Below are 230848 nucleotides of genomic sequence, written 5' to 3'. Positions count from 1 at the left end.
ATTGACACAAAACTAACAAATGCAAAAAAAGAAGGGAAATTTTTATAAATGGTCCCTCTAGTTTGCATGAATTTTCATTTTCGTCCCTCTAGTATCAATTGTGTTACTTTTAGTCCTATAATTTGCATTCTGTCTCAATTTCGTCCCTCTTGCTTACGGCGTTAATGAAACAAACGGAATTGGAGGACAAAATTGTCATTTCTCCTCACAGAGAGACTAAATTGAGATTTCATGCAAACTAGAGGGACTATTTCTATAATTTTATTTTTTACTTTTGTTTTTGTAAATAAATTTAAAATACGTCATATATAATATATTTCTCATCTCATTTCATATTGAATAATAAAATATATGTTGAAATTTTGTAAAGTTTTTATTATATACATCACAAAAAATATGAAAAAATTCGAAAAACAACCCTTATGTTAATTGTCTTGGTCTTGTATTTTTTTTTCAATTGAATTTTCACTATCGTTATTTTTTTGTCACATGATTAAAAAGAAAAAGTTGTTCAGTAGTATTTAGAAATCTTGTAATTGTGTTTAATTAGCCAATGAAATACTATTAAATATTAAGAGATCAAATACATTAAAATATGGGTATAAGTGTATTTATTTTGGGACTTAATCATAAGATCACTCATATAACAAATAAATACGGATTTTAAACATTTTTTTTATTGGGTGAAAAAATAAGAAGATTATAAGAACATGATACAAAGACATTAGCTAAGGAGTTGATTTGTGCATTTTCTAATATTTTTGTAATGTGTAATGAAATATAAAATTTTCAATATAGTTTGATTACCCAATAAAAAATAATTCAGTTGTCAAATACATTACTTATGGTCTTTTCTATTTTATTTGCAAAAATGAATGTAAAATGTAAAATTTTAAAAATAATCCCTCTGGTTTGCATAAAATTTCAATTTGGTCCCTCTGTGAGAGAAAATGACAATTTTGCCCTTCAATTCCGTTTGTTTCATGGACGGCGTCAGGGAGAAGGACGAAATTGAGATGGAATGAAAACTATAGGGTTAAAATTGATACAATTAATAGTAGAGGGACAAAAATGAGAACTCGTGCAAACTAGAGGGACCATTTCAAAAAAATTTCCCAAAAAAGAATTGAATAAAGACAAAAAATGGCACTCTCAACTTTTTAATTCAAACCCACTCTTAGGAGTGCAACTAAACAAGTACGAAATTTTGGGACTTCACATTGTTAAGTTTAACAACCTCTTAAATGGATAAGAGAAAGATGATATGAGAAGTTTTGACTATCCAAATTTGGTTATGTCATTGGAGATAAGGATATCCACAATAGTATAATCAAACCTAAAAGATTTTTAAAGTTAGCAATGTTGGTCTAAAATATGGGTCACAATGCAATTCTTTAACCAATAACCAAAATTTGGCATATTCGATAACCATCACTTTGGAAATTAATTTGGGGACCATAGTACTATCTCTTTTTCCTTTCTCTCTTCTTTCATCACTATCAATGGACTCACTTACCAATCTGTTAAATGAATAACCAAAAATTAATGTGCTAATTTTTAATTATTCAATTTTGATTTTGCCGTTCGAGAGACCCTATTTAAACATCTTGGAATTATACTCTCGGGTGTCCATTTAATTCTCAAAAAAAGTCTATCTTTCCAAACAAGACAACTATTGTTACCGTATATGGAAAAGTATGCGAAGACTTGGAAGACTTATTTGATAACAACAAATCCATCTCATTTGAGCGAGAAAGAGAGATCGATAACAACAAATCCATCTTCTTTGAGAGAGAGAGAGAGAGAAGAGAGTGGACCATCTCCTTTGAGCGAGAAAGAGAGATCAATAACAACAAATCCATCTCCTTTGAGAGAGAGAGAGAGAGAGGGGGGGGGGCGTGGACCATCTCCTTTGAGCGAGAAAGAGAGATCAATAACAACAAATCTATCTCCTTTGAGCGAGAAAGAGAGATCGATAACAAATCTATCTCCTTTGAGAGAGAGAAAGGGGGAAAGTGGACCAGCGAGACTTTTTAGCTGACTATTCCTATGTCCAGTGGCGGAGTCAGGATTCGAATACGGAGGTGGCATTATAATTTATACACATATGCATGTATGTAAATTAACATGTTTGTGAATTCAAATTTTATTTTAATACGCACTCACTACAATCGGTAAAGAAATATACAACAAAAATACTAAACTTGTGGGAAAAAATTGATATCCAAATGTTTACGTTCCTTTCCAATTAGTGAAAAAAAAAATACAAACCATGTGGGGATTATAATAAAAATACTAAAACTTGTGAATAAAAATTAATGTCCAAATATGTTACGTTCCTCTCCATTTAGTGAAAAGAATACAAACTACGTGAGAATTTTTGCAAAAAGAAGCATGCGATAAAAACACTAAGCTTGTGGAAAAAAAATTAATGTCCAAATGTGTTAAATTCCTCTCAAATTAGTGGGGAAAAAATACAAAGCATGTGAGAATTTATGACAAAACTAAAAATTGAGAGAGAGAGAGAGAGAGAGAGAGAGAGAGAGCTGGTCCTGAAAAGAGGAAATTCAAGATGGTGTGCTGGGTCTCGAACTCTTGCGCACGAGAGCCAAAGTGACCGTTGTAAAGATCCGGTATTTTTAATAAATAATAATAATCATCAAATCAAAAATATTATTCATGCTCGTATTTTATTTAATGCAAAAAATTATTTATGTCGTCACACCAATTTTATTCCGTAATCAATCGCGTGTGCGCGCGTGCTTAGCGAGTAATTTTTCTTGTGTGTACTTTGGTTGCACTAGATTATCTTTCCTAACCAAAAACTAATTTGTCCCATCCACATTGTTTCCTTATACGTGGCCTTTTTCCGCTCAATTGTTCCACCAAACTACCCATCCAAATTCCCTAACAATCCTAAACTATCTGAAGCAAACATAATACCCTTTTAAACATCTTCCATCTAACTTCTCCATGTTTAACCATTTTTGTCACCTCCTTTTCTCTAACCAATAACAAGTCGACAACCACCCACGAAACCTTGCTTTAACTCTCAAACAAAAGCATTCAACCTGTACTATATTACCCAATAGATTTTATACTCCTCCCCTATATTACTCTTCTTTCTTTCTTTTCTTCTTTTTATCAACACCAGCACACACACTTCGGCAGAGAGAGAGCCGAGCTCCTCCATCTTCTCCGAGCATCACCGTCTCCATCACCACCGTAGCTCCACTCCTCCCACCTCCTCCACCTCCAACCGAACCACCGAGCACCAACCAGGCCACTACTTCCATCACCACCCCGAGCTCCACTCCTTACCAGTCGGGTCACCATCACTCCGTACCGAGCTCCGTCACTGATGCAGTAGCCAAGGAGGATCGGAGGAGCATAGTTTTAAATCGCGGTATCGGTCGCCGTCACGGTATCGGTCGCGGTATATCGGTATCGGGACATATCAGTGATACGTCGCGGGAATCGGGTGTCGCGGTCGTGAATTTTTAAAAATCATCAGCAACATGTATAAAACTTGAAAAATATACTTTTGCCCCAAACATTGGCTTAAATTATCACATTTTAATTAATTTAAGACATGTAATAGCCCATTCTCTTCATGTGAAATATCCGATAATTTATCAAAACCCGCAAGTCAATAAGATTTTACAAATATGAGAAAAATGCAACATTATAAGTTTCGATATAATTGACATAAATAGCAAAAATAAGATGAAGACATTAAAATAAACACACCATAGAGGTTTTACATTATATAATCGCTAGCCAAAACTAGTTTCAAGCTCATAGCTTTTAAGTCATACATAATTTTGCTAATACAACTTCCATGCCAGAATGAATGACGTGGAGGTACCGGAGGATATACATATTCCTCATTAAATTGATCATCACCATGACTATTTTGGTTTTTTCTGTTTTTTTTTTGCCGAACCGATACGTACCGGCCGTACCGGTCCAAAAATCGGTTACATACCGATACGTATCGGGAATCGGCCGGTTCGCCTGTGAATTTCAGTCTCACCGTTATACCGGCCTATATCCGAACCGGGAGTCCAAAATACCAGTACGAACCGGCCGATACGAACCGTATCGGCCGATATTTAAAACTATGAGGAGGAGTATCATCTTAAACATGATTTCTACTAAGCGGCATTTTCATAATATAACTGACCGTGGATTTAGGCAACGGGCCCACCTGGGTTCAATCCAAAATGGCTCAACGGTCAAAACACATTACTTTTGGCCATGTGCCGTGAGGATTTTAGCCTTCCGAGGCCATTTAGGCCTCATTGAGGCCTCTCAATGGGCCTTTGTTCCGTTTTGGCCTTTCTTTACGCTCTTATAACTTTCCGCCGTTTCAGCCCATTCTTTTTTCTGAAGTCTTATTTTTCCTTCTATTTTATGGGTCATTAATAATTTTGGTATTGTTCCGTATGTTTTCTAAGGTTAGGTTTGCTACCTTTACATTCGGTTTTATGTCTTTCGGCTGAACAGTTAATTAGTTTGATAAAGAAAATAGTCAGAGAGAGAGTTTCTCTAAATATTGTGTTTGTGATTGTCCTTGTCGCTTCGATCATCATCCTTCTTAATCGCGTCCTTGCATCAGTCACCACTCCGAACCTCTCCGTAAATCGTTTCGCCGGACAAGAAGTAGTCCGAACTCACTTCCCTAAGTATATATTATGTTCCGTATTGATTATTTCGTGTTTCGATATTATAAGATTCTAACCCGACGTCGTAAACTGAGTTGGGCCGAAACCCACTGATTTTCCGTTGAAAACAGTCGCTGAAAATGGAAATGTTCAAACTAGTTTTAGAAAAATTACAGTTTGGTCCCTCAAGTTGTTTAGCTTATAAATCTAACCTTAGAGTATTGGAATCTAATATTATAAGTCCCAACATTAATTAGTTTCGAGGCGATCCTAGTTTGGTTGCAAATACGAATTTTTCTAATACCGTCAACATCCCGAGATGATTAAGAGTAAACGTGAATTTTAGCTTTGAAAAAGAAAAGGAATTACTTAATTTGTTTTGATCGCATGATTCACTTTTATTGCACGGTTAAATATTTTTAGCATATTGGTATGTTTAGTTGGATTATTGAATCGTATGATTTGTTATTATTGTAAAATTAATTATGGTTAGCCTGTTAGCATGTTTCCTAAAAATGTTGGACTGCGTGATGTGTTGCTGTACTTGTAGAATGGACAAATAGGTTCCCGGGGTGGAATACGATTAGAGGATCACGTAGATGTTGATAAGTAAAGGATAAATGAGAAAGTGATTGAGTCTTGGTTTTAAGATGGGTGCTAACAGGGGCCCAATCTTGTGTTGATGGTTGCTAACAGGGGCCCAAGTTGTTTGAGAAACGTAACCATAGGTAGGGCATAGTGGTGATTGACTGCGAGAACAGGTTTGATTCCTTCCTTGTGTGGTTGCGTCGACTGTAGATCCGAGTAAATAATTTGGTAGCTATCAGCGGGACACAACAAGGAGCTGTCTGAATCACATTGGGTTGTCTTTCTTGAATGTTTGTAAGATTTATGTTTTATTTTTTCAATTAATTATACCTCTCGGCGAATGGAGTTTAAAAGTACGAATTTATGAAAAAAAAAGGTTAAAAAAATTTCGCTAAACACGAAAAATTGCAAAACAACTTGTATGTTTTCTCTGCAGTGTCATTTCATATGAATTTTTTTCAACTTTGGTTTTCGCATTTCATACTTTTTCTTATTCCTTTCGTCGAGATCAATAATTAATCCCAAAAATTAAAATGATAAGCTAAACAAAAACTTCAAACAGTAAAAAAAAAAAAAGGTTTAAAAAGTACAAAATCAAAAAATTTAGGTAAAATAGTCCATCCACTTCAATTATTTGAACCGATAAACACAAAAGTTTCACGTCTGGATACTAGCGTTCATTTCTTTTCTCTACCTGAAGGAGCTCACTTCATAATATTTCCAACTTAACGCGATCACACCAGTCACTACCTCTCACTTACTTTAGGAAAATCCCAAACCATAAAGCTATGAGATAACAACAAACGAATTTCACATCTATCTTTACAGCAAAATCGGATACAGATCAAGCAATGTTATCATGAAACATTGCATGCCAATCTGAAGGCATGGTTCCAAATCAAAAGCTGCCTAGCTAGATTTCAAATGGAAACCTTGAAAATGAGTAGGCGACCCCGCAGTTGCATTCCGCTGCTAAAATTATGTACTAAAACACAGGTGACAAAGACGCAGACTCGCTTAAAAAAAAACCAACTCTCTCACTCAGCTCTCAACGATGATGGAACTACGACGACGTGCATATCCACATTATTGGGAGGAAACTTCGACCGAAGCGTGTATAGCATATTCATTGAACTGCGGGAGCACACTCTTATGTCTTCAAGCCCCGTCTCCTCCTCTAGCCTCTTGGTCAACTCCTGAACACCATTCCCCTTGAACATGAATGAGAGCTCCTTCAAATCCTCATCCACATTCGAATATTCATCCTCTATACTGTAATAGATGACTCGTCCATCCGTGCCCTTGGACTCTGAACTACCCTCAGAGTCATTCGACTGCAAATCAAAAACAGAAAACTAAACCTCTGAATTTGGAAAAATGCTAGGCACACATGTTTTTATGGAGTTAAAGGAAAGATATAACAACATAGTGAATTAATTAAGAAATTCTCAAATTTGACGTCTTATTTCTTTTCCTAATAAAACCCTTCTAATTCATCACAGAATTTAGTACTAACATGACATACTGACCTCTTGTCTTACAATATTGGGGAAGTGATGCCGATGATTCGACTCCGAACTTGACTCGGACTCCAACTGGACATTCGGTTTTGGTTGCGACGACTGTTCCGAGTCTTCCGACACAATCTCAACCACATCAACATTCCAAAGGACCCAATCCTGTGTAGCCGTCCGGTTCGGAATATCATGGGTAACCGAATCCCGCCATGGCGGGATGCCGCCGTTGGCCCGTAAGAATTTTCCGTCCCGCGTCCTGAGCTTCACCTTATTCCTATTGGAAATAATAAACTTGAATTATTCAGTATTTTGAGAGTTATATTTTGATATTGTCTTTTCATATTTGCAGGTAGGAGTCACAAGTACTGGTGAGTTTATTTGGAGAGCAAAGCTAGTGAAACTTTATTATTTGATTTTTTGTTCGTCTTTAATCAAAAAAATTAATTCTGTATCAAATTAATAGAGATTATGAATTTACCTCGATGAGAGAAGTCAGAAAACTAAAAAAACATGAACCAAAATTTAAAAATATTCAGTAAAGATAAAAATATCTCAAAAAGTCGGTCTGTTTTGTATTTTTTGTATCTTTAGTAAACTTTTTGAAAATTTTGATCTCAGTAGTTTTTTTTTTCTTTCTATAATACTGTTGTTGAGACAAACAAATTAATTCACAAATCATTGACGCGAAACAAACAAAGCAAAAAACAAAATCTACCCAAATAATTACCATTGTGTGAGTGGAGATCATTGGTGATTAGGTGTAATATTGTACTATGAGAATGAGGAGTGATGAGTTAAGTTACCCATCCTGTATCGGCTGCCACTCCGCCGACGAATCGAGGCAGCCGGCCATCTGGAGGACTTTGCGGCCGGTCCAGCCGAGGAGGAAGCGCTCGTTGGAGGCGGTAAGGTACTTGCCGTAGCAGCTCTTGAGACGGATTTTGTTTTCGGATTCGGAAGAGAATTCGACGGTCCAGCGGACATTTTTGGAAAAGCCGCTCTCGTCTTGGGTTACGGATATTTCGTCTCCTTCGGCCCAGAGGTACTTGTTGTGGTTGCCGCGGAGGCGCACGGCTTTTGCATTGTGGAATAGTTTCATTAAGGTTTGAATCTGTAGAAAAACAGAGGCATGATATGAAAAGGAGAGTAATTAGACTTTTTACTTTTATCTAAGATTGTTTTTCCGATTGTCTCAACCTATCTCTGAGAGACTAATCTCATCGTCTTGGTTGATAGCACTAGGACTAACCTCACAAGCTTTCAAACATGAAACTTAAGAGAGAAAAGACCCGTAAATCCCAAAGTCTTCACCACCCGGCTAGCTTAATCACTCTCTTGTGTTATTAACAAGTTCTTTTACCAAATTAATAATTCTTTCCGCTTCACGTTTTCAAATTGTGATGCATACCTTGTTGTTTGATGAAACTCTGATGTTTGGTGGCCTGGAGCAGTGGAGAGCATTCTCTGAATTATTCTGCCAAAATAAAAAAAATAAAAAAAACCAACGCAAGGTTACTTGAAGCAAAATTTAAGATCTTGGAACTTTTATTTGCTAGATTACTATGAAAGTCAACATTTGTTCAGAGAAGTCGAACTCTAAACTCACATTAATCCAACGAAGCACTGTACACGACCATTGGGCCAAACCCAAGGTCAATCTTGCTCAATACCTAATCACCTCGTAATTTCCGACCCCAACTTCTTCCCTTACTTTCATTTTTGTTTTTATTTTTTTCTAATCATAAAAAGGTGTACCTGGTGGCTAGAGATGTTCTTATATGTATTTAATAATTAAGATAAGAGAAAGAGACTACTAGAGAATCCAAAATGAAAAATCAAATAAGTTAGCTAGGTAACCAATTCAAAGTTTACAAATATTTCCACGTGAGAAGTCATCTATGTGGCTCATAGGCCATAGCTATCTCCTCTAGAATAAAACGATCGAAAACAATTAACCACTGATTACTACTAGCAATCTTTAATTTCAATGGCCTATGCACTAATCGGAGTGTTCTGTTTGTATTTTTTTCAGACGTACATCACCAAACCCTAGATATTAAAACTTAAGGTCAGTTGAACTGAAGTTATACGAACATATCATAATGCCTTAAGAACATATCATAACACCTTAAGCCCCACATCGGGGGAGGTTATTAGAGTAATGCTACGGTGACCGCACTTGGTGACCATATATTATAACAACAATCAGAAACAGGATCAGTGGGGTTGTAAACCAAAATAGGTATTATAACAACAAAACTATCAAAATAAAAAAATGAGAGAGAGAGAGAGAGAGAGAGAGAGAGAGAGAGAGAGAGAGAGAGAGAGAGAGAGAGAGAGAGAGAGAGAGAGAGAGAGAGAACTTTTTTAGTTTCTAATTAATTTGTAAACCAAAATAGGTATTATAACAACAAAATTATCAAAATAAAAAAATGAGAGAGAGAGAGAGAGAGAGAGAGAGAGAGAGAGAGAGAGAGAGAGAGAGAGAGAGAGAACTTTTTTAGTTTCTAATTAATTTTGACCTTGGACACTTTGCCATCTAAATTAAGCACCACACAAACAATTTCTCACCGTCTTCAGAGATAATTTTGACCTTGGACACTTTGCCATCTAAATTAAGCACCACACAAACAATTTCTCACCATCTTCAGAGATACTCCCCATCGCCGGAAGAGAGAGAATTACCAAAAGGAAAACAAAGGATGAGAAGAGAGAGAAAGAGGCAAAAGCGTGTGAAGTTGACTAGCTTCCACTTAAGGATCCAACGATGATGAAGGCAATTAAGAGAATTAGTAATATTTATTAGAGAGATCCAATTGCCTAAGATGCATTAGTAGGGAAAAAAATTCTTAACAAGCCAACCCAAAACTTTGATCACCTCCCCCATCCTTTGCCTCAAGGATCTTGACTTAGATTAGAGCCATTTGACTTGTCCAATAGTTGAATAAATTGGAAACGATCATGTGGTTCAGATTCTAGATGAACGTAATATAGACCGTTAAAATATCTTACGTCATCTTGTGTCACAGCTGCCACGTAATATATTTAAATTCTTTGATTATGAGATGTGGAAATCGGACATCAAATAATGTTTCCCTTACATCAGTTACATATCAAAATCACATGGGTCTCCAAACGCGACAAACTTAAATATGGATGAGTATGAAATCCAACGGTACCTAAACATAATTACCTTAACGGGGACACATGTGTAATTATATACTCCCTCCGTCCCTTTTTAAGTGTTCTGCTTCGTAATTTCAACTTATTAAAAAGACATCATCATTATACCTTTCACATCAACTTTTTCCTCCACTTTCTCTACTTACCCATCATCATTACACTTTTACTCACTTACTTTTTAAAATGGAATCTACTTTTAGGGACAAAATAGATAATTCACCAACTTTTACCCACTAACTTTACAAAATGGACACTTATTAAGGGACAGCCCAAAATGAAATACCGAACTATAAATAAGGGACGGAGGGAGTAGTATGTTTATGCCTATCTTATACTACTATAGAGGTGTAGTTCATGTGTCAAAGCATCTTCTTTTTTAAACAAAAATTAAAAAAATACTTCAGTAATTGTTACTAATTTTTCACCTTAATCTTTAATCTCTCCCTTTTTAATGCATTGCACTAGTTGTGCATCATAAACTGTTAGTTTGTCAGTAAAGCTTGTTGGAATCATAAGTAAGATTGGATTTTCCCTGTTGTTATTAAATAGACTAAATGGATTAAACGGGCTAAAAAATTCATAAAACACGGACTTCAAAACAGATCATTCTCCTCACGTACATCAATTAAAAGTTAATATAGTAGAACTAACTTGTCTAAATTTCTTAACTCGTAGACAAACTTTTCATTTGAAACCAGCCAAAACACTTCTATATAAGGAGAGATTTTTCAGTGCCGAGTGGGTATATCCCACGTGGTATCCGCTCGGCGCATCCGAACCGTCCGATACACTTTTAGACGGCTTGGATTAAAACCCTCTCCTCTCACCCCTACACTTTCTCTCTCCTTTTCTCTCTGTAAATCTAAGCCATTCAAAAATGAAATGGACGGCTCTGATGCGCGAGCGGGTACCACCCGGTCGGCACTGAAATTTTTTTCTAAGACTAGGGTACTTTCATATCATGGAAGCAACGATTATTAAATACACCGACGCCGACTGATTGGATTGTGGTTAATACTATCTGAAATTTATGAGTTTGATTCCTCTTGAATCTCAAATTTAAAACTTTCTAATTGCTATCAAGGTTAGTTGATAGGAGATTTTGTTCTTATTTTAAATGAGTCGTACTAATAGATGATGAGATTAATCTTTTCAAAATTGAACTAAAAATAAACTGATCCGAACACCATGAATTTACAAAAAAAAAAATTGGATTTTCCTCACCGAAATCAACTTTTTAGAACGAAGTAGAAACTTACAAAAAGAAGAAAATGATCGTAGAAATTAAAACAAGTTAAAAGGAAACGCAAGTACCTTCTTAATAGACCCCATTGGAGAATTACTACTTGAGTGTATTGAAACCGGCGACCCAACTTCCGACCCGAACAAATCATCCGTTAGCTCCTCGTTCTCCGGTATCTCCACGGCCTCAACCTCCCACAAAGTCCAACTCCGCTTAGCGGACGGAACATCATGCGTAACGGAATTCTTCCACGGCGGGGTCCCTCCGTTAGCCCTCAAACACGTCCCACAGAATGCCGTTACTAGCCTTACCTGTAGTGACAGATTCAAAATTTGTACTCAGCGGAAACTCAGACCACATAGATGTTTTGCTACTAATGACAATATAAAAGTACAGTCAATCATATCATCATATATATTGCTGCTCGTAAGGTCTAAGGATGAGATTCTGTATGGATTCATAGCTACCATTTAATTCTATACGCACAACTAATAGTAGTTGGTAACTTGGAATTTTTGGAAGTTTTTCGACACATGTAGAGGAGTCAATGTAATGTTTTCAAAATCAACTTCAAAAATAGTATGATTAAAATAGGAATATTTAGAGTTGTGCAGGGTCCGAGCACCCAGCACCCCTTGTGTCCGCCTTTTTCTCACCTGAGACCCGTCTAGAACGGGTGCCCATTCGATCGAAAGGTCCCGTGGGTGGTCAGGTTGGGTCTGGAGCACCTTGTTGCCCGTGAAGCCGAGGAGGAACAGTGCACTCGAAGCCGTGAGGTAGCCGCCGTGGACGCTCTTGAGCCGGATGGCTTGTGGGTTGTCATCGACCGGCTCGACGATCCACCGGGCTTTCCGGCTCGACTTGTTCCTGCTTTGTCGGACGGTTCTTTTGTTGTCGTCGGCCACAAGGTATTTGTTGTGGCTGGACCGGAGTCTTACAGCCTTTGTGTTGTTGAAAAACTCCATAGCTGGTGATCACAAGTGAATGTATATAGAAATCACAACCAGAGAAGTGGTGTTCGTTAGAAGGTACTTGTTACCTTCTAGAGAGAGAGGGAGGGGGGTTGGGTATTTTCGGGACGTAAAGAAAGACTTGGGTTGACGCCTTGGTTTTGTACAGGAGAGAGAGGGAGGTGGGAATTGTGAAATTTCTATGAGAGTACCTGAAGCGCGTTGAACAAAGCAGTGGGAAATTGATCAAGACTTTGTGTAATACTACTAGTGATTAGACAAATGATCAAGACTTTGTCTAATAATTACTCTTATTAGGAATTTTGTTTTGGTTTTTGGCTCGATTATAGAACGAGCCAACAATATGGGCTCGATATCGTTCGTTTACATCACGAAACGAGCTAAGCCTCGAGCTGCTCGGGAGCAGCTTGATTCGTTTGCAACCATATTTTTTGTCATACTTTATAAGAATAACTTATATTACTATCTTAAATCCTTCCCAACCCAACAACATGGTGTGTGATGTGCACGCGTTACGACTTACGGGGCTTACCCTAGGTCTCTTTTGTTGATCTGAACCGTTCATTTTGTTAGTCCTATCCAGTACGTTGTCTTGGTAAAATTTCAAGTCTATCAAACATCGGTAACTAATTCATCGGTGAGAATTTAACTTACTAAATCGTCAAAAAAAAAATTCACATATAGCTGTTTCTACAATAGTTTCTTTTAGGAAAAAATGCATTCCAAAAACATAGCCACCAATATCCGATCAACCTGAATTTTCACGTGGACTACCTACTCGATGAGTCAAAGAAAATGAATAATTCAAAACAACTAATTATTAGACCCGAGGTGGGTCCCGTAACGCGTGCACAACACACACCCTAAACCCACAGCAACGTGATCAACTTATTGTCCATAGGAATTGAACCCACCGCACGTAATTAGACAACTGTTAGTACAAGTGCTTCAGTTCTTATTAGGAGCCCACAAGTTCTCAGTACGTATTTTCTTAATTCAGGTGTTTTGACTAATTTAAAGGACAAGTATTTATTTTTCACTAGCTTGGACTTAATTAAAATCGATACAAGCTCCATATAGATGGACACCACAAAAGTTTTACGCAAAACAAACAAATGCAAAAAAACAAAAAAATTGAATTAAGACAAAAAAAAAAGTTACTGTAGTTAACTTCTTTATCCAAAACCACCCGTACATGAGTTTAGTGGGTATTGGGATTTTGATTCTGAATACCCAGGATAATTCTATTCTGATGTTTTTTTTTTTCACCAGAATTAAACTCGATTTGTATATCAATACACTTGTAATAAAAGAAAATAGGATGGTAAGCCAAGGCACGCCGTGAAAATATGAAATTACCCCTCGTAGGATTACCCTTGTAGTTTGAGTTGAAGGACATGGTTGTCATTTTGCCTTATTTGGAAGATCTAAAAGACCGTAAGATGGCAAGCCAAGCCACACCATGAAATTACCGATTTGTCCTCGTAGTTTGTCAATGGAATGATTTTCAAAATTGATCTGGAAAAAGCGTACGATAAAATGTCGTGAAAATTTTTGTTTGACACTTTGAATTATTTCAATTTTAATGCTTCTTGGACCTCCCTTATCATGAGCTATGTGTTAAGTGTCAAAACCTCTATTCTCGAAATGGAGTGCCCCTATCTGAATTTGCTCCCAATTGTGGTTTAAGGCAAGGAGACCCCCCTTTCTCCTTATCTCTTTGTTCTCTGTATGGAAAGATTATCTATTCTTATAAATAAATAACAAAAAAGAGGAAGGTGATTGGAAAGGTATCAAAGTCTCAAAAAATTTCACACCCTTAACCCACCTATTTTTCGCTGATGACTTGATCCTTTTTGGGCAAGACAACATGAACACTGTTAAAGCTATGACGGAAGTGCTGAATGAGTTTTGCATAATGTCTGGACAAACCATCAATCTGGAGAAATCAAAAGTCTTCGCGTCCCCTAATGTCCAAAGGAGTAAGGCTGGGAGAATTAGTGATTTCTGTGGCATAAAACTTACCAATAACTTGGGGAAATATCTAGGTGTGCCTTTGTAACATAAGAGAGTGAGCAAACAAGATTTTAACCATATCATTGAAAAGCTTCAAAATAGACTTGCTGGGTGGGTTTCTAACACCCTCATGCTATCTGGTAGAACTACTCTTGCCCAATCAGTTACGTCTAATATTCTCAGCTATACTATGCAAACTATGCACCTTCCTGCTTCTATTTGTGAAAGACTTAACAAGTTAAACAAAAACTTCTTATGTGGTGATTCACCTGAAAATAAGAAGATGCACTTTGTCAAGTGGGATAAGGTGTGCAAAAGCAAGGATAGTGGTGGCCTGGGGCTCGAAAAGCCAAAAACCAAAACTTGGCTGGAAAATTTCTGACCAAGATCGAAGAGGAACGTCTTTGGGTTTCTATCCTAAGGGATAAGTACCTGAACAATCACTATATCTCTTTGTGGCCTAGAAATAGGCCAACATCACATCTCTGGAGAAGCATTGTGGACACTAAACATGTCCTTGAAAAGGGAGTGAAATGGGTAATTGGAGATGGAAAATCTGTCAGCATTTGGCATGATTGGTGGTGTGGAGATAAACCGTTGGCTCTCTCCCACCTTGGTGAACATACTAACTCTACCCAAAAGGTAGAGACTAATTATGGATGGAAATTGGGTCTTGGATGAGATAGCTCAATATGTGGATGTCAACACCCTTGAGGCTATAAATGCCATCAATCTCCCAATCTACACTCAATCTGCTGACCACACCATTTGGGTGGGATCTGAAAATGGAAATTATTCTGTGTCTGCAGCCTATGATCTTATTAACAAAAATGACTCGAATTTGAAGGGTTGGAAGTGGTTTTGGAAAATCAAAATTCCGGAAAAACCCAAAACTTTCATATGGCATATACACTACAATAGCCTTCCAACCAATCATCTCGATCCGGCCCAGGAGAGGTATTGCAACCTCGGATCTATGCCCAAGATGCAATCACTACTAAAAAAATAGATAAAGACCTCGGTCATTTAGTGTGATCTTTCACTTTTAATCTCGCATTTAAAACCGTGGTCTATCAAGGTGTAACTAAAAGTCTCTATCTTTTAACCACAGGATAAAAACCGTGATTAAAACTGTGACTAAAAACATAAAAACTGTAATTAAAAATGACAAAACCGTGACCTTTAATAGCAAAACATCTCAGTTTTATTATAAAACCGTAGTTGTTTAGAGAGAAATAATCTCAATTTTTAAAAAAAACCGAGATTAAAAGTGGCGTTTTCCTAAGGGAAAAAATCCCACATTATTTCTCCTAGTGGGTTTTGAACCCAAGTCTCTTGAGTTTTACATAGAAGCTTCAACCAACTACACTACACACACTTTTCAATATATAATTGAAATATTTAATATAAAACATATGCGTTTAACATTAAAATATATTTTGAACATCATTTTGAACCTTTAAATATTAAAATTAGCAATTTTGATAAACATGAAAGTTGTAGCCCTTTCTGTTATTGTTCAAACCCAATTTGAATTATCTCAATTAACGGAGTTCTGAACATAGAGTTATACTCGAAATATATTTGGAGATGAAACGCAACCTTCATAAATGTTGTCACCAAAGGTACTCATTTGGCGACGAAATATATTTTCATTGCTGAAAGTGCCCCATTTTGTGATGAAATATTTTTTGTAAAATGGTTGAAAGTGACATTTATTTAGGGATATTGCGCGAGGAGTCGATTAAAGGGTAAGCGACTTTCAACTTTTTCTATATAAGAGCTTTCATCTCAAGTCTTAAAAAAAATGTTCTCTAACTTACGACCTCAGTTTCTAGATGACTGAGATTAAAGGTTCTTTTTATCTCAGTTTTTTCGAAATGAGATATATTCTTTCATATATAATCTCAGTTCTTGGAAAACGAGTTCAATTCTTGAAGTTACAATCTCACTTTTAAATTACTAAGACTAAAAAATATTTTCATCTCAGTTTTTTTGGAAACGAGATATATTCTTTCATATATAATCTCAGTTTTTTGAAAATGAGATCTATTCTTCAAGTTACAATCTCACTTTTTAGATTACTGAGATTAAAAAATCTTTCTATCTCAGTTTTTTCGTATAACTGAGGTTAAAACTATAGTTCATAACATTTTATTACGTTTTTACAAAAAATGAGATCTTTTTAGTTTTTGGACCGTGATCTTTATACCATTTTGTAGTAGTGAATACTTGCCAACATACCAGAAACTAAGCAATTTCACTTTTAAGACGAATTAATAATCCACAAAAGATAGACGCAAAACTAACGAACATGAACAAAACTGAATAACGCCAAAACAAGAAAAAGCTAAAAAAAAAAAAACCTTAGTAGATACCTTTGTTGCACATTCAAAGAGTATCCTCAATGCCATAATCAAAAGCAATAAATTTTTAAAGTTAACAATGTTGGTGCATTTATGATGCTGAGGCGTTATATTCTAGATAATTTGTCCTCTTTCCAACTCTCTTATCATGGAGGGCTAAATTAAGGAGGCTTACAACTTATGTTTGACATATCGTTTGATACCACAAAGTGAGGGGCTCGTTTCTGCCTTGGAATTGCTTAGTTTCTGGTATGTTGCTGCTAGCTTCCTCTGCTTCTCTAATACTGGTGATGAACTGCTGCTGGTGCTGGTGCTTTGATTCCAAGGGATACTAATCGTGTGGTGTTGCTTAGAACAGCCATATGCGCGCTTATGATATCTTGGCTTTGTATGGTTTCTAACCCAAATTGTTCGGTTGTGGGTTTGGAAAAAATTTTCCAAACCCAAATCCACTCATTACCTATATTTTCAATCATTACTTTTATTTCTCTCTTCGCTTATTACCTCTATATCCAATCATTAATCTCATTTTTCTTTCTATCTCTCTCCACTCATTACCCTCTTCCCCAATTATTGCCTTATTTTCTCTCCTCACTTATTACCAAAAACCCAAATCCAAAAATTTTTCAAACCCACAACCGAACAAGGCGCTAGACCTGTTTCTTTTGGTGCCACCTGTTTGGCTCTTTCTTGCCTCTCTTTCTTCCAATGCTTTATCGGAAGTTATTATTATTATTTTTTTCCTCCTCTTTTCCTTCCCATGTGATGTATCAATATCATGGGGTAGGTTTCCTTTTCTTCTCTCTCTCTTTGTGTTTTTTTCTCTCCTTGATGTACCCTATCAAGTCTAATAAATTTTTTCTTGCCTATCAAAAAAAGGGGATACTAAGTACAAAGAATTTTTACTCGGAAATCACCCAGAATACACTTGTGGAGGGTATTTATAACCGGCCGGTTATAAATACCCTCCATAAGTGCATTCCGGATAAAAATTCTTTGAATGTAACACTTTTAGCAAAAAAAAGTATTAGTGCAAAATATGACTCATAATGTTATAATAAAAAATAACAATCTCTTTAATAAAATAGCTCAGAATCTTTGGTGTGTCCCATTTTCTTGGAGGAAAATCTATCTTTCCAAACAAGACAACTATGGTACATGGAAATTTATGCGAAGACTTGAAAGACTTGTTCGATAACAATAAATCCATCTCTTTTGAGAGAAAAAAAGAATATCTGTTCTCAATCTCTGTGTGGCTAGTATTATTGAAAGAATTATGGGGGAGAGTGAACTAACGAGGCTTTTTAGTTGACTACTCGTCTGCTCCTATGTCACAGTGGCAGCCGTCAAGAATATTTTTGGATCTGGCCAAAGGCAAATTTTTGGAGGAAGCATCAATTTAGGATGGGTTTATATTAAAAAACAGTGAGTGACTTTTTTTTATTATTAAATTTTATTCGTATTTGTTGGTTTTTGAGTCAAAATTTTTGTGACTTATTCGTTTGTCATTGATGAGAGGAACCAAAAAAATAAAAAATTTGATCGAAACTCATAATTTTTTTTTGAAGAAAAAAATTAATCAAAAAGTTCGCTTAAAATTTTTTTTTAATCTTTTTTCAAAAAAAAATTTTGAGTTAAAAAGTTTTTGGTTCCTCTGGTCGAGATGAATCAATAAGTCACAAAAAATTGACACAAAACTAACAAATGCAAAAAAAGAATTGAATAAAGACAAAAAAATGGCACTCTCAACTTTTTAATTCAAACCCACTCTTAGGAGTGCAACTAAACAAGTACGAAATTTTGGGATTTCACATTGTTAAGTTTAACAACCTCTTAAATGGATAAGAGAAAGATGATATGAGAAGTTTTGATTATCCAAATTTGGTTATGTCATTGGAGATAAGGGCATCCACAATGGTATAATCAAACTTAAAAGATTTTTAAAGTTAGCAATGCTGGTCTAAAATATGGGTCACAATGCAATTCTTTAACCAATAACCAAAATTTGGCATATCGATAACCATCTCTTTGGATAATCAAATTTAGAGCCCGTTCCAGAACACCTTCTTAAAAAATAAGTACTTATTTCACATTTTCAAACTAAAAAATAATGCAAATGAAAAATAAATTTTTTTTTACACCGTATTAAAGATTTCAATGAGATCTTTCAAACAAGATCCATATTGCATATTTTTAAATTTCAATAAACTTATCATTTTTGAGCTTGAAATTGCCTTTTTAAAAAATAAGTTCTTATTTCGCGTTGCGGAACGGGGCCTAATTTGGGGACCATAGTACCATCTCTTTTTTCCTTTCTCTCTTTTTTCATCACTATCAATGGACTCACCTACCAATCTATTAAATGAATAACCGAAAATTAATGTGCTAATTTTTAATTATTCAATTTTGATTATGCCGTTCGAGAGACCCTATTTAAACATCTTGGAATTTTTCTTTCGGGTGTCCATTTAATTCTCAAAAAAAGTCTATCTTTCCAAACAAGACAACTATTGTTACTGTATATGGAAAAGTATGCGAAGACTTGGAAGTCTTATTTGATAACAACAAATCCATCTCCTTTGAGCAAGAAAGAGAGATCGATAACAACAAATCCATCTTCTTTGAGAGAGAGAGAGAGAGATCGAAGAGAGTGGACCATCTCCTTTGAGCGAGAAAGAAAGATCAATAACAACAAATCCATCTCCTTTGAGAGAGAGAGAGAGAGAGAGGGGAGAGTGGGCCATCTCTTTTGAGCGAGAAAGAGAGATCAATAACAACAAATCTATCTCCTTTGAGCGAGAAAGAGAGATCGATAACAACAAATCCATCCCCTTTGAGAGAGAGGGGGGAGAGTGGACCAGCGAGACTTTTTAGCTGACTATTCCTATGTCTAGTGGCGGAGCCAGGATTCGAATATGGAGGTGGCATTGTAATTTATACATATATGCATGTATGTAAATTAACATGTTCGTGAATTCAAATTTTATTTTAATACGCACTCACTACAATCGGTAAAGAAATATACAACAAAATACTAAACTTGTGGGAAAAATTGGTATCCAAATGTTTATGTTCCTTTCATATTAGTGAAAAAAATATATATACAAACCATGTGGGGATTATAATAAAAATACTAAAACTTGTGAATAAAAATTAATGTCCAAATATGTTACGTTCCTCTCCAATTAGTGAAAAGAATACAAACTACGTGAGAATTTTTGCAAAAAGAAGCATGCGATAAAAACACTAAGCTTGTGGGAAAAAAATTAATGTCCAAATGTGTTAAATTCCTCTCAAATTAGTGGGGAAAAAATACAAAGCATGTGAGAATTTATGACAAAACTAAAAATTGAGAGAGAGAGACAGAGAGAGAGAGATGAAGGGTTTTTTAAAGAGAGAGAGAGAGAGAGAGAGAGAGAGAGAGAGAGAGAAAGAGAGAGAGATGGTCCTGAAGAGAGGAAATTCAAAATGGTGTGCTGGGTCTCGAACTCTTGCGCATGAGAGCCAAAGTGACCATTATGTTGTGTGGAGCAATACACTGTTTCTCTCCGCGAATGTTTTTTTTTGTATGAAAACAAATGAGATGTGTTAGGGTAACATCTATACATGTAATGATGGCACCATGATAGTGTTAGGATGAATAGATGAAATCTATGGTTAAAGGAACTTATTTCGTCACCATTTTACTTTACAAGAGGGAATTCTTACATGTAATTAGAGTAACCCTAACACAATCACAATCTGGGAGATCGAAACTTCGAGAGGGAGATTGAAAAAGAGACCGATAGAGAGAGAGGAAACTGTTTTGTCATCGCCGGATAGAGAGGAACGGGAGAAGAGAGGAGAGGTGACTGGGTGAGATTCGTGAGGTGTGCGGCGCGGAGAGAAATATAGAGAATGTTCGGACTTTCTCACGAGTTTATATTAGGGCTGCTCGCGGTTCGGTTGGGTTCGGATTTCTAGAAATCCGAGGACCGAACTGCTAGTCACGGTTTTTACAAAATGAAATCTGTGTCTAGACCAAAAGTTCTACAGTCCAGTTCCAATCCAATCCGTGACTCGCGGATCGGTTATGGTTTTGTCCACGGATTTTAGCAAAAATAAAGCTCAAACATATATCCCACAATAAAAGAGAAGAATGTTATATTCAGAATTAAGTTTAACACCACCAGAAAGTACTTGTTACATAAACTACCAAAAGCTTACTTTAGAAATCAAATTCAAAAGAATCTAAAACACTAGTAGGATTGTATCATTATAGTACATTACATAACATAAAAGAATCGGAAAAGAAACAAACTACTGAAACTCAACTAGGGTTACCCGTAATTTATACGAAAAAACTACGATTTTACTCGTTATATTTTATGTACATCTACATTCTATCCCATTATTAAGATAAAATACTAAAATTGGTGGAAAAAAGTGTTAACATTACTAACAATTTATTATATAAATACACATATATATAGTATTTATATAAAATAAATATCTCACGGTCCGGTTCGGTTAATCCGCTGTTTCGTAATGAAAATCCGTGGACCGAACCGCGAGTCACGGTTTTCTAATTTTTCAATCCGTGTCTGGACCATTAATCCACAGACAAAATCCAAAATGTACGGATTGATTCGGTCCGGACCGGTTTCACGGTTCACCGGATTTTTTGAGCAGCCCTAGCATATATACAGTAAGTCTACTAGTACATCAAAATCTGTAACGTATAGATTTATTGTGGGGCACACTACGGGTTCCACACATATGATCCAAGCCGTTCATTAAATGTAAAATATTTTTTTAAAGATCTTTGCGAAAAATGATCTCAATCCGATACTTATAAGTGCTTGATCTAATCATCTAACTTTTGATTTAGATTCTAGATAATGAAATATTATATGATTGGATTGAGCATCTATAAGCATTGGATTGAACTGATCGCGTGGGCCTTTGAAAAACTGTTTTATATCTAATGAACGGCTCGGATCATTTGTGTGGAACCCATAGTGGGCCCTACAACAAATCTTTAAGATTTTGTTGTACCAGTAGACTTACTTGTATAGTACATACTTTAGAGTGTTGCTATGTGTACATACCATGTACATATGAATTTTTGCAACGCTCACCTCGAGTCTCACAAAGAAGGTGAGCCTGACAAAGATGATCCAAACTGCCAATTATTTATAAAACATTTTTTACAGAATCTTGTAAAAAATCAACTCAACCCGATAACGGTAAAGATTTTTTTGAATTTGTAGGGGCGAAACTAAGTAGTTAAGTAGTTTCGCCCCCACAAATTTAGAACAAATCCTTACTGATATTGGGTTGAGCTAATTTTTTACAAGGCTCTATAAAAAATATTTTAAAATTAATGAACAGTTCAGATCATCTTTTTAGGATCCAAGATGGACTCCACAAAATTCATATGTAAATGATACTAATTTCCTTATAATCGAGATTGCCGTCTGAAGACAGATCCAAACACGTGTCTGGAGGCGCCCAATTCAACGCGTGTGAATCCCATTCATTCGTGTCTGGATCTGTGTCTCGAAGCCTATGTACATTTCTAGCACTGCTCATTTATTTATTTATTTATTTTTTATCCGCAGCACTGCTCATTCAATAAATAGAAATACTGGGTGGTTGCTGCTAGATTCGCTTCGTATATAGACATTGATGCTTCTTAGACATGCACGGATCTTTATGGTTTTGATACGATAAAGTGGTCCAAGGGCATATGGCAATGATAACAAGCATAACCTGTGTTTTGTTTTTGAACCGCGAATTTTTTTTTTTGTCATTGAAATGAAAAAAAAGTTGAACAGAGTGAGGGCTAGAGTGAAATAGCATCACAACACAAAGGTAACATCCCAACTAAGTTGACACCCTATTCACCGATTGACAATCATCTGTTACTCAGCCAAGAGCTGATAAGAAATCAACCCAAAACAAGTTACAAATTAAGCCAAAGGAATAGGACACCCAGCACGTACCACAGCCCTGCACAATTCTACATTCGCTTTGTGTATAAGCTCGGTTCTAGTTTGTTTCCTGTACAATTCTGACCCATGTCAATCTGCTTCCTTTTACCCTTTTTTCTGCAACAAGTCTAATTGATCTCCATTTTCAATGTTCTTATTCTTCTTGCTGCATAGGCATGATACTAATTTGGTAGAATCAATATGGAAACTCATCACACTTTAGCCCGGCCTACATATGTTCACACAAAGAGAGAGAACTTTTGAGAGTATGGAACTCCGATGAATCTGGTTCGCTCCTTCTTGACTGTGGTTTGAGGATGGCTCCTGACTTTCACTTAGCCTGCATAAGGAAGTATGACTAAAAGACCATATCGAAGCATCTCCAAAATGACCCTCCTGTGCAAGGATGAGTACAGTTGCCCAGAGATGAAAGCCAAGAACTAGGGTTTTAGAGTGCAAGAGCATGTACCTCTCTAGGGTTGGCATAACGGGACATTTATAGGGCACTCCTTAACTTGGCCTCGAAGACTGCACATGTGCTTGTCACACATCGGTTGATGTCAAACTTCCGTCACGTTAGGGCTTCATAACCGTTTATAGGATGAGCTGGCACATTCCCGTGCCTTCGTCATTATCCAAGCTTGTAACCGTTCAGATGACGTCACGGTCGTCATCATGGTTACGGTTGTTATTCCCACGTGGGTGAGCGGGCAGCATTGCCCCCACATTCGCTCAAGGTTGAACGTGGAACCCGACTGTCAGGGGGTTGGTATGCCGAGCTGACTGCTTTAGTTAATTCCGACGGAACTTCTTTCGAGAACCTGCGGTTTGCCGAGCCAGAACCAAGTAAAGGCTCGGACTCAGATGAACCGCCCTAGCATGGTTCAGCACCTCGCTTGATGAGGTGCGAGCCGTTGGCTCGGCCTGCTACAGAGAGCATAACGAAAATCAGTAGAAAAACGAAGTACATATCATGCAAATGTAATAGTACCAACCAAGACCTGATATTGTAGGTTCCATTAAAGTGTGAGTTTTGGGCGGACGCGGATCATGAGGTCAAAGTTGGCTTCTATACTGAGAATGTTATCTAATACTAGGAGTATTTGTCTTTCATAGTGTGTTAAGTTAATATCACGAAGCATTGCATGCCAATCTGAAGCCATGGTTAATTCCAAAGACAAAATTCAAAAACCAATTTGTCAAATCAAATCAAAAGCTGCCTAGATTATGTAACAAGTATGGAAAACCTTGATCAAAATAAGTAGTCTACCCTGCAATTGCATTCCACTGCTCAAATTATGTACTACTAAAACACAAGTGACAAGACACAGACTCGCTACAATAAACCAACTCTCACTGACCTCTTGATGAGGATTGAACTACAACAATATGCATATCCCCATTTTTGGGTGGAATTGAAGCTGCGACCGAAGTGGGTATAGCGTATTCAATGAACTGCGGAAGCACACTATTATTTCTTCAAGCCGCGGCCGTCTCCAGGGCCGGCCCCGGGGTAAGCTCCGCAAGCTCTCGGGCTTGGGCAACCCCCCCGGGCTGGGGCATCCAAAAAAAAAAAAATTTTTAGGTTAGATATAAATATAAAAAAGCTTCCCACATTTGCCACAAGGCATCAACTTGGCATTGTGGCCAACGCATTTGCTCAGAGTTCAAGGTGATCTAGGTTTGATTCCTGGCGCCTCATCCCCTGTTTTCCCCCTTTTTTTTCCATTTTTATTCTACCTCTTTTTGTTTTCCTCCCAATCCACAATTTATTTTTTCATTTTTGTTCTACCTCTTTTTGTTTTCCTTCCAATCCATAATATTACAAAAAAAAAATCCTAAATTATTTTGTTGGAAATTTTTGACTTAACAAACACAATAGTGGAATAATGTAGATTTATTCTTACATTTGATTAAAAAAGGTCATAGTTAAAATAAAATTAAGCGAGCTAACATAGTTTCTGTTTGGAAACTGATATTAGCACTTCAAAAAATAAAGGAAAGTGGCTTTGGAATTACACTGATATTGAAGTTCTTCTATCAATTTTTGAAGTGCTAATATCAGTTTCCTTTTTGTTTTTACCTTCGAACTATCATTTCGCAAGAGAGATTAAATAAATTGGTTATGATCTCAATTGAAAATGATGCATCATTCCATTAAGAGCATTTAGGGACTTTTTTTGTAACTTTTTTACACTTTTCAAGACAGGCCATTCTTGTCACATATATCAACTAAAAAGCACAAAAAACCGAATAACCAAAACATAGTGGAATGGACCCCGAGTTCATGGATAAGTAAAATATGATGACTTAATTGAGAAATTGCTTTAAAAAATGCAAAGGGAAGTTATTTTTTTTAATCGGATCATGCTAATTATAAAGCACTATAACTGGGGTTACATTTTGATGTTGATTTTTACGATATTATTCAAGCTGAAGGAACAACATGTAACTTTGATGTTGTTGTTTTTTTTTTGGTACTTATATGTTTTTTTTTAAAAATTTTGTATGACTTAATAGTAGGTGGACAACAAAGCATGAGGCTGGGCTTGGGCAACCCAAATGTCGAGGCCGGCTCTGGCCGTCTCCTCCTCTAACCTACCATTCCCCTTGAACATGAAAGAAAGCTCCTTCAAACCCTCATCCACATTTGCATATTCATCCGCTAAGAAGCTGAACTACCCATAGAGTCATTCGACTGCAAATCAAAAAACAGAAAATAAAATCAAAATCGAAATCGAAATATGACCGGTGAAATTAAGTAGACAGAGGAATCATTCCTTCAGACTCTTTTTGCGTCTTTGGATCTTGAATTTGTACGAGCCAAAAAGCGAAGGGGGAAAAAATTAATGAAGCGGGAAATATGTGATTGGTATCTTTTCTACTTACCTACATTTTCGGGAAAGATGGAAAAAAGTGACCTGACCCGTTTTAACCCGTCTATTATTGACCTGTATTTAACTTGTACATATTCCCCATCCAAACATCATTTGCCACCTCAAGTTTAATTAGATGCCCTTTTCTATTTGTCAAAGGAAAAAAGTGGAAAAGCAGTTGCAAAACCTTTTCTGCTAATTTCGATAAACTACCTTTTTACACTACAGAGTTACACTACATCTTATGTGGAGTTTATTTCGGATCTCAGAAAAATCCAAAAAAATATTGATAAATTTGAAAATATTGTTTTATGGGGTCCTGTAAAAAATCAATTTTAAAGGATATCGGTAAGTATCATTTCTATATTTGTAGTGAAGAAACTGCGTAGATGAACAATTTCATCCCTACAAATCAAGAAGTAATACTTACCGGTATCCATTGGAGCTGATTTTTTACAGGATCCCATAAAACAATATTTTAGAATTTATGGATATTTTTCTGAATTTTTGTGAGACCAAAAATGGGCCTCACATAAAATGTAGTATAACTATATAGTGTATATAGCATCACTCTTCTCATTAAAGATCGATGGACATTTAGGTGAGTTTTGACATGATTGATCTTCTCAACGAGCTCTATAAATGAACAATTTTAATTATTGGAATAGGTCCATAATGAGCTAAAAAGGAATGGTCCAACTAGTTTCTTCCGAGAAGATTTTTCGGATCACCCGAAAAGAAGCTGGAAACAAATTTCCATTAGAATAAAAAGGTCAACGTAATTATAATAACTTAATCAAATAATCACCCAAAAATCTTTTAGAGAAAGAAATCAGAAAAAAATTAGAATATGAAGCTGGAAACAAATTTCCTTGTTGATTTTTTCCACGTGTCAAAATCTTATTCCACGATTATATATAGTTTGTAGAAGGACAGCAGCACTCAAACATTTTTCTTCCCTTTCTTGTTTGCCCGCCCACACATGTTTTTATGGAGAAGTATGGAGTTAAGAGGAAAGATAACAACTTAGTGAGTTAATTAAGAAATTCACAAATTTGATGTCTTAGTTCTTTTCCAATTAGAACCCTTCTAATTCATCACAGAATTTAGTACTAACCTTACACATTGACCTCTTGTCTTACAAAACTGGGGGACTTATGCCGATGATCGATTTGACCCCGGACTCCAACGATTCCAACTGAACACCCCGGTATAATTTGGTCGCAGTGACTGTTCTGACACAATCTCAACCACATCAACATCCCAAAGGATCCGATCCTTTTTAGACTTCCGTATCGGAACATCGTGGGTAACTGTATCCCTGTTGTCATTGGCCCGCAAAAAGGTCCCGTCCCACGTCTTGAGCTTCACCCGATTTCTATTGGAAATAATAAACTTAAATTATTTAGTATTTTGAGAGTTATATTTTGATATTATCATTTCATATTTGCTAGTAGGAGTCACAAGTACTACCGGTGAGTTTATTTGGAGAGCAATAAAGCTAGTAGAACTTTATTATTTGATTATTTGTGCATCTTTATTCAAAAATAATAATTTCGCATCAGATTATTAGATTATAATTTATCTCGATGAGAGAAGTCAACAAATTTTATAAAAAAAAAAAACCATGAACCAAAAAATAAAAATATTCAGTAAATATAAAAATAGTTCAAAAAGTAAGTCTGTTTTATATTATTTTTGTCTTTAGTCAACTTTTTAATAAATTTGTTTGCAATTTTTTTATGGTATATATTAGTGTTGTTGAGACAAACTAATAATTCACAAAACATTGACGAGAAACTAACCAAGTCAGGAAAAATTATCTAATAAAGCCTAACCACCCCTAATAGTTGTATGAGTGGAGATCATAGGTGATTAGGTGTAATACATATTGTATGATAATTAGGAGTGTTGATTTTAGTTACCCTTTCTGTATCAGCTGCCAATCCACCGACGAGTCGAGGCAGCTGGCCGTCTGGAGGACTTTGCGGCCGGCCACGCTGCCGAGGGAGCGCTTGTTGGAGGCGGTGAGGTACTTGCCATAGCAGCTCTTGAGACGGATTTTGTTTTCGGATTCGGAAGAGAATTCGACGGTCCAGCAGGCGTTTTTTAAAAAGCCGCTCTCGTCTTGGGTTACCGTTTTTTCGTCTTCTTTGGCGGAGAGGTACTTCTTGTGTTTGCCGCGGAGGCGCACGGTTTTTGCGTTGCGGAATAGTTCCATTACGCTTTGAATCTGTAGAAAACAGAGGCATGAGATTAAAAAAAAAGGTGTAGAGTAGTAAAAAAGAGTAGCTGAAAAGTAGAGTAATTAGACTTCTAGGCTTGGGATTAGAGGAATTAAGAAAATGGGCTTTGTAGGAATTGGGCTTTGGATGTGGATTTGGTGAGTTTGTATTTTTCATCATCTGAACTTTTTTCGATTATCTCAACTAATCTATGAGAGTAATCTCATCGTCTTAGTTGATGGCACCTAGAACTGATCTCACAAGCATTCGAACATGAAACTTAAGAGAGAAAACACCCGTAAATCTCAAGATCTTAACCACCCGGCTAGCTTATATCATTCCCAAGGTCTTAACCAAGCTTGTTGCTTCCTTCCAAGGGGACAAAAAAAAAACTCAAATTGCTAGTTCATTGTGCAACCGGAAAACTATCAATATCGGATTGTGATGCATACCTTGTTGTTTGATGGAACTATGATTTTTTGTGACATGGAATAGTGGAGAGCATTCTCTGCATTATTCTGAAGAAAGAAAAAAAAAAAACAACACAAGGTTACTTGAAGCAAAATTTAAGATCTTGGGAGTTTTTTTTTTTTGGTAACGCTTGAATCCTATAAGAAAGGAAATACAAAAGCACATCCAAGAATTCAGTAGGTTAATTAGTTATTATTAGATTACTAGAGAGTCAACCTTTGTTCAGAGGGGTCGAACCCTAGATCTCATAATTTCACGAAGCGCTACACCGGTCGGTGCAATTTCGGTCTCCCACTAGAGTCAACCTTTGTTTAGAGAAGTCGAATCCTACATCCAAGGATTTAGTAAATTTGAACGGATCGGATCTTCTGCATGGGACCCGAAACAGGCCTCGCACCCCGCACGGCGGTTGGTGCAATTTCAGTCTCCCACCAGTTGGTGGCCTTAGCTTTACCGATTTCCTTTGAGAAATCATCTCTGTGGCTCATAGGTCGTAGCTCTCTCCTCTAGTGTAGAATAAAACAAATATATTTTCTTTATACCTAGCACTCTTCAATTAGTGGTAATCAATTATTTTATTGACCTCTCATTTATCTCTCTTTTAAATTCTTTTCTTCAAGACAAATGAATAATACATAAAATAAAAATTGATGAAAAATTAACAAAGATAGAAAACAATTCAAAAATATTATTAGGTCAAAACACCCGTAATCATACAATGAAATTAGATTAGAGTTAAGTTGTGTTTAAACTAATGATTGGACTCTATTATAAATGGAAAATACTACAACCACAAACATGCACACACACACACTCACATTTTTTTTGGGTCTCACACACACTAGAGGTGTAGTATGTGCGTTTGGAAGTGTTTGTAATTTGTAGAAAGATTGATTATAAGTTAGTATTTCGAGGCTTCAAGAGAATCAAGACATAATAGGTTTTTTTTTTTTACAGTAGTCAATGTATATACAATCTCAGATAAAATAAACTTTATAGGGGAAATTATAGTTACCCCCCTCGAACTAACCCTCGCATACACTTACCCCCCTTTAACTTTTATTTTTTTCACTTAACCCCTCAAACTAACTGAAATTCAAACGGTCATAACTTCAAACGGTCATAACTTCTTCGTCCAAAATCGAAAATATGCAAATTATATATCGATTTCGAGGTCTTGAAGTCAGCTTTCTAATGACACTAAAATCACATCACAATTCAAAGCACACATAAAGTTATGATCAAAACGGTCTTTCTGTCTACCAGCCCTTACTCTTTTGATCATAACTTTCTGTGTGCTTTGAATCGTGATGTGATTTTAGTGTCATTAGAAAGCTGACTTCAAGACCTCGAAATCGATATATAATTTGCATATTTTCGATTTTGGACGAAGAAATTATGACCGTTTGAAGTTATGACCGTATGAATTTCAGTTAGTTTGAGGGGGTTAAGTGCCAAAAATAAAAGTTAAAGGGGGTAAGTGTATGCGAGGGTTAGTTCGAGGGGGTAACTATAATTTCCCCAACTTTATAAACTAACCCCTAATGAAAATTACTACATATTATTTTTCAAGTGGTATTTTTCAGCTTAGGCTGTTCAAGTGAACCCATTCACCTACGTGGAGCCCTACAATCAAGGGAGGTTATTGGGTAAGAGTAACACTACGGTGACCATAGTTGGTGACCATGTATTATAACAACAATTAATACGTATTCCATGTGATTTCAGCAGAATGTGCTCGCGTACTCCTCTCTCCCACTTATTTTTCGCAGACGATCTTGTTGCGTTCGGTAGAGCAGATGCGACCACTTGTTCTGTAACTCGGATCTTGGAAAATTTTATTACGAGTAACATGATTCACATCTCGGGTAAAAAAGTTGGTTTTATCAATTATGGAGAGGTATGGAGTTAAAGGAGAGGTATGGAGAATTTTTGTAACGTCTCGGATCTTGGAAAATTTTATGGAGAGGCATGGAGTTAAAGGAAAGATAAAAACATAGTGAATTAATTAAGAAAATCACAAATTTGATGTCTTATTTCTTTTGCAAATAAAACCCTTCTTCTTCTTTTTTTAAGATATAAAACCCTTCTAATTCACCGCAGAATTTAGTATTCAGTACTACCATACTGACCTCTTGTCTTACAAAACTGGGGGACTTATGCCGATGATTCGACCCAGAGCTCGACCCGAACTTCGACGATTCCAACCGAATGCTCGGTTGCGGCGACTGTTCCGACACAATCTCAACCACGTCAACATCCCAAAGGACCAAATCCTGTAGTACCCAAGGAATATCATGGGTGACCGAATCCCACCATGGCGCAGCGCCGCCATTGGCCCACAAAAAGTTCCCGTCCCGCGTCCTGAGCTTCACCCGATTCCTATTGCAAATAATAAACTTGAATTATTTAGTATTTTGAGAGTTATTTCGATATTGTTTTGTCATATTTGCTGGTAGGAGTCACAAGTACAAGCGAGTTTATTAGGAGAGCAGTTGAGCTAGTGGAACTTTATATTTGATTATATGGGGCCTCACCTTGTCAATTTCATAGAAGAGTGTCTTTCTTTCTCTGTTAGAGTGCATTTTGTAGTATTATTTTTGTCTTTCGTCAACTTTTTGAAAATTCCAATGATTCACAAAACTTTAATGTGAAATTAACAAAGTCAAAAGAAAAATTATCTAATGAAACCAAACCATTATGATAATGCCAAAATTCTATTTGTTCCTGCAAAAACTCACTCGAATCGATTGGTTCTCTGTAATTCGAAGAACTCGAAATAGGTGACAGAACAACTGCTTTCTCCATTGCTGGTCCGTTGTGTAGGTCCAACAAAGGCGTGGGCTTATTCAGATTCGAACTCCACAAACATGAGAAAAGTTACAAATTGGGTTTTGCATGTAAAGAAATGTAACATAATATTTTCTAATACTCCATATTATGTTAACATTCCCCCTCAAATTATAATATTGAAACCTAGAAGATATGTTGACATTGGGGATGTTTGGACTAGAGTTGCATGTAGATAAATAATGAGGGTATAATTGGTGATTGGGTGACAGAGCTGAAGGAGGAAGAACACTGTAGAAAATTGAAATTAAGAGGGCCGGGTTCTAGCCATTGTATGATGGATTGGAGGCCAAATAAGTCATTTTATGAGAACCACTTCTAGTAAAGTTGGTAACTCATATCCCTTGTCCAGTAATGATTAAGATTCGAGTCCCACAAGGGGGGCATTGGTGGTCAGGCCTATGGATAGCTTCTGGATCCCTTGTACTAACTCTCTAACACCTCCATTAACTCCCGCTAATGTATACAATATTAACAACAACAACAAAAAAGTCATTTTATGATAAGTTTCATTTTGAATTTTGGCAGCAACAAATTAGGTTTTGGCAGCAACAATTTGAGTTTTGACATTATCGACCCTAATTTATTGTGTGAGTGGAGATCATAGGTTATTAGATGTAATACTGTATGATAATTAGGAGTCTTAAGTTACCCTTCTTGTATTGGCTGCCATTCCACCGACAAGTTGAGGCAGCCGGCCATCTGGAGGACTTTGCAACCGGTCAAGCCGAGGAGGGAGCGCTTGTTGGAGGCGGTGAGGTACTTGCCGTAGCAGCTCTTGAGACGGATTTTGTCTTCAGATTCGGAAGAGAATTCGACGGTCCAGCAGACGTTTTTGGAAGAGCCGCTCTCGTCTTGGGTTACGGATATTTCGTCTTCTTCGGCGTAGAGGTACTTGTTGTGGTTGCTGCGGAGGCGCACGGCTTTTGCGTTGGAGAATAGATTCATCACGGTTTGAATCTGTAGAAAAACAGAGGCATGAGATATCAAATATAAACAGAACAAAACCCCAACATAGGGGTCGCCCTGCCTTATAAGGTGGAGGACCTAGACCATGGCCTTAAGGGCCTAACCCATGCCCGCCCGCCTCTGAGTGTAAGTTCATACTCCATAAAAGGATGGAGAAAGACTGTTTCAGAACTCAAAAACTAAAACCAAAAACGCAGTCACAGAAGGCAATAAAGATAGTAGCAGTTTCATGTTTACCGCTCGCCCTTTGATCCAAGAGAACAGGGGCTGCCAATGGCTCATTTTGATGGGCAAGTCATCGCCACAATCTCCCCAATTTCGGTGACAGAAAACCCCATAAAGCATCAACGACGCGATGTATAACGCGTTGACAATCACACCCAACACCGCTAGGACAGCCCACATCAAACCTTCCCAAATTTCTCTCTCTGTCTCTAAGAAAATCACAAATTTTATGTCTTATTTCTTTTGCAAATAAAATCCTTCTAATTCACCGCAGAATTTAGTACTACCATACTGACCTCTTGTCTTACAAGACTGAGGGAATTACGCCGATAATTCGACTTCAAGCTTGACCAGGACCCCGACGATTCCAACTGAACGCCCGGTTGCGGCAACTGTTCCGACACAATCTCAACCTCATCAACATCCCAAAGGACCAAATCCAGTAGTACCCAAGGAACATCATGGGTGACCGAATCCTGCCATGGCGGAACGCCGCCATTGGCCCGCAAAAAGCTCCCGTCCCGCGTACTGAACTTCACCCAATTCCTATTGCAAATAGTAAACTTGAATTATTTAGCATTTTGAGAGTTATTTCGATATTGTCTTTTCATATTTGCTAGTAAAAGTCATAAGTACTGGCGAGTTTATTTGAAGACCAATTAAGCTGGTGAAATTTTATATTTGATTATATGGGGACCTCTCCTAGTCAATTTCATAAAAGAGTGCATTTCTTTCTCTGTTAGATATTTATCAAAAGTCAGAAATGTAAAAAAACATGACCCAAAATTAAAAAATATTAACTAAAGATAAAAATATTCCAAAAAGTAAGTCCTTTTGTTTTGTATTATTTTTGTCTTTCATCAACGTTTTGAAAATTTTGATCATAGTTTTTCTTTCCTATATTAGTGTTGTTGAGACGGATAAAACTAACAAAGTCAAAAGAAATTATTGTCTAATAAAGCCAAACCACCACTAATAAATTGGGTGAGTGGAGGAGACCATAGGTGATTAGGTGTAATATTGTATGATAATTAGGAGTGATGAGTTAAGTTACCCTTCCTGTATCGGTTGCCACTCCACCGACGCGTCGAGGCAGCCGGCCATCTGGAGGACTTTGCGTCCGGTCAAGCCGAGGTGGAAGCGCTTGTTGGAGGCGGTGAGGTACTTGCCGTAGCAGCTCCTGAGACGGATTTTGTCTTCTGATTCGGAACAGAATTCGACGGTCCAGCAGACGTTTTCGGAGGAGCCGCTCTCGTCTTGGGTTACGGATATTTCGTCTTCTCCGGCACAGAGGTACTTGTTGTGGTTGCCACGGAGGCGCACGGTTTTTGGGTTGGGGAATAGTACTTTCATCACGCTTTGAATCTGCAGAAAACAGAGGCATGAGACATCCCAATATAGGGCGCCCTGCCTTGTTAGGTGGAGGCCCTAGACCACGGCCTTAAGGGCCTAACCCTTGCCCGGCCGCCTCTGAGCGTAAGTTCATACTCCATAAATGGATGGAGAAAGACTGTTTCGGAACTCAAAAACTTAAAAACAAAAACGTAGTCAAAGAAAGCAAGAAAGATAGTACGTAGTAGCAGTTTCATGTTTACCTCTCGCCCTTGATCAAAGAGGAGAACAGGAGCTGCCTGTGGCTCCTTTTGATGGGCAAGCCATCGCCACAATCTCCCCAATTTCGCTGACACGAAACACCATAAAGCATCAAAAATGAGATGCATAACGCCCTCGACAATCACAGTCACCACCGCTACGACGACCAGATGCCAAATCTCCATATCTCTCTCTCTCTCTCCCAAAGAAATGTTTGGGAAGAATATTGTTGCTAGTATAACCGGAAGGCAGCAAGATATAGCCTAACCGCGTGAGGTGATATTGTTTCGTGGGTATCGATCAAAATCTAAATGGCTAATGAATTGACTTTTGAGTATTGGTCAATGCGCATATGTGTTTTGGCCACCCAGCTAACACATCCATCAGCTAATTAATACAGTACTACGAGTAGTACACATCTTGTAAACAGTGAGGCAACTGACTTCATGTGACCAATCAAAACTGACCATGGTTTAGCCATGAGTTCCGTGCATTACTATTCCTCTTCTAGGACTTTTTTCCTTCGAAGGCCAGAGTTTTCGGACTAACTTACGTATACCTTGATCATTTGTCTTTCATAATTGAAAAAATGACGGTCAATGACGTATTTTGATAATTAATATCTGTTAAGAACATTTTCAACATTAACAAATGCTCTCAGTATGTTCTTGGCGGGTATTAATTATCAAAACACATCTTAAGCCGTCATTTTCCCATAATCTTCTCCAGCCAGTCAGCATCTAAAGGCTTGTTTGGGGTAAAAAAAAAAAAAGATTATTTTTTGTCTCCATTCAAAAATATTTCATATTTGTTAGTTTTACATTAATTTTTTTTGTAAATTGTTGGTTCGTCTCAAAGAAAAATCAAAAAGTAAAAAATTATGATCAAAATTTTAAAAAAATTTACTAAAAGCAAAAATAATACTCCTTCAGAGTTGTGCAGGATGCGAGTACCCCGACGCCCCTTTGAGTCCGCCGGTGTTCACCTGAAACCCATCTAGAACGGGTGCCCACTCGATCGAAAGGTCCCGTGGGTGGTCGGGTTGGGTCTGGAGCACCTTGTTGCCCGTGAAGCCGAGGAGTAACGGCGCGCTCGAAGCCGTGAGGTAGCCGCCGTGGACACTCTTGAGCCGAATGGTTTTTGGGTTGTCATCTACCGGCTCGACGATCTACTGGCAGGGGTAGGGACGGATCCAGGAATGTAGACTAGTGGGGACACCTTACTAATCATAATGACTAAAGTATACTGTTTTTTTCAACCACAGTAAAATCGTATAAAATTAAGGCAATGCATTACTAGTTACAAAAATTTAAAACACGTACTTTTAGTTAAATTAAGTAAATATGAGCACAAAAATCTCAGACAAAATTTTTCAAGTTAGTTTTAAATAAACATCGACAAGTTTTAAAATGATTGAACTAGTTTTGTTAATGATTTTATTTTAATATATTTTTCCTAGACGGTTAAAAATAAAAAAAATAAAAAAAGAATAGCTTCAAATAAGCAAATTAATAGCTCATAAAGCAACAAATGTAAATGCATCATATGATAAAATTCAAGCATAAAACTAATTCTATATGTGGATTTTCGAGATATATGCAAGTATGTGTGTTGATATATTAAGACACTTTCATAATTATGCCAAAATATATATACAAAAATATAACAAAATTATTTTAATCTCGAATGGGGCACGCGGGGGAGTGGGGGCACGTGCCCCCTCCTAAATCCGTCCCTAGGCAGGGGCAAATTCAGCTACAGCATAGGAGGGTCACGTGACCCTCCTGAAATTATCCGATTTTTTTTTAAAAACCATTTCAGTATGTATTAAGTATAAAATTACCCACGGTAAATATAGATTGGCGTGTTGAACCAAGTGGTAAAGCCTTGCTGCTCCACGTTCTCTGACTTTTCTATGTTTTATTTTTAAATGGTGAAAGCAAAAAAAGAAGCTTCTTCTAAGTTAAAGCTAGAGCAGCCCACAAAGCAAACACATTCGTTTCTACTTATTATTTTGCGAATAAATAAGATAAATAATCAAGTACAAATGCTGAAACACTAGTCCATTCATTTTTTAAAATGCTTTTCATTATCCTTTGTTTATGTATTTTCACAAGATAAAATAAGCATGACAAATATGTTGTGTCTATGCATGTTTTCATTTGTTCATTTTTTATTGTCAAGAAAGAGATAAAATTAGCGAAATTTTTATCGACTCTATACTCGAGAGGTGACCCGTCTGTATGAAATTTTTGAATCTGGCACTGTCTATTGGGCTATTCTGGTAGACTCGTTAAGACTTTGACGGATGTTTTTTTTTGGTCGGCAGCAGCGACTAGATATTTGTTGCGGTGGGGACCGGAGCTTTACTGCCTTTGTGTTGTTGAAAAACTCCAAATATCTAGTGATCACAAGTAAATGTACGTAGAAATCACAACCACAGAAGTGGTGTTTGTTAGAAGGATATTTGTTACCTTTAGAGAGAGAGAGAGAGAGGGAGGTGTGAATTGAATATGGGAGGAGGAAATTTCATTGAGAGTACATGAAGGTTAGGCTTTCAAAGTGATGTACTAGGAGTCTAGGAGTTTGAGCGCGTTGAAATTTAATTAGGAGTTTTTTTTTTTTGGGTGTAATTGGCTCGAATGATTGAACGAGCCAACAGTCTGAGCTCAAGATTGTCCGTGTACATCACGAAACGAGCCAACAGTCTGAATGATGTTTTGGTTGACATTTCCATTGACGAAACACATTTTCTTTTGTATCTCATTCTTTATCGAGTTGTTATTTATTTATTTTTTTTATCTTTTCTAAGCATAGCGAGTCTGTATAGGGATTAGAGTGGAAGGAATCTTTTTATATAATTGATAGTGAGGGTTTGGTATGGGTAGATCGAAAAGGAAAGAATTGTTCTTGGGAGGAAAGAAAATGGTGCTCATGGAAAGATTTGCATGGAAATTGATGCACTTCAAATTAAGCCACGGTGGGAAAACAGATTGGTTAAAATACACTGAGTACAATGAGATCGGTAAGTCTATTGGATTGTTCAATTTAGCCATGGCATATCTCCATGACCTAGAAGATTTTATCTATATAAGGACATGGGGACTAAGAGCCCTCAGAACTCAAAATAAGTACTTATTTTTTAAGAAGATAATTTTAAACTCAAAGATAATGTGTTTATGCTAATAATTTTTCTAGCAATATGAATCTTGTTTGATAGATTTCATTGAAATCTTTTGAACAGTAAAAAAAATCAAAAATTTATTTTTTATTTACATTATTTTTTAGTTTAAAAATTTGAAATAAATATTTATTTTTTAATAAGGTGTTTTGAAACAGGACCTAAGGCTATAAAAGGTGAGAGATGCTGTCATCCCTGGCTGTAACGAAAAAAGAAGAAAAGGGGCCGCCACGTTTTTTTTGCTTTCGGTGGGAAGCCGTGAATTAAATTACACTGAGTACAATGAGATCTTGATCATTTATATGCCATGAAAACTCCAAGAAGTTTACACATATTTGATCGATTCAACTATCTGAATCATCTTTCGGTGGATTTCTAAAAGTATTTTGAAAGGTTTGTGGATTCAAGACAGCGGCAGTCAAATACTAGGTGTGGTAAACGAGTGATTCGGATGAATATTCGAATGCGGATGAGGATTTGAAGGAGCTTTCTTTCATGTTCAAGTAGGCAACCCCGCAATTTCATTACAGTACTACTAAAACACAAGTGACAAGACACAGACTCGCTAAAAGAAAACCAACTCTCACTGATCTCTTGATGAGGATGGAACTACGACAACGTGCATATCCACATTTTCGGGAGGAAGCTGCGACCAAAGCGTGTATAGCGTAATCATTGAACTGCAGGAGCACACTTTTATGTCTTTAAGCCCTGTCTCCTCCTGTAGCCTCGTGTTAACTCCTGGACACCATTCCACTTGAACATGAAAGAAAGCTCCTTCAAACCCTCATCGACATTCGAATATTCATCCGCTATACAGTTCTAGATGACCCGCCCATTTGCGGTCTCAGATGCTGAACTAACCTCAAGAGTCATTCGACTGCAAATTAATCAGTAACAGAAAATTAAATCAAAAATAGAAAATTAAATCGAAATCGAAATCTAACAGGTGAAATTAAGTAAACAGAGGAATAATTCCTTCAGACTCTGTTTTGCGTCTTTGGATCTTGAATTTGTACAAGCAAAAAAGGGAAGGGGAAAAGAACGAAGCTGGAACTAACGGATTGGTGTCATTTCTATTTACCTACATTTTCCAGAAAAGTCAAAAAAATCTAATTAGTAGAAAAGCTTTGGCAAGTGATGGCGACTGCTTTTCCACATTTTTCTTTGACAAATAGAAAATCTAAGCCTATGTATTTCGAAAAGAGATTAAATTATTTATACCACCAGTGTAAATATTTATTTTCTCCAAATTAATTGCATTATGCCACGTTGTCATGTTCTATTAATTGTGACCACTGTTTGACTGCAATGTTATTGATTTGGAGGAAACAAATGTTTATACCGCCGGTGTGTCTAATTTATTCTCTTTCGAAAAATTCTATGCACACATGTTCGTATGGAAAGTTATGGAGTTAAAAGGAAAGATAACAACATAGTGAATAAATTAAGAAAGTCACATATTTGATGTCTTATTTCTTTTCCAAATAAAACCCTTCTAATTCATCACAGAATTTAGTACTAACCTCTTGTCTTACAAAATTGGGGGGCTTATGCCGATGATTCTGACTCCGAGCTCGACCCAGACTCCGACAATTCAAACTGACTGGTTTTGGTTGTGGGGATTGTTCTGACACAATCTCAACCACATCAACATTCCAAAGGATCCAATTTTGTTTAGCTCTCCGATACGGAACATCGTGGGTAACTGAATCCCGCCATGGCCAAATGTTGTCATTGGCTCGTAAATATTTCCCATTCGCCGTCCTGAGCTTCACTTGATTCCTATTGGAAATAATAAACTTGAATTATTCAGTATTTTGAGAGTTATATTTTGATATATTGTCTTTTCACATTTGCTGGTAGGAGTCACAAGTACCGGTGAGTTTATTTGGAGAGCAGTTAAGCTAGTGGAACTTTATTATTTGATTATTTATGCATCTTCATTCAAAAAAATTAATTTCTCATGAAATTATTAGATTATGATTTATCTTGATAAGAGAAGTCTTAAAATTAAACATGATCTAAAATTTAAAAATATTCAGTAAAGATAAAAATAGTTCAAAAAGTCAGTTTGGTTTATGTTATTTTTGTCTTTAGTCTACTTTTTACAAATTTTGATAGCAGTTTTTCTTTTTCTATATTTCTGTTGTTTAGACAAACCAATAATCTTCAAAATATTGACGCAAAACTAACAAAGTCAAGAAAATTTATTTAATAAAGCCAAACCACCCCTAATATATAATTGTATGAGTGGAGGTCATATAGGTGATTAAGTGTAATATTGTATGATACTTGGGAGTGTTAGAGTTAAGTTACCCTTCCCATATCGGCTGCCACTCCATTGACGAGTCGAGGAAGCCGGCCATCTGCAGGACTTTGCGGCCGGTCATGCCGAGGAGGAAGCGCTCCTTGGAGGCGGTGAGGTACTTGCCGTAGCAGCTCTTGAGTCGGATTTCATTTTTGGATTCGGAAGAGAATTCGACCGTCCAGCAGGCGTTTTTTAAAGAGCCGCTCTTGTCTTGGGTTACGGATATTTCGTCTTCTTTGGCGGAGAGGAACTTGTTGTGGTTGCTGCGGAGGCGCACGGCTTTTGCGTTGTGGAATCGTTCCATTACGGTTTGATTCTGTAGAAATTAAACAGAGGCATGAGATAAAAGGTAGTAAAACAGAGGAGTTGAAAAGGAGAGTAATTAGGCTTGGGATTAAAGGAATTAAGAAAATGGGCTTCGTAAGATTTTATGTTTTTGCCAATTATCTCATCTAATCTCTGAGAGACTAATCTCATCGTCTTAGTTGATAGCACTTGGGACTAAGCCTCACAAGCTTTCGAACATGAAACTTAAAGAGAAAAAAAAAACCCGTAAATTCCAAGGTCTTAACCACCCGGCTAGCTTAATCATTCGTTTCACCATTTTTATCCACGCTTGTTGCCTCCTTCCAAGGGGAAGAAAAAAAAAAACCTGCTGATTCATTGTGCAACCGAAAAATTATCAATATCAGATTGTGATGCATACCTTGTTGTTTGACGGAGTTCTGCTGGTTTGTGACTTGGATTTCTCTGCATTATTCTGGGGAAAAAATCAACACAGGGTTACTTGAAGCAAAATTTAAGATCTTGGAATTTTTATGTGGTAACGCTCGAATCCTATAAGAAAGGAAATACAAAAGCACATCTAAGAATTTAGTACTATTTTGGTTATTATTTGATTATTACGAGAGTCAACCTTTGTTTAGACAAGTCGAACCCTAGACCTCACTATTCAATGAAGCCACTGCACAAGACCGTTGGGCCAAACCCCAAGGTCAATCTTTCTCGATACCTTAATGCATCTGCACTGGAATAATCAAAAGTTGCCACATCATATTTTGGTTATTCATTTAAGGGGTTGTTAAGGTTAGCAATATAGATGTCCATAATGATACAATCAAAATTAAATAACAAAAACTTGCCACATTACCTTTTCAAATTATAAAAATTTAAAAATTGTGACATAGAAATAATTTTTTTAAAATAGTTTTCAAACTAATAAACACAAGTCATTAGAAAAAGAGAAAATAGTTTTTTGAAAATTTTGATTTAAAAGTTTAAAAAAAAGTTTATTTAAAAAAACAACAGTTTTTGAAAAGAAAAAGTTTTAAAGCAAAAATATAGTTCATTTCAAAATAGTTTTAGCAAGAAAAAAAAAAGTTTGAAAATTCAAAATAGTTTTAGCAAGAAAAAAAAAAGTTTGAAAAAAAAAGTTATTGCAAAAAAAAAAAAGTTTTTAAAAGTATTTTTCTTAAAAACATGTTGAAAATGGAAGAGAGAGAAGGTTTTTGTGCAATGATGGTGTACTTGATTGAAAATGTGTGGACAACTAAATTTGGTTATTGGCAAAAGATTGTTAGCTTTGATTATCCAATAGTCAAAATTTGATGAATTGCTAAGAAGTTACTAAGTTTAGTTATTTCAATATGAGCTCTTTTTTGAACAAATGTTGCTAATCTTAGCAACCTTTTGATTTTGATTATACAATTGTGGATGTTCTAAGCGCGCACCTCATAATTTCCGACCCCAACTTCTTCCCTTTCCTTTAATTTTTTTTTTTCTTATCTCATGAAAAGGTATACCAAGTGGCTAGTGATGTTCTTATATTTATTTAATTAGGAGAAAGTCTAACAGCCCCTCTCGATGAGGGGTTTTCAGGAGAAAATAAAATTTTAAAAAAATTTGAGGAGAAGAACTTTTTTCCCTTTACTTGGATGGTTAAAAAGATGAGAAGGGGTGTGAGAGAGTGAGAATCAAGAACCTCTAATGGAGCCATTTTTGTTTCTCACCAAAAGTAGTTAGATTTGGTGAGAAGAGAAAGGGGTAGGTCAATATACTACGCACTTATTTGATGACTTAAAAAATATATACATACTACGCACTTATCCGAGTGTTCTGTTTATATGAGATTGGCTTATTCACAGAGGAGCTGTGAATGGGCCATTTGTGGAGCTATACAATCTCAACCGTCCATTTTGGTATTCGATGATTCGGATTTTAAGAAAATTATTTGGTGGAAGAATTTCTCTTCGCGCGAAGAGTTTTTTTTAAATCCAAACTACACTTTGGATGGGCGCTATTCACCTCCATAAACCACTATTCACAGAATGCTCCGTGAAATAGTTTTCTCATGTACGTTTATATATTATTTTAATAAAATGCGGACCTCCATTTTCCGATCAAATTTTGATGATCCGAGCCACTCAATGTGTTCAGAACGTGATTTTTAGGGTACCCACGAGAAATCCGCAAAAAAAAAGACCGGGAAGGGCTTCATCCGAGCAGTTTTTGTTTGTTTTTTATCTAACGGTTCAAATAAAAACTGCTCAAATCAAGCTCTTTCCGGTCTTTTTTTTTTTTTCTAATTTCTTGCGAGTACCCTTAAAATCACGTTCTGATTACATTGAGCGGCTCGGATCATCGATATTAGATCGGGAAAGGCGAGAAATGGGAGGTCCGCATATAGGTCCTTATTTTAAGGTCCTTACTTGAAGATTTCTGTATATATATATTTGTCTCAGACGTCACCAAACCCTACATATTAAAACTTTAGGTCATGTGAACTAAAGTTATGCTAACATATCATACCTATCAGTGGCGGCTCCAAGAATATTTGTTAGGGTATTCAATATCGATCGCACTATTTTTTTCTTACTATGTTTAAAAGTCATAAACAAATATGTACTTGTTGAAAAATGTATGCATTATAATTTGTGGAAAAATTATATGTATCTCTATTAATTATTTTGATGATTAATTCAATGATATTTTTATTCGGCAAATACAAAATTATCGAAAAGTCCTTTCACGGACTAAATATTTTCGTGACCTTGAAAAATAGCATAAAGTCTCTTGGATTCATGATTTATATTTACAAAGACTTTATTGAGCTCAATACATGCCTTAATGGATTTATTTAGATGATTTTATGAGCTACCGGTTGACAAACCGGCTGACATGCCGGCTGTCAGACCAGAGGAGTGTGTCTACCGGAGGGCACCGGACGACCACCAGGACGACCGCCTGGTCGACCACCCGGACGACCGGCCAAAGCAAATTTCGCCCAGTTGTGCCGATCCAGATCTAAATCCAACGGCTCAAATTAAACTCCAACGGCAGGATTTAAGCACAACGGCTAAAGAGCAGAACAGGGGTCTTAAAGCACCGGTCTTTTATTATTGATTGATCACAACAAAAGCTCTTACACTTTCCAAGCAAATAAACATATTGCTCTTTTCTCTCCCAGATCCAAGAACAGTACACTCATTCTCTTACACTGTCATATTTATTGTTGTGAGAAAAATTTATTGTTATTGTGAGCTTTCATCTTCTCATCATTCTTCACATCTTGTAACCCTAAGTGAGTGATTGAGAGAGATCACTTGTAAACCTTAGAAGACCAAAATCTGGCAGATTTTGGGTGTTTGTTTTTGAGAGATTTTTCGGAGAAAACTCTTGCGGTTGTGCTAGCTCCTCGGGAAGCTAGAGGCATTCGGTTCTTGTAAGCACCCGCAAGACTTACAAGTTGTAATCTTTTAAAGATTAGTAGAACCTTCAAGTAATTGCTTGAGGAGAAGTGGAGTAGGCCGGACCGTGGACAAATCCGGACCGAACCACTATAAACGGGTTCTATCTCTTTTTCTCTCATTCTATTTGATTGCATACTTATTGTTTGCATATATTGTTAGAGATAAATTTTTATCGGTGATTATTACTAGCAATCCTATTCACCCCCCCTCTAGGTTGCATAATTTGGGTAACAATTGGTATCAAAGCCTCGGCTCTTGTGTGTAGATTTAACCATCTAAGAGTTAAGATCCATGGCAACCACTAGTAATGTTTCTTGTATCGAAGGTCAATCGTCCAATAGACCTCCCTTGTTCACCGGAGAAAATTACTCTCATTGGAAAAATAGAATGATGATTTTTATTCAATCCACGAATTATGATCTATGAAAAATTATCAAAAATGGTCCCATTATTCCGACTAAGAAAGTTGGGGAAGAGACTATGCCTAAATCAGATAATGAGTGGAGTCCTTCGGAAAAGGCTTCAATAGAAAAGAATTATAGAGCTATGAACCTTCTTTTTTGTGCTATTACTCCCAATGAATATGATTGTGTTTCCGCATGTGAATCGGCTAAAGAAATATGGGATAAGTTAGAAATGTCACATGAAGGAGATAGTCAAGTAGTTAAGGAGTCCAAAATTGATATTCTTTGTGCATAGCTATGAGCTCTTCAAAATGAAACCGGATGAATCTATATCTCAAATGTTTGCTAGATCTGCTAGTATTACTAACGGTTTAAAAGCTCTTGGAAAGATTTATAGTCAATCCGAAATGACAAGGAAGGTGCTCCGTTCCATGCCAACCAATTGGGACACTACCACCTCCATCATCCTACAATCCAAAGATTTCTTAACATACACGATGGACAAGCTCATGGGATCTCTCATGACGGAGGAAATGCATCACAACCTCAAGGGTGAAAAAGAGAAGAAAGTTAAGGATCTTGCCTTCAAAAGTACAACAAGCAAATCAAAAAGCAATGAGGATTCAAGTAACGAAAGTGAGGATGATGAAATGGCGCTCATCACAAAAACGTTCAAGAAACTCCTCAAAAATAGAGCATCTCGCAAAGGTAGAGAATTTTCAAGAAAAGATGGAGGCAAAGAAGAAAGTAGCAAAAAAGATCCAATCATTTGCTACGAGTGCAAGAAGCCCAGCCACATCAAAAGCGAATGTCCATATGCCAAGAAATATTCAAAGAAGGATAAAAGAAGAGCTATGATGGCCGCATGGGACAATAGTGACGATAGTAGCTCCGATGAGGACGATGAGCAACAAGAGGTCGCTAACTTGTGTTTCATGGCCACCGAAGAAAACGTGGTAGATCTCGACTCATCCTATTCCTTTGATGAATTGCTTATTGCCTATAAAGGTTTGAAAGTTGATTTTGAAAAGGTTGTCTCAAAAAACAAATCTCTTAAGAAAATGGCCAAAGAACTTTCAAAAGAAATAAATGATTTATTTGAAGAAAAAGATACTTTGGAAGAAGAAAATGAATCCTTGAAAAAAAATTTGGAAAAGGAAAAGGAAAAGGAAGTTTTGAAAAATATTCCTCAAGATGAATCTCTAGTTGAGCAAGTTGATGATTTGACAAACTCTCATGTTAAACTTACCAAAGGTAAAGATAGATTAGATATTCTTCTTGGAAAACAAATGGTTTCTTTTCACAAAGCCGGAATTGGGTATAATCCCACTCAACACAAAAATCTTTTTGACAAGGATCTTCCTCCAACTAGTCATCTCAAGCTCACTTGTCATTTTTGTAGAAAGATTGGTCACATTTCTCCAAATTGCCCTATGAAAATCTTTTCAAACGGTAGAAAGACTTGGGTTCCCAAGAACCATGTCAATGCTAACCTACAAGGACCCAAAATGATGTGGGTACCAAAAGTCAAGACTTGATGCGTTATTGTAGGTGTGTTTGAAAAGTACATGGAAGGAAGGCACATGGTTTCTTGATAGTGGATGCTCTAGACACATGACCGGAGATAGGAAGGCATTCAAATCTCTTACACCAAAAGATGGCGGAAATGTCACTTTTGGCGACAATAGCAAAGGTAAGGTCATCGGCATAGGTAATATTGGTAAGTCACCTACTATTGAAGATGTTTTACTTGTGGATGGTTTAAAACACAATCTTCTTAGCATAAGTCAATTATGTGATAGAGGAAATCGTGTTGTCTTTGAGAAATCAAAGTGTATCATTGAAAATATCGATAGTAACAAGACACTTTTTATTGGACAAAGACTTGACAATGTGTATGTGTTCAAGCTAAACGATTTAAGTAACATTGAAGCAAAATGTTTTACCGCTATAAGTGATAATAGTTGGCTTTGGCATAGACGCCTCGGACATGATAGCATGGATGCTATTGCAAAACTTTCGAGAAAATATTTAGTCAAAGGACTTCCGAAAATTAAATTTGAAAAGGATAAACTTTGTGATGCATGTCAACAAGGCAAACAAACAAAAGTTTCTTTTAAATCAAAAAATGTTGTTTCTACTACAAGGCCATTGCAACTATTACACATGGATTTATTTGGACCCACTCGCACTTCAAGTCTTTGTGGTAAATATTATTGTCTTGTTGTGGTAGATGATTACTCTAGATTCACATGGGTTATATTTCTAGCTCATAAGAATGAGGCTTTTCCTAACTTTACAAAATTTTGTAGAAGAGTTCAAAATGAGAAAGGTTTTGTTATTTCAAATATCCGCACGGATCATGGAAAAGAACTTGAAAACTCCTTGTATGAAAAGTTTTGTGATGAACATGGTATTGGCCACAATTTTTCGGCTCCTCGCACTCCTCAACAAAATGGGGTAGTTGAAAGGAAAAATCGTACTTTAGAAGAAATGGCTAGAACCATGCCTTGTGCAAACTCTTTACCAAAATATTTTTGGGCGGAAGCCGTAAATACTTCGTGCTATGTTTTAAATAGAGTTTTGATTAGGCCAATCCTCAAAAAAACGCCTTATGAGCTATGGAATGGTAGAAAACCCAACATTAGTTATTTTCATGCTTTCAGTTGCAAATGCTATGTATTAAACAATGAAAAAGATGACTTGGGTAAATTTGATTCTAAATCAGATAAAGGCATCTTCGTTGGTTATTCTCTTACTAGCAAAGCATATAGAATTTATAATAAGCACACTAATCTTGTTGAATAGTCTATTCATGTTTCCTTTGATGAATCTAATCCTTGCGCTACTAAGGTTGTTGATGATAATGATGACTTAGAAATTACAAATGAGATTCATGACTTGACAATTCAAGAAAAAGATGTTGGTGCTACTCAAGTAGAAAGCTCTCAAATCAAGGAAGATGAAGTCATTAATCAACCTCAAGATGTCATGGGAGACAACCAAGATCTTCCCAAGGATTGGAGATTCGTGCAAAACCATCCAAAGGACTTGATTCTTGGAGAAGTTTCGAAAGGGGTAACCACTCGCTCTTCTCTTAGAAACATGTGTGATAATCAAGCTTTTGTTTCTCAAATTGAGCCTAAAAACTTTTCGAAAGCCGAAAATGATGAAAATTAGATTTTGGCCATGCAAGATGAGTTGAATCAATTTGAAAGGAATAAAGTTTGGGCATTAGTACCTAAGCCTCATGATCACTCTATTATTGGTACTAAATGGGTTTTTCGTAACAAGCTAGATGAATTCGAAAATATTATTAGGAATAAAGCTAGACTTGTTGCTCAAGGTTATAATCAAGTGGAAGGTATTGATTACGAAGAAACTTTTGCACCGGTAGCTAGATTAGAAGCTATTCGCATATTACTTGCTTTTGCATCTTTCAAAAATTTTAAGCTTTATCAAATGGATGTGAAAAGTGCATTTTTGAATGGGTTTATAAATGAGGAAATTTATGTCAAACAACCTCCCGGCTTTGAAGATCATGTATACCCCGACCATGTTTTTAAACTTTCAAAAGCTTTATATGGTTTAAAACAAGCACCACGTGCATGGTATGATAGACTTAGCTCTTTCTTGCTTGACAATGGCTTTACTCGTGGAAAAATTGATACTACTCTTTTCATTAAAGCCAAGGGTATAGATATGCTCATTATTCAAATATATGTTGATGATATTATCTTTGGTGCTACTAATGAAAATATGTGCAAAGAGTCTGCTAAGTGCATGCAAGGTGAATTTGAAATGAGTATGATGGGGGAGTTTAACTTCTTCCTCGGACTTCAGATCAAGCAAATTAATGAGGGGATCCTAATCAACCAAGCCAAGTATGCGAAGGAACTTATTAAGAAGTTTGGCATGGAAGGATCAAAGCCAACGAGCACACCAATGAGCACATCAACTAAGTTAGACAAAGATGAGAATGGTAAGGCCGTCAATGAAAAGATGTATCGAGGTATGATCGGCTCATTACTTTATCTCACGGCAAGTAGACCGGATATAATGTTTAGTGTTTGCATGTGTGCTAGATTTCAATCATGTCCTAAAGAATCGCATCTAAAAGCTATTAAACGTATCTTTAAATATGTTGCCGGTTCTCATGACTTAGGATTGTTTTATCCACGTGAAGTTGCATTTGATTTAGTTGGTTATTCGGATGCGGATTTTGGAGGTTTCAAAGTTGATCGTAAAAGTACAAGTGGGACTTGCCAATTTCTAGGGCACTCTCTAGTGTCTTGGCATAGCAAGAAACAAAATTCCGTAGCTCTATCTACCGCCGAGGCGGAATATGTAGCGGCCGGAAGTTGTTGTGCCCAAATATTGTGGATCAAACAACAAATGGAGGATTTCAATTTGCAATATGATCATATTCCTATTAAATGTGATAATACTAGTGTAATTAGCTTAACCAAGAATCCGATTCAACATTCTCGAACAAAACATATTGAGATTAGACATCATTTTATAAGAGATCATGTTCAAAAAGGGGATATTGAACTTAACTTTATTAGTACCAACAAGCAATTGGCGGACATTTTCACAAAACCCCTTGGTGAAGAACAATTTTGTTTCATTCGACGAGAACTCGGCATGTCTAATCATTTATGAAAAAGTTTCGTGTTTTTGATGTCAAAAGTTTTTTTTTTGGATTCAATGTTAAGTTGATTGAATTTGTAAATATCGTATTTGATGGAGAGTACAAATGATCTTGATAAAGAAATCACCCTCCAAACATTTTATCATATGTTTCACTTTCCTGTGTTTGATATGCATAAAAACAGTTTTCTGGTCATTAATGCTACTCCTCTTAAACATTTTCTGAACTTGACCTGCAATTGTCAGCCGGATGACCGAGCGGATTTCCAACCAGACGACCGTATGGTCGACCGACCGGTCGACCGGTAAGTGTATTTTTGGGTCATTTTTAAGTTCAGATCTGGTCCAGTTTGTTTCATAAAACCCCCCTTCGACAGACATCAGAACTTCGACTAAACACCTCAAAACCTTCAAACACCCTTCAATCCTCTCAAAACCCCCAATCAATCCACTATACCTTCACCTAATCCTTATCTCCACTCATCTCTACCATCAATTTCACCATTCTCCACTCCGATCAACCCAAACCAACTTCAAACCCTTCAAAACCCTTGGTTTTTTGAAAAATGCCAGCAAGAGGAAAAAGAACTCGCTCCGAAGCAGGGCCAAGCGAACCGCAACCTGACTTCAACGATCAACTCTTCACCAACCGGGTTAATGAAGGAAACTGGGCGGGTTTCAAATCGCGACCTATTGTTTCGGGTCGTCAGGTAATAACTTCACCCCGTTATTACCGCTATATAAATGACGTTATTACTGCTGCGGGTTGGACTGAGATAATGGCAGTGCCGAATATTGTCTATCCGAAACTTGTTCGATATTTTTACTGCAATCTAGATGTTGATCGGAATGCCGATGAGTATATTTTAGTTTCACGGGTCAAAGGAGTTGATTTTGTACTAGATGTAAGTACCATGAGTAGTTTCTTGAAATGCCCAGTAGTTGAGAATTATCAGTATGTGGATAATGATGAAGATTTAGTAACTGCAATAGATGATGTCGCTGCTTTCTACCAAACCATTACTAGTGATCGTGTTATTGGTGGAGGTGTGTCTAAAAGTGAATTGAAACAACATCTGCGTCCCCTACATTTGTTTATTGCACACAATGTGGCTCCTCAAAAAGGACACTATGATGCCGTGTCCCCTCTTCATTGTTTAATTCTGCACAGTTTAGAGACGCGCAACTATCTGAACCTGAGTTATTTGGTACTCAGAGAGATGGCCTCTGTTCTTCAGGATAATAATAAGGCTTTACCTTATGGTGCTTTGCTCACTAAACTGTTTTTGAGTGCCAAAGTAAGGATTAAGGGAGAGCAGTCTGAGAAAAATGACCCCGGGCCTATTAAAGATTATATGTTCACTAGGGGGCATATTGGTGATGATGAGGTAGGTAATCCTCAAGCCAATGTTGAGCAAAGACAAGAGGACATTACAGGACAGCAGGGAAAGCATTTGACACAACCACCAGTTGGAGGAGATTTTTCTTAGCAAATGTTCTCTAGGTTTGATGCTTTGCAAGCCTCACAAAATCAAATGTTGGTAGAATTCCAACAGTTCGCCATTGCTCAGAATAGTTGTTTTGATAGAGTGGAGCATAGAATGGATCACATTGTTCAAGCTCAGCAGCACTACTTCAGCCATTACCATCAGCAGTACCCTGCTTTCGTGCCTTACCCACCCTATCACCCACCCTCGCCACCGCAGTAACTTTCCTACCTTTCCACTTTAGCCTTTATTGATGATGTCAAGGGGGAGAAAAAGTCTTGGTTTTATGTTATTTATGCTTTAACTCGTACTTGGCTCCTTAGTCGTACTTTCTAAGTTTGAACTTACTCTTTAAGTAGTTTGATCTCTGATTATGAGCTGCATCGGTTTTAATCTTGATCGTCGAACCTATGGTTGAGACTTATTCAAGCTTTCGCATTGCTAACTCTGATTAATTAAGTCTGTTACACTAAGTTTGTATGAACTTCATGGCTTAGTGCTTAATTGTCTCTTATATACTTCGCCGATATGAATTTCATGTCACTAAGCTTGCAGGGATCACCTATGTGATAATCATTCTCGGTAACACCCCTCGTATTCCTTAAAAGCTCTTTTTTAGGGGGAGCATGTATTAAGGAGGAGATTGGCATAAATTTTACTTGCATAAAAACTATCATTTTGTGTCATCATCAAAAAGGGGGAGATTGTTGAAAAATGTATGCATTATAATTTGTGGAAAAATTATATGTATTTCTATTAATTATTTTGATGATTAATTCAATGATATTTTTATTCGGCAAATACAAAATTGTCGAAAAGTCCTTTCACGGACTAAATATTTTCGTGACCTTGAAAAATAGCATAAAGTCTCTTGAATTCATGATTTATTTACAAAGACTTTATTGAGCTCAATACATGCCTTAATGGATTTATTTAGATGATTTTATGAGCTACCGGTTGACGAACCGGCTGTCAGACCAGAGGAGTGTGTCTACCGGAGGGCACCGGACGACCGCCTGGTCGACCACCCGGACGACCGGCCAAAGCAAATTTCGCCCAGCTGTGCCGATCCAGATCTAAATCCAACGGCTCAAATTAAACTCCAATAGTAGGATTTGAGCACAACGGCTAAAGAGCAGAACAGGGGTCTTAAAGCACCGGTCTTTTATTATTGATTGATCACAACAAAAGCTCTTACACTTTCCAAGCAAATAAACAAATTGCTCTTTTCTCTCCCAGATCCAAGAACAGTACGTACACTCATTCTCTTACACTGTCATATTTATTGTTGTGAGAAAAATTTATTGTTATTGTGAGCTTTCATCTTCTCATCATTCTTCACATCTTGTAACCCTAAGTGAGTGATTGAGAGAGATCACTTGTAAACCTTAGAAGACCAAAATCTGGCAGATTTTGGGTGTTTGTTTTTGAGAGATTTTTCGGAGAAAACTCTTGCGGTTGTGCTAGCTCCTCGGGAAAGCTAGAGGCATTCGGTTCTTGTAAGCACCCGCAAGACTTACAAGTTGTAATCTTTTAAAGATTAGTGGAACCTTCAAGTAATTGCTTGAGGAGAAGTGGAGTAGGCCGGACCGTGGACAAATCCGGACCGAACCACTATAAACGGGTTCAATCTCTTTTTCTCTCATTCTATTTGATTGCATACTTATTGTTTGCATATATTGTTAGAGATAAATTTTTATCGGTGATTATTACTAGCAATCCTATTCACCCCCCCTAGGTTGCATAATTTGGGTAACAGTACTCATAATTATCTCATTATTGATACGATAATATAAATACTCATAATTATCTCATTATTGATACGATAATATAAATCTCTTTCGACACACCTAAATAATCAATTATTTCATTGACCTCTCGTTTATCTCTCTTTTAGATTCTTTTTCTTCTAGACAAATGAATAATCAATATATATATATATATATATATATATATATATATATATATATATATATATATATATATATATGCAAAATTAACAAAGGCAAAAAAAAATTTAATTAACAAAGACAGAAAACAATTCACAAACATTATTAGGTCAAAACACCCGTAATCATACAATGAATTAGGTTAGAGTTAAGTTGTGTTTGAACTAATGAATGGACTGTACTATAAATAAAAAATTCTACAACCACAAACACGCACACAAACAGTTTACGTACACACTCACATAGTTTGTTGGTCTCACACACACTATAGGTGTTGTGTGTGCGGCTCTCCATATAAATATAAATGTGTGTAAATGTTAGTGATTGGCAAAAGATTGATTATAAATTAGTGTTTCGAGGGTTCAAGAGAATCAAGACATTGTAGTTTTATTTTTAACGGAAGTCAATGTATATACAATCCAAGATAATAAAAAAAACTGTATATACTAACCCATAATAAAAATTACTACTACCTATTATTTTTCTAGTGGTATTTTTCTGGGCAACTTCTTTTATGATCTTACTGTTTGACACAAAAAAAAAACTCCTTAAGCCCTACATCAGGGGAGGTTATCGTGTAAGAGTAATATTGTTACGGTGACCACACTTGATGACTATGTATTAATTATAACAACAATTAAAAATAGGATCAATACTGGGGTTTATAAAAAAAAATAGAAAAATTATCAAAATAAAAAATGAGAGAGAGAGAGAGAGAGAGAGAGAGAGAGAGAGAGAGTGTGTAGTAGTTTCTAATTTTGTCCTTGGACTTCGTCTTCTATATACCATCACTCGAACAATTTCTCGCTGTCTTCGGAGAGAGAGAGAGAGGGGGGAGAGAGATTAGGAGTTTCTAATTTTGACCTTGGACTTTGCCAAAAAAAATTTAAATCGATAGAAGATATCATTTTACATCAAATATGTACATAATACAAACTAACTCAACCAATACAAGAAATTAGCGCATTATAGGGTAGAAACAAAAAAAGAACAAAAAACCTTCTAAGGGAAGAACACTCACACGTCGGTAGGAAGACTCGAATTTCTGACCTCTTAGAGAGATGCAAGAGTCCTGGCCCACTAAGTTAGCGTCAATTGGTTGGACTTTGCCATCTAATTACCATCACGCAAATAGTCTCCATCGCCGGAAGAGAGAGAGAGAGAGAGAGAGAGAGAGAGAGAGAGAGAGAGAGAGAGAGAGAGAGAGAGAGAGAGAGAGAGAATTAACAAAAAGGAAAAAAAAAAAAAGAAAATTGATATTCGCGCTCCAATTTTTACTGACTTGTTCATGAAATTACTAGTAACTTCACGCAAAAATTGGAGCGCGAAAATCAGTTTCCAAAAAAAAAAATTTTGAGAAGAGAAGAGAAAGAGACAAAAGCGTGTTTAGTTGACCAGGAGAAATATTTATTAGAGAGATATCCAATTGGCCAAGGTGCATTAGTAGGAAGAAATTTTCTATTAACCAACGTGGGCAAAACTGCCTCATATCCACGCTCTATAAAATAGATAGAGCTACACCATTCAAGGGGGAATTTGGCGGAGGAAGAAAAAAAAAATACGAAGGACAACTTCAGTTAGAGAAAAGAAATACAGAAAGTGAATTGAGGAGAGCAAAATCCAAGTCTTCCTTGGGCATTTTTTCTACCCATCTCGGGGCATTAGACAAGACGATCCGCTTTCCACCTACATTTTTATCTTGTGTATCAGCATATGGAATACGTACCCCATGCGATTTCGATAGAATGTAGGGCAGAAACCGGTCCATTTGGCTAGGGATAATCCTCTCTCCCACTTATTTTTCGTGGACAATCTTGTTTTGTTCAGTAGAGCGAATGTGACTACTTGCCCATCCTATCTCGGATCTTGGAAATCTTTTTTTTAACATCTCGGCTCAAAAAGTTAGTTTTATGGAGATTGGAGAGATGTATGGAGTAAAGGAGAGGTATGGAGAATTTTTGTAATGTCTCGGATCTTGGAAAATTTTAGGGAGAGTGAATTAATTAAGAAATTCACACATTTGATGTCTTATTTCTTTTCCAAATAAAACCCTTCTAATTCATCACAGAATTTAGTACTAACATACTGACCTCTTGTCTGACAGAACTGGAGGACTTGCGCCGATGATTCAACTCCGAGCTCGACCCGGACTCCGACGATTTGAACTGAATACCCGGTTTAGGTAGCGGCGACTGTTCCGACACAATGTCAACCTCATCAATATTCCAAAGGACCAAATCCTGTAATACCCAAGGAACATCATGGGTGACCGAATCCAGCCATGGCGGAATGCCGCCATTGGCTCGCAAAAAGTTTCCGTCCCGCGTCCTGAGCTTCACCCGATTCCTACTGTAAATAATAAACTTGAATTATTTAGCATTTTGAGAGTTATATTTCGATTTTGTCTTTTCAGATTTGCTAATATGAGTTGCAAGTACCGGTGAGTTTATTTGGAGAGTAGTTAAGCTAGTGGAACTTTATATTTGATTAAATCGGGTCTCCCCTCGTCCCTTTCATGGAAGGGTTCTCTACAAGAAATTTATCTCGAAATAAATTTATCTCAAATATAGTTCAAAAAGTATGTCCTTTTGTATTATATTTGTCTTTCGTCAACTATTTGAAAATTTTGATTGCAGTTTTTGTTTTTTGTTTTTTTTAGTGTTGTTGAGACAAACAATAATTCACAAAATTTTGCCGTGAAACTAACAAAGTCAAAAAAAAAAAAATTCTATTTAAGTCAAACCACCCATTGTGTGAGCGGAGATCATTGGTGATTAGATAGATGTAACACTGTAATTAGGAGTGCTGAGAGTTAAGTTTACCCTTCCAGTATCGGCTCCCACTCCTCCGACGAGTCGAGGCAGCCGGCCATCTGGAGGACTTTGCGTCCGGTCAAGCCGAGGATGAAGCGCATGTTGGAGGCAGTGAGGTACTTGCCATAGCAGCTCTTGAGACGGATTTTGTTTTCTGACCCGGAAGAGACTTCGACGGTCCAGCAGACGTTTTTGGAAGAGCCGCTCTCATCTTGGGTTACCGATATTTCGTCTTCTTTGGCGGAGAGGTACTTGTTGTGGTTGCCGCGGAGGCGCACGCCTTTTCCATTGGGGAATAGTTTCTTTACGCTTGGATTCTGTAGAAAACAGAGGCATGAGATATAAGGTAGTAAAACAGAGGAGTTGAATGAAAAGGAGAGTAATTAGACTTTTAGGCTTTGGATTAGAGGAATTAACAAAAGGGGAGTGGCATTAACAAAAAGATGAGTGACAAAATCAATTCACTAAGAAAATGGGCTCAGTAGGAATTGGGTTTTGGATGTGGATATGGAGAGTTTGTCTGTCAAAAAAATGTAGGACCGAACACATGTGAATATATGAACAGCAAAGAAATCAACACTCAGAATAGAAGCGGCTGTTGTTTTATTATCAATCAAACAGGATTTACAACATAAAGTATTTATATATACTCTAGTTTTATTTGGCTTGTATCCCAAAAATACGCATGTGTATATTTCTAGAACTCTTTAGTATCTCTTCAGACTCAACATATGAGCCACAGTCCTAACAAAAAAGATGTGGATTTGGTGAGTTCGATGGATATGGAAAACGTTGATTTTTTTCTTTTTCTTTTTCATCATCTGAACTTTTTTCAGCTTTTATTTAAGATTTTATGTTTTTTCAATTATCTCATCGTCTTAGCTAGGTAACCAATTGAAAGTTTACAAATATTTCCACTTGAGAAGTCATCTCTGTGGCTCATAGGCCATAGCTATCTCTCTAGAATAAAACGAATCCCAACAATTAACTACTGATTACTGCTTGCAATCTTTTCAATGAAATATTTTTTTGTAAAGAAAATCAAAATTGTTTCACAGATCAATAGATATCAATGAGTTAAGAGCTTCAAAATCTGAGTACTCTTAAGACCCCGCGAAAAGTATAAAGCCCGCCCTGCCTAAAGTGGAGGCCCTAGACCATGGCCTTAATGGCCTAAGGCGTGCCCCGCCTATCAGTGTAAGTTCAACCAACTCAGAGTGGTAAGTTCACGATATAATAGGATGTGGAAAGACTGTTTCGGAACTCCCTAAAACTAAAAACGTAAACGTAGTCAAAGAAAGCAAGAAAGATACTTATAATACGTAATTTCATGTTTACCGCTCGCTCTTGATGGAAGAGAACAGGAGCTGCCTGTGGCTTCTTTTGATGGCCAAGTCGCAATCTCCCCAATTTCCTTGACACAAAACCCCATAAAGCATCAAAGATGCGATGCATAACATCCTCGACAATCACAGTCACCACTGCTACAACGACCACATGCCAAATCTCCATCTCTCTCTCTCTCTCTCTCTGAAATGTTGGGGAAGACTATTGTTGTTGCCAAATCTCCATCTCTCTCTCTCTCTCTCTCTCTCTCTGTCTCTGTCTCTCTGTGAAATGTTGGGGAAGACTATTGTTGTTGCTTGTAACCGGAAGGCAACAGGGATACTTGTGATGCCTAACCGCGTGGAGGTGATATCGTTTGGGGCAATTGAACAAGTCTAATTGGTTAATGGTTTGAGTCTTGGTCATTGTACACGTGTTTTTTGGGTTCATACGAGACTTGACTCCATATTTAATTGGTTATTCGTTGGTGAACGGCTTGATTAAACCACTAGGGGTTAAAGATTGCGTAAACCATTTTTCTTCGGACTATTTGCAGAGGCGGCTCTATGCAGGGCATTGCATGGTCAATTGAACACCCAAACAATTTTTTTTACTTAGAATATATGTAAAAATGTTGTGTTAATTTTTTTTTGAACACCCAACTTAAATATCATTGAACACCCAATTCTAATAGTCTTGAACATCTAACCCAAAAAAATTGAACACCCAACTCAAAACTAATTGAACACTCAATCACAACTCAATTATAGCCCATTAATCTAGATAATTTGAACACATAACACATTACCTCAAATAAAGCTTCTAATCATTATTAAAACATTGAAAAAAGAAAGAGAAAATGAAGAATTTATAGGCGTAAAAGTATTATGTTTTTTTTTTTTTTTTTGGTCTAGTTAGCTTTTAGAATTACAAACAAAGCTTTAAAAAAAATTCAACTACATTGCAAACCCCATTAACTTGAATAATATTCTTCGAATTTAAGACTGCGATAGGAAATCTCATCATGTCATCATAAAGAACGACAATTTCGAGAAGGTCAGTCCCAACATACTCGCTATAATTTCTTTCAAAAGATTTTTAGTAGATTAAAATGGTTCAATGTTGGCACAAAATATGAACTCATATAGAACAACTGTAAAATTTTACCCCCTCCATTCTCAAAACACTGTCTACTACGCAATACAACTACTTTCAAAAAAAATATTTGTTAAAAAAATAGTATCTATTTTTAAGTTCTCATTTCGCTTGGTAGTTAATTTTTTTAGAATAGATGTTATGTTTTTCTGCCGCACTATTTATACATGTATCATTGGTTAATAGATCAACTGGTAGAGTTAAGATAAATGTTGAACACCCTATTTTAAATTCTTGGAGCCGCCACTGACTATTTGTTAAGTAAGCTAGTACATTTTGAGCGTTGTCAAATGCTAAGTGGATGCTTTGAGCAAGTGTAAACAATATTTTGACACCAAGTGGACTTGCTCTAATGTCAAAAATGATAGAATTCACTAAATAATGGCACCTAATGACAGGCCAACCCATAACTTTGATCACCTACCCTATCCTTTGCCTCAAAGATCCATGAAGTCATGACTTAGATTAGAGCCATTTGACTTGTCCAATAGTTGACTAAATTGGAAACAATCATGTGATTTAGATTCAAGATGAACGTCATTGGGATTTAGACACCCAAAAACAAGCTATATAAGATAAAATTATACCGTAAAGTTTTGGCCACTAGACTTGCATATCCTATGTTACCCTATCTCCTTGCCACGTAGTATAGACTCTTTGATTATGATACATTGATGTGGAAATCGGACATCAAATAATGTTTCCCTTACGTATCAAAATCACATGGGTCTCCAAATACAAAGGGGTCCAAATATTTTAGTGCTTAACCCTGTCTATATTTCAAAATGGTTTGGACCATATTTTCAAACATAAAAATGCAAATGGGTGACCCAAAAAGTTGAAATTCCACCTCCACAGGGCGGCGCAAAGTTAAAATTTCATTGCTGCAGGGCAGCACAAAGTTAAAAATCCCATTACCATAAGGTGGCGCAAAGTTAAAATTCCATTGCCTCGGGGCGGCACAAAGTTAAAAACTCATTGCCGCGGGGTGGCGAAAAGTTACAGTTCCATTACAAAGTTAAAATTTCATTGCTACAGTGCGGTGAAAAGTTAAAATTCCATCGCCACAGGGTGGCACAAAATTGAAATTCTATTACTGTGAGGCGGTGCAAAGTAAAATTTTCATTGCCGTGAGGCGGCATAAAAAAGGGCTGGTGAGCGGTTCTCGTTAAAAAAAATTGGTTCAGCAACCCCAAAAATGATTTGAATTGTCTTCGATGGCAATCTGCTGTATTTTTTTTTTTGCTAAAGGCTTTAAAAAAAGTACTCCTAATTAAAAACTGTAGATACAATTTTGAGAAATTTTGAAAGAATTGTATTTAGACAAATAGTTTTGAAATTTCAAAAACTATAAATATAGTTTTTAAAAATCAGATTTTGTGTAAAAAACAGTTTTCTATAAAAAAAAAAAAAAAAACAGTTTTTTAAAAAACACACTTTATTTACTTACAGTTTTTAAAAGTTTTGAAAAATTGTTTTTTGTAAAAAAAATGTTTCTGAAAAAAAATCTGAAAATTACAATTTTTTTACTTTGAAAACATTGTTGAGAGAGAGAGAGAAGGTTTTTGTGTAATGTTGATGTACTTGATTGAGAGATAAAATTTGATTATTGACAAAAAGTTGCTAGTTTTGATTATTCAAAAGCCAAAATTTGATTAGTTGCTAAGTTTGGTTATTCCAATGTGAGCACTTTTTTGAGTAAATATTGTTAACATTGGCAACATTTTGGTTTTGCTTATTCCACTATAGATGCTCAAGTCTTGTATAATTCTAAAAGTGGTCTTAGAAATCATTTTCCTCATTCTAAATTGGAAGCTTTTGATTCTGTCATTCCGTGACTCTAAATTTAGATCAGCAAAAAAATTAGATATTTTGACACATTTGAACTTGCTGCAAAGTCAGAAAGCTTAAGCTGTGATCAGAGCAATTCAAAACAAATTATTCAAATCTTCAAAAGGTCCATTTCACGGCCAACTAGTCGACTAAAAATGCTAAGCTAAATAGAATTCACATGATCAAAAGAGGCAAGGCTTGAGAATATATGTTATTCCCATCGTTTGAAACTAATTGAATAATCAGTTCGACAACTTTGATTGATTAAACAAAATTCAGAGCAACAAAATATGTGAAACTACATTGACTTGATTCCAAGTTGAATTTGGATACGTAGGCAACTCGAAGCGTTCGCGCCGAAGCTAAAAATTCCTAACACATTGACTTGATTCCGATATTGAGCTTACTCCTAATACCATTTTGGACCAGTTGAATCGGATACGCAAGCAACCCTTTCAAATGGGTGGGGTTACAAGAATTAAAATGACTTAGGATTGGCATATGATTGGTAAAAGGGTAGGTGACAACCTAGCACGTTAGCATTCTACCCTTCGCTCCAGTAAATCCAGCCGAGTATCAATAACCTTAACGCATCCAAGAAACCTCAAGAGAGACAACTATAGTGAGACTCCAAATAGATTAGACAACAAAACCTAGGATTGCCCCTAATTTCCCGAGGGACAGACAATAATTTCCGACAACAAATTATTCATGCATCACCAGAAAAGACATTGTTGATGCAGGATAAAAATAAGACAGCAAAGCATAATAAGAAAGGCCAGAAGTTCTATTGTTCTCTTTCAAATTCTTACGTTCTGAATCATGACATGTTTAAAACATATCCAAACCTACGAGATTCTTCAAAAACCAACAAGAAATAAAGGCAGCAAGGGAACCAAATATCCCAGACAAAACTGCAGACATGCTAGAACATAATGCAAGACATGATTGAACATGATAATGCCACTCACAGACGCCTCCCCCTTCTGCCACCCTTTCTGCGAGTACTGTCTGTGGGAATAGGAGTCACATCCTCTGCAACAAGGGAGATGATAAATTAGCAACCATTCATCCAGAGAGTTGCATACACAAATTGACAATTTCATTAAGCATTATGCAGTGAACATGGAATGAAGTCCTATTATATCTAATATCTATCAGGTTTTGGGAGCAATAATATGTAACCTACCGAAAGGGCCAAGAAATTTGGGAAGTAAAACACAAGCAAACAAAATTTGTAGTGGGATATTCCCCTAGTAAAATCAGGAGTTCCAAAAATGAAGGCAATAAAGCTAAACAACCCGAAACCACTTGGTTACCTGTGGTGGCCTCGGTTGTTGTGTCGGTAAAGGTCCGAGGTCTACATAATCTATGCCTTGTGAGTTTCGGTTCGTAGGTTGCTGAGTGATAGCGGATTTGACCTTGTGTTCAGTATAACGCTCGGTGCATAGCTCGGAAGTGTGCTTCAGCTTCAGAGCTCTCGGAAGTGCTCCGGGTCTGGTGACTAAACCAGCTTGGTCCCCCCATAAACACGTGTCAGCAGCAATGATTTAGATCAGGACGTGCTCCGTGGCCGTCCTCCTCCCGCGTCATGAATGACGTCACCCGAGGCGGTTACCGAGCGTACGCCCCACGCACTAGTTTGAAGGCCAAGGAACCCTAGGTCTATAAAGATGAAGGGATGCTCATTACGAGAGGTATGCTATCTTTCCCTAACCCTAGATCTATATCCACCCTTGAGATCTGACTTGATCGTCGGAAGGTCACTGGGCTATTCCAGCCCTAGTGGCTTGTTACAGGTCCAAGAGCAGGAAGACGGACCAGCGGAGGAGAAATACTAACTCAGGTCAAGGTCCCATCAAATCGAACCCCTACAGTTGGCGACCCTGCTGGGGACCTAGCCATTCTTTCAACATCCACTTCCCCCTTTCTGCTCCGTTCAGCGTTCCTGAATCAAACATGGTTGAGATCGACGACGCGCATCATGGTGGTACCGCCCACGGGCTCGGTTCCCTCATGGACCACAGCCTGGCTTCCGGCGGAGCCACCGCCCTTGGAAAGACCCATGTATCCGTCGGAGTTGGTGCCGAAGCGTCAATTCCAGACGCAGGCCCATCCTCCGAGCTCCACTCCTACATCCGCCATCTTGAACGGAAAATCGACGATCTCACAACCGTGATGGACCGCGACAGACACGTCCGAGACGAGTTGGCGGAGATCAAGCACCTCCTCCAAATCTCCCCATGTCATTCCTCCGAGAGTCGCGGCGGAAGGAAGGACCGTCACACCCCCGCTCACAGTCGTGAAGTCGATCACCTGCTGGAGCACAGATCCCACCCCTCAGTCAAGGATCGTCTCGAGCCACCAAGACCGGCAGACGCTCGAGCCACGAAGGACACATCGCATAGGGATCGTTCCCATTCCCCTATGCAGCTTTGAAGGAGACCATCGGCTTTCGAAAGGCTCGGTGCTGAGAGCGTCTTTGCCTCTTCCACCCACTCGGTCCGAGTGGGCAAGACAGGCCGGGAATCTACCCCTAGCCTCACAAGGGCGGCCAGAGGAGATGACCTTGTGAAGTTCCAGACTAGGGGATACCGCGAGCACCTGAAGGGCCCCCGAACCAGAAGTCCCATCGTCTCGCACCCCGACGGCGCACACAGCAGAAGCCCGGTCACTGAGCGCCTCGAGCCTTCCGTTTGGGACAGCTACCGCCATCACCACCGAGAACGCTCTCCTAAGAAGTCGGTTACTGTTGCTCCAAAAAGAAAAGAATATGAACGATTGGACAAACTTGTCCCCAAAAAGCGTACAGCGACTGAGTGTCCAGACGGCCCCGACCGTTCGATCCGACCTCATCGCGACGCGCGACTTACACGACTCACGACCTCTCCCTTTACAAGAGAAATCGACTCGGTTACCCCCCCCCCCCCCCCCAAGGGATTCACCCAACCCAAGTTTGCCAAATACGACGGCAAGACCGAGGCGTACACTCATTTGGTTCAGTACAAGCTTGTCATGTCTTTGTTTCTTCGGAATGAACCCTCGGACGATGCCTTCTTGTGCAAAGTGTTTCCTGCAAGCCTCGACAACCTGGGCCTCACCTGGTTTAATCAACTCCCGGCTCGGTCAATTTCCTCGTTCGATTCCCTCTGTGATGCCTTCATGGCCCGGTTCGTAACAAACAATAAGCACGAGAAGGAGATCGATTCCCTCTTGGCCCTCCGCAAGAGGAACGACGAAACGCTCCGGCAGTACGCCAGCCGTTACTGGGAACTATTCAATGAGATAGAGGGTTGCGATGGCGTCATCTCAGCCCGAGGATTCAAGCTCGGTCTCACCTCCCAGGACGAGCAAGTCTATGACGACCTCGCTCGCCATAAGCCAAACTCTATGAAGGACCTTATGACTCGTATTGAGGGTTGGTGTCAGCTCATCGAGTCCAAGGCGGAGAGAGGCATCGGGAAATCTACGAGTTCGAAGACATTAACCACCTCGGTATCCACACCGGTTCCCACACCTGTCCCAATACCGAAGAAACAGGTCAATACCATCAAGCAGTCGCAGAAAATGGGACCGAAGCCAAGTGATTTCAACGCCGAGAAAACCGTCTTCACCATTCCCATCTACCGAATCATCGATCAAGTGAAGGATCAGCCTTTCTTCTCCTTCCCAAATCAAAAGCTAGGGACCGACACTACAAGAAAAATCGCATTTTATAGCGTTTGGAAAACGCTATTAAATGATATATACAGCGTTTTTCCAAACGCTATACTTGCCGATGCTATTAAAAGTCTTAGACTTAAGACAGCGTTTTTTAAAGGCTATAGAATGTAGACTTTAGACAGCGTTTTAAGAACGCTATAGAATGTAATTTTTCTACAGCGATTTAAAAACGCTATAGAATGCAAAGTTTTTACAGCATTTTAGGAACGCTATATTAGCCAAAAAATTTGCATTTTTAAAAAAATTCTATAAATACCAATATATTAGCATTTTCAAATAAGATCATGGTAATTTCATTTAAGAAACAAAAATGATTTATTCTATTCAACACCAATTATATCCAAATGTCAATATTGAATAAACAATTCAACCATTGAATAAAGATTCATTATATTAGCTTGGGAAACAATTTTCCAACAAAAACTACATAAAAGTGTCTGACTAATTGGACTCATTGAAAAATAACTAACGTAATTCTGTTTTCCCCTACAAGCTTTTACAAATGTAAAAGCTTTCGCAAACAAGCCGTCTATGTTTTTTTAGATCCGGGTAGTGCCGTGAACCTTAATAAGTAAAACCCTTTTCCCGAAACAATACTTGCATGTACAAACCAACCACAACCACCCCCAGTTCAAAAGCTGAAAGGCTATCAAATTACTGATCATGAATCTTCTGATCGTTGTATTGTGGGCTCGGGCTCATCAAGAACTTTAATCGGCCTCCAACCGGATTCTTCTCTAGGCAATCTCAATGCAACAAAGTGCAGAGCATCACTTTTCACCTGATAAACGTGACATGCCCATGAATATGAATTTGGTGCTGACCAAATCTTTTGGTCTTCAAATACTGTCTCCTCAGCAATTGATTCAGCCACACAGTACACTAAATCAAAATCTGGCTCTTCAAAACTGGGCACAGCTATGCATCCCGGAGAAACATAACCGTCTGGAGCACGTGGGTGCCATATGGATATGGGGTTTGCAAAATTGTCCAGGCAATTCCTCCATACCTGCACAACTGTTGACACTATTATTCCACATTCCGAACAACTCTGGAAATCAACATTCCTCATTAGCAAAAGTGAAAGAGAGAATTGAGTAGGGGTTCTGGCTTGCATGTATGTTCAAGTTGATGAAGACATTGCCACTTCAAAGGAAAAAGAAACAGGTGTGTGCACGTGCGTATATGTGTGCTTGTGCATTTAGATCTTAATGGGTTTCCTCAGAAACCATGCATTTTGGATCTTTTGTGAAGGGAAAAGAAAACGACAAAGTAAGGAAAATGCTACATGTGAAGACAATTTAGGATGCAAATATACTAGCTTGCACGGGAAAGAATAGGTGTCAATTTTGTAGAGATGTGAGCACGTGAGCTGGTGCATGTGTGCTCTTGTTTTCCGGGAAGAGACAAGAAAATATAAGAAACAAAAGGCAAAGGAACTAGTTATGGACAAGTGTCATGTTTTTAGATTTATTGGACAAGTCGGGTTGTACAATAAAGAAGGAAAAGGGGTGAGGAATTCTCTCCCATCTTGGGATATAGAGGGGAACAACAAAAGAGGTTTAAAGGGAAGTTTTGGTACACACAAAGGAAGGGGGAAAAAAGAATAAAAGGGGGAAGCTGGTAGAGGGGAAAGAGGTAGGTAAATAGAGAGAGGAAGGTTCAAATACCAAAAAAGGTTCAAATACCCCACAATTAATTGTTGTTTTGCAATATCATCCAGCCTCATATCCAAGATATTAGGATCATCCTTTATAACCAGCTTCAAAGGACCAGTGAATACAGGCTGAAAAGTGCCATAGGACAAGCCACTAGTGAAAAGGAAAACCAGAATATATGAGAAGAGAGGAGTTATGATTACCCTCCTAATCCATGAGTTCAGACAGCTTGCCTCAGGGAGAGTGACACCAAAATGACGAAAATAGAAAAGAAGAATGAAATAAAAGGACAATGTCTATGGGAAGTCCTGTTTTTAATTAGCTTGCATAGCCAAATGGCAAGTATTTGAGAGGCCCCAAAGGGCCTTACATTAGTTTCGGAGGCACTGTAATATTGATGTTGGGACAAGCTCCAACACTCCCCGTACGTGTGACCCTTATACGCATGATTGACCGGAAAAAGATATGACACACCAGAAGGATAACAAGGTGCACCTATGCCACAAGCAAGGGGAATCCTAGCAAATCACTGCTAATTGAAACAAAGGGCCAAGCTAGAGTAAGCTTTGATACTATGCTAAAGATTCCCACTCAAAAGTCAAAAACAAATGGCAATGAGTGAAGCCACAAGGATCATATTATAGTTTAGGGGACCATCTTATCCATGGAGGACAAGCTCCAACAACAATAAACACAAAACTTGGCATGTAATTATCCATCCATCAATAGCATACACTATATCCAGACCACAACTCATAAAATTCAAACAATATTTTAGTATTCAAAATATGGAGTGGATATAGCATATATCAAGCATAGCAATTCATGTTTCCCCATAAAAGAACCATTTCTGAGAAATTATATCACTTTCAGCTGATATCAAAAGACTCCACATATTAAAATACAGCACTACACATTCCTCAGAGGTGACAAGTTAGGGACAGCAATAAAAAAAAGCAATTGCCAAGACACTCTTAGTGGCGACAGACATCCTAGACAGGTGACAAGTTTCACATAAATAATGTGATTAAGAGACTTTATAGGAGAATCATCTAACAGAAAAAGTAAACAAAACATTTCAACGTCAGCCGCGTACAAACAAGCAATAAAAGAATTCTTACTCTATACGTATCTCTGGATCAACTTGCATGATACTAGAATTTTACGGAAGCTGATCTAGTTGAAGGTGGTTATAGAAAACCACAAAAGCTCAGATACTTGGCTCATGAATGCTAAGCCTCCAACACTTATCCGTTACCTATCAAAACAAAATAATCGAGTATATAAAATATCATCCTTTCACATGCCACATGGTAAAATTTCAGCTGTGGAAATGCTATTAAGAAACATTACCCATATGTACACATATGGATAGACCTGGACACCATCAGGGTTCTCATTGCGAATTGTTATAGTCATCTTGAAAACAGGATGGTGCATATCAATGGTCTGTTTAGGTGCCAACAACACAGGCATTGGTGTCAAAGGGAGCTGGTTGTCAAGCTGCAAGTACCCCAATATAACCTTGAACCTGGATCAATGAAACGTAAATTCGGCTCAGCGAAAAAGCATCATAGTCACAAGAACATGGGACTAGACAACTGGAAAGTAATTGGCAACATCTTACTAGTATTAGGAAAAACATTTTTCCTTCATGGACCACGCTTAGATTTATGAAAGTGAAGACGAAGACAAATGCTAACAACAAAGGAAACGTGTGGAACTTATGGTTATCCTCATCCTCTTGAATTTATTGTAACTTAGTTGAAAGTGCAAAACTACCTATCTGGGAACTATGGAACACAACATAACAATAACTTAATAGTAGAGAACTAGAGATATCCATTTATGCAATATGCCTAAATGGAGGGAAAAACCACCTCAAACCAAATGTAGGTCTTACATTTTGGAGAAGCATTACCTTATGAAGCACATAAAGAGCACTAGTACAATAAGGTATGTCAATAAGGCAAAACTTAGATAAAAGGATTTGACTGTATGAGTATGATTGCATCAACTGGTTTCTGTCAGGAAAGTATATCATAACCAATTTGGAGATATCTATTCTAAGCAACAAAGGAAACTTGAATGCCTTAGTTAACACAGGCTCTAACAAACAAGCCACAATCTAATCCCAAAAGTTAAGTACAATCTTTAAACATAACTTTAACAGAAAGTTTCTGCATTTTATAAGAAAGCTGGGTAAGTACAAATCTTGATAGACTGACTGGAATCACAAACTGTTGTCATACATTCTCAGCCTGCAACATATATATTAGTCTCTTTTGGAGCCATGAGACACCTTAGGTAAACAAAAACTATGAGTTTCAGTTCAGTTTGCATTAGCTTTCTGCGATGGGGAATGCAGACCCAATTTTGTTCCCTAAACGATAGCACTTGATATTAACAGGGTATGGACCTAGTTCGACTTGATTGTCTTCGCCGCCCATATAGAAACCCAAGGTATAGAGGGTAGGCCAACCATCTCATTCCACAGATTTTCTTTACTTGAAGCTTACTTCTTTGCCGAGATTATAACCTTTCTTTATATTTTTTGCTTCATACACCTCAATAAAAATAAACATAAACCTGTTCTTTCAACCACTTTGAAAAGTTTTTGGCGTGTCTCCTCAAAAGTAGACTTTTATTTTTTTGTAGATGAAGGCTTGGATTGGATTGCCTTAGCTCCTCTTGATATATCCTAAAATAGGAAAAAAGAAGAAATAGAAAGTGATTCACACACTTAAGCTACAAATTCAGCATTTAAAGTTCCATCAAACTTACTCTAACTATGGTTCCACAATTGCTGTATTGAATAACACATAATGATGTGCACTTTCCAATAGATCATCATTCAATGTAATTGATGTGCCAGCTGATATTGGACAACCTTCAAGAATTACATCGTTCTCAAAATCTTGAGCATGGCGTTCTTAATAATTTGCTCTCACAGGTTTCTTCATATGTCTTCTACAAAATGTCATGGACAAATGCACTCTTCTGCAAGAAATCATTCTGCTTTGCAACCTTTGGTTTCAGCAATATGAACTCATATTCCAACACTCAAGGCCATATTTTAAGCAAATAAGATACAGTTTCAGCTTTACGAACACATTTTCAGCAAGTTTCAGGACTTAATATCAAAGTAAATCCAAACCCTCTAAGTGCAGAATTTGTGCAAATACTTAAATGATTATAACATGCTAATTAATGAAGATTAAAAGCCTAGCCTTGCAAGAGTTGAAAAAAAAAAAGTCATGTCAAACTTGGTGAGGACTCTTCAATCAATGACTCTGTCTTAACCAATGCAATATGCCCGAATATGGCCTTGATTCTTCTCCAGCAATTAGTATGGAAATAGAGGTTCGATCAGAAACAAAATATATGGTATAACAAAAATAAACAATGTTAATGCAAGTAGATGCAACCGAACTATCATGTTTAGAAAGTATCATGTTTAGTTCCCAACTAGGAGGCACGAACGCAGATAGAGTCATGCAACACATAATAGAAAAAAATAAGATTCTACTAGTATTGGAAGTACCTACATGCCGTTGTTCCAATGTGTCTGTAAACTACCACAGAGTATCATACAAACTTATTCGAGCATTAATCAAACTATTTGAGTTTGAAATCAAGGGTTTCAATATTTTCGAAGCTTGGCTTCTGAAACTCAATCCCTATTGAGTTGATTTGAAGGCTGTTGGACCTTATTTGAGCCTATTCGCATCCTAATCCTCTTGTTTGCAGTAAGAATTTGAGTGGGTCATGCTCTTTTCAAGTAGAATCAAGCATGTACAGCAAAAATTAGTTGGACCACCAAAAATTTTGGGTAGAGATTACAACCCATATCATTTAGCACCTAAATTCATTATAACCTCTTCTCACCAACACACTCCTCTCATCTGTGGATTCTTTTGTTAGCTTTTTCACAGCTATTGCCTCCCCATCTTCTATTGTTCCTCTGTACACCTCTGCATACCCTCCTTTCCCAACCATATTTTCTAGTACTCAAACAATTAACGTATAGAAATCAAGAATCCAAAAGAAGAAACATAAAACCAGAAAAAAGAAAAAGAAAAAAGAAACACAAAACCAGGGAGGAAAAAACAAGTAACATAGGGGCTTTAAAAACCAATTGTGTCAGATAGAAAATATCGATCCATAGAGTACGCATGTATGCAATTTTTTTGTTTGGAACCATTAACGGAAATAGAGGGGGGAAATAATGTGAAAGCATGAAATATTTCCATGAACCTGAGACAAAACAACAAAACTCAGTACACAACGAGAACTCGAAAACTTTAAAGGGGAATTGAGCAGGGTTTTTTTTATTTCGAAGAAGGAAAATAGCAGTTTCTGCGCGCGTGCACACACAAATGAAAAATAATATACAGTAGCCCAGAGAAACCGAACCAAAATGAAAAATCAAGCCAGATAGTTGGTGGGAGACAAAGACCCATTTAGATCAGATTTTTGGAAAATTAGAGGAGAATGACCAAACCTTTGGGTGGAACACAGAACGAAATCTGGACTGAAATCCTAGCACAGCAGTAATCGAACCATCCTCAGCCAACACGAAGTGCGTTATCGCCTCTTCAACCCCAAATCAGTGCCGATAAGAAAAAACCCCCAAATCTAGTGCTCCTTTCTCAAACCAGAGCAACTAGCCAGAAAAACGGCGATGCTAAGTCGGAAAAATGGTGTAGATTCTCCGACGACGGCAGCGGGGAGGTGGAGAGGAGGAGGCGGTAGTGGTTGTGATGAAGGAAGGGATCGTTTTTGTGAGGCTGTTGGAGGATGAGATTGATAAGTTCAAGGTGTTGAATAAACATTAAATGCTATCTTTAGTGGGTTTTTAAATTTAGAAGTTAGTGGAAAATAAAAGGTCAAGAGGCTTTGTAGCTGAAAGGCCAAGGGGTGCGTTTGGAGTCTTCTACAGAGAGTTATGGCAGTTTTAGCAAGGAAGGGTCAGAATTTACTGTTCTGTTTTAAAGCTGTTTTTAATACGAATTTTAAGAGTCTTGTTTAGCACTATAAATAGAGTACTATCCGGTTGTAAGTTAGTGGGGAAAGAAATAAAAGAAAGAAAGTTTGATTAGTAAGAAAGAAAGAACTTGTTTTTTGTTTCTCTTCCTTCCACCGAAATAGTTATCAAATTTCTACAGTTTGGTATCAGAGCCAATGGCGAATGTGACGGGTCAAATGCCGTTACCACGACTAACGAAGGCGAACTACGAGAACTGGAGCATACAAATGAAGGCCTTGCTCGGTGCGCAAGATGCATGGGAGGTAGTTGAAGACGGTTATGAAGAGCCGGCTGCAAACACCAATCAGACGGCGAATCAGCTAAAGGCGTTAAAAGAAACGCGTATGAAAGACAAGATCGCTCTCTACTTCCTGTTCCGAGCTGTTGACGAGTCGGGCTTTGAGAAGATTGCCGGTGCAACTACTTCAAAAGAAGCGTGGGACATTTTAGCAAAAGTGTTCAAAGGTGCCGACCGAGTCAAACAAGTGCGTCTCCAAACTCTTCGTGGCGAGTTGGAGAGCATGAAGATGAAGGAGTCGGAAACTGTATCTGACTACATCACGCGTGTACAAGTCGTGGTGAAACAACTCATTCGTAATGGCGAAGCGTTAACCGATGCGCGAGTTGTGGAGAAGATTTTGAGATCATTAACCGACAATTTTGAGAATGTGGTATGCGCGATAGAAGAGTCAAAGGACCTTGCGACGCTCACAGTCGACGAGCTTGTCGGTTCTCTCGAGGCACATGAACAACGTAAGAAGAAAAAGAAGGAGGAGACACTCGAGCAAGCACTTCATACCAAGGCGTCAATCAAAGACGAAAAGTTACTCTATTCTCAAAACTTTCGAGGTAGAGGTCGTGGCCGTGGAGGTCGTAACAATGGTCGCGGTGGTGGAGGCCGCGGTCGAGGTGAATATGACGAGAAGAAGGGGCAGTCAAGCCAACAAAATTGTCGAGGTAGAGGACGTGGTCGTGGGAGAGGCGGCCGGTCAAATCATTCAAATGTCGAATGCTACAACTGCGGCAAGCATGGGCACTACGCAAAAGAGTGCAAATCAAATATCGAGTGCTATAATTGCGGTAAGTATGGGCACTATGCAAAGGAGTGCTATTCCGAGAAAAAGGTAGAAGAAAACGCGAATCTAGTCGCGGAAGAGGAGACAAGAGAAGATGGTGTACTCTTGATGGCCTACAAAGATACCGTTTCCGATAACGACACAATATGGTATCTCGATACCGGCGCTAGTAACCACATGTGCGGGCACAAGCACCTATTCAAGGAGATGCGAGAGGTTGAAGATGGACATGTGTCGTTCGGAGACGCGTCAAAGATCCAAGTAAAAGGCCAAGGTACGGTTTACTATTTACAAAAAGGTGGTACGGAAGGGTCAATCGAGAATGTTTATTATGTACCTGATCTTAAGAGCAATATTTTGAGCATGGGTCAACTCATGGAGAAGGGATACTCGGTATTCATGAAAAACCGGGTACTACAATTGAAAGACAATCAAGGGCATCTGGTTGCTCGAGTCGAGATGGGAAGAAATCGGATGTACAAACTGAATTTGAGAATGCGAGAAAAATGTTTGCAAGTCAACGTAGAAGACAAGGCGTTGCTGTGGCATCTCCGTTTTGGTCACTTACATCATGGTGGTCTAAAAAAGTTAGCAAAGAAGAACATGGTGCACGGGCTGCCGGACATGGACTATGAGGGCAAATTTTGTGAAGAATGTGTGCTTGGCAAGCAAGCGAGAACCTCGTTTCAGAAAAAGGCAGAATATCGAGCTAAATATATTCTCGAATTGATTCATACCGACATATGTGGACCAATCACCCCCGAATCTTTCAGCGGTAAAAGGTACTTCATTTCCTTTATCGATGATTTCTCACGAAAAACTTGGGTTTATTTTTTGAAAGAAAAATCCGAGGCATTCGAGGTGTTCAAAAGGTTCAAAGTAATGGTGGAGAAGGCAACTGGCAGACACATCAAAGCCGTACGATCCGATAGAGGCGGTGAGTATACCTCGACGGCTTTTATGGAGTATTGCGAGGAGCAAGGCATAAGGAGATTTCTAACCGCACCATACTCTCCTCAACAAAACGGTGTGGCCGAGAGGAAGAACCGGACTATTCTCGACATGGTTCGATCAATGCTCAAGAGCAAGAAGATGCCGAAGGAATTCTGGGCAGAAGCCGTGCAATGTGCCATCTATGTACAAAATCGATGTCCACATGTGAAGTTAGATGATCAAACACCACAAGAGGCATGGAGCGGACAAAAGCCGACAGTTTCTCATCTCAAAGTGTTCGGTAGTGTGGCTTATGCACACGTACCGGATCAACGAAGAACGAAGCTCGAAGACAAAAGCAAAAGGTATATTTTTATTGGGTATGATGAGAAGACAAAAGGGTACAAGCTACTCGACCCAATAAGCAAGAAGGTGATGGTGAGTCGTGATGTGCGAGTAAATGAAGCAAGCGAGTGGGACTGGAATAATTCGACGGAGGTAATCATCGAAGTTGGAGAATCATCAGTCGTTGCACCAACAAGCATACCAACAAACTCTGAAACTACCGATAACGAAGATGAACCACGACAACCCAAAATGCGAAGTTTGCAGGATTTGTATGATTCGACAAATGAGGTACACCTTGTATGTCTTTTGGCAGATGCTGAAAATATCAGTTTTGAAGAGGCAGTGCGAGACAAGAAGTGGCAAACTGCCATGAACGAGGAGATTAAGGCGATTAACCGCAACAACACATGGGAGCTAGCAGAATTGCCGAAAGGAAGTCAGCCTATTGGTGTGAAGTGGGTGTTCAAGAAAAAGATGAATGCTCAAGGCGAGATAGAACGGTACAAGGCGCGACTTGTTGCGAAGGGATACAAGCAAAAGGCAGGAATCGACTATGACGAGGTATTTGCTCCTGTTGCAAGAATGGAGACAATCCGATTACTCATTTCACAAGCTGCTCAATTCAAATGGCCGATATTTCAAATGGATGTCAAGTCGGCATTCTTGAATGGTGTGCTCGAAGAAGATGTCTATATCGAACAACCACCCGGGTACATGAAAGTCGGAGAAGAGAAGAAGGTGCTAAAATTGAAGAAGGCGCTTTACAGGTTGAAGCAAGCACCGCGGGCATGGAATACACGTATCGATTCATATTTCAAAGAGAACGAGTTCAAGCAATGTCCCTACGAGCATGCCCTTTATGTAAAGAAGAATGGAGGTAACGTGTTATTTGTTGCTCTTTATGTCGATGATCTCATTTTTATGGGTAACAATGATGAGATGATAGAAGAGTTTAAGGGCACAATGACACGGGAATTTGAGATGACAGATTTGGGCTTGATGAAGTTTTTTCTTGGTTTGGAGGTTAGACAAGCAGAGACGGGTATTTTTATATCACAGGAGACATATGCAAAAGAGATTTTGAAGAAGTACAAGATGACAAATTGCAACCCGGTATCAACACCAATGGAACCAGGTGCAAAACTCTCGAAGTTCGATGGAGGAGAACGTGTCGATGCGAGTAGATACCGGAGTTTGATAGGAAGCCTTCGCTATCTCACATGCACAAGGCCGGATCTTTCATTAAGTGTTGGCATTGTAAGTCGGTTCATGGAGGAGCCGGTTCATTCACATTGGAAGGCGTTGAAACGAATCCTACGGTACATCCAAGGAACGGTGTCACTCGGGTTGTTCTACTCAAAAGCAGAAGATTACAAATTGGTTGGCTACTCCGACAGCGATTGGTGCGGAGACATAGACGATCGGAAAAGTACCGCGGGATATGTGTTCTTTATGGGAGATACTGCGTTTACTTGGCTTTCAAAGAAGCAACCGATCGTGACGCTCTCGACGTGTGAAGCTGAATATGTGGCGGCATCTTGGTCTGTATGTCATGCGATATGGCTTAGAAATTTGTTGAGCAAGATGGAGCTAAAGCAACTAGGTGCAACCGTGATTCAAGTTGACAACAAATCAGCAATTGAGTTGGCAAAGAATCCAGTGAACCATGAAAGAAGCAAACACATCGACGTTCGTTTTCACTTTATCCGAGATCATGTGAAGGAAGGAAGTGTGGAATTGGTACATGTGGCAAGTCAGGATCAAGCTGCCGATATCTTCACAAAACCGCTACCGAAAGTACTTCTCGACAAATGCAAGAAGATGATTGGCATGAAGGATGGTAGAAGCATTTAAGTTTATGGGGGAGTTTTGTTGAATAAACATTAAATGCTATCTTTAGTGGGTTTTTAAATTTAGAAGTTAGTGGAAAATAAAAGGTCAAGAGGCTTTGTAGCTGAAAGGCCAAGGGGTGCGTTTGGAGTCTTCTACAGAGAGTTATGGCAGTTTTAGCAAGGAAGGGTCAGAATTTACTGTTCTGTTTTAAAGCTGTTTTTAATACGAATTTTAAGAGTCTTGTTTAGCACTATAAATAGAGTACTATCTGGTTGTAAGTTAGTGGGGAAAGAAATAAAAGAAAGAAAGTTTGATTAGTAAGAAAGAAAGAACTTGTTTTTTGTTTCTCTTCCTTCCACCGAAATAGTTATCAAATTTCTACACAAGGCGCCATTTTTTCCCCCATCGATTGGAATTTCAGAGGTTTGGGGATTTCCCACCGAGTGATTTTGTTTCCCACCAAATGAGATCGTGGGTGTACGCTATAATTGAGTTAAATGAAAACGCTATTAAACGTCTTCCGTGTTACTACAGTACCGGACTGCTATCTTAACTTCTAGACAGCAAGTATTTGGATCTCTATGACAGCATTCTTGGATAAACGCTATTAGATTATGCTACAAAAACCCATATGTGTTGTAGTGCGAAAATGGGAAAATCCCATCGTCCGAGCTTGGACTTCGTCATCTATATACCATCACTCACAGATGCCTCCCCCTTCTGCCACCCTTTCTGCGAGTACTGTCTGTGGGAATAGGAGTCACATCCTCTGCAACAAGGGAGATGATAAATTAGCAACCATTCATCCAGAGAGTTGCATACACAATTGACAATTTCATTAAGCATTATGCAGTGAACATGGAATGAAGTCCTATTATATCTAATATCTATCAGGTTTTGGGAGCAATAATATGTAACCTACCGAAAGGGCCAAGAAATTTGGGAAGTAAAACACAAGCAAACAAAATTTGTAGTGGGATATTCTCCTAGTAAAATCAGAAGTTGCAAAAATAAAGGCAGTAAAGCTAAACAACCCGAAACCAGTTGGTTACCCATTGCAAAAGTACAACAAACAAAAAAACAAAAGCCTAGTAAAAACAAGCTGAAAGGAGAGGTTTCTTCATACCATTGCGACCAATTTTCATGCCTGAACGAGCAAGAGCACGGAGGGCAGACTGGGCACCTGGACCAGGTGTCTTGGTTTTGTTACCTCCTGTAGCGCGGAGCTTAATATGAAGAGCATTTATGCCAAGCTCCTGCATTCATCATAGATTAGTAGAGTCCAATAGATGTCAGTTCAAGTAATAATCAATACATTATACATTCAATCATGCATATAAGCTTAAAGTGTGTGGAGAGAGAGAGAGAGAGAGCAATGAAAAGGAAAACACTACAGATGCCAGTTGGTAAAAAAGGAGTTGAGGGAACTACTCTCCGTTCTTTATGCAGCTATGCTATTACATTCAAGAAGAAACTTCATTATTCAACCACTCTATCCAAGGGTCATGTGCATGCTCAATCATGTTTGTCTAGCAGAAAAAATGAACGGAAAACGCAAAGACCTTGCATCGTTGCGTAACATCTTGGGCTGCAAGCATGGCAGCGTAGGGTGAAGATTCATCCCTGTCAGCCTTCACTTTCATACCACCTGCATTGGAGAAGCACGAAAACATGTCAATGGCTAAAGAGAGGATTAGCAAAAACCATTGAATTGTAACTTCGATATAAGACTTGGAGCTGAAGTTTAATCGCAAGATGTACATCAGCTGAAAATCTGGTGCTCACATATAATATACAAAAGGAAAAACACAAACAAAATCGTATGTTTTCTGTATTAAACAACATTTGCTTTACTGTTTTACAATAGTATCTTAAACAGGATATGACCCACTGTCCAGAACTCGAGAAAATTTGTACCCCGCTCCCCCCAAAAAAAACAGCCAATTGAAAGTTGGCATCAGAATTATCGGGTAGTCTGAACTCCAGACCATGCAGTATATTGATAATTCTGACCAACTCATGTGGTTTTTAGAGTTTGTAGATGAGGTGTCTATATGTTATACAATTTTATTTCTCACACAAAAATTAATTTCCATCATTAAATTTGTCACATAAAAATTTATGGCTCGAAATTTTACAAAACCGCAATTTGATTTCCACACTGAGAGTTATCACACAAGGCACAGCTTCTCTAGAAAACAATGGATTGAAACAAGAGTCGTTACATCATACCAGTAATGCGAACAAGCGTTTCTCTTCCAGACAAATCAGTCACATGCTGTAACATACACATAACAGTAATAAATACACGGCCCTCAACGCACTTTAAAACACCACCGTAATAAGTAAACATAAACATAACAATAATAAGTAGACAGCCCTCAACAAACTTTAAAACATAGTAAAAAAATGGTACTGTACTCACGATGAATGTCCAACCGTTATATAAAAACAGCCAGTTTTTGGCATGGCATAATTTCAATTTCGGACACATTTGCCCTTTAATTTCGGCCAATTTGCAAATTGCCCAGGCCATTCGGATGCCAATTTTGCCTCCTTACCATATGAGTGGAACAAACGCAGCCACGTAGCCCTAGCCCTTGAAAGGGCGGCGTCTCCCTACTCTCCAGTGTACATACGGAGGATTCGACGAAGAGAGAGAGAGAGAGAGAGAGAGAGAGAGAGAGAGAGAGAACAGAGGAGGAGGAATGATCGCCGGCCACCACCGACCCACGCACTGGCAGTGACGACCGCCTCCACTACCAGTAGCGTCCACCACCACCTTCGATGACCACCGGCGCACCCCTTCGAAAAAATCGCCTCCCCCAGCCTCAACCCTTCGCAATCACTGGTGCCAAACCCACCTACTGCCAAGGTCTCTCTCTCTCTCTCTCTCTCTCTCTCTCTCTCTCTCTTTGTGTGCTCCTCCTCAACTTCAGTTTTCCGCTCTACGCATTGATCGAACCACGAGAAATTAGGGTCTAATGTTGATGTGAAATTGGGGATTTACCGATGTGAAATTGATTTCATGTTATTATACTTCAAAGTAGATCTGCTCTGAAGAATATACGAATATTTGTACGAGTTCTTCCATTTCTAGGTAGATTTAGGTTCATGCATATCTGGGTAAATATCGGTGAGTATGAGACCTACTTCTCTGCAGATGCTTCTCTACAGATGGTGGCTTTCCTTTGGGGTAAGAAATTACTACGTGCTTATGAGTAATTTTTATTGGTTTAATCAACCAATTCTAGGCGGTTTCTAATTAGGCTAGAATTTTGAGGCATGATAGTCATTGCTTGGTTATATGCTTATTTAATGAAAATTACCATGCTTGTCTCTGTCGTAGAGTATTATACCTGTGTCTTGTGTCTGTACTGATGCTTCTTAGCTACATGCGGGTTTATTTGAAGATTTGTAGAAATTATGGGTCAGTTATCTTATTGCATTTGGTATGATTGTCCCTTTCTTTTAGTAGTTGAATACCTTTATGTTTGACTTTTAGAGATTGGAGAGTATTTGTGGTCTGTGATAGTGTTTGTACTCTTTCTGATGTTAGGGGTTTGTTGTCCCCCCTTGTCATTCTTTTGTTTGTCTTTTCCAGAAACATAATTTTAGTTTCAGATCCAAAATGTTACCCCTTATGGAATGAAGCGTTAGGATTATGCATTATACCTAAATGTTAGCACTCCAGGGATGCTAAAAATTATAACGATTACCTTTATGCACAGATTTAGGCAGGGTTTATGTGATCTAGCAACTGGCTATAACTGACGAGTTACTGCACACAATGAAGGTGGGACCGGGATGGATCGACAAAAGATCTGTGACAATGTGATAGAAAGAAGAAAGACCAAAGAAGTGTAATGCTAATGAAAGAGATAACACACAATAAAAGACTAATAATGACCCTTTTTTTAATCAGCAAAGAAAGATAGAAGGTGTACCCTAACTAACACTAAGAAACACAATGTGTAAACTTCCCTTACTAAATTAAATAAATAGCAATAGCCTAAAGATACTATTTCATTCAAAAACTAGAGCATTATAAGATTCCTGGTTCCACCAGCTGTATAGGATGCGACATTGACCAACTGCATTGATGGATGAAGGTGCTTTCTTTAATGGACTCCATTGGGATTACAATAACCGATCTGATGTGTGCAGTCGGCGAAAGAGGATTGTCTTAACCAGTACGTGGCCCACAAGTATGGGGGTCATAACAACTTTCACGGTTCGCATTGCCAATCTTGTAAATTGATATTCGTCATAAACATGAAATGGGATGCTTGATGTCATGCTCTATAACATGATTTCCATGAAAGGAACTTCAGTTAAACGTGATATTAACTTGATGTGTTGCTCCACTATAACTTTGAAGGCCTATATCTTTGACTATGCACCAGCAAGCTGCACGATCAACAATTTAGTTTCGCACTGGTTTTAGCAAAATAAGATATTAGTTTTACTTATGTTTTATTTTCTTATTCTTTTGGGATCTTCAATATGCTACTCATACTGGACTAAACACAAAATAACAGAACTATTTGGATCTTTCTTGCTGCTATAGTGTCTGAATTAATTTTTTGCAGGATGGTGGAATCTTAAATCGAGTTATGTGCTTAATTTATTACCTAATGCAAGAGTTGAATTAAAATTAATAAAATTGCTCCCTTTATTGGGCTCAACAATGTCTTTCCGACCATTGTGGAACTACTACTAGGTGGCATCTATTCACTCATTCATCATGAAACTATATTTTCAAAGTACTTGCTAATGCTCTTGCTGTCAATTGTGTTTGTCAGTGAAGCTGTGGACTGTGAATTTGTTTTAGAGAAGTCTTGACATATATAGTCTTTCTTTCTTTTTGTGCTTCCTGTTTGTCTTTTATGTCCTATAGCAATGAAATCAGTGACTCTTCTACCCCCTAAAAGAATCTTCGCACTTTTTTCCCTTCAGCCCCGTAGTTCTTTCATGGAGTCGGCATTTGTTGCTGACAATTGCTGTGTTTTAAGCACAGAAAGAGGATGTCCATCATTCGATTATATCTGACATTCAGAATGGAAACTCAGAAACAAGGAGGCGGCTGGCTGTATACTGTTTGAAGGTGCATATAGTTTTTGTATTTTGGTGCACATTTTAGTATAATTGAATCCCTTCTCTCTTTTTTTCTTATTATTTATTATCAGTGATTGAATTGAATCCCTTCTTTCTCATATGTAATAGCAACTAATGAGTTGGATTAGTTCCACTTATTCAAAGTTTAAACATCTACCCTCCTCTTTTTCCTTAATATAATTCCTTGTTTTTTTTTAAGAAAAAGTAATGGTTTAGCCACTAACCTTATGGGCAAAGTGGTGTCTGATTGCTTTGTCAATATTTAAGGGCACTTTGTCTTTCTGGTTGCTGAGAAAGGGGCAAAAATACACAACCAGGAATGTTAGTATGGCAGGTAGATCTGAATGTCAATAGAGTATCTGTGCGTGCTATTTTTGTAGTGACCAATGTCATAGCTTAGCAATACCTATTGGTCTTTCCTCATAAAAAAAGAGAGTTAGAAATAGCATCTGGATCCATATAGTGTCAATTAGGTTAGCTATTCTTCGAAGTTTATTACAATTAGACTCTTCATTGTGCACCTAATTTTTAACACCTCCACTGTTAAATCAGGTGCCATGAGTCCTTGCACTAATGCCAACACCTCAATGATTTTTTTTCCCTTGTGGATATTTAGGTAGTTCAAACAACAACAAGGCTCATGAAAAGGGGTCTTTTAAATAAATTGAGCCGCTCTTTGTCCAGCAAATACTTAACAAGCCATATCGAATTGATCCCTTTTATCGTTGCTTGATTGATATGTTCATTGTTCTATTTGTGCAAGAGTATATTTTTTGTGGAGTTGTACTCATCTGAAACTCAAAACTTGGGCAGAGACTTATTAACTATGTTATTTACAAGGTAAAATTTGTTAATTTGTCGCAGAGATATGAAATGCATTTTTGTATTTATACTTTTGTGATGATACTTTATTGTTTACCATTTGAGGTTGTCTGTCTATTTTATCGTTATTACCAAGTTGTGCTGTGGTAGTTGTGTTCCCTTCAGAATGTGGTATTTTTTCCCTATGATGTTTAAATGGATTTAATATTCTAGAAGTGAAGGAGTGGTCGTGTGTGTATATTCTGTCATTTTTTGGGGCTACAAGCAATAATTCGGATAAGTTGCTTTTCATTCTCGTCAATCAAAAGTCGGTATTCTTCTTTAATTGTTTGACGATTGTTGAGCAGCGGGCATTTCTTCCATTGCTTATCCCACCAATGATATTTCAAGCCGTACTATGCTCCGCATCGCTTGCTATTCTTTGTTCATTACACTTTCTTGAATTGCATTTCAAGCTGTAGGTTCAGTGTGTATCGAAGAACTTGGCTTATATATTAACCCACCTTTGTTAATAATGTACAAATGTTCTAGGCTTTTGTAAGAGATCGACTTGAGAGCTTGAATGCATCTCCTTCTCCAACACCATGGACATGTCTTTGTGTATATTCTGTATTATTGTTCGTTATAGCCAACGATTTGCTCTGGTACTACTGAACACTCCAACCTTGATAAGTCCCCTTGCCAAAAAATTGGGGACTTCAGCTTCCTTTGATTCTCCAATATTGTCTTTCCTAGGTTAGAACTTTGAACATGCAGTTTTGGTAAAATGATTTACAATGTTTGGTGAAAGAATTGTAAATCGGTACTTATATATGAATTGATGATTGGTTTAGATTACAGTCAGCTGTTCAGCTGAGGCTTCATGAACCATATTTGGTGACGCAGCGGAATTAACAAAGAGATTAGTTGCGTACTAATCAAACGAATGATAGGTACTCGTAGCCACGAGCAGTTCTTGAATCTTCAAGAGAAAAAGACAAAGTCTGAATATTATTGATAATAAGCTATAAAAGTTTTATAATTGAATAGGTTACAGCCCTTTTTATAAGACCCTAACCCTAGAAATCCTATTGTAAAAGAAATAATAAATCATGCCAAAACAAGCGGCATTAAATAAAAGATAATTCCTAATTAATTAAAATAAAATCCTAATTCTTATAGACCAAGAATCCTAATAAAGGTAGAAATCAAAATCAAACTGAATATGGAAAGTTTATAATTCTAACCTAAACGAAAATCTTCCTAGCCAAAATCTTATTCTAAAACAATAAAAATAAAATACAAAAACTCTACATTTTTGTCCTACATCAGTCTCCTTTTCTTCAAAAGAACTCGCCCTCGAGTTCTCATTAGAAACTTGCCACCTTCCCTTCCAAAGAAATAGGTATTTGGAATACTTCAACCTCTCGCTTGTCTTCCAAAAATCATTCAAAGAAAAGTGTTCATGCAATGATCTTTTCTCTTCATGCTTCAATTTGTTGACAAGATTCACTAGACGAATGTTGGGAACCCAAGCAAATTGATGCACTCCAAGAAAATCTAATAAATGAGCATTATGTTGATGTTGCAAATTATCTTGAGCTTGATTTAGTTCCGATTCCTTCGATGTCCCTAAAGTAAGTGGAACATCACCTTTGCAGTCGGCTATGCAAGGATCAGAAGTTGCTAGATTAAAAACAGACAAGTCATGTGCCTTCAATTCTAAAACTTCACCATTGCCATCTTCACCATCACGAGTCCTTTCTTGACTAGTATCAGCCAATAGTTCTGTATTGCTAGTCGGGCTTTGTTGATTTTCTTGTTCATGAGGTCCATCAACTAGACCACTGATATTCCCCTCAAGTGATGAATGTTGACCGATAAGAGCTTTGAAGTGATGCCCATTGGTTGACTCATGTACCCTCGCATCCCGCCTATCATCTCTTTCCTCCGAACTCTCTTCAATTTCAGGAGTCATTGCTTCCCAATTAGCAACAAAAAGAATTAACTCATCTGGGCTATCAACAAACATCTCTTCTTTCCCCCCATCCTCTTTCTCTCTAATATTACTTGGGATGTTTTTGGTAAAATCATCCTTAGTCAGCAAAACCCAATTGTCGAGGTCAACGTGATCCACTTGAAGCGAGCTCGGCTCCTCTTTAACACAAATTTTAGTATCAACCATCTCCAATGGATAATTGTTTTGGTCCTTAACAACTTGGTCGCCAACTTCTGTTTCAACTTTTTTACCATCAACTCCCTCTATGACCGCCTTATCAATTTCTTCAATGGCAAGAGTAGTTGTATTCTGTTGATTTGATTCGTACTTTTCATCCAATAATTGTTTATAATTATGCAGCAAAAATCTCACCATCAGACATTTTTTTATTCTTAACCATGCAAAAATATGGCGTTTGTTCTGTTGATCTCGCGAAGATTGCAAGTCTAACCACCAATCTAGGGCTGGACCTGTAAGCTTTAACAACACGTACTTCCACTTTTCTCCATTCGAGATTTTCATATACTCAAAAGCATCCTCAAGATTAAGTATCCAATCTAGAATATCCTCATAATATTCAGAACCACTAAATTTAGGTAAATTATTATAATACCTGAAATTTGGTTGCCGCTTCATCGACTGATAATCATCATGGTTCTCAAATAGCTCGCCTTCAAATTCATTCATAGTATCGTAGTGATAATAAGAATATCCTCCGGAGACGTTTTGGTGAATAGGTTGGTTGCAGGCAAATCCCTCAACGCAGTTCCTATTCTGGTTAGGAGGTTGGCGATGGGCAAATCCCAACGTGCGATCCTTCTCAACCCTTTCTGGCCTTTGGCAATTTTGTAGAGTTAACCCCTGCAGCAACTCACGGATCTCTGCGAACTGAGTGCGAGTATCTTGACGGATCTCGGCTAATAGAGTGCTTCGATCTTGCAACTGTGTTCGGTTATCCTCCATCATCCTCCTTAGGTCAGTAAGCCCACGACCAACGTCAATGGGTGTGTCTTCTTCTATGTTTGGTGCCATCGAACCAGGCAAAGCCTTGCTCTGATACCACTTGACGCAGCGGAATTAACAAAGAGATTAGTTGCGTACTAATCAAACGAATGATAGGTACTCGTAGCCACGAGCAGTTCTTGAATCTTCAAGAGAAAAAGACAAAGTCTGAATATTATTGATAATAAGCTATAAAAGTTTTATAATTGAATAGGTTACAGCCCTTTTTATAAGACCCTAACCCTAGAAATCCTATTGTAAAAGAAATAATAAATCATGCCAAAACAAGCGGCATTAAATAAAAGATAATTCCTAATTAATTAAAATAAAATCCTAATTCTTATAGACCAAGAATCCTAATAAAGGTAGAAATCAAAATCAAACTGAATATGGAAAGTTTATAATTCTAACCTAAACAAAAATCTTCCTAGCCAAAATCTTATTCTAAAACAATAAAAATAAAATACAAAAACTCTACATTTTTGTCCTACATCATTTGGCTATGAAAAATTCCATTTCCAAGTACTTTCGCACTGCTATCTATGACTACTACAAGCTATACTAATGTTATGCACCTTCAACATCTGTAAATAGACTATGCACTGTGTCGCCCGTAAATCAACTAATGCTTTTGCTACTTTGACCAATCTATCTAATATATCTTCCTACCTATTTCCATACTCTTCTATTGCACACCAAACAAAGGAAACAAGCTTAGCACAACATCACCATCAGAGCATCCAAAAGAACCAAATCCAACTAAGAAACCCATGCCCAACTAAGACCAAACAGAATTCCATGAAAAAATATTTTGCTAGGTAGGATTTCCCTTTTGAGTGCTTTCAAGCAATCTATCTATCTGTAACTTGATGGGCGCTATGATAGTGAAAGGATTTATGCCTGGTTTTAGTCCAATCATCCGGTCGTTGCTCAGTGGCTTTTGCTCTTCTATGTGTTAATAGATGTGTTCAGTAGGAGGTATTTTGGAGACTAAAATTTGTACATAACTTCTCCATGGTGATGTATGTCGTAGAACTTTTCATGACTGTTGCTTTCGAACTTAACCGTAGGACCTGCTGTAAACTTAGTGTAGATATGTGGTCTCTGTCACCCAGTGTCGGTGTATGTATGCACACAATGTTCTAGCTATTGTCTTATAGTATGCACTATGTGTGTAGGTTAGTTTGCGCTTCTTGAATGTGAAACGACCAATGGGTTACGCTTTCTGCATTCATGATCAGTGGATTGTCAAAAAGGGCCTCTGTCTTTTAACTCCGCACAATACTTTTTTATGTCCCTTTACATGCTAGCATATTGGAGAACCAAATGGCTAATTTATGCACAGGTTAGGCAAAATTGTTGCGTTCATACGAGCACTACTAGCGCAGGTTCAGTTTGAGAAGATATAGCCATCTTGTCAAAAGCATGAACCACTATTCCACGACTCTGTGTGCAATCGGTGTGTAGGTTAATTGTTGTTCTTCTTCTTTAAACTCTATAGTTAATACCAACAAAATACTATCCTAAACCATAAAATGTTCTCTTCAACGGGCACAACATTCGTGCCTTGCGCGAGGGAGAACCTTAAAAAGAGCCAGATTTTCGGATGCCAAAATTTCAATTTGGGACACATTTACCCCCAATTGAACTCTCCCCTGTTCTAGCCTTGAGGGTATTCCTGACTTTTTATCGCCCCGGTAAAATGCGTGGACCTCATTGCCCCACGTCCCCCCCCCCCCCCCACACACACACACACTGTTTTTCCCCTTTTATCCTTTGCCTATCTAGTTTAGGCGGCACAGGTGGAGAGAGAGAGAAGAGTTGTGGGGCAATTTTTCGGGCCCTTTGCGTTTCTGCTTCCCGTCTAGGGGTAACTGTTCAGGCTAGGGGTTTTCCTTCCTGTTACCAGGCGCTTGGATTCTTTTTTGGGGTGTGCTCAAGGCATTTTTTCCTCGATAGGAAAAAAAAGGGCTAGGGTTTCATGTACGTTCTCTCTCTCAATCAATTATAGGTTTGCGAAAGCTTGACGAAGATCTCGATTCTCATTGGTTTCACGACAGAGGTTAAGTGTTTTTACCGTTCTGTCTTCCGATGTTTGTATTTATCAATTTTGTTTTCCCGTTTTGGAGATTTGCCCACTCTGAGCCGTTTGCATTGCTTCCCTTGTTGGTTGTGGACAATGCTATGTTCTAAACTGCCATGTTCCCATTTTTCTGGTTGTGGTTTGGGTGTTTGGGGTTTTTGGGTTTCTGTGCGAAAGATCTACGTGTTCTCATCGTTTTGTCTTGTGATGTGTTATTTTGCAACTCTTTTGTGGGAAATTGTTAGATATTGAAGTTTCCGTTGTTTCCATTTTGAAAAAAAATTTGGAGTAGTGTTTATTTTGAGAGGGGCTTTGCGCAGTTTCAGTGTTTAGGTTTTCCGGTTTGCTGTAGTTCTTTGGTTTCTTAGATGCATCTATTTATGTTTAGATTATTTGTCGCTGTTAATATGTGCTTTTATGATGGGTTTGGTACATTCTTCGACTAGGATTTGCGGTTTTCGTGTTCTGGTGCAGATGCGGGTTTCGAAAAGTGTTTATAGTTTTATGATCTTTTATAGTTGTTAATATGTCATTGGTTCAGTTAAATAGTATTATTGCCTGCTGTTTTTGGTGTGTGGTTTTTTTGTGCGTGGCTTAAACCCTTGCTATTGATTCACTACATTTATATTTTGATTGTTGTTTCATGGGAATGGTAGTACAAGTCCCTTTTGTGCATTGGATCCATCTGGAACGTCAAAGCCATTTGGCCCCGAATGGAGTTTTTTTACTGTGGAAACTGTTGGTAGAACGAGAACAATTGCTGCTGTGTTGACTCATAGAGCCACTGGAAGCCTCTACTACAGACCATATTTTTACTACATGGTGATGTAAGTATCCATTTTTTTAAATGCCTACAGTCCCAGAATCTAACTTTGTGATTTCTGCATATGTAACAAAATCAGGCCATTAGAGGAACTTAAACTGAAGGCAATAGATTTTTACTCTAGGGAGCACCAAAAATTTGTCAAGTTAGTTGGTTTATGTTATAAAACTAATGCTGTTACAAGTAGGCATCAACACACAATAAGCATTGTTTTTCATACCTTTGAAAATTGTTGACGGTGGTGTTTCTTTTGTGCATGTGGGCCTTCGATATTGAGTCAAACGCCTGTATTTCCAATGTTGGGAGTTTTGTTGTGTTGGACAGTATTGTACTGTCCCTCTTGTGCTGATCACATGTTGTACTTATTTTAAGGAAATCAAACCAAAGCATATCCAAATGCATGTGTAGATCATTAGTTCAGATTAATTTATGATGCAGAAAGTGTGTGACCAATCAAAGTGTCACGAGCCCTCAATTCATGTTCATTAGTTTTAGATTAATTTTGCAGAGTAGTTCAATGAGGAGCAGATGTCCTCATCCAAGTATGAGTTTCCTACTAATTTGAGATTCTTATATTCTTCAAAATGTTAGATCTTTTGGCACTAATGTGATATGGAAGCCAAAGAGTGGTTCAGCTATTAACAGGATTCATGCTTTTCTTTGTTGTGTTTAGTGCGTTATAATTGCATGTTTTCGTACCAGTAAAAAAAATTTGGGGTTGTTCTACCATCTATTCCATTGCCGATCTTTGGAGCTCTGTGCTGCATCTTGTTTGCTTACATGAGTATGAATTCTCTATCTTGGTAACCGTTGGAGATAAATCTTTATGTTTACCCAAAACTCGGTTCTTATTTTGGAAAAGAAATTTCTTACGAAGGGAGGACAATTACAAATGCTTGTTTTAACTGATATAGGATAGTCATTTGCTTTTCCAATTCATCTCTGAATGCCTATTTTACAAAGTTCATAGTAGGTTATTCAATCTTCATGGGCCTTTCAGTCACACAATACTCCTATGGCTGCATAGTAACTTCCGGTCGTCGTCCTGTTCACACTCACGCACATTGGGTATGTTGTGCATACAATTTATCCTTTCTAACTCAAATGAATTTTAGTGGTCGCAAATATTTTTGTGCTTCAAGAAGCTAAATGAAATTTCTAACCATTACATGCAGTTTAACAAAATTGTGGAAATCATTTTCACATCCCCGGCCCCTGTAGCCAGCTATAATCGTGGTGTTTTGGGATTGCGCTATTCGACCGAGTGATATTGATAATCGAATTTTTCTTGACAATAGGAGGCATTTTTGGGAGAAGTTCAGGGCTTTTGATGTAAGAAGCACGGATACTATACAATACGGTTAAGTGGATACATGATTTTTCCAAAAAGTAAGATACGATACGCTGGGGGATACGTTGAATAAAAAATTAAATAAAGAATATAATATATTGAACATAATTTTGAACAGTCTCAGACTGACTGTTTGAAAAATAGAGTATATATATGTAATATATAAGGGTTTCAGTCTCAAATGAGAGAGAGAGAGACGATATATATATATATATATATATATATATATATATATATATATATATATATATATATATATTGTAGATACACAGTATGAAAATACACAACAACACAGCAAGAAAGAAGAGAGGCAAGAGAGACGAGAGAGATGAGAGATGAGAGAGGAGAGAGATGAGAGGAAATCATCGATAGGGGAGAAGAAACATATATAGCCCTAATTGCAATTTAACCCATATGTTTTAATAAATAACATATTTACCCCCGCGCGTATCCAAAACGTATCCGAACGTATCCAAAACGTATCCGAATACCAAAAAATAAAATAAAAATCTGCATACTCTAAAAGACGTATCGGATACGTATTTGAGCATATCCGTGTCCAATACGTGTATGGTACGTGATACGAAGGCCAAAATAGAGTATCCGTGTTTCATAGCTTTTGATAAGGGCCCCATGAGTAGAGAATTGTATTCCCTACCTTCGGGCTTCCTCAGGTCTATCTTCTTCCCTCTAAATCATCTTAGCAAATGCGCTGAAAAGATTGGATGGATTTGGCCACTTGACACCTAATTAGAACTCATTCTTCTACAATCCTGCTTACAAATTGATGAACAGCATCAGCTCTTCCTTGAGGGCCGTTTGTACAGAACTGAGCACCATATTATATTATATATCTAGAAAGACCATATAACTGATATTCAGTTAAATCCTTTCTACCCAAATGAAATACACATCAGATTTTAGGCATATACTAATCATGTGGAGTTTGTACTATTTTATGTATACTGTAGGTATATGTCATATGTTCTTTCCATTAATCTTTTTTCAGTTTATCTATATATATATATATAAAAATGCCTCAGCTTTTATATTGATCCATCTGGACCATTTCCGCTCACATGTTAGGATGTTTTTGTTTCTATGTAGAAACAAATTCATAGACATATACATCTGATCAGATTTTAGTTTGCATTTATTTGATTTCTACTCGCTTTGTTAGATGCTAGAGCCTAATGATGTCTTACTCCTCTTTTTTCCTTATTATCTTTTTTATTGTTCATGTTTTGTGGCTGGAGGCGTTTTGCACACAATGGAAGCGCAAATTATTCTATTTCATTGTTCGGCCTCTCCTATGAGAGTTGAATGTATATGATCCTCTAAAACAGTGTGGAAGTCTTTGAACTTATTTCACCAAAATTCCAGTAGTTATATGGTGATATCTTTTCCTAGAATTTGGTTTAAATCCTGTTCGATTAAAGGATAGAGGAACTTGATAGCAAATTCTTTTACTTTGGGTTAATTTTCGTTAGACTTGCAGTAAGAATTTAATGCGTTTTTGTCTCTTTACTACATGGGCAATTAGTTTTGGGTTAAACGTTTTCACAAAAGAACTACTTTTTGTTAAGTTTGTGCAAATCAAATTGAGCCTTCAAAACTTAAATTGTCTTTAATTTCTTTTGTGTCCCGCTATCTACCTTGTAGTATATATTTGATTATAGCATCGTTTGAATTCAATTGCTTCACTCTTTAGCCTATTTTAAGGTTTTGTATTTTAGCTCTAGATGCTCAAAGTTAATAGTTTATAGAGAGTGTTAAGGTATGGACATGTTTTAGACACAAGTGTAACTCATTCCCTTTTAAGGGAACTTATAGCGTTGCTACTATGTGTAACTCATTCCTTTTTAAATGGTGGAGTTCTTTGACAACGGCAATTCATATTCAAGGTCAATAATAGTACTTGTGTTGATTGCCCTTTATTGACTGTTCTTTTCTATGGACGATGCAAGCAATACAATTCTGATTGGCCAATGCCGCTTTTTTTGTGGAGGAAAGGGATCGGGTGTGGCGGATAGGGTTCAATTCAATATTTGAAGATTGGTTGGGGAAAAATTAAAACAATCGGGATTGTCCTCTGTATCTCAATCTCTCTTTCTTTAGCAACTCACTCTTTTTTGAGTACTTCTTTTGCCATATCTTTCATGCAGTATGTCATCTTTGGTTTACCGGGTGCAATTAGTAGATAGTAATAACTGTTCTCCTGCATTAAAATCGGGATAATCTCGACCCTATATTCTCCTAGAAAGCCCAATAACAATTGAAATAGTGTTGATTCTTTCTTTTTTTACTACAATTGCAGACCTTAATTTGGCAGCCCCAATTTTGTAGATGTCATTTGCAGTTTCCTAGCCTAGCCAAAATTTAAGATTTCAGGATTTTCTTTGCAATCGTTTTCGTTTGGAGCCTTTTATGTATAGAGATAATTGAATCACTACAAGAAAAATTCAATTGGGTGACGAATGAAAATCGTCACAAATTGCATGTTTTTCGTCACAAATAATATAGGCGACGAAAAAAAATTTGTCGACTAAAGGTTGTCGAGGATTCCTACCTGGTGACGAAATCTATTTTTCGTCACCTATAGTGCCTTTTGATGACGAAATATTTTGTCACCAAAAAGTGAATAATTGGTGACAAATTTTTTTTCCTCACTTATTGTGCTTTTTGACGACGAAAAAATTCGTCACCGATGGGTCACATTGGTGACGAAATTTTTTGTCACTAATATAAGAAATCGGTGACGAAATTTTTCGTTGCGAAAGATGTTTTCATATGGGAAAAGAAATCCATCTTTCTTGCTTCTGCTGGGTTTCGAACCCGAGTCCCTTGAGTTTTTCGCGCAAGTTCCAACCAACTGCACTACACACACTTTTCAGTAAATATTTGAAATATCTAATATATAACACATATGTTTAACATGAAAATATATTTCGAATGTAATTTTGGACCTTTAAATATTAAAATTAGCAATTTTGATAAACATGAAAGTTGTAGGCAATTGAGTTATTGTTCAAACCCAATTTGAATTATCTCAATCGGAGATTTTAGTAAAGAGTTATGTCCGAAATACATTTAGTGACAAAGCGTAATTCATAAATTTCGTCACGAAAGGTACCCATTTGACAACGAAATATATTTTTTGTCACTGAAAGCGTTAAAATGGTGGCGAAATTATTTTTCGTCACCAAAGTTAAGCATTTGGTGACGAAAAAAATATTTCGTTACTAAATTGCTTACATTTGGCGACGAAATATATTTTTTGTCACCAAATGATTATCTTTGGCGACGAAAAATAATTTTGTCACCTTTTTTAAACTTTCGGCGACGAAAAATGTATTTTATCGCCAAATGGGTACCTTAGTGACGAAAATATTTTTTTCGTCGCTAAACAGGCATAATTGGTGACGAAATTATTTCGTCACGAAAGTTATCAAAATAGTGACGAATTTATTTTTTCGTCGCCAAATATACTCATTTAGTGACAAAATTAAATTTCGTCGCCACTTTTTCGTCACTAATTTTCATTTTTCTTGTAGTGAATTATGTAATGATTTAACTGGTCTGGACTAATAGTTGAATGGCATATATCGTTGGCTATGATGTTTAAAAAACTGAGCCAAAAGGCACATTGTGCAGTTTGAATATAGTTTGTGGTGCAATTTCAATGCAGTTTTTAGTGGAGTTTGAATGCAATTTTAGTGCACATTGCTATGAAAGTGCAACTGTTGCTGTGTGTGTGGGTGTCCAAACTTTGGTTTTGGTGGAGATTGGAGGCTATTTTAGTGCACTTTTTCCTTGTAATTTTACTGCAATTTATGTGACAATAATGATTGTCTGAGCCCACAAATGGGCTGCTTCCAGTTTCCGGCTATGTAGTTGTATAACTGTTGCTTTGGCAGGTTGTGAATGACTATATTTATTCATGATAGGGCATTGATGATTGTCTGAGCCCACAAATGGGATACTTCCAGATTTCAGCTATATTTGTGTGTGTGTTGAGCCTGGCAGCTGTGTGCAATGTTGGACATAGTTTGGCACTTGACAAAATGAACTTGGGAAGTTATGTGTACTATGTGCTGGACAAAGCTATTGTTGCCTTGTGTTATGTGTTGCTAGTGCTGGTGTCCAGACTGAGTCCAGGATCAGATCCTCATAATTGTGTTTTTTAGCCTTGTGCATGTCGAAATTTTCTGTTTTTCAGTTGTGTGATGTCTTGGTGCTGTTGGTATCCAAACTGAGGCCAACCTGTGTCCATCCTCTACTATGTCCAAGTTGTGTTTATGCTCTGTCCAAACTGTGTCAATGCTGTGTCCAAATTGTCAACAAACTGTGTGCAATGTCAAGCAGGTGTGTGCTTGTGTTCAAAAGGTGTTTGAGGGGTTTGTAGCAGGTGTGTGTTCCGACAGGTATGTTTGTGGTTGCAGCATCCAATCGGGCACTTTTCTATAATTATTTGGCTATGATGATAAATTCTTACGAGACGCGTTAAGGATTTGGATGAGGCAATATTAGAAGGTCAAATTCACAACTAATGTTACAGCCTACCATTCCTTCAAAAAGTGGTTTATATACTTACAAATTATTTGAGCCGGTTGTTAATGTAAATATGTTAAATGTAAACCTAAATATGTTAGGAGGTGCAAGTTTTTATGGATTATTTAGTTTTTTGAAGAAATGTAAATATTGCCACATCTTGCTTTCCTCAAATGAATAATGTTTGTGATAGTTTATTTTTGTTCTCTTTTCTGTAATCCTTACATATTTCAATAGTAATACTCGAACTCTGGTATCACACTCGCAAATGGAGTACAATTTGCCTCGTGTTTATATGGTGTGATTCCTCTTAGTTTAGAGGTGCCTATTTTTTTGGGTTAATTCCCTTAAAACTTGCATTTTCACCATTACCATCAAAAGCAACCCTAATCTCCCTTAACTCAAAATCTGTCCTCTTCAACGGGCACACCATTTGTGCCTTGCACGTGGCCGCACCTAGTGTCATTAAAAGAGGCAAAGATATGGGCAACACCGAAAACAATCTCCCCATCCCGTACACTGGGACCAAGAGTAACAGTCTCCTCCTTGGGTTCTCTAACTTTCCTGCTCCTTGACTACAAAAATTGAGTCTCGTTAAAACTCCCACCTAGTATTGAACAACCAAAAGCAATGTTCTAAAACTCATTAGGCGTTAATCAGGCGGTCGGCCACCTTCGAGCGATTAATCGGTGCATATTTATTTTTAATCGGCAATTAATCGTCAGTCGGACCTAATCGGATAGGCCTGCCAGCGATTAATCGGCTATTAATCGACGATAATCCCTTGTTTCAGAACACTAACCAAAAGTTACATACCCGATCAAAAAAATAAACCGCAAGCAAAGCAGACCTTGGACGTTGGAAGAGGGAAAAAGAAAGACTACATAGCTATGTTTGTAATAAAAGCTTTAAGGCCTTGTTTGTTTCCAAATTTTACTTTGTTTTTACTTTGTTTTCCAATCATTACCCTATATCTTTCTCCAATCATTACCCTATTTCTCCAATTATTAATTTCATTTCTCTCTCTATCTCTCTACACTCTTTACCCATCTCTCCAATCATTACCCTATTTCTCTCTCCACCCACTACCAAAACTAAAATACCCAAAGTTACCAAACTAACAAGGCTTGCAATTGTGCATATGTGATGCTCATAAGAAGAAAAGAAAAGAAAAACCTCAGGCTTTTTATGTCACGAGACATAACATTTTCAGATGCGAGATATTTTTCAGGTAAAAGATTTCACACAACAAAAGGCAGTTGATATACTTTAAGGCATTTCGTTAGAGTTTTCAAAATACTTTACAGTTAACTCAAAGCCCATGGATTTCGCCTCCATGCCTATCGAAAAATCCACCAAAACCTCCCCTACGGCAGTTTTCATTACAAATCACGAACAATGTGCTTTGCGGAAAAAATGAACACTTTTTCCTTGCCTTTCGTTAAAACGCACACTTAAAAATGGGTAAAATTCTTTTAGGTACAACACTTAATCCGAAACAAACAGATGCTTTTGAATAAAGTGTTAAGCAAATAGTTTCACAATTCCCTCGATATATAGCTGTAACGTTGAGGGAACAATCATAGAATGGTAGATTCTGTTGGTTTTCCTATTCTGATAACAGCATAAAACAACTTACACAAACCCTTTGTTCTATTACTAAAGTGAACGAGGAAAATGTGAACAAGAACAAAAACAGATCACCAATACAGTCGTTCTCCGAAATTACCATAAGAGAAATGGAGATTCAGGGTATCACTCACATCAATCCGATTAAAACAATAACGAGCTACACAGGTTTTCAGATCCAGAGAGAGAGAGAGAGAGAGAGAGAGAGAGAGAGACTCACCATGGCTGCGAAGTGGTAAGAGCAATCTCCAATCCACCTCTATTTCTCCAAAATAGAGGATGGATGTGACACATTGAGGGGAGATTTCATAATTTATTCTCTTTTTTCTTTATTTTTTGTAATTTTTGGGAGAATTTTTGAGGGGCCCACCGTCCTTTTTAGAGTTTGGTCCTCCAAAAGTAAATTTGGTCCTCTAAAAATGGAGGACCAAAAGTAAATTTGGAGTACAAAATTCCTCCAAAACTCTAAAAAGGACAATGGATCCCTCAAAGATTCTTCCAAAAAGTACAAAAAGTGAAGAAAAAATGGAATAAATTACAAAATCTCCCCTCAATGTGTTACATCCATCCTTTATTTTGGTGGAAATGGAGATGGATTGGAGATGCTCTTAAGCGTAGAGAGCAGAGAGAGAAGTCTATAGCTTCGAAGCTCTGGAAACCCTAGTGAAGGTTGTTAAAGCGCGAGGGATGTCTGTTTTCAATTCAGAGATTTACCGGCCGGTCTTAAGAAGTTGTGTAAAATTCCCATTAAGTATTAATCATGTTTTAATTTACATCTAAGTCTAGTTACCTCTGCAAAGTTACACTAATACCCTTACACATCAAAAACAGAAACGAACGACAACAACTTGGCACAAACTTCGCTCATCTCATTCAAACTTCGCTCATCTCATTCCACTTCGCGCGAACTTCACTCCCTCTGCTTGCTGGCGATTTTCTAGGGTGTGTTCGCGATTTCTTGCTGGTTGATTTTCTAGGGTTTTGTTTGTTGTTGTTGCGATGTAATCTTTGATCTATATTCCAGGAGAGTTAATTGAGCCCCTGTGTTGATGATCTACTAGTCTAGCTAATCTCTGATCTCGATTTAGGTGAACTCTCTCTCTCTCTCTCTCTCTCTCTCTCTTATTGCATTACATTGATTTTTTTTGAAATCGATTTTTGAAAGCTAATACAAAAAAGCTTATTCTGATTCGCTTTCATTGTTCTGTTTTGTTATCCACTTGTTGATATTGCTGCGATGTAATCTCTGATCTGTATTCCAGGAGAATTGTTGATGATCTACTAGTCTGACTAATTTACGCCATTTAACTAGTGCCTCTGAAAGTAATAGTCGAGAAAATTAAATTTCTATACAAAAATGGTTTATCCAAAACACTGTCAATTCGGTCATCTTTACATTAGAAAACTGTCAATTTTCCAATATTAAATTTGCAAACACTATGGTTTTTTTAAATTTTACAAACAATGTCAATTTATATTTTTAAACACAGACACTATCAATTTTATCATTTTCACATTTCCAAAAGCACTATCATTTTACTGATGTGCTTTTGTTTTCACTGTTTTTGAAGAACAGTATGGAGGATTCTGCTGTATTGTTGCGCAGGCGGGCCGATAAAAGTGTCGCTATCATTTTGTCACAGAATTTGGATTTTGAGTCATTGGTTAGCAAGTTGTCTCACAAATGGAAGGATTTGACTCAAGGATGCTTTGAAATATCTTATACCTAGATGGTCATCCAAACTGTGATGTTGACTGTGATGAAGATTTGATTGCTTTACGTACTTTAGCTAAGAAGTTTAGAATTGGTCGTATTGATGTTTTTGTTCATGACTTGACTGGATCTAATACTAGTTTGAATGTTGGAGAGTGTGGTGATAGATCTAGTTCTAGTTTGAATGTAGGAGGGTCTGGTGAGTTGATATTTGAAATTGACAATGGTTCTGAGATGACATTGTCGTTATATGATCAAGAAAGGAAGCAGTTGAAGTCAGATGCTTGGCGCATTGCGATTAAGGGAGTTGATCAGGTGTTTGTTGATGGTGCTGTTGCTTTCTGCAACTCTTTAAGCAAGTATTCGTTATTTCATGGCTTTCAATACATTTATGCTAAGAATGATGCTGAGACTGTGAAAGCACGTTGTAGTACATTGCATTGCACATGGTTTGTGAAGGCCAAGGTAGAGAAGCCAAGTGGACTGTTTAGGATAAAAGAGTTGATGAATGAGCATTCTTGTGGGGCTGCATCGTTGTCGACTAGTAGTTCTCGTAGTAGTTCTGGTTTGATAGGCCGAATATTTTCAGAAGATATTCGGTTGAGTCCGTCGAAACGTCCCGTGGATGTTAGGAAGGAGTTAAAGAAAGACTATGGGATAGATGTGACTTATCGAAGAGCATGGATGGGTGTTGAGAAGGCTAGAAGTTTTGTGTATGGGGATTATACAAAATCATTTAAGGAATTAACATGGTTTGTGAATTCCTTTAAGGCTTCAAATCCTGATAGTGCATGTGACTTAGAGTGCGATGAGGCCCGGCGTTTCAAGAGATTGTTTGTCGGGTTTGCAACTTGCAAGCACGGGTTTAAATTCTGTCTACCTCTTCTGTTTCTTGATGGAACTTTTTTGAAGGGAACTCACAAAGGATGTTTGCTCGCTGCTTGTGCTAAAGATGGCAACCGAGGTAATACTTCTATCTATCTTTTGTAGATGCAGTATATTTGTATTTTCTACGCATTTTTTTCGATCTTGTATGAAGTAGTGAACTGCATTCTGAAAATTTAGCAATGCTTTGTGTTAGATTTTGCCATGTTTTCATTCTTGACAAAAATTTAACAGTGGTAGATATGGGCAGATATGAAACTAACCACTACCTGCTAGAATCCCCATGAATAGTGTACTGATTTGCAATTCCCACTTGATTCTACCATGAAGAGAATGGACAGGTTTGTAGGTTGTACACATGGAGTGATTTCGACCAATGAAAAGTTCATCTGGGGATACAACGAGGAGCATATTTACAAACAATTGTGGATATCCATCGATTCCCATGTTGTTGTGGGATTAGTGTACTTAAGAATAAATGTACATATTGGATTTAATAGTATGAGGTTTTCATTTGAAACTTGCTTATCTGGAGAGGGGGGAAAAAACCTGATTTACGATCTAAAGTCTAAACTTCAGCACTATTTTTGGATGCTCAAGATCTGTTCATTGTGGATATTAGCGATTTCTTGTTCTCGATTTACCATTTAGAGGGGTCGGTGCTATGATCGATATGTTTGTTGTTTATTCTATGGGCTCATGGCATGTTTGAGTGTCTTAGGATTCTGCTAATAGTCTCTGCCTTTTATTCTAATGGGGTTTTTTTTTTGCTGGCTTCCGAAACATAGAAAGATCGGTGGACTAATCTAGGATAAAAATACATTACTTTGATTCTTGTAAATGTGAACCAAATTATCATGTTTCATAATCTATTTCCTCGAAGTTGCGGCTGTTGGAAAGTAGGACTTCTGGAAATGACATTTGGATAACCATGGGCATGGATGATTCATTGCCAACAATGCTCTCTTCATGCACATCTGCGCGCGAATTTTCTCCCTTGTACCATACAAGTCTTAGATTACGACATTTCTTCTCCACTCTAGAATCTGGATTACGAACTTTTTTGAAATCTTCAATTAACCTTTTCGTATGCTGTGATATTCGCTTCCTATGTAGCATCTTTCTAAGTTGTTTACAATTCCAGGCAGATGCCTCCTTTAAATTGGCAGTATAATCACATTTTGGAGATGATCACCAAAACATACAAGAACCCACTAAATTTTTATAGTGCAAATACAACAACTTGAATGTTTTTTTATGTTTCGGTGTGAAAAAACATACAAACAAAACAGAATGGTGATATCGAGCTTCCACTTTTTTGCGTAATGGCTTCACTTTAGAGGGTGGATATCTTCTTTCAAGTGCTTGGATACCTCATGAATGTCATTAGATGCCTTTTTGTGCATTTCTGGTCCCATGGTTATTCAGTGACGGAATTAGTTTATTAAGTTTGTGTATCTTACCTATTTTGTGAAATCGTTCTGTTGTAAACAATAGAAATATTTACCTTCTTTCTCAACTTGAACTGATTTCAGAATAATGTTCTGAAATCTTTGAGATTGCCCTCATTACCTTTTGTTTCTCCAGCACTTTTATATAAAATGTAGAACCTTAAAGTTAAGTAAAGCTTTGCCCAATTGTGTTGTCCATATTTTCATTGGTTTAATGCTTTATCTGCTATTTATTTACTCCTCCTTTTGAATTGATTGTAGGCCTATATCCCATTTGTGTCGATATTGTCGATTCTGAAAATTCTGAAAATTGGCACTGGTTTATGTTGAAGTTGAGAGATTTTCTGGATTTTGATAAGGAAGTAGTGTTTATATCTAATCGCCATGAAGGGTTGTTATGAGCTGTAGAATCTGTTTTCCCGTCTTCACCCCATTCGTATTGTCTACTTCATCTTAAAGCCAATTTAAGGAAGCATATGGGGGGGTTAGACACAAAAAAGAAGAAACATATTGTGGCCTTATTCCATAGGTGTGCTTGTGCAGCGAATGTACAAGAGTGTGACAAGCTTTTGAGTAAACTCAAGCAAGATGGTGGAGTAAAAATTACTGAATTTCTGTCAAGATTAGAAAATGAACATTGGTGTCATCCTTATTTCCCAGGAAAAAGATATGGTGAGTTGACTTCCAATCTTGTTGAGTGCTTTAATAATTGGATTAGAAAGAAGAGTCGATTGCCAATAACTCAACTTGTTGATAAGATTAGACTAAAGTTAATGGACCAAATGTGTGATAGGAGGGAGTTGGCAGCGAAGTGGAAAACTGTTATTTGTCCAAAATGGGACAAGAAATTGGTTGAGTTGTTTGGTCTATCGAAGACATGGAATGTAGTTAGGTCAAATGGAGATTTATATGAAGTGCAGTCTGATCCGTCAGTTGGTGTTGACACTACGCGTCGTAGTTGTTCTTGTGGAGATTGGCAGCTAAACATGTTCCCGTGCGTTCATGGTGTTTGTGCATTGAAGAAAAGTAAGAAGGACTTAAATGATTACATGGAACATTGCTTCTTCTCTGAATCTTATCGTGAGGCATATTCGAAATGCATCAATCCTGTACCTAGGATTTGGCAGAATGTTGATCTTGATGCTGCTAATGATATTCTTCTTCCTCCACTGTGCAAGAGACCTCCCGGACGACCTCAGACAGAAAGGATACCATCAACAGGAGCAAAGACCAAAAAAGTTACTTGTAGCAGGTGCGGACAGGTTGGTACACATAATAGGGGAACTTGTAAAGAGCCTTTGGAGAGTTGAGACTAGAGGTATAAAGTGCAGCAGGTGTGAGAAGATTGCTAGGCACAACAAGACAACTTGCACAAAGGATTTGAGAACTTGTGGGATTGCTGTTTAGAATAAGAGAGTAGGAATGTTCTTTAGAAAGGATTCTTGTTTGACATTTGCTTCAAGAATGACATTTTCATTTGAGAACTTCAGCATATTTTTCCATTGACTAATTTTTTGGAAGTGCTTAATAAATGTGTTTTTTCATTACTGTGGTTATGTTCCACTGATGAATTGAGATTGTCTTGTTTGCATACTTCTGCAATAAAATTTCACTGTTCAATTTTTAGAAGTTGAAAAAGCATGGCAAGATAGTGCAAATTTTGGGAATTGGCATGTCAAGATGGTGCAATTTCCATGATTATGTGTAATGGGTTTCCGAAACTTGAAACACAGTATATGCCTGTTTTGTGCCTGTTTTACCGCTCCCCATGTCTGGGTATGTCATGAAAGTGGTGACCATTTTTAACTTCAGAATGGCTGCTGCTGATGATTCCGAGGCCTATTCTGTAGAGACCCATAATTATTTTCTCAAATTTTAAATGTTTAATATGTATTTGGATTATCAAAGTGTGTATAACAATGTGGACATGAGTTGGGTCAATGTGAGATGACTTGTAAGTTGTGGGAGTTGACGTGATACAATAGGAGTGAAAGGGTGAAAGTGTTATTTGTGCTATATAAGTCAAAAAAAAAAAAGGGGAGCAGGAGATTATTTTTCTCTCTTTTCCTTTCCTTTCTTTTCTTCTTCTCCGGCATCTCTCTCGGCTCTCACCTCTCTCACCTTCTCTCTTCGATTTCATCGACCACGAGTGAGACTTTTGAAAAATCCCAAGTACTAAAGTTGTTCTACGCGACGAGAGCTTCCTATCCATCGAAGAAAATTCACGATCGGAGCACTTCGAAGTTTCCTCCATGTTCGGGCTTGCTTCTAACCTTCGAGGTAGGGATCTCCTACCTTTCTTTACATGTTTAAGTGTTGGATGGATGTACGAGAATCAAGTTTGATCATCTATTTTGAGTCTTGAATAAATCTTGTATGCTGAAAATTTCGTGGGTTCTGCTAATCTGTCTTTTTGGAGCCTTTCTGCTAGGAATTAATTTTTGGTGCCTTCATAACAGTTAAAGTACGTTTCAATACGAAGATTTCGGTACCAAGATCATGAAAAACCGATAATCACACAATTAGTTATGAATTTTTGAATACCGGCTGTTTCCTGGATACGCGAACCTGTGCGTGGCTGTCTTCTTTTAATTTTCTGGGCATGATGAACATTTTGGGTGGCTTTGGGTCTTTTACAGGAGGTGCATATTTAAGTTAAGAAGAGATTGGCGTTGGAATCAATTAATTTGGTTAAGTATACAATTTTTGGTGAATTTCTAAAGCTGGGTTGGTTGATAGGTGCGAAAATGGTTGCGAAACTGTTTTTCTTTTGATTGTTGGGTTAATCTCCTCTCGTTTCTGAACCTGGGATTTTTACTGAGTGTAGGGTTTGTCGTGGTGCAGCTTTTGGCTTTGGTTTCACTATTTTTGGGTTTAAGATGAAAGAGTTATGATTTTTCAATCAATTTTACTTATTCCCGCGTAGAATCTGACAGCACTGGCGGACTTAGGTAAAATGGCCATAACTCCTAGCTCGGGACTCGAAAGGACACACCGTTTGTTTTGGTAGAAACTAGACACATAGAGCTTTCCAACGATACATCCCATGCATCATGGGTATGTCCGAACGATAACAGATTTGCATCCAAAGTTGACCTAAATTCTGCCTTTGTACCAGTTTTTACTGTTATGTTGGAGCTATAATTGAAAGGCCGTAGTTAAGTTACCCGAACTCCGTTTTTGATGTATGATCTATGGATTCAAAGGAGAAGCCTACTTTTCAATGGTTTAAATGTCGTTCTTAAATTTATGTTATTTGATCGGATATAGTCAGAACTTCAAGTGTGAATGATTAATTTCACCTATTGGATATGTGGGGATATGATGAGTTGATCTAGATGATTAATTATTGGGATATGAGAATTAGTGAGCATAAGGGTTAAAATACTTGTAAACGATTGGAATAGAAAATGGATTAGATGGATGATATGATCGATGATAAATTAAGTTGTAGAATGTTTGACGCGATGTGTAAATTATTCGATGTCTTTCCATGAGATTAAGTCTTTGGGCTTGCGGGATACTTGCAGTGAGTTAAACAGGATTTGGTGAATCACTTGGCATGAGTGCATGGTTGTTAAGCACTGATGGGTACTACAAAGATGAGGATCTTTATAAGTATTTGCAAATTAGACTCTTAATGGAGATGTCACAAAGGGGGTCCATTAGGTGGTAATATGAGATGTGAATCGAAAGGATTTTAGCGGACGCACGGGGGTCCTAAAAGCCCGGAATTGATCCAAAGGATTTTAGTGGACGCACGGGGGTCCTAAAAGCCCGGAATTGAATCAAAAGGATTTTAGCGGACGCACGGGGGTCCTAAAAGCCCGGAATTGAATCAAAAGGATTTTAGCGGACGCACGGGGGTCCTAAAAGCCCGGAATTGATCAAAAGGATTTTAGCGGACGCACGGGGGTCCTAAAAGCCCGGAATTGATCCAAAGGATTTTAGCGGACGCACGGGGGTCCTAAAAGCCCGGAATTGAATCAAAAGGATTTTAGTGGACGCACGGGGGTCCTAAAAGCCCGGAATTGATTCAAAGGATTTTAGTGGACGCACGGGGGTCCTAAAAGCCCGGAATTGAATCAAAAGGATTTTAGTGGACGCACGGGGGTCACAAAAGCCAGGAATTGAACGAAAGAATTTTAGTGGACGCACGGGGGTCCCTAGTGCCCGGAAGGGCACAAGAAAGCCACGGATCTACCGAAAGGTGTGATGCCGAAATGAACATAGGACGCATGGGGTCCTTAGTGCCCGGAAATAAAATCGAAACGCGTGACATGGTGAAACGGAGAATCTTGTTATTATTTATGATCAACTAAGATTGAAAATGTCAGTTTGAGTTGGTAACTTGGAACGTCTAATGTGTCAATACATGCTTTCTTTTATTTTTCCCTTTAGACCGCCAAATCCTTGTGGCTTGTTCTCCTGATGTGTGATGGGCAGTTCTGTGTGAATGTATAAGTGGTACCTCGTGGTGTGATGCATTGTGAGAGTTTCATGTATGGTATTTGCTTGTCAGACTTATAAGGGAAATCTTAATGTGGAGGAGTTTTGCTAGATGTTGAGATTTGAAGTTTGATTTGGGATTGACGGATGAGTTTTCCTTGTTGTTGAGGTGCGGTATTGTTCGACTTGTCATTGCTTACCTTATGTTCTAGCTCTACATGCCTAGTGTGTATATTTTTGGTGAGAGGTTGGTTGGTTGTATGAGAAAAGAAAGTGAAAACATTTTGTTAAAGAACTCAGACTAATCTTTAGGTCTTTGAAATGGAAATGAAAGTGCAGGGATTGGGTTGGGTAATGCCGTAGCGGTAAGCTGAGATTTTTAAGAATATTGGTGTGTGTGTGGGTGAGAGTGTTGGTGTTTGAGAAATGGAGTTAAATATTTTTCAGCGTGAGTATGACATTTTGAGCTTCACATTTGACAAAACAAGTACGTTTTTGGAAAATGTTTTCCCTTGTGATCTGTCTTCACTTCTGCATGCAATTTAGGTATGGACATCTCTACGAGCTAGTGTAGCTCACCCTATCCTTTCAGGTACTCGTCATGGCACTTAGCTTGGATTGCATGGAGTGCATATTGAGACGTCTCTTGGGAGCTTCATTGGAATCATTAAGGAGGTGTTTTATCATCTAGTCAAATTCATGTTGTGTACTTTACTCACAATTGAAGGTTGTATCTTTTGGTTAGAACATATGTAAAGCTAGGTATAAACTCCTCTCTTTGATTATTGTGAAGCCCTTTTTATGGAATACGTTTGGGAGACTTTATGTAAAAAAAAAAAAAAAAGTTTAGAGAGAAGAAGAAGAAGAGACTGTGATTCTTTGTTTGGATTGGCTTGACATTTAATGGTAAATATAGTTGAGGAAAAAGATTTTTTGTTTATAAAAAATATATTATTATTTTAGTTGAAAATCGAGGGCGTGACATATTCGGCCATGTTGGATGCGTTTGCGGAGGAACAAGGTGTTTTTTTGGAAGCTTTGGTGCAGAATTTTGGAAAAACATAAGGGCAGTATCATGATGAGAACTTAAAATTGATTCTATATCTGAATTGTGTCTTTACTTGTTTTTGTTGTTACTGCTTTCGTTTGGCCTTCGCCACTATGCTAATCAGTGGAATATAAGACTAACCATTATATAAGTTTTATGATTAAATTATGTGAAGATCAGTGTACGAGCATGAACTGTTATAAATGTGCCTACATTGGTGGAAGAATTTTCAAGGATTTTGCTATGAGATTATGGTCTTGAAAATCTCAAATCTTAATTCTGATATGAAGCAGTCCCTGAAATTTACTGTTGTTATTGTGAAATTAATAGGGAGAAATGATAGAGTGGTTAAATTTTGCATAGTTCACAATCCCACAGCTAGAGTTGCCTAAGAGTTTAGAGTTGTACCCTGTAGGAACCATTCACTTTTGTTAATAGGCATTTAATTCTGCATATTGTTTAATGAGCGTTTGAGCTTAGTGTGAGTGATCTGAGTGAGATCTCTAGCTGGAAAGGGATAGCAATATTATGAGAAAATGATGCAATTAGTAATCCAAACTCCTGAACCCGTTTGAACTGATAAAAATGAAGGAATATGGTAGGTTTTGCTTCTGCTGGATATTTGGTTATGGAAGCACAACCAAATATTTGGCCCCCGCTGTGTACAAATGATGTGTCTGCCACCGGACGAAATGCACCACTATAAGAAATGAGATTACTAGTATGGATTATCTTTTCTTCACAATACCCATGGTCTGACTAAAAATGGAAGCCACAACAAGCGGCAGATCCGCAGATGCATTTGGCTACACTCTCTAGTTGCATCAGATCATTACCAAGCTCCTTGTTTTTATGTTTATTCTTGTTCTTTTTTGTCTTTTGGATAAACCTCAATTACTAGTTACTAATAATAACTCTACTTTTTTTTGGATGGGAATAGCCTTTTTAGCAGGGATAAAATTATTAGCGGTCCACAACCACTACCAAGGTTTTTCTTTCTCGAGGGAGTTTATTGAGTGCTGCTGATTTTGTCAAACCAGTCAGTCTCCGGCCCTCGGACGACCGATCCGAGCCGTCCAAAAATTCTAAAAAAAAAAAAAACCCGATAGGCCTACGCGGGAATCAACGGCATCCGAGGTGCGTAGGATGCTTGATCCGAGCACCCCTTTTTCGTGTACGTTTTTCCTCCCCCCCCAATCGGTACATATAGCATTACTCAATATTGCCCCATCTATTCGACCATCCAGGAGCAGGACAATTCTATCCTTGTAAAGTAAATAATACTACTACTCTTCACATATGTAAAAGGTGTAAAGCTAGTCAAATTGACATGTCAAGAGGCCATCTGTGTTCGGTTTGGCAAATCCAATAAAAAACCAGTCGAAAACCTTCCAATGTGAACAATCGGTCTCTCTCTTGGTCAAAAACCTTCCAGTCATTGAAAATGTAAAATCAATGTTATGTGTAAAAATGACAGTGTTTCAAATCTAAAATTAACATTGTTTCGAGTAGATTCTATTTCAAATTCACAGTGTTGGCATAACAAAAAAATGATAGTGTTGCAAATGTAAAATTGACATTGTTTGGAGTTGATTTTATTAATTTTACTTCCAAACACTGTCAATTTTATAATTCCAAGCACTGTCAATTTTGTCAAACTTTAAAATAGCTAACAATGTTATACGTAAAAATGACAGTGTTGGCATAACAAAAAATAAATTGACAGTGTTTAGAAATAGAATTAACAAAATTTCATTTCCAAACACTGTCAATTTTATAATTCCCAGCACTGTCAATTTTGTCAAACTTTAAAATAGCCAACAATGTTATGCGTAAAAATGACAGTAATTTCATTTCCAGACATTGTCAATTTATAATTCCAAACACTGTCAATTTTGACTACTTTAAAATAGCTAACAATGTTATGCGTAAAAATGACAGTGTTGGCATAACAAAAAATGACAGTGTTCCAAATGTAAAATTGACATTGTTTGGAGTTGATTTTATTAATTTAAAATAGCTAACAATGTTATGCGTAAAAATGACAGTAATTTCATTTCCAGACACTGTCAATTTATAATTCCAAACACTGTCAACTTTGACTACTTTAAAATAGCTAACAATGTTATGCGTAAAAATGATAGTGTTGGCATAACAAAAAAAGACAGTGTTCCAAATGTAAAATTGACATTGTTTGGAGTTGATTTTATTAATTTAAAATAGCTAACAATGTTATGCGTAAAAATGACAGTAATTTCATTTCTAGACACTGTCAATTTATAATTCCAAACACTGTCAATTTTGACTACTTTAAAATAGCTAACAATGTTATGCGTAAAAATGACAGTGTTGGCATAACAAAAATTGACAGTGTTCCAAATGTAAAAATGACAGTGTTTGAAAAGTAAAATGAGAGTGCTGACATAACAAAAAATTACAGTAATTGAAAATGTAAAATCGACAGTGTTTAGAGTTAGTTTTATTAATTTCATTTCCAAACACTGTCAATTTTGTAGACTTTTAAACACTGTCAATTTTCTAAAATTCACTATGTTGGCATAACAACAAAATGACAGTGTTTAAAATATAAAATTAACATTGTTTGGAGTTGATTTTATTAATTTCATTTATAAACACTGTCAATTTTGTCAACTTTAAAATAGCTAACAATATTATGCGTCAAAATGACAGTGTTGACATAAAAAAATGACAGTGTTTGAAATGTAAAATTGACAATGTTTGGAATTGATTTTATTAATTTCATTTCCAAACACTGTCAATTTTATAATTTCAAGCACTGTCAATTTTGTCAAACTTTAAATAGCTAACAATGTTATGCGTAAAAATGACAGTGTTTCAAATGTAAAATTAACATTGTTTCAAGTAGATTCTATTTCAAATTCACAGTGTTGGCATAACAAAAAAATGATAGTGTTTCAAATATAAAATTGACATTGTTTGGAGTTGATTTTATTAATTTTACTTCCAAACACTGTCAATTTTGTCAAACTTTTAAATAGCTAACAATATTATGCGTAAAAATGACAGTGTTTGGCATAACAAAAAATGACAGTATTTGAAATGTAAAATTAACATTGTTTCGAGTAGATTTTAGTTCAAATTCACAGTGTTGGCATAACAAAAAAAATGACAGTGTTTCAAATGTAAAATTGACATTGTTTGGAATTGATTTTATTCTAATTTCATTTCCAAACACTGTCAATTTTATAATTCCAAGTACTGTCAATTTTATAATTCCAAGCACTGTCAATTTTGTCAAACTTTAAAATAGCTAACAATGTTATGCGTAAAAATGACAGTGTTGGCATAACAAAAAATGACAGTGTTTCAACTGTAAAATTAACATTGTTTCGAGTTGATTTTTTTAATTTCATTTCCAAACACTGTCAATTTTATAATTCCAAGCACTGTCAATTTTGCCAAACTTTAAAATAGCTAACAATGTTTTGCGTAAAAATGACAGTGTTGGTATTAAAAAAATGACAGTGTTTGAAAAGTAAAATGAACAATGTTTCGAGTAGATTTTATTTCAAATTCACAGTGTTGGCATACCAAATAAAATGACAGTGTTTCAAATTTAAAATTGACATTGTTTGGAGTTGATTTATTAATTTCATTTCCAAACACTGTCAATTTTATAATTCCAAACACTGTCAATTTTGTCAAACTTTAAAATAGCTAACAATGTTATGCGTAAAAATAACAGTGTTGGCATTACAAAAAATGAATTGACAGTGTTTAGAAATAGAATTAACAAAATTTCATTTCCAAACACTGTCAATTTTATAATTCCCAGCACTGTCAATCTTGTCAAACTTTAAAATAGCTAACAATGTTATGCATAAAAATGACAGTAATTTCATTTCCAGACACTGTCAATTTATAATTCCAAACACTGTCAATTTTGACTACTTCAAAATAGCTAACAATGTTATGCGTAAAAATGACAGTATTGGAATGAGATGAGCGAAGTTTGAATGGTAACTAAAATGTGGGGCTTCCCCAAATAGTTAAAGCTGCCAACAAGAGAAGTAAATCCATGATGTCAACCTAGTTACAATACAAAATTACAAAATAGGATGTGTTCTGTCAATTCCATTAGTTTTAACAGATCAACCAGCAACTTAACAAAATCCTTCCAACATAGTAGACAGAATTTTGATCTTCAACAAACACCTTCAGTTTATTGAAAGAGAAATACAAACTGCACAACTTGTTTTCAGTAAATTCAACCTTCAGACAGGCATTAACAAGCATAAAGAGCAAAAGGAGATGCTTGTTTCAACTTAGAAGTGCTCGACTTGCTTTGATCACTCAAAAAAGCAAGTATCATCTTGGCTCTTGTTTTCCTACACTCCTCAATACTTATTACTTTGCTCCGTTCTTGGTTCATTAGATAATGCTTCATCAAGAAGATAACGATGACCCCACAATCAACACTGTAACAAAAAAATTGTGCCATGAGATCTTATTGTTGGGGGGAGAGAGAGAGAGAGAGAGAGAGAGTCACGATGATTGCGAATGAGTAGATCAAGGAAACTGATAAATGATTGCGAATGATCATTTGTACCATTATAGCTATAATGAAAATTAAATTTGAGGGAGAAACTGAGCAACATTCCATATGACTTACTAGCAAATAGGAGTAATAGAAAGAAAAAAAGATGTACTCTATAGGATATCATTGTCCCATCAGCTGACCAATTGAGACAAACAAAACATTAAACACAAAAGGGCATATTTTGGTTCATTGATGTTCCTTATGCAAGTCAAGCAGGGTAACCCAACTTCTTTCCCAAGCACAAGCTCTCAGCTTAATCCCCTCCCATAAAAATCTCGGCTAAGCGAAACCCCAGCCCAAGCTCAGAAAGTCATAAAGGGCTTTAAAACAAGCATGTAGAAGTCGTAGGATAAACAGGGATCGAAAAGTTCACTGTTGGAAAAGGGAAGGCAGTTTCCCTTAATAACTATGTTTGAGCAGGAAGGAAATTATGAAGGGAGGTTTGACGGAAACTCATCACAAGAACGAAACATGGTTGATCTTTCTATTGTCCATCACTTTATACCTTATCCCACCCTCATGGTTTTACCATGATGCAAGGACAAAAAAAACATCTTAAGAGTTGAGTAGGTAGGAAAAAGAAAGAGGCCTCCTGCTTTGGTTAGAAAGAATAACTGGTATTATTCTGCAGATTGGGGGGGGGGGGAGAGAGGTGGATTACGAAGCAATTATTGCATTAATAGCTCTGCAGGTTTTCTATTCCATACCTCCAGCGTATTTCATCTTCAGGAAATTTAGGAGTCTAAGTTAGCAAGTGATGCTATTCCAGAAAAGTAAATTTCATTCCCAAGTGTTCTATATTCACTTCATACAAGGGTCTAAAAGAAACTGAACAAATTTTAAAGACTAAGCTAGAGGCCACAGAAGATAAGCACGTTAGTAGTAGTGGAACTGAAATAGCTCATGTCTGGTTCCAATTGCATTCTACATTAAAATTGTAACATCACAACTCAGAACTGGTCGAACAGAAATAAATACATTTATGTATATACGTGCATATAGTGTAACTAGTCCTTACCATATCAAGAGGAGACATGTCTTCCAAGCTGCAAAAAGCATGTACTCCAAGCTCCAGTAACAGAGGGAATGCTCCGAGAAACTGGAAACTCTCAGTACATCCCGCATCTAAGTAGATAGTTGCACCTTCAATGTCCTCTGATATCTGGACAAGATAAAGAAAAGTCTTCGAATAGCCCCAAAAAAAAAGTGAAACTTCAGAAAGCATAAATGTAAATAAGAGAAGAATGCCAATCCCTCAACCACCACAGATTGATTCACGTATACATTGACAATTGGAAAAGAGCCCAAGCGTCTACGGAACGACACTAGTTATATTTTCCTACAAAGTTACATGCTGGTGCTACCCAATAGAAGAGAATTGATATAGCCATAGCATGCAACCTTTCTTGTATTGTTTTTGTTTGAAATACCACTACTGCTTCCCACATAAAAAAAAAAACTATTTATATCAACACAATGGGCAGGGACAGACATTTATCCTAAGGGCTGCCTTGGAACCTCTTTGATTTTGGAAGAACTGAAGAACTAATTGTACGTTGTGCGGGGTAAGCCTCTAGACAACTCACACAGACCCACATCAAATAGATACGATTATGGTGATCGCGAATGAGAAGTAATAAGCACCGTGAAGTCACAAGAAAGAGAGAGAAAGACAATAATCACACATGAGACGAGAATATACGGTTAAGTGTTAACTACCATCCATAGGCAGTCAAAATGGCAGAAGGTTTTACTATCAGTGGAGAATCAATGCTCCGAAGAACTATAACGCAGTTTTCTAAGGAGAACAAAACCCTAATTTCCTCTCCTTCCAAGTCTAATTTCACCAATTAGGGGTTCCTTGGGATACAAGTACTTGCATATGAGGCAAAATACGCAAACCAACTTGTTGAAGTCCAAAGACACTTTAACCGCAAATCACTCGAGTTCAGATGAGTTGTGCCCGAGCGCGAACGGTCAGAAGCTCAATTTGTTGCTCATAACGCACCCCCTTCTCTCCTTCTGTAACATGCTTGTAACATATATTATAACATGCTTGTCCACGACGCAAAATGACAGTGTTATAACATGCTTGTAACATATGTTGTCTCATATCTCATACATAAAACTGCTTCCTACACTTAAAAATGCATAGGCATAGGTTCAAGATGGTTACGAAGATGTCTAGCCATTTTGCTGAAAACATGGCCCCAATTATTAGCTATTTTCTAGCACGTCTGTTTTCTTATTACCGGTGACAATGTCTGTTTCATTCAGTCGTACACTTGTTGTCACGACCCAAAACCTACCTTGGAAGTCGTGACCGGCCAAGCGGGTGTTAAGCCGCCGAAGGCCTGCTCATATTCTAGTTTAGGGATTTCTCACGTCATTGTCATTTTAAACCATATAAGCAAGGTATGCGGAAGCGTAGAATAAATAACATAATCCCAGAGCTTCTAAGTGTACAAGTATAATAATTACAAACCATTAGGCTACACACAATTCTCCACGGTTATTCTAGCACCTCATTCAGTCCACAACTTGCTATCTACCTTAACCTGAAAAATTGGAAAAGGTTTTCATAAGCCGAAGCTCGGGTGAGAAACGTATACCAAAGTTACAAGTTTGACCATGGAAATACCTCACTTAGTAAAATAATTCAAGAGCAAAGCACATTTCAAATATTCTCATCAAATTCTCCAGTACATGCATTTTAGTCCATAAGCTCATTTCTTTGGTCCAAAAGATGGACCCTTTTCATTTCATTTTTTCTTTCAACTTTTGCACTTTTGAGCGATAATAGCATTCAACGGTATTTTTGCCAGTCGGTTGGGGAGCGACCCCATTGAAGAGTGGTAAGATATCATTACCCCGTGATGCCTAGCTGCATCTCCTACCTTATTACTTCCCGCCACTAGTATCTTTACCCGTCCCCTAGCACTCGGGACACCGTTTGAATGAATCATATTATCACAAGCATGTACTCGCAACCAGTAAAATTCAAGTTTCCAAAACATATTGCCATGGTCTAATTTAATTGCAACTCAAAAGATTTACAAACCAGCCATCGCATGCATTAACATCAATTAAACCAACGAGGAAGTTCAAATTCCATATTTTCTAGCAAAATCAAGCAATGGCATCTCATTCCAAAATTTCAGAAAATACATGTAACTAAGACATGCGCAACTCACCAAAAAGGATGCGTCTAACTTGACGTGGCACTGAACTAGCCCAAGGCACTGGTACCTATACAAAATGTGCCACAAATTACTTCTTGCCACAGTTTGAACATGATCTAGGAATTGACTCTAATTTCTTCACTAGGCCGTCGGGTCGGCACAAATACTATAGTATTTATTATTATTATTTTGGTTCTATTACAGAGGAAGTATAAAGCTAATAATTAACGTACATAGCTAATCTATAGCTAATCTATTATTTTGGTTCTATATAGCTGTTCTATAATTACCCCTAGAAGTTGTGGGTACAAATTAAAAAAGAAATAACGTATGAGTTGGGAAAAAGAATTCATCAGTTAGGATAGGTACGAAGGATTAGTGGAGTCTCTTAATTAACTTAATCAAACTCCTATATTAATCTTCTAAATTGAGGCTTATAACAGTCACAACATCACGGCAAATAATTTACTTAAACCAATTTACGGCGGCGAGTTCCGAAACCAAACTCTTTGCCGGAAAGAGTTTCGCTTGTGTGAAAATTTCGGGGGTTCGGGTGCTGCGTATGCAAGAGGAGAAAAAGATGCGGTGAAAAGGTGAGAAAGATTACCAATAGAAACTGTAGGAATCCTCCGGAAAACAAACGGAATGGTAGTCGGTGGATCTCGGCAGAAGAAGAAGGGTACAGGAGTCCCTCGCTCTCCTTTACTATACTCTCTTTTCTATCTCTTTTTTTTTTTTTTACTTTGCTTTTGCTTTCTAATTTGTTAATTACCCATATATATATATAAAACAGTGGAAGGCGGTGAAACAGGTGAAAGGAATTACACCTGTAATTCCGAAGCACCACTCCACGACACGTAGTATGGTGAGTCAGCTCGTTGCGATTTCGGTTCGTACTCGTTCAGATTTCAGTCTCCGAAAAATTCTAAAAATTCAACACAGACTAATAATAATTTAAGGGTCAACATGGCGGTGTTGGATTTTTAAGGAAAAATCTCATCATTGCGTAACTCATACAATGAGTCGGGTTTCTATTCGGACCACGTGATTAAACTACTACTTTTTTTTTTCTTTTTAAAAAAAGACAGGATTTTACATTTCTCCCCACCTTAGGAAATTTGGTCCTCCAAATTGAATATATTGATAATCATCGAATAACAAAGAGTCTTTGCGAAGCACGAGTAGCATTTTTTTTCTTTCCCATTTTGTGTAGTCAGCTTTCTTGTATCTTGATCAGCGGTGGTAGAACACGTTTGTCACATTTGGTACACAGCGTTCTGAGATTCACTTGACTTGTTCCTCGTATGCTATCTCCTTCCCAATCGTTGCTCTTCAGGAGACATATCGAGATTCTGCAACACTTTCCGTATAAAGCTTTGAAGGACGTCTAGCTTGCACTTGTCAAATAGCTACTGGTGTAGGCGAATTCCGCTGATAGTAGTTGCTGCCCTTGACTTAAAAATCTTCGAGTAAACTTGCATCGATCATCTCTTTTAGAGTTAGAATCATTTGCTTGAAAGTGATGGAAATTCCCTAAATCTGGACTCAGATTCTAGATGTCCATTTCGTACAATTACTTGGACATGGAGTTCAAAAAGTTGATGTCAATATTCTAGATGTCAATCACTTTTTCGTTTTTCATCGATATGCATCTACTTCAGCTTTTGATGTTCTTTTCATATTTCTCTATCGAGATCTTTCCTCATCAGCTTTGATAATAACGGCAGCCTCTAGAAGAAATCCTAAAAACTAGTTGACACAGTCTAAGAAAACCTATTCATACTCTACCAATTATTCCCTATATCAACTTGCTTGAAACGTTCCAGAAGTTGAGTCATATAACAATTACTGCTTTCATAACAGATGAAAATTCAAGGAAAAAGAATCATATTCATATTGGACATTTAACAAGTTCCATGGAGTAGAAAAAGGTTTTAGATTGATCAGATAAGGCACCATTAAAAAGAACAAATCTGAGCATATAACAATTTTGGAGATCGAGTAAATTGTTAGCTTGGTTACAACACATTTCTTTCTGAGTTGTTTGAATAGGAATTGGGTTCAGAGGCAAGGGGCATGGAAGAAGAAAATGCACAATTTCTGATTTGTACATTCACTGAACCCACATAAGCCCAATGAAACCAAGTTTACAAAAGAGTTAGAAAGGAGCTAAAAATGGAATTGCACAGAGTCTAGGAATTAATCAAGTTACTCATATGCACATCTTAGAAAATATAATGAGGGCTGACATAGAAGAATTTCTGAGGTTTCACCATTAGGATTCACAAAAAGCAAACAGAACAAAATTATACAAAAGCTCAAAAGAAGACTACAAAGGCTAATTGAATCAAAGTTTCACAATAGAGTTCAAAAGAATACCACGTGAGGCAATAGAATCAAAGTTTTGCATCATAGTTCAAAAGAAGTTGAAAATGGATTTTGTTGAGAGTTTAGAGATTAATCTAGATATTTCTCTTGAAATTGCGTCGGCCTAACGCATTTCAAACTAAACATCCAAGACTAGTCATCTGATATAGACAGAAAAATAATTTGGAGAACAATAATCAGTGCTCAAGGGCTGTATAGAACAATCAGAGATTGATAGCTTTCATCTTGCAATGTGAGAGCAGCAAGCAATTATTGGAGTTCAAACAATTGATGGAACAATTCTCCTATTTCGTTTAAGAATGAAGGACAACAGTAGGGATAGTTACTTTCAAGAAGACGGAGGCGATGAATACGATTCGGATTCATTTGGTTCACGCTCAATTATATGAAGTTCAGTAGAGAAACAATGCTAAGAAATAGGCAATACTGATTCGAAATATGCCCATCAAGCTCATATTTGATCACAAAAGAAACACAAAGAAAGAATTGAAACAGCGCAACAAATGAGATTCATCAATAAAGAGTATTGTATGTCCCAAATAGATTGAATAAAATTGTCTTATGTCAAGAAGACTTACTAACAATGTTAACACAATGAGAGTCAAGCAAATAGGATTCATCTATAAAGAGTATGATCTTATAGCTCTAGATTCTTGGAAAGGTACACTTGATAGCCACACTTCCACTGCGCACTCTGATTATCTTTCTCCCAAGTCGTTTCTTCTCCCTTTTTCTCCTTTTTTTAATGTAATTGTGACCACATTTTAACACTTTACATTACCCATATTCACTTGAGCCTCCTTCCATATAGAGTGTTGGGTCTGAGATCAATATTAAACAAAGGCACGATGTCATTCAGTGTCCAAAAGGATTTCCTCAGTGCCATTTAGACCACAAGGTAGTTTGACATCATTTCTTGTCTATCTCTAGACACTATTTTAAATGTGAGATCAACTTCAAGATAGAACAGACAAAACACATAAGGTACATAAAGTTGTGTGCTCAAACTGTGAAGCTAGACTCCTAAAGCTCTGGGTTTTAAGAAATTCATAAACTAATGCTCTGATACCACTTCTGTCACGACCCAAAACCTACCTTGGAAGTTGTGACCGGCCAAGCGGGTGTTAAGCCGCCGAAGGCCTGCTCATATTCTAGTTTAGGGATTTCTCACGTCATTGTCATTTTAAACCATATAAGCAAGGTATGCGGAAGCGTAGAATAAATAACATAATCCCAGAGCTTCTAAGTGTACAAGTATAATAATTACAAACCATTAGGCTACACACAATTCTCCACGGTTATTCTAGCACCTCATTCAGTCCACAACTTGCTATCTACCTTAACCTGAAAAATTGGAAAAGGTTTTCATAAGCCGAAGCTCGGGTGAGAAACGTATACCAAAGTTACAAGTTTGACCATGGAAATACCTCACTTAGTAAAATAATTCAAGAGCAAAGCACATTTCAAATATTCTCATCAAATTCTCCAGTACATGCATTTTAGTCCATAAGCTCATTTCTTTGGTCCAAAAGATGGACCCTTTTCATTTCATTTTTTCTTTCAACTTTTGCACTTTTGAGCGATAATAGCATTCAACGGTATTTTTGCCAGTCGGTTGGGGAGCGACCCCATTGAAGAGTGGTAAGATATCATTACCCCGTGATGCCTAGCTGCATCTCCTACCTTATTACTTCCCGCCACTAGTATCTTTACCCGTCCCCTAGCACTCGGGACACCGTTTGAATGAATCATATTATCACAAGCATGTACTCGCAACCAGTAAAATTCAAGTTTCCAAAACATATTGCCATGGTCTAATTTAATTGCAACTCAAAAGATTTACAAACCAGCCATCGCATGCATTAACATCAATTAAACCAACGAGGAAGTTCAAATTCCATATTTTCTAGCAAAATCAAGCAATGGCATCTCATTCCAAAATTTCAGAAAATACATGTAACTAAGACATGCGCAACTCACCAAAAAGGATGCGTCTAACTTGACGTGGCACTGAACTAGCCCAAGGCACTGGTACCTATACAAAATGTGCCACAAATTACTTCTTGCCACAGTTTGAACATGATCTAGGAATTGACTCTAATTTCTTCACTAGGCCGTCGGGTCGGCACAAATACTATAGTATTTATTATTATTATTTTGGTTCTATTACAGAGGAAGTATAAAGCTAATAATTAACGTACATAGCTAATCTATAGCTAATCTATTATTTTGGTTCTATATAGCTGTTCTATAATTACCCCTAGAAGTTGTGGGTACAAATTAAAAAAGAAATAACGTATGAGTTGGGAAAAAGAATTCATCAGTTAGGATAGGTACGAAGGATTAGTGGAGTCTCTTAATTAACTTAATCAAACTCCTATATTAATCTTCTAAATTGAGGCTTATAACAGTCACAACATCACGGCAAATAATCTACTTAAACCAATTTACGGCGGCGAGTTCCGAAACCAAACTCTTTGCCGGAAAGAGTTTCGCTTGTGTGAAAATTTCGGGGGTTCGGGTGCTGCGTATGCAAGAGGAGAAAAAGATGCGGTGAAAAGGTGAGAAAGATTACCAATAGAAACTGTAGGAATCCTCCGGAAAACAAACGGAATGGTAGTCGGTGGATCTCGGCAGAGGAAGAAGGGTACAGGAGTCCCTCGCTCTCCTTTACTATACTCTCTTTTCTATCTCTTTTTTTTTTTTACTTTGCTTTTGCTTTCTAATTTGTTAATTACCCATATATATATATATAAAACAGTGGAAGGCGGTGAAACAGGTGAAAGGAATTACACCTGTAATTCCGAAGCACCACTCCACGACACGTAGCATGGTGAGTCAGCTCGTTGCGATTTCGGTTCGTACGCGTTCAGATTTCAGTCTCCGAAAAATTCTAAAAATTCAACACAGACTAATAATAATTTAAGGGTCAACGTGGCGGTGTCGGATTTTTAAGGAAAAATCTCATCATTGCGTAACTCATACAATGAGTCGGGTTTCTATTCGGACCACGTGATTAAACTACTACTTTTTTTTTTCTTTTTAAAAAAAGACAGGATTTTACACTTGTCTAAGTACAAAACTATGTGAAAGACCGTGTACACAAGCATAGGGACAAAAGAAGAAGGAATTTGTCAAAACCTTTAACTCGATTGTTTCATCAGTCTCAACCTCGGGAGTGGCTTTACTTCAGATCTACTACTTTACGGCACAACGCCCTAGCAAGACTAGGTAGATCATAGATGCTAATATATTGGTCCAGTGGTACTAAAATGCTCGCTGGGCAACCAAAATATCAATTTATTCCCTTTCCAGTCACTCAGTGATGTATATTCAATTCACCAGTCTTTTCAAGAAAATCGCAGCTATATCAAATGCCATGAACTTGAATAAGAAAATATAGTTCATCATATCATTTTTGAAGTGTTTTGGCAACAAAAAGTCTCTAGCAAAAACCTAATAAATCTGAAAGCAATCAATTTCATTCTAAGAACCTAGTAAATCTTTAGCAAAATCAGTGCTAAACCACAGCTCGTACAGTAATACACACAAAATCCTTGACAATTGCCACAATTTAAACATGCAATGGAGCAAGAATTAAGAAAATATAGTTCATCATTTCATTTTGCTAGGGTTCCGCAACAAGATGTCGTTCCAGTATCGAAACCCTAAATCTCTGTAAACGAAAGAGGCCACGCGAACGACATAGTAGACTCGATTCGGAAGCTGTAGAGTCTATTTGAAAGCTATAGACTAGAGTGCGAAGATATTCGATGGGAACGAAGATAGTCGTAGAGACCAGCCTTGTGGTATTGGGCGAGGGAAGTCCAGGGGTATTTCGGGAAGGGAAAAACGGGCCGTCCTTGTTGGTTCTTTTTAAAATTGGGTTGGAGTGCGTGGGAAGTCCACCAAAAAAGGGAGACTGGCCCGTAGTTTTTAATTTTCTATTTATATGGCTAGGGTTTGGGAGCTGATCGATACTACATCGAATACCGAAATTACCCCCATCCTTTTACCTTTAATTTTAGTAACTTTCCCTGAGGTTTTCTGATGAATGCAGAATCGTACCCTGAAGTATCTGATATATCACCGTCTGCCTTAATTTGAAGTTATTTATCGAAAGACCCCTTTTCTGGTATCTTTCCGTTTGAAACCCTAACAGAACTAGTGATGTCAACATTAATTCGATCATGGGAAATTTGCCCGCAACTAATCTCGAAAATAAAACTGAATCTACAACCTTCCCACAATAGCCTTCTATATATTCCCAAAGAGAAAATCTTTTTAATGGCGAAGCTGTGAATAGTTGTTTACGAAGCCAATCGCAACCGTCCAAAACACTTTTGGACGGTCTAGATGTTTTTTTGAATTTTTCCGGGAAAGAGTTAAACTTTTCTCCGAAAAAGTTTCATTACAGACCGTCCAGAACACTTTTGAACGGTTGCGATTGATTGCTATTATAAAGAACTTGTTTACGGCTCAACTGTGAATAAGTTTCTCTTATTCTCAAATCCGCTATCCTCAAGTCAACAACGACTGTTGCAGACCACCTTCACGGGTGAATGTCACATCCTTTCTCCCATCCCCTCCTTAACCAAATCCTAACTTATGTGTTGGCTTAGCATGTTTTGAGTGTTTTTAGTTTTGGTGTGCATTGGACGTGAAAATAGGCTTAAAAGAGGCTTTTTGTTTGGTTGATGATTGAAAAAGAAAAGTGTTGAATGCATGAAAACCTTCAAGGAAATGCAAATCAATCTAATTCAGAAGGAAATGCAAACCCTAACAGAATTCAGAAAAAACTAAACAATTCACTTTTAATTGATACTTAGTTACTGTTATGAGAGAAATATTGAATTCGAATCCGAGATTCCCTCTCCATTTACTCGCTCGTTTTTTCAGTTGTTTTGACTTTATTTTTTAGTAATCTTAGATAGAAATCAAAATCAAACTTTATTTTTCTCAAATTAATCGAATAATTAGTCAAAATGAACATGACTTGGCTTTTCAGATTCTTGCCACTACACAACCACGTTTGCGTACCCCTTTGCCTACAAATGATACAGGAAGGCTTACCTCAGACCCGAAGCCCCTATAATTGCTTGGAAGCGTCTTAGCTCTGAACCCCGTGTTTGTGTCAAGGAGAGATAGATAACTCTCGGCGAATAAATTCTTCTATCATTTGACAAAATAAAAGTAAAAACCCAAACGTTCTTTCAAGCCTCAACAGCTGAATATCCATGCATGTTTCATGATCATAGAAGGGGCCATTGCTAAAATTTTAAGCTAGCACCATAATAAAACGAATAAAAAAAAACACTCTTTAAAGAGCAAAACCTTAACTTTTTGGTTGTGCATTTTTCCGTAATGAATTTGGAGGACGTTTTTTCTATGGAACTCATACCGTCATATGGTCGATGGTTAGGAAAATTATTAGTAGAAAATTATGTTTTCCATACCATAAAATTGTCCAATAAAAATAATTATGAGATGTTTCGAAAAATAATTATGAGGTGTTCATGAAAACTCAAACTTAACATCAAATGCGATTAAATTTGTCTCTCGACAAGACAATGATGACCACGATAACAATAACATCAAATTACCAGAAACCCTTCTAAGAGAAAAATAACTCAAGAGATTTACGTTCGAATAATCAAAGTCACAACCTCCAGAATAGAACTGAATTAAGCTAGGGAAGCAATTCTGGGGGCCATAATCTCTAGGAGTCCCTTTGGATTGTCCACATGAACCCAGTGGCCGGAGTTGGGAAGAACATGCACTGAAAACTTCCCCTCAGATTCATCAACCCTTCGATTGGCAAGGCTTTCAAGCCTCTGAATCACATCAGTGTCCCATCTGTCGCTCTTCTCAGCGCGCACAATAGATACATCCATCCATTTAGGCGGGTGCTCCAGCAAAGGCCAATAATCCGTCTCCCTAAGAAAATAAAAGCATACTCCATATTCTTACTCATCTAAATAGGCATATGACTGAAAAATAACGACAACAAAAGCAAAAGAAATTAATTGAGAAACTGACCCAGACGGAATTCAAAGAGGAAAGTGGTTAGTTTACCGGTAAGAATTGAACATATCAACAGCACCTTCAAGATTAAAAGCCCATGTCTCATGTTCTCCTGATTTTTTGAGGTTGCTGCCTATCCATTCTGACAATGACTTGGAGAAGCCAAGTTTAATCATGTGGTCTACCAGCCACCTGAAGGCAGGATGATAAATAATTATGAAAACTGGTATACTAATCACAACAAACAACTTGCAATATTCTGTGTCGAAAAACAGCTTAAGAAAATATATCCTCAGAAAGATGTTTTGAAGTGAAGCTCCTACTGTCGTGGAGCATATGTAATTTTCATAGGCCTCAATGCAAGATTTTATCAAAACTGCCGCTGTTCAGACTTTCTGATTGTTGAAGAGGACAGAAAAAATAGGTTAGCATAGCTTTCTGAGTTGGCATAGTTTACAAGATGAGATATGAATCCTTTTTTCCGAGCCATAACCGGTGCTTTAAGTTCTATGCAGTTAAAAAATACAGAAATTAGGCAAACTGTAATGAAGTCGACTTATGCTTATAATGAGTTACACATCCAACATCTCTCACACACAAACTGTAGGGATTCACAATTTACATACTCATCAACGACCAATATTATATACCTGCCATTTAGAGTAGACACAATTTAGTTGTTGATGAATGGATCGACCTCGACTCATTTTCAGCTTTTCAAGTTCATTCAATTTCATTTACGTATCGAATGCAACCCAACTTTCAACCACTATCAAGCGAACTGACCCGAGCTCAAGCAATGCTGGTCTTGACTAGGTTACATTTTGTATAATGATAAAAACACCACCAGGATGAGCTGAGCTGGAGCTTGAGCTCAAACAATGTTAGCCAAGCTCATTCTCAGCTTCAAATAAGCTTGGACTGTAATTCCTGACTGAGCACAGCGCAACAAGCCAATACTCAGCTTGATACCACTCGTTTAAAAATTGCAACCATAATCGTACCAAGAGCTCTCTGAAGGGGGCTACTTTTGGAATTTCCTGATATTTCCAAAAGATCCAGGTCCTCTCATCACTTTTCTTGTGTCTTAAGCGGCACGCAACAGCCTACATGCCTTTCCACTGTGGTATGGTATCGATGGGGTAGACTGCTATAGATTACAATATAGGAAAATAATTATTTTTACAGCGAAAACATTCAATAGATCACATTTCTAAAGCCATTTTTCCATACTCTAACTTTTGCCTAGATCGCCCTTGAGGGTTTTCAATCTAGTGAGCTCATTTTTTTCCTTTCTATCTTCAACAATATGTTTCTCCTATGAGCGGCTCCATGAGAGCACACAAATGTTTTCAACTCCCCCTCAACTCAACATGAATGACATGGGTCATAACTCATTCTTTGCATTTGAGAACTCGAGTGATTTATGATGTGTTTCAAGCGATATCATGAGATCACTTTGAAACCCTTGAGGGTTGTTTTCAACACTTAATGTTATCATGAGTATTTCATGGCAGCAAATTAGCACAAGATCGAGGAAACAATTTCAAAAATGTGGCCGATCCTAAGGTGCCTACGTATCTCTAAAGAGAATCAGGTCATTCGTAATTCATATGTAAGGAGATTCATATTCCGAGAGAGATTCACATTTCATGTTGAGTGCAAAGAGTTGATTCAAAACCATGATGAACAAAATGACTTTAATTTCAAGAGAAAATAAACTTAAGACTCAAATTCCTAAAAGGGAACAAACTCAATACTCAAACACTAGAAAGAAGCAAATAAGGGCCAAAAGAAAGGCCCAAAGATTAGCTAATTGAGACTCATAAAAAAAACTGACTCAAAACACATGATAGAATTTAGCCGCCGCTTCTCAATCATCCAGCTTGGTTGGATCAACTATCCCTTGATCGGTGAGATCCTGGACTGCATTCTTGAGAGCCCCACATTGTTCAATGGAATGACCAGTCACTTGGTGATACTTGCAATACTCCTCACCCTTCTGTGCAAGATTACAAGAAAATTTTGGTTGCAATGGTTTCAGATCGCCTGTTGCTTCTAAGATGTAGAACACATCTTCTATAACTTGATTCCAAGAGGAACAAATTCTCTCTTACGCTTGTGATGAGATCTCACCAAATTAAACCACTATCATTGTTGGTATTTGTGTTTGTCTCTACCTTGTGGCTGACTTCTTCATTGTCGAGTAATCCTTGATTAAGGCTATCTTCAACTTGTAATCCAGTAGCATAGAGGCACTTAAATGTAGAAATTATTTAGGAATACATGTGCCTTAGGAACTGTGGCTATAAATTTCTTACCACCATTCTGACTTGATCTTCTTCTGAGGGAAGAGTTTTCATCTGTGCGGCTTTCTTTCTCCACCTAGTAAGAAAATTAGCAAAGCTCTCATTTGGCTTTTGTTTAAGCATCTCCAAATCTCGAGTGGTTACCTCAATTTGGATATTGTTGGCATATTGATTGATGAAAGCATTGGCAATTTCTTGCCACCCCTTGTACTTGGTGAAGTCCAAAGTGAGAAATCAATCGAAAGCACTGCCTGTGAGAGTCCTTTAAAAAAGTTGGGCAATGAGTTCATCATTCAGGCCCATAGGTTTCAGGGTGTTGATGATATGGCAGACATGGCTGGTGGGATTGCCAGTGCCATTAAACTTCTCAATATCAGGCATCTTGAACTTATCTGGTAATTTGGCATTTGGGAAAAGGCAGAGTCCATCAAAATCAAGGATTTGATCTCCTTTTGAGTGAGCCAAGGCAGCTTTGATGTCCTTGACTTGTTGAGCAAGCTCATGATTTTCCATTATGATCACGAGACTGTCAACATCTAGAGGAAAAGACTTCTAAGAATTTGGCAGCCACAACTGTCACAGCTAAGTCCAAAAGCAAATCTAAGAGAAGCAAAAACCTAATTACATTCATGTTGAGACATCTCAAATCAAGTGATTGTGCAGTGTGTACCAACGCCTATTGCCCCCTAATATGAAGACCCATGTATCATGTATGTAACCAAGTGATTGATCAAAGTACTAGTACTATGAAGTGATGTGATCAGGTTGTAATACGATACAACAAGTAATCATGCGATCAAGTGATCATATATACAATGTACCGTGCAAGATAAAAGATTGATGAAACCCCCACTTTTTCTTTTTTCTTTATAAGAATAAAGAAAGAAAGAAATTTATTAAAACCTAAAGAATAAAGAAATATTTTTTTCTTTAAAAAGATTCTAGCACAGATTAAAAGAGAAAGAAATAAAAAGAAAGATTCTTCTTCTTTCTTTCTTTTTTGGTTGAAAAGGATCCTAGCAAGAAAGAAAGAAATAAAACCTAGAGAAAAAAGAAGACTTTTGTTTTTTGTTTTTTTTTCAGAACTCCTAACAGTATAGGACTGTGGCAATCTTCCACAAGTAAAAATTTGTCCCAAAGAGAGACAGAGTTATGCAAGGATTATTCTTTATCTCAAGAGAGATAGACTTCATCACAAACTCTTAATAAAATGAGCATGAATTCATCTTCCACAGCAATAAAAACTCTAGAAAGTGATAATTATTGAATCAAACAAGAGTTTGAGATATGATGCAACACGTAGTCCTAACCTATTTGGGATTTCCTGTCCTAGTTTGGAAAGAGTTCTATGGTTTTCTACAATATGCAAAGTTTCCGGTAGTCTCAAAGGGTGCTTCGCAAGGAGTTTGTTAGAACCCCTAACATAGCCCGTGACATGCCGGGATATTAGGTGAACTCAATGAGGTTGTCAGCTCAATGCATATGATACAATAATTAAATAAAGCAAATATTAATTTCATGTTGAACTTTCTGGTTATGGCTCTCAAATCCCCAGCAGAATCTCCAAAAACTGTAGACACCTCCTAAACGGGGTATCGCCATACAGATTGATCACGCTTGTTTGGTTCCACTTCATAAACTAAGATTATGGATATTCCCATGGCTAGGAACATCGCCACACGATAACAATTATCATCAAATAGTGTCACTACCTAGTTTATTAAAATTATGAAAAATAGATAGAGATTCCGGGTACAGAAGCCAAGAGTACAATAAGGGGAAGGTGTTAGGCACCCCTCTTTGTCCAGTCATGAGACTGGTCCATAATCGTTTGACATACAATGTATATTTGCTTTATTTAATTCTAACACATAATCTGGTTTTTAGCCTTTAACAGTTGATAAGGTGAGCCAGTACGATAATTGAAAGCATACATTAGAATAAGCAGAAAACAAATATGTCCCAGCAAATAGATCCCTTGGCCGGTGAATTGATGTCAGGGCCAAGGAATCCCACTAGATCGATGTATCGGCCGAATGATTGATTCCCCAGCCGATGTTCTTCCTCACACCAAAACAAAGAGTTAATCAGAAATTAAAATACTACGATTAAAGTATAAAAACATAAGATGAATTAAACCATAGGTCCCTAGGCCTCACCACCTTGATCCCTCAGTACTTTATTGTTTCGGATTGAGGGTGATTGACTGATCTTCTTCTCGAAACCCTAGGATTAGGGTTTGTACTTCGGGGTTTGATCGCTTGAGATGTAGCTCACAAAGGTTTAGGGCTTTTGTAGAGAGGATATGAAAGATAATTTCTGCAAAGCTTGGAGCAATGAGATGAAAGAATTGAATGTTTATTTCGGAACCCTAAGACCTCTTTATATAGGCATGAGATGACTCACTCCGGCCAATCAAATGGCGTGAATCAATAAGGTAGTTTAGGGTATCAAGATCTCTGCTCGAATCTGCTTTCGTAGCCCTAAAGAATCGAAAAAGGCTGCTAAGGTTTTGGTGCGTCGATCAAACGAATGACAGAACATCCAGAATTTTGGAAAAAGACGATCTAGCAGCCGAGGAATGGATCTGGTGGCCGAAGAATGGATTTGGCGGCCGAGGAATGGATCTGGCGACCGAAGAATGGATCTGGTGGCCGAAGATTCGATCTTACGGCTGATAGATGTATTTTCCTAAGATGCTATATTTCTGTCAGAAATGCTATTTGGCTTTGAATTGGGTCCTCTAAGTGGCTAAAAGTAATCCTCTCGAAAAAATGGTTTCTCTCTCTAACTTTTCTCTCTCTACCTTATCCAGAGAACAAACATCTGAAATTTGTTTTGGCCGAGGGGAGGGGGCAGCCGCCTCCTATTTTCCCCTCCTCCCCTCCCGGCTCCTCCCCCATCTCTCTCCTCTCCTTATCCTTTCCCTCTCCTCTCCTCTCTGCTCTCTTGGTTCGAACCCTCTCTGTGTGGGATGGGTCTTAGGTGTGGTCCGGGAGATGAGTCTCAGGTTGGAGGCTTGTGGTCTCGTTCTTTTCCGGTTCCCCTCGGCCCCTTGATCTGGTAGCAGTGTTCGACGGGCAGCGGTGGTGGGTGGTGGTGGTGGGTGGTTGGTGAGGTTGGGATTTGGGGTTTTTTCCTTTTTCCGTTATGTTTTTTTTGCCGGTGTTTTTCCGACTTCTCTCCGGCTAGTTTTTCCAGTCCGAATTTGTACCGATCTGCTTTCCCCAGATCCGATGGGTGGTGATGGTGGGCAAATAAGTTTTGTGTATTGTTTGCTGCTGTCTCTCGTTTTTTTTGGTGTGTGGTGGCGGGATGGAGTTGGTATTCGGCGTTTAATCCGGTTGCTCGGTGGTCCTGTGGCAGTTGGAGCGGGTGTTGGTGGTGACTAAATAAGGTTCAGGGGCATGGCCCTAGGCCATGATTCGTCGTCAGCAGAGAGGGTGATCGGGAAGGGAGCTTCCACAGCCATCGGCACCGTATGACTAGTGATCGGAGATCCTGCCCGGGATTCCTACTTCGATCTCCGTGTCCGGAGCTTGTCGTGCCAACGTAGACTTGCCGGAGATGTTTTCTCCATTCCTTCGGTTCGAGATCAGTCAGTACCTTCATCGTCGGCACCGGATGGTTCCTCTCGGCTAGAGGTGGCCGGCGTGCTTGTGGATTCCATCCATGGTGGTCATGTTTATCTTTCTTGTCTGTTTATTACTCCTGTTTCCATCGGCTTGTATAGTATATCTCTGATAGGGTTCCTTTATCAGGCTGGGGCGGCTAGTGGTTAGATGGCTGGCCCCTCGTGTCTTGACCCTTTGTGGCGGTGAGTCGTGCACAGATCTAGTTACTAGCTTTGCGGTTTTTACCACTGTTCCTGGGTCACCTGTGCTTAGTGTTTTTTCTTCGGTGATGGTTTTGATGTAGGTTCTCTTTCTTTGTAATAGGATGGATTCGCTGTATTTAGTCTATTTTGGCTGTTAATGAAATGGGCTTTCGATCAAAAAAAAAAAAAGTGGCTCAAAGTATTCACAAAAAGTCCATGGATTTATGAGAAGTCAATCAGCAATCACTGTATCTATTCATCATCGGAATGGTCCCCAATGTGGGAATTGAAATAATTGTTAAGCCAAATTAGAGTGTCTACACTTGGATCAACTGCTTTGCAATTCTAATGTTTTCATATACGATTGGCTATCATACGAAAAGAGCATTCGATCTTCCCTTATGGATACAGATGTTGATCATACCCCAAGTTCTTTGCATTAATGGGTAGATCTAGACCTGTGACCAGAACATACATGTTTGGTAGATGTCGCCAGAGTAACTGGAACGGGGCCTTTTTCAACGCTATACACTAAAATTTTGTTGACACATTCATCTGAATTCGTGTTCAAACATCTGTGTCCAAAATATTTTTGGAAAATGATTTTGTCACTTCCTTTTTTGTTAACGTTATTTTTTTGCAAGTATATTTTTATACCAAAAATACACTTGCAGGGAAGTGACGTTAATAAAAAAAAAGTAGCAAAATCAACAACCATATTTTTCAGTGAATAACTTCGTAAGTGTAGCAAATACACTACTAGTATGAGCTAGTGTAGCAATTATGAAGGTATGATTAAAGTTCTAAAGTTCACCAAGCGAGATTTACGGAGACTCGTGGCTAAACTAGACTTTTACCAATCATTATTAGGATGTTTAGTTATTTTTGGTATGAAAAATGCTGTTACTTTTGTGTATAATAATGCCATGATAAAATCTGTTTAAAAATGATTTCCCCTTCCACTTTCTCAACATGCTAATCTGTTTAGTCAATATTGTGTCAAGACTCTGTTGACTTTTTACCATGCTAATGGCCATTTAGATTCCGAACCTTCGGACGAAAACTCTTTTGGGTAATATGCAGAGTATGTTTCGGGTCAATTTGTGTGCACTTCGGACTAATTCTTGCAGTTCATTCTGCAGCCGTTTTACATGGTCACGCTTGAGGTTGAGGTGGCCCAAAAATTATTGACAAGAAGAATCGAACTTGAGACCTTAAAATGGAATAAATACTTAAATTCAAACCATGACCACTTGACCAACCCTTTGGAGTTTACAACAAAAACATCTTATTCAATACTTCACATTGGCTATACGACATTAAAATCTAAAAAAAATACTAACAAAACATATTGACGAACAAACAATCGGCAAATTTTTTTTACACAAATTTTAAAAAACAACTGATACAATGGCCAAAAGTTTTCCCTTTTACACAACCACTCATTATTATTTTTTCGTTTGTCTTTAGGTAACATTATTTACAAAAAAAAAATATGACCCGTTCTACTTGGATTTTAAGGGAGATTTTTAAGAGAAATGAGTGGAGGGAGATGGATAGAGAAAATTTATTGGTGACCATGCGCAAGAATTTTGAGTACCCCAAATGAACAAGCCTATTATTAGAGATAATGAATAAAATCGTAATATTAAGATTGTGGTTTGATTGTAATTAGAATGATTTTGTTCCATAGTTAATTAGTATCATTTCCTTCCATAATAAGACTCCATCTCCTGTATACATAAAGGACTCATTGTATAGTGAAATTCAATTGAATAAAATATTGCTTCCGTCATATTTTCACAAACTATTGATAATTTATTGAAAGTTCCATTTATTACGTTCTCCTGCAATATTATCGACTATATTCCAATCATAATTAAATTTATTTTCCGAAGTGAATTCTGTATTTTATATTTGTCTTTGGTTGGAGACATATAAGTTTTTCTTTTTCTTTTTTTAATCTAAACATCTGAGTTTTTTTTTTTTTTTTCAGCTGCTGGAAACATCTGAGATTGATATTGGACTATTGGTAGGAGAAGTGGAAGGAAGTTGGTGAAAAGGTAAATATATGGTTTATAAGTGTGCAAGCATGTATAAGGACTTCTTTCATTGATTAAGCATATACATACGGGGCCGGTTCTAGAGACAATATATTTGACGATACATTTTTAGAAATTCCACGTGGGACCTTCACAAAATGATTGGAGCCATTCAATGTATTTAAAAAATATTTCTAAGGGGTCCCATAAAAAATCAACTCATTTGGATATCGATAAAGGCTTGATTGGCTTATTTAGTTGATTCTTGTCAAATTTGATAGGATAAAATTAAATGAGCCGATCAAGCCCTTACTGATATCCAAATGAGTTTATTTTTCACGATAACCTTTAAAAACATGTTTTAAACAAATTGAACGACTCTGATTATTCGCTTAGGATTTCAAAAAATGTATTTGTCAAATGTATTGTCTCTAAAACCGGTCCCTATACAAGAACTTCTTTCATTGGGGTCGAGTGATTTTTTGGCCGTTAGATTGTGATTTTTTTTTTTTATGTTTTAAATTCAAAGGCCGAAAAACTCTTTGGCACATAGGCACAAAGGTTTTCAAGACAGAAGAGATCAGACCCCATAAGAGAGGCATGATCTTTTGTGCTAAAAATTCATGTACCTATGTGCCAAGTGATTTTCTGACCGTTGGATTATGTGATTTTTTTTTTATATTTTTAAATCCAATGGCCATAAAACCCTTTACTGAGTGATTTTCCGACCGTTGGATTGTGTGAAATTTTTTTTTATGTTTTTAAATCCAATGGCCGTAAAACTCTTTGCCACAAAGGCACATGCATTTTCGGCACAGAGGATCCTGCCTGGGTTTGAACTCCTCTGTCCTGAAAACCTCTGTGCCGAGTGATTTTTCGGCCTTTGAATTATTTAATTTTTTTTATGTTTTAAATCCAACAACTGAAAAAATCTCTTGACACAGAAACACATAAATTTTCGGCACAAAGAATACGTCTTCTCTCAGGTGCCATAAATTTTCGGGAATACGTCTTCTCTCATTTTTTTTTTTTGGTACTCCGGAATGAACTGGCCCCGTTCCGGAACGTAAAATAAGTACTTATTTTTTAAGAAGGTAATTTCAAGCTAAAAAATAATGTGTTTACGTAAATAATTTTCCTACTAATATGGATCTTGTTTAATAGATTTCATCAAGATCTTTAATACGGTGCGAAAAAAATTAAAAAATTATTTTTCGTTTACATTATTTTTAAGTTTGAAAATATAAAATAAGCTGCTTCTTTTTAAGAAAGTTTCTGGAACGGGGCTTGAGTCCTCTCATTGATCAAACATAAACAAGGACTAAACTGCGCGTGGGGACAAATCTACTATAGTCATCAAGACTCATCACTCCTCTCTAGAAGAAGCTGACCGAAGCTATAGACTTCGAGGAGAGTCCGAAAATGAGCTTTCAGCATCCAGTCTTGACTGGATTGCAGTCGTCTGGGAGCAAGATCCAGAGATGAAGTGCGGCCGATTGGATCATTCATTTGGCAACAAATGACTTGAATTGAAATTGAGTTGTTCATACCAAAATGGATTACCGGATCAATAGTGGAACTGTGCAATACAGAAAATCTCAATCCCTGAGAGTGAGTGAGGCTCAGCCTTGACATTTTGGAGGCCCCATGCGAGATATAAAAATATAGTCTCTTATGTTCTTTTATATATAATAAAATTAGTTGTTCAATAAGAAAAAACTGTTTGAAAAAACTAATTCCGCTAGGAATTGAACACGCGACCCAAAAAATTGTTCGAAAAAATGATTCTGCTAGGAATCAAACACGCGACCTCAAGGCTAACGGGCATAATTCTTACACTGCACCACACTCTGTTGTTAAAAAAATGTATTGACATACATAATATGTATATAACATATTTTGCTATTTTGGGTCAAAAAATTAGGCCCAAAAATTAGGACCAAAAGTTGCCTGGTGGGCTTATGCGTGGGTCGGGCCTGCTCGGGTAGGACTATGAGACGAGAGTGCTGACGGCAAAGTATTATGGATTAAAATTTAAAGTGATTAAATTAGTAATTTCCCATGTCAAAAAGGCCTAAGAAATTAAATGACGGTCCATAACGCGTTTTGATAATTAGTACCCGCCAATGACAAGCTGAGAACATTTGTTAATGCTGAAAATGTTCTTGACGGATATTAATTATCAAAACACGTCCTTAACCGTCATTTTCCCGGGGGGAAAAATACAAAAGAGGCCATCTTACATGACTCGGGGGAGCTTTTCCTAAATTTTTGTTATGTCTATCTATCTTTCTTGAATGTTTGTAAGATTTATGTTTTATTTTTTCAATTAATTATCCCTCTCGGCGAATGGAGTTTAAAAGTACGAATTTATGAAAAAAAAAGTTTAAAAAATTTCACTAAACACGAAAAACTGCAAAACAACTTGTATGTGTTCTCTGCAGTGTCATTTCATATGAATTTTTTTCAACTTCGGTTTTCGCATTTCATACTTTTTTTTATTCCTTTCGTCGAGATCAATAATTAATCCCAAAAATTAAAACGATAAGCTAAACAAAAACTTCAAACAGTAAAAAAAAAAAAAGGTTTAAAAAGTACAAAATCAAAAAATTTAGGTAAAATAGTCCATCCACTTCAATTACTTGATCCGATAAACACAAAAGTTTCACGTCTAGATACTAGCGTTCATTTCTTTTCTCTACCTGAAGGAGCTCACTTCATAATATTTTCAACTTAACGCGATCACACCAGTCACTATCTCTCACTTACTTTAGGAAAATCCCAAACCATAAAGCTATGAGATAACAACAAACGAATTTCACATCTATCTTTACAGCAAAATCGGATACAGATCAAGCAATGTTATCATGAAACATTGCATGCCAATCTGAAGGCATGGTTCCAAATCAAAAGCTGCCTAGATTTCAAATGGAAACCTTGAAAATGAGTAGGCGACCCCGCAGTTGCATTCCGCTGCTAAAATTATGTACTAAAACACAGGTGACAAAGACGCAGACTCGCTTAAAAAAAAACCAACTCTCTCACTCAGCTCTCAACGAGGATGGAACTACGACGACTTGCATATCCACATTATTGGGAGGAAACTTCGACCGAAGCGTGTATAGCATATTCATTGAACTGCGGGAGCACACTATTATGTCTTCAAGCCCCGTCTCCTCCTCTAGCCTCTTGGTCAACTCCTGAACACCATTCCCCTAGAACATGAATGAGAGCTCCTTCAAATCCTCATCCACATTCGAATATTCATCCTCTATACTGTAATAGATGACTCGTCCATCCGCGCCCTTGGACTCTGAACTACCCTCAGAGTCATTCGACTGCAAATCAAAAACAGAAAATCTAAATCTCTGAATTTGGAAAAATGCTAGGCACACATGTTTTTATGGAGTTAAAGGAAAGATATAACAACATAGTGAATTAATTAAGAAATTCTCAAATTTGACGTCTTATTTCTTTTCCGAATAAAACCCTTCTAATTCATCACAGAATTTAGTACTAACATGACATACTGACCTCTTGTCTTACAATATTGGGGAAGTGATGCCGATGATTCGACTCCGAACTTGACTCGGACTCCAACTGGACATTCGGTTTTGGTTGCGACGACTGTTCCGAGTCTTCCGACACAATCTCAACCACATCAACATCCCAAAGGACCCAATTCTGTGTAGCCATCCGGTTCAGAATATCATGGGTAACCGAATCCCGCCATGGCGGGATGCCGCAGTTGGCCCGTAAGAATTTTCCGTCCCGACTCCCGCGTCCTGAGCTTCACCTGATTCCTATTGGAAATAATAAACTTGAATTATTCAGTATTTTGAGAGTTATATTTTGATATTGTCTTTTCATATTTGCAGGTAGGAGTCACAAGTACCGGTGAGTGTATTTGGAGCGCAAAGCTAGTGAAACTTTATTATTTGATTTTTTGTTCGTCTTTAATCAAAAAAATTAATTATGTATCAAATTAATAGAGATTATGAATTTACCTCGATGAGAGAAGTCAGAAAACTAAAAAAACATGAACCAAAATTTAAAAATATTCAGTAAAGATAAAAATATCTCAAAAAGTCGGTCTGTTTTGTATTTTTTGTATCTTTAGTAAACTTTTTGAAAATTTTGATCTAAGTGATTAGGTGTAATATTGTACTATGAGAATGAGGAGTGATGAGTTAAGTTACCCTTCCTGTATCGGCTGCCACTCCACCGACGAATCGAGGCAGCCGGCCATCTGGAGGACTTTGCGGCCGGTCCAGCCGAGGAGGAAGCGCTCGTTGGAGGCGGTAAGGTACTTGCCGTAGCAGCTCTTGAGACGGATTTTGTTTTCGGATTCGGAAGAGAATTCGACGGTCCAGCGGACATTTTTGGAAAAGCCGCTCTCGTCTTGGGTTACGGATATTTCGTCTCCTTCGGCCCAGAGGTACTTGTTGTGGTTGCCGCGGAGGCGCACGGCTTTTGCATTGTAGAATAGTTTCATTGCAGTTTGAATCTGTAGAAAAACAGAGGCATGATATGAAAAGGAGAGTAATTAGACTTTTTACTTTTATCTAAGATTGTTTTTCCGATTGTCTCAACCTATCTCTGAGAGACTAATCTCATCGACTTGGTTGATAGCACTAGGACTAACCTCACAAGCTTTCAAACATGAAACTTAAGAGAGAAAAGACCCGTAAATCCCAAAGTCTTCACCACCCGGCTAGCTTAATCACTCTCTCGTGTTATTAACAAGTTCTCTGAATTATTCTCTGAATTATTCTGCCAAAATAAAAAAAATAAAAAAAACCAACGCAAGGTTACTTGAAGCAAAATTTAAGATCTTGGAACTTTTATTTGCTAGATTACTATGAAAGTCAACATTTGTTCAGAGAAGTCGAACTCTAAACTCACATTAATCCAACGAAGCACTGTACACGACCATTGGGCCAAACCCAAGGTCAATCTTGCTCAATACCTAATCACCTCGTAATTTCCGACCCCAACTTCTTCCCCTTTCCTTCATTTTTGTTTTTATTTTTTTCTAATCATAAAAAAGTGTACCTGGTGGCTAGAGATGTTCTTATATGTATTTAATAATTAAGATAAGAGAAAGAGACTACTAGAGAATCCAAAATGAAAAATCAAATAAGTTAGCAAGGTAACCCCAATTGAAAGTTTACAAATATTTCCGCTTGAGAAGTCATCTCTGTGGCTCATAGGCCATAGCTATCTCCTCTAGAATAAAACGATCGAAAACAATTAACCATTGATTACTACTAGCAATCTTTAATTTCAATGGCCTATGCACTAATCGGAGTGTTCTGTTTGTATTTTTTTCAGACGTACATCACCAAACCCTAGATATTAAAACTTCAAGTCAGTTGAACTGAAGTTATACGAACATATCATAATGCCTTAAGAACATATCATAACACCTTAAGCCCCACATCGGGGGAGGTTATTAGAGTAATGCTACGGTGACCGCACTTGGTGACCATATATTATAACAACAATCAGAAACAGGATCAGTGGGGTTGTAAACCAAAATAGGTATTATAACAACAAAACTATCAAAATAAAAAAATGAGAGAGAGAGAGAGAGAGAGAGAGAGAGAGAGAGAACTTTTTTAGTTTCTAATTAATTTGTTAACCAAAATAGGTATTATAACAACAAAATTATCAAAATAAAAAAATGAGAGAGAGAGAGAGAGAGAGAGAGAGAGGGAGAGAGAGAGAGAACTTTTTTAGTTTCTAATTAAGAGAGAGAGAGAGAGAGAGAGAGAGAGAGAGAGAGAGAGAGAGAGAGAGAGAGAACTTTTTTAGTTTCTAATTAATTTTGACCTTGGACACTTTGCCATCTAAATTAAGCACCACACAAACAATTTCTCACCATCTTCAGAGATACTCCCCATCGCCGGAAGAGAGAGAATTACCAAAAGGAAAACAAAGGATGAGAAGAGAGAGAAAGAGGCAAAAGCGTGTGAAGTTGACTAGCTTCCACTTAAGGATCCAACGATGATGAAGGCAATTAAGAGAATTAGTAATATTTATTAGAGAGATCCAATTGCCTAAGATGCATTAGTAGGGAAAAAAATTCTTAACAAGCCGACCCAAAACTTTGATCACCTCCCCCATCCTTTGCCTCAAGGATCTTGACTTAGATTAGAGCCATTTGACTTGTCCAATAGTTGACTAAATTGGAAACGATCATGTGGTTCAGATTCTAGATGAGCGTAACATAGACCGTTAAAATATCTTACGTCATCCTGTGTCACAGCTGCCACGTAATATATATAGATTCTTTGATTATGAGATGTGGAAATCGGACATCAAATAATGTTTCCCTTACATCAGTTACATATCAAAATCACATGGGTCTCCAAACACGACAAACTTAAATATGGATGAGTATGAAATCCAACGGTACCTAAACATAATTACCTTAACGGGGACACATGTGTAATTATATAGTATGTTTATGCCTATCTTATACTACTATAGAGGTGTAGTTCATGTGTCAAAGCATCTTCTTTTTTAAACAAAAATTAAAAAAATACTTCAGTAATTGTTACTAATTTTTCACCTTAATCTTTAATCTCTCCCTTTTTAATGCATTGAACTAGTTGTGCATCATAAACTAGTTACTAGCCTTACCTGTAGTGACGGATTCAAAATTTGTACTCAGCGGAAACTCAGACCACATATATGTTTTGCTACTAATGACAATATAAAAGTACAGTCAATCATATCATCATATATATTGCTGCTCGTAAGGTCTAAGGATGAGATTCTGTATGGATTCGTAGCTGCCATTTAATTCTATACGCACAACTAATAGTAGTTGGTAACTTGGAATTTTTGGAAGTTTTTCGACACATGTAGAGGAGTCAATGTAATGTTTTCAAAATCAACTTCAAAAATAGTATGATTAAAATAGGAATATTTAGAGTTGTGCAGGGTCCGAGCACCCAGCACCCCTTGTGTCCGCCTTTTTCTCACCGGAGACCCGTCTAGAACGGGTGCCCATTCGATCGAAAGGTCCCGTGGGTGGTCAGGTTGGGTCTGGAGCACCTTGTTGCCCGTGAAGCCGAGGAGGAACAGCGCACTCGAAGCCGTGAGGTAGCCGCCGTGGACGCTCTTGAGCCGGATGGCTTGTGGGTTGTCATCGACCGGCTCGACGATCCACCGGGCTTTCCGGCTCGACTCGTTCCTGCTTTGTCGGACGGTTCTTTTGTCGTCGTCGGCCACAAGGTATTTGTTGTGGCTGGACCGGAGTCTTACAGCCTTTGTGTTGTTGAAAAACTCCATAGCTGGTGATCACAAGTGAATGTATATAGAAATCACAACCAGAGAAGTGGTGTTCGTTAGAAGGTATTTGTTACCTTCTAGAGAGAGAGGGAGGGGGGTTGGGTATTTTCGGGACGTAAAGAAAGACTTGGGTTGACGCCTTGGTTTTGTACAGGAGAGAGAGGGAGGTGGGAATTGTGAAATTTCTATGAGAGTACCTGAAGCGCGTTGAACAAAGCAGTGGGAAATTGATCAAGACTTTGTGTAATACTACTAGTGATTAGACAAATGATCAAGACTTTGTCTAATAATTACTCTTATTAGGAATTTTGTTTTGGTTTTTGGCTCGATTATAGAACGAGCCAACAATATGGGCTCGATATCGTTCGTTTACATCACGAAACGAGCTAAGCCTCGAGCTGCTTGGGAGCAGCTTGATTCGTTTGCAACCATATTTTTTGTCATACTTTATAAGAATAACTTATAGTACTATCTTAAATCCTTCCCAACCCAACAACATGGTGTGTGATGTGCACGCGTTACAACTTACGGGGCTTACCCTAGGTCTCTTTTGTTGATCTGAACCGTTCATTTTGTTAGTCCTATCCAGTACGTTGTCTTGGTAAAATTTCAAGTCTATCAAACATCGGTAACTAATTCATCGGTGAGAATTTAACTTACTAAATCGTCAAAAAAAAAAAATCACATATAGCTGTTTCTACAATAGTTTCTTTTCGGAAAAAATGCATTCCGAAAACATAGCCACCAATATCCGATCAACCTGAATTTTCACATGGACTACCTACTCGATGAGTCAAAGAAAATGAATAATTTAGAACAACTAATTATTAGACCCGAGGTGGGTCCCGTAACGCGTGCACAACACACACCCTAAACCCACAACAACGTGATCAACTTATTGTCCATAGGAATTGAACCCACCGCACTTAATTAGACAACTGTTAGGACAAGTGCTTCAGTTCTTATTAGGAGCCCACAAGTTCTTAGTACGTATTTTCTTAATTCAGGTGTTTTGACTAATTTAAAGGACAAGTATTTATTTTTCACTAGCTTGGACTTAATTAAAATCGATACAAACTCCATATAGATGGACACCACAAAAGTTTTACACAAAACAAACAAATGCAAAAAAAAAAAAATTGAATTAAGACAAAAAAAAAAAGTTACTGTAGTTAACTTCTTTATCCAAAACCACCCGTACATGAGTTTAGTGGGTATTGGGATTTTGATTCTAAATACCCAGGATAATTCTATTCTGATGTTTTTTTTTTCACCAGAATTAAACTCGATTTGTATATCAATACACTTGTAATAAAAGAAAATAGGATTGTAAGCCAAGGCACGCCGTGAAAATACGAAATTACCCCTCGTAGGATTACCCTTGTAGTTTGAGTTGAAGGACATGGTTGTCATTTTGCCTTATTTGGAAGATCTAAAAGACCGTAGGATGGCAAGCCAAGCCACACCGTGAAATTATCGATTTGTCCTCGTAGTTTGTCAATGGGATGATTTTCAAAATTGATCTGGAAAAAGCGTACGATAAAATGTCGTGAAAATTTTTGTTTGACACTTTGAATTATTTCAATTTTAATGCTTCTTGGACCTCCCTTATCATGAGCTGTGTGTTAAGTGTCAAAACCTCTATTCTCGAAATGGAGTGCCCCTATCTGAATTTGCTCCCAATTGTGGTTTAAGGCAAGGAGACCCCCCTTTCTCCTTATCTCTTTGTTCTCTGTATGGAAAGATTATCTATTCTTATAAATAAATAACAAAAAAGAGGAAGGTGATTGGAAAGGTATCAAAGTCTCAAAAAATTTCACACCCTTAACCCACCTATTTTTCGCTGATGACTTGATCCTTTTTGGGCAAGACAACATGAACACTGTTAAAGCTATGACGGAAGTGCTGAATGAGTTTTGCATAATGTCTGGACAAACCATCAATCTGGAGAAATCAAAAGTCTTCGCTTCCCCTAATGTCCAAAGGAGTAAGGCTAGGAGAATTAGTGATTTCTGTGGCATAAAACTTACCAATAACTTGGGGAAATATCTAGGTGTGCCTTCCTAACATAAGAGAGTGAGCAAACAAGATTTTAACCATATCATTGAAAAGCTTCAAAATAGACTTGCTGGGTGGGTTTCTAACACCCTCATGCTATCTAGTAGAACTACTCTTGCCCAATCAGTTACGTCTAATATTCTCAGTTATACTATGCAAACTATGCATCTTCCTGCTTCTATTTGTGAAAGACTTGACAAGTTAAACAAAAACTTCTTATGTGGTGATTCACCTAAAAATAAGAAGATGCACTTTGTCAAGTGGGATAAGGTGTGCAAAAGCAAGGATAGTGGTGGCCTGGGGCTCAAAAGCCAAAAACCAAAACTTGGCTGGAAAATTTCCGACCAAGATCGAGGAGGAACATCTTTGGGTTTCTATCCTAAGGGATAAGTACCTGAACAATCACTATATCTCTTTGTGGCCTAGAAATAGGCCAACATCTCATCTTTGGAGAAGCATTGTGGACACTAAACATGTCCTTGAAAAGGGAGTGAAATGGGTAATTGGAGATGGAAAATCTGTCAGCATTTGGCATGATTGGTGGTGTGGAAATAAATCGTTGGCTCTCTCCCACCCTGGTGAACATACTAACTCTACCCAAAAGGTAGAGACTAATTATGGATGGAAATTGGGTCTTGGATGAGATAGCTCAATATGTGGATGTCAACACCCTTGAGGCTATATATAAATGCCATCAATCTCCCAATCTACACTCAATCTGCTGACCACACCATTTGGGTGGGATCTGAAAATGGAAATTATTCTGTGTCTGCAGCCTATGATCTTATTAACAAAAATGACTCGAATTTGAAGGGTTGGAAGTGGTTTTGGAAAATCAAAATTCCGGAAAAACCCAAAACTTTCATATGGCTTATACACTACAATAGCCTTCCAACCAATCATCTCAATCCGGGCCAGGAGAGGTATTGCAACCTCGGATCTATGCCCAAGATACAATCTTGCCATATGCGGTTCGGATCTATGCCCAAGATGCAATACTTGCCAACATACCAGAAACTAAGCAATTTCACTTTTAAGACGAATTAATAATCCACAAAAGATAGACGCAAAACTAACGAACACGAACAAAACTGAATAACGCCAAAACAAGAAAAAGCTTAAAAAAAAAAACCTTAGTAGATACCTTTGTTGCACATTCAAAGAGTATCCTCAATGCTATAATCAAAAGCAATAAATTTTTAAAGTTAACAATGTTGGTGCGTTTATGATGCTGAGGCGTTATATTCTAGATAATTTGTCCTCTTTCCAACTCTCTTATCATGGAGGGCTAAATTAAGGAGGCTTGCAACTTATGTTTGACATATCTTTTGATACCACAAAGTGAGGGGCTCGTTTCTGATGCTGAGGCATTATATTCTGGATAATTTGTCCTCTTTCCAACTCTCTTATCATGGAGGGCTAAATTAAGGAGGCTTACAACTTATGTTTGACATATCGTTTGATACCACAAAGTGAGGGGCTCGTTTCTGCCTTGGAATTGCTTAGTTTCTGGTATGTTGCTGCTAGCTTCCTCTGCTTCTCTAATACTGGTGATGAACTGCTGCTGGTGCTGGTGCTTTGATCCTAAGTGATACTAATCGTGTGGTGTTGCTTAGAACAGCCATATGCGCGCTTATGATATCTTGGCTTTGTATGGTTTCTAACCTTGTTCGGTTGTGGGTTTGGAAAAAAATTTCCAAACCCAAATCCACTCATTACCTATATTTTTAATCCTTATTTTTATTTCTCTCTTCGCTTATTACCCCTATATCCAATCATTAATCTCATTTTTCTTTCTATCTCTCTCCACTCATTACCCCCATCCCCAATTATTACCCTATTTTCTCTCCTCACTTATTACCAAAAAACCAAATCCAAAAATTTTTCAAACCCACAACCGAACAAGGCTGACCTGTTTCTTTTGGTGCCACCTGTTTGGCTCTTTCTTGCCTCTCTTTCTTCCAATGCTTTATCGGAAGTTATTATTATTAATTTTTTTCCTCCTCTTTTCCTTCCCATGTGATGTATCAATATCATGGGGTAGGTTTCCTTTTCTTCTCTCTCTCTTTGTTTTTTTTCTCTCCTTGATGTACCCTATCAAGTCTCTAATAAATTTTTTCTTGCCTATCAAAAAAAGGGGATACTAAGTACAAAGAATTTTTATCCGGAATGCACTTGTGGAGGAAATGTATGTAACACTTTTAGCAAAAAAACCTATTAGTGTAAAATATGACTCACAATGTTATAATCAAAAATAACAATCTCTTCAATAAAATAGCTCAGAATCTTTGGTGTGTCCCAATTTCTTGGAGGAAAGTCTATCTTTCCAAACAAGACAACTATGGTACATGGAAATTTATGCGAAGACTTGGAAGACTTGTTCGATAACAATAAATCCATCTCTTTTGAGAGAAAAAAAGAATATCTGTTCTCAATCTCTGTGTGGCTAGCATTATTGAAAGAATTATGGGGGAGAGTGAACTAACGAGGCTTTTTAGTTGACTACTCGTCTGCTCCTATGTCACAGTGGCAGCCGTCAAGAATATTTTTGGATCTGGCCAAAGGCAAATTTTTGGAGGAAGCATCAATTTAGGATGGGTTTATATTAAAAAACATTGAGTGATTTTTTTTTATTATTAAATTTTATTCGTATTTGTTGGTTTTTGAGTCAAAATTTTTGTGACTTATTCGTTTGTCATTGATGAGAGGAACCGAAAAAATAAAAAATTTGATCGAAACTCGTAATTTTTTTTTGAAGAAAAAAATTAATCAAAAAGTTCGCTTAAAATTTTTTTTTAATCTTTTTTCAAAAAAAAATTTTGAGTTAAAAAGTTTTTGGTTCCTCTGGTCGAGATGAATCAATAAGTCACAAAAAATTGACACAAAACTAACAAATGCAAAAAAGAATTGAATAAAGACAAAAAAATGGCACTCTCAACTTTTTAATTCAAACCCACTCTTAGGAGTGCAACTAAACAAGTACGAAATTTTGGGACTTCACATTGTTAAGTTTAACAACCTCTTAAATGGATAAGAGAAAGATGATATGAGAAGTTTTGATTATCCAAATTTGGTTATGTCATTGGAGATAAGGGTATCCACAATGGTATAATCAAACCTAAAAGATTTTTAAAGTTAGCAATGTTGGTCTAAAATATGGGTCACAATGCAATTCTTTAACCAATAACCAAAATTTGGCATATCGATAACCATCTCTTTGGATAATCAAATTTAGAGCCCGTTCCAAAACACATTCTTACAAAATAAGTACTTATTTCACATTTTCAAACTAAAAAATAATGCAAATGAAAAATATATTTTTTATTTTTTTTACACCGTATTAAAGATTTCAATGAGATCTTTCAAACAAGATCCATATTGCATATTTTTAGATTTCAATAAACTTATCATTTTTGAGCTTGAAATTGCCTTCTTAAAAAATAAGTTCTTATTTCGCGTTGCGAAATGGGGCCTAATTTGGGGACCATAGTACCATCTCTTTTTCCTTTCTCTCTTCTTTCATCACTATCAATGGACTCACCTACCAATCTGTTAAATGAATAACCAAAAATTAATGTGCTAATTTTTAATTATTCAATTTTGATTATGCCGTTCGACCCTATCTTAACATCTTGGAATTTTACTCTCGGGTGTCCATTTAATCCTCAAAAAAAATCTATCTTTCCAAACAAGACAACTATTGTTACTGTATATGGAAAAGTATGCAAAGACTTGGAAGACTTATTTGATAACAACAAATCCATCTCCTTTGAGCGAGAAAGAGAGATCGATAACAACAAATCCATCTTCTTTGAGAGAGAGAGAGAGAGAGAGAGAGAGATCGAAGAGAGTGGACCATCTCCTTTGAGCGCGCGAGAAAGAGAGATCAATAACAACAAATCCATCTCCTTTGAGAGAGAGAGAGAGAGAGAGAGAGAGAGAGAGGGGAGAGTGGACCATCTCCTTTGAGCGAGAAAGAGAGATCAATAACAACAAATCTATCTCCTTTGAGCGAGAAAGAGAGATCGATAACAACAAATCCATCTCCTTTGAGAGAGAGAGAGGGGGGAGAGTGGACCAGCGAGACTTTTTAGCTGACTATTCTTTTTAGCTGACTATTCCTATGTCTAGTGGCGGAGCCAGGATTCAAATATGGAGGTGGCATTGTAATTTATACACATATGCATGTATGTAAATTAACATGTTCGTGAATTCAATTTTTATTTTAATACGCACTCACTACAATCGGTAAAGAAATATACAACAAAAATACTAAACTTGTGGGAAAAAAATTGATATCCAAATGTTTACGTTCCTTTCCAATTAGTGAAAAAAAAAATACAAACCATGTGGGGATTATAATAAAAATACTAAAACTTGTGAAAAAAAATTAATGTCCAAATATGTTACGTTCCTCTCCAATTAGTGAAAAGAATAAAAACTACGTGAGAATTTTTGCAAAAAGAAGCATGCGATAAAAACACTAAGCTTGTGGGAAAAAAATTAATGTCCAAATGTGTTAAATTCCTCTCAAATTAGTGGGGAAAAAATACAAAGCATGTGAGAATTTATGACAAAACTAAAAATTGAGAGAGAGAGACAGAGAGAGAGATGAAAGGGTTTTTTAAAGAGAGAGAGAGAGAGAGAGAGAGAGAGAGAGAGAGCTGGTCCTGAAAAGAGGAAATTCAAAATGGTGTGCTGGGTCTCGAACTCTTGCGCATGAGAGCCAAAGTGACCATTATGTTGTGTGGAGCAATACACTGTTTCTCTCCATGAATGTTTTTTTTTTTTATGAAAACAAATGAGATGTGTTAGGGTAACATCTATACATGTAATGATGGCACCATGATAGTGTTAGGATGAATAGATGAAATCTATGGTTAAAGGAACTTATTTCGTCACCATTTTACTTTACAAGAGGGAATTCTTACATGTAATTAGAGTAACCCTAACACAATCACAATCTGGGAGATCGAAACTTCGAGAGGGAGATTGAAAAAGAGACCGATAGAGAGAGAGAGAGGAAACTGTTTTGTCATCACCGGATAGAGAGGAACGGGAGAAGAGAGGAGAGGTGACTGGGTGAGATTCATGAGGTGTGCGGCGCGGAGAGGAATATAGAGAATGTTTGAACTTTCTCACGAGTATATATTAGGGCTGCTCGCTGTCCGGTTGGGTTCGGATTTCTAGAAATCCGATGACCGAACTGCTAGTCGCGGTTTTTACAAAATGAAATCCGTGTCCAGACCAAAAGTTCTACAGTCCAGTTCCAATCCAATTCGTGACTCGCGGATCGGTTACGGTTTTATCCATGAATTTTAGCAAAAATAAAGCTCAAACATATATCCCACAATAAAAGAGAAGAATGTTACATTCAGAATTAAGTTTAACACCGCCAGAAAGTACTTGTTACATAAACTACCAAAAGCTTACTTTAGAAATCAAATTCAAAAGAATCTAAAACACTAGTAGGATTGTATCATTATAGTACATTACATAACATAAAAGAATCGGAAAAGAAACAAACTACTGAAACTCAACTAGGATTACCCGTAATTTATACGAAAAAACTACGATTTTACTCATTATATTTTATGTACATCTACATTCTATCCCATTATTAAGATAAAATACTAAAATTGGTGGAAAAAAGTGTTAACATTACTAACAATTTATTATATAAATACACACACATATATATATATTTATATTATTTATATAAAATAAATATCTCACGGTCCGGTTCGGTTAATCCGCGGTTTCGTAATAAAAATCCGTGGACCGAACCGCGAGTCACGATTTTCTAATTTTTCAATCCGTGTCCGGACCATTAATCCACAAACAAAATCCAAAAGGTACGGATTGGTTTGGTCCGGACCGGTTTGATGGTTCACCGGATTTTTTGAGTAGCCCTAGCATATATACAGTAAGTCTACTAGTACATCAAAATCTGTAACGTACAGATTTGTTGTGGGTCACACTACGGGTCCCACACAAATGATCCAAGCCGTTCATTAAATGTAAAATATTTTTTTAAGAATCTTTGCAAAAAATGATCTCAATCCGATACTTATAAGTGTTCGATCTAATCATCTAACTTTTGATTTAGATTCCAGATAATGAAATATTATATGATTGGATTGAGCATCTATAAGTATTGGATTGAACTGATCGTGTGGGCCTTTGAAAAACTGTTTTATATCTAATGAATGGCTTGGATCATTTGTGTGGAATCCGTAGTGGGCTCCACAACAAATCTTTACGATTTTGTTGTACACATACTTTAGAGTGTTGCTATGTGTACATACCATGTACATATGAATTTTTGTAAGGCTCGCCTCGAGTCTCACAAAGATGATCCAAACCGTCAATTATTTTTAAAACATTTTTTACGGAATCCTGTAAAAAATCAACTCAACCGGATATCGGTAAAGATTTTTTTGAATTTGTAGGGGCGAAACTAAGCAGTTAACGGCCTGTTTGGATGGTGGAGAAGAAGGGCGATTTGTGAGTCGGCCGGATTTGGACTCCAGGTCTCACTCAAATCCGGTGTTTGGTTCAAATTTTGGGAAGCCGGAGTAGAATACTGTAGCGGCTTCAAATCCCCCTGGAGGGGGATTTGTGAAGAACGGGTTTGACCCCGTCGTTGGCAAATCCAGGGATTTTTGGGACGTTTTTACCCTTCCAAATCCCCATTATCGATCGTATTTGTTTCTCAGATGATTTGTTTTCTTTTCTGAAAACCAGAACAACGAAGAGAAGAAAGAGATAGAGAGAGAAGAAAGGTGGTCGCCGATCTACTCTGGTGACTCCACCACCGTACTCCGACGGTTTGAACTCTCCCTCGTCTTCCTCCTCACGGGCTGAGGTATGGTTCTGTACTCCATTTTCATGTACTGTACGGTAGGGTTTGTAATCGATTTGGGGGTTTTTGATGTTGGAAGTTGGGGTTTCCACCAACGATTCGAACAGACTACTACATGAGTTGCGATCTGAGTTTCCACCAACGATTGGAAGTTGCGACCTGATTTTGCGTTCTGTACTCCAAAATTTTTGTTGTTGATTTTGCCCTAATATGCTGTACAGTTCGGGTTGCGATCTAAGTTGCCGTAAAATCTCAAAATTGGTTGGGTTTTTTTCTCATTCTCTTCATTTCCAACTGTGATTTGAACTGAATAGTCCATGATTTTGCGATATGAGTTGCCTTGTTAATTCTGCAATTTTCGTACCAAGATTCGAATAGGTTTTTAAATGAAGAACAAGCGATCTGAGTTGCCCTATTTATCGCATTTTCTGATCTGAGTTGCCCTATTTATCTCATTTTGTGATCTGAGTTGCCGTAATAGTTTTAACATGCTTGTGGGTTTACGGTGCTTATGTATGTTTCTGGGTAGTTGGGGTTTGTTGTGTACTGGTATTCAATTTGATGTTTAATGGGGTACCCTTTAAAGAACTCTCTCCGACCAAGAATAAGTGCACAACAACTCCAGTCCACCCACACATCAGAACCCATTGCCTTTCCATTAGCTCACTCAATCCACACACCTGCAAATCATCATCATTATATAAATAGATACATATATACATATCGATCAGAAAACAGAGGACAATGTGCTTTGTGGGTATATTTTCTTGGGTTTGTTCTGTTTAGTGCCTAAGTCCTACATATTCTATTGAATTAAAGCGCAGGTGCATGTGGGTTTGAGACCTTTTTTTGTTGATTTCCTATAATCTAAAGCGTTACTGAATCTCACTTTTGGAGTTTATTGTGGGTTACTTTAGATCATGAAAACTTCTCCATGGTTGTAGACACGAAGAGCTAATGTGAACCAAATATAGTATTTCATTAATAGTAGCACTTTATAAAGGTGTTTCTATGAATTTGAACTTTGAAGGGTCTTCGTAGGCAAATGGCTCATGTTAGGGAAAAATAGGTAGTCATACCCTCTTATTTGACAACTCCTATGACCTAATCAATTGATTAGGTAATCACAGCAATTTTGGATGGTTAAAGGTAACAGGAAAATGTTATGAACACATAAAGTGGATTGGGGGATTCACACTCTGACACTACATAATCACATAGATTTGGTGATAGGATTGAATCTGTTAAGTTGGTTTCAGCGAATAGCTAAAATAGATATAGGTCTAGACTATGTAGTACATTGGGGAAAAAAAGGGAAGAACCTCTTTTTGGTTTATTTGGTGGGTGTGTCAGTTTAGATGAACACAAAAAACCGTTCCAATATCCTAGAGTATGTTTAAGTGCATGATTGTGCATACCCATAATTTATTGGGTAATTGTGCTAAATTCAGCGTAATCAATGATTGATGTTTTCTAAATTTAAGATGGAGAATATTGTAATATACAGGTTGTAAATTTTTTAGTATCGGGGGATTCTAATATTAAATTGACCTACAAATTGTCAATATGATATTATGACATAAAGACAACATGCTAGAAATAAAACCAACACTTATAAACATCTTACTAGTTGTAAACATGTTATTATGTACTAGAAGAACATAAGTAGGCCATCATGAGTCTAACAGTCTTTAATTTTGTTTTAATTTCATTATCAAACAGATGGCAAGACTAACGAAACGTGAACGAAGAAAGAATACAAACCGTAAGACATTGTTAGTAGTGTTGTGTATGATGAGAGTAGTGAATACCGTTCTTCAACTTTACTTGTTAATTACGGAATTGATTGCCGAAAGACATCGACAAAGACTTCGACAAAAACCTCATCTTTGTACCAATCCTAATTATTACCAACATCAAATAGACGCTCTTAATCGGTTGGTACGCCAGAGTGACACTACTTGCTACAACCAATTGAGGGTAAATAGGCATACATCATGACATTGTGCTATTTACTTACTCAAAATGGGCTAAAGCTGTCTAGGAATGTCACAGTTGTAGAGAATGTTGCGATATTTTTGTGGATCCTCGCGCACCATAAAAAGAATATGCGTACCATTTTACAATTTTGGAGATCGGGGGAAACAATTAGTAGGCATTTCAACTCAATTTTGATCGCGGTATTGCGCCTTCACAATGTCTTGTGGTATCATCCTCAGCCTATTCCTGCCAATGAACCAAATGCTAGGTGGAAGTGGTTTGAGGTACATAAATGTTATATGTTAAGCTATAGTAATGCACTTATTGATTATAAATAAAATATGATAATAAAAATTCTCTTGTCTCTCGTAGAATTGTCTAGGGGCTTTAGACGGTACTTTCATACCTGTCCTTCCTCCAACCGAACACAAGGCACGCTATAGGTCAAGGAAGGGTGACTACGCGACAAATGTGTTAGGCGCTTGTGTCGTAACCTACAATTTGTATACGCGTTGTTTGGTTGGGAAGGCACCGGTGAAATAGCCGAGGATGCAGCGGAACTTGATGATGTTCAGGCCGAGCCCGTTGAAATTCTTAACCCCGATGACTTGTTCGATGACTATTATACCCCATCGTTTGTAAATGGTGACCCGGCATTTGTTAACATATCAACTTCTGCCGGGACTCCAATAAGCTTTGTCAATCCCCCCACTCCAAGAACCAATGTGAACACTCCGGCGATGAATGTCATGCCGGAAAGACCAAAGAAGAAGGCAAAGGTGGACGCAAAAGAGGCATCCATTCATAACGCATTTGGGGATTTCATGGCACAAAGCAGTTCAGCTTTTCTTAAGATTGCTGATTCGATCGGATATGAGGACCGACTCTCTGCCAAAAAAGAAAGGGTGTTTGCCGAGCTTGAAAAGCTTGACCTTCAATTGATTAATATGTTTTCTGCACAAGCCATTATTGTGTCGGCAGAAGAAAACGTGGACACGTTTTATGGCATACCAGAAAACTATAGACAAGCTTGGGTGGAGGCCGTATTAGCGAGGCAAATCAAATTGAAGACCATATAAGGATGTTTTCAAACTTATGTGTACAACGTTGAATATGGCGGAGGATGTGATTCCTCATTTTTGTAATTAACTACATAGTACTTATGATCTATTTTGTGGAGTATCGAGCTACTCTTTTCATAATGATTCACTGTACAACTTTAAACTTCTCATCATGTATATTTCGTACTTGTTAGGGCAACGATGATGATCGTAGTACTTTTAACTTTTTTTGGGCAACGACGATGATGACAGGGGATTAGGCCCTCTGTATGGCTTTGCAATGATGCACTTTACTCCCTTAAATATGTTTGGGCAACTATGATGATCCAATTTAAGTTGGGCAATGATGCACTTTACTACTTTAAACTTGGTTGGGCAACTATGATGATCCAATTTGAGTTGAGTAATGATGATGCATTTTATTGATTGATCAAAATGCATTAGTTGGTGCAGCTATGAGGGTCTTAATGGCAACTTAGTTGTATGCTAGTGCTTTTTTGATTACGTTCATTACATCTGAGCCAAATGTTAGTTGGTATGTTGGGCAAAATGAAGGTGAGAATAAGGGCAAAATCTGACCCCAAGTGCACTCAAGTGCCTCTGTGTGTGTGTGTGAGTTAGTGTTGGGTAAAATGTTGGGTAAAATGTAGTCTGTTTTGTTGATTTATTGTTGGCTGAGTTTAGTTGTTGTATTGGGGAAAGTTTTATTGATGGTTGGCTGTTATTGGTCTGGTTTCTGCCTCTTTTGATTGTGGTTTCTAACCGTTTTGTTGGCTGAATTTAGTTGCTGTATTGTGGGCAGTTTTATTGATGGTACTGCACAATTTTTGTGGCTCTTTTTTTGGACAGTTTTGGTTCAACATTCTGGGCAGTTTTGTGGCTCTTTTTTTGGACAGGTTTGGTGCTGCATTCTGTGCAGTTTTGTGGCTGTTTTGTTGACAGTTTTGGTTCAGCATTCTGGGCTGTTTTGTGGCTCTTTTTTTGGACAGTTTTGGTGCTGCATTCTGTGCAGTTTTGTGACTGTTTTGTTGACAGTTTTGGTTCAGTATTCTAGGCAATTTTGTGGCTCTTTTTTTGGACAGTTTTGGCGCTGCATTCTGTGTAGTTATTGGCTGTTTTTTTTGACAATTTTGTAATGTCATTCTGGGCAATTTTTTGGCTCCTTTTTGTGGCAGTTTTGGTGCTACTTTAGTGGTGTAATGTGGGCAAAAATCGTGGTATTTTATGTTTTTGCTAGAGAAACTGTTTTCTTGGCATACATTTTTGGCAATTTCGTTGGTGGTTGCTGGGCAGTTTTATGGCTTCTAGTTGGGCAAGTTTTTGGTATTTTTAAGGCTGTTCTCCTAGGCTATGAGGATATGACAGACAAATTTAAAGGCGACGCACTTGTCTTGGCGGAATAACTTATGAGAGTCAATGGTTTAATCACCATTCGGCAACATAAGTTGTAGCCAAATAGTGTACTATGCGCCGGTTAATAAGAATATCTAAACCAAGTACATATAAACATAATATTAGTATTCTTATAAATGTGATAATCGACTGTGATAATCGATATTTTCTCGTAGATATTTCAATGACAAGTCAAGATAAAGAATCCTAATGGGTGGTTTTCATCGGCCGTAATCCAGGAATATATACAAGTTGGGAGACCGCGGGACTGCAGGTTAATGGATACTCGGGGAACTTGTTCAAAAGATACAAGACGTTTGACGAAGCGGAAGGAGCATTGTTACAGTTCCATGAGGAAAGATACCGACTCCTTCAAATGCAGTCGGTCCGAACCGAACCTCAATCAAGTCACAGTGGTTCCACATCCGCAAGTGGTTTGGAAGTTCAACATCGAACTAGTCTAAGCACATACTTTGTTGTTTTTTTCGTAGGTTTCTTAACTTGTTTAATCTTCGCACATCTATTTGATTCTGAATGAATTTGTACTTTTTTTTTCAAAGATTGTGGAAATGAAAAATGTAATATAAAGACAAAGTACTCATCTTTATTTAACATTTATTTGAGGTACATCAGTACTAACTTAAATTTCAAATTTCTAACAGTTATTATCACAAATACGATTTATTCTTCAACATCTATCTTGAACTTCTAACTTCTCCAACTAGTGACGTCGAAAGCAATGGGCCCAACGATTGAAATGAGAAAATTGCATGCCCCTCATCTGTCTAGCTCGTGGATTCACCTAAAAAAACATAACAAATATGATAATTTCTTAAAAAAAAATAGTTTATATACAATTGAAGGATGATCACTTACCCGGACAAATTCATTCCAATCTTCATTATCCACAACTAATCTATTTTCATTTGGATTCCAACCAAATCCAGGAGTCAACATCATGTCTTCTATGGTGAAATAAGTCTCCTTCCACTTTTTAATCTTTCCCTCAATAATATTTTTTGTAAAACCACCTTGGAGGAAAGCAGCAGTCATCTGATGTTGCAAGACTTCAAAGGAGGCGGGAATCATCCCTCCGTGCTCACCTTGCCAAACCCCTGCATCTACAAGGCTCGTAATATTATCCAACAACTTCTCCTCCTCCGCCTCGGTCCAAGCTCGACGTGCCATTCAAGTGATTGAAAAAACAAAAATAGAAAACTATTTTTTTCAATCAAGATGAGATGTGAGATGACAATTTAAAATACCTTGCTATTTATAAACAAATTTACCAAACAAATTTGTTGACACATGTTTACCTAACAAATTTGTTGCACCTACACCTCATTTTCAACTAACAAACAATGTATTTTGTGATTACTAAATTTAATTTACAAATTTCGGATTTTTACATAAATTATAAAATAACGTTTAAGCATTTTACAAATATTTTCATTAGTTTTATGCAATAATTAATGATAAGTACTTTCACCGTACCTACAATCAAATAATGACATTTTCAACATTTTTTACATTTACTGTTTTCAGTTTTTTTTTCCCAAAAAAAAAAGTCTAGTCAAAGGGAGTGACAAAACATTTTTAAGATTTAATGAATTTATTTTTTTGATTTTTTAATAATAAATACGTATTTTTCGTAATTATAATAAAATTAACATTCTTTGTCCATTTCAATAACTAGGGGGCAATTAAGTCATTTTGATACCTTATCCCTTCATATCCACCTTCCAAATCCCCCTTCTCAAATAACCATCCAAACACCTCATTACAAATCCACCCTTCTTAAGTGGTGGGGTCATTCTTCTTAACATATCACCCCTCATTACATATCCACCTTCAAATCTTCCATCATTCTAAATCCACCTAAAACAAATCCTTCATCGAAATGGGCCGTAAGTAGTTTCGCCCCCCACAAATTTAGAACAAATCCTTACCGATATCGGGTTGAGCTAATTTTTTACAGGACTCCATAAAAAATATTTTAAAATTAATGAACAGTTCAGATCATTTTTTTAGAACCCAAGATAGACTCCTCAAAATTCATATGTAAATGATACTGATTTCCTTATAATCGAGATTGCCGTCTGAAGACAGATCCAAACACGTGTCTGGAGGCGTCCAATTCAACGCGTGTGAATCCCATTCATTCGTGTCTGGATCTGTGTCTCGAAGCCTATGTATGTTTCTAGCACTGCTCATTTATTTATTTATTTATTTTTTATCCGCAGCACTGCTCATTCAATAAATAGAAATACTGGGTGGTTGCTGCTAGATTCGCTTCGTATATAGACATTGATGCTTCTTAGACATGCACGGATCTTTGTGGTTTTGATACGATAAAGTGGTCCAAGGGCATATGGCAATGATAACAAGCATAACCTGTGTTTTGTTTTTGAACCGCGAAATTTTTTTTTTTGTCATTGAAATGAAAAAAAAGTTGAACAGAGTGAGGGCTAGAGTGAAATAGCATCACAACACAAAGGTAACATCCCAACTAAGTTGACACCCTATTCTGCGATTGACAATCATCTGCTACTCAGCCAAGAGCTGATAAGAAATCAACCCAAAACAAGTTACAAATTAAGCCAAAGGAATAGGACACCCAGCACGTACCACAGCCCTGCACAATTCTACATTCGCTTTGTGTATAAGCTCGGTTCTAGTTTGTTTCCTGTACAATTCTGACCCATGTCAATCTGCTTCCTTTTACCCTTTTTTCTGCAACAAGTCTAATTGATCTCCATTTTCAATGTTCTTATTCTTCTTGCTGCATAGGCATGATACTAATTTGGTAGAATCAATATGGAAACTCATCACACTTTAGCCCGGCCTACATATGTTCACACAAAGAGAGAGAACTTTTGAGAGTATGGGACTCCAATGAATCTGGTTCGCTCCTTCTTGACTGTGGTTTGAGGATGGCTCCTGACTTTCACTTAGCCTGCATAAGGAAGTATGACTAAAAGACCATATCGAAGCATCTCCAAAATGACCCTCCTCTGCAAGGATGAGTACAATTGCCCAGAGATGAAAGCCAAGAACTAGGGTTTTAGAGTGCAAGAGCATGTACCTCTCTAGGGTTGGCATAACGGGACATTTATAGGGCACTCCTTAACTTGGCCTCGAAGACTGCACATGTGCTTGTCACGCATCGGTTGATGTCAACTTTCCGTCACGTTAGGGCTTCATAACCGTTTATAGGATGAGCTGGCACATTCCCGTGCCTTCGTCATTATCCAAGCTTGTAACCGTTCAGATGACGTCACGGTCATCATCATGGTTACGGTTGTTATTCCCACGTGGGTGAGCGGGCAGCATTGCCCCCACATTCGCTCAAGGTTGAACGTGGAACCCGACTGTCAGGGGGTTGGTATGCTGAGCTGATTGCTTTAGTTAATTCCGATGGAACTTCTTTCGAGAACCTGCGGTTTGCCGAGCCAGAACCAAGTAAAGGCTCGGACTCAGATGAACCGCCCTAGCATGGTTCAGCACCTCGCTTGATGAGGTGCGAGCCGTTGGCTCGGCCTGCTACAGAGAGCATAACGAAAATCAGTAGAAAAACGAAGTACATATCATGCAAACGTAATAGTACCAACCAAGACCTGATATTGTAGGTTCCATTAAAGTGTGAGTTTTGGGCGGACGCGGATCATGAGGTCAAAGTTGGCTTCTATACTGAGAATGTTATCTAATACTAGGAGTATTTGTCTTTCATAGTGTGTTAAGTTAATATCACGAAGCATTGCATGCCAATCTGAAGCCATGGTTAAATCCAAAGACAAAATTCAAAAACCAATTTGTCAAATCAAATCAAAAGCTGCCTAGATTATGTAACAAGTATGGAAAACCTTGATCAAAATAAGTAGTCTACCCTGCAATTGCATTCCACTGCTCAAATTATGTACTACTAAAACACAAGTGACAAGACACAGACTCGCTACAATAAACCAACTCTCACTGACCTCTTGATGAGGATTGAACTACAACAATATGCATATCCCCATTTTTGGGAGGAATTGAAGCTGCGACCGAAGTGGGTATAGCGTATTCAATGAACTGCGGAAGCACACTATTATTTCTTCAAGCCCCGGCCGTCTCCAGGGCCGGCCCCGGGGTAAGCTCCGCAAGCCCTCGGGCTTGGGCAACCCCACCGGGCTGGGGGCATCCAAAAAAAAAAAAAATTTTAGGTTAGATATAAATATAAACAAGCTTCCCACATTTGCCACAAGGCCTCAACTTGGCATTGTGGCCAACGCATTTGCTCAGAGTTCATGGTGATCTAGGTTCGATTCCTGGCGCCTCATCCCCTATTTTCCCCCTTTTTTTCCATTTTTATTCTACCTCTTTTTGTTTTCCTCCCAATCCACAATTTATTTTTTCATTTTTGTTCTACCTCTTTTTGTTTTCCTCCCAATCCACAATATTACAAAAAAAAAATCCTAAATTATTTTGTTGGAAATTTTTGACTTAACAAACACAATAGTGGAATAATGTAGATATATTCTTACATTTGATTAAAAAAGGTCATAGTTAAAATAAAATTAAGCGAGCTAACATAGTTTCTGTTTGGAAACTGATATTAGCACTTCAAAAAATAAAAGAAAGTGGCTTTGGAATTACACTGATATTGAAGTTCCTCTATCAATTTTTAAAGTGCTAATATCAGTTTCCTTTTTGTTTTTACCTTCGAACTATCATTTCGCAAGAGAGATTAAATAAATTGGTTATGATCTCAATTGAAAATGATGCATCATTCCATTGAGAGCATTTAGGGACTTTTTTTTGTAACTTTTTTACACTTTTCAAGACAGGCCATTCTTGTCACATATATCAACTAAAAAGCACAAAAAACCGAATAACCAAAACTTAGTGGAATGGACCCCGAGTTCATGGATAAGTAAAATATGATGACTTAATTGAGAAATTGCTTTAAAAAATGCAAAGGGAAGTTATTTTTTTTAATCGGATCATGCTAATTATAAAGCACTATAACTAGGGTTACATTTTGATGTTGATTTTTACGATATTATTCAAGCTGAAGGAACAACATGCATGTAACTTTGATGTTGTTGGTTTTTTTTGGTACTTACATGTTTTTTTTAAAAAATTTTGTATGACTTAATAGTAGGTGGACAATAAAGCATGAGACTGGGCTTGGGCAACCCAAATGTCGGGGCCGGCTCTGGCCGTCTCCTCCTCTAACCTACCATTCCCCTTGAACATGAAAGAAAGCTCCTTCAAACCCTCATCCACATTTGCATATTCATCCGCTAAGAAGCTGAACTACCCATAGAGTCATTCGACTGCAAATCAAAAAACAGAAAATAAAATCAAAATCGAAATCGAAATATGACTGGTGAAATTAAGTAGACAGAGGAATCATTCCTTCAGACTCTTTTTGCGTCTTTGGATCTTGAATTTGTACGAGCCAAAAAGCGAAGGGGGAAAAAATTAATGAAGCGGGAAATATGTGATTGGTATCTTTTCTACTTACCTACATTTTCGGGAAAGATGGAAAAAAGTGACCAAACCCGTTTTAACCCGTCTATTATTGACCTGTATTTAACTTGTACATATTCCTCATCCAAACATCATTTGCCACCTCAAGTTTAATTAGATGCCCTTTTCTATTTGTCAAAGGAAAAAAGTGGAAAAGCAGTTGCAAAACCTTTTCTGCTAATTTCGATAAACTACCTTTTTACACTACAGAGTTACACTACATCTTATGTGGAGTCTATTTCGGATCTCAGAAAAATCCAAAAAAATATTGATAAATTTGAAAATATTGTTTTATGGGGTCCTGTAAAAAATCAATTTTAACGGATATCGGTAAGTATCATTTCTATATTTGTAGTGAAGAAACTGCGTAGATGAACAATTTCATCCCTACAAATCAAGAAGTAATACTTACCGATATCCATTGGAGCTGATTTTTTACAGGACCCCATAAAATAATATTTTAGAATTTATGGATATTTTTATGAATTTTTGTGAGACTAAAAATGGGCCTCACATAAAATGTAGTGTAACGTGTAGTGTAACTATGTAGTGTACACTACATAATTACACTATACGTTACACTACATTTCATGTGGAGCTCATTTCAGGCTTCAAAAAAATCCAGAAAAATATTCATAAAGTCTAAAATATTATTTTATAGGGCTCTGTAAAAAATTAGCTTCAACGGATATTGGTAAGTATTATTTCTAGATTCGTAGTGTCGAAACTGTGCAATTAAGCAATTTCACCCCTCTGAATCCAAAAGTAGTACTTACCGACATTTATTGGAGCTAATTTTTTATAGGATCCCATAAAATAATATTTTAAAATTTATCGGTATTTTTTTAGATTTTTTTGGAACTCAAAATAGGTTCCACATAAGATGTAGTGTAACTATGTAGTGTAAAAAGGTAGTGTACCTATCTTTAGTGAAAATGTGAAGAGTGATGCTACATACACTATATAGTTACACTACACGTTACACTACATTTTATGTGGGGCCCATCTTTGGTCTCACAAAAATTCAGTAAAATATCCATAAATTTTAAAATATTGTTTTATGGGGTCCTGTAAAAAATCAGCTCCAATGGATATCGATAAGTATTACTTCTTGATTTGTAGGGATGAAATTGTTCATCTACGCAGTTTCTTCACTACAAATATAGAAATGATACTTACCGATATCCGTTAAAATTGATTTTTTACAAGACCACATAAAACAATATTTTCAAATTTATCAGTATTTTTTTGGATTTTTCTGAGATCCAAAATAGGCTCCACATAAAATGTAGTGTAACTATATAGTGTAAAAAGGTCGTTTATCGAAATTAGCAGAAAAGGTTTTGCAACTGCTTTTCCACTTTTTTCCTTTGACAAATAGAAAAGGGCATCTAATTAAACTTGAGGTGGCAAATGATGTTTGGATGGGGAATATGTACAAGTTAAATACAGGTCAATAATAGACGGGTTAAAACGGATCAGGTCAAATATGGACCAGGCCATACCCGACCCGTACTCCAATACAAAACATGTTTTTATTAAGATTTAAAAATTATTTTAATGTGTGAAAATATTAAAAAGTGTAAAAAAAAAAAAAAGTAATATAGTGCGTTTTTTGGTCACTGTTGTTAAAAAATAGTACTCCTTCCGTCCCTTTTTAAGTATCCTGCTTCGTAATTCCAACTTATTAAAAAGACATCATCATTATACCTTTCACATCAACTTTTTCCTCCGCTTTTCCTACTTACCCATCATCATTACACTTTTACTCACTCACTTTTTAAAAAGAAATTTACTTTTAGGGATAAAATAGACAATACACCAACTTTTACCCACTAACTTTACAAAATGGACACTTATTAAGGGACAGCCGAAAATGAAATACTGAACTCTAAAAAAGGAACGGAGGGAGTAGTACCTAAAAGTTATGATCATTTCCCGTTCCAGTAAATACTTTGTAGTCCAGCATCGTGACCTTTTTTTGGCTACCTAGACAATTGAAATTATAAATTTCAAGAAACTTAATTATAAGCTCAAGCATTAAAGATCGATGGACATTTAGGTGAGTTTTGACATGATTGATCTTCTCAACGAGCTCTATAAATGAACAATTTTAATTATTGGAATAGGTCCATAATGAGCTAAAAAGGAATGGTGGTCCAACTAGTTTCTTCCGAGAAGATTTTTCGGATCACCCGAAAAGAAGCTGGAAACAAATTTCCATTAGAATAAAAAGGTCACCGTAATTATAATAACTTAATCAAATAATCACCCAAAAATCTTTTAGAGAAAGAAATCAGAAAAAAATTAGAATATGAAGCTGGAAACAAATTTCCTTGTTGATTTTTTCCACGTGTCAAAATCTTATTCCACGATTATATATAGTTTGTAGAAGGACAGCAGCACTCAAACATTTTTGTTCCCTTTCTTGTTTGCCCGCCCACACATGTTTTTATGGAGAAGTATGGAGTTAAGAGGAAAGATAACAACTTAGTGAGTTAATTAAGAAATTCACAAATTTGATGTCTTAGTTCTTTTCCAATTAGAACCCTTCTAATTCATCACAGAATTTAGTACTAACCTTACACATTGACCTCTTGTCTTACAAAACTGGGGGACTTATGCCGATGATCGATTTGACCCCGGACTCCAACGATTCCAACTGAACACCCCGGTATAATTTGGTCGCAGTGACTGTTCTGACACAATCTCAACCACATCAACATCCCAGAGGATCCGATCCTTTTTAGACTTCCGTATCGGAACATCGTGGGTAACTGTATCCCTGTTGTCATTGGCCCGCAAAAAGGTCCCGTCCCACGTCTTGAGCTTCACCCGATTTCTATTGGAAATAATAAACTTAAATTATTTAGTATTTTGAGAGTTATATTTTGATATTATCATTTCATATTTGCTAGTAGGAGTCACAAGTACTACCGGTGAGTTTATTTGGAGAGCAATAAAGCTAGTAGAACTTTATTATTTGATTATTTGTGCATCTTTATTCAAAAATAATAATTTCGCATCAGATTATTAGATTATAATTTATCTCGATGAGAAAAGTCAACAAATTTTATAATAAAAAAAAACCATGAAACAAAAAAATAAAAATATTCAGTAAATATAAAAATAGTTCAAAAAGTAAGTCTGTTTTATATTATTTTTGTCTTTAGTCAACTTTTTAATAAATTTGTTTGCAATTTTTTTATGGTATATATTAGTGTTGTTGAGACAAACCAATAATTCACAAAACATTGACGAGAAACTAACCAAGTCAGGAAAAATTATCTAATAAAGCCTAACCACCCCTAATAGTTGTATGAGTGGAGATCATAGGTGATTAGGTGTAATACATATTGTATGATAATTAGGAGTGTTGATTTTAGTTACCCTTTCTGTATCAGCTGCCAATCCACCGACGAGTCGAGGCAGCAGGCCGTCTGGAGGACTTTGCGGCCGGCCACGCTGCCGAGGGAGCGCTTGTTGGAGGCGGTGAGGTACTTGCCATAGCAGCTCTTGAGACGGATTTTGTTTTCGGATTCGGAAGAGAAATCGACGGTCCAGCAGGTGTTTTTTAAAAAGCCGCTCTCGTCTTGGGTTACCGTTTTTTCGTCTTCTTTGGCAGAGAGGTACTTCTTGTGTTTGCCGCGGAGGCGCACGGTTTTTGCGTTGCGGAATAATTCCATTACGCTTTGAATCTGTAGAAAACAGAGGCATGAGATAAAAAAAAAGGTATATAGAGTAGTAAAAAAGAGGAGCTGAAAAGTAGAGTAATTAGACTTCTAGGCTTGGGATTAGAGGAATTAAGAAAATGGGCTTTGTAGGAATTGGGCTTTGGATGTGGATTTGGTGAGTTTGTATTTTTCATCATCTGAACTTTTTTCGATTATCTCAACTAATCTATGAGAGTAATCTCATCGTCTTAGTTGATGGCACCTAGAACTGATCTCACAAGCATTCGAACATGAAACTTAAGAGAGAAAACACCCGTAAATCTCAAGATCTTAACCACCCCGCTAGCTTATATCATTCCCAAGGTCTTAACCAAGCTTGTTGCTTCCTTCCAAGGGGACAAAAAAAAAACTCAAATTGCTAGTTCATTGTGCAACCGGAAAACTATCAATATCAGATTGTGATGCATACCTTGTTGTTTGATGGAACTATGATTTTTTGTGACATGGAATAGTGGAGAGCATTCTCTGCATTATTCTGAAGAAAGAAAAAAAAAAAAACAACACAAGGTTACTTGAAGCAAAATTTAAGATCTTGGGAGTTATTTTTTTTTGGTAACGCTTGAATCCTATAAGAAAGGAAATACAAAAGCACATCCAAGAATTCAGTAGGTTAATTAGTTATTATTAGATTACTAGAGAGTCAACCTTTGTTCAGAGGGGTCGAACCCTAGATCTCACAATTTCACGAAGCGCTACACCAGTCAGTGCAATTTCGGTCTCCCACCAGAGTCAACCTTTGTTTAGAGAAGTCGAATCCTACATCCAAGGATTTAATAAATTTGAACGGATCGGATCTTCTGTATGGGACCCGGAACGGGCCTCGCACCCCGCACGGCGGTTGGTGCAATTTCAGTCTCCCACCAGTCGGTGGCCTTAGCTTTACCGATTTCCTTTGAGAAATCATCTCTGTGGCTCATAGGTCATAGCTCTCTCCTCTAGTCTAGAATAAAACAAATATATTTTCTTTATACCTAGCACTCCTCAATTAGTGGTAATCAATTATTTTATTGACCTCTCATTTATCTCTCTTTTAAATTCTTTTCTTCGAAACAAATGAATAATACATAAAATAAAAATTGATGAAAAATTAACAAAGACAGAAAACAATTCAAAAATATTATTAGGTCAAAACACCCGTAATCATACAATGAAATTAGATTAGAGTTAAGTTGTGTTTAAACTAATGATTGGACTCTATTATAAATGGAAAATACTACAACCACAAACATGCACTCACACACTCTCATTTTTTTTGGGTCTCACACACACTAGAGGTGTAGTATGTGCGGGTCTTCATATAGATGTGAACGTTTGGAAGTGTTTGTAATTTGTAGAAAGATTGATTATAAGTTAGTATTTCAAGGCTTCAAGAGAATCAAGACATAATAGGTTTTTTTTTACAGTAGTCAATGTATATACAATCTCAGATAAAATAAACTTTATAAACTAACCCCTAATGAAAATTACTACATATTATTTTTCAAGTGGTATTTTTCAGCTTAGGCTGTTCAAGTGAGCCCATTCACCTACGTGGAGCCCTACAATCAAGGGAGGTTATTGGGTAAGAGTAACACTACGGTGACCATACTTGGTGACCATGTATTATAACAACAATTAATACGTATCCCATGTGATTTCAGCAGAATGTGCCCGCGTACTCCTCTCTCCCACTTATTTTTTGCAGACGATCTTGTTGTGTTCGGTAGAGCAGATGCGACCACTTGTTCTGTAACACGGATCTTGGAAAATTTTATTACGAGTAACATGATTCACATCTCGGGTCAAAAAGTTGGTTTTATCAATTATGGAGAGGTATGGAGTTAAAGGAGAGGTATGGAGAATTTTTGTAACGTCTCGGATCTGGGAAAATTTTATGGAGAGGCATGGAGTTAAAGGAAAGATAAAAACATAGTGAATTAATTAAGAAAATCACAAATTTGATGTCTTATTTCTTTTGCAAATAAAACCCTTCTTCTTCTTTTTTTAAGATATAAAACCCTTCTAATTCACCGCAGAATTTAGTATTCAGTACTACCATACTGACCTCTTGTCTTACAAAACTGGGGGACTTATGCCGATGATTCGACCCAGAGCTCGACCCGAACTTCGACGATTCCAATCGAATGCTCAGTTGCGGCGACTGTTCCGACACAATCTCAACCACGTCAACATCCCAAAGGACCAAATCCTGTAGTACCCAAGGAATATCATGGGTGACCGAATCCCACCATGGTGCATCGCCGCCATTGGCCCGCAAAAAGTTCCCGTCCCGCGTCCTGAGCTTCACCCGATTCCTATTGCAAATAATAAACTTGAATTATTTAGTATTTTGAGAGTTATTTCGATATTGTTTTGTCATATTTGCTGGTAGGAGTCACAAGTACAAGCGAGTTTATTAGGAGAGCAGTTGAGCTAGTGGAACTTTAAATTTGATTATATGGGGCCTCCCCTTGTCAATTTCATGGAAGAGTGCATTTCTTTCTCTGTTAGAGTGCATTTTGTAGTATTATTTTTGTCTTTCGTCAACTTTTTGAAAATACCAATGATTCACAAAACTTTAACGTGAAATTAACAAAGTCAAAAGAAAAATTATCTAATGAAACCAAACCATTATGATAATGCCAAAATTCTATTTGTTCCTGCAAAAACTCACTCGAATCGATTGGTTCTCTGTAATTCGAAGAACTCGAAATAGGTGACAGAACAACTGCTTTCTCCATTGCTGGTCCGTTGTGTAGGTCCAACAAATGCGTGGGCTTATTCAGATTCGAACTCCACAAACATGAGAAAAGTTACAAATTGGGTTTTGCATGTAAAGAAATGTAACATAATATTTTCTAATACTCCATATTATGTTAACATTCCCCCTCAAACTATAATATTGAAACCTAGAAGATATGTTGACATTGGGGATGTTTGGACTAGAGTTGCATGTAGATAAATAATGAGGGTATAATTGGTGATTGGGTGACAGAGCTGAAGGAGGAAGAACACTGTAGAAAATTGAAATTAAGAGGGCCGGGTTCTAGCCATTGTATGATGGATTGGAGGCCAAATAAGTCATTTTATGAGAACCACTTCTAGTGAAGTTGATAACTCATATCCCTTGTCCAGTAATGATTAAGATTCGAGTCCCATAAGGGGGCATTGGTGGTCAGGCCTATGGATAGCTTCTGGATCTCTTGTACTAACTCTCTAATACCCCCATTAACTCCCGCTAATGTATACAATATTAACAACAACAACAACAACAAAAAAAAGTCATTTTATGATAAGTTTCATTTTGAATTTTGGCAGCAACAAATTAGGTTTTGGCAGCAACAATTTGAGTTTTGACATTATCGACCCTAATTTATTGTGTGAGTGGAGATCATAGGTTATTAGATGTAATACTGTATGATAATTAGGAGTGTTAAGTTACCCTTCTTGTATTGGCTGCCATTCCACCGACAAGTTGAGGCAGCCGGCCATCTGGAGGACTTTGCAACCGGTCAAGCCGAGGAGGGAGCGCTTGTTGGAGGCGGTGAGGTACTTGCCGTAGCAGCTCTTGAGACGGATTTTGTCTTCAGATTCGGAAGAGAATTCGACGGTCCAGCAGACGTTTTTGGAAGAGCCGCTCTCGTCTTGGGTTACGGATATTTCGTCTTCTTCGGCGTAGAGGTACTTCTTGTGGTTGCTGCGGAGGCGCACGGCTTTTGCGTTGGAGAATAGATTCATCACGGTTTGAATCTGTAGAAAAACAGAGGCATGAGATATCAAATATAAACAGAACAAAACCCCAACATAGGGGTCGCCCTGCCTTATAAGGTGGAGGACCTAGACCATGGCCTTAAGGGCCTAACCCATGCCCGCCCGCCTCTGAGTGTAAGTTCATACTCCATAAAAGGATGGAGAAAGACTGTTTCAGAACTCAAAAACTAAAACCAAAAACGCAGTCACAGAAGGCAATAAAGATAGTAGCAGTTTCATGTTTACCGCTCGCCCTTTGATCCAAGAGAACAGGGGCTGCCAATGGCTCATTTTGATGGGCAAGTCATCGCCACAATCTCCCCAATTTCGGTGACAAAAAACCACATAAAGCATCAACGACGCGATGTATAACGCCGTTGACAATCACACCCAACACCGCTAGGACAGCCCACATCAAACCTTCCCAAATTTCTCTCTGTCTCTAAGAAAATCACAAATTTTATGTCTTATTTCTTTTGCAAATAAAATCCTTCTAATTCACCGCAGAATTTAGTACTACCATACTGACCTCTTGTCTTACAAGACTGAGGGAATTACGCCGATAATTCGACTTCAAGCTTGACCAGGACCCCGACGATTCCAACTGAACGCCCGGTTGCGGCAACTGTTCCGACACAATCTCAACCTCATCAACATCCCAAAGGACCAAATCCTGTAGTACCCAAGGACCATCATGGGTGACCGAATCTTGCCATGGCGGAACGCCGCCATTGGCCCGCAAAAAGCTCCCGTCCCGTGTCTTGAACTTCACCCAATTCCTATTGCAAATAGTAAACTTGAATTATTTAGCATTTTGAGAGTTATTTCGATATTGTCTTTTCATATTTGCTAGTAAAAGTCATAAGTACTGGCGAGTTTATTTGAAGATCAGTTAAGCTAGTGGAATTTTATATTTGATTATATGGGGACCTCCCTTAGTCAATTTCATGAAAGAATGTCTTTCTTTCTCTGTTAGATATTTATCTCGATGAGAAAAGTCAGAATTGTAAAAAACATGACCCAAAATTTAAAAATATTAACTAAAGATAAAAATATTCCAAAAAGTAAGTCCTTTTGTTTTGTATTATTTTTGTCTTTCATCAACGTTTTGAAAATTTTGATCATAGTTTTTCTTTCCTATATTAGTGTTGTTGAGACGGATAAAACTAACAAAGTCAAAAGAAATTATTGTCTAATAAAGCCAAACCACCACTAATAAATTGGGTGAGTGGAGGAGACCATAGGTGATTAGGTGTAATATTGTATGATAATTAGGAGTGATGAGTTAAGTTACCCTTCCTGTATCGGTTGCCACTCCACCGACGAGTCGAGGCAGCCGGCCATCTGGAGGACTTTGCGTCCGGTCAAGCCGAGGAGGAAGCGCTTGTTGGAGGCGGTGAGGTACTTGCCGTAGCAGCTCCTGAGACGGATTTTGTCTTCTGATTCGGAACAGAATTCGACGGTCCAGCAGACGTTTTCGGAGGAGCCGCTCTCGTCTTGGGTTACGGATATTTCGTCTTCTCCGGCGCAGAGGTACTTGTTGTGGTTGCCACGGAGGCGCACGGTTTTTGGGTTGGGGAATAGTACTTTCATCACGCTTTGAATCTGCAGAAAACAGAGGCGTGAGACATCCCAATATAAGGCTCGCCCTGCCTTGTTAGGTGGAGGCCCTAGACCACGGCCTTAAGGGCCTAACCCTTGCCCGGCCGCCTCTGAGCGTAAGTCCATACTCCATAAATGGATGGGGAAAGACTGTTTCGGAACTCAAAAACTTAAAAACAAAAACGTAGTCAAAGAAAGCAAGAAAGATAGTAGTACCAGTTTCATGTTTACCTCTCGCCCTTGATCCAAGAGGAGAACAGGAGGTGTCTGTGGCTCCTTTTGATGGGCAAGCTGTAGCCACAATCTCCCCAATTTCGGTGACACGAAACCCCATAAAGCATAAAAAATGAGATGCATAACGCCCTCGACAATCACAGTCACCACTGCTACGACCACCAGATGCCAAATCTCCATATCTCTCTCTCTCTCTCTCTCTCTCTCTCTCCCAAAGAAATGTTGGGGAAGAATATTGTTGCTAGTAACCGGAAGGCAACAGGATATAGCTTAACCGTGTGAGGTCATGGATTGACTTGCGTGTATTGGTCAATGCGCAGATGTGTTTTAGCCACCCAGCTAACACATCCCTCAGCTAATTAATACCAGCACACATCTTGTAAATAGTGAGGCAATTTAACTTGATGTGACCAAGCAAAACCGACCATGGTTTAGCCATGAGTTCCGTGTATTACTATTCCTCTTCGACGACTTTTTCCCTTCGAAGGTCAGGAGTCTTTCCGACTAGCTTACTACTCCTCGATCATTTCTCTTTCATAATCTATTTTAGGATAACGATGGCCAATGACGTGTTTGAGAATTAATATCCGTCAATAATATTTTCAGTATAAACAAATATTTTCAATATGTCCTTGGCGAGTATTAATTATTAAAACATGTTCTGAGCCATCATTTTTTCATCTTCTTTTAATCTTCTCCAGCCATTCAGCATCCAAGACAATGTTCTGAATACCGTTTCGGATATGATACCGGATTTGTCACTGAAACGGTACGTACCGGTACCGGTATGTTACCGGATACCATTTCGAATTTATCATTAAAAATATAAAAATATATATACATTTATTATAACCTTGTTTTTCCCTTACATAAAGTCCTGTTAGACTATTACAATTTTTTTTAAAAATCAGTTAACATTTACTCCCTCCGTCCCATAATATTTGTTCGGTCCGCAAAACGGAGACGTAAAAATAACACATTTTTTGTAAGAAAAGTTGGAAAAAAATTCAACAATTTACTAGATCTTGACCAGATCTTTTAACTTATGAAAAAAATTTGAATTTTTTTTGAAAGAAATACATTATTTTATAGTCCTCATTTTGCGAACCGGACAAATATTATGGAACGGAGGAAGTATGTTTAATCAATAAGCTTTCCCAAACGGTGGGCTCAAAACCAAAACCACTGGTTTTCTAATACTTCGAACACAGTACCTTGTAGAGGGAAAAATAATCGGCGTGCGTTGTTTTCACTTTTCAACATCTGAGATGTCTCTTCTCTCTCTCTCTCTCTTGTCTTTGACTATGAAGACTCATTGAGATTGAAGAATTTTACAGCTTCAGTAAACTTGTGAAGAAGACAAATCTGTTGAGCTGACTCTCTCTCTCAGTCTCTCTCTCTCCCGTTCCGATCTAAAGTTCAGATCTGCCCATTTTCTATTCACTTCAGTTTTTTCCATTTTTTTCACTAGTACGTACCGTCGGAACGAGATCTACAAACCTTGACTGCAAGATTACGCCGGAGAATGTTGCTTCGATTTTCTTTTTCCCTTTTTCCCTCCATTTGTGTATTTTCTTTTTTTTCTCTCAGTTTTGCAAGATTTCGGACGAAATTTCCGGTAATGTCATCTCGGCCAGTATCGGCCGGTATTTCCGGTATTGTCCGGTAAGGCCCGGTATTGGAGCCGAAACGGTATTGAAGGATTACAGTACCGTTTTTCTCTCAAACCGGTACGTACCGGCCGGTACGGAACGGTATTCATAACATTGATCCAAAGGCTTGTTTGGGCTAAAAAGAAAAACACATGATTTTTTGTTTCCATTCAAAAATATTTAATATTGGTTAGTGTGGGGGCTCTGTTCCGAATAGTTTATACTTTCTGAATGTGGGCTCGAGGTTAGCTCTCGGCTCCCTGCTCTGTCCTGCAAAACGAAGCACGACTAAAAGACCACACCGGAGGTTCTCCGAGATGGCCCTCCGATGCAAGAGTCAGTTTACTTGCAAGGAAGAATTAGGGATTAGGAGCTAGGGTTTGTTCTGTGCATATCTGCTCCAAGTAGGCATAATGGGATATTTATAGAGAACCCTTAGCTTGGTCTCCAAGGTCGCACCAACACTCAACACGCGTCGACTGATGTCACTCTTACATCACGTTTAGGGTTTTGCAACCGTTTCCAAGATGAGCTGGCACCTTCACGTGCCCCCATCATTATCCTCATAACCGTTTGGATGACGTCACGACCATCATCATTGCCACGACTACTGTTCTAACGCAGACGGGCTGAATCGTCGGCCACGCCACGCTCGGTACAGAGCATGTCGTGCGACCTCGGCAGCCGTCCAAACGAACGTATTCCCCGCCCATGCGGGTGCTCGGACTGAAGCGTTTATGGAAGTAGTAATGAACGGGACCCTCGGCTACGGGGACCCTCGGCTACGGTTGGTATTCCGAACGTTGAGAAAAAGATGATTTGGAGCTGAAAGGAATATTGGATCACGTTCGGAAATGGCTCGAGCCATTTTGCTCGGCCTGCTACAATAGCCCCTCAACCCATGCCGAAGCTCTTTACTTGGTATGGGTTGATTTAAGATTAGGCCGAGCTTAAACCTGCAACAGATTAATCCGAGCCCCACATTAAATGACAGCTGTCGAGAATTTGAACGGGTGTGTCAGTTGAAAGGATGCCTTAGCAGATGAGGAGACGGCTGGCATGGGCAAGGCTTTCAGTCGCCACGTGTCAAATAGTGGTTGGCGAGGGGTTCCAAGGTGAAATGATAGGCGGAAAATTCGAAACGCCCGCTCCATCTATAAATAACAACGGAGGAGGAGAAAGAAAGCTCTTCTGCATTTTCTCTCTCTAGCACTTGGAGCTTCTCTCTCTACAACCCCGTTTCATAGCTTGATTCAGATCCAGATCTTCACTTTGAAGCCTCATTTCATCAGAAATCTTCAGTTATGTCATTGATCTTTATCGCTTTACCCTTTCCTTTGCTTTTTACGCGCATTTTCTGGGTTTTTTGGGGGGATTTTGGGGTTTTTCTGTCTTGAGTCGATAGTGAAAAACTGGGGGTAAACAGTGATGTTCATCCCTGAACTAAAACTGTTCTTCCGAGCCCCAGTTGAACGGTCGGGGATCTCCGAACGACTTCTCCCGATGTGGTAAGTCACCAAACACGATCATTATTTGATTGTTAGGCCGAGTGTAGAGAATTGTCTCAAATGTGCCGAGCCCATTCTAGGATAGCTATGACTCGTGAGCCGATAAGATAAACCAATCTTCCAAATCATTTTCTTTGCCGACGCAGATTTCAACTGCTTAATACCCCTTTGTTCTTTTCCTAGGTTTGGCTCACGAGGTCATCGACGTGTCTTCAGACTCGGATTGCTCGGAAACCGAATCCGATCGTCAGTTCATCAGCGAACTTCTCGAGCTGCGTAGGTTGAGGAGTGGCCGAGCGATCGAATCTGCTTCAACGAGGATGTCGGCGACTTCTCCTGTGACAGACGACTTTAACGCCGAGCGCGATTTTGAGTACGCTGCAGATGGCTTCCTTACGGAGCCTGAGATAAGTTTTTCTCCTGAGACCCAGTCCGAGACCGAGCCACAGGTGGGGCGAGAGGCCAAAACACGGCTTTCGTCAGGAGCCGAAGCTTCGACATCGACGCCGAGCGATGCCGACCTTTTCGATAAAGGCTTGCTATGCCCTTATGCTCACTATTTCAGTGGCAGTCCTGGGGAGTACGCAGCATTCCGAACGAAGTACAATATTCCCGACGATGTTCTGATCCATAAAGTCAAGAGCACCGAAATTAGAGACCATAGGGATCACCATCCCGAGCATATAACCGTGCCCCTAATGGCCATTTGCGAGGCTGGGCTTCGGTTCCCAATTCACCCTTTCCTTAGGGAGATTCTTTGGAAGTTCTGCCTGGCCCCCCATCAGCTTGCAATAAACAGTTACCGAATAATCATGTCGATGATTGCTTTGATCGAGAACCAGAACCTCGATTTTACCCCAACCGACCTATTTTTTACGTACACCATGTCCAGACATGGCAAATCCGGCCGTCGTTATTTGACGACGCGCCCCAAAAAGGAACCTCTGATTGATGGTCTTTCGGATACTGACAAATGGGCTGATTTTACCTCGAAGTGCATGGAAACTTCGAGTTCGGCGACGGTCTCCGTCAATACACTATTCCGAAAGTAGCTGATACGAGAGGTGATAAGGCCGAACATGCTTAATCTGTTATCCCGTTTTGTTTTCTGTTTTCTTTGCTGCTGAGGGCATTTTCTGATTGTTGATTTTCTTATGCAGAGCTTGGCCCAATTTCCAAGGTGCTTAACACCAATTCTCGAGAAAAAGCCTGCGACACGCTTCTCGCCCAAGCTTGCCGACACGCTCCGACCCTTCTTGAATACAGACCCTCATATAAGGGTGTGTTGAGGAGGAAGGGGAAGAACAAAGAAGCCGAAGCTGAACCCGGAAAGAAGAAAGTGGGTGCCCCCAAGACTACCGGAGCATCTAAAAAGGGGGGTGCTTCAAACGCCGAAGGCGTTCGGCAGAAGCGGCAACAAGGAGTACGGTTGCCGAAGATTGGATTTACCGCCGAGGAGTGGCTCACTCCGTTTTTATCCGACAATTTTACCGACCCCGCTGTCGAAGACATGTCGAGGAGAAATATCCCTAGGCCCGTCATCCCAACAAAGTCGGCTAACCCAGCTCGTAGCCAAGGCTCTGTGGACCAGCAGCTTCAGCAGAAAGAAAAGAGACAGAAGACATCTGAGGATGTTCTTCCACCGAACGTTTCTCAGTCAGCCCCTTCAAGCGTTGCCCGAGCCTCTCCGCCCAAAGAACAAAGGAATCTTCCCGAAGGCTTGGTAGCAAGTTGTCCGAGCCATAATATGTTTGTGGTCAGTAAATCCGAACGTAGGTGTAATGGTTAGAATGCCGAGCTATAGTGATCGATGTTTGAGCATTGTAACCAAATATTGAGGACATTGATGCTTCAGAAATAGGAGAGACTTTTCATTAGATAAAAGATGACCAAAACAGGTACAGCATTTTGGTAAGAGAAAAGTAATAGACTTGGTAGCTGGTGTGATAGATTGAGACCGAGGAGAAACTTCAAAGGTATGCCTTCCTGAGGTTTAGAGCGTTCCAGGGATTTTCAATTTCCCTTCTTTCTTTGTCTTCTAACTTGTATGAGCCATTGCCGACCTCTTTAATCACCCTGTAGGGTCCTTCCCAATTCGGTTTGAATTTTGTCTTCTGGTTGGCTCGGATAACTTTCCGCCAGACCCAGTCGTCGGTTCTGAACTTCTTAAGCCTTACGCTTCGATTGTAGCCCCGAGCGACTTCCTGTTGATAGTTAGCTAATTTGATCTAGGCAGCATCCCTCTTTTCTTCGGCCAACATAAGCTCTGTAGCGACTGCATCATTGTTGGTTTCTGGATCAAAAGTTTCAGTGCGCAGGGTTGGGAACCTTGATTCGAGTGGGATGACAGCCTCCATGCCGAAGGCCATTGCAAAGGGAGTTTGGCCAGTAGAGCGCCTTAGAGTGGAACGATATGCCCAGAGGACCCGAGGCAGTTCTTCGGCCCATTTTCCTCATTTAGAGTCTAGCCGACGTTTAATGCCAGCGCAGACAGTCTTGTTTGTGGCTTCGGCCTGGCCGTTCCCCTGGGGGTAGGATGGGGTTGAATTGAAAAATCTGATTCCGAACTCAGCGCAAAGTCCTGTTAACTCTTTGCCGACGAATTGGGAGCCATTATCCGAAACAATTGCATAAGGCACGCCGAACCTCGCTACGATGTTCCTCCAAACGAATCTCCGAACGTCTGCTTCAGTTGTTGTGACTAGTGGCTCGGCTTCCATCCATTTTGAAAAATAATCCGTTGCAGTTATCAAAAACTTGAAGCCCCCAAGGGCAGTTAGGAGTTTGCCAACTATATCCAAGCCCCACTGGGCAAAGGGCCAAGGGCTAGTGATAGGTTTGAGAGATTGAGCGGGCTACCTTGGTATAAGAGAAAAAAGTTGGCAAGGTTTGCATTTTTTGACTACTTCTTCACAATCCTTCTTCATTCCTTTCCAGAAGTATCCTTGACTGAGAGCTCTTTGACAGAGAGAACGTCCGCCGGAGTGACAACCGCAGCTTCCAGAGTGGAGTTCGGTCAAAATGATAGGGACCTCAGTTGGATGAACAACTCGAAGATATGGCCCTGTGAAGCTTTTTCTGTAGAGTTGGCCGTGCTTAGAGATCCAATAGTAGGCTGCTTTGCTGCGTACACGGTGGGCCTCCTTTTTGTCCGAGGGTAGCGTATCATTCTTGAGAAACGAGACGATCTCATCCATCCAACTAGGGCCGAGGGATATGCTGAGAACTTCATCCGAGATTTCGAAGCTTGGCTGGTGGATCTCGCCGAGGCTGATGTGTCTGTATTCGGATGCTTTGCTTGCCGAGGCCAAACTTGCAAGAGCGTCGGCATGGGCATTGTTCTCTCTGTTGATCTGTTCAATGTGGAATCCCTTGAACCCACGGATTATTCAAGAGCCGTAGCCTGATACTTTATCATCCTAGGGTCCCGAGCTTCATAATCCCCTGTTACTTGGTTGACGATCAGCTGAGAGTCACAGAAAACTTGTAAACTTGTCGCGGCTCGGAGTCCAGCTAACAGTGCTTCATATTCAGCTTCGTTGTTTGTGGCTGGAAAGTTGATCGTGATAGCACTTTCATGAAGGATTCCACAAGGGTTTACAAGGACAACCCCTGCACCCGCCCCGTTGCTGTTTGATGCCCCATCAACGTGTAACTTCCAAACGTCTCCACTAAATAAGTTCCACGTTTTCCGAGCCTCTTGTTGTTCTAGCATTCCATAATTAGGCTTCACCAATGCTTCTTCGTCCGGGCTTCCAGGGGTGAATTCTGCAATGAAATCTGCTAATACTTGGGCCTTGATTGCTGTTCGAGGCTCAAAGTGAATGTCAAAATTTGCTAATTCAACCGCCCACTGAGATACTCTGCTTGATAGGTCGGCCTTCCTCAAGAGATTTTTAAGTGGAAACTCAGTGAGGACAATGATGGGGTGCTCTTGGAAATAAGGGAGCAATTTCCGAGCTGCTGTAACCAATGCTAGAAGAAGCTTCTCCAGTGGCAGATATCTAGTCTGTGCTGGGAGTAAGGTTCGACTAGTAAAGTAAATTGGTTGGTCTTCAAGGCCTTCCCGTCGGACAAGTGCCGAGCTTACGGCATGTGGAGAAACAGCTAAATAGAGATGGAGATTTTCAAAAGCTTTTGGTTTGAAAGGAAGAAGGGCCGAACAAAGATAAGATTTCAGCTCGGTTAGGGTTGCGTCGCAATTTTTCGTCCACTTGAAACTTCGTCGGCTTTGCTTTTTAAGAGTTTGGAAGAAGACATGGCATTTATCTGATGAGCGGCTAATAAACCTGTTGAGAGCCGCTGCCATCCCTGTTAGCTTCTGAATTTCCCGAGGAGTGGATGGTGGTTTTAATTGCTGGATAGCTGAGATCTGGTTCGGATCTGCTTCGATACCACGCCGAGTGACCAAATAATCGAGGAACTTCTCGGAATTAACTCTAAAGGCGCATTTGTCGGCGTTAAGCGTAGCTTGTACTTCTTCAATATTGCAAAGACCTCGGCAAGTTAAGAGAGGTGGTTCTCGGCTTTGAGACTCTTGACGACCATATCGTCAATATAAGCTTCCATGATCTCGCCGATGAGAATTCCGAACAATAGGTATACCATTCTTTGAAATGTGGCCCCCGCATTTTTAAGGCCGAACGGCATAACCAGGTAGCAGAAGAGGCCCCTGGGAGTGATGAATGCCGTCTTTTCCATATCGTCTGGATCCATGGCTATCTGGTGGTAACCTCTATAAGCATCCAAGAAACTCAGCCGAGCGTGACCCGCTGTTGCATCTACCAATTGATCAATCTTTGGAAGGGGGAGGCAGTCCTTAGGGCAAGCATCATTCAAGTTGGTGTAGTCCACGCAGACTCTCCATTTTTCATTCTTCTTCTTTACCACCACAGGGTTCGCGAGCCAAGTGGGGTATTGCACTTCTTTGATGGCACCAGCCTCGAGGAGCTTGTCCACTTCTTCATAGACTGCCTCGGCATGAATAGTTGCCGAACGACGAGGCTTTTGAGTTACTGGCTTTGCTGATTTTGAAACGTTGAATGAGTGATGGATGACCTCTGGATCGATGCCTGGCATATCGTACGGCGTCCATGCAAAGACTTCAATGTTGCTCTTCAGGAACTGAAACGTTTCATCACTCTCGGCTTTGGGTAAACCGGAGCCGAGCAGAAAATAACGAGATGCATCCCCATTGAGTGGGAATTTGACAAGGTCTTCAATGGATTTTTCTTCAGGAAGAGATCCGACGTCTTCGAGAACTGGTTTGTCAGGGACTTCAACCCAATGTACTCGTTTGGAGCTTGATGTCTTTCCGATGGCCGAGACATAACATTGTCTGGCCTGTAACTGGTCTCCGAACAGATCTTCTTGCTTGCCGTTAGCGCCGATGTACCTGACCACTTGGTGGTAGGTTGAGGCGACGGCTTTAATTGAATGGAGCCAATTTCGACCAAGGATTGTGTTGTATGGGCTCGGGGCGTCCACAACGACGAACTCTAGATTAGAAGCAACCGAGCCTGTAACAACAGGGAGGGTAATCCTTCCGAGAGGCCAAACGGGAGTGCCACTGAATCCAATCAGAGGAACTTCTGCTGGGAGAAGGCACGACTCTGGGATTTTGAGCTCCTTGAAGAGAGATAAGTACATTACTTCTGCCGAGCTTCCTTGATCAATAAGCACTTGCTTGACCGACCGGGTGTTAATAAATAAAGACTAAAAACGCGTCCCAAGCGTAGGACTCTCAACCAATGTAGCACAATAATTCCGGAAGTACCGGAGTCGAACCACAGAGACGGACGGACGGTGTTGACTCAATTGTGATGAACTTTAGTTTAATCTGGCTCTTAGGTAGCCACCCTTTGTTTGATTGATTGATTTACTACCTAAATCACTGAATTGATTTAATTAACTATAAATTTAAAGGAGAGTACAGCCGTGGGAACCCAGCGTCTGCAACTAGCCTAACCAATATTTACTCGGGACACAATTATTCAATTCACTGATCTCAGAATAAGAAAAAAAGGGGTTCCTAATAAATGCCCACCACTTGTCACCAGCTCTCATGCGTATTTAAAATCTGATGATGCCTGGGTTTTGTTTATTAGAAAGGGATTTTCTTTCATATCCCAAAACTGTTGGAAAAACGAATTAATTCGTACCCGAGGTAAAACATTGATTAAACTAGTCACAGGACGCCTTCGTCCCGTGGCTGCACCTTGGGGAACTACTCACGCATGCTTGAAATAACAGAAAATAAAACCCTAGATCGAAACATGATCATCTATTGCAGAAGAGACGGAAAAAAAAATAAAAGAAAGATCCACGTAGAATAGATAATAACGAACAACTTTAATTAACGAAGAAATTCGACAAACGTTACCAGAATCCAAGCGATTGAAAGAAATAGTGCAGAAAACTTAAGAACTGAGAGAAAACAAAACAACGTTAGTGAAAAAGCTGCTACGTAAAAGTCTGGAATGAAAAATCTACCCTAAAACTAACTTAAAACGAGGTATTTATATTAATCCCCGTTAAAAACAATAAAAATCCTAAAATTAATCGGAATTGGAACCGGCTTAACCCAAAACGTCAACGTTCGAGGCCCTTTTTAAGCCCCTCGGTAGCGCTACATCACTTTCCTTGTAGCGCTACCGAACCCCTTAAAATGCTGACGTCCGTTGACCTAGCTTTGGCCAATGTTCTCTCTTAACCTTTAGGTAGCGCTACACCAAAAAGGGTGTAGCGCTAGCCAACTCTCTGATCACTTTGTGGACTTTGCTATCCACTTCTGAGCGCTATACCACTTTCTTGTAGCGCTCGCGAATGACTACGGTGATTTCCTCGTCAATTTCACTCCAACACTTAGTCTCCACAGCCTTTCACGCTCACAAGCTCTATCACGGCCTACCGGGTACTTCTCATTAGCGCCAAAACATCTCAATTTCCTGCAAATTAGGCACAAACACAAAATCCAACCTCGTGCACGCATTAAATGGAAAAATGAGAATTAAATGCACGTCTAACGCGCTAATTTCCCTACTTAGGCGCTTAAATTCATGAATTCCACGCGCCTATCACATCCCCCAACTTGAGCGTTGCTAGTCCCTAGTAACGAACGAAAAGAAAAATAACAAAACAAAGACTAACAAGACACGAATGGGAATACAAAGGTTATGTATGTTGTACAAGAAATAGGTGGGTCGAAAAATTTTCGCCTCCTCACTCACCTGCAACTCAAAAGCATGCATGCCTTGGCAAAAAGATGAACAAAATTAGTGCCGAAACACATGCAGATATAAATGCCCCCACGAAGGCAACGATGCTACACTCGCTCACCAGAACACTCAAACATTCCATGCAAAAAGCGCTTGGCGAACTACGTGGGACCGAAACAAAGGCCACCACGCGCCAATCAAAGACAACGCTGACAAAGAATAAAAGCATGTAGGGGGATGAAAACAATTGATGCTTCTTATCAACTGGATTGCTACGGCTTATTCGTGCCTCTTCACCGGAACCCTAGCTCGACGTCTGAACCCTAATCTGCAAAATAGACAGGGGGTGAGTGCACCTTTGCCTCTCGTGGCAAAGGCCCTCCGATGCCTTTGTTAGTATCACGTACTAGCAATTAAACCCTAATTATCAGTAGGAAAGCAATAATAATGCAACGTATTGCGTACCTTTTACCTCTAGGTTTTCCTCATATTTATAGATTTATGGATGCTTGCTGTCCAAGCATCCTTATTGCCATAGGATTCCTAACTCGTATAGGAAACCCAGGAGATCAAGGAGTCTCGTTTCCTTTATCAGTTTATGGAAAAGAGTCCTTTTAGGATTCTTTTCCTTTAAGAGCCGAACATCCCATACTCGTTGGGTATCTTTCTCAGATCCTATATTCTTGGGATCTTTATCCCTATATGAGACATGACTATTCTGGAATCTTCCAGAGTATTCTCTCTGCTCCTACTCTCGATTGGAGTTCCATCTTTGTTCGGCCGTCTCATAGCCGAACAGACGGCTTGGACCAGTTAACTCACATGTAACTGGTCCTTGAGCCCGTACAACCTCCCTGGACTATTGACTTCTCATGTCACTGGTCCATATTGCCGAACACTTGTTTAGCATGATGACTGTCCTGTCTATATTCAAACTATGGTCCCACGTACCATTTATTCAGATATCGATTGCATTGCTTTCAACCCGTGATTACTCGTATCACATGCTAGGTTCTTTACATCATCTGTTCGGCTGTATCATAACCGAACAGTCTATTTATAGCCATGACTTCTCATATCACTGGTCCATATCGCTGTTCACCGAACTACTCGGCGGTAAGTCTAGTCGTATTTACCACGTGTTCCTAGACATCACGTGTTTGATAACTAAATGTACCTGCTCGGGAATACCTCCCTACAATTGCTCCACAGCTTCATATATTTACCACTGTTCGGGGGCAATATATGATGCTTAGAAACAGAATTCTATCTAGACCAAACTCTTTTGATCCCGTGCAGTAATAATTTCGATATCTTATTGATGCCTTTTGGCGTCTATGTCATTATACCATTTCGGGGTAAACGACTCCTCGTGGCACGTTTCATATGCCTAGCATTAACTTCGAACCGACGTTCTATGAAACGGCGTCAGAACGGTTTCTGCTTTCCGTTACTTTTTCCTGTAACGGCGTGAGAGGAGACGTTTCGTCTCCGTCTCTTACCCTAAAACCCCTGAAAGGGCTCTCTTTGGTTTTTCATCCAAAACATTCAAACTTTCAGTTTTTCTCCGTAAAGCTTTCCGCCATTGCCGCCGCCTGCAAACTCGATTGGATTCCAGGGAATCGTCACAATATTCTCGTAAGATTCTTGCTCTCATTCCCCTTCTTCTTCTTAGGTTTCTTTCTGAGATCTCATTCTCAGATTTGGTGGGTCGTTTCTAGGGTTTCAATTCGTACCCATTTCCATCTTTTCTTCTTTTCTGAATATACTCATGGCGGATGACAACCCTCCTAGACCCAGTAAGTTTAGGAAGCTTTGTGATACCCCTGCTGCCATGGCGGCATTTAGAGAAAAATACAATATCCCTGAAAACGTAGGGCTTGAACTCGCTCCATTAGGAGCGGATAGGGATGCTGGATCGTGGGATAGAATGTGTATCCCAATCGTGTCCATTGTCGAAGGCGGGGTCCGTTTCCCCCTTCATCCACTCCTCCGCCAGATTTTAAGCTGGTACCGTCTTACACCCATGCAAGTTTCTACGAACGTTTTTAGACTGATAATGGGGACTATAGCCCTAAATGGGATTCTAGAAACCAATTTAGGAATCTGGGACATCCAGTGGTGGTATAGTATAGTACTAAACCCTGAGTACAATACTTACTACTTCAAAGTTAGGAGGGCAGAGAAGCGCTTCGTGCTCAATCTGCCAGATTCTGCTCGTGACCATGAGATCGACTTCCTCTATGTAACTGGAGCATTCGAGCCTTTAGGGGAAGATGGCCAAGTGCTGGGGCTCCATTGCCCCCACATATGGGGCTATCCACGTATGCTCTTGATTTTCCTCTTTTACAATTCTTCATTTACTGCTTTCTCGTAGCTTTTCTCATGGACTAAATTTGGTTTTTCAATTTGAATTTTGCAGCTGAAAACGTTAATCATCGTCCCAGACGTACACCAAGCAACATCCGAACAGAGGACATTAACAAAGTTCTGAAATATAAAGGCGTGCCTGGTACCCGAACAGCTGGTCGGGGTCGTGACGCTGACGTGCTTCTGGGATACGATCCTGCGTACAGAGGTGTCATCGACAGGAGGCTCGCTCATCCTAGCACCAGCGCTGCCTCTACATCGACTGCTCCTCAGCCTAGGAGCACAAGAGCTAACGCAGGAGTAACTGTAGCTGGTCAATTGGGTGAAATCCCTATTTCCGAAGGTGTTCCATTACCTCGAGTTAGAGTTCGAAGATCCAGACAGGTCATTCCTCTTCAACCCGAACAGCCAGTATTGAATCTTGACACCAGTCAATCATCCTCTTCAGGTTATTCTCAATTTTCTCCTAACTCAAGCACCATGACACGTCAGCCTTTAAACCTCAGCTCCCTCCTCACCGTCTCTTCTCGGGGACGGGGATCTGGTCGGGTAGCTTCCACAGGGAACGCCCCCCCTGCACCCCGTCGCAACAGAGGAGGTTCGAACCGCTCCACTTCATCTCGTGAAGTGGAGACTACCATAGAGGCCAGTGATGCTCACAGAGACAAACGGCCTAGATCAGAAGACCCAACTGGTACTGCGTCTCAAGCAGATACCGAAACACATCACCCCGTTTCACCAACTACCCAAGTACTTCCTCAAACATGGACTCCTCTATTCACTAGAGGAGACCGTCCCGTTCACGTCGGGGACAGTGCTAGTTCGTCGGAAACAGCACTTGCTCTGGCCCAAGGATTGTTACTCCCTGTTGACTTACAGAAAGAGTCTTCGTCTCCCCCTGATCGGCTTGTGTCCACTGGTCTCGTCAGTGGAATCAAGGTAACATAAACTTCTCTTTTTAAAAGCTCCAATGTTGTAATATTTAAGAGAAAAGTTACTTACGTTTTGTTATTTGCTTTAGTTTATCCAAAAAATGGTCGTACTGGGCCAAAAATTCCAGGAAGCTGAAGCCGAGAGGATCAGGCTTTTAAATGACAACACCAGGCTAATCCGAACAGTTACGAGATTAGAGAGGGAGAGAGATAAAGCTAAAGCTGATTTGTCTGAAACAAAGGGCAAGCTTGAGACCACAGAGGAGAGCCTTCATCATGTTTTGGCCGAGATGGACAGCACCAAAAAGGCATCCTTTGAAGATGGTTATCAGAAGGGTTTCGACGCCACAACATCAAGTTACGTCGAGCAGATGCCTGATATTCAAGATCAAATCTGGGTTGCCTGCTGGGAGGCATGCCTTACAAAGGCAGGAGTTGCTGAGGACTCTCCCCTATGGGTTGAGAATGATCTACCAAGTCGCCAAGTTGCAGCTCAAGCAGATGATGTTGATCAACAGATTGACAATTTTGCAGATGTTGATGAAGATATACAAGTTGAATCACAAAATGACGTGCAACCATCTGTTCAGGAAATGACCACTGAGATAGTTATCCCAAAGGTACAAACTGCTGCTGCTGTTGCTGAGGCTGCCGTCCCTCCTGAGGTTCAGAACCTAGATTAAGATAAATCATCCGGCTGGTCTTGCATGACCATAGCCTTCTTTACCCTGCGTGGTACCAGTACTATCAATACTTTATTTTAAAACAGGTATTCGGCCCTTCGTGGCATAACTTTTTTTGCTCGGCTTCCATGTTTGCTGCATCTGTTCGTATGCAATTTCAATCTAAGTATTTCGTACTGTTTAAGCATCGTTTATGTGCATAAGTATTCGTACTTTAAGCAAATCCTACAAACATGCTTATTTTGTATTGAGTCTAAGTTTCACGTACTTAAAAACATTTGTTTCCCAGTGTCTCGTACTGTTTTAAGTTTAGTACTTTACAAGTGTATTCATACTTGTTAAGTATCACGTACTCACACAAAATCGCCTAAGTATCACGTATTTAGAACATCACACAAGTGTTTCGTACTTGTGTTTAAGTTTCACGTACTTAATGTTTTGAAAATCTTACAAGTGTTTCATACTTGAAAATTTTGCAAGTATACTTGTGTCTCAGTTTCACGTACTGAACTAAATGTGGCTTACATTTAAGTCAAGCCAATATAGGTTCTCAAGTATCACGTACTTAAAACACCATATAAGTATCTCGTACTTTGAACGTCCATACAAGTATTTCGTACTTGTATTTGTTAAAAGAAAACACACAAGTATTTTCATACTTGCTAAGTATCACGTACTTTAAGAAAATACATACAAGTGTGTTCATACTTGCATTCAAATGTATACCCAGGTTTCACATACTTGGGATTCTATACAAGTGTTTCGTACTTGTATTTGTTAAGTGCCACGTACTTAAAAATGAATAAAACTTTTAAGTTTCACATACTCAAAAGGTATACCCTGCTCCCCAATACGAATAAGGAGAACCAAACTCGTAGTTCGTATTTAAATACCACAACAGTTATTCGAAAGAAGTGATTTTATTCATAATCTGTAAAACGCAAGAGGGCGTTACTCGTACCCTTGTTTTAAAAAATAATCAAAACTAGAACAAAGGAATTATATTCGTAATTCCCACACAATCACGTAGTGTAAATCCAAAATAGGATTTAATACTTCTAAACAAAGAACTTTCGTAAATTATGAACATTCCAAGGCCTTGGAATTGGATCACCATCCAAATCTGCCAATCGATAGGCTCCTATGCCTATAATCTCAGTTACTCTATATGGGCCCTCCCAGTTGGCCCCCAGCTTGCCTTCGTTAGCCACCTTGGTGTTGCCGAGCACTTTTCGTAGCACAAGGTCCCCAACACCAAATTCTCGAGGGTGAACATGCTTGTTGTAGCTTTTCATCAGCTGTTCTTGGTAAGAAGCAAGATGTACCAAGGCTTTTTCTCTCCTCTCCTCGGCAAGGTCAAGCTCGATTTGAAGGGCCCTGTCATTGCCTCCACTCTCAACCAAAGCTGTCCTGTTGGTCGGCAGACCCACTTCCAGAGGTATAACAGCCTCTGTTCCAAATGCCAACGAATAGGGGGTCTCTCCCGTAGACCTCCTAGGCGTTGTTCGGTGAGCCCACAAAACTAACGGTAACTCATCAGGCCATTTTCCCTTTGCTTTGTCCAACCTCTTCTTTATCCCATCTAGGATAGTTTTATTGGATGCCTCTGCTTGCCCATTACTCTGAGGGTAGGCTGGGGTGGAATAAAAATTTCTTATTCCATATTGGGCACAAAAAGTCTTGAATTTCTTCTGAAATTGGGATCCATTGTCTATAATCAATGAATAAGGAACCCCAAAACGAGTGATGATGCTTTTCCACACGAACCTTTCTATCATAGGCTCAGTGATTTTGGCCAGTGGTTCTGCCTCAATCCACTTTGTAAAATAGTCAGTTGCAACAAGCAGGAATTTTCGATTCCCAGTTGCTTTGTGCAATGGACCCACGATATCCATCCCCCATTGAGCAAAAGGCCAGGGACTTGTTAATGGCACCAGATCTTCGGCGGGTGTTCGAATCATTGGTGAGAACTTTTGACATTTCTCACAAATCTTTACATACACCTTTGCATCTTCTTGCATGTGTGGCCACCAGTAGCCTTGAGTAATTGCTCGGTGGGCAATAGATCTGCCTCCAGCATGGCTCCCACATGTTCCCTCGTGGATTTCATGAAGGAACTTCTGTACCATCTCAGGATGTATGCATAGCAAATAGGGACCTGTAAAGGATTTCCTATACAACTTTCCCTCTGGGGACAGCCAAAACCTAGCAGATTTGACCCTTATCTTGTGGGCCTCCTTTTTATCAGAAGGGAGTATCTCGTCTCGTAAGAACTCCATTATTGGGTCCATCCAACTTGGTCCTTGGTTCACGTCCAAGACCAAGTCTACATTACTTCCTATGCTCGGCTCATTTAGGTATTCTACCGCCACCCTTCTTTTGAATTCTGTTGGTACTGCTGCAGCCAACCAAGCTAAAGAATCTGCATGAGCATTCTGTCCAGAACTTATTTGCTCAATATATACCCTCTCGAAGGTATCGAGCAAGTCTTTTGCTGCCTGCACGTAGGCCATCATCTTTTCATTCCGAGTCTCGTACTCGCCGGACAGTTGATTCACAACGAGCTGGGAATCACAATACACCCTGACCCGTTCTGCCTTAAGGGTTTTTGCACTTCTTAATCCTGCCAAGAGTGCTTCATATTCAGCCACATTATTCGATGCACTGAATCCAAGCCGAACAGAGAGTTCAATCAGAACTCCTTGAGGAGGAAAGAGGACAACTCCAATTCCGGAACCAGTATTACACGCTGATCCGTCAACGAATAACTTCCATTCTTTGGGATCCTGTTCGGCTACGGGTTGATCCTTCAAGGATGATGTCTTAGCTGCCTGTTCCTTTCTCGTAGGAGGCAAGGGAGCAACAGTGGGGGAAAACTCTGCCACAAAATCAGCCAATACCTGGCCTTTAATTGCTGTACGTGGCTGATACTCGAGATCATACTGACTTAACTCTACGGACCATGTCGAGATCCGTCCCGAGAAATCTGCCTTTCGAAGCAGTGATTTTAATGGATACTCAGTATAAACCACAACCTTATGGCTTTGGAAGTAGTGTGGCAATTTCCTGGTTGCTGTCCTAAGTGCCAGGACAAGTTTTTCTAAAGGCAGATATCTCGTCTCTGCATCCAACAATGTCTTGCTAACATAATAAATGGGGATTTGTTCGATCCCCAAATCCCTCAACAAGACTGCACTTACTGCATGCTCGGAAACAGCTAAGTACAGAATTAAAAACTCACCAGGCTGTGGAGTTGACAACAGTGGGGGCTCGGCCAGGTACTTCTTCAGGTCCTGGAAAGCTTGTTCACATTCTGCTCCCCATTCAAATCCCTCCCTTTTTTTTAATAACTGAAAGAAGGGTCTGCATTTGTCACTTGACCTGCTGATGAATCTGTTAAGTGCTGCTGCCATTCCAGTCAGTCTGGACTTCCTTGGTAGTTTTGGGACTCTGTAGTCTTTGTAAGGCATCAATCTGATCGGGATTTGCCTCTATCCCTCTCAAAGTTACCAAATGACCCAGGAATTTTCCTGAACCAACTCCAAACGCACACTTCGAGGCGTTGAGCTTTAATTTATACTTCCTCAGGATTTCGAACACTTCCTTTAGATCAGAAATATGCCCTCCCTTTTCTCGACTCTTTACCACCATATCATCTATGTAAACTTCCAAAGTCTTCCCGATGAGCTTTTTGAACATAATGGTTGCAAGTCTTTGGTATGTAGCCCCAGCATTCCTCAGCCCAAACGGCATGACACTGTAACAGTATAACCCTCGTGGTGTGATGAACGAAGTCTTCTCTTGATCAGGTTCAAACATAGCAATCTGATGATATCCTCGATATGCATCGAGAAAACTCATTCGCTCGTAGCCAGAGGTTGCATCAACCAATTGGTCAATCCTAGGCAAAGGAAAACTGTCCTTAGGACATGCTTTGTTCAAGTCTGTGAAGTCCACGCAGACACGCCACTTTCCGTTCTTCTTCTTTACCACAACAGTGTTGGATAACCACTCTGGGTAATAGACTTCACGTATTGCCTTGGCCTCTAATAAACGATCGACCTCTTCAATCACTGCATCTACATGCTGCGCGGCAGCCCTTCGTTTTTTCTGAATGATCGGCTTGTGTTGAGGGTCAATGTTTAAATGATGACAGATCACGTCTGCATCCACCCCGGGCATTTCCTCTGGCACCCATGCAAAAACATCAATATATTCCTTTAGAAATCTTATTGACTCAGCCTTTTCGTTTGCTGATAATGATTTCCCAATCAAAAAATATCTTTCAGGATCAATCTCGTCGATCTGAATCTTCTCCAGGCCCTCAACCACTTTTTCAGCCGGGCTTCTCCCAACATCCTCGATGGTTGGTTGATCTGGTACTTCTAGTGTGAGAACATGGTGGACCTTTGGGGTTGTTTTGATGATAGAAATCAAGCATTGCTGTGCTACCTTCTGGTTTCCTTTAAGGACTTCAATCCCATTTGATCCTGGAAATTTCACCATCTGGTGATATGTCGAGGAGACTGCTCTCATTTTGTGCAACCATTTCCTCCCTATAATCACGTTATAGGAAGATGGGACATCGACTACCAAAAAGTCTGTTCTTAACACCACAGATCCAGCCCGAACAGGTAAAGTCACCTTTCCTAGGGGCCAGACTGCTCCTGCACCGAACCCAATTAGAGGTGTTGTTGATTGTTCTAAGTCTGATTGGGCCAGGCCCAGCTTCTTGAATGCATCATAGTACAACACCTCTGTACAGCTCCCCGAGTCCACTAGAATTCTTTCGATGTCGTATTCCCCAACTCGTAGGGTTACGACCAATGCATCATTGTGGGGTATTTGGACCTCCGCTAAATCATCGTCACTGAATGCCATGCTCTCGTTGCATGCATTAGTCTCTCGCCCTCTCTTGTTTCCCAACCGCATCACGTGCTGATCATGCTTGACCTGTCTTTGCAACAGCCTCACCTCACTCCTCGTATAAGGTGCAGCCAACCCATGTATCATATGGATCACGCCTTTAGGGTGTTGCTCGTAACCCAGTTCCATGGCCTTCCCTTTCTCTTTAGGGTCCTCCTGGATAAACTCTTTGAGATAGCCCCGAGAGACCAAATCATCAAGGTGCCTCTTGTATACCTCACAATCCTCGGTCATATGGCCCCAATCTTTGTGATAACTGCAGTGCTGATTCGTAGCACGTTTCGCATCTTTGTCTCCACCTAGACTTGGGGGCCATTTAAAATATGGCTGATTCTTTATTCGATAAAGAATCCTGTATATTGGCTCTTTCCAAACCGTAGTGATAGAAAAGAAGGACTTGGGGTCAGGAGCTTGCTTGTCCTTGTATGCCTCCTTCTTAGCCTGCCCGTACTCCCTTCTGTCTTTGTAAGACTTGGGTTCTGGCTTATCCACCTTTTTGGCAGGTGCCTTTTGCTGTTCGGCAACCGTCCTGCCATCCTCACGGAGTATGTCATCCTCCATTCTGGCGTGTTGCTCTATCCGTTCCATCAATTTAGCCAAGGTGGCTACTGGATGTTTATTCAATGAACGGCGCAGCTCCCCCCGAACAGGCAAACCAGTTTTGAACGTAGCAATTGCATACTCTTCACTGCAACTTTCAATCTCGTTGAAAGTTTCCCAGTACTTTTTTGCATAATCCCTGATCTGCTCGTTCTCCTCCTGCTTCATGGTGGAAAGACTCTCAAAAGTCTTTGGGGCCTTTCTGCTCGTTAAGAACCGAGCAGTGAATTCCTCTGCCAACTGCCTCCATCCTCGTATGGATCGTGGGGCCAACTTATGAAACCAGGATAAAGCCACCTTGCCAAGACTGGAGGGAAACATCTTGCACAAGATGGAATCATCCCCCTCATGCATAAACATGGCCTGTTGGTAATGCTGTATGTGAGCTACGGGATCCGTATTTGTCTCGTAAAGTACGAATGCACCGTGCTTCACTCTGCTCGGCAACCTTGCTTCTTGTAGCCTCTTCGTAAAGGGAGAGGCTGCAATATTACTCAGGGCCTTGCGTGCTGCTTCTCGTGCGGTCACTGTCCCATCCTCTTGCTCCTTTGACTTGTGGGCCGAAGTCTTGACCCAATCAGCATCAGGTCTCTCGTACCTGTCTCGATGATGCTTTCTCGTGTCTTCTTCCTCGGGGGTAGAACTCCGGTCTCTGCTCCTCCTTTTTCGTGAAGAAGTCCTTCTCTCTGGTGTTCGGCTTCTACTCTTTCTTCCCCTTTTTCGTGGAGAAGCTTCATGACGCCCTATGACAGGACTTCTGCTCCTTCTTCCTCGTGAAGGATCTTTTCTGTATTGTACCATAGCATACCTACTGCCTCTAGATTTTCCTCGAGACAGGCCAGAATCCTCCGGATGCTCCCTAATTCTTTCCAATTCTCTGATCTCATGCTCTCGTTTTTTAATCAGACGAGCATACTCCTCGACTTCTTGCCTCTTCCTATCAAGAACGTCGTCACTATGGTGCACACTCCTGGAGTGCGCGATCGATTCATCCCTTTGATGGGATTTACTCCTTCTCGTGGATCTCGAAGCCGTCTCTCCATCTCCTCTATTTTTGGAGTTATGATGCACGGTAAGGGGGCGGTCCTTACTCGTGTTCCTTCTGTGCCCACCCTGGGGCTTTCTCGGAGCCCCAGGTGGTGATTTGTCCCTTCCCTCATCTAACACATCTTTTAGTTCATGCGGCGTTGCTGGAGTTACTTCCACCATGGTCGTATTTCAAAAGGGAATTCTTTCGTTTCCCACAGACGGCGCCAATTGTAGGGGGATGAAAACAATTGATGCTTCTTATCAACTGGATTGCTACGGCTTATTCGTGCCTCTTCACCGGAACCCTAGCTCGACGTCTGAACCCTAATCTGCAAAATAGACAGGGGGTGAGTGCACCTTTGCCTCTCGTGGCAAAGGCCCTCCGATGCCTTTGTTAGTATCACGTACTAGCAATTAAACCCTAATTATCAGTAGGAAAGCAATAATAATGCAACGTATTGCGTACCTTTTACCTCTAGGTTTTCCTCATATTTATAGATTTATGGATGCTTGCTGTCCAAGCATCCTTATTGCCATAGGATTCCTAACTCGTATAGGAAACCCAGGATATCAAGGAGTCTCGTTTCCTTTATCAGTTTATGGAAAAGAGTCCTTTTAGGATTCTTTTCCTTTAAGAGCCGAACATCCCATACTCGTTGGGTATCTTTCTCAGATCCTATATTCTTGGGATCTTTATCCCTATATGAGACATGACTATTCTGGAATCTTCCAGAGTATTCTCTCTGCTCCTACTCTCGATTGGAGTTCCATCTTTGTTCGGCCGTCTCATAGCCGAACAGACGGCTTGGACCAGTTAACTCACATGTAACTGGTCCTTGAGCCCGTACAACCTCCCTGGACTATTGACTTCTCATGTCACTGGTCCATATTGCCAAACACTTGTTTAGCATGATGACTGTCCTGTCTATATTCAAACTATGGTCCCACGTACCATTTATTCAGATATCGATTGCATTGCTTTCAACCCGTGATTACTCGTATCACATGCTAGGTTCTTTACATCATCTGTTCGGCTGTATCATAACCGAACAGTCTATTTATAGCCATGACTTCTCATATCACTGGTCCATATCGCTGTTCACCGAACTACTCGGCGGTAAGTCTAGTCGTATTTACCACGTGTTCCTAGACATCACGTGTTTGATAACTAAATGTACCTGCTCGGGAATACCTCCCTACAAAGCACAATATATATACAGTCACGATTCCACAAAATTAGCAACATTAACATAAAACATGCATGAACGAGAGTTTAACAACGTGCACAAGGTCCACTAAGGACTTAATTAGGCTTATAATGACCATGGTTCCGAACGAAAGGGAAACTACAAATTAGGCGGCGGCCTATAGTAGCGCAAGGTCATCTACCCAGACTAGCCGCCACCTTACCCTTAGCTACCAACATGCTTCCATTGGTGCCAACCAAACAAAGTCCAACAAGAGATTTAAACATCCGTAACTAAATTTTTACGGACCCAAATACTAGAAAAACAAATATAATCCACCGACACTGAAAAACATGAAATAAACACATAAAATGACACCACCACCCTAGCTTCATGCATCATGGAAATCCAAAATCAATCCAAACTGCTCTCGGCAAAGTTGTCGCTGACCTCTAAATCTGGAAACTGAGGCGGTTGATACAGAGTCGAGGACTGCCCTATAACATAATCAAACAATCACTTATTCTGATGTGCCAGTAGGTGCTGATTTCTCCCAACTTGCCTCAACTCCACATTTTCTTTTCTTTTCTTTTTCTTTTTCTTTTTTTTTCGACTTAGCTTTATGGCCTGAAGGTTGGGTTTGGTTACAAAACATGACACCCATCAAGATTTCTTCACTTTCACTTCCGACGACAACGATGCTCCAAATCCAATGCAATAAGACACCCATGATGCACAATGCTAGACCCCCCAAACTATAGTCCAACCCACACACCGGTTTCCTAGGTTAGACTCAAGAACTGACTCGGACTGGTTTAAGATTGGACAAAGGGACACATATGTGGTCTAATCATGCAAAAATGCCTTGTCTCATCCCCTATGCACGTTACCAACTCTCACAAATGCATGCAAAACATCTAGCTACTCAATTGTGAAACAAAAGCCTACTATTTTCCGCAAATGCGAGAAAAAGAAAACAAAGAATATGGGAATGTTTATCAGGATGCACTATTAACTACGTGGGGACACTTACTCAACGTAACGACAGCACTAACATGTTCACAAAGGCGCCAAATATATGCATGAACTTGAATTAAAACAGGCACAATAATTTGGCTAATTCTAACATGCTCGCCTAACAATACAATCAAGCATAACAAATGTATCCCCTGGAAAAAAAATAATAATAATATAAAATAAAAATTTACCCTAAAATTACCCTAGCAACGCAACAAAACATGTACAAGGTACACCCTCCCCCCAACTAGAAACATGCTATGTCCCCAGAGCATGGAGACACATCAAAAGAAAGCACAAGGGAGAAGAAATAGACCTACGGGTGGCAGCCAACCACCATGACCTCGGCCGATGTTCGAGGAATTTCCTGTCACCCAGCCTCAGGGCCATCACCGTACCCTGCAAAAGACATTAGTACCGCCCGGTTCGTGGTATCCGAGCTCCCAAAACAAAAATAAAAAGAGAAATACTCCACCAAATCTTCACGCGATTAACGTGTCATACTTTTCTCCCCATCCCTCGCCGGTGGGCAAGAAACGGGTGGCTATACAAGACCATGATGCAATTTTTTTCGCTTTTCAAATTTTTTTTTCTTTTTGAAATGAGAGAAGAAAAATAACTAAACAAAAGACAAGAAATAAAGAACTAAGAAATAAAAGACAAATATAAATAGATTGCCCAAAAACAACATAACTTAATTAGTAGAATCCAATGTTACCAACACAAAATTGCCCTTACTAACCGGAGCTGGGCACACGATCCTTATTTTAATAGCGGCGTGCGAAAGCTATAAGACCCAAGTCAATGATGGGTACCCCTGTTACTAGGGGCCGGGTCCACTTCTCAATGAAGAGAGTGGTACGCAAAAGCTACCCGTCGGAACGTAGCCACAACGGCTACACAATAGGGTCATCCGAATAAACAGGATTGACCAACGCCTCAACCAGTTCACCTACTTCACCCAGGATCGACCAACACCTCCATAAAACTCCCTAATTCTGGAGAATTTAAGAATGACGCCTCCTTGGCTATCTCTAGAAGATCCTTATATAAAATATTATCGACATGCTCCTGCACCAGCGTGTCGATCAAACTCACCTCATCAATCTTGACTCGGCTCTCTGCATTAAACACTTTCACCTCCATTTTCAAGTCCCCAAACGACAATTGGACTTGTCCAGTTTTACAATTCATGACAGCACTGGAAGTGGCTAGAAAAGGACGGCCAAGGATGATAGGAGTCTTCTCAAAGACCTCCGGTATTGGGCAAGTATCTAGGACAATAAAGTCGACAGGAAAAAGAAACTCGCCCACTTGCATTAAAACATCTTCCACCACCCCCTTTGGAACTCTCACACTCCGGTCGGCCAATTGTAACGTGACCGGTGTGGCTCTCAAATCGCCTAGGCCAAGCTTTAAGTATACCGAATAAGGGAGCAAGTTGACACTTGCTCCTAAATCCAACAAAGCCTTATCGAATTTTTGGCCCGCGATAGCTATAGGGATGGTGGGACAACCAGGGTCCTTGCACTTAGTAGGGATCTCAGCCTGGAGAATGGAGCTCACTTGCTCCGTCAGAAGCACTTTATCCTGACTCTTGGTTCTCCGCTTTGACGTGCACAGATCCTTCAAGACCTTAGCAAACTGGGGAATTGCGTCAATGGCTTCCATCAAAGAGATAGGAAATTGAACTTTCTTGAATAATTCAAGCATTTGAAAGTTCACATTGACCTTAGGTTTCGCCACCAAGCAATTTGGGTATGGAGCAACGGGTGGCGTTGGAGTCATGGGGGCCGCAGTTGCAGGCACTACCACCTCAGGTGACTCCTCATCATCCTTTACCTCCTTCCTAGGGACATCAACAATATCAGGAGTTGCTCTTGGTGCATCAACCGGCTCCGGGGGTGGAGCTGGTTTTTGCTTTAGCGGGATGGACTTATCGATCTCCTTCCCGCTCCTGAGAATGGTGACTGACTTAGCCTCCTCCTAATTCTGGTTTTGAACATTAGGACCTGAAGAATTTCCCAAATAATGGGCGCCCGCTGCACTACCCTGGGCTGGAAACTTACCCTTCTCCTGCTGCAGATGACCGATAACCGCAGTGAGTTGTGACATTTGGGTTGTAAGGGCCCCAATTTGCTGTCTCGTTTCCGTCTGAAATGTCATTTGTGACTGCATCAGGGAATTGACAGTATCCTCTAACTTATGATCACGCGCGGTTATTTGCGAATAACCTGGGGGAGGACCACGAGTGGATGGTCCTACCCCTCTGCCAGCTTGTGGCTGGAAGTGAAATGGGATGACTTGCCCCTGAGGGGGCCTGGACGATTGGGCCTGTTGAAACTGTTGTGGCGGAGGTAGCGCAAGGGGTTGAGCTTGGCCTCCACCTACGGGTCTGGAGTCTGGCCACCCTAAATTGGGGTGATCCCTCCATCCCGCATTATACGTGGTAGAATAAGGATCCCAAGTCCTAACTGCATTGACTTCTTCCTGATTAAACTGACTCGCCCCCTTGGCGGCAATAAACCCAGGACAAACCGTCACGGTGTGCCCTTTACATTCACACCACACGCATACTTCCTCAATTGATACCTCATGAACTGGACGAACCTGCCTCACCTCTAGCTCCTCTAATCTCTGAGCCATTTTCTCAACCTGAGCCTGAAGTCGCTGGTCACGAATGGTAACCGGGACAACGTTGGACCCAGAAAGTCCGGATCGCTCAAAATCGGATGGTTCTAAAGCCCTCTGCCTATCAGCTAGGTCATCTAAGAAATCCCAAGCCTCATCTGCTGTTTTGGACAAGAAATCATCCCCTTTGCAAGAATATTCTATGTGCTGGACTGATCCAGCGTTGAGACCCAGATGAAAGAAACCGATTAACTGAATTCTCTCAAAGCCATGGTGTGGCAGCCTTAGGAGCAATTCCTTGAAACGCTCCCATGCCTTGAGAAATGACTCATCCCTCTCCCGCCTAAAACTTTGGATTTGACGCCTAAAAGTTTTAGTCTTAGCCTCAGAAAAGTACTTCCTATAAAACGCGTCACGCACTTGTGCCCATGTGGTGAAGGATTGAGACTTTTGCATTCGGAACCACAGAAGCGCGCCATCTTTCAACGTTGCCTCAAACAGCTTGAGGCATGCGTTCTCATATTGGGTATTAGACGCTAGGTTGCGCACCAATCCCTCAAATGTCCGCACATGTTCGTACGGATCATCGCACTCCCTCCCGTGGAAATTAGGGAGGCTATTAAGGACACCGGGTTTGACGAGGAAGGCATTACGTGCCTCCTGTGTCTCTTGTGGAAACACAATGGGTCCGGGAGGAGTAGTCCTCTCAGGATGTAGGTGCTGCCTCAGAGACGGTTGAACAACTACCTGCCGATCCCCCATCTCTACTGATTCTGATTCTGACTCTATCTCCGACTGGTAAAGCGGATTGCTGACACTAACTGACTCAAAAGGTAACTCTATATGAAGACCACTAATGGGGATAGACTCTGACTGGCAATCAGCTGAGTCTGACTCTAAACTAGAAGAGGAAAAACTAGAAAGCACAGGCTGACTCGACTCCAGTTCTTTCCGAGCTAAACGATGAGTCGGGTCGCGATAATAAAGAGGGTCCTGTTTAAAGGACACCTTCCTCTCTCTACCTATGGTGACTCAACTAAAAGACAAAAATTACGAAAACTCACACTCTAGAACACACGTCGCCGTCCCCGGCAACGGCGCCAAAAATGCTTGACCGACTGGGTGTTAATAAATAAAGACTAAAAACGCGTCCCAAGCGTAGGACTCTCGACCAATGTAGCACAATAATTCCGGAAGTACCGGAGTCGAACCACAGAGACGGACGGACGGTGTTGACTCAATTGTGATGAACTTTAGTTTAATCTGGCTCTTAGGTAGCCACCCTTTGTTTGATTGATTGATTTACTATCTAAATCACTGAATTGATTTAATTAACTATAAATTTAAAGGAGAGTACAGCCGTGGGAACCCAGCGTCTGCAACTAGCCTAACCAATATTTACTCGGGACACAATTATTCAATTCACTGATCTCAGAATAAGAAAAAAAGGGGTTCCTAATAAATGCCCACCACTTGTCACCAGCTCTCATGCGTATTTAAAATCTGATGATGCCTGGGTTTTGTTTATTAGAAAGGGATTTTCTTTCATATCCCAAAACTGTTGGAAAAACGAATTAATTCGTACCAGAGGTAAAACATTGATTAAACTAGTCACAGGACGCCTTCGTCCCGTGGCTGCACCCTGGGGAACTACTCACGCATGCTTGAAATAACAGAAAATAAAACCCTAGATCGAAACATGATCATCTATTGCAGAAGAGACGGAAAAAAAAATAAAAGAAAGATCCACGTAGAATAGATAATAACGAACAACTTTAATTAACGAAGAAATTCGACAAACGTTACCAGAATCCAAGCGATTGAAAGAAATAGTGCAGAAAACTTAAGAACTGAGAGAAAACAAAACAACGTTAGTGAAAAAGCTGCTACGTAAAAGTCTGGAATGAAAAATCTACCCTAAAACTAACTTAAAACGAGGTATTTATATTAATCCCCGTTAAAAACAATAAAAATCCTAAAATTAATCGGAATTGGAACCGGCTTAACCCAAAACGTCAACGTTCGAGGCCCTTTTTAAGCCCCTCGGTAGCGCTACATCACTTTCCTTGTAGCGCTACCGAACCCCTTAAAATGCTGACGTCCGTTGACCTAGCTTTGGCCAATGTTCTCTCTTAACCTTTAGGTAGCGCTACACCAAAAAGGGTGTAGCGCTAGCCAACTCTCTGATCACTTTGTGGACTTTGCTATCCACTTCTGAGCGCTATACCACTTTCTTGTAGCGCTCGCGAATGACTACGGTGATTTCCTCGTCAATTTCACTCCAACACTTAGTCTCCACAGCCTTTCACGCTCACAAGCTCTATCACGGCCTACCGGGTACTTCTCATTAGCGCCAAAACATCTCAATTTCCTGCAAATTAGGCACAAACACAAAATCCAACCTCGTGCACGCATTAAATGGAAAAATGAGAATTAAATGCACGTCTAACGCGCTAATTTCCCTACTTAGGCGCTTAAATTCATGAATTCCACGCGCCTATCAGCACTCTTTTGACGGAGTGAGTTGAGATTTGGATTGTGACCACCAGAGCGTCGCTATGGGGTGTTTGGACGCGTTGAAGATCTTGCTCGGTGAAAGTGATTGACCAGGGACGCTCAAGCATTTTGATTCTTTTAGGAGCACGATCGATGGAAAAAATTTGGGTAACTTTCTCAGCTTTGACAAGCTCTAGACGAAGCTGTTTTGCTGCCTCCTTTGTTGTTGACCCATGGATAACGTTGATTACTCCGACCGGACGTGGAATAGAATTCAGTCCACCAGCGTTCGGCTGTCTCCTCGGTGTTTTCGTCCAGTCAATATGATCATCAAGAAGTCCCTGTGCTGCTAGATTTTCCAAAAGTGCTTTATAGGGAGCACAAGCGGTGGTGTAATGCCCGAGCTCATTGTGGTACGAGCATCTTTTCCGACCGTTGTTATTGCCTTCTTCTGTGTTCAACTTGAGAGGGTTCGGCCAGACAAAGAACGGTTCCCTCTCTAACATACGGAGGAGGAAATAAATTGGCTATTTAAAAACGGTGGTTTTCGCTATATAGTCGTGAGCTTTTGGACCCTTTTTGTCTACCGTCTTGATTGTGTTGACCTGCTTCTTTGGCTGGACCGCGACCACAGGCTTTGGGGGTGCAATTTGGGGCGTGGGGATATGAAGGCTTTGAGGTGCGATTGAATTTTGTCCTCCTTGGAGTTCTCGCTCGGCGAGGAACTCTTCGTAGGAACAAAACTGTTCAACCGTCCTCATTAGCTCGTTCATTCCATGAGGTGCCCGTATTGCCAGCTCATCTAAAATCTTGCTTCCAGTTTCCAACCCATTTTTGAAGTTCCTTGCTGCCCAGTATTGATCAACACCGGGTATTTCGTTAAACAATTGCCAGTAACGTTCGGCATACTTCCGAAGCGTTTCGCCGGGCCTCTTCCTCATTTGTGCCAGGGCATCTTCTTCCTTGGCTTGTTTGTTGCTTGTGATGAACCGATAGTTAAAAGCCCTTTCAAGCTCTTTGAAACTATGGATCGATCCTGCCTCTAGCTGGTTGAACCAAAGCAGGCCGAGGCGCCCAAGACTCGAGGGGAATGCTTTGCACATGATAGCATCGTCATCGGTGATGCATGAGATGGTGCTTCTGTAGCTGATGAGATGGGTGTATGCCTCGGTTGTGCTGGGGTCAAACTTCTGGAACTTCGGGAGGTGGAGACCTGGCTTCGGCAACGTGGCTTGGATCTTTGCCGAGAAGGGCGATTCTGTCAGCTTTTTCAATTGATACTCGTGGGTCGGCCGGGGAGGGAGACCTTCCCGAGTGCTCTAAGATTTCTTCGATACTCGGTATTCTTGTTCTCCTTGTTTTCCTTCTTCCTCATCTTGCTGACGTTGAGATCCCCTTTCTCTCTTCTCTATGGGGACCCTTCTATAGTCCTTTTCTGGAAGATTTTCAGTATGGTAGACCCTTCGTCGGCTGGGACGATCGTCTTGTCGAATGACCACACTTACGCTCTTTTCACGGTTAAGTTTCCGAGCGCTTACCGAATTTGTTGCTCGTCCTTAGTAGGCTTTTTCCCGAGGGACTTCGTCATGTTCAATACGATGGCTCTGGGGCTCTTTCCCGTTTCTTCTAGGCGTTCGGCTTCTTCGCCGTTCGGATTTGTATGGGATGAGAGCCTGATCGTTATCTTGAAATTCCACGGTATCGTAGCTTTGGGAGCCTTGGGAGTATTCGTCTCCAGCTGATGAACTTGAGAAAACAGTATGTGGGCTCCCTTCTCGTCGCCCTTCTCTTCCTTTAAGTCCCGCACCATTGCCGAGGCGTTGATGAACTGAGGAGAGGTGCTGCGTAAGGCGAGCGCTATCCCCAGCTCGGTGCTTTGTCAATGGTGGGTCCAGGCGGTCGTGGACTGAGATTCTATGTGGCCGTGCATCACCACCCAGAGGAGGAGGTGGTGGAACGTTTCCTCTCCGGCGCTGTCCCTGAGATCCAGAATGGGATGCCGTCGGAAATTCCTTGGCCTTAATCTTTGCGATCTCCATTTTTAGAATTGCAACGTCAGCGTTGGTCTGTTCTTGCTACTGTTCTAGTATTTGTACGTATGCTAGAGCGTCTTCACTTAAGCCTACTGGACGTTGGATGGAGGAGCTCACGCTTGGTGGAGTAAATCCAGGAGGGTGAGATGGGGAGGCAGCGTTGATACCGGTTTCAGAGGTGATGTGCAAAGAGGAACTGAGGGGTTGAAAAAGAGGAGGTGGAGGTGCTCCGCCCATTTTTTTTTTGGAGGAGACTGGTGGAGATCTGGTGGAGTGAAGTTTTTAGCGACAGAATAGGTGGTCGAGGTGGAGGAGCCGCCGTGGATCTCAGAAAAAATGTTTCACGTCGGGTTCACCAAATTGTGGGGGCTCTGTTCCGAATAGTTTATACTTTCTAAATGTGGGCTCGAGGTTAGCTCCCGGCTCCCTGCTCTGTCCTGCAAAACGAAGCACGACTAAAAGACCACACTGGAGGTTCTCCGAGATGGCCCTTCGGTGCAAGAGTCAGTTTACTTGCAAGGAAGAATTAGGGATTAGGAGCTAGGGTTTGTTTTGTGCATACCTGCTCCAAGTAGGCATAATGGGATATTTATAGAGAACCCTTAGCTTGGTCTCCAAGGTCGCACCAACGCTCAACACGCGTCGGCTAATGTCACTCTTACATCACGTTTAGGGTTTTGCAACCGTTTCCAAGATGAGCTGGCAGCTTCACGTGCCCCCATCATTATCCTCATAACCGTTTGGATGACGTCACGACCATCATCATTGCCACGGCTACTGTTCTAACGCAGACGGGCTGGATCGTCGGCCACGCCACGCTTAGAACCGAGCATGTCGTGCGACCTCGGCAGCCGTCCAAACGAACGTATTCCCCGCCCATGCGGGTGCTCGGACTGGAGCGTTTATGGAAGTAGTAATTAACGGGACCTTTGGCTACGGGGACCCTCGGCTACGGTTGGTATTCCGAACGTTGAGAAAAAGATGATTTGGAGCTGAAAGGAATATTGGATCACGTTCGGAAATGGCTCGAGCCATTTTGCTCGGCCTGCTACAGTTAGTTTTACATTAATATTTTTTTTAGATTGTTGGTTCGTCTCAGAAAAAATTTAAAAAAAGTAGAAAATTATGATCAAAATCTTTAAAAAGTATACTTAAAGCAAAAATAATACTCCTTTAGAGTTGTGCAGGGTGCGAGCACCCTGACGCCCCTTTAAGTCCGCCGTGTTCACTTGAAACCCGTCTAGAACGGGTGCCCATGCATTCGATCAAAAGGTCCCGTGGGTGGTCGGGTGGTCGGATTGGGTCTGGAGGACCTTGTCGCCTGTGAAGCCGAGGAGGAATGGCGCGCTCGAAGCCGTGAGGTAGCCGCCGTGAGGTGTCCCCACTAGTCTACTTGAGCTGGATGGTTTTTGGGTTGTCATCGACTGGCTCGACGATCTACTGACAGGGGCAGTAACGGATTCAGAAATGTAGATTAGTGGGGACACCTTGCTAATCAAAATGACGAAAATATACTTTTTTTTCAACCACGGTAAAATCATACAAAATTAAAGCAATGCATTACTAGTTACAAAAGTTTATAACACGTACTTTTAGTTAAATTAGGTAAATATGAGCTCAAAAATCTCAGACAAAAAATTTCATATTAGTTTTAAATAAACATCGACAAGTTTTAGAATTATTGAGCTAGTTTTATTAATAATTTTGTTTTAATATATTTCTCTTAGACGGTTAAAAATAAAGAAAATCAAAAAAGAATAGCTCCAAATAAACAAATAGCTCATAAAGCAACAAGTATAAATGCATCATATGATAAAATCAAGCATAAAACTAATTATATATGTGTATTTTTGAGATATATGCAAGTATGTGTGTTTATATATTACAGTAAGACATTTTCATAATTATGCCAAAATATACAAAAATATAACAAAATTATTTTAATCTTGAGTGGACACGCAGGGGAGTGGGGGCACGTGGACACGCAGGGGAGTGGGGGCACGTGCCCCCACCTAAATCCGTCCCTGGGCAGGGGCGAATTCAGCTACGACACATGACCCTCCTAAAATTATCGGATTTTTTTTTTAACAATTCAATATGTATTAAGTATAAAATTACCCACGGTAAATATAGATTGGCGTGTTGAACCAAGTGGGCATCCGCACGTGACTCTTTAAACAACTCTCTAAACTAAAGAGCAAAAATGACAAAATTGACAAAACAATGCCTTGCACCTGCCTCTCTTCCTTCCTCTTTACTTTGCAAAATAAATAACTTTGCTACGGTGACTCTTTTGTTTTAAAGAGTCACTATTCACACTTTTAACTATTAATTGAGTAGAGAAATGTGGGAATAAATGAAAGAAATAAAAAAAATATGAATATTTAATTGAGTAGAAAATAAGAGTAAAGAGTCTAATGCAGTATACATTTTAAAAATGAGTAGCTAAAATAATAAAATGAATTTTTAAAATGTAATTTGATCTAAAATTTAAAGAGATTAATACGGATGCTCTAAGCCTTGCTACTCCACGATCTCTGACTGTTCTATTTTTTATTTTTAAACGGTGAAAGAAAAAAAGAAGCTTCTTCCAAGTTAAAGTTAGAGTTAGAGAGTTGAGAAGCTCAAACCCAGGCCCCAGCCCACAAAAGCAAACGCATTCGTTTCTACTTATTATTTGTTTGCGAATAAATAAGCTAAATAATCAAGTACAATACTGAAACACTAGTTCATTCATTTTTTAAAATGCTTTTCATTATCCTTTGTTTATGTATTTTCACAAGATAAAATTAGCTAAAATAAGCATGACAAATATGTTGTGTCTATGCATGTTTTCATTTGTTCATTTTTTATTGTGAAGAGATAAAAGTATCGAGTTTTTATTGACTCTATACTCGAGAAGTGACCCATCTGTATGAAATTTTTGAATCCGACACTGTCTATCGAGCTATTCTGGTAGACTCGTTAAGGCTTTGAAGGACGGTTTTTTTTTTCGGCAGCAGTGACTAGATATTTGTTGTGGTGGGGACCGGAGCTTTACTGCCTTTGTGTTGTTGGAAAACTCCATAGCTAATGTTCAAAAGTAAATGTACGTAGAAATCACAACCACAGAAGTGTTTGTTAGAAGGATATTTGTTACCTTTAGAGAATTAAGGGGGGGGGGGTGGTTGGGTTTTTGGGCGTGTGAATTGAAATTTCTATGGGGAGAGGAAATTTCACAGAGCTAGAGTAGATGAAGGTTAGGAGTTTTTTTTTTTTTTTTGGGTGTAATTGGCTCGAATGATTGAACGAGCCAACAGTCTGAGCTCAAGATTGTCCGTTTACATCACGAAACGAGCTGAGCCTCGAGCTGCTCGTGAGTGGCTTGGTTCGTTTGCCGTCCTATTCTTGGTCATACTTAAGAAGAATTTATATTATCCTAAAAGTTGATCAGAACCGTTCATTTTGGTAGTCTCATCGACTACATTGTTTACGTAAAAATTCAAGTCGAACAACATTTGTAACTATTTGATCGGTGAGGATTTTACTTACAATTCGCCTTGGGTCTAGAGACTCCAACCCTTTTCTCAGCGCACGGTTCTCAATAAATTTTTTCTCCAAACCTTCATTAGACTTCGACAATTTAACTGTCATAAAATTATAGTGTGGCGTTTCTAGTCATGAGCCATCTACTAGTACAATAAACCATAAAGAGCACAACTATTGATTGTGATTGCAAGTTTTCCATCACGCTCCTGCTACCGTGATGAATCTAGGTGTGATTGTAAGTCACTCTCTTTTACAAATACAATAAACCATCGTTTTCCTCCTGCTCGATCTCTCTCTCTCAATTTTCCAGTAAATTCTTTCATTTACAACACAATACAAAAAAACTGCTGCTCTTGAGTTCTCACCTTCAATTCTTTTATCTCCTGCTCCCGTTTTGCAAACGTTACAATGAATGCAGCTTCCTTCTTTTTTGCTTTTTCTAGCTGGTAGACAGCAGGTAGAAAAATTGAAAATTGATGATGTCATGCATAACTACTGCCAATTCTATTGCAAAAACAGGAAAGCAAAAAAAAAAACAAACACCTTGAAGCAAATACAGATACAATAGCACAAAGAGAGATAACACAAAGGATATTTGCATGGAAACATTAAGAATTAGGCTTTACAACTTCATAATACAAAGGAAACATTAAGAATTAGGCTTTACAACTTCATAATACAAAGTCTCGCCCTAAAACAAAGAAAGAGTGGAAGTTTTGGGGCGAAACTAATTTATTAGGGAAAACTGAGAGAGAGAGAGAGAGAGAGAGAGAGAGAGAGAGAGAGAGAGAACTGAGATAGTGAGGTCTTTGGCTTTTGCGGATAAAAAAAAAAAAAAAAAGGTCTTTGGCTTTTTGTCTTCTTTTTTTTCCTCTTTCTTGAGTCCTCATTACATATGAGTCCATCAGGGTGCTGTGAAAATCTTTGATGCTAGTTAATGGTGTACATTTTTGCTCTATGTTGAGTGTATTTCTATTGCTAATTTGCTTCTATGTGATATGATGGTGTCTCTACCCATATAAGATGGAATTTTATCTCTCTATTGAAAATATGCTTATGTTTGTTGCTGCTTTGGATGTGCTGCTGCTGCTGCTGCTTGGTTTAAACTTTTTACGTGGTATTTATTTGGATTACATAAGCAAAGTGATATTTCTTTGTAGCTAGCTTAAAAGTTTAGTTGGGACAGTGCCATAGGCACAGGTAATTTTCTTTCGTGCCACTAAGAAGAATATCACATACTACACACTAATAAAGTCACTAGCTAGCACATGCCGTAGGCACGGACAACCACTAGTTATGTACTAAAACACAAGTGACAAGACACAGACTCGCTTAAAGAAAACCAACTCTTACTGATCTCTTGATGAGGATGGAACTACGACGACGTGCATATCCACATTTTAGAGGAAGCTGCGACCGAAGCGTGTATAGCGTATTCATTGAACTGCGGGAGCACAGTATTATGTCTTCAAGCCCTGTCTCCTCCTGTAGCCTCTTAGTCAACTCCTGAACACCATTCCCCTTGAACATGAAAGAAAGCTCTTTCAAACCCTCATCCACGTTCGAATATTCATCCTCTATACAGTACTAGATGACCCGCCCATTCGCGGCCTCAGACACTGAACTACCCTCAGAGTCATTCGACTGCAAATCAATAATAGAAAATAAAATCAAAATCTAATAGGTGAAATTAAGTAAACAGAGGAATAATTCCTTCAGACCCTGTTTTGCGTCTTTGGATCTTGAATTTGTACAAGCAAAAAAGGGAAGGGGGGAAAAACGAAGCGGGAGAGTTAGGGAGTTAAAGAAAAGATAACAACATAGTGAATTAATTAAGAAATTCAATGTCTTATTTCTTTTCCAAATAAAACCCTTTTAATTCATCACAGATTTTAGTACTAACATACTGACCTCTTGTCTTACAAAATTGGGGTACTTATGCCGATGATTCTGACTCCGAGCTCGACTTGGACTCTGACGATTCAAACTAAACACACGGTTGTGGTTGTGGGGATTGGTCCGACACAATCTCAACCACATCAACATCCCAAAGGATCCAATCCTGTTTAGCTGTCCGATACGGAACATCGTGGGTAACTGAATCCCGCCATGGCCAAACATTGTCATTGGCCCGTAAATATTTCCCGTTCCGCGTCCTGAGCTTCACCTGATTCCTATGGGAAATAATAAACTTGAATTATTCAGTATTTTGAGGGTTATATTTTGATATTGTCTTTTCACATTTGCTAGTATGAGTCACAAGTACCAGTGAGTTTATTTGGAGAGAAAGCTAGTGGAACTTTATTATTTGATTATTTATGCATCTTTCATTCAAAAATAATAATTTCACATGAAATTTCACATGAAATTATTAGATTATGATTTATCTCGAAGAGAGAAGTCAGAAAATTAAACATGAACCAAAATTTAAAAAAATTTCAGTAAAGATAAAAATAGTTCAAAAAGTCAGTTTGTCTTATTATTTTTGTCTTTAGTCTAAGTTTTGGAAAATTTTGATTGCAGTTTTTCTTTTTCTATATTAGTGTTGTTTAGACAAACCAATAGTCCACAAAATATTGTCGCGAAACTAACAAAGTCAAGAAAATTTATTTAATAAAGCCAAACCACCCCTAATAATTGTATGAGTGGAGGTCATATAGGTGATTAAGTGTAATATTGTATAATACTTGGGAGTGTTAAGTTACCCTTCCCACATATCGGCTGCCACTCCACTGACGAGTCGAGGAAGCCGGCCATCTGCAGGACTTTGCGGCCGGTCATGCCAAGGAGGAAGCGCTTGTTGGAGGCGGTGAGGTACTTGCTGTAGCAGCTCTTGAGTCGGATTTCATTTTTGGATTCAGAAGAGAATTCGACCGTCCAGCAGGCATTTTTTAAAGAGCCGCTCTTGTCTTGGGTTACGGATATTTTGTCTTCTTTGGCGGAGAGGAACTTCTTGTGGTTGCTGCGGAGGCGCACGGCTTTTGCGTTGTGGAATCGTTCCATTACGGTTTGATTCTGTAGAAAACAGAGGCATGAGATAAAGGTAAAACAGAGGAGTTGAAAAGGAGAGTAATTAGGCTTGGGATTATCTCAACTAATCTCTGAGACTAATCTCATCGTCTTAGTTGATAGCACTTAGAACCCTCACAAGCTTTCGAACATGAAACTTAAGAGAGAAAAGACCCGTAAATCCCAAGGTCTTACGACTCTTAACCACCCGGCTAGCTTAATCATTATCAATATCAGATGCATACCTTGTTTGATGTAACTATGATGTTTTGTGAGTTGGAGCTGTGGAGAGAATTCTCTGCACTATTCTGGGAAAAAAAAAAAACCAACGCAAGGTTACTTGAAGTAAAATTTAAGATCTAGGAATTTATTCTAGTTAATGCTAATTCCATTGATGTTTACCAATGATTATCAAAAAAAAAAAAAAAATTGATGTTTACCAAAAAGAAAAAAGGTTAGCTAGGTAACCCCAATTGAAAGTTTACAAATATTTCCGCTTGAGCAGTCATCTCTGTGGCTCATAGGCCAGAGCTATCTCATCTAGAATAATAAAACGAATCCCAACAATTAACCCCTGATTTCTACTAGCAATCTTTAATTTCAATGGACTATGCACTAATCCGATCCGGGCGGATGAGGCCCTCCTCACCCCCCTTCCCCAACATTTCAACTACAAAACAATCTTATCCCCCCATTTTATCTCTCATTCAAACCAAATACTATTTTATCCTTTGTTTTAATAGCTCGTTCAAACCAACTTATTTTTATCCACCATCCATAAAAATTGCATCATTGTAATTCCAGAAATATTCATAATAAGGGTATTCAATATAACACTTTTTTTTTTTTAACTTTGTTTAAAAGTCATAAACAAATATGTACTCATAATTATCTCATTATCGATACGATAATATAAAAATCTCTTTCAACACACCTAAACAATCAATTATTCCATTGACCACTCGTTTATCTGTCTTTTAGAGTCCTTTCTTCGAGAAAAATGAACAATCCATTAGCTGCCTCAACGTGGTCAGTATTTCTAGCCGTGCTCAACGTGGGCAAAACTGCCTCATCCGACGTCTGAAAAATAGATAGATAGAGCAAAATCTACTAATTAACTCAAACCCAATTATAATCAGCGAACAGTACGAAACTATTAGTGAATACATGTATACGTATATTTATGTATAGAAGACACGTACGTAAACATAAAAGAGAAACAAAGGAAATTATCTTTAACTGTACATAAACATAAAAGAACATGCGTACATTTTTTGGTAACTTATAATTAAATCACCATGCAACAAAAGTTCTCAAGGTACTAGCCCTTTGTACAAAGTGACACAACAAGAAAAAACAAGGGGAGTGATTTTCACACTCCCTTTCGTGTCCTTATTCACTCCTCATTCATGAGAATATATAGATGAAAGCCATACAATTTTATTATGGAAATGAAGCACCATGCCTCAATATTCAAGTGCCATAAGAGTATTTTAATCACATTGTGGAACAGGTAATATTCGTATCGTAGCGTAGCATATACACATCTAAAATGAGCCCTATAAACATGTAAAACCCCATAAAAATGTGGAAAGTAAAAGAGGCATTCCACGAAAAATAACTTTTAGAGTATTTAACCTGAATTAAAAGGGCCTCAAGTTACGGAGAGACATTTGGAATTTCAACACAAGACTCCCTGATCACAATGGCCGATTTTCATCTCTGTTCAACCAGTCAGTCTCTTGAAATTTACATAATCACCCGTGCTGTGAATTAAACGCATGAACTTAAGTTACTCATCAGTCGGGGAGAGTTGTAAAGTCACGGCCGGACTCTTTGGATGACAAGTTTTTCAAGTATAAAATGGGGTTGACGATGTTTAGCTTAGAGCACCAATTACTAGCTAACTAATAATAAACCGAGATATTTTTCCTACGCATTTCACAACGAGGGCATAATGTCTGGCGGATTGTTCGCAATTGTCGAATTGCCAGTTATGGCTGTCGTTGGGATTGCGGCAGTGCTTACTGCCGTGGCTAACGTGCTTGCAGTTGTGGCTGTCTTCATGGTGTAAGCAGAAAGCAGTGGTAGTGGTTGAGGAAAACTGCCTCATCCGCTGCCTCAACGTGGTCAGTTTCAAGGGGAATTTGGCGGAGGAAGGAAAAAAATACCAAGGACAACTTTAGTTAGAGAAAAGAAATACAGAAAGTGAAATTGAGGAGAGCAAAATCCAAGTCTTCCTTGGGCATTTTTTCTACCCATCTCGCGGCATTAGACCTTTCCACTTGCATTTTTATCTTGTGTATGGAATAACTATCCCATGTGATTTCGGCTGAATGTAGGGCGTACTCCTCTCTCCCGCTTATTTTTCACAGACGATCTTGTTTTGTTCGGTAGAGCAGATGTGACCACTTGACACTTGTCGTTCCGTAACTCGGATCTTGGAAATTTTTGTAACATCTCAGCTCAAAAAGTTCGTTTTATGGAAAGGTATGGAGTTAAAGGAGAGGTATGAAGTATTTTTGTAATGTCTCAGATCTTAGAAAATTTTAAAGGAAAGATAACAACATAGTGAGTTAATTAATTAAGAAATTCACAAATTTGATGTCTTATTTTTTTCCCAAATAAAATCCTACTTTCATCACAGAATTTATTACTGACATACTAACCTCTTCTCTTAGTGAAATGGGGGACTTATGCCGATGATTCGACCCAGAGCTCGGCCCGAACTCCAACGATTCCAACTGAAAATCCGGTTTTGGTTGCGGCGACTGATCCGACACAATCTCAACCACATCAACATCCCAAAGGACCAAATCCTGTAATACCCAAGGAACATCATGGGTTACCGAATCAAGCCATGGCGGAACGCCGCCATTGGCCCGCAAAAAGTTCCCGTCCTGCGTCCTGAGCTTCACCCGATCCTATTGCAAATAATAAACTTGAATTATTTACCATTTTGAGAGTTATATTTCGATATTGTCTTTTCATATTTGCCAGTAGGAGACAGAAGCACCGGTGAGTTTATTTGGAGAACAGTTAAGCTAGTTTTTATATTTGATTATATGGGGCCTCCCCTTGTCAATTTCATGGAAGAGTGCCTTTCTTTCTCTGTTACTCCTAGAAATTTATCTCAATATATGAAAGAAGTCAGAAAAGTAAAAAAACATGACCCAAAATTTAAAAATATTGAGTAAAGATAAAAATAGTTCAACAAGTAACTCTTTTGTATTATTTTTGTCTATTGTCGACTTTTTGAAAATTTTGATTGCCGCTTTTTTTCCAATATTACTGATGTTGAGATAAACCAATGATTCACAAAACTTTGACGTGAAATTAACAAAGTCAAAAGAAAAATTATCTACTAAAACCAAACCATTAATGATAATGCTAAAATCCTATTTGTTCCTACCAAAACTCACGTGAAATTCTTAGTTTTAAAAGACTTATTTGCCAAAACTCACTAGAATCGGTTCTCTGTAATTCAAAGAACTCGAAGTAGGTGACAGAACAAGATGCTTTCTCCATTGCTGAGCTTTCTCCATTGCTGAGTTGTTTAGGTCCAACAAAGGCGTGGGTTTACTCAGATTCGAACTCCACAAACACGTGAAATGTTACAAATTGGGTTTTGCATGTAAAGAAATGAAATTGGGGATGTTTGGAATTGGTGATGGGGTGACAGAGCTAAAGGAGGAAGAAGACTGAAGAAAATTGAAAGAAGGCCGGGTTCTTGCCATTGTATGATGGATTAGGAGGCCAAATAAGTCATTTCATGATAAATTTCATTTTGAATTTTGGCAGCAAACAAATTGGGTTTTGGCGTTATGTGACCCTAAGAATTGTGTGAGTGGAGATCATAGGTGATTCGATGTAATACTGTATGATAATTAGGAGTGTTGAGTTAAGTTAGTACCCTTCCTGAATCCTGTATCGGCTCCCACTCCACCGACGAGTCGAGGCAGCCGGCCATCTGGAGGACTTTGCGGCCAGTCAAGCCGAGGAGGAAGCGCTTGTTGGAGGCGGTGAGGTACTTGCCGTAGCAGCAGCTCTTGAGACGGATTTTGTTTTCGGATTCGGAAGAGAACTCGACGGTCCAGCGGACGTTTCTGGAAAAGCTGCTCTCGTCTTGGGTTACCGATATTTCGTCTTGCTCGGCGGAGAGGTACTTGTTGTGGTTGCCGCGGAGGCGCACGGCTTTTGCGTTGTGGAATAGTTTCATCACGCTTGGAATCTGTAGAAAACAGAGGCATGAGATATCAAATATAAACAGAACAAAACCCAATATAGACACCATGGCCTCAAGGGCCTAACCTGTGCCCGCCTCTGAGGCTCTGAGCGTAAGTTCATACTCCATAAATGAATGGGGAAAGACTGTTTCGGAACTCAAAAACTAAAAACAAAAACGTAGTCAAAGAAAGCAAGAAAGATAGTAGTAGCAGTTTCATGTTTACCGCTGGCCCTTGATCCAAGAGGAGAACAGGAGCTGCCTGTGGCTTGTTTTGATGGACAAGCCGTCGCCACAATCTCCCCAATTTCGGCGATACAAAACCCCATAAAGCATCAAAAATGAGTTGCTTAAGGCCGTCGACAATCACAGTCACCGCTACGATGACCAGATGCCAAATCTCCATCTCTCTCAGTTTCCCAAAGAAATGTTGGGGAAGAATATTGATCCTTGTAACCGGAAGGCAACAGGATAGCCAAACCGCGTGAGGTGATATTGTTTCTTGACCACATGGTTTGAGTATTGGTCAATGTATATGGGTTTTACTATTCCTAACCAAGGTTTTGCCATGAGTTCGTGTATTACTATTCCTCTTTTAGAACTTTTTTCTCTCTCGACCAGAGTCTTTGACCAGCTTACATATTCATCTTTTAATCTTCTCTAGCAAGTCAGCATCCAAGGGCCTGTTTGGGGTAAAAAAAAATGATTATTTCTTGTCTCCATTCAAAAAATGTTCATTTGTTAGTTTTGCGTCAATTTTTTTTTATTTTTATAAATTGTTAGTTTGTTTCGATGTTAAATCTAAAAAGTAGAAAATTATGATTAAAATCTTAAAAAAGTTTACTTATAGTAAAAATAATACTCCTTCAGAGTTGTGCGGGGTCCGAGTACCCCGCACCCTTGTTCACCTGAAACCCGTCTCGAACGGGTGCCCACTCGATCGAAAGGTCCCGTGGGTGGTCGGGTTGGGTCTGAAGCACCTTGATGCCAGTGAAGCCGAGGAGGAACGGCGCGCTTGAATCCGCGAGGTAGCCGCAGTGGACGCTCTGGATGGTTTTCGGGTTGCCATCAACTGGCTTGATGATCTACCGGGCTATTTTGGTTGACTCGTCAAGCCTTTGACGGACGATTTTTTTGGGGGAATTGTTGTTCAGTGGAGGTTGGGGCAATTTATTCCCAATTCATGAGACACTTTTTTGGAATTGTCCAGACATGGGAATGAAAAGAATAAGTCTCAATACATGGTGTTGCTTACAAAAATACCCCTCTCTATTATAACATATACTCAGGGAGCAATGTACACACATTCAGGGAGCAATATTATATGATTGAAAGAGCAATATAATTTAATTGAAGGTGCAATATTATGTGATTAAAAGAGCAGTGAACTTCCACCGATACCTTATACAAGACGCCGTTTTGGATTATTTTTGTTGGTGTTGAAACATTTGGTTTTATCCTTCTCTTAGGACTATTCAACGAGAGCACTAGAGCTAAAAATTAATTATAATCCTTTAGAATAAAATGTCAAAAAAATAAAATCTTTGCACCAGTTCAAACGGATTGAAAATCAGAACACTTAATTTTTTCATTTAGTTTTATAATTCTCTTAAGGCTTTTCAACAAGAGCCCCAGAGTTAAAAATTAATTATAATCCTTTAAGATAAAAAAATAAAAAAAATAAGATCTTTGCATCGGTTCAAAATGATTGAAAAATTGGAACACATAATTTTTTTTATTTGGTTTTATGGTTCTCTTAGGGCTCTTCAATGAGAGCCCTAGTGCTAAAAATTAATTATGATTTTTTAAGATAAAATGATAAGAAAAATAAGATCTTTGCACCGGTTCAAAATGACTGAAAATTTGGAAAACTTAATTTTTTTCATTTAGTTTTATGGTTCTCTTAGGACTCTTCAACGAGAGCCTAGAGTTAAAAATTAATATAATCCTTTAAGATAAAATAATTAGAAAAATAAATCCAATTTTTTCTTAAATGATCGTAATTAATTTTATCTCTAGGGCTCTCGTTGAAAAGCCCTAAGAGAACCATAAAACCAAATGAAAAAATTAAGTGTTCCAATTTTCAATCCGTTTGAACCGGTGCAAAGATCTTATTTTTCTAATCATTTTATCAAAAAGGATCATAATTAATTTTTAACTTTAGGGCTATTGTTGAAGAGCCCTAAAAGAAGAATAAAACTAAATGTTTCAACAAAAAAAAATCCAAACCCAGATTCAATTTAGGTCCATAAAAGGGGCAATTTAGATTCATAGAAAGGGCAAACTTAGGTCTAAACCCATATTCAACTACAAATCGACTCATGATCTCATACAAGGTGCAACGTAGGTCCAAACTCAGATTCAACTATAAATCGACTCATGATCTCATATAAGGTGCAACTTAGATCCATAAAAGGGGCAATATAAGTTTATAGAAGGGGCAACTTAGGTTCATAGAAAGGGCAACTTAGGTCCAAATCCAGAATCAACAACAAATTGACTCCATATATGAGGAATTTCTTTTTCTCCGTTTCATGTATGGGAAATTTCATTTTTTCCGTTTCATGTATGGGCAATTCTACAAAAACTTGAGGGCGTAATAGTCATTTTAGGTGGCTCTTTCCATGTTTTGGCAATTGAGAATTGATATTCGCGCTCCAAGATTTACTGCAGGCGCTCTACCTTTTTGTTTTTACACTGTGATGTTGCTGGCAACATCACAGTGTAAAAACAAAATATACACTGATGTTACCAGCAACATCACAATATAAAAACAAAAAAGTGGAGCGTCTGCAGTAAATCTTGGAGCGCGAAAATCAGTTCTCTTTCTTTTTTGCTTTTGCATATCTAGATGAATTTAGGAAAAAGTGGTCCATGAATTGGGCATTATTTGCCCCTCTTACCACTGTCCTGTAATTCCCCCTTTTTTTTGGTTGTGGTCAGACCGTAGTGTTACTACCTTTGTGTAAATAGGGCTTAAATAGGCCCAACAAAGAAAAATTAGGAGTATGTCGTATAATTTTCATCCCAAATAATTGAAAAGTTTTTGGAATACAAATAACATGGTGATACTTATGGGGAAGAGTTGTTCTAAGAATTTAGACATTTGAAAACACTATTGTCAAGAGAGTCGACAAATAGATTGACAACCTTGAATTTACAAGATCTTATTGAAAAGATGGTGATTTTCAAATAATTGAAAAGTTTTGAGACCCTCCGCGTAATAGAGGTTAGACGGCCACCCAGAGAAATGCTAACACATCCATCAGCTAATTAATACTAGTACACATCTTGTAAACAGCGAGGCAATTTACTTCATGTGACCAAGCAAAACTGACCATGGTTTAGAACGGGTGCTTACTCGATTGAAAGGTCCCATGGGTGGTCGGGTTGGTTCTGAAGCACCTTGTTGCCCGTGAAGCCGAGGAGGAAGGGCGTGCTTGAAGCCGTGAGGTAACCGCTTTGGGCGCTCTTGAGACGGATGGTTTTTGGGTGTCATCGACCGGCTCGACGATCTACTGGCAGGGGCGAATTGAGCTAAGGTATAAGAGGGTCGCGTGACCCTCTTGAAATTATCGGGGTTTTTTTTTTTGAACCATTTCAGTATGTATTAAGAATAAAATTACCCACGGTAAATATAGATTGGCTTGTTGAACCAAGTGCTAAAGCCTTGCTGCTCCACGTTCTCTGACTTTTCTAATTTTGATTTTTAAACGGTGAAAGAAAAAAGAAGCTTCTTCTAAGTTAAAGCTAGAGAGGCTCAAACCCAGCCCAGCTGGCGCTTAGGTCAAAGCAAATAAAGTACAAATACTGAAACACTAATCCATTCATTTTTTAAAATGTTTTTCATTATCCTTTGTTTATGTATTTTCACAAGATAAAATTAGATAAAATAAGCAAGACAAATATGTTGTGTCTATGCATGTTTTTATTAGTTCATTTTTTTATTGTCAAGAGATAAAATTAGCGAAATTTTTATCAACTCTATATATACTCGAGAGGTGACTCTTTTGTATTAAATTTTTTGATCTGCCATTATCTACAAAGCTATTCTGGTAGACTCGTTAAGGTTTTGATGGACGGTTTTTTTTTGTTGGCGGCTTCAACTAGATATTTATTGTGGTGGGACCGGAGCTTTACTGCCTTTGTGTCGTTGAAAAACTCCATAGCTAGTGATCACAAGTAAATGGATGTAGAATCAAAAGCACAGAAGTGGTGTCTGTTAGAAGGTATTTGTTACCTTCTAGAGAGAGAAGAGAGAGAGGGAGGTATGAATTGAAATTTCTATGGGAGGAGGAAATTTCATTGTGAGTACATGAAGGTTAGGCTTTCAAAGTGATGTACTTAGAGTTGGAGCGCGTTGAAATTTAATTAGATCGGATTTGGATCAAATCCGATCCAATCGCATGCCTAATCGAAAGGATTCGGGCAAACTACAAGTTCCGGTCCCAAATGAAACTGAAGAGAAGTATTTATTTTTTTTAACACGAAGTCCAAGTCAACTTATAGTTAATGATGAATTTGCCCGGAGAGAAGGTGACCGCAAAGGAAAAGGGCCAAAGAAAGGCGGGCCATGTCCGAACAAGTGGGAAACCCAGAATTACGCAGAAGCAACGAGAGCCCAGTGGTTGACATTGACTGGCAACTTGGCTGATTAGGTGTAAAGTCAGAAAAAAAATGTTTCAATTCTTTGTGAAAGGGGCCCCCTTGAGGACATACCTTTTCTTGCACGGAAAGTCTAGGTACACCGCTGTGAGTGTCCACCTCGTGTCTATTGGAGCCCACATCGGGCCCCAAAAAAATATTTATAAATTTCAAAATAATATTTTATGGGACTCTATAAAAAATCAATTTCAACGAATATCAGTAGGTATGTTTCTCAGAATTCGTAAGAATGAACAGTTTAGTTTTGCAGTTTCGTACCTACAAATTCAAAAAACATATCTACTGATATTCGTTGGAGTTGATTTTTCACATGGCCTCATAAAATATTATTTTAAAATTTATGAATATCTTTTTGTATTTTTTTGGAGTCCAGATTGAGCCCCAATAGATGTGCAGTGTACGGTAATCGAATTGATTGATTTCGCCTGCCAAATTTCATCATCTTTTTTTTTCCTAAGAGAAAAACAAACACTAGGACTTTTCTACAACATTTTTGTGAAGAAAATGTACTCCCAAAAAAGAGAGACAGTTAGCGCATTGCATATGTTACTAGATGTGTGATCACTTAGAGCATCCGCAATGGTACTAATCAAAATCAATAATCAAAATGTGCCACGTCAGCATTTGATTATCCATTTAGTTCATAATCAAACTTAACAACCTCTACCTCCACATTGGTTATTTTTGTATCCCTAACAAAAAAAAAACCCCACAATACACAATGCACATTTGTCCAATCGCAAACGAGTTTTAATCACGCATCCAATCGGACCATACCAAATTATTCGTCTCGATGAGACGATTCCAATATGAGGTGTTTTTGAGTTATTGAGTTTTGAGTTTAATTGTTGAGTTTGGTTATTGAGTTTTGGTTATTGGTAAAAGTTGTTAAGTTTGGTTATGGAATGAGTGGAATTTGGTTATTTACTAAAAGACTTGTAACTTTGGTTATTACAATGTGGGGTGTTTTTTGAGCATTGTTGTTAAATTTGCTTATTCACATCCATTTGCTTATTACAATGCGGATGCTCTTAGAGCTTGTTTTGTTAGGAATTTTGGATTTTTTTTCTGCGCACAGTTTTCAATAATTTTTTTCTCAATCATTACTTTCATTTTTCTTCCTATATCTTTTCACTCAAAATCCAAATTCCAAACCAAACAAGCTGTTACAAGATCTTATCGGCAATGGTTTTGTGGTTTCATTGGGTGCTTGTGAAATTAACTTTGACGTGAAAATTTTCTCATTATGTTCTCGGTACATGATTTTAGTTTTATAAAATTATAGACAAATTAACATGTAATGGGAAAAAGTATCTGATAGATAAACTTTTCTTAATACTCGTACTTTGCAAAGAAATACATAATTAAGATGCATAATGTGGAAGTGGTATTTGCTGCATTTATTGTAATCTTTTTTCTTGTATTACTAATTTTCCTTTTCCTTTTTATGTTTTTTTTTAACTCCTGATTTGGTTGAAATAATAAGAAACAAGATCATTTTCTGTGTAAATTTTCAAAGTTGTTTTATTGTTTGGAGCAGTGAACTTGTTCAGGTAACTGCAGCAAAGGTAGAGATGTGAACGCTAGTACGGGCCGGTCCAGGTTTTTTTTTTTTTATCTCATTCCCACGAGCTCGAAAAATGCACACACAAGGATTACCCCTGCTTTTATACCTCAAACTTAGCGGGAATTAGGTTTTCAGTTAATGCGTGCAAAACTAGACATACACGCAATTTTCTGCTCAAGAAACTAGAAAAAAAGAGCATGTAATCACCCCCGACCAGCTTCGTCAAGTTTTTGAATTGGAGCCGTCCAAAAATGTTTTGAACGACGCAGATTTGTTCGGGTAAAATTTTATTACAAAATATCCAAAACACCTTAGAAAAAAGCAAAAAACTGGACGAAATTGGTCGGGGTGACTGGACAGAATCTGACCCCGTGCAAACGTGCTACCAAGACATGATAATATTGTAGGTTCCATTAAAGTGAAAGTTCTGAACCGCGGGAGCACACTATTATTTATTCAAGCCTCGTCTCCTCCTCTAGTCTATTAGCCATTTCATCAAGACCATTCCCCAAGAACATGAAAGAAAGCTCCTTCAAACCCTCATTCACATTCGAATATCCATCCGCGGCCTCAGACGCTGAACTACACTTAGAGTCATTCAACTGCAAATCAAAAACAGAAAATAAAATCAATATCGAAATCGAAATATAACAGGTGAAATTAAGTAAACAGATGAATAATTCCTTCAATTCAGACTCTGTTTGCTTCTTTGGATCTTGAATTTGTACAAGCAAAAATGGGAAGGGAAGAAAAACGAAGCGGGGACTAACTGTTTGGTATCTTTTCTACTTACCTACATATTCCAGAAAAGTAAAAATATCTAATTAGTAGAAAAGCTTTGGCAAGTGATGGCAACTGTTGCTGGGAACACCTAGAATTCCTTTGTCCCACATTGGTTAATTATGTTGTTCCTGTATTTGCACCTTATTATAAATAGGGGATTTGGGGGACTTCAGGGATTAATCCTTTTGTGGCTTCTCTCTCTCACATTGTAGCATCTCTACAGTTATGGATTACAGTCGGCTCTTTGTATCTATTCTTCGCGGTAGTTAGTGAATCCTCTCTCTCTCTCCTCGTCCGTAGATGTACTCATCTTGGAGAATCACATATATCTTGTGCTTTCTTGTTTAGTTTTCTTTTTCTTATTCTTACCTTACATTCATAGCGTTCGTTACAACAACTGCTTTCAAACATTTTTCTTTGACAAATAGAAAATCTAAGCCTATGTATTACAAAATGAGATTAAATTATTTACACCGATGTGGGCAACATGTCCTTAAGAACAAAGGCAGATTGAAGAGCGCTGGCAGATGAGCGCTTAATTTAGAGTCGCCACTTGGATTTGAAGATCTGATACCCAATGAACCGAACTTAAAACTCTTGCCACTCTGTTTAATTTGAAAAGGTGAAGGTACAAGTCCGTCATAACCATATCTGGGTTCGGGAGCCAGGTTACGAGAGGGAAATGGTTTTAAGGCACCCCTCTGGCCCAATCCGGAGATCGGTATTTACTTAAGCATTTTACGAAAATGTTTGAGATTCTTCTTTATTAATCAATTTTTAGCCAATTAGGGCGGAAAAACAATTTAAAAGGATTAAAACTGTAACAGATTTGCAGGATGTGATAGATAGCATACTCGAACAGTTAGTATATGATGAAAACAGACTCCTGTGGAAGTTTTAAACAGATTGGAAGGTCACTATTTTGGAGTGTTGTGCACAGAAAGAAACCAGCATGCACTATCAAGTCATTGCGTGTTGATTAAACCTGCGTGCGCTACGTAAATACCTGCGCGCGCCAGTATGTTCAAACTCACAGCTCTTATTTTCAATCCTCTGGATTTTGAAAATGACCAATGCACACTCAGGACAAACTACGCAGTTATAGACAGTTTGAAAGGGGTACAAAGTCACAAAATGATTAAAACACCCCATAAATAGTGTGGGGATAAAACAATGGCTAGAGCCAAATTACCCATGCAAAGACCACTCACTGGTCAGAGGTGAACCTGCGTGCGCAGGTAGTTCACAATCGCGCGCGGGTTTGAGCTTGCAATCCAGTGTTTGGTTCTACATGTTTATGGGTTCTGGAACATATCCAGAAAGATCCCAAGGGTATTCCATAATAGCAGGTATGCATGTTGAAATAAAACCAGCAGTTTTAACTAAGTAAAGTAGTAAACTTTTTGTTAGCATGCTTGCAGTGATCTATATACAAAGGAGAGCATAAAACAACAAAACCCCAAGTCTCACGCAAGATCTGCGTGCGCAGCCACGGAGTGGCGCGCGCGTGCTATGGACCGGCACGCACTGGTCCTTACCACTACAGTTTTTTATCAAACATTGCAAATTTTAAGGTCAGAACTGGTATTGATTATCAGTCTTGACCCTGCCAGCCTCCCTCAAGGATTAGAATAGAGAGCAGTACAAAAGGTGTAATACATTTGATTCTAGGGTTTGAATTGTGTTTGAGCTTTAAGGAATGGATGGATGTGTGTTGCTAGGTAGGAAACCAGGTGTGTTATTTGCCAATGTCTTTCTTTGGCGAAGAAGTGATGAACAAGAAGCTAGAGTTAGAATTTTGTGCTTAAAGTTTTGTAACTTGGTAACCTTTTTTTTCTAATCCTTTTGAAGAAAGAGTGAGGAGGGGTATATATAGGGAATAGGGGAGAGATACCAGCCAAAGAAATGCTGGTGTCTTAGCCCGTAAGCCTTCCCTCTCATTGGATGGAAGGGAAAAAGGTGTTTATGGGGTGTAAAGGTTGTTCCCGTCAAAGACTGCAATTTGGGCCAAACAGGGCCTTCCTTTGGCCCCAAAAGTCCTCTTGATTATGGTTGAATAAAAGTGATGGGATAGGGTTTGACCAGCTCATGCGCGTCTCAGACTGGTGCGCGAGCCAAACCAACACATGTCCATTTGACCCGCGCGCGAGGGTTCCACACCAGCACGTGCCAGTAGGGTTTTGACTAGGTTTAAGGGTTTTGCAAACACTCAATACTGAAACATGCTATCATTTTCAGGGTGTTCTTGATCCATTTCATCTTCGAGGAATTAAAAACCGAAAGTAAACTAATCTGAAAAGTCCATATTGGGGTGTCTACAACCGCCACTGTAAACATTTGTTTTCTTCAAATTAAATACATTGCACCATATCGTCATATTTTATTAATTGAAACCACTGTTTGACGACACTGTAATTGATTTGGAAGAAACAAATGTTTATACTACTGGTGTATATAATTTTCTCTCATTTGAAAAATGCTACGCACACATGTTCGTATGGAAAGGTATTGTCACGACTCGATTTTCAACATAAATAAATAATCCATTTCAATAAAAGATTCTCGCATAAGATAAATAATACCCAAAAGAGTTCCTAGCTGTTAACTTTACAAACAAGTTCCCAAGTTTAAAAATATACAACTTTGGCACTCCGGGCCCAAATGAGTCCAAATACAAGTACAACCAATTACTAAGTTACAAAATGATTTAGTCAAAAGAAATTTTTGATGATTAGTTACAAACTCATTTTGATCAAAAGGAAGTCATTACAAAGCTGATTAAGTAACTCAATAAAATTAGCTTCTAAGAGTCTTCCACATCCAAGCACATGAATGCATGCAAACTATTGTTCAGCGTTTGAACCTGAAAAGAAATATTAGGTTGAGCTATACTAGCCCAGTAGAAAAATCTTTATCAATTCTATGTATAAATATAAAGCCAAGTGCAAATGAGATAACAAGGAGATATAGTTCAATCAAGTGATAACAATGAACTCATAGGTGTATCAACATTCATTACGATCATTCAAGGATATGCCATTATCATAAATAGCCACACAATTCACAAGACTCATGCACTCTACTACCTCAACACGACTCGCTATCCCAAATTTCCACCATCGGTATTTTCACCCATTGCATTACCGTATAACACCACAAGAATTACCGTGTTACCACCCCTTGCGTCACAGTGATCCCTAACGACTTGAGTCACCGTATTACCACCCTTTGCGTTACGAGACCCATCTAAATCTCCGTATTACCACCCCTTGCATTACGAGACTCTCTAAACCAACTTCCAACTCAAACAACTACTTTCTCACACGATATGCAAGTTAAGACTCCCTCATGTTCACATTCATAGATGAGACTTCATACAACATGCCAACATTATCATAAATATGAAACAAACATTCACAAGTACCAACAATCAATAGAAAGTATTTAAACGAAGTTCTAACTAAGTAATTCCTTATACGTTCCTCACTAACGAGAGGCCAACAAGTTAAGATTAACGTCCACTAATCATAGGAAGTCAAAATGATAGAACGAGGATCTTAGGAGTAGCCAACGGATGTTGGCAAACTGACACACCCTCACTCTAATGGTCATAACTTTCTGTGTAATCAGAGTCTTAAGGCGATTTTGATAGCAATGGAAAGCTAACTTCAAGACCTTCGAATCGATATAAAGTTTGCATGAATCAGACATCGGACAAAGAAGTTATGGTCGTTTGAAGTTAGACTGAAACCCAGAAGACGAGCAGAATTTTCAGAGATGGGAGGGATCGATCCCTCCTCTCTTGGGGATCGATCCCCTAGGTGAAAAATCCATATTTGAATTGAGGGATCAATCCCTCATGCTTGGGGATCGATCCCTGGGCGATTTCTGCACTTTTTTGACAGCTTTCTAGAGTACAACTAGGGAAGATCAAGGTTCGATTTTCACATCTAATCAACATATAAACACATAAAAGAGGTAAAGAAATCCCTACCTCGCGACGAAAACCAAGATCTACGAGATTTGAGCAAACCCTAGCCTCCTTAAACTTCGAAATCAAAGAAAACCATTCTCCAAGCTTTACCCAAAGAACTTCGAGCTCAAGAAGGTTGAGGGGAGGTTGATTCTAGAGTTTCTTGAGAGATTGAGCAAGGTTTCGTGAGAGAGAGAGAGAGAGAGAGAGAGAGAGAGAGAGAGAGAGAGAGGAATGGGAGAAAATGATCTCCTACACACCACATACCCACTTTATATACTCATATATCTTTTAATCACACACACTCCCTCAATCTTCTATTCTCTCACTTCAATCCTTAATTCTAATAACCACCATTTAAATCCTATTTTTCCCATTAGGCATTTAATAAATATTTCAATAATTAAAATTACCCAGGTCTCTACAGGTATAGAGTTAAAGGAAAGATAACAACATAGTGAATTAATTAAGAAATTCACATATTTGATGTCTTATTTCTTTTCCAAATAAAACGCTTCTAATTCATCACAGAATTTTGCACTAACCTCTTGTCTTACAAAATTGGGGGGCTTATGCCGATGATTCTGACTCCGAGCTCGACCTGGACTCCGACAATTCAAACTGAACACCCGGTTTTGGTTGTGGGGACTGTTTTGACACAATCTCAACCACATCAACATCCCAAAGGATCCAATCCTTTTTAGCTGTCCGATACGGAATATCATGGGTAACTGAATCCCGCCATGGCCAAACGTTGTCATTGGCACATAAATATTTCCTGTTTGGCGTCCTGAGCTTCACTTGATTCCTTTTGGAAATAATAAACTTGAATTATTCAGTATTTTGAGAGTTATATTTTGTTATTGTCTTTTCACATTTGCTAGTAGAAGTCACAAGTACCGGTGAGTTTATTTGGAGAACAGTTAAGCTAGTGGAACTTTATTATTTGATTATTTATGCGTCTTCATTCAAAAAAATTAATTTCTCATGAAATTATTAGATTATGATTTATCTCGATGAGAGAAGTTTGAAAATTAAACATGAACTAAAATTTAAAAATATTCAGTATAGATAAAAATAGTTCAAAAAGTCAGTTTGGTTTATGTTATTTTTGACTTTAGTCCACTTTTTACAAATTTTGATGGCATTTTTTCTTTTTCTATATTTCTGTTGTTTAGACAAATCAATAATACACAAAATATTAACGCAAAACCAACAAAGTCAAGAAAATTTATTTAATAAAGCCAAACCACCCCTAATATATAATTGTATGAGTGGAGGTCATATAGGTGATTCTAAGTGTAATATTGTATGATACTTGGGAGTGTTGAGTTAAGTTACCCTTCCCACATCGGCTGCCACTCCATTGACGAGTCGAGGAAGCCGTCCATCTGCAGGATTTTGCGGCCAGTCATTCCGAGGAGGAAGCGTTTGTTGGAGGCGGTGAGGTACTTGCCGTAGCAGCTCTTGAGATAGATTTTGTTTTTGGATTCGGAGGAGAATTCGACCGTCCAGCAGGCGTTTTTTAAAGAGCCGCTCTCGTCTTGGGCTACAGATATTTCGTCTTCTTTGGCGGAGAGGAACTTGTTGTGGTTGCTGCGGAGGCGCACGGCTTTTGCGTTGTGGAATCGCTCCATTACGCTTTGATTCTGTAGAAAACAGAGGCATGACATAAAAGGTAAAACAGAGGAGTTGAAAAGGAGAGTAATTAGGCTTGGGATTAAAGGAATTAAGAAAATGGGTTTCGTAAGATTTTATGTTCTTCCAATTATCTCAACTAATCTCTAAGAGACTAATCTCATCATCTTAGTTGATAACACTTGGGACTAAGCGTCACAGGCTTTCAAACCTGAAACTTAAGAGAGAAAAGACCCGTAAATCCCAAGGTCTTAACCACCCGGCTAGCTTAATCATTCACTTCACATTTTTATCCAAGCACTGTTTAATCAACCCCTCTATAAACATTACTCAATGTGGATTATCTCTTATTAATCAATATCCCCTAAAATCTTATCTATTTTCTTAACTAATACCCTCAATTCTTTTTCCGCATCCAATCGGGCCCTTAGTGAATTAATTAATAATTAAGAAATTCACAAATTTCATGTCTCGTTTCTTTTCCAAATAAAACCCTTCTAATTCATCGCAGAATTTAATACAAACATACTGACCTCTTGTCTTACACAACTGGGGGACTTATGCCGATGATTCGACTCCGAGCTCGACCCAGGCCCCGATGATTCCAACTGAACACCCGGTTTTAGTTGCGGCGATTGATCCGACACAATATCAACCGCTTCAACATCCCAAAGGACCAAATCCTGTAATACCCAAGGAACATCATGGGTGACCGAATCCAGCCATGGTGGAAAGCCGCCATTGGCCCGCAGAAAGTTTCCGTCCCGCATCCTAAGCTTCACCTGATTCCTACTGCAAATAATAAATTTGAATTATTTAGCATTTTGAGAGTTATATTTCCACTTTGTCTTTTCATATTCGGAAATTCTAACTTCACACCCAAATACACACTCAATCATACACCTACATTCACAATAGGAGTGGGTTCCACACACATTCTGGGTGTGTAATGTGTGCGAGCTCCACCCCTATTGTGAGTGTAGATGTGTGTATTTGGGTGTGGAGGGTGAGTTTATTTGGAGAGTAATTAAGCTAGTAGAACTTTATATTTGATTATATGGGCCTCCCCTTGTCCCTTTCATAGAAGGGTGCCTTTCTTTCTCTGCTAGAAATTTATCTCGATAAGAGAAATTAGAAAACTAAAAAAACATGATCCAAAATTTAAAATTGTTGAGACATTTTGTCTCATGTTTGATTATACACTTTGCACACACTGCGTGGTTCCGGTTCATTAAAAAAAACATGAAAAGTCTTCAATATACACCCCTTTAAGATGTATACCATATGTATCTATTATGTGGTTATAAAAAATTACTTGTAGGACTGGTCATTCATAACATTTTATTTTGTATTGTAACTTTTATACTAAAAATTCGTAATTTTTCATCAATATGATTCGTAACTTTTTAGCAATAGATTCATAACATTTTGGGAATCATAACATTTTAGTGTATTTCAATGAGGATGCATATGATGCACACTCAAATAAGTGATGTGTATTCTAGCACTTCCCACAATGGTGTATTATATTTGTCTTTCGTCAACTTTTTGAAAGTTTTGATCGTAATTTTTTTTCTTTCTATATTTGTGTTGTTGAGACAAACAATAATTCACAAAACTTTGCCGTGAAACTAACAAAGTCAAAAAAAAAAATTATCTATTTAAGCCAAACCACCTATTGTGTAAGTGGAGATCATTGGTGATTAGATACATATAAGTAGGAGTGTTGAGAGTTAAGTTACCCTTCTTGTATCGGCTCCCATTCCTCCGACGAGTCGGGGAAGCCGGCCATCTGGAGGACTTTGTAGCCGGTCAAGACGAGGATGAAGCGCCTGTTGGAGGCATGCAGTGAGGTACTTGCCATAGCAGCTCTTGAGACAGATTTTGTTTTCTGATTCGGAAGAGAATTCGACGATCCAATAGACGTTTTTGGAAGAGCCGCTCTCATCTTGGGTTACGGATATTTCGTCTTCTTTGGCGGAGAGGTACTTGTTGTGGTTGCCGCGGAGGCGCACGGTTTTGCATTGGGGAATAGTTTCTTTAGGCTTTGATTCTGTAGAAAACAGAGGCATGAGATAAATGGTATACTAAATAGAGGAGTTGAATGAAAAGGAGAGTAAGTAGACTTTGAGGCTTGGGATTTAGAGGAATTAAGAAAATGGGATTCGAAGGAATTGGGTTTTGGATGTGGAGAAAAAACATCCAAATCCTCAATCGTAATTTTTTAGAATTTTCTTTTCTATGAATCCCTCTTTACCAAATTGACGGAGGAGAAAAAAATATGAGGAGAAAAAAATCATTCTATGCTTCTGGGGTAACATCACATGATACTTCAAATTCATTTTCTACTACACATATATTTTTTAATTCATAGAATGAGATCAATGCTAGCGTTAATCGAATACAAGATTATAAAAAATATGAAGTATTTTTTTTATCAACTAGCGTTGTGTTGTTCGATACATGGGGCCAAAAAGTTTCCTCGTATTATTGTTGGTAGTAGTAAATTCGTAGCCTTTTGCGACAAAATGGCAGAATTTTTTTTTGACAACGAATGGTATTTGCAAGGAAAAAATTCCTCGCCAATTGTGGTAGAATAGGCGAGGAAATATAAATTTTCCTCGCGAATACCTTTCGCGACGAAGTTTATGCGAGGAAAACTTGCGAGGTAATGCATTTTGCAAGGAAATCAAGTGTTTTGGCAAGGAAATTAAATCCTCCCTATGGCCCTTTCGTGTTGCAGTGATATAAACTATGAAACAATATTTTTCATCAAAAATAGTACTCCAATTAACATTTCAATGAAAATTCGTAACATTAGCAAATTAAAAGATTGAAACCATATTTAGCTTCAATGCTTGTACTTCAAGCTAGGCAATTTTAATTTAACAAAGCAGTTAATTATTCGTATTAGACTACAACAAGTTGTATATAAACCGGACAACTTTTACACCATAGTAGAACATCATGAATATTATTGCCGAGGGTGCCAATCATGTTGGAATTTTTTTTGCCGATTTCGGAAGGTATCCTTAAAATCACGTTCTGATTATATTGAACGGTTAGAATTATCGAAATTCGATTGGAAAATGGAATCCGTATTTTAACTAAAATGAGAACACCCTCATGAGAGACGGGCTGTCCAACTGTAACTTCTTTCATGATTTTTTTTTTTTTTCTCGGCAACTTCTTTCATGATTTTACTCTGTGACAGAGAAAAATTAAAACACCTTAACCCCTACGTAGGGTTAGTCTCAGACATCACCAAACCTTAGAGGCCTAATTGGATGCAGCTAATGGAAGGGGATGAAGTAATCAGCCCGGATGAGGACATGATGTGATATTTTTGCCTTGGTTTTGGCAAGCAAAAATCACACCCAATCCGGGCGGATGAGGCCCTCCTTACCCCCCTCCTCCAACATTTCAACTACAAAACAACATTATTTTCTTATTTTATCTCTCATTCAAATCAAGTACTATTTTATCCTCTATTTTTTTAAATAGCTCATCCAAACCAACTTATTTTTATCCACCATCCATAAAAATCACATCATTGTAGTTCCAGAAATATTCATAATAAGGGTACTCAATATAATACCTTCTTTTTTTTTTAACTTCGTTTAAAAGTCATAAACAAATATGTACTCATAATTATCTCATTATCAATACGATAATATAAATCTCTTTCAACACCTAAATAATCAATTATTCCATTGACCACTCGTTTATCTATCTTTTAGATTCCTTACTTCAAGGAAAATGAACATTCCATTAGCTGCCTCAACGTGGGCAAAACTGCCTCATCCGCTGTCTGTAAAATAGATAGAGCAAAATCTACTAGTAATTAACTCAAACAGTCAAACCCAACTATAATCAGCGAACAGTACGAAACTATTAGTGAATGCATGTACGTATATTATAGTCTTATTAAAGCACCACGCAACAAAAGTTCTCAAGGGACTAGCCCTTTGTACAAAGTGACACAACAAGAAAAAACAAGGGGAGTGCCCTTTCCTGTCCTTAGTCACCCCTTATTCATGAGAATAGATGGAAGCCATACAATTTTATTTATAGATTTAGATATACACAACCGAGAAAATAAGTGAAGTGAAGAATATTAATTATGGAAACGAAGCACCATGCCTCAATATTCAAGTGCCTTAAGAGTATTTTAATCACATCGTGAAACAGGTAATAGTCGTAGCGTAGCGTATACACATCTAAAATGAGCCCTATAAACACGTAAAATCCCATAATAATGTGGAAAGTAAAAGAGGCATCCCACGAAAAATAACTTTTAGAGTATTTAACCTGAATTAAAAGGGGCTCAAGTTACGAAGAGACATTGGGAATTTCAACACAAGACTCCTTGATCACAATGGCCAATTTTCGTCTTTGTTCGACCAGTCAGTCTCTTGAAATTCAATACTCTATGGATGACAAGTTTTCAAGTATTTACATATGCACCCGTGCTGTGAATTAAACGCATGAACTTAAGTTAGTCAACTGTCGGGGAGAGTTGTAAAGTCACGGCCGGACTCTTTGGATGACAAGTTTTCAAGTATAAAATGGGGGTGACGATATTGAGGAGAGCAAAATCCAAGTCTTCCTTGGGCATTTTTTCTACCCATCTCGATCAGGGCATTAGACAGGACGACCCGCTTTCTACTTGCATTTTTATCTTGTGTATGGAATACCTATATATCGATCCCATGTGATTTCGGCGGAATGTAGGGCGTACTCCTCTCTTCCACTTATTTTTTGCAGACGATCTTGTTTTGTTCGGTAGAGCAGATGTGACCACTTGGCACTTGTCGTTCCGTAACTCGGATCTTGGAAATCTATATTATAAAACATAACGGTTTTTGTCTATACATATAAACCCAGCACCTTTTACAACCGTCCGATCAATATTCATGTTAGTTGTAGCCATCTAATCGAGAGAATACTTTCTAATATACTTCCTAATATAAACTCCCCTAACCTTATGACCGGTAAATCTTTTCAATTGATTGCTTTTACATTGTTTCCTTAAAAAGGTTTTCCTATTTAATTTTCCTACATCTAACTCAATAATTTCCTTTTAGGTTGATTTTTTTACTTTAAAAAACGAAACAAACATTTTTTGATTCATACGCTAAAAGGAAACATTCTTTATTTTTTAAAGTTGATAATTACGTTGTTTCCTCAAAACGGAGTAGCATGTACATACGTTTTCCTTCAACAATGAATCTACGTTTTTTCTTAATAATCTAATTCGTAAGCTTCTCCAAGAAGAGAAGAAATCAGCTTCCTTCCTACCTTGATTGGAGAAAGAGAGAGGGTCATTACCTTTACTTTGTCAGAACAAGAGGTAATCAAATCTTTTTATTTTTCGGGTATTCTAATGTTTCTACACGTTCTCTCCCTCTCTCTAGGTTAGATGTTTTGAGGCAATTTCATGTCATGTTGTCTAGAGTAGTACACTGTTTCTCTCCATGGATAATTTTTTTTAAGTTGTAATAAAAAATGTTGTGTCGCGCCATTTTTTTTTATCGACGTATTGTGTCATGCCTTTAGGCATAGGCAATCACGAAATCCACGATACTGTTTTTGGAGCTTTTCTATGGTCATGACAGAATTAGTGTTAATTGAATCAGTGGTCTGGTTTGCGATGATATTGATTTTTATATTCCTAAATGTGTATGGATTGGTGTATGACCTGCGTAATTGTACATGTCTTCCAGTTTTTTGTTAATACAAATCTTGCTTATCTACATTGAAGGCTTTACTACTTATTATGAGTCAATTGTGGGATAAAAAATTTGTGAGACAGGTTGTCGGTCAGATTTTGATTCGCTAAATTATGATCAATGTTGTAACGACCCAAATTGGGACGTTACAAATATAGTTGAGATTCTGATTATAATTCTGACCCATTGTTGGTTTCGGTCAACCCTTAAGGATTCAAGGGTAAGGACCTGAAGTTTTTTTTGTAGTCTAAGATGTTATTTGTTAATGGGAGGAAAAAAAAAAGAACATTTTTATTTTCCTTTCATGTACTTCCTTTTTGATAACTCAGATGTTTATGTCAATTTTTGCACACCTCAACGAATCCTGGGGGCTCCACCGCCCACTTGCAGGGAGTTGAAGAGAGTACTCAACACTGACAATACCTCAAAGTTAGCTCCAACAATATGATGATATGAATATGTTACTTTATTGATGATTGCCGTGAAGTTGTAGTTGATATAGCTGCGATGGGTTACCCGACTCTCCTCTCCTCTCTACCAAGGTAATTTAGGGCTTTTGGCATCATTGTTTGTGTTGTGCCTATAAAACGTGCAAGGGCGCGCATGTGGTCTTATTACACGTGTTGGAGTTAATAAATTATTACACTGAGTTTGATTTTTCTTGGACTTTGATTGTGCTCTAACGTAGACGGACTCACTTGAAATTTAACAAAATGGAGTACCTATTGTCATCTATTACTTTTCTATTTTCTCTAATTCCATTCACTTTTGGGTTAAAAATACGTTGCGTCGTGCCTTCAAGCACGGACATCCACTAGTTTTTTGTAACATCTCGGCTCAAAAAGTTAGTTTTATGGAGAGGTACGGAGTTAGTTAAAGGAGAGGTATGGAGTATTTTCATAATGTCTCGGATCTAGGAAAATTTTATGGTGAGGTATGGAGTTAAGATAACAACATAGTGAGTTAATTAATTAAGAAATTCACAAAAAAAAAAAAAATTTGATCCGAAGAAATTCACAAATTTGATGTCTTATTTTTTTCCCAAATAAAACCCTACTAATTCATCACAGAATTTATTACTGACATACTGACTGTCTTACAAAATTGGGGGAGTTGTGCCAATGATTCGACCCAAAGCTCGACCCAAACTCCGACGATTCCAATTGAAAACCCGGTTTTGGTTGCGGCAACTAATCCGACCTAATTGCTTGACGATTTCCTAGACCTAAAATAATGGGTTGTCCCAAGCGTAGGGCGGAGACCGACGTAGCATAATATCCGGTAAGTCCATAGTCGAATCCACAAAGACGGTGATGTGTGATGACTAAAAACTCGGGTTGTTATAATTTAAACGGGCTCTTAGGTAGCCACCCCTTGTAATTTGATTGAAATTAACTAAAACTAACAGATAACTTGCTCGAAAGATTAAAAAGAGAGGCGCGATCGTAGGAAATCCGGCGCTTGCTACCCAATCAGAATCAGCTCGCTTTTCAAAGTTCTAAAAACGGTTAAATTTAGGGAGAATTGAAAACCCCGAAGAATGAGAATCCTAAGGTTGCCGGTCCCGTACACAGCGGCGAACAGGTTTTGGTCCTCCGTTCCCGCTCACATGAGCCCTAGCAATGCCTCGGATTCGTCCAACGGACGTAGTTTTCATCAACTAAATTATTAAATTAAATTAATGTGCAGAAAATTGAGAGACGAATCCTAATTAGGTCGCATCGCGTCTTTACCCAGCGACCATACCTCAGAAAAACTACTTACTAATCATTATGCATAAAAAAGAAGAAACCCTAGTTTGAAACATGCTTCTATTACGGGAGATGAAAAATAAACAAAATATCTAAATTAAATAAGAACCAACGAATAACTTTGATAAAGAACAAAAATTAAAAACGAATTACTGAAGTGTGAGTAATTGAACAAAGCATAAAAATACTTGAAAGGGAAAGAAAAGAAGCCCCGTTCTTCCTTTATTTCCCACGGCAGCCAACGTTCCCTCCCCTCACTATGCATTCGTGGGGATTACATATATCTATATCACCCGTAGCCGACCGACCTCATGAAAACCCTTATTTTCCTTCTTTTAAATTTCCAGCCGTGTAAGCCAATTGTTGAAACATGGGCCCTCCTTGGTCTCACAATAACAAATACTTATGAGGCCCATTGAAGACAAAGATCTCCAATTGTAGATTAATTAAGTTCTATGCCGAACTTTCGACTTGCAATTCTGACACTCTACTTGATTGAATCCAAACGAAACAACTTCGAACACCGTTTAATATTTCGACTTTGCGCTTTTTGTATCGAACTCTCCAACTACCGGCTTCAAGGCCTCGCAATCCAATCTTGGCGTGAAATCCACCTTATTCATGCGAAACTTAACAAAAATTTCAAAACAAGACAAAACACGGTATCAAATGGAACATGAGATAAAACGCGCCTCTAACGCGCTAATTCATCCTACTTAGGCGCTTATATCTATAATATCACGCAAATATCACCAATCTCAACCGGTTGAACATCCCAAAGGACCAAATCCTGGAATGCCCAAGGAACATCATGGGTGACTGTATCCTTCCATGGTGGAAGGCCGCCATTGGCCCGCAAAAAGCTCCCGTCCCGCGTTATGAGCTTCACCCAATCCTTACTGCAAATAATAAACGTGAATTATTTACCATTTTGAGAGTCATATTTCGACATTGTCTTTTCATATTTGCTAGTAGGAGACACAAGCACCGGCGAGTTCATTTGGAGAGCAGTTAAGCTAGTGAAACTTTATATTTTTTTTTCAGTCAAACGGAAATTAAAAACTATATATTTGATTATATTGGGGCCTCCCCCTTGTCAATTTCATGGAAGAGTGCCTTTCTTTCTTTGTTAGAAATTTATCTCGGCGAAAGAAGTCAGAAAAGTAAAAAAACATGACCCAAAATTTAAAAGTATTCAGTAAAGATAAAAATGGTTTAAAAAGTAAGTCGCTTTTCAATTATTTTTGTCTTTTGCCAACTTTTGAAAATTTTGATTGCAGTTTTTTTCTTTTTTTTTTATATTACGGTTGTTGAGACAAACCAATGATTCACAAAATTTTGACGTGAAATTAACAAAGTCAAAAGAAAAATTATCTAATAAAATCAAACCATCAATGATAATGCCAAAATCCTATTTGTTCCTTCCAAAACTCAGGTGAAATTCTTAGTATTAAATGACTTATTTGCCAAAACTCACTGGAATCGGTTCTCTGTAATTCGAAGAACTCGAAATAGGTAACAGAACAAGTCAGCTTGTTTTATTTTCGGTAAGGAGAACAAGTCAGCTTTCTCCATTGCTGAGTTGTTTAGGTCCAACAAAGGCGTGGGTTTATTCAGATTCGAACTCCACAAACACTAGAAAAGTTACAAATTGGGTTTTGCAAGTAAAGAAATGAAATTGGGGTGACAGAACTAGCTAGAGGAGGAAGAAGACTGTAGAGAATTGAAAGAAGGCCGGGTTCTTGCCATACGATGGATTAGGAGGCCAAATAAGTCATTTTATGATAAAAATTTCATTTTGAATTTTGGCAGCAAACAAATTGGGTTTTGGCGTTATGTGACCCTAAGAATTGTGTGAGTGGAGATCATAGGTGATTCGATGTAATACTGTATGATAATTAGGAGTGTTGAGTTAAGTTAGTACCCTTCCTCTACCAACTCCCACTCCACCGACGAGTCGAGGCGGCTGGCCATCTGGAGGACTTTGCGTCCGGTCAAGCCGAGGAGGAAGGGCTGGTTGGAGGGGGTGAGGTACCTGCCGTAGCAGCTCTTGAGACGGAATATGTCATCTGATTCGTAAGAGAATTCGACGGTCCACCGGACGTTTTCGGAAGAGTCGCTCTCGACTAGGGTTACGGATATTTTGTCTTCTCCGGCGAAGAGGTACTTGTTGTTTTTGCTGCGGAGGCGCACGACCATTCCGTTGGGGTACAGATCCTTCATTACGCTTGGCATCTGTAGAAAACAGAGGCATGAGATATCAAATGCGAACAGAACGAAACCCAATTCCTACAAAACCCAATATAGATCATGGCCTTAAGGGCCTAACCCCGTGCCCGCCTCTGAGGCTTTGAGCGTTAAGTTCATACTCCATAAATGAATGGGGAAAGACTATTCCGGAACTCAAATACTAGGCTCTATTTGGACCTTATGGAAAAGAAATGAAAGGAGAGGAAAATTAAAAAAAATTTCCTTTCATTGTTTCATTGGAAGAGAAAGATAAAATAAAATAATAATTTTAAGTTCAATAAATAATAATTTTTTCCCTCTATTTTCTCTTTTTTTTCTTTTCCTTTTCTTTATTTTCTTTTCCATATATTCCAAACAAAGCCTAAAAACAAAAATGTAGTCAAAGAAAGCAACGAAGATAGTAGTAGCAGTTTCATGTTTACCGCTGGCTCTTGATCCGAGAGGACAACAGGAGCTGCTTGTGGCGCTGCGACGATCAGATGCCAAATCTCTCTCTCTCTCTCTCTCTCTCTCTCTCTCTCTCTCTCTCTCTCTCTCTCTCTCTCTCTCTCAGTTTCCCAAAGAAATGTTTGGGGAAGAATATATATTGTTGCTTGTAACCGGAAGGCAACAGGATAGCCTAACCGCGTGAGGCGATAATGTTTCTTGATCAAAGTCTAGGGGCCCGATTGGATGATGTATGTGTTTTTGGTGTATTATTTATGAAGAGGTGATAAGATAGTAAGGGATATTAGTTAAGAAGGGAGGACCCACATTGATGTGATATTTATAGAAGGTGTATTAAAAAATAAATGACCTGGTTTGGATGGATGATAAAATGGGTGTATAAGGAAGAGTGTATGATGTAAAAATCTAACAAATGACTATTTTGCCCTTACGCAGTATTAAAATATATTATTACAAAATCTAATAAAATTAATTACTTTACCACAATTAATCAATAATAATTTACTCCTTACTAACAATTTAATTATTTTAATAATTTAAAAAACCCATCCACGGTTTTCGACCTCTCAATTACACGGTTTTACAAAAACCCACCCACCTTTCTCTCTCTCTCTCTCTTCTGTTCCAGACAAAACCCTCCACCTCTGTTCCAGACCCCTCTCTCTCTACAAAACCCACCCACGATCCAGTCGACGATGGCAACTTGAAGACGGTGGATGGTCAAATCCACACCGGCGACGGCCGAATTTCGAACGGCAACGGTGACATTCGGTACTTCTCTCTCTCTCTACTGTAAATGACAACTCCGGCCATTATTTTTCCTCTCTCTATTTTCCATTTTTTCCATTCTGTGTGCATGTGCAAAGAGGTGATGAAGAGGGGGATTAGGGAGGGCAAAAATGGCAAGATTTCACCTGTATTGCCCTGGATTAGTTATGGCTACCTCCAGAGGTGGCTATAAATTAGTACCATGAGGCCTGTCTTAACGAAGAAGGGGAGAAACGAATACAGGAGCAAAAAATGATACCAAACGGTGGAGTAACTGTCCAATCGGGTACGGCATCCAATTGGGCCCTAAATAGCTAATGGTTTGAGTATTGGTCAATGTATATGGGTTTTACTATTCCTAACCAAGGTTTAGCCATGAGTTCCGTGTATTACTATTCCTCTTCTAGAACTTTTTTTTTCTTGACCGCCAGAGTCTTCGAATCAGCTTACATATTCGACTATTCCTCTTTTAATCTTTTGTAGCAAGCCAACATCCAAGGGCCTGTTTGGGGTTAAAAAAAAAAAACTAGATTATTTCTTGTCTCCATTCAAAAAAAGTTCATATTGGTGAGCTTTGCGTCAATTTTTTTTATTTTTTATAGATTGTTAGTTTGTCTCGAGGAGAAAACTAAAAAATAGAAAATTATGATCAAAATCTTTACAAAGTTTACTAACAGCAAAAATAATACTCCTTTAGAGTTGTGCAGGGTTCGAGTATCCCGGCGCCCCTGTTCCCCTGAAACTCGTCTCGAACGGGTGCCCACTCGATCGAAAGGTTCCGAGGGTGGTCGGGTTGGGTCTGGAGTGTTGCCCATGAAGCCGAGGAGGAACGACGTGCTTGAAGCCGCGAGGTAGCCGCCATGGACGCTCCCGATGGTTTTTGGGTTGTCATCAACCTGCTCGACGATCTACTGGGCTATTCTAGTAGACTCGTTAAGCCGGTACTTATGGGGAAGAGTTCTAAGAATTTAGACATTTGAAAACAATATTGCCAAGAGAGTCAACAAATAGATTGGCAACCTTGAATTTACAAGATCTTATCAGAAAGATGGTGGTTTTCAAATAGTATGAGTTTTGTATTGATTTTATTGATTATACTGGTCACCGCTTTGGCAAAAAAGGAGCATTTTGAAGGTGAAGTTGATAAAAATTTACATTTGGACTGCTATGTCACAAAAGAGATTAAGTGAATTGGATAGCTATGAGCTCAATTAAAAATGAGTACTTAGATAAATTAAAGTACGATGATTTAATTCAATAATTTGCTTCAAAAAAATGCAAGGAAAAATTATTTTCTTTGATTACGGATCATGCTAATCATAAAATACTATAACCGGGGTTGCATTTTAAAAAAAAAAAATTGATGTAATTCAAGCTAAAAGCACAATACAATCTTTATTTTTTTGTATGTCTTTTTGTTATATGCTTATATATAAATTGTTCCTCATTTTCCATTATCCTTGATATGTTCTTTCAAGAATCAGCGAGAACAAGAACGCCATTGTGAAATTTGCCAGGAGACCCTCCCCCTCGGGTACGTCATCACAGATTTGCTCATGATACAAATAAGCACACAATTGGATCATCTCCAACACCTACGTACCCTTTCTTTTTTGGAATATTTAAATATCCATCATCTTTATCCATGTCATATAAAAATTCATTCCGTTCTTTTTTTCATGCTTATGTTTTCATCCTCTTAGTGTATGAATTACATTTCCTACCATTTTCACTATGATATACATATATTATGTTATATTGCTTTTCTAATTTAGTGGGATTTGATTGGATTGTTTTCCAAATTTAGTGGGATTGGATTGAATTGTTTTCCTAATTCAGTGGAATTTGGTAAATTTAAATATGATTGATTACTTTTATTTTTTTATCCTATCACTTTTATATTTCAAATTGAATCGCATCAAAACAATCATAATTCATGATTTTTTGGTAATTTTTTAATTTGAATGATTACTTTTTTTATTTCAATGATAATATTTTTTGGAGTACGTCATGTTTATTAAATCGGTTTCAAGCTAGATTACGAATGGTCATGAAACATTGAAATCGAATGATAATTTAACCATGAAACGCTAATTATGATGACACTTGTTTTGATGGTAATTTAATCGTATTTCATGGAATATGATCAATTAAAAATATGACCTTTTTGGATAATACGTAAGCATTTTAACATGATCAATACATGTACAAATGTTGTCAACTTATCATGTTAATTTCATAAAACATGATCACTTTATCATGTCTGGTTGGCCAATTCCTAAAATTCACAAAGCTGATGGCCAAAGGCCTTTTCATAATGAACCGTTTCCGATCTTTCCATGAAATCGAATAAAACTAAATATAGAAAATTAGAGGTCGGTCCACATTTTCACGTTAGGTTAGGTCCCAACCCTGAATTTTTTATCCAAACCTAGATGGCTTGGTTATGTTGCGTAATGGATGTTTTTCCCCCAAATCCCAACAAAAGAAATAAAACTGCTCACAACCCAGACTCACTCTCTCTCTCTCTCTCTGTCTCTCTCTCTCTCTCTCTCTCTCTCTCTCTCTCTCTCTCTCTCTCTCTCTCTCTCTCTCTCTCTCTCTCTCTCTCCCCGTTGCAACCTGATGTGCAACCTCGTTGCCACCATCCACCCTAGGGCCTAGGTCCACCGTGTTCCTCACTTCTGGCAAATAATCCTCCCTCAACTTATTAACATCTTTTTCAATTCCAACACCGACAAAGGTGCGGTCGGCGTTAGCGAGACTATTGAAATCATATTGAAGGGGCAACAAAGGGCTGTTCAAGGGGAAAAAAGTGGATGACAACAAAATGAAATGAGTTGTTCAATTACCCAGATCCAGGTGAAAAAATTGTATCGAGTGACAGCGGCGTTCTTCCTTTTTCGGTGGATGTCTGCGTGAGGTGGAGACAGCGGCGGCAGCGTTCTTCCTTTTCCGGCATGCATGGAGGTTGAGCCATGAACAGAGTATTGATCGATTATAACTGCATTCTTCCTGTGATGGGTTGAGAGTGAAGGAAATTTTAAAGTGAAGAATTTAGGATATATTGGAATGTAGAATTTATGGGGAAGGATTGGAGGAGCAATTTTTGGGATTGGCCTGATTCTACAGTGGGATCAAAAACTGTTAATGTAACGCCTCGAATTTTGGGTGCGTTAATGAGGCATTTATTACATAATAAAGAGAGTCTAGCTCATTATTACATCATAAATACATCATAAGTAAAGGGTACATTTACTCAACAAGGGAGATAGCTAAGGTTCCTAACTACTGCTCCGCTTGCTCCTCCATTCTGGCAAGCTCCTCTGCTCCAAAAGCTTCTACGGTGAACTGTTCGTCTTGAACATCTACAAGGTCTGACACATTATACCAGAGTCGCCACCGATATAATATGTCAGGGTCACCAAAAAGGCAACACCGTGAGCTACGAAAGCTCAATAGAAAAATCCTTACCCACCTATCTTAACTTACAAACAATAAGACATCGATTTCCACATGATACGTGTATACACAGCTACAAAAGACAATATCAAAAACGTATCCGCAAACGCTATATAACTATCGTTGGTGTCCAAGATTTTTCGAGTTTCTCCTACGCAACTCATCGTAGACCGTATCTCCATTTTCATATACAAATCAACATTTCCCAAAATCCGTTTGTTTAACACACCCAACCTCGGTTCCGCCGCGCCGGGTTCCCGAGTATCCTCACAATGGTTCCGCCGCATCGGGTTCCCATTGGCACACAAAACTTGCATTGGCTCCTCTCCGCGGATAACCAAGCCACATTACCAATGAAGCTACCACGTCCGGCCGCATTGGCAATCTTCACAATGGGCTACCAAGTCCGGCCACATTACGAGTTTTCATACACACAACGGGCTACCAAGTCCGGCCACGTTGCGGTTTTCACAATCTACACGATGGGCTACCACGTCCGGCCGCATCGTGAGTTTCCATACACACAATGGGCTACTAAGTCCGGCCACATTGCGGTTTCAAAACACATCTCATCATTATCCACACCCTAGGTGCCATGTTTCTACTTCCTTGATTTTTGTGTCTCGTTCTCATGCATAGACTCCGCGGTAGAACAAAAGTAAGCATGAATCATTCTAACAAGATCATCCAATTCTATATTACTTATCACACTCAATCACCATTTATAGCATAACGCCACATGTACGGACGCCCTTGGAGTGAAATCACTTATGCTTTATCACACCACAAGTAATACAAACAATTCATATATGCATGCTCATAATCATCTTAAAGATCAAAATACAAATATTTCT

At 38.5% G+C, this 230848-nt stretch overlaps 7 protein-coding genes and 2 long non-coding RNA genes across 13 annotated transcripts; 1 reads left to right on the top strand and 8 right to left on the bottom strand.

Moving 5' to 3' along the window:
* Positions 1–6184: 6184 nt before the first annotated feature.
* LOC131310383 (uncharacterized) lies at positions 6185–162425 on the bottom strand. Its single transcript, XM_058337369.1, has 12 exons — positions 161898–162425; positions 161374–161684; positions 160609–160858; positions 159772–160079; positions 158395–158644; positions 156760–156825; positions 130644–130951; positions 53560–53815; positions 39934–39987; positions 27328–27635; positions 6785–7046; positions 6185–6589 (listed from the first exon to the last, which is right to left on the bottom strand). The coding sequence occupies exons 1-12, from the start codon at positions 162093–162095 to the stop codon at positions 6293–6295; spliced, it is 2868 nt and encodes a 955-aa protein (XP_058193352.1). The 5' UTR covers positions 162096–162425; the 3' UTR covers positions 6185–6292.
* LOC131310388 (small ribosomal subunit protein uS11) lies at positions 59366–75499 on the bottom strand. Of its 2 annotated transcripts, none has more exons than XM_058337377.1 (4): positions 75429–75499; positions 74759–74844; positions 74323–74452; positions 59366–59631 (listed from the first exon to the last, which is right to left on the bottom strand). In XM_058337377.1, exons 1-4 carry the CDS (start codon positions 75487–75489, stop codon positions 59564–59566), a joined length of 345 nt encoding a protein of 114 aa, XP_058193360.1. In that variant the 5' UTR covers positions 75490–75499; the 3' UTR covers positions 59366–59563. The 2 variants fall into 2 exon arrangements, with proteins under 2 accessions (XP_058193360.1, XP_058193359.1); XM_058337376.1 differs by lacking the exon at positions 59366–59631 and adding an exon at positions 73892–73965 and having other exon boundaries at positions 75429–75498.
* Positions 98537–101936, top strand: LOC131310391 (uncharacterized). The gene is made up of 2 exons (XR_009195201.1): positions 98537–98883; positions 101645–101936. It is a non-coding gene; the product is annotated as an uncharacterized LOC131310391 (long non-coding RNA).
* LOC131310392 (uncharacterized) lies at positions 106154–107841 on the bottom strand. Its single transcript, XR_009195202.1, has 2 exons — positions 107701–107841; positions 106154–106560 (listed from the first exon to the last, which is right to left on the bottom strand). It is a non-coding gene; the product is annotated as an uncharacterized LOC131310392 (long non-coding RNA).
* On the bottom strand, positions 117766–119499 carry LOC131310390 (uncharacterized). Its single transcript, XM_058337380.1, has 2 exons — positions 118328–119499; positions 117766–118189 (listed from the first exon to the last, which is right to left on the bottom strand). Exons 1-2 carry the CDS (start codon positions 118450–118452, stop codon positions 117937–117939), a joined length of 378 nt encoding a protein of 125 aa, XP_058193363.1. The 5' UTR covers positions 118453–119499; the 3' UTR covers positions 117766–117936.
* Positions 147767–148325, bottom strand: LOC131310389 (uncharacterized). Its single transcript, XM_058337379.1, has 2 exons — positions 147979–148325; positions 147767–147904 (listed from the first exon to the last, which is right to left on the bottom strand). Exons 1-2 carry the CDS (start codon positions 148288–148290, stop codon positions 147824–147826), a joined length of 393 nt encoding a protein of 130 aa, XP_058193362.1. The 5' UTR covers positions 148291–148325; the 3' UTR covers positions 147767–147823.
* LOC131310386 (uncharacterized) lies at positions 150978–218532 on the bottom strand. 3 transcript variants are annotated; one of them, XM_058337374.1, is made up of 6 exons: positions 217327–218524; positions 216118–216373; positions 215288–215595; positions 197636–197898; positions 197013–197368; positions 150978–151008 (listed from the first exon to the last, which is right to left on the bottom strand). In XM_058337374.1, the coding sequence occupies exons 1-4, from the start codon at positions 217530–217532 to the stop codon at positions 197712–197714; spliced, it is 957 nt and encodes a 318-aa protein (XP_058193357.1). In that variant the 5' UTR covers positions 217533–218524; the 3' UTR covers positions 150978–151008; positions 197013–197368; positions 197636–197711. The 3 variants fall into 3 exon arrangements, with proteins under 3 accessions (XP_058193357.1, XP_058193358.1, XP_058193356.1); XM_058337375.1 differs by lacking the exon at positions 150978–151008 and having other exon boundaries at positions 196863–197368; XM_058337373.1 differs by lacking the exons at positions 150978–151008; positions 197013–197368; positions 197636–197898 and adding exons at positions 209243–209792; positions 214492–214754 and having other exon boundaries at positions 217327–218532.
* On the bottom strand, positions 198151–203469 carry LOC131310385 (uncharacterized). Its single transcript, XM_058337372.1, has 5 exons — positions 203185–203469; positions 202647–202964; positions 201403–201657; positions 198979–199041; positions 198151–198739 (listed from the first exon to the last, which is right to left on the bottom strand). Exons 1-5 carry the CDS (start codon positions 203362–203364, stop codon positions 198389–198391), a joined length of 1167 nt encoding a protein of 388 aa, XP_058193355.1. The 5' UTR covers positions 203365–203469; the 3' UTR covers positions 198151–198388.
* A 4615-nt stretch (positions 218533–223147) lies between the features above and the next one.
* On the bottom strand, positions 223148–225945 carry LOC131310381 (uncharacterized). 2 transcript variants are annotated; one of them, XM_058337367.1, is made up of 3 exons: positions 225740–225945; positions 225103–225302; positions 223148–223966 (listed from the first exon to the last, which is right to left on the bottom strand). In XM_058337367.1, the coding sequence occupies exons 2-3, from the start codon at positions 225300–225302 to the stop codon at positions 223798–223800; spliced, it is 369 nt and encodes a 122-aa protein (XP_058193350.1). In that variant the 5' UTR covers positions 225740–225945; the 3' UTR covers positions 223148–223797. The 2 variants fall into 2 exon arrangements, with proteins under 2 accessions (XP_058193350.1, XP_058193348.1); XM_058337365.1 differs by having other exon boundaries at positions 224992–225302; positions 225740–225933.
* Positions 225946–230848: the final 4903 nt, after the last annotated feature.

The sequence above is a fragment of the Rhododendron vialii genome, chromosome 12a, assembly GCF_030253575.1.
Source record: "Rhododendron vialii isolate Sample 1 chromosome 12a, ASM3025357v1".
Taxonomy (NCBI): Eukaryota; Viridiplantae; Streptophyta; class Magnoliopsida; order Ericales; family Ericaceae; genus Rhododendron; species Rhododendron vialii.
This window is presented reverse-complemented; position numbering and strand designations above follow the sequence as displayed.

What these genes read in the sequence shown, in the direction of transcription:
- LOC131310381 (XM_058337365.1), bottom strand. Translation starts at nt 225,302, where the DNA reads ATGCCAAGCGTAATGAAGGATCTGTACCCCAACGGAATGGTCGTGCGC. An exon ending in TGGGAGTTGGTAGAGGAAGG is followed by an intron (nt 223,967 to 224,991) that starts GTACTAACTTAA and finishes TATTATTTGCAG; the next exon opens with TAAGGATTGGGTGAAGCTCA.
- LOC131310388 (XM_058337377.1), bottom strand. Translation starts at nt 75,489, where the DNA reads ATGTGTATGTTACAGCATGTGACTGATTTGTCTGGAAGAGAAACGCTT. An exon ending in ATGTTACGCAACGATGCAAG is followed by an intron (nt 74,453 to 74,758) that starts GTCTTTGCGTTT and finishes TGATGAATGCAG; the next exon opens with GAGCTTGGCATAAATGCTCT. An exon ending in CATGAAAATTGGTCGCAATG is followed by an intron (nt 59,632 to 74,322) that starts GTATGAAGAAAC and finishes CCCTTGTTGCAG; the next exon opens with AGGATGTGACTCCTATTCCC.
- LOC131310390 (XM_058337380.1), bottom strand. Translation starts at nt 118,452, where the DNA reads ATGATTAAACTTGGCTTCTCCAAGTCATTGTCAGAATGGATAGGCAGC. An exon ending in GATATGTTCAATTCTTACCG is followed by an intron (nt 118,190 to 118,327) that starts GTAAACTAACCA and finishes TTATTTTCTTAG; the next exon opens with GGAGACGGATTATTGGCCTT.
- LOC131310385 (XM_058337372.1), bottom strand. Translation starts at nt 203,364, where the DNA reads ATGGAGATTTGGCATCTGGTCATCGTAGCGGTGACTGTGATTGTCGAC. An exon ending in CGATACAGGATTCAGGAAGG is followed by an intron (nt 201,658 to 202,646) that starts GTACTAACTTAA and finishes TATTTGCAATAG; the next exon opens with GATCGGGTGAAGCTCAGGAC. An exon ending in CCATTTCACTAAGAGAAGAG is followed by an intron (nt 199,042 to 201,402) that starts GTTAGTATGTCA and finishes TTTTTTTCCCAG; the next exon opens with AATAGTGCAGAGAATTCTCT.
- LOC131310383 (XM_058337369.1), bottom strand. Translation starts at nt 162,095, where the DNA reads ATGGAGATTTGGCATCTGGTGGTCGTAGCAGTGGTGACTGTGATTGTC. An exon ending in TGGCAGCCAATACAAGAAGG is followed by an intron (nt 158,645 to 159,771) that starts GTAACTTAACAC and finishes TATTTGCAATAG; the next exon opens with GAATCGGGTGAAGCTCAGGA. An exon ending in CCAATATTGTAAGACAAGAG is followed by an intron (nt 6,590 to 6,784) that starts GTCAGTATGTCA and finishes TTTGATTTGCAG; the next exon opens with TCGAATGACTCTGAGGGTAG.
- LOC131310386 (XM_058337373.1), bottom strand. Translation starts at nt 217,532, where the DNA reads ATGAGAGCGGCTCTTCCAAAAACGTCTATTGGATCGTCGAATTCTCTT. An exon ending in TGGGAGCCGATACAAGAAGG is followed by an intron (nt 216,374 to 217,326) that starts GTAACTTAACTC and finishes TATTTGCAGTAG; the next exon opens with GAATCAGGTGAAGCTTAGGA. An exon ending in CCAGTTGTGTAAGACAAGAG is followed by an intron (nt 215,596 to 216,117) that starts GTCAGTATGTTT and finishes TGTTTTCTACAG; the next exon opens with AATCAAAGCGTAATGGAGCG.
- LOC131310389 (XM_058337379.1), bottom strand. Translation starts at nt 148,290, where the DNA reads ATGGCACGTCGAGCTTGGACCGAGGCGGAGGAGGAGAAGTTGTTGGAT. An exon ending in ATTGGAATGAATTTGTCCGG is followed by an intron (nt 147,905 to 147,978) that starts GTAAGTGATCAT and finishes ATGTTTTTTTAG; the next exon opens with GTGAATCCACGAGCTAGACA.